We start from the raw sequence: 288,358 nt of genomic DNA on the forward strand, positions 1-288,358 counted from the left end.
TGAGGAGGGAGTTGGCGTCCAGAGGAGGGAGTAGTACTGCAGAGGAGGCTGGAGTAGTGTGTGGCAGGCTGTAGCGTGCACCAGAGGGAGTAATAGTGAAGAGGAGGGAGTAATCCTGTGGAGGATGGAGTAGTAGTGGGGAAGAGGGAGCAATAGTGTGGATGCAGGATCGGTAGCACAGTGGAGGGATTATTAGTGTGGAGGAGAGAGAGAATAGTGTGGAAAAATGTGAAGTGACATCGTAGGGTGGAGTCAAGTGGTAAGAGGGATGTGAGAGATTGGAGGGGAAGATGAAGAAGGTGGAGGGAGTAAAAGGAGTCAAGGAGGGTGCAGCTTAAGCAAGAGAGTAGTGAGGAGAGAATATCAGGCAGGGAACAGAGGCAGATGAATACATGGATGTAGTAGCAAGAAGGGTGAGTTGGCCGGCGCATCTGGAAGGCACATGCATAATCCCTTCTAGTAAATAAACAACCTAGATAGTGTCTGGTCAGTCTAGAAAGTACACGAGGGAGTTTAGATAGATAAGACATGGGGTCACCTCATTACATGTTATGCGGTAGGGGATTAACGGTGCCGGTAGAGCTTCTGGCCTGTTTATCCCCCCACTGCCTTCAACTAGGTCTCCTGGCAGGACCTGCTAAGGACGCCTGGTAAAACCAGGCGTCCTTAGCGGGTCCTGTGAGCGGACCAGGATGCAAACAACGGGCCCGTGATGAACGGGCCCATTGTTTGCATCCTCCCCATTCCCTAAGAGCCCTATTGGTGCTCAAATTGGAATGGAGGTATACTGGGTCCTGGTTCCCTGAATGTGGAAATACCTGGCCCTCCAAGGTCAGAATGGCTCGGTATTTCCCCATTCAGGGAACCCAGACCCGGTACCCGGTATGTGGCTAGCCATGCCGCAAATAGCGGCATGGCTACCTCCATGGTCGTAATGAGGCCCATGGCCTTCTAGGTTGTCCCCACTAGAACATGAAACACCTTAACACAAGGAAGAAACCTGCACTGTATTCGAGCCTGGGGAGTAGGGACGCCTGGGTTAGTCAGGTAGTGCTGTATTCATATGAGAGAGAGAGAGGTGGACGGTCCTAGGGCCCTGACAAAATCTACAATGCAACCCCTTAACTATCTCTGTGGTTCTTTGATTCCTCTGTGAGATCCATCACATTTGAATAATACGCAAAATGCATCCTTTTTTAATTAAGCCACATAGCACACATGTGGTGGAACAGATGCCTGATGGCCCGGTCCGCTATATAAATAAATAAAATACAAATACAAATACATCGCCTTAAGTGTGCTACCCCAAACAAATTATTTGCCGTCTCCATACATGACATCACATATTACTATTTCTATGCAGCTTCGATATGCAGGTGCAAGGTTTCGGCTATATCTGATAGAGCTTGAGCTGATTCTTTTGTGGTGTGGTGTGTGTTTGTAGAGTGACACTCATGAAGGAGTCAGAGGATTGTGTTATGGTTTAAGGTTATAAGTGACCTGCATTCCTGTAGCTGCATTGCTTGAAGGTAGCTGTTTTGTAGTGCACCTCTGGAAGTGGTTTTCGGGTGTAATGTTGTTACTAGGGGACTGTGGTTACACTATGTGCATAACGGAAGAATCTGGGCTTTGGTAGAGGAAAGTCATTGGCAGTCTCACACAGGAACACACACGAAACATCCGGATTTCCAATGTGCGATGGTGGGCACTTGTCTTGGCACGTGGCATGTCGTGCTTGGTAGGGCATTCGCAATGATCTTAGATCATTTTTGTACTTGTATATGCTTTATTGACTGCCGACCTATGATGTCTTTAGAAGTGTCTATGGCTGAATATGATTGACAGTTTACAGAAAGCAAAACGGTGTAATGATACTTTCGTAAATTCAGCAGTGAGGGGATTTCATTGTTGGACATGAGTGGTGGCACTTCTCTCGGTAATTTCCAAGAGCAGTAAGCATGCAGGCAGCAGAGCAACTATTGTTGCTGCTATTGTAGAAGCTAAACAAGCTCTTCCTATTACAGGAGGCACACAGGCTATGTGATACCAAGCAAAGGTTTCGTGCAGTACCGGTGTCATATCATTAAAACTCATGGCATGCACATGATCTCACACAAACCACTCCTTCAGCATGACCCGTATTTTCACTGTGCACACATCAGTCCTGTTGCAGAAGCTTGTAGAAGATATTACAGACTCAAAGTTGATCATTCTAATTCCTGCCATTGTTAGAGGGTGTTGTACTATGATGGGAATTGCAGTAGTATGATCCCCCATTCGGGACCAGGTCCGCTCCCCGCCAGTTGCACACCCGCACTGCCCCCTGGCAACCCTTGCACTCAGGGTAAGTTCTGTATCCCTACAGCCCCGACAAGCACTTGACACCTGATGGCTGCACTCACCCTTGCACTTGCCACCTGCTGGCTGTACTTTTATGTATTTATGTGCTGTCTTTATCTTACTGTTATACTATGTACTGCACTATCCCTCCCCTTCCCCTCTGCACTTTTCCCCTTCCCCCGCACTTTTCCCCTCACCCCCTCCCCTGCACTTACGCGATCTCAAAGTCACCTGGCCTAGTAGGATCATTGTCTTTGTCTTCCCTCTGTTTCCCCTCCCTTGCCTCGTTGCGCCTTGAGGCACTTGTGTGTAGGCGCGTTATAAATGCCAAATCATATCATACATATCGTCATGCATTTACCGCCCTCAATAATTATCACCTCCACGTGCAACCTTTTACCACCAGAAATGGCAGACAGTGGACAATGGTGTTTATTGATGAGACACTGGCAGACATTTGCCCATGTCTTCATACGCCTCCGTTCTGCATTGTGGCTCATACAATTACCTTTGCTGCGTGTTTTGTATTTGTATTTTATTTATTTATAACGCGCACCACCAGGCCCAGGGGCATAAGGGCGCATTGCGTGTGATAAATATGTCAATAAATGGAAAACTGCGTACTCTCTTTTACAAAATAAGTTGTGAAAGAGGTGCACAAGTGTCCAAATGTGGTTTGCTAACCGTCTCATTAAGGGTTATGTGGCAATGGTAAAACAGGTGGTATATTTCGTATATTGCCGTGTTTGTATTGCTATGCACAATTGTAGGTTTTAACACCCATTTGTGACAATAGCACCAGGTTTTAAGTGGGGTCATTGCCTCCACTTAGAGCTGTGGTATTGACACATGTGTATTACTGCATAACCGCAGTGGATTCAATGGGACCCCAAAAAGTGGAATGACCCTAACACTAAATGCTGCGGTAAATTACCAGGTCAGCATGATTGCATTTGGTGGTATTGTCGCAGCTCATTTCTTAATTAGGTTCTAAGTGTATTTATGTGACATCAAGTACGTTCCGGAACCAAGATTGCTGCTGTCCATTAACTCATTCCGACAGTCAAGTCTTAAAGCTTACTTTGACCATCATCATGGGTGAGACGGTCCTGTAAAAATGCCGGCAAAAATACTGGTGGTTCCGGCTGCAGCATGTTTACCGGACCGACACATTCTGCGCTTGCTGGTAGGGGCAGTGAGTTACCTGCCAGCCTGACCTACCTGGAGTTCAGGCCCCTAACGGCAAATAACAACTGTAATCACTGTCACCGTCACTACCGTTGTGGATGATTGCAGTAATCCCATTTCATGGAGTCTCTGTGGAGTCCTACAAGACTCCATGGAATGGGACCGCAAGCAACGTTATTGGCAACCATAAAATCCAAGTAACACTGGGATATCAGGCGCCGGTATCGTTACAGTGGGTTTGCCATTAACCTGGATGTAGGACATGCGGGTTACCGCCAAGTCCGTAATAAGGCTAGTCTACATTGCGAACATTTGACCCTTATGTATTCCCACAACATGACTAACCCTCACTACTCCTCATCATTCTGAAAGACTATCCATTTTGCAAATCTATGTTTTGTATTTTTAATACTTTAAGGCCAGGAAAGTCATCAAACAACATAAAATGTAACCTCTTCTAGTTATGACCATCTACTTAAAAAAAAAAATGAATAAGTACAGTGCTTCGCAAACTAAAGGATGAATTGATATATTAGGTTTCCGCCATGGGTGCCTCATGGAATGCGGAGATAACACGATTGGAAGAAATACAAATGCGAGCCATGCACATTATTTCTTCCGGGGGCACAACCAATAACACTAAATGTGACATTGTCAAGTTACCTTGATGCTGTGAGATGGGGCAGTGTAGTAATTTTCTCCAGTCAGCCTTTACAAAAAAGGCAGCTCTGATAGACGGGCGGAGAGAGATGGACAGATCTATTGGCCGCTGTGTAAGTGCTGTCAAATCTAAACTGATGAAGGTCAAAGAAATGGAAAGGATGCCAGGGTAATGTTTGCTGAAGAGAAACAGGGAAAACTGTTCACTTATCTGGGCAGCCAAATTGCAGTGGATAGCAGAATCCAAGGGAGATAAACACAGGGATTGTGGGGGGAAAAATCAATGCACTCTGGCAGCTGCCACAGACCTGATGCGGTGGAATGATCCATCTGAAAACTAAATTGAACCTGCATAACAGCGGAATCTTGTTAGCGCTTCTGCACAACAGCAAAGGTGCCCACTAAAGGCAGTCAGGTCTCTCCTGACATGCACAGGCAGACATGGTGCACGGCCACACAGAAACCAGAAAGTTACACTTCTTCCTATGACAACAAAGTGAAAATGAAACCAAAGCAAGAGAAAAATAAATAACACATTCATGAGAAGCATGAGAAGGACCGACCGATTCGTGAGCACTGTGGGCCTCCTCACAGGTTGGGCGGTATGCCGGCCGTATTAGTGCCGGATCGGCCGTATTAGTGCCGGATCACGGGTTTGGCGGAACAGTAATTCCCCATTGGGCCCATTCGGGAATTCCCCAATGTGCCCAATGTGGAATTGTCAGCGCAACTACAGTTGGCGGTATTACCGCGTGCTAAATGCACAGAAAATCGGCAAATTCCCAGTGGTAAATACAACCAAACCCGTGATTTGGCAGACCCTTAAATGCGGCAGTAAAAGGCACTGCCGCATTTAAGGGTCACAGCCAAACTCGTGATGGGGCCGATTGTTTATACGTGCATTACAAAAGTAAAAAAATCATTGCAGACTTCTGCCCACCCAAAAATGTGGTAAATTAGCAGGACTTAAAGGAAAAAAAATACCTATAATGATGAGAATATGACTGGCGATGACATCCACAACATATCTTGACATCTTGCAAATAAATAAAAAAGCCCCCACCATCAAAGCCAGAACTGCGTGGTGGTGATGTGGGTGGGAGGCACATTGGGCCTCATTACGAGTTGAGCCGTATTCCGGTGGTAAATCTGCCAGAAAACAACCCAACGGAATTACTGTTACTGCCACTTGGTCTGGCAGATTAACTGCCAGATTACAAGTGGTGGCGGCGGTGTTAGTCGGGCCGGGTGGGGATGTTTAATTCACGCCTGCTAATGAAATGTAGCAGCAGGGTCCAGCCGGCACCGCAGAGGTGACTGAAATGGCAGCTCTCTGTTAGAATCGCTAATAGTCTGCACCTTTGAGCAATTGTGTTTGTATTGCTCAAAGGTGCCTCCTATATAGTGGCTTCAACAGGGCCGTGGGGAGGCATACTCAGTGCCCCTGGTGGCACCGCCTGTGAGGAGTGTCACCCGGTGCGGTCCACATCCGCCGCACGGCCTAGTAACACCACTGCTTTCATGGAACATGATTTAAAACAGATGGAGGGCCGGCGTGAAATAGCTTAATTCCAGGCACACTTGTGACACACGTTACTTCATCAATATCACCTCACCTGTCTTGAAATGCTTATTTAAATCTAATGAATCCTGCCCTGAAAAAGAAAATCACAAGCACTTGAAGAGCCTCACTTGAGGAGGGCACAAAGCCACACATTTGGGAGCTTAAGGTGGGCCCTGTTGTTGCTGTTTTGAGAAGAAAATGGTGGGCATTGAAAGACGGCTCGAGTGCAGAGAGGCAAGACAGATAGTGGAAGTGGAATGAGGAGAGAAGGCTGATGATACAAGGAGCACTGGCAGTGGATCTGAGAGAAAGATCGGATTAGAAGGAGGAGAAGCGAGTTGCAAAAAGGATGGAGGAGTAAGTATGATCAGCTGTGGCGGGGGTGGAAAGAGGAGCTGGGGAAGTGGAGTATAGAGTAAGATCAAAGGAGAACGAACGTGGTAAAAACAGGATTGAATGAACAGGATGAGAACGTTTGATCTGAGGAAGAGGTGGTGAAAAATAGAAGACGCGTTGGAGGAGAAAATAAGGTTCGAGGAAGAGGTGGAGAACAGATGAGTAGAGGTGGCAGTGTGGAGAGGGGAAACATTCGCACTGCATGAAAGGAGTGTGGGAGAGTGTTCTGAGGGAGTACACGTATGGCACAAGGTGTCAAGGATGTACACGAGGAACCAGTGGAGAGGCAGGTTCACGAGAGGTAGCATGAGGGCACCTAGGTACAAGGTTTCATCAAGGTTACCAGGAAGAATGTGGAAGTTGGTTGTGAGCAGTGGGAGGTAGACAGGAAGCCAGTGTCACACATAAGCCTGTTCCACCTTTGGGAGGAGTTGTGTGCTACCTGCAACTTGCTGGAATACCTCTGAAACCCAACCAGAACCAGAGACAACAAACTCATTTAAAACAGTCAGTGAGAGGACACTTTCAGTGCTAAAGAATAGACCAGGACTGTGATTCTGGAGACAGACCCAGAAGAGACTGGGTGTTGATAGTCATTTAGGTGCATGCACTTTGAAGACTCCCCTTGGAAGTATTACCGTTGTGACCCAAATATGTGTGTCTGTACTCTGTTTTAGCCCCATTGTATGTTCTTTCTCAAAATAGCCTTTTTTTATTCCTGATACATGATTTGTGATCTTTGGGAAAACACTTAGCCCTTTGACAGCCCTCATTTCAGAGGGGCTGCCCTGTTGCATTGCTGTTTGGGTGCTTTGAAACAGGATGTTCTTATTGTATACGCGCCTAACAAGCAAACTATAAATAAATAAATAAATACATTATGCATGGTGTTATTTTAAAAATACAAATCATACTTTACAATCTGCATTCATCTCTCTGTCTTAACAGCTCTTAACAATTACAAAGTACTGACATGTAACAGGTTTAACAAGAAGTAGACACTATCCCTATCAAACATAGAATAGAGCACTCAACCAGAAGCTATTAACTATTACTCAAATGAGATGCAATTGAACTTCATCCTGAACACTGGTAGACATGTTTAAATTCAAATTAGACTACTGAACCCTCAACTGAGGCTCACTTAAGTTGAGGCTTAACTGGATATCACTAATTGAGCCCGAGGTGAACCATGTCCTGCTGAGATATGGTGAGATTAACCAATGCCAAATTGATTGCTTAATTTAAATAGGGATCCCTAATTGAAACTTAATTAACTAACTCTCATGTCTGCTAGACTACTGTTGTACATCTATTGAGCCATGGCACCTGGGTTACCAAAGGTAGATGCACTAGATTAATGTCTTTAAACCCCCAGCTCAAATCGCTGTGCACATCCTTTCACCTTTTGTGCTAAACATTACCCATCATAACTCACTATTTCATTATCTACTCTTTCTCCTACTCTGCCCCAATGCATTTGCCCCTATTCAAATTCCCATTTGTTCCCGAATGTTGGTTGTGTGGAAACGCTCTGCAGTGACAATCATTCATACTATGTTTAATGTGTCTAATAGCCCATTCAACACACTCATTCTACAGATGCACGGGCAGAGTGTGGTTCAATAATTATGTATTCATATATCTGTGCATATCCGTTAAAAATTGTTAAATTGTCAACTGGCACAGCATACTTTCAGCAACACATCTGTATATGTCTCCTGTGGTTTTAGTACAAGGAAGTCAATGTTAATTTCTTATTGTGGTATTAAGATTTGCACCCTGGCCAAATGTCATTTTCATGGTCTCCAGGCACTCACATGGATCTGAAATGGAAACGAGCGGGATTGCTAGTTAGGCCAGTAGCAGGAAATCCCAAGGTGTCTTGCTTGACCGTTGGTCCATGTAGAAACAGTAGTCACTGGAGTCTGCCCGGGTGTGTTTGCTAGGTGGAAATTGATTTGTGCACCAGAGGTGTTTTGTTTCCTGATTGAAGACTGCAAGTGCCTGTGGAGTATCTGGGTGCTTTGACAAAATGAACAGGTTTGCAAGTTGAATGGAGAAGTGTAGAGCTGAGATGTTTTTGATGTGGTTTGAGAGCTTTGTTTAGCTCTTTGCGTTGAGTTGGTGAGCATGTGGCGAGCAAGGTTGGATGGGGTTATTTAGTTTTAATGGGCTTTACTTGAGTGGCACGCCACTCCAAAGGTGTTTTGTGTAAATTTCAATGTAGCATTCCTGCAGGTTTGGTCCTGGCTGTTAGTTTGTTTCTTCTGTTCTTACTGGTGAGATGACATTGTTTAAAGGTTTTCATATGTGTTGATGGTAGTGATGCTAGATGTGTTGGGCCTGTGTGGCATATTCTATGAAGATGATTAGAGTTCATGAAGTCTGTGCCTTGGGTTTTCTGTGCAGGCCTGTTCTGTGCTTAGTGTCAGGAACTTTGTTGGGCGGGTGTCAGGGTCAGGACATATCATGAAGATGTTATATGTCTGTCTGTTATTTTTGCATCCCGTATGGTTGTCCTTTATACTGGTGATTGTGTGGTGTTTTAGTACTAAGTTTTTAAGTGGCTTCACTTGTGTTTTCCTGTATATGTGTTTCTTGTATATCTTTAGTTCTATGTGTAACTGGTAATCTAGTGGTGTTGAAAGAATGATGAATGCCCCTTTTTGGTTTGCTAACACCACACCAGTAGGGTTCCTTTGATTTTTTTTTTGTGGGGTCGTACCTTGTTGAGAATTTGATTCTTATGTTTCTTCAGTTTGACATGTGTTGAGTGGGCACCTCATAATATGATGGTGGCAGTTTTCTGGTGGCATATTGTAGTATATTTATCTCCACCAGGGATATTAGCAATTCTCTATGCTGGTGTACTGAAAAGCCAGGTTTTATCAGTGAGTGTTCTTCTGTTGTCAGGGAGAGAGTTCCACATATTGCTGCAAGGATGGAGAGAGCAGTTCCTCTGTATTTGAGTCCATGGAATCAGAAAGTTTGTCTTTGCTAGATCTAATCATCCTTCTTAGTTGGTAGAGGGTGACTTTCAATTGAAGGAATTCCATACTTGGAACATTCAGTGTTCTGTGTGTGATGAAGAGTGCTTTTTAAATACGTAGTTTTCTTGACTGGTAATCAGTGGTGTCGTCTCAGGGTTGGTGTAATGTGTTCCCCACTGTTTAATCTTAGTAGAAGTCATGCTGCCACGGATTTGATAAATTGCATGGGTTGTTTGCATAGTTCATTCTTGACAAATCAATGAAATTATGGTGATGGCCTAGCGTGGAAAGCATGATAAATCTGACTGAACATATGTGGTAGTAGCAGCTGTGTACTATGGTCTTGAAATGTGGTGCTACTGAGAGCCCACTGTCCTTCAGTGTCATGTGAAATCCAAGATATTTTCATTGTTGAGGTTTCTGGTCTCATTCCCATTTCTACAGGTCAGGGAAACAGTGGGCCTCATTACGAGGTAGGAGGTAGCCATGGTGCTATTAGCACCATGGCTACCCCCTTACTGCATTCCGGGTCCGGCTTCCCGAAATAGGGACTTTCCGGGTCATTCCAACCTTGGAGGACCCTGTAAGTCCCCATTCCGGGAACCATTCCCCATTCCCATTCGAGCCCCCAATTTGCGGTACTGTTATTAACTCTGAAGACCCTTAACAGGTCCCTTCCATAACGCCTGGTAAAACCAGGAGTTAAGGAAGGGACCTGCTAAGGGACCTCGGAATAGAGTGGTAAGGGATTACCGCACCAGTGTCCTTACCGGTGCAGGTAATCCCTTACCACCTACCTCGTAATGAGGCCCAGTGTGTTCAGCCCATTGTTGTTCAGTGGGGTGACATGATTTTCATTATGTTTGGATTAACTACAAGCTGTTATTGGTCATTCAGGCATGTATCTTGCTACAACAGCTAGTGATGGAGTTCTTTATGTCACTCTCTATTGTCATCTTGGTAATGAATTGAGAGTCGCCTGCACAGTTGTAACAAGGAAGCTTGTGTTTGATTTCAAGAAACGGACCTTGCATACGTTAAAAAGATGTGCTATTAGGATTGATCCTTGTGGGATGCCACATTTGGTTGTATGTCTTCTTGTGGTGGAACGAGGCAGATAGGATGTTTTCCTTCAATCTATCAGGAAGGATTTTATCCGTTATAGTCCAGTGTTGTTAATGTCAGACTCCTGTATTCTCTTCATTAATGTCGAGTAGTTGATGGTGTGGACAGAACAGAGAATTTATAATACATAGATGGTTTGTTCTCCCAGACTGAAGAACTCTGTAAGATGTATATTTATGTATCTTGCTCTATAGCAACACGGGTCACACATTGTACAATCCCTCCGTTACGGACAGTGAACTCAATCCTATTGACATTTAGCAGATAACAGAACGAACAGAATATGCAAGAATTGTGGCCTGACCTCTATCGCCACAGCAACATCCTGCTTTCAGTATTCTGCACTAACTGTAATCTATTTAGTGAGCATTTCACTAGAACTAAAAACACGATGTTTTCATAGTAAAGTGGAGAGATTTTGAACCAGATTGAATGCAAGTTAATACAAATACCTTAACACATTTCATTCTTTATATCTCGTTGTGCTGTATATAATACTAAACATGCAGATAAAAAGCTTAAACATCAGTGGATATGAATGAAAGAGTACCTGTTGCTGCTCGTTGTGATATGGGCCCAACACACAATAGGTCCTTTGCTTCATTAGTACCCGGCGAGAGTCAAGCAGAATGCAAGACGCATTCTGATTGGCTCTCGCAAGGTTGTTACCCGGCTGAGAATCCCTCGATTCTTGGCTGGGATTCCAGCCTCCTTGTCCACGGCAGTGGGGCGTGGCAGCCCCTCAGCCAATGAAGAAGCTGGAAGCGGGGCCATCCCCACAGCTGAGAGGTTGCCTTCGCCCTCCGCCGGGGACTAAGGTAAGCTTTTATTTTGTTTCCTCCCCTTTCCTCCCGTCTCCCAGCACTCTCCATCCAACTTACCTTCTTGCTCCTTTGTCCCCGGTGGGGGATGATGGCACCCCCCAGCCATGTCGAGACTCGGAGCGGGGCCATCGCGCCTCCGCACCTCCACATGGCTGGAGGCTTCCATTGTCTCCTGCCGGGGACGAAGGAGCAAGAAGGGGGATGGGGAGGGCAGGGAGAGGGCATTTTTTTTTTCTTTTTTTTCCTCCCTCCCTTCCACTCTCCTAACTCCACTTACCTTCTTCTCCTTTTTTTTCCGGGAGCGATGCGCTGGAAACACTTCTGTTCCCATCGCGTCCGCTCCCAATGGGGATATGGAAAGGGAAAACGGACTCCGTTTTCCCTTTCCCGGCGGCCATTTTCTTGGTCATTTTTTTTTTGTCCCGAAACGCGTTTTGGGTTAGAAAACAATGCTTTTAGTGTCCCGGTCGCACGGGCCTATAACTTTGGGCCCCGGGGCATTACCTGAGTCGGAAATGCCCCGCCGTTCGGGTCATATAGCTTTATTATGATCTCTATGTATCGCTCAGAACTCTCTCATGTTTCCTGCCATGCAACAACAAGATAACATCTTGCAGAAACGTAGCCACCATTTTAGGATGATGATTCCATCTACTACTCTGTAGAGAATTTGCCAAGACTAGATGTTTACTATATCCCTTCATTTATTTCCTAACTCTATGTGCAACTATGTATTATAACACATCTGGACACCCGTTCCACAACCCGATAATGTTCTATTTGATCCGATAATCACAGCAACGTTGCTCCTGAGTAAACACCTGATGACTAAAAAAAATTGAGTGTTTAATCAGGAGCAATATTATTGTGATTATCAGATCAAATAGAACATTATTGGGTTGTGCAGCCGGTGGCTAGTTGTGCTATCATAAATTGTTCTTTTTATAAAACCTTGGGTCTGAGTCTCACATTAACCTAAGCCCGTGCTTGCCCACCGTCATTTAGAAATTTCAATAATTGACCCTATTGGAAAGTATTTTTAAGGCAAACAATGTGACAAAATGAAATGGTGCACCCAGTTGTAACATTGAATTAATTAATTAAACATTAGGTAACAAAAGTGACTTAAAAGACATGTGAAAGAGAGAAAGAATAACGTATATGCAAGGGTAGCATATTCCATAATTTGAGTGCTAACGCTGAAAAAGTGAAAAGGCAAGAATAAACACAAGAGGGGGTGAGGAACAGAAAGGAGAAGTTGACATTGGGAACAGAGGGAGGGAGAATAGAAGAAATCATAGAGGAGAGATAAGAAGGGGCCATTCCATGAATAAATGTAACCACCATACAGAGAAGGTGAAATAGTACCTGGGATTCGAAGTAAAGCCCGTGAAGGGAATGGAGAACAGGAGACATATGGTCATGAGGAGACAGAAAAAAGAAGGTGAATATAAGAATTATGAATGAACCTAAGGGAGCATGCTGTTATGCAAGGAGACCAAGCAGATGTGGAGAGCAGTGAAATAAGCAAGAACATATTAGGGATAAGATAAGGATTTAAGTACCATGAAAGGAAAGAAAAGGATCTGCCCGGCGGACATTATAAAGATGAAAGCGGCAGCAATGGGCCACTGATGAAACATGAGAGGGAAAAGATAATGAGGAGTCAAGAATATCTCTGGGAGTATGGACTGTAGGAAAATTGGGAAGAGAGGAGGGATGAGATCAGACATCCAAGACTGGATAAACAGAAGACACACAGTTAAAGTGGATTGAATTGTGTTGGAATAAGAAGAAAATGAGAGATCGATTTGGGAATGGTCCAAATAGAAATGATGTGAAAGAGCAAAAGAAGAAATACTAGAAGCCTGGGGAATATTGTATGAGGATAAAAGGAGAGGACCAAGAACAGAACCTTGAGGAAAACCAAAGGGAAAAGGGACAACGGAAGAAGAGTGTCCAGCTCATCAAATAGAGTAAGTGCAACTGGGAAAATAGTAACAAAACCAATCAGTACAGAACCCTGAAAACCAAGAAGCAAGAGAGAACAATGTAAAATACTGTGATGGACAGCGTCAAAAGTGATGGACAAATCAAGAGGGACGAGAAAAGAAGATTGTTTCATATACCGAGCAGAGAGAAATGAATCACAAACCAAAATAAGAGCCGTCAACGTAGAATGAAGAGGTTGGAAATCCGACTGATAAAGAGGAAGAAGAGGAGAGTGATTGATAAAGGTTGAGACTTGGTTGCAGACATTCCAAGAGTTAGGAGAGAAGAGGGAGAAGAAACATACAATGATAGTTCGAAGGCAGAGAAGAGATTAGAGTCAGGAGCTGATTTTCTTCAAGATAGGGAGTGCAGCGAAGTCTTGGAAAATAGAAGGAAAAGTAGCAGTACGTAGAGAAGAGTTAAAGAGCAGAGTGAAATAAGGAAAGAGAAAAGGATAGATCTTAGCACTTCATGTGGAAGGGACAGGGTCGAAGGGATCAGTAGTAAGATGAGCTTCAGAGAGTAGCACCAAAACGTTCAGAATCCTGAACGGGGTGTACAGAAGACATGATAGAAACTACATTCAGATTCATACAAAGATGAAGAAGAATTGGAAGAGCAAAGAAGTCACTTTTCAGGCGAAATCTGCAGCAGGGAGAGAAGAAGAGATTGATGCATCAGGAGAGAGGAAGAGAGAATATGGTGAAGAACCTGAAACAGACACTGTAGGTGAAAAGAAGAGGAATTTAAGAGATAAGTAAACTACTTTTATTTTTAGCAAAGATTAGAGCAGAACCATAAGACGTATGTAAGGACGATGATCTCTGAAGACAACACATACAATGAACATAGCTCTACTCTTACACTATCGGCAATAGACAGTGGTCGAAGTCGGTTGGTAGCAGTTGGGAGCAGTGCTCCCGTACTTAATAAAAACAAAAACTTTTACTGTTCCTATGGTTTTTCTTTTTGAAAGAAACCAGTCAGGATGGTTTCGTTTTAAAATAAAAGTGTAGGAAGAAGTGGAAACTTGCACTTCAGTGCACTGCACTGAACATTCCCTTAAACAGTAGGCATATTTGTTTGGGAGTTTCATTGCGCCAGGGAGGGGGTGTGGTGATGGGGTTTAAAGGAAGTGGGGGCCAGACTACCAGGGAACATAGTTCCACTACTTATTTTCTTTTCGTACTCTTTGACCACTGGCATTAGGAGTGATTCAAGATCATCCGTAGGTGTTTAGCTTTCCACTGCAGTAGGTTTTCTCTTATGACAGACTTTCTCAGGAATTGTACTCTCCTGAACACAGTGAAGTCGGTTTCTCTGTAGGAAAGTGTGCTCTGTTGAACGGAGACAGAGCTCACAATATCCAAATGATCTATGTCTAAAATGTTGTGTCATTTGATACACCTGAGATGACTTCAGTCTCACCGAATGAATAATATGGCCGGATATATGCATGCATTTGCTGTGCAGAAGCCAAAACTCACCAGCTGCTGAAAGGTGTTGTGGCCACATTTCAGATTCCACAGTAACGTGTAACTCCACATGCACACATAACAAGCTTTGACGCCATTTTTTTTAATAGTACCCAGGCAGTAGTGCTATGGACTAATACAGCACATATGCTAACTGATATGGCTGCCCCTATCACTACTAAAAGTGAAAGTACCATATTGGGTATCCCCCATCTGGCCTCCGCTGACTCGCCGCATGTTATGGTGGGCCGTTTTACTGCATTGTACCGTGGTCCGTGTAGGCTGAGTGTTAGGGTGGGGTGAAATATAGATTGGGTGAGTGGAAATGGGAGGCTGGCACTCAATAGGAAACATGCATTGTTGCCAGACGTTAGGGATTCTGAAATCTTCTACTGCCTAATTTCACCTGCCAGCAGTTGTGTTTTATTTCATTTAAGAGAATCCCCATGTCCAATTCCACTGGCACTTCCAATGGTCGGTCTATCATACCTGGTGGCAGTGCCCTACCACTATACACATGTAAACAGCAATCAGTAGTCTGCCAAGGGAGACTAATATAGTGTAAAGAAACATTTTGAGTCAATTTAATTTTTTCAGATTTTATGTTACAAAACCTTGCCTTACACTCACCGGCTGATCAGATGGGAGAGACAGTTGCTGAAAGCACCCATATCTCCAAACTAGCATGTTGTTTCAGTCCCAGCCAGAAAACCCTGTGTGTGTCTCGGGCAACAATTTAACGCCTAACTCACATGTGGAGATGCTGGTTTAAAACGGTTAGAATCCTAACGAAGCATGGCTGCCAGAGGTTCAATAGGAAGCCAGGTATCGGAAGATAGTTACATACAAAGACCCCTTTTAGTCCAGGGGAAGGGATTGGAATGGTTGAAGCTAAGGCAGCATGAGACATATGACCTAGTAAATATTGTTCCCCATGTTGTGAAAATGCTCTTCTTGCTTTAACCTCCCACATTGACAGCACTGCTATCTGGGCTCTTGTGATTTGAAGTAAAAGAGGGCCGGCACTTTAATTTTTTCCACATTGCATTTTATAACCGGATATAATGTGATTAGAAATGGCTTGGGAACCCACCAATCCCCCGAAAACCTCTTACTATTCGAAATCTACCAGACAATTGTCGTTTATAGGATAACACCGCTGAGTCACATCTCTCAATGGTGTAGTCTGTCCTTGGCTGTATTTAGCATTGTAGATATGATAAAGGTATCTTACTCACTTTCTATCCAGTTTACATTTATGAATGAAGTACGTCTACGCTGAGTTGTGTTATAAGTGTGTTCTTCGTATGCTGTTCTATTCAGAATAGTATGGTTCACTCTACGCCTTAAGATTTAATGAATAAGTTATCCTAGCCTTAAATCCAATAAATGACTTCAGTGGCAGCTATAGTATAGCAATGCAAGTGGGGGATACACAGTCATCAGTTCCTTTAACTGCTCTCAGTTTACCTACTGCATGGAAAACCAACTGTAGTGTGAGTAGGCTAATGTTAGAGAAACCCTTCAGCAGAGCATGTTTGCAAACTGTATGTGCAAGCACAGAGCCCGGGCCACCTGCTAACACCTGTTACTGTGCAATCATTTAATAATTTCAATATTTAACACTACTAAATCGCTGCTAAATGTTTTTCTCTGAATGTAGCCCTCTCTCCCCCACCCTCGCCCACACAGAGGTGAGGAAGAGGGGATTACGTTCTGCCTTTGTCCCTCTACTCTTTATCCTCTTTACCCTCTAAACATCCTCCTCAGACAGCTGATTTCCCCACCTGGGTTCTTTTATTAGCTCTTGATGGATGGACACCCAAATATGTCTCTAATTCTCTCACCACAGATCTGTATGCACCGATCTCTGATTGACACTCAGCAATCTGTCATTTAAATCAATTGTATTTGCTCATGCTAACTCCATGAAGAACACAGTTATCTACCACTTCGCCTCCAATGCCCCACCCTCCTCCATCCCTAACCTATTTCATTTTCCTTGACCTGCTCTCTCCCTCTCCCAAAACAGACATCCTTGGAGTCCTTCCTGACCGCAGTCTCATTGTTCTCTACTCCCTCTCTGATGGCATAACTGCTCCCAGGTTGAATCAACACAACGTAAGGACAACACACACTTAATTCACCTACCATTCCACCAACACCCTGAACTCAACTGTGGTACTCAGTCAATTTGACTGCTCTCCTAGCCTCATCCTTGGCCTCCCCTCTACATTCTCCTTGCTAGATAAAATGCAGAACTTTTCACATGCATGTCCATATAATCTTCTTCCACTTCCCAACACCTTGTCCAGGATTGATGGCTCTCTATGAAAATCTGAACCCTTTTCAAATTCCTACACCTTGGTGGTCATTACGAGTATGGAGGTAGCCATGGCGCTATTAGTGCCATGGCTACCCCCATACCGCATACCGGGTCCGGGTTCTCCCTGAATGGGGAAATACTGGGCCATTCCAACCTTGGAGGACCCGCTATTTCCCCATTCAGGGAACCCACCCCCATTCCCATTCGAGCTCCCATTGGGCTCAATGGGAATGGGGAGGGAGCTAACAACCGTTGTTAGCTCCCTGGTCCACTAGCGGGACCCGCTAAGGGTGCCTGGTTTTACCAGGCGCCCTTTGCGGGTCCCGCGAGCAGACTCGTTATAGGGCGGTAAGGGGTTAACGGCGCTGGCACCATTACCGGCACCATTAACCCCTTACCGCCCAGATTGTAATGACCCCCCCTTGTCTTTGAATCCATTCATGCATTTTCCCCACCAACCTAGCTGAACCTGTCATCTTCTTTAATCTTGACATTCCCTAAAAAACCTGTTCTTCCTCTTGTTTCTACTCCTCCCTCCTTGCCCCCTACTAAATGAACCATGTATACCCTGTGATGAAGTCCCCAGCCTGCACATGGGGTTGGTGGATTGGGTTTTTGCAGGTGCCAGGTGCTGCCAGCGGAGACATGATGGTGGGTACTGAGAATCTAAATTCAACCTCTTCCTGGACCTGCAGTATGTGTTTTTCACCTAAGATATACACACCAGCTACCCTCCTTTTTATATATGTTACTTCCTATGAAGAAGTCTTCCGAGATGTAATTTTAACGGAACCTTACAATGTGAGTGGGGGGCAGTCTGACAGCATTCCTTGATGCACCGTTGCTGCAAGAGTCCAGGGTGTCCATATATCAATGGGAGACCCAGTACATGTTTCAGTGAGGGATAGCAGGGTGCATTCGGCTAACGCCAGGCTGAGTGGGAATTTATCATCTAAGATGCCCACATTTACTATTTCTTCTGTTTTCAAAGTGAACATTTGGATGAATCAGGTACAAATATTTTAAAGTTGTACAACCTTTCCCTCTTTGTGAAATACACAATATTATTTACATAGGTTGAAAGATGGGCTAAAATCAAATTAACAGAATCTCATGAATGGATCTGTAAAATTAAAATTATAGCAGATATTACCAGTAACTAGCAAGGTCACCTCACCACCCTCCGCCAACAGCCGCACAACAGCATAGTTAGCGGCCTTGTCCCGCCGGGCTTAACGCCGCAAGGGTGAATGGGCGGGTGCTTTACAGCTCGTAATGGGTCACGTGATCTTCCACGTGACACGTGATGGTCCTGCCTCCCCTGGGCAGCACGCAGAGTCCGGCGCACAAGGACCTGCAAGAGCCTCCAAAATGAAACCAGTTCGTAGCTCGCAGTGCAGGTGATGGCAGCAGTTCAAAGTACACGTTCCTCCAGGAACACTATTAAAAAGTCACTCGGCACACCGCTCGGGCAGATGGGCGGGTGCTTGATGGCTCGTAATGGGTCACGTGATCTTCCACGTGACACGTGATGGTCCTGCCTCCCCTGGGCAGCACGCAGAGTCTGGCGCACAAAGACCTGCAAGAGCCTCCAAAACGAAACCAGTTCGTAGCTCGCAGTGCAGGTGATGGCAGCAGTTCAAAGTACACGTTCCTCCAGGAACACTATTAAAAAGTCACTTGGCAGTCTTCTTCTTCTTCTTCTTCTTCTTCTTCTTCTTCTTCTTCTTCTTCTTCTTCTTCTTCTTCTTCTTTTTTTATTTTTTTATTATTGAATATAGTTGAAATGACAACAACTTTTTCAATTTATACATAAAAAATCAAATTTTTCAAAAAGTATGAACAATATAACAAACATTAATATACATTTACAGATAAACATCTTTCAAGCAGCACATTTTTTCCCAAAATTTGATAAGTTAGCATTTATGGGAGTTAACAATGATGGAAAACATTTCATTCCATGTTCAAGGCTTTTAAAAAGTTAATGGTAGCAACCCTTATGCCTATACATTCTGTTGCAGCTAGAGCCACCCATCTATTACTAGGGTCCATTTGTGAAAAATACGCAAGATATTTGACGAAATGAGTACTTCTTAAACTCGAAAGGGCTGGACACTCCAATTATAAGTGTTGCAGGGTTTCAACAATAGCTGCATTTTGACAAAACCTACACCAATTAAGATCTGATGATATTTGCTTTCTTCTTGATTTAACCTCCCGAGTAGGCCAAATGTTGAATCGCAACCGTAGGATGTCAGATCTAATAGCAGCGGAAGGAGCTAAACACAAGTAGGATGCAGTATCTTTATAGCGTTTGGGTCCAAATATTACAGAGTCAAAATCTTTATAAGTTAAGCACTTTACTCGAGTGTCAATCCAGTCCATCATGTATACTTTCTTCTTTTCTCGCTCCGGGTGAACTATAAGAAGGTCAAGCGATATATCGGCATTCACCATAATGGAGAGAACATTTGTGGACCAATGTTTGGGAAACTCTTCTGATGAGTCAAGTAAATAACTAGAAATAGATGACAATGTAGAGGTATCTCGTGTAGAAAGCAAGCATTTGCGTAACAAGGCACATAAGCGCCAATTATATAGGGCGGATAATGAAATTAGGCCCAATTCATATCGCATCATCACCCCGGGAATACATTGTGGTAGACGCAAAATGGCACGCCAGAATTTGGATTCTAGTAAATTAAGAAATCCAGAGATAATGATTTGCGTTTCTAAGCCATAAAGGATAGTTGGGACAACATTTTGATTCCAATATACGAGAGCTGCTTTAATTGAAAATTTGCCATATTTAGAAACAATTATTCGTGTTTGACAGATTGCCAGAGTTAGCTTCAGTTTGATCGTATTCAGCTGCGACTCTAATGTAGGACAGCCGTCAAAAATGACGCCCAAATAAACATAGTTTGGAACTATCTTTATGGGCGTTCCCTCTATTTGCCATTCCAACAAATGCTTGCGTAGACCTTTAGGGACAAACATAACAATCTGTGTTTTAGCAGTATTTACTACTAATTCATTTTCTTTGAAGTAGCAGCAAAGTACTGACAACAGATTGCGTAAGCCGCTGGGTGTTTTTGACACTAGAACAAGATCATCCGCATACCATAATGCATTCATTTTGACGTCGTTTAATTTCGGAGCATCAGCCATTATTTTGCTAAAATTCCAGCGTACATCATTAATAAAAAAGTTAAACAGGGCTGACGCTAAACTGCACCCCTGCTTCAACCCTCTATGCGTATAAACTGGAGATGTTAGAAGGCCCTCAGCATTTAATCTTACAAAGACCTTGGTTTTTGAGTGAAGAGCAAAAATGATATCAATAAGAGTAGAGGGACACTCCGCCTTGATTAATTTATCAATGAGTTTTGGTCGTGATACCGAATAAAAGGCGGAGTGAAGATCCACAAAAGCAGTATCTGGGCTGTCTCTTACTCTGTGCTTGTTGTCTGATGGCATTTAAAGTGAGTAAATTAACACCAGTACCCAGGCCAGCCACAAAACCAGTTTGTGCTGGGTCACGTTGACTAGCTGCTGATGACCAAAGATTGAAATCTCTTAATACCAACTTAGTGAAAATTTTTCCTGGAGCATCCAATAACGCTATTGGACAATAACTTTTGGCGTCCAAGCGATCACCCTTTTTATAAATCGGGATAATCACAGACGAACGCCAGGAGTCTGGTATACATTTAGTTTGCAAAATGTGATGAAATGTGTTGTTCAAGATTAGTGCCCATTCATTTATATTTTGTTTAAACATCCTGTTTGAGAGTCCGTTAAGGCCTGCTGCTCTTGACGAGGACGATGTTTTAATGAAGGACTGAATAATATTTCTTGTGCATTGCAAATGCCAACATTTTGCAGAACTGCCATTATATTTGTAACAACTCATCTTGGGATCATCATATAGTGTGGAAAAGTGTGTAACCCACGCAGATTCAGAGGCACCATTAAGTTGGAGATATGCTTGTGGTGCTGTGCTACATTTATTTAGCAGTTCCCAGAACAGAGCAGAGTTTTTATTGCGACATGCTCGTAGAAAGTTTTCACTATCTAGTTGGTATAATGCGGCCTTCCTTGACCGTACCCAATTTCGATATCTTGACTTGGCAGATCTAATCGCTTTAATCTGGTCATTTAATGGTAGTTTCCGAAGTTTTCTGATTTCTTTTCTGTAAGCTTTCTTTCTCTCACAGAGAGCCAGATCAAACCCATGAACGTGACTCCTGGGCGGCCTATTCTGAACAGGCTGAATATTTGCAAAGGTGCTTAATACATCTATATAGGATGCAGACTCTTGAGAACATTGGTTGTTTAAAATTGCTCCATTCAATGCCAGTAATTTATCAATGGACCATTTAAATCGATTTTTACCATTGTTAACTGACAAAGTCTGTTTATAACAACGTGCAATTTTTAAACAGTTTGTCATTTCGACTGACCAGTATAACGATAAAAGATGGTGGTCACTAGCTGTTTGTTTTACAACAACAAATTTAGTAGTGTTCATAAAGATGTTGTTGGACATAAAGATATAATCAATTGTGGTTTTTGAGTTGCCTCGCTCCCATGTATTCATTGAAGGGATGTCTCCTGTGATTGCACCATTTGCAATTTTTAAATCTAGATCTCCCATGAAGGATAACCATCTTACACCATCGCAATTTTTTCTCCTTGTATTAGACTCAACACAAGAGAAATTTAGATCACCCATTACAAGAATTCCAGAGATATTGCCCTGAGCAGAGATCAATTCAAAGAGGCACGATAGAGCAGTATAAAAACTATCATCAGTGATACCTGTAGGATTTCGATACACATTGATAAGAGCGTATATCTGTGTGTTGAAAGAAATCTTAACCAGTTGTATATATTTGTTTGGTGCTTGCCAGGGCGAGATTTTATAACCCTTACTCACTTTCACCGCTACTAACAAGCCAGCAGTAGGTCTACCTTTGCCACTATGTTCTGCTGGAAAAAGAATAAGCTCATGGTCATCCCATGTAGGCGGCTTTAGTAACCATGTTTCCCGTAGTACTACTATATCATATGTGTTCAGCTGGTTATTTAGTGTCCATTGCAGGTGAGAGGAGCCTTGGGTGTTCCAACAAGCAAGTGAAATTTCAGTAATGGAAGAATTTGCTCGTGGTTATGAACAGTGATTAGCAGGAACCACGAAATCTGAAAGTGATTCATTCAGACAATAGTTACAATCACACAATGGTTGAAGATTATTACCAACCAAGGGTTCATTGGTATTAAGCTCCTTGAGAGATTGTCGTGCTGCATCTTGTGCTAGTAAGAAACCAAGATTAAAAAGGTCCATTCTAGCATTCCATATAGAGTGTTGCGAACAATTCCTGATTTTATCCACAATCTAACTATGGAAAGGTTCTTGTCACACAGAAACTCTATTTGATCTATATAGGTAGAAGAAATAGCATCCAACCCTTCAATATCTCCAAAAATGTTGAAGACACTAGCTCGACATAAGTCGTATTTTGGGAAGGGCCCGTCTCGACACTTCAAAATTAGGGTATGAAATGAATTGAATTTCTTTGACAAGGCAGTACTGGCATCATTTATATGAGATTTGATACCAGCTTTGCCAATTTCTGAATTCTTTCTGGTATTTTGCTTTGTGAAATCTTGTTTATAACGACTATTGCATGGAAGTGGTTTCGGAATTAAACTGGTAACCGGTCTGTTTTTACAGGCAGGTACCTCAATTACGCTATCATTGTGTGGCTTGTGAATATGACGCGGCTGGTCATTACCATTTGGGACTTCAGGCAGAACATCTGAGATACTTTTTAATAAATATGAATCTACTGCATCTCTTAATGAGCTTAGACGATCCTCAACGCCTGTTATGGGGACGACTTTGTATGCTCGCTTGACTTCACCAATTGAAGTTGTTTGACAAGGTGCGATTAGAGTCGTCTGTACAGCAGCCGATACTTGTCTTGCTGGTGTGTTATCAGGGTTTGATGTTAATAATTTTACCAACTCAATTAGAGGATCATAATCAACGGGAGAGGCTAGAACCTCCTTTGAAACAGCTTGTGGAAGAAAAGAATTACATGACGCACCTTTATTCACTGGGAGGTCACTGGACGTGGCGACCGTGTCTATGTTTGTAATTTCACCACCACTAATTATGGGGGTAGAAGGGATACAATTATTAATTTTTGGGTCTTCTATCATGGGATTAATTTGGGACTGTTTTTTTGTACCAATCTTGGTTGACACAGCTTTTAATTTCCTATTGTTCACGGCTGTGCGACTATTTTTTGATGGATTTTGCTTAGGACAACCACGAGAATTAGGATTAACAATAGGTTGATCGACAGTCGTCGCCGGGGAGTCTACACTAGTCCAAGACTCATTATTTTTTGTGGTCATAAATTTTTCGACACACTCAATTGGTTGAATAATTTTAGAAAATGTTGGTAATACTGAATTAGTAATATAAGGTACTTTGCTTGTAGCTTCTAAAGTCCGAAGACGTTGCATGATAGACACACCACAATTTTCAACCAAACCCTGCTGAGATAATATGTGTGTTTCAAGGAGGGTGATTCTTTGCTCCAGGTTTTCTAGTGAGAGACTTTTGTTAGATTTGACTGTATTGTCTCTCATCCACTCACTAATATAATCTAGCTTACTTGTTTGAGCAGTTATTTTCTGGTCCAAAGAATCAAAGAGTTTAAATATGCTAGATATAGTGGTATTAATGTCCCCCAAAGTGATTTCTATAAGGACAGGATTGGCTAAAGACGGAGTGGCTTGTTTTTTTTCTTTCAGTAGTTAGACATCGACAAGGTGTAGGTTGTAGAAAAGAGACCTCGTCCTGTCTTGTCGAATCCATAGAGCATGGTTGTGCATAATCAGTCATGACTGAAGCCCTCGAACTTTCTAAGTCCCTACATTCAGGAGAGGCGGGGCATGGGGGTGAAAGAGACTTAATTGGGCTAACTTGCCCTACATTTTCAATAATTACAGATGCCATCGAGCCATTCAAAGAAGGGGTTTCTCGTGCTGAAGTGTGACCTTCATTTGTTATGTTTACAATCTCTTGCATAGATTCTTCTATAACTGTGGCAAATGTTTGAACGGGTTTACATTTTTTGATTGGAGAATGTGATACGGTTAATAAAGTTTGGTCTGAAATAGTAATACTTAAGGGGGGAACAAGGGTATCATTATTTAAGAAAAGGTTTTTAGGTGAACTCAGATCACTTGGAGCACATTTAGCTAAGGGCAGATCAATTAAAGTAGCCAAGAGGGAAGCCAAGTCAGTCGGATCGGTCATTGCTCTACCACTTTGCAATTTTTCATAGAAATTGCGAATATCATGTTGACTGGGTGTTTTATTAATTGGAGATACAATAATGTTTTTCTTTGAAATACGCGTCCCACTTTTAGACTTATCCTGTATTTTAGGAGTATTCTTGTTTGAGGGAGTCTGTGGGAGAGGTTCATGATCCGACGAACTTTGCGTATCACTGGACGGGTTCACCATTAAATCTCTAGTAATATCAGAAGGCATGCCTGTTTTCAAAGTGAACATTTGGATGAATCAGGTACAAATATTTTAAAGATGTACAACCTTTCCCTTTTTGTGAAATACACAATATTATTTACATAGGTTGAAAGATGGGCTAAAATCAAATTAACAGAATCTCATGAATGGGTCTGTAAAATTAAAATTATAGCAGATATTACCAGTAACTAGCAAGGTCACCTCACCACCCTCCACCAACAGCCGCACAAAAGCACAGTTAGCGGCCTTGTCCCCGCCGGGCTTAACGTCGCAAGGGTGAATGGGCGGGTGCTTTATGGCTCGTAATGGGTCACGTGATCTTCCACGTGACACGTGATGGTCCTGCCTCCCCTGGGCAGCAAGCAGAGTCCGGCGCACAAGGACCTGCAAGAGCCTCCAAAATGAAACCAGTTCGTAGCTCGCAGTGCAGGTGATGGCAGCAGTTCAAAGTACACGTTCCTCCAGGAACACTATTAAAAAGTCACTCGGCACACCGCTCGGGCGGATGGGCGGGTGCTTTATGGCTCGTAATGGGTCACGTGATGGTCCTCCCTCCCCTGGGGAGCACGCAGAGTCTGGCGCACAAAGACCTGCAAGAGCCTCTAAAACGAAACCAGTTCGTAGCTCGCAGTGCAGGTGATGGCAGCAGTTCAAAGTACACGTTCCTCCAGGAACACTATTAAAAAGTCACTCGGCAGTCTTCTTCTTCTTCTTCTTTCTTCTTCTTCTTCTTCTTCTTCTTCTTCTTCTTCTTCTTCTTCTTCTTCTTCTTCTTCTTCTTCTTCTTCCTGCTACATGAATGTAGCAATAAGTCTGGCTTGGGCCTACCGTTGCAGGTGGGATCTCCCTTCCTATGCATTCGGTCTCCACAGGTAAAGCAGCTTTGAGGAGATGTGAGTGTGGGCGCCCCAGTACTAGTGCTGCCCTCACTTCCCCTTCTGCCGTAGTGGACAATGTAGATGACAGGGTTCTCCCGTCAGACATTTGAGGCCCTTTCTTGGCAAGAGGTTGAAAACCTACCACAGCCTTTTTCTGGATGTGAGTAGCCACAAACCGATCGGCTGCCTAGCTTCCTCGAAAGCTTGGTGGCTTTTCAGCAGTTCGACATTCTTAACCTTTCCGCCATAAGGGAGATCCCAGTTCATGCAAGTCAATTGATGTCAAGATCTGCACTGTGCTCAAGTCGAGTTTCATGGTCGTAAAAATACCTTTGTAGTAAAAACAAATGTTAACTGCACACAATTATTTTGGCTGGCTGAGCTGTAGGCACAGTCTGTTTCAAAATTAGGATTTTTTACTCCTTCTAGGAAAGTCGAATATGTGTGTTTTTGTGTTTGCTGCTGTGTTTATAAATTAGGCTTTTCCCCCAATCCCTCTATCTAGGATGTTCCCTTTATCCAGAAAACTCACTTCTAGGTGTCTTGCTTTTGTGCTGTATCACGTAACCTAGGCTTTTTTCCCTTCCTTGACACTTGAGTCTAGATTATTGCATTCCTGTGTGGTGTAGTGCGGTGTTGTGCCCTGCAGTTATTTCCGTCTATCCCACTCTCACCCCTTCCTTCTCTCTGCTCTCCCCCTCAATGTTGCTCTCAACCTCCCCTATCTTCTCTAACTGCTATTCTATCACATATACTATCCCTCTGTCAAAGTCGGGAAGGAAAATGTTCTAGAACAATCTCCTGTTCACCCATCCAGGCCTGACCGTCGCTGACACCTATGTCAACGCTTCTTCCATGCAGACTTTCACTGACATCCTCTTTGTCATTCCCTCTCCGGACCTTGGATTCCCCATATGGTCTCAGTGCTCTCCCCTTTCTCTTCCTCTCCCATTAATGGTGGCACCCATTGGGAAGTACTCTTGGCATCCTTCCTGTCCTCTAGGGTCATGATTAATGTCTACATAAATGGCACTGTCATGGTCCAGAGCTCTCAGCCCAACCTCCTCCTTCTTGATAGGCGTCTTACTTCTCTTATCAACTCCCACCCATCTCCTGCCACTCCTCCTTCTGCCATCCCTCTGGCACCTCTGACGGGTTTACCACTCTCCTGCACCCCTCCTCGAAATACATTCAAAAGTGGAAATCTGCTCCATTTAGCTTCCCTCAACGATCACTCTGCCATCAAACAATTCTATGAAATCTGCCACCTCCTTGAAGACCTCAATGTCCTTGCTCTCACCGAGACATGGTTCACTGCCAGCTCTGTCTCATGTTTTGCATTCTCCTCCCAGAGGTTTACAAGATCCTATCTAAGCCCAGACCAAATGGTAAGGGGTGGAGTGGTCCTGATAGTCCTCGAGTGGGTCCCTGCTACTATCATACCCACTAAGGCCTATTCCTCTTTGAATGCCTCATCTGCAGGCTTGGTGTCCCTCCTGTCCGCTCTCTGACTCTGGCCACATCTACAGGCCCCCTTGCCAGGTCTTCCTCTTCCTCTCAGAGTAGTCTAACCTCATCCCTTCTCCCCTGGCATCCACCTCCCAGCCTCTCCTCCTCAGAGAATTCAATATTTACCTTGACTCCCCTGGTGTGGCCTCTGGATTCATGCCGCACCTCTACGACTCTCTGTTCCTCTCCATTCTTCCCTCCGGTCCGATGCAATAAGCCGGACACACCTTGGATGCTTTCATCCCTGCAGACATCCTCATTTCCAACCCTCTCATTACTCCACTCTCCTGGTCTGATCATGTTCTCCTTTCCTTTCACATGGACTTCCTGGGTCCCCTGGCTAAGTTGCCGCCTGCACTGCCAGTCTCCTTCTCCGTCATTCAACCTATGAAGTAAGTGACAGTTGTTCTCTTTGCCACCACCTTCACTCCCCCTCTGACTCCTGCCACTGAATTTCACTCTGACACAGCCCTAACTAACCTCAACTCTCCATCTTCAACACTCTGGACATCCTTGCCCCTGCCATGAGGATCCACATGAAACATGCCTCCAAGTGCAACTCTTGGTATGACTCTGACCTGGCCTCTCTGAAACGTATGTGAAGAGCAGCTGAGCGGAAGTGGCAGGCTTCGATCACATCCTCGAACAAACTGGTCTGACGCCTGCTCCAAACGTAATACAGACTTTCCATCTTCTGGAAAAAGAGGGCCTATATGCAAGACCACATCTCTGGGGCCACTAACAACATGGCTGAATTTTTTTAAAAATCTGCAAGGAACTCGACAATCAACTGCTGTCTCCATTTCTCCTCTGCCTTCTGTGGCCCTCTGCACTTCTCTGGCCTCTCAATTCATTACCAAAACTCAGGACATTCTGTCCTCACTCTCCTCTACAACACACCTCTCTCCCTCACCCACTCTCAGGCCTACATCCGCCCCCTTTGCCGCTTCCCTCCTACTCGTCTCTTTCTTTTCCATATCGCTCGATGAGGTTTCTAGACAAGTCTTCTCTATGAAAGTCTCATCCAAACAGGTGCAATCACTCCTTTGCCACTGGATCCTTCCTGTCACTCCTCCAGTACTCCCTTTAGCACCCTATCCTCAAAAAGCCTTCTGCCAACCCTTCCGGTATGGCTGACTGCCAATTTGTCTCCTTTATTCTGTTCCTGGGCAAACTCTTGAAGAAGCTGATCATTCACCACACTGAATGTGTTGGTTGTCTCTGCGACCACCAGTCTGCCTTCAGAGCTACCAGAGGCACAGAAACTGCACTCTAGAACACCTGATTGCAACTCCTCTTCTATTCTCATCCTTCTTGACCTTTCCTCTGCCTTTGATGTGGTTAATCAGGCTACCCTTATAAATCGGCTCTGTGACACCCTTGGCATCACATACCTGGCTCTGGACTGGCTGACCTCCTTCCTCTCTGAACAACCTTCCCAGGTTCAACTGGGCACTTTTCTCTCCTCCATCTCACTGTCCATCTGCGGTGTCCCACAGGACTCTATCCTTTCACCTTGGCTTTTCGACATCTACCTTGCTCCCCTTGCCCATTTGATCTCTGCCTTCTCTCCTAATTCCCAGTGTTATGCGGACGACACGCAACTCTCCTTCAAGCTTCCCCCCTCTAACTCCTCCTCTTCCTCTTTCATTCCTGACGGTCTGTCTTCTATTCAGGGCATGGTAAACTGCTAACTTGCAATTCCTTAATGCCATTAAGACTGAGATCCTTCTCATTGGGACCCCAGCTCCTTCCTACCCTCTTACAATCTTGATGCACTCCATGGCCCCCTCCCATCACTCTCCTGTGAAGCAAAAAACCTTGGTGACATCTTTGACTCCTCTCTCTCCTTCTCGCCTCATATCACAGACCTTGCCAAGAAGGGCCACTTTCAGCTGCACCTCCTCAGAGGCATTCTTCTTTTCCTCACCTTCCCCCAGAAACTCAATACCGCAACAGCCTTTCCTCGAACTGCCTAATTCCTCCCTTCGCCCCCTTCAACTAACCCAGAGTTGGACTGCAATACTTATCCTTGTCTCAAGCCCAAGGACAACATCTCTCCAGATCTAAAATCACTCCACTGGCTCCTGGTTGCTGTGAAAACCCGCTGCATCATCCACAAGGCTATCTGGTACCTGGATCCTACTAGATCCAACTCTCTCTCCATACATTCCTCCATGCTAGAGCCCTTCGGTCTGATAGCTCCAACTCTCTGAATAATAGGTGATTCTCCAAGCAGAGAGTGTGTGATTCTCCTCCACAGGTGCTTCCCTCGGGAGTGACCTTCCTGGCCATCTCAGACTTGATCCATATCTCATTAAATTCCACAAGATTCAAAAGACCCTCCTTTTCTCTTCCTCCTTCCCTCTTCCTCTCCCCTCCCCTCCCCTTCTATTGTTCTCCCTTTGCCTCTTGACTGGCTGCCTCATTCCTTCAGATTCTCACAGGGCACCAGGCCTTCCCTGACCTATCTACCCCTGCACCTGGTCTTCTCTGACCCCCCTTCCCCAGCCTGCACTTGTCCTTCTGGGCTCTCTCCACTTGCACTGCTGGCGTGGCTTGGCCTGCTCCTCCTGAGCCCTTCCATCCCTGTTCTTCACACTTAGCATGTGGACCTTTTGCCACTGAACTCTCTTCGTTCCATTGGCTCTGTCCACCTGGCCACCCTCGGCACTTGTTTAACCCTCCAGCACTTCCCCCTCACCCCTGCACTTCTGTTTTCTGCACTTGCACAATCCAAATGTCACAAGGCCTAGTAGGACCATTTTGGTTTGGTCATTCCTGTCCCCACCCCCTCTTGTCTTGTTGTTCCTTGAAACACATTGTGGATAGGCACATTATAAAAATAGAATAAATAAATAAATAATATAAATCCCACCTCTGCCACCAGTGTGAGCAATTGGATTTTGCCTCGCAGGAGTACAAGGATAAGCAGGGACAAAATGGCCCACTCAGCCCTCAAATCAAAACACAACACAATCATAAAGGTAAAAAAAGGACACTCAAGAGATACACCTCCTTCACATTTTGTTTTGATGAGGGCCAACAGAAGGCTATGCTTTTAAGAGGGGTGGTGAAGGTCAACCAGTAGTGACCAAAACAACACAGCATCACAGTCTAAAATAAAGGGAATGTCCCCTCAAGTTTCCACAAAATATAAACACTTTAACACTCATCATCTGGAATCCTGGAACTACACTCTAAGCATAGTTCCAGATGTGGTGGGTAAGGTCCTTCCATAAAAATAATGTTGGGTTTAAAACAGGAGCGATTGTAACCTAATCATTCTATAGGAACCCAGTGGACCACAGGAGGAGTTCAGTGTCTACAGTACCTGGATGCAGTTCTTGGTGGGTGACACATCAAACCCGATGTCGAAGGATGATGCGAGCTGATCAGGCTCAGTTTAGGCACATAGGTTCATGGAGGCCGTGGCAGCAATTAGTTGTCAAGGAGGGGTGAATGTGGGTACTCAGTGCGGTTGAATGACAGCGGTTCAATGATGCAAGGCTGTCCCAAAAAGCTTCACAATTGGACAAGATGATTCCGAATTTTGACACTGGGAGAGGTTGGCTAGTGACACTCCAGCAGTTTGAGTTGGCGGGAGATGGTCATTGAAGTGGTGATTGAGGGTGCATCGATATGCCATCAATGAGGTGGCAAACTTGGGCTAGCTGGGACGTGCCGTGTTTGTAACACCTAGTTGGAGTCGGCGAGTGATCCTCCAGAGATTTGGGTTGGCTTCCAGTGTTGAGAAGGTGCTTTTGGCCTAAAAAAGTGATGTGCTTCATTAGGACATGATGCAGTGATCAGCTGCTGGACCAATGCAGTGCGGGAGAACAAGGAGCTTTGGTTGGTCTGCCCCTCCGGTTGCTCTGAGGCCTTTGTGAAGGAATTGAGGTCAGGATGCTCCAGTTCAGGGTCTGCTTTTCTGGAACAGAAGATCTGCTGCAGAGTGATTGGTCCTGGTCCACAGCACTCGTCACCCCGATGCTCTCTGGGAGTGGTTAGGGAACAGATCTTCCTTCTGTTTTGGACGGCTCCTTTTTTTACCTCTGGCGGAGGGCTTTGAAAAGTGGAACTGTCCCAAAGGAAGTCCAGATGAGAATGTTTAGAATGTCTTAAGGTATCCTTGAGGAACTGAGGGAATTCTGCTGGAGGGGTGCAAGACCCCTTATTTTAAAGGCTCAAGTCTTTAGGTGGTTAGACTGAAGCTAGCCTGCTGTAGGGGACCAATCGCTGCTCCTGACTGGAGTGTACTGTGCCCTTTGCCCTATTGATCTACCAACCAAAGTGTTTTTCTCCAGAGGAAGTGAAGGAGACAGGAAAGTGAAACAGAAACAGTGCAAAGCAAGATGGTGGACTGCTTCTTCCAGTGTCAAGAACACTCTTGCCTATCCTACTACTGCCCCCTTCGCTCATACTGACAGCAAAGACGCTTGCGGATGCAGCACCTGGTGTAAGGCTACTCCTGAAAGGACGTGGTCCTTTGATAACTGGGCCCAGGCAGTGGTCTGCTGTGTGGCTGTCTCTCGGGAGGGGGTTACCAGCACCCCAAAGAGAATCAAAAGGTTTCTCTCCTGCCATGTAGCATTATCGGCCCCTCTAACCCGAATACGCATTCCCCTCCACAGCAGAGCTGACTCAAAGGAACTGACACGTGTGCAATATCAATTTGGGTGCAGCGACTATGATCATAAGTATTGCCATGCACTATGCCTAAACTCAGGCATAGCTTATTCTTAGAGAATATGCTTGCACAAGCATGGGGAACTCATGATCATCGTAGCTTGGTACAGGTGGCTGCAGCGGACGAGTGGGCATTTGATGATTTTGGAACCTGCTCTATGGCACAAGTGAGCGAGTGCTGCAAATCAAGCTACTGTTGCAGCGGGGCACTAGTGCACTATGCGTTTGGCATGGAAGTGCAACAAAGGGGGATCTGGTTAGCAGATTAACACTTTGGAGAAAGAATCACTCACATTATTTTATGTACTAAAAATAAAAACCCTTTCCAGATGGCAATTCCTCACAGGTGCTGGGCCACATAAAAGTTGCAGGCATCCGGTAGTAGTGAGGGTGAATTGAGTCAAAGATTGAGCAGTGGAGGTAACTCTTGGCATAGTGACGCTGATGCAAGGGGACTGAAGGAGGAGGTTGCAGCATAACAAATAGAAGTAGTTGCAGACTATCAGACAGAGGTTGTTGTAAGGGGATAGGTAGAGGAGGTTGTGATGGGGAAGAAGGAGGAGGTTGGAGGAAGGAGAGCAGAGAATGACAAAATGGGAAAGCGAGGTTGGAGAAGAGAGGAGGGTGGAAAGATCAGGAAGATGTTGGAGTAGAGACTGGAGCAAGAGCTTTGGTTTTGGTAGAGACGGAGGAGAATGGAAGTGATCTAGGAAAGTGAAAAGTGACATCTGGAGAATGGTGAGTGAAACATTACAGAAGTCAAGGAGTGTGAATGGTGTCTGAAGGGGGCTAGAGAAACATTTGAATCAGAGTAGATAAGGGTCAGGTTGAGCAAATAGGGATGGTGGTATAAATATGGTGTGTATCATTAAGGATGTGGATGAGGAGAGACAGTTTGGGGAGTAGAAAAAGGGGAAATGACTGCCCTTTGCACAGGAGCATATTAACCTGTTGCATAGAAGAGTGAGGATGAAAAAGAGGAGGACAGCACTAGGACCACGAGACATGGAGGTGGAAGGGAATGACGTTGAAACTCTCTAGGAACATTCTAACTTCAGGCCTCTTGGTGGAAATTAAATATCATGTTTCACTATTGAAGCACTCAATCCTTTACTCTTGCTGATGCGTAAAGTTTCAGCAGACATGAGGTCAAAATTCTTCAGAAGAGGATAGGCCCAAGAATGAGGATGAGAAGCAACAAACCAGAAATTGAGAACCAAGGAGATGAGAAAGAAGTGCAAGTGCCTCTTAAATCCCCCCCCCCACCCACAGGACTGTGCTCCTTGTTTGTCCCCGGGAGAGAACACTAAATGAGATGTGCAACCTAAAAGACTTGAACTATTGCAAGCATTGTAAATCCATCCTGTTGTTGTCACTGAAGTTATATGTTGCATGTTTATGGACTTGAGACACCCGTGTAAATATGCATACTAAAACAGTGTTGAGATAAAAAGTCTTGCATCAACCCATTGCTCACTCCACTTGGCTTTGTGACAACACAAAGAATACTATTATCTACTCATTTATATCTGTCCTGAACGATCTTTAGGAACAGTGTTCATTGGGCTATATACCCCTTGCAAAAGGCCCACACATATCAACAGCCAATAAGGTGTGCGCATCCAAGCTAGCCAAGAAAATAAAGCATCTTGTAAGCACAGGAGATGGGTGCTGTGTCTTGTCTAGATCCAGATTGTCTGCTATACAGGAGTGGTGTGCCGCCAATGATCTCTGCCTTAATGGGAGGATAAAAACCTCAGGGTCATCTTCGACTCCACACTTTCTTTCTCTCCTCACATCTCTGTCGTTTCTAAGAAGTCACCAGCTGCACGTTCTCAGAGGTATTCTTCCTTTCCGCTCCTTCCCCAAGAAGCTCACTGTCTCCAGAGCTCTGGTTCCCTCTAGGCTTGACTAATGCAACAGCCTTTTTCTAAATATGCCTGCCTCTTGTCTCCACCCTCTGCAACTAATTGAAAACAGGACTGCGAGACTTGTCCTTGGCCCCAAGCCCAGGGATAGTATCTCTCCAGGACTGAAAGCTCCGCACTGGCTCCCAGTGGCAGAGAGGATTCAATCCAAAACCCTCTGCATTGTCCGCAAGGCCTTCACAGGCCTGGGGCCTCAATACCTTCAACTCTCTCTTCCTAAATATCTTCCTTCTTGAGCTATTCACTCATCCGCCTCCAACTCCCTCAGGGTCAGTCGCTTCTCCAAGCAACAAGTTGGTGGTAGATCTCTTTCTTCTGCTGGGGCCTCCCTCGGGAACAACCTCTTTTCATCTCTGAAACTTGAGGAGAACCATCTCCGTTTCTGGAAGCACTTCAAGACCTTCCTCTTTGCCTCTGCTTTCTCTCCTCTGCTCCCCTGCTGATCTCCTGGCTGAAACTGAAACTGCACTTGTTACCTGGCTACTCTCTCATCTCGGGCCCAGGTGCCCTCACCGCCAGTTGTACACCTGCACTGCCCCCCTGGTAACCTTTGCACTCGGGGACTGTTTCTGTATCCCTACAGCCCCCTACCAGCACTTGACACCAGATGTCTGCACTTACCCTTGCACTTGCCACAGCTGGCCGCACTTTTATTTTGTGTCCTTATTTATTTTACTGTTATCCTATGTACTGCACTGCCACCTCCCCTGCACTTGCACAATCTCAATCTCACCTGGCCTAGTAAGATCGTTGTCTCTGTCTTCCCTCTGTTTCCCCTCCCTTGCCTCGTTGCTCCTTGAAACACTTGTGTATAGGCACGTTTTAAATGCCATATCAGATCATATCATATCATATCTTCTCACCATGAGGTGATGACTACCATTGATAGGGCTGTCCTCCCCATAAAACCCTCAGATTGGAAGAAGACATATGACTGGCTCATCGATACGTAATCTGGCCTGTAGTATGGAATGGTTTTGGTAATTTTCGAGATTAAGTTGCTGTTGATATGAACAATATATTTGGAAAAAATTATGGCTCGGATAGGGTTGATTTTTTCCCAGGGCCCTTTACAAACATTTCGGCAGATTGCACCAGCCGTGGTGAGACTCAAGATGACAATGGCAATTTAATGCTTGCCCTAGAGTCTATTACTCATCCCAACTCCCAAAAATTGTCACCCTTGCCCTGTGTGGCTGAATATTTGAGACGACACATGTAATCCAAACTTGATGCAACAACCCAGGGGAAGATGCAATCAGAATGCCGTATGCCAAACCTGCTGGATATATGTCCTTTCACTCCAATGGTTGATCCTAGATTAATATGTTTACATCCAAGTATGGCAAGGATCCTAATAATGGCATGGACAGGCCTTTGTCACTGTATCAGGATAGGATGCGTGACACATTAGAATCATTAGTCAAGATTTTGTTATCAACAAGACAGATTTTTGGAGGGTAATGCTGTATAAAGTGCAGAGAGGTGGAAATGATTTGTCTTGATCATATACCCTAAGTTAGTTGCAATGTCACAAACTAATCAGCCGGAACCAGGGGGGTCTCTTTTTGATGACAGCTAGTTAAAAGAAATAGTAAAATATGTTACTTCTAACTTCTCATTAGTTCAGGTCCAATTTACACACAATAAATATGATATTTTACACAAATCCAGGTGATGGATGATAAAGGGACCGCTCCACTGGCAGAGCCGGGACGGGCCCCTGGTGCCCTCCCAGAGCTAGAGGTCTGCAAGTGAGCATCGATAAACATGTGTTTTTCCTCACAGAGGACACGGCTACAGGGGCGCGTACTACTCGGGGAGACCTGGGTGCGGATGATGGTAATTATATTCTTTCTTCCTTTCCCTGTAAAGTTTGGTGTAATGTTTGGGGGTCTCATACCATTTTCCCAGGAATTGTGTAAGGATCGCAAGAGATAACTGTCTTTTACAAACAATTCAGAGCTTCCATTTAGATGTTGTGACTTTTCCAAGAAAAATGTAATCTTCCATACTCTTGTTTGGATTATCTCTTTGGAATTTAAGGATCTTCTGAAAAAGGGAGCAATTGAAAAGAACGCCATTTCCATCTTCAGCTCTTCCAAGCAACCTGTCCATAGCGTGGGGAAAAGACAAATATATGTGTCCTGTGATACTTCTAAGGGACTTGAACAAATGTCTAGTCTACAGATATTTCAATATGGAAAACATCCAATTTCTCCATGAGGTCTTATGTTCAGAAGACTGCATAGTCTTAGTGGATTTCCAGAAGGCCTATCAGTCTCAACCTTCCCACATCACTGCAAACACCTTTACATTGCATGGCAGTTATATTTCGCCTTATATTTGCTCTATACTCTGCCCAATGGTGCTTCACAAAGCTTCAGAGACAAGTATAGGAGGCACGTCTAAGCCAGAGCGTTCACATGTCAATTATTCTGGAAAACATCCTAATAATGCCCCTTCACTGGAGGTGGCGCTGGGAAACCTCTGAAGGTCTGGTCTATCCTTTAGGGACTAATGTACCCTAAACCAAGGTAAATGAAGTCAGACATGTTTCCATTACAGCGACTGATTGTTTAGTGTTTTAAGAACATTCAGTGATGGCATCCCAGCACTTGCTGAATCCCATGATAAGAGTTGTTAAACAAGAGTTGTGTTCTCGTTTGATTCATCTGGCTCTTTCATTTCAGCATCTGGCCTTATAACAGGCCTAATGTCATCATCAAATCAGGGCATCTTTATGGGTTCGCTGTACTAAAGAGCTCTCCCTGGGTTGAGGATGGGTTGCCTATGTTGAAAGGGGCCCCTATGGGTCCCTAACGTCTATGGAAACAAGGCGAGTCACCACACATGATAGATACGCCAGACACGAGGTTGTATTCCCAAAGCTAGGGTTTATTGCAAAGCAAAAGTCTCAGTTGGCCAACTCGGTCTCACGCCCCGCGACGTGTATCTCTAGACCTCGAGGGACGCAAGAGAGTGAATTACGTACATCAGTTACATATATACAAAATGCATATCAAACAATCAGCTATGACATGTTTAACACCCCCCTTTTATTGAGTTTCTTTGAACTTGGTGTGATGATGGACATCTCCGACAACTATGACACCTTCAAACATCTATTCTAGTAACAATTTGCAATTTGTGAGTGTGGAGGCATCTTTCAGTTGTTGAATAGAACACAGCGCTTCTGTTCTTGGAAGCGAGCTACATACGGGAGGGAAGAGTTGAATTCCAGACCTTGCTATCTATTAGGTGCTATTCGTGTCCTGGGAGCCGACACGCTCTAGCGGGGCTCAGCAAAGGGGGGCCGTAAGAAAAGCATAATTCAATCCTTTAGCTGTATTCTACCATATAACGAGACTGACTGGCAGCTGCGAAATGATCAAATGCCCTTCAGCTCTGCTTCAAGGCAACATTCGGGAGGGAGCCGGGCATTCTTCCTGGCGCTGCCTACGTTGTGTTTCAATGAACTCTTGTTATCCTCACAGCCCTGCGGCCTTGTCCTTTTTACGTGCAGACAACAATGTTTTACAGTCGAGCAGTGTAAGCAGAAAATATACTGCGAAGCAATAGGAACAGAAAGCAATGAGCAATGGTTAGAAAACAAAATGGCGATTCTTGTTACATCAAAATGGCCGTTCATTGCCAAACTCGAATACCTATATTCTGTCATATCGTGCATGAGACGGTTGGCCCACGGCCACCAAAATACGTTTGCGGTCACACAGTAGAGGTATCCATTTTTCTAGACTGACAATGTTGGGGTCTCACATACGCGGATAGGATCCCTCTGACCAAACAGTCCAATTAGAAAATGTGATGATTGTTAGACAATATGGACACATGGAACAGCTGCACATGGGACGGTTCAGTCTGGCGAATGGGGAGCAATACGGGCAAAGCCTTGAATGGATTTCCTATGCAACCAGTCATGGCATTCCAGTCCAAGATAACCAATAAAATATCGTTTGGGTCATAGGCAATCTTCTCTACAATATTAATAACCAGAGTCATGTGTTTTATAAATGATTTTGTTGATATGGTGTGGTGGTTAAGATAGAAATGTGTGTATTTTAATAAAGTGTCCAAGATATCATTTATAGAAGACAATGTTAGCTGACCTGCAAGATTACTAGAACGGTTATGAACTTTTGGAACTGTCACTAACAATTGTCTGTCTCATCTCGTCAATTTCTTCCGGGAATTCTGGAAAGACCTTCAGTGTTCTGCCCTTTTATGTTCTTCCACCTACTTAGCCTGTGTAACGTCTCTCAAACTCTCCCTGTCTACCAGCTAATGCACGCTGAGGAGTTCCCACTGCACACATGCTCATCACTTGCCCCTGATAATGGGTGATACCCTTATTGCATAACCGTCACCACCACTGCCGCCAACCACAACAGTGATGTCTATTAATTATTAATTATGGGGCATCCTTGATAAAGGGACTCTGGCTGTTGTTCCAGGCAGACACTGTGACATACTCCTCAGCCCAGCCATGCTGACAGAGCCTGCACCAGAGATCAAGCCAGTGGAGGTGCCCAGGGAGGGTGAAGGAGGGACAATCGTCCCTGCTGGGACCCTTTTAATTAATTGGCCAGTGCACCCCCTGACTACAACAGGGCTGGAGCACCACTAATAGCTCTTGTTTTGACTTTTTGAAATGTTTGTTTAAGTGGTATGTGCCAATGAATTTGATTTCCCCCCAGATTTGCAAGCAGCCACGTTTTGTGGTGATGATGGCAGGCAGTGTCCAGTGCATGGGGTTGGCATCATCGTTCTGTGTAGGCAAGTTGGCCGTAGTCACATGGCCAGGTGTTTGCTGACTGATGTCTAATTGCAGATCGCTGAGTGTGATGGTTATCCTGATGTCTCTGAGGACTTGATATTTCATGAGCTGAAGTGTATCCTGATGGGCACTAGTAATGATGCAGGCACATGGCCTGCAGAACTGGCCATGCCACCGTGAACTGCTTTGGAGTCCTTGCTCCATCCGTCTGTCCATAAAGTCATGCATATTTTCTGTATCACTCTTGTTTATTAGGCTAGCACGTTTGTGTGCAAAATTAGTGTGTATGTTCTGTATATATTCATGGTGTTCAGTGGGTCATACCTAAAGGTGCCATGTGCACCTGGTGATGTTAATTAGCCATTGATTGTGGTTGCATAGAGTCTTGCCAATGCATACACTGTGTAGCCTTCGAGCTGTGGATTCCCACGTGGCCATAGTCACGTGCTATTGCCCATATATAGCATTTGGATTTCCTGGTTTATTCTTGGAGGCGTGATAATGACTCTGCCGATATGGTAACTTAGCTTCCTAGTCATTGCATTGAATTCCTACCATCAACATACCATTCCATCTAAAAAAATGCATCGATAAAAATTGCATCAACAGCATTTTTTTAATTATTTTTCTTTTAATGGAGGATCCCCCTCTGACCCCCTTTTTTTTACCTTTAAAAACCATTATAATTAAATTAAACCCTTTACCTTTAAAAAAAAATGCATTCAATGCTTTTTTTTCGATGCAATTTGTTCAATTCGATGTAATGACCAGATACCAGTAAGGTTCCTTGATGTTTGGACCTAAACCCGTATCCCAAGGTGTTTGCATGCTTCCCTCTGCATGGATTTTTCTTCAGCTGATCTGTGCAAAGTTATGATATGGTCCCGAGTGTTGTCAAAGAGAGTGTTCACATCCTTGTATTTGTACACGACTCTAGGTTGGAGCACATTCAGACGAGCTCTTCATCTTTAAGAAGCTCCACAGTGGGAATTAATCGGCTGGTCCTCCTGAGCGATCTCCATTTTAGAACGAAGTGGCGCTGTGGGCCATGTTTTCTTGCAGCCTCGAGGCCAAATGCATGACAATAGGAAGTGAGTAATGATTAACCAGCAGCGATTTATTCCTACAAAGTAATTGCATGGCAGTAATTGTTAAAACTACTGCTAATGAGTAAAGCGTGTAGAGCTCTGTGTGACTTGGGCGTTCCATTATAGCTTCTTACCTTGGAGAATGGTCCTGATTACATGACGCTGACCAGAGGGATAATGGCAAGCAGAACAAGGTACTTTATCCTGGGGCAGTTTCCAATCATGTCTTTCAGACATTCTGGGCAGCGTCGCTCACTGATTTAGGTGTACAGGAGAAACAAAAGTAACTGACTGAAGAGGGACGCTTGGTTTCTTTTTCTTTTTTTCACAGGCCTGTTCGGAGACTGCTTTACAAGACATACAGTACATTTTCGTGGTCAAATTAAACTTCCTCTTTTTTTTTTTTTGAGACTTGACAATTTAAGGGAATGCTTGGCGTGAGCGCCGCACTGGAAGACCCAGTCGGGCGATCCCGAAATGTGTATGGGGCCTGCCCGGTGCCGGAAGCAGGCCCCCAACAATGGGGATACCATGTCCCCCTACAGGGCTGCCATGCAACAAAGACAAACTCGTAGAGTTAGTTTTACTTTAAATACTATAGAATGAGAATACATGCTCAATAACATCGAACGTGCAAAAACCAGTGCAGAAAAACACACCTGGGTCTAGAAGACTGGAAAAGAGAGCTTACCCTGGAAAAGTGCCACTTATCTAAAAGTGCCCAATGAAATGTCAGCAGAAAGGAAATCAAGGCAACGGGTACAGTATATCAGTCAACCCGAGATGTTTATCACTTATTTATCAGGCATCCAAATATATGGGGGCTTATTATTATTATTATTATTATTATTATTATTATTATTATTATTATCATTATTATTGTAAGTATTGAGCGCAGACCTTGCATCGAGAAGCAATGGAGTGCTTTACAGAAGTATACACCCATACAGATACACAGTGGGGTGCTTTACAGAGTTGTACACCATTACAACTGCAAAACGTGGCACTTTTTTCAGTGGTAAGAACAGAACAAATGTACAGCGGGGATAGAATACAGAGGGGGACAGAGGAGGGGTACAGGTGTACAAGATGGCATGGACGAGAGGGGCAGTGGTGTCTAGTGAGCCAGGTGGCGCGAGAGGCGACGTGATGTCCTAAATGTTGAGGAGGAGGGACTCCTTGAAGAGGTTGGTCTTGAGTTCTTTTCTGAATTGTAGGAGCGAGGGGGCGAGTCTGATCATGATGGGGAGGAGGTTCCATAGTCTTGGGCATAGGCAGAGAAGGCTTGTTTTCTGGTCCTTTCCTTTTTGCAGCAGCTATTTTCAAGTTTGTACGTGTTTTGGCATCTAGTGGTGTGCTTTTTGCTGCAGATGCAGAGTGTCTCCGTGAGGTAGCTTGGTAACATGAGGGATACTGCTTTATAGATGATGCAGCAAGACTTAAAGGTGATTTGTGCATGCCATGGGAGCAAGTGAAGGTCAATGAGGGCAGGGGTGATGAGGTATCTGCGTAGGCCCTTAATGAGGCATTCGGCCACATGTAGGAAACTTATCAGGGATAAGGGCGGATGACGGGAGGCCTTCAAGGAGTGCATTGCCCCGATCCAGGTGGGTAAGGACCAGTCCTTGAACAGTAGATCTAAAGATATCTCCGGAGAGAGGAAGGGCTTGATTTTTCTCAGGCGTGATAGCTGATACTAAGATTTTTGAGTTTTCTAAATTATGCGTTTCTTGAAGGAGAGGTTTTTTTCAATGTGGAACACAAGGGACTTGGCGCAGGAGGTGTTCTCGGGTGAGAAGCCTTCAGAGATCATGGTTGAAAGCCAGGTCTGTATGCCTGAGTGCTCAGTGTTATTGGTGAGGAGTAGGAATTTGGTCTTGGATGGGTTGAGCTTGAAGTATGTACTGGATATCCAAGACTGGCTCAGCGAGCGGAAGGTTTTGAGCCTATGGATGTCCTTGATGGAGTCGATCTTGAGGTTGACATATTGGTGGATCCACATTGGTGATGTGGATGTCATGTGTGGCTAGAAGGGCTCACAGTTGCTCCGTATATAGATTTAAGATCACTGGGGAGAGGATGGAACCCTGCGGGACTCCAAAAGCGATGGGTCGGATTTACGATCTAGAGGAGTCCATCTGAATAAACTGCTAGCAGTTGGCATGATAGGAATTGAACCAGTGTAGGAGAAGGTTGCTGATCCTGTGTGCTTATGTAAGGTGTCCATAAGTGCCTGCTGGTTTACTATCTCGAAAGCAGCTAAAAGGTAGAGTAGAACCAGGAGGCAGGGGTGGGCGTCATTTAGGATTTTGAGGGCATTGTCGAACACCTGTATGGTTGCTGTCTCCATGCTGCATCTGGGTCTGAATAAGGATTGGTAGATTTGGAGAAGATAGTGTTGATGTGTTGCTGCAGTTGTGCTGCGACTGATTTCTCAATGATCTTACCTAGGAAGAGGAAATCGGTGATGGGGCAAGAGTTACCTAGTTTGTCGGGATCCAGAGTGGGTTTGTTAAGTAGACAGAGGATTTGTTCTGTTTGTTCAGTTTTTAGGGTTGATGGGAAGGCACCCTGAGTTAGGGAGCTGTTAATTATCTCCAGGTAGGGAAGGTGGGCTTCTGTGGGGAGGGACTTGAGGATGGATGCTGGGAGGATGTCATCTGTATATGATGTGGCTTTGAGGGCAGCCTTGGTTTCAGGTACTATGTCGAGAGTGTCTTGAATGTTTTCCAGGGTGTGGTGATATTGCGAGGAGGGATGTGAGATGCGTGAGTGGATGCAGAGCTGAGGTCTATGTGCTGGCGAATCTTGCTGACTTTTTCAATGAAGAAGGTGTTCATGGCAATAGATTTTTTGATGGAGTTTGGTTTGGCTTGGTTGGGTAGTGAGTTGACAAACTACTTGATCGCATTCAAGAGGGCTCTGCTTTTGTTGTTGGCTTCTGCTATGGTATTCATATAGTAGGAGTTGGAGTTGATTAGTTGTTAGAGGGTTGTTCTGAGTTCCTTGAGGAGTGCCAGGTCAGATGCAGTCAAGGAGCAGCACCAGGTTTTCTCTTGGTGACTCTTTTGTTAGGTTGAGTTGTTGCGTGTACCAGGGTGCAGATGGTTTTGGTTTGTAGGTGTATTGTTTCAGAGGCACGTGTTGGTCGATGGAGGCTGAGAGGGTGGCGTTAAGTGCTTCCAGTAAAGAGTCTTACTTCGATTGGGGGTGTTTGGTCCATGTAAGTTGTAGGTTGGCAAGGTCTTCTGTGAGCGCTTCCACTGGTAAATTCTTGAATGACTTGAAAGTTTGTCTGCTGTGTTTCTGCTGGGAGTGCTTGACTTGGGTTGTGTGTAGGATGTTGAATGACACGGCTACATGGTCAGACCAGTCAGCCAGTAGAGAAGGACTGTAGTCGAGGAAAGACACTGGGGTGATGAATCAGTCGAGAATGTTACCTTTCTCGTGTGCTGGGTCTTTCATGTGCTGTGTTAGGCTGAGGGTGTTGAGAAGGCTGAGTTGAGCTTCATTGGTTTTGTGGCCTTGTTGTCTGAGAGGTGGAAGTCGGCTAGGAAGATCTTGTTGGTGTGTTTGAGGGACATGGTGGTGACTTGATCGGTGAAGTATCCGATGAAGCGGTGTTGGGTTTGCGTGGTCTGTAGATGAGGACCCAATGTTGTTGACGTCAAGTTTGGTGCAGGACCACCATGTGTATGACTGCAAGGCCTCTGCTTGTCTTGTTTGGCCGATCTCTGTGTTGAATGCTGCAGACATCAAGGACAAGGCCGTCTAGGATGTGGGTGCAGGTGGTTGCCAGCCAGGTCTCAGCGAAGAAGCTGTCATCAATGTTGTGTGTAGTGATGAGGTCGGCAATGTGTGCTGCATGGGTGATAGCTGAGCGGACATTGGTGAACATCAACTTCTGTGTTGTGAATGTTGAGGGGGTGATGATGGACTTGAGGCTGATGTGGGTGAGGTTGCTCCATTGTGGTGTCCATTCCTTAAAGGAGGGGCAATGTCATTGATGTTGGCATTACCTGGTGATGATGGTGATGGCATGTGGGGACAGCGAGAGAAAACACATGTTGGCTCATGCTTACCTTTTGTCTGAGTAGTGGTCCAAACAGGAATTGCCATTTTCTCTGTCTGGCCTTTTCAGCAGATGCCTGGATGAGAGATCATCTAAGTGTTAAGCGCAGAATGGAAAAGGCAGGTCTAAGAAGGTGGGTGGGTCTTAGGCTATGTCATCTAGATCCACTAGCACCTGCTCACCAACTGCAAAAGAACAAGTCTCTAGGACTGCTGCTAAAGCAGGGAAAATGGGCAGAAAAACAAGTAAAGCACCAACAGTTTAAGGTGATTGACAGGTGGGCAGGGCTTAGGCCAGGAGACTTACATCCACTTGCACCTGCTCACCAACTGCATGCCTGGCATAGAAAGAACACAAACAAAACTAAACGACTCTCATTAAAAATGTACATACAAATTAAATCTGAGGTATTAAGGAAAAACAATTTGATTTCATTAACCAGCTCAGAGCCTTAGATAAAAACTGAGCGCATCAAATATTGTCTAAAGTGCATCTACATTTGATAGTACATGATGCACCTGGTGTTGAGAAGAGATAATTCACTGTCTTTGTCTATTGGTTTCTGTTAGATACAAAGTTAAGAGCATTCGTCAGAACGCATTGCTGCAAGTAAAACACATTTGGAAGCAAATGAAAGGCTTCAATATTCCAATTCACTGTGCATTTTAAAAAAAACAGAACAAATTAGTTGGCTCATAATTATAAATATCACTGGTACAAGTGCACTCCATTTAATCCTGTGATAAAGAAAAGAGTTATCAAATTATTAGGTGCATCTTACCCGAAACAGAAGATAGTCAGAACATGGGTAGGAGAACAGCACTCTTGAGAATTCTGAATATTAAAAAAGGCCAACCAAGTCCAAGTTTCTCAAAAGAAGTCACCCCAATAGAAAAATCCCCATAACTTTAAGCATTATATCTGTCCATGGGCTTGCTATCAGCAGCACGACTTCCTCAGCCACGAGCTGCCACAGGAGGTTTGAAGGCACTGCCAACCACGTGGAAGGGTGAAGCCTGAAAAAGTACCCACTAGCCGGAAAGCGTGGGTAGGCTTATGAATGAAGTCATTGGCCTGCTGTAAACATAGTCAATATCTACAGCATCGATTAAATCAAACAAAAGTGAATACAACAATTGTGTAGGTCACTGATCTAAATGTTTGGTGAACTATCTAATTGTGTGTGCCCTACACAGCCCTCATATGGCATCCAGTTGCTTCACTCGTCCATGCCAGCACCTTCCAATAACCCAGGATGTTTTACACCTTTTTCTTTTCATTTCCATCTCCAGAAGGCTGTAAATAGAAAGACATGTTTTTAACATATCTGAATGCCATGCAGAGGCCTTCCAGGTGCTAGTAGGGCCGTGGGGCATGATATAGTGCCATTTTAGCGAGTGTAGTTGCCTGAACTTCTTAGTAAGGCCCTAATTGTCTTACCACTTAGTGGTTTGGAAAAAGGTTGTGTGGGACTAAAACCACCCAAAATCCAATGTTTCAAGTTTTATCCAAACCAATTTACCCACGCCTAACAAAAATAGATTCAGCATAGATAGACTGATAAACCACACATGGTAACAGTGGTAAAACAGGCATTATCCTTTCATAACCATGCATTCATTTGTGATCCTTGATAACAGATGCTTCAACCCAGTCGCCACCCTGAGAACATAGTTCTGAAGCCTGCAGCCTTATATATATTCAATCTATGTGCCACCCTAACCCAAAATGTGCGTACCCCCTCACATCCACATAACAAATGACTCAGGAAGACAGTGCCATACCTACAGTTCCAACATCAGTCTGTATCTCTCAGGCCCTTTAAGACAATTTGTTCTGCAGTACAACATGCCCTGTGCGTTATGTTAATTGGGCACATTCACGTTCCATGATTTATCGAGATTATTATCATAATAATTAGTATTATTATTATTATTATTATTAGTAGTAGTAGTAGTAGTAGTAGTAGTAGTAGTAGTAGTAGTAGTGTAGTTGTGGTAGTATTATTATGTATTTTTGTATAGCAAAAAACGTGCAACAGAGCAGCAGAACACACCACAGGTCATAGAGCGAGAGTTTAACAAGTCATCTTTTAAACAGTAGTAATGATGAAAGTACCATATATAGATGGGCTGTGCACAAAATAGCTGGAATCTAGGTTACATCACAGTGTTATCTGAAGAATTGTTTCCTAAACTGAAGGAGGCTTGCAGCAGCGCAGATTGCAACTGGGATGGAGTTCCAGAGGACCTGTAGCAAGAAATCGAAAGTGTAAGACATATTAAGAGCCATGGAGGCTGACTAAACAAGAAGAGGTGCCTCACCAAATGTGTCATACCATTTATGATTTGTGATTCTCACAAGCACCTAGGGATGCGGGAAATTACCTTCTCCCGGGAGTGGCAGTACCCTGCAAATGGTATAGAGTTTTACACACAACCGGAACATTCTTTTAAACTAGCCCATGAATTAGGTTTAATGAACTTTAAATTGACAACAGGAAATGCTGAACGCCACAGTTCGAAACGGAACTCTATGCATTCATGAAAAATGGTACCTTACCACATTGCAACAATGTATTCTACAAATAAAGAGATGTGGTGTCTGCAAAAAGTAAAACAGCATTACATCTAATCACTAGTAACATTACTTCCTACAAATATAGGAGAACAGACGTAAATAAAGCCAAATGTGTTGGCGCTAGTTACACTCACTGCAAAATATTGTAATTTATTAACCTGTAATATTATAAACGAACATGTTGGTATGTGTTCTCAAATTAAGCATCACAGCGCACGATGCTGCAATTCCATAAAGTGATACCTTTGTAAATGCATGTGGAAATCTAATGTGATGACATAATGAAATGTACATTCAAGATTTTAAAACATGTAATGCACTACTTTTTGAATGCATAATAAATACATGGTTTCTAACATGGCTTTGTCAATACTCATGTTCCTACATGTCTAGTAACATCTCAGACCTCATCATTTCTTCTGTTTTTTCCTGCATACAAGAGCAAATGGGGGAAGAGTTAAGTCTTGTAGGAGATTTGCCTTGGCCATCTGGAGTGAATAGGTTTGTTTGTCGTTATCATATAAACACATTGAGTTCACAGAACAAAGGGCCATCTGTACCATGATCCCTGAGTAAAAGGGGCATATACAGCTCACATTCAAGAGGATATTGTAATGAATATATGAATATATGTTTAAACTCCAGGAAGCTGGAATTCATGATGTTTGCAAAGATGAAGATCTGAACTGACCCCATGGTCACAGTCCTGTTTGTTTAATTCCTAACCTCAAAGAGCTATAATGCACTTCCCTGCTGAGCGTTCACATGTGCAGTCCGACCCTTCAAAGAGCAGTGAGTTTAGCAGATCTATATCTTTTAGTGCCCTGTAATTGTTGTGACTCTCTGTTTACCTTATTTTGACCATTGCTGTGCCCCTACTTATAGGGGATCTGGACAATTATATACCAACCCACCCTTTAGTTGAGGACTAAATCGATGATTTAAGGCATTCATTTTATCTCAAACCATGTCCTGTAATATCCCAAAGGCAATACTCCTTCACATATGATTTAGTTTCAAAGATGATACAGCTTATTGTTGTCTTGGGGGATGATGGTGGCTGAAGAACCCATGAGAGTCTCAGCTAGTGTTACTTTAGTATTCCTGGGCTTGTGGGAACAACAGAACGTAGATGTCTATAATTCCATCCCAGATAATACTAAAGAGTGTTATAAAGATAGTGTTCTTGTGAATGGTCATGAAACCCCTGCCATCAGAGACACTGGAGCCAGCATAACTGTGGTGGATGAATCATTTTTCAAGGTGGAGGATGTTGCTAAGGCACCCAAACACCTCACCAAGTTAGCTGGAGGCCCTGTGCAAAAGCTGCACCAGTTACCAGCTCTCAATCAAGTGTAATGATATGACTGTCAAGATACCTGTTAGTGTGCAGAGTGAAGTACCTGGAAGAGCCAAGTTGGGTAATGACCTTAAAACACTTGGGGGCCGATTCATGGAACAAACATGCGCCGAAAATCTACGCGCAAGCAGGCGCAAGCAGGCGCAAGCGGAAAAAAAGAGGCGCACGCGCACGCGTGCGATTCATGGAAGTCCCTGCGCGTGTCTTCCTCGGGATGTGCGCCAAACCCGTGCATGGCGCACACGTCACTGCAACATCCCGAAAGACGTGCGCGACGCGCACAGTGAAAGCGCACAACCTCTGCACATACACTAGAAAGTGGGCGGAACACGGGGCGTAACGCGCGGAATGGGGAACAACTTGCGAAAACAAGGGCGTAACTGGGGATGTACTGCAGGGAAGCAGAGGGAACGCCCAGCCACGCACAGCGAAAGACACGCACAAGCCGATACACGTCCGCCACACGAAGGCAGGGGGTAGCGTCCCTGCGCATTACAAAAGTGGCAACATACAGCAATAGTGCCTGTGCGAGCGGGGCACGTGTATTTCGGGGTTGCGCGGGAAGTTACACACGCGATTGAGCGGGGTACGTGTATTTCAGGGGTTCGCGTTCTCACGCGATCGGGCCTGGGGGAGCGGGCTACGTGTATTTCAGGGGTTGAGTTGCTGTGTCCACCCCTGCTGGTACAGAAGACTCCCGACTCGAATAACATCGCTCCACAGCCCAGCCCCAGGACCCAGTTGCCCACCCACTCCTGCCCCTGGGGTTGCCATGTCGGGCACATCCACATCTGACCCCAGTGGCAACCCCCGGCCAGAGGGGCAGAGGGGCACCAGCTTCACTGCCACCGAAGTTGGTGTCCTGGTGGAGCAAGTCCTGGGGCAGTATGATGCCTTCTTCGGATCGTCCCGCGCCAACAGGGAAGGACGGGATAGGATCTGGGCCGACTGTGTGGTTGCCATCAACACGGAGGGGGTGGCAACCCGCACCATCCAGAAGGTCAAGAAGCGCTGGGAGGACTTGAGGTCCAGGACCCTCATGAAGGCCCGGCGCCTCGTGGAGGGGGGCCGGGGCCGCATGAGTTCCATCCAGTTGAGGGTCCTGGAACGCGCACACCCAGCACTCCACGCCCAGGTCCTTGAGAGGGAGACCCGTCTGGAGTTGAGCGGTAAGTGGCCAAGCATTGCTGTGTGAGACAGGGCATGTTGCAGTGTGCTGGTTGTCTGATACTTGCCTGCATGTGTGACATAGGCCATGTACGCATGTATGTGTGCAGGGACATCATGGGAATGCATGTGCGACCTGTAATGTGTGAACCGCACGGTTGTTGCATGTGTTTGAATGCGACATGGGGAGCCCTGTGCAGATTGCACACATGAGAGCATGGCAGTCTCTGTTCCTGGACATGGGTGGGGGCGAGGGATGGGTGCTGATGCCAGATACATATGTGGTATCCATGTCTGTGTGCCTGACCTGCGTGTCTGTGACTTGTGAGTGCCATGGATGCATGACACATGTCTGTGACAATGTACAGATTCACTGATGCAGCCTAGTCATCCTTGTATGCACTGTGATTGGGGTGTACGGGGCCAGATGGATGTGACTGAGGTGAAGTGTGTGCATGTGATAGGCATGACCCATGATGCATGTGAGTCCCATTACATTGTATGATTCGAGAGTCCATTGGACATGCATTGAAATGTCCATGGCACACACCATGACTGTCGCTGTGTGTGTTTTGCCTGGACTGACACATGTGTTGTGGTGTGACATGATGGAAGTGTACTTTGACAGTGGCAGTCATCTGCTATTGCTTCCTGTTTAGGGGACCATTGTACAGTACCCTGATGCTTGTGTTCTATGTCTCCCTCTACGCAGCGGCTAGTGAAGGAGAGGGCGGAGACGGCGCTGTGGAGCAAGGCGGCGGGGATGCCCCCACGGCTGCAGCGGAAGGGGTGGGTGAGCCCCCACAGGGGCCTGCTACGGCGGTAGACGGCGAGGAGCCATCCAGGTTGGTGGTTTCCACAGAGGAGGAGGAGGCCGCCACTGAGGCGCACATGGGGCCTGGTGGGGGCATCCCTGCTGGTGCAAGTGGTGCAGTCCAGGTGCAGGGGCAGGAGACAGCACAGGTCACCGTGGAGGGGCCTGTGCATGTCGCTGTCCCTGAACCTGTGGGTGCACCACCTTGCACCAGCAGGGATGCCCCGTCCCAGGCCCGTCCGCATGTCCATGTCATCTGACTCCCCTCCACCTGCGGACGAGGGGACCCCTGGCCGTGTGGAGAAGGTCCTGATTGGGGTCGCGATGCGCACGGCTGTGATTTGTGATGCCGTGCGTGCTTCCCAGGAGGAGCAGGCACGTCATCACGAAGAGCACCGTGCCGACGTGGCCCAATTGGGATCGGCCATGTTCGGGGGTTTCCTGCATGTGTCGGCCAATCTGGCGGCCCTCTCCTCCTCTGTGGAGACTATACTCCAGTCGTTCTCCTTGCCGTCTTCCGGCCCAGATGCCACCAGGGCCCCCTGTGGACCTGCCCTGACCAATGCAGCCAGCTCGGTGGGGATCCCATCCCTGCCACAGTCGGGAGTCAGAGGTCCAGCAGGGGTGGACAACACAGCAACTGGACCCCAGCAGATGGAGGATGTGACGGCATCATCGGGCAGGGAATGTGCACGACGGCGTCGGTGGTTTCCATCATCCTGGATGCCGTCGTGCTGGCAGAGGCAGTGGCGTCGGAGGCAGCAGCAGGCTCGACGTGGGAGGCATCATGGCTCGGGGCCATCAAGATCAGAGGGGCAGGCATCGGCCGGAGGGCAGGAGAACCCTGGGATGGTAGTGTCTTCCGTGTGGGAGCAGTTGGTCCAGCGGATAGGTGCGGAGCGGCAGCGGGCGGAAGAGGAGCGGCTCACCATGGTCAGGGCGGAGTTCTCCATGCGTCGGGCGTTGAGGCGGGCTGAGTGCCTCGAGGAAGCTCGCAGGGAGTTTGAGGTGAACATGGGGTTATCCCTGCGAGACCTCGGGGCCAGGACAGAGTCCCGCCTCCAGGACATCGACATGGAGTTCGATGATGCCCTGGCCGGCAACATCACAGAGTGAGCCGCAGGACTTGCCCGCTGCCATTGTATATAGTTATATAGTTAGTGGTAGGTTTCCTTTAAATTATTTTTTTTTATTTGGTTGCAATTGGACAATGCGCCACTTTTTTGTATATAGTTCAGTTTTTAGTTAGTTGACATAGTTAGGTTTCATTTGGTTGGGCTCATGGACCCGGGATTGTCTTGTATATAGTTCTTCTATGGATTTTTTGTTTTTTAGGATTTTTTCATGGACATTCATCTTCTTTTTGTTGTTTTGCTTTGTGGTTTTTCTAATTTCATTTCCATTCTAGTTGATTTTCAATACATTTTTATTTTCATCCATCAATGTGTCGTATCATCTCATTACTTTCATGCATGTCATGTTGGGTGTTTTAACATTCACTTGCAGCCATTGTGTGTGACATACATGTGTTCATTTGCATTATTTACATTGGGTGTGTAACATGTAATTGCCTTTGATATGTGGGTGGATGTGATAGTTGGTTGGGCCTTTTGGCAGGGGAGGATGGCCATTACAGACATGATTGGGGATTGTTGGGACCCAGGTGCAGGGGGGCATGGATGGGACATGGGCGAGGGCCTGGTGGAGGGTGCCCCGCAATGCTGGGGGGTGGGGGTGGTGGGGGACATGAGTTGGACATGGGTGGGGGCCTGCTGGCAGGTGCCCCACAGTGCTGGGGGGTGGGGGTGGTGGGCGACATGAGTTGGACATGGGTGGGGGCCTGCTGGCAGGTGGCCCACAGTGCTGGGGGGTGGGGGTGGTGGGGGACATGAGTTGGACATGGGTGGGGGCCTGCTGGCAGGTGCCCCACAGTGCTGGGGGGTGGGGGTGGTGGGGGACATGAGTTGGACATGGGTGGGGGCCTGCTGGCAGGTGCCCCACAGTGCTGGGGGGTGGGGGTGGTGGGGGACATGAGTTGGACATGGGTGGTGGCCTGCTGGCAGGTGCCCCACAGTGCTGGGGGGTGGGGGTGGTGGGGGACATGAGTTGGTGAATTAGTTCAAGGAGACATGTGCCTTTGCTGGGGGGCATGCCCATGTTGGGTGGGCTGCCTGCGGGACATGACCAGGGATGCAGGGTAGTCCCCTGTGGTGTGGGCTGCCTGCAGGGGCCGTGGAGGGTGTACAGGGAACACCTGCGAGGACCCACACTGTCAAATCACATGTAGGACTCCCCGGCACCCCTGAAATACACGTACCCTGCTGAAATCACGTGTAAAACTTCCCGCGCACCCCTGAAATACACGCGCCCAGGCTATTCGCGTGTGGAACTTCACGCGCACCCATGAAATACACGCGCCCAGGCTATTCGCGTGTGGAACTTCACGCGCACCCCTGAAATACACGCGCCCAGGCTATTCGCGTGTGGAACTTCACGCGCACCCCTGAAATACACGCCCCCAGGCTATTCACGTGTGGAACTTCACGCGCACCCCTGAAATACACGCGCCCAGGCTATTCGCGTGTGGAACTTCCCGCGCACCCCTGAAATACACGCGCCCAGGCTATTCGCGTGTGGAACTTCCCGCACACCCCTGAAATACACGCGCCCAGGCTATTCGCGTGTGGAACTTCACGCGAACCCCTGAAATACACGCGCCCAGGCTATTCGCGTGAGAAACTTCACGCTCCCCCTGAAATACACGTAGCCCGCTCCCCCAGGCCCGATCGCGTGAGAAATTTCACGCGAACCCCTGAAATACACTTAGCACGCTCCCCCAGGCCCGATCGCGCTTGCCGTGCTGGTACAGGGTTAGCGCAGCCGTTTGCGCTGGATTGGGGATTTTGATGGCTTTTCCCTGCGCGGAAGGCGTTCTTGGGGGCGTAACTGGCGCTGCTGCAAGGTCGCTGCGCCACTGTGCGCCACGGCTGGTTTTGGTGGCTGGAATCTATGAATACGCTGTGCGCGGAAATGGGTTTTGGCGCACGCGGCTGGCGCAGGGATTCGCACGTGCGCCAGCCGCGTGCGCCACTTGTGCGCTGAATTCTATGAATTACCCCCTTGGAGTTGTGTCAAGCACCCCCAGGCCTCCCAGTAAAAGAAAACAGGAGCTCACAAGTTCTGCAAGGGAGAGAACCTTGAGGAGCTCTCCAGAGGAGATGATGAAAGAAAATATCACTCCCACTCCACAGGGGTTGCTCACTGCTATTTCTAGAAAGAATGAGGCACGGGGGAAACCCAAGACCTCCAGGAAAAAGTCAGACAGCACCCCTGTGCTACCAACAAGGACATCACCAAGATTGTCCAAGGTCACTCATGTGACTACTCCACCTGCTGAGGCAGAGTGTTAGGTGCAACCTTTTGTGGTTGAACCAATATCTGAAGGGTCAGATATAGAAGAAGACAATGGGCCTCATTACGACCCTGGCGGTCCGGAAATAACGGTGGCGGTAAACCCGCCGCCACCGTTGTTTCCGGACCGCCTGATCCCGACCCCTGCAGGCGGGAGGTGATGTACCCGCCAGGTCTGACCTGGCGGGTTTAACACCTCCCTCATGCAGGCGGACGAGGAAACACCGGCAGCATTACAAGATGCTGCCACTGTTTCCATGATCCCGATTCCCATTCAGTCCTATAGGACTCAATGGGAATGGGGATTTACACCATTCCGCCTCCGTGATTCCCGGAAAACCGGGGTTGTAATGTCCCAGTAATTCCGGGAATCACGGAGGCGGAATGGTAATACGAGTCCGGCGGTAACCAGGCGGTTTTACCGCCGCGGTTACCGCCGGACTCGTAATGAGGCCCAATGTCTTAGTTGGAGATCTTGACCCTGTTGAACATCCTGAGCTGGAGTCTTTACTGGCAGAAGGTGAACCCAACAGGGCAGACTTTAGCAAAGGAAATAGAGAGGCCCTCATTACGACCCTGGCGGAATCCGCGGTGCTAAATGCACCGCGGAGCATGGCGGAAAGCCGCCGATAGCGCCATGGGGGTTGGCGGATTTACCACCCCATGCCGACCTTGGCGGAGCGGTAAATCCCCAATCCCCATTTTACCCTTCCCCATTCCCATTCTTGCCCCATAGGGTATAATGGGAGTGGGGAAGGAGTTAATTACGCCGCCGTAAAGTACGGCGGCGTAATTAACAACGAGGTCCCTTAGCGCCATGGTTTTCTCCGCCCGGTAAAACCAGGCGGAGAAAACCTCCATGGCGCTAAGGGAACTCGTAGTACGGCGGACGGGTCCGCCGCGATTAGCGCTGGCGGAAACCCACTCCGCCAGGGTCCTAATGAGGCCCAGAGAGTGTCCTACTCTTGAAGGTCTTCCACAACAGGCTGCTAACCAACTTGATGGGCAAGAAGTTGGGAAGCACAGGTTAAGCTGGGAAGATGCAATTTAACAAGGGGGGTCCTGGGAGTCCCTCTGACAGACATTAGTCCTGGTTACGAGAGACTTACCCAGAGTCTTTAGCTCACTATCTTTCACAGAGAAGAAATATCCCAAACATATCAGTCTTTGTCCTGCCCTGGGGCAGTCCAGCACCGAACTTTTGGCAATTCTCCTCTGAACAAGAGTACCAACAGCATCCTCAGACACGTGTTTCGGTCTGGTTGGACCTCACCAGTAGGGAAGAGCTGTGCCTCTCTAAGAATAGTGAGCAAGGGGTCCACGTCTGGATTCCCCTAGTAATTTAGGGTGAGACCCACAGTTACTTAAATATGCAAATTAACAAGGGGGGGGTCCTGGGAGTCCCTCTGCCAGACATTAGTCCTGGTTACGAGAGACTTATCCAGAGTATTTAGCTCACTAACTTTCACAGAGAAGAAATATCCCAAACATATCAGTCTTTGTCCTGCCCTGGGGCAGTCCAGCACCGAACTTTTGGCAATTCTCCTCTGAACAAGAGTACCAACAGCATCCCCAGACACGTGTTTCGGTCTGGTTGGACCTCATCAGTAGGGAGGAGCTGTGCCTCTCTAAGAATAGTGAGCAAGGGGTCCACGTCTGGATTCCCTTAGTAATTTAGGGTGAGACCCAAAGTTACTTAAATATGCAAATTAACAAGGGGGTTCCTGGGAGTCCCTCTGCCAGACATTAGTCCTGGTTACGAGAGATTTACCCAGACTCTTTAGCTCACTATCTTTCACAGAGAAGAAATATCCAAAACATATCAGTCTTTGTCCTGCTCTGGGTCAGTCCAGCACCGAAATGCTAAGCAATTCTCCTCTAAACAAGAATACCAACAGCATCCCCAGACACGACACGTGTTTCGGTCTGGTTGGACCTCATCAGTAGGGAGGAGCTGTGCCTCTCTAAGAATAGTGAGCAAGGGGTCCACGTCTGGATTCCGCTAGTAACTTAGGGTGAGACCCAAAGTTATTTAAATATGCAAATTAACCAGGGGGGTCCTGGGAGTCCCTCTGCCAGACATTAGTCCTGGTTACAAGAGACTTACCCAGAGTCTTTAGCTCACTATTTTTCACAGAGAAGAAATATCCCAAACATATCAGTCTTTGTCCTGCCCTGAGGCAGTCTAGCACCGAAATGCTAGACAATTCTCCTCTGAACAAGAGTACCAACAGCATCCCCAGACACGTGTTTCGGTCTGGTTGGACCTCATCAGTAGGGAGGAGCTGTGCCTCTCTAAGAATAGAGAGCAAGGGGTCCATGTCTGGATTCCCCTAGTAACTTAGGGTGAGACCCAAAGTTACTTAAATATGCAAATTAACAAGGGGGGTCCTGGGAGTCCCTCTGCCAGACATTAGTCCTGGTTACGAGAGACTTACCCAGAGTCTTTAGCTCACTATCTTTCACAGGGAAGAAATATCCCAAAAATATCAGTCTTTGTCCTGCCCTGGGGCAGTCCAGCACCGAAATGCTAGGCAATTCTCCTCTGAACAAGAGTACCAACAGCATCCCCAGACACGTGTTTTGGTCTGGTTGGACCTCATCAGTTGGAAGGAGCTGTGCCTCTCTAAGAATAGTGAGCAAGGGGTCCACGTCTGGATTCCCCTAGTAACTTAGGGTGAGACCCAAAGTTACTTAAATATGCAAATTAACAAGGGGGTCCTGGTTACAAGAGACTTACCCAGAGTCTTTAGCTCGCTATCTTTCACAGAGATGAAATATCCCAAACATATCAGTCTTTGTCCTGCCCTGGGGCAGTCCAGCACCGAAATGCTAGGCAATTCTCCTCTGAACAAGAGTACCAACAGCATCCCCAGACACGTGTTTCGGTCTGGTTGGACCTCTACAGTAGGGAGAAGCTGTGCCTCTCTAAGAATAGTGAGCAAGGGGTCCACGTCTGGATTCCCCTAGTAACTTAGGGTGAGACCCAAAGTTACTTAAATATGCAAATTAACAAGGGGGGTCCCAGTTACGAGAGACTTACCCAGAGTCTTTAGCTCACTATCTTTCACAGAGAAGAAATATCCCAAACATATCACTCTTTGTCCTGCCCTAGGCCAGTCCAGCACCGAAATGCTAAGCAATTCTCCTCTGAACATGAGTACCAACAGCATCCCCAGACACGTGTTTTGGTCTGGTTGGACCTCATCAGTTGGAAGGAGCTGTGCCTCTCTAAGAATAGTGAGCAAGGGGTCCACGTCTGGATTCCCCTAGTAACTTAGGGTGAGACCCAAAGTAACTTAAATATGCAAATTAACAAGGGAGTCCTGGTTACAAGAGACTTACCCAGAGTCTTTAGCTCACTATCTTTCACAGAGATGAAATATCCCAAATATATCAGTCTTTGTCCTGCCCTGGGGCAGTCCAGCACCGAAATGCTAGGCAATTCTCCTCTGAACATGAGTACCAACAGCATCCCCAAACACGTGTTTTGGTCTGGTTGGACCTCATCAGTAGGAAGGAGCTGTGGCTCTCTAAGAATAGTGAGCAAGGGGTCCACGTCTGGATTCCCCTAGTAACTTAGGGTGAGACCCAAAGTTACTTAAATATGCAAATTAACAAGGGGGGTCCTGGGAGTCCCTCTGCCAAACATTAGTCCTGGTTACGAGAGACTTAACCAGAGTCTTTAGCTCACTATCTTTCACAGAGAAGAAATAAGCTGGGAAGATGGCCTCTTATACAGTGAACCAACTGAGTGTTACGCTCACCTGATATCCCCAGGGGCGTCTGGAAGGCTCTGAGATCTGGAACCCTGGATGCGTAGTTGCCCAGTGCTGAATAATGAATCTTAGTTATTTGTAGGGTGAGCTATCCGTCCTGCATTTCTTGTGCAGGGGCGCTTGATGTTTGTTGGCGAGCTGCCCAAGTTGCTTCACTGGTGCAGTGCGCCTTCCTTGGGCCCATGCCTGCTGTGACCCCGAATCTGCTGGTTGGCAGGTAGGTTTGTTAATTGGAAGTCTTTGTTCTGTTTATGGTGGGAATTTGTTAATGTCTTTATCTCCTTCTATTCGGGTGTGAAGGTCTTGATGCTGGCATGCCGGATGTAGAGGCACGTTTCTAGGTAAGAGAAAGCGCAAAGCGCAGCGCCTTCATTGTCTTATGAAGCTAACCCATGTTTTCTTCTTCTTCTCCTCACAGGCCATTGTGGTGCTGTGAGTGGATGAGAGCGCGATGAAAAACAGGCCCCTGAGGTAGTACAGCGCTTTGCAGTTGTTTAATATTGAAAGTAAACCTGAATATGTCTCTTTTCCTTTGCAGATGTTGCTGTGGTGCTCAGGATGGAAGCGTGGCGTAACGCGATGGAATTCAGGTAAGACTGATGGAATTCAATGTTTTGGAAGCACGTGTTCTAATATTGTTTTTCCCTTTCTCGTTATTGCAGGTTGCAATGTTCGAACAGCAGCTGTGGTAGTGGTTCGCCGGAAGTCCTTAAACTAGTACTCACAGGTGAGTGATGTCTCTTCTTCTCTCGGTTTCCACAGATTGCAGCCCAGTTGAGATGCTGAGTACTGGATGGTGTTTTCTCAGGTAAGACAGAATCATCTTGTTCTTGTTCTTGCAGGATTACAGGAAGATGCTGAAGACCAGGAGACTGTGTGGGTGCTTCCATGTTGGATTTAAAGGCCCATGTACATAAATGCGACCTAGTTTGAACAGCCCTTCCTTCCTACATATGAGCTTGGTGCCATAGGCATCAGGACTGGCTCCAGGAGCCCTTTTGCAGTGGTTTTAGGGTTCTGGTGGGAGCCTGCTTGTGGCACAACTTGTGCCCCCTCACAGTGGTCATGACACTGAGTCTACCCATGGGGACTGCAAAAGACTTGTAGTGCCCCTTGCCAAAAGACTCCAGTTCCTACAGTTAGCCCACAAGATATCTTTGGCTGGTCACTTGAGTTTCAAGAAGACCAAGGAAAGGCTCTCTCTCTACGTCTACCAGCCTAAGATGGGTTCAGTTGCCAAACCTCTGGAAAGAGTGGAGTCAAGAATGTGGCACCCCTGGTGCGCCTCCCAGTGGTGGGAGTTCCTTTTGAGAGGATGGGCATTGACATTGTCGGTCCCCTTGACCCTCCCACATATTCAGGGAAAAGGTTTATCCTGGTTGTAGTAGACCATGCTACAAGATATCCAGAAACCATACCTATGAGAAATGTTACAGCTCAGGCTGTGGCTAAGGCTCTACTTGGTATTTTTACCAGAGTAGGATTTCCTAAGGAAGTGATATCCGACAGGGGGTCCAACTTTATGTCCAACTACATGCAAGCCATGTGGAAAAACTGTGGTGTCAATTACAAGTTCTCTACAGCCTACCATCCACAGACAAATGGACTGCTAGCGAGGTTTCTTCATACTATGAAGGGCATGATAGGTTCTTTAGAGGAACCCCTTAAGAAAAAGTGGGACCTTCTACTGCCATGCCTTCTCTTTTCATATAGAGAAGTCCCTCAGGAGGGAGTGGGTTACAGTCCCTTTGACCTTCTCTATGGCCATCCAGTCAGAGGTCCATTGGCCCTGATCAAGGAGGGGTTGGAGAGTGCTCCTTCCCCCAAGCCGGTCAGGGTGATAGGTCTCCGGAGGCAGAAGCAAGTAGTAACTTGAAAGCAGGTCAGGCTCTGGTCAAACATTGGCATGACCAGAAGGCCAGCATGGTTGAGTTCGCTCAAGACCAGCTTGTATTAGTTATTGCAGAGGGCCTTGCAGGACAAATGGATAGGACCATTCAAGGTTGTGGGCAAACTTTGAGAGGTAAACTATCTGGTGGACTTAGGCAGACCTAAGGAGGCTCCCAGAGTCTTTCACACCAACCGTTTGAAGGCATATGTCTCGAGACCAGAAGTGGGAGCTTTGCTTCTAGCTTCAGCTCAAGAGGAGGAGGAGTGTGAACCTCTACCTGACCTACTCAGAGGCCAACCTTTAGATGAACAAATAGAAAGAGTTAATCTCTCTTCTCAACTGACTTCTGAACAACAGGAGGAGTGCAAAGTTCTGTTAAATCAGTTTGCCTCCCTGTTTTCACTAACACCAGGCTTGACCCCTTGGGGCCAACATGATATTCTCACTGGTGACTGTTTACCTGTGAAAAGCAGAGGTTACAGAATGTCAGCACATGTGAGATCCCACATCAAAGGAGAGGTCAACAAGATGCTTGATCTCGGGGTTATAAAGCCCTCTACAAGCCCATGGTGCAGTCCAGTTGTTCTAGTACCAAAGGCAGGATCCAAGGAGTTGAGATTATATGTGGACTATAGAGCTCTAAATGCAGTCACTAAGACTGATGTCCATCCTTTGCCAAGGACAGATGAACTGGTGGATAGACTTGGTTCAGCCAAGTACCTCAGTACATTTGACCTAACCTCAGGCTATAGGCAAATAGTACTGACAGACCATGCCAAGGAGAAAACTGCATTTTCTACCTCAGCAGGCCTCTACCAGTTTAAGGTAATGTCTTTTGGGCTAAATAATGCACCTGCTACATTTCAAAGGATGGTTAATCAAGTTCTGAATGAGATGGAGGACTTCTGCATGGCATACTTGGATGCCACTGCAGTGTTCAGCCCTACATGGAAAGAACATATTGATCACCTAGGATATGTTTTGGAGGCTCTTGAGCAGGCCCATCTGACCATAAAGGCAAGTAAATGTCAAATTGGTAAGAGTAACGTGGTCTACCTAGGTCACGAGGTAGGAGGAGGTGAGATAAGGCCATTTCCCAGCAAAGTACAAGCTTTGCAAAACTTGGCCACCCCTACTACTCAAACCCAAGCGAGAGCTTTCCTAGGCCTCACTGGGTACTACAGGAATTTCATTGAGAACTATGGGACCAGAGCTTCTCCCTTGAATGTGATCTCCTCTCCAAAATGCCCTAACAAGGTTAGATGGAATGAGGTGTGGACTCAAGCCTTTGAAAGTCTGAAGAAAGCCCTTTGTCAAGCTCCAGTCCTAAGAGCTCCTTATCACCAACCCTTCATTGTGAGGACAGATGCCTCCAATATAGGTATAATTTCAGTCCTTAGTCAACTGGATGAGAAAGGTAGGGAGCACCCCATTTGCTTCATCAGGAAGAAATTGAAGAAACCAGAAACAAGGTGGGCAACCATAGAGCATGAATGCTTTGCCATTGTGTGGAGTTTGAAGAAGTTTAGACCATACTTGTATGGATCTACTTTTGTGATTCAAACTGTGACCACCAACCCTAGATATGGTTAATGCAAATGAAAGGGCAGAACCCCAAACCTCTGCGATGGTCAATCTGCCTGCAAAGGGTTTGATTTTACAATTGAGCACAGAGCAGGATGTCACCACCAAAATGATGATGGGCTCTCTAGGATGTTTCAAACTAACTAGAGGTAGAGATTCATCCAGGAGTGGATTAAATCCTCCTGTCCCTTAGTCTGGTGGCGGGGGGGCGAGTGTTAGGGCGAATTCTCATAAATGGCTGAGTTCCCTTACCTAAATAGTCCCCCAGCAGCTTTGCTGGATATCTACGATTTATTTATTTCACCTGGTAAGAGTGTGAGCCTTTTCTTTTCCACTCTTACATGTGTTTTGCTGTATTTTCACTTGTGTGTGATCTTGGGCACTGGAGCCTCACCTACTCCATGTGAATGACTTGTTGTGTGTGTTACACAGCACCTTCAGTGCAGTGACACAGGGTTGTCTTTGAGACTTCCCCCTGACTCCAATTTTCTGGGGATGCCTCCTGTCCCCCAGAAACAGGTAAAGTTGCCATTAACTTTATATGGTCACTTTAAATCACAGACCCAGTACACCCCATCTTATATGGAGTATTGGAAAGGGATAATTATTATCCCTTTTTGTCCATGCCTCTTGGAGCCTTGTTGTGCTTCCTTAATTTTAAGACTTGGTTTGTGGCAGTGATAACTACCCTAACTTTCTACCGCGATTATCTTATATAAGCATGGTATTGTTCCAGGCTATTATAGTAGCCTCTAACATAAACCCGCTTGACCAAAAACATTTTATTTTGGTTCCGGCTGGGTTTATTCGCCATTTCTTTTTGTTAAAGTCTTTCTAGTGTTTTTCTCTGCGCGCCAAACCGGGGATGATTCCTTTGTTCACTGTCTTTTCGCGGGCTTCTGCACAGGAGCCCTCCTTAAGGCGCCTGATAGTCTAGAGGGGCAGGATGTGAAGGAGGGATCTTTGGACCCCTGCCATGGGTTGCCTTAGCAATCTAAGTCACCCTCTTGTCTGATTGGCGAAAGGGACTGGCCTTGGCATGCCAGCCACCCTGCTGTGCGATTGACAGCCAGGCTGTAGGAATGGGGGAAAACTGCATAAAAAAAGCAGGTCTCTGGGACTGGAAGTGTAGAGTCGCCACTGGAACGAAAGAACCAACAAGGAACTGGAAGAAGAGGACCCCTACCATGACTGAACTACCCGGTGACGCCTACTGCAGGTCCGAATCTCCAAATCCGACGACAAAGAAGATCCTCCAGGAAACTTCTTCCCTTGAGCTGGTGGGACCAACCAGTTCGCCCAAACTGCAAGCCAGGGTCCCTCCTCTGGTCGAATTTGCTGTACCGAGTTACAGTGGGCCAGCTAGCCAGGAAGGTCGGACCCTGCTTGGGTTTTAAGGAGTGCACCTTTTATTCATTGATTTGCTCTGCTGCTGGTTTCTTCCCTGGGTGGCGCAGGACCCTCCAGTCTTCCTACTTCGTGTCAGTCCAACAGTCACTTCATGACTCGTGAGCCTGCAGGAACCACCAGGAACGTCCGCCTCAGCTACAGCTCCCTCTCTGTTTCAAGGTACTGTGCAAATCCGGTTGTCCGTTTCGGTCAGCCGCGGTGAAAGTGCTTGAAATCTTTCTCCAATCCGAGGGCTTGTCCTTCTCTTCTCCTTGAACTAACTTTTCTATCAACCAACCTCGTCCGGAATCTGTGCCACAAACTTTACTGCAAACTACCCTGAACTGTGTGATCTTGAGCAAAAGACTTTTGTCCTATTGACTTTGGCCCTAAGCCTTTTCTATCTGATCTCCTCATTGTAGTCTCACTTGTTCTATTGCCCTGATTACTTACCTGCTGGTTTAACCTAATTTCTTATAACTTTGTAACTCTTTCCCTCCCTTTTAAATTGCTGGAGTGCCATTTTGCTCCCACTTCATTTGAGAGCTTAACTTGTCTGGAATGTAAGGGAAGTGGTGTGGTGTGTTTATGATTGTGATTTTTGACTTGCTTAGAAAGGTGAACTGTTATACAACTGATGAGTAAATAAATATATATTCTTTTACTTAGAAACCTTGACTCAGTGTTTGCCTGAACCATAGCAATTGCAGCCCTTTGTGTAACACTTGTTCTGTTCACTTACTCTTGAGATAAGTCTGGCTGCTCCGCTACTGCTACCACTATAACTGTGTAGTACAGGCTTGTACCAAAGGTGAAATTGCACTGTCACTTGTAGTCCTAATTGTGTGTAGTGTTCCCAAAGGGTACTGCATATAATTCTGCCTAATACATACCTAGAAAGAAAGTGAGCACACCACTCATACTAACTCCTCTGCATAAGGATTTAAATGGGTAGGTAGCACCAAATTACTAATAAGCACCATCTTTCCAAATGCATCTGAGAAATGGCTGAATAGGCAAGCCATATTGGGGATACTTTATGCAATCCCCCAATTAAGAGTACTACTATCTAAAGGCTTGGAGTATGTTGAACTGTGGATGACACAAATGCTTCCACGTCAATTGTCCACTGTTGTGCACAAGACACAGTTGATCTGATCAAACCTTTTATCGAGTGCATATTAAAAACGGATACGATGTGACAATTGAGGAGATGACAGCTGTCCATGATAAGAAACATAACCAAACTGATATATCAAGAATGAAACAAGGCACTGGAACAGACTTGTGTGTCTATTTGGAACCTTTACCACCCAGTAGTGGAATACATGCCAGAATAAGGGATGGAAGACCAGGATATACTATTACCACTACAGGACTCAGTAGAAAGGTCACAATGGACAAAAAAAGGTTCCACCTGAGTCTTCAGAAGATGAATGTTCTTAGCTGACCAGCTTCCTTCCCGTAAACCGATTACATTGCCCATGATGTGGTAAAACTGCAAATTGGAACACACATAGACATAAAAATGGCCCACACGCTGTTAAATGACTTTGATGTATTTATTTTGCTGGAAGCGTGGCTCATGCAGGAAATAATGTTCAGTGGCTATACGGTTCCTTTGCATTAAAGGGAAGTAAGGTTCGACCCAGGGGGGGCCTACTTATTGGGACAAATAATACATTTTCATTCTGGAAAATCGAAACTATGGGTATTTAATATAATGTATTGGCAATTGAGCTTGAGATCAGAAGTCATTGGGAAAAAAGAAAGGTCTGACTGTTCAATGAATATGGGCCCCCAGGTGGAGCACTCATTCTAGAGATTATTGATACCACAGGCATGACTATGTTAGAATTGGCTCACAAAACTGGACAATTCAACCATATTGATTGGAGGGGGGGCTAAAAGCTCACTGTTTAACAGCACTAAATGAAGAATTAACCACTCACAATAAGACTCCCGATAAGCATGGTAAAAGATGGATAACATGTGTAAAAGAGTGGGAGTTAACCATGCTAAACAGCAATACTGATAAGAAAACATGGAGAGGAAACGGAGGGACAGCCACGCTCAATGATTTCTTCATTAGGGCCAGGGACACAGAGTACGTACAAAAATAGAGCTCTACTTTCAACAGCTATAGTGCTCACGCCATGATGACCCTTTTGTAAGGTTTAAACAGCAGCTGTATGCCAGTAAAGAAAATTGGAGCCATGGAGATAAATACTAGTGACAATCAAGTCACCTGGTCCAACAAGAATATTAAGGTTATGAATGACCACTTGGCTGCTGATTTCGAGAAACTCTGTCTGCCTAGTAGGAAATGCGAGGCCGAAGAAGTGATTGAGTGGTACAAAGAAATGATTAAAGAGGTTATCCCAGTGGGAAGGGATACACCTCTAGAGACGCTGTGAATTGAAGTACATTGTATGATCCCGTTATTAGAAATGCCAACAGTAGGCTAAAACAACATGTCAGGTGTATCCTAATGCAGACATTAGATAGTATCCAGGTAAACGTGAGAATTAATACGGAAACAAAAGCCTACAGTAATTGGGTGAAAAGGTGACACATGAGTAATAAGAATGCCCAATGGTAAAATATGCTAGAAAACATCAACAGGACAGATACCAGATACATGTGGAGAGTATGTAATGGGATATGGGGCAACAAAACAGGGACACTGTTCAACCCTATTAATGAGCAAACCCGGGCTGACTACACTCATAAGGTGCATTTTAGGTGTATCTTACTGAACACCTAAGAAATTGATTGTGCAAGTCAAAGATCAGAAACCATATGATCTTACATTTGATAAGCTTGACATAATACAAATATTCAAGAACCTGAAAGGGTCACAGGATCCTCGCCCTGTCGGCTTGCCAAACCTGGTGATGAAAAAGGACCCGGATCTTTGGGGCCATGTTTGACTATCCCAATTTGGTAATGAAGAGAAATTAGCTACCAGCTGGAAAAAAGCAATTATTATTCCAGTTCATAAAAAAAAACTGCAGAGAAGTGATCTGTCTAACTATAGACTGTTATCAATGTTCGATTCAACTGGTAAACTATTTGGCTCATTGATCCTAGACAGACTAAAAACGTGGGTGGATAGTCATGAGATACTCAGACCCTTTCAGATTGGTTTCAGAGCTGGATCCAACATTGTACATATCCTCCTATTATTAAATAAACGTAAGCAAATGGCACACAAAGTGGCAACTCTTCCTTTCCACTTACTATTTCTTGACTTCAAGTCAGCATTTGACACAGTAAGCCGTGGAAAGCTGTGGAGTAGGTCAGCTTCTTGAGGTATCCCAGAGGACCTATTGCATATACGATATGGATGGCATGGATACAAGGAATATCGCTACTAATAAAGGCCGGAAACAAGGTTGTGTGATCACGCCCATGCTCTTCAACCTGTATATGGCCGATTTACCTGAATGCTTCGACCTGATAAAGTGTCCCCCCCAAGATTGGCACAAGCCGTGTACATTGGATATCCTATGCTGATGGTGTGGTCCTACTTAACTACAATTAAACAGGACTAAAACATTTGGTCCAGGAACTGTATGAGTACACTCAAATGAATGATTTGATATTAAACCAAGAAAATACTAAATATATGATAGTTGTTCAAAAAAAGGGCAAGTGAAACAATTGCTACCTAAATGGTACTTGCATTGAGTGAGCTACAGAGTACAAATATTGTGGTGTGATAATTAGTGAAGATCTAAAGTATGGGGAAACAAAACAAGATAAAAGTTCTAGAGCTCATGTATTAACTACCTTTATTAGGAAATGTGTGGACAACACTGGCGGATATAGTTTGAAGGGTATATTTACCATCTATAGACAATGCGTGGTGATGGGTCTAGCATATGGCCTTGAAGCTCTGTGTCAGTTGAAGATGGATTGGCTCAACAAAGTGGAGGTTGACTTATGGAGAAGAATACTGGCGTTGGTCCAGTGTGCCCCAGTCCAGGTGATTAGCCTGAAATTGGTAATAACATCCATCAGCACTTTGGTGATTATCTGGCATGGTACATTGTATATGAATGCCAGAAAGGAGCGAAAATGCGCACTTTTGGCCATTATGTATGCAATTTTGAACAATGAGGACCAAAAAGAATTACAGGTTTTTGGACAACAAGTGGAGGACTTGTTTGCATGTGTTATGGGATCTCCGGATTGGGAGCAAGAAAAGAACAGGCATATTAAGGAATTCACCGAAAGGGTGGAACTGTAAGACTGGGGACAAAGTTACACGCAGCTATCTAGGCTTAACATCTATGGGGAATGTACATCAATACAAACTACTCACCTAATCCTATCTTCATATATGCCCCAAAACAGTGCGGAGGAGACTCCTCATGCTCTTACGGCTCAACCAACTACCAGTAATGGAGGTTATGGGAAGTTAAACAGAAGCACATTCTGGAGTCCGCTCAACATGTGTTGACAAGTCACAGTATGATGGGCAACCTTTACGTGATGTACTTGGCAGCACATTTACACAGGTTGAAAGATATTGGAGGCAATGCCTTCTGGGGAAGATGTCTAATGGCCAATAATCACAAACGAAACATGTCCCTATTCAAGTTATGGCAACGAATTAAGGCCTCAATAGAAGCAATGTGATATACAATTTTGAGCAAGCTAATATTATTTACGAAAACTCTATATGGAATGCTCTGTAGAAGATAACTAGATCTGTGGAATATGGATCAGAATAATAGTATTTTAATTGTGAATTTGGTGCATATCATTTGACTGTTTGACAAATCATTTGTGAAAAGATTTTTGAACTAAATCACTTAATAAAAGAATAAAAAATAATGCTCTTTAAGTGCTACATTTTGCAATCAGGTAAGCAATTAAGTAGACTAGATGGACAGGAATGAAACATAGACAATGAGGGTTCTGAGTGGAGTTTACATTACTCATGCTGCTATCACAAGGCTTTCACAACTCTAAGAAACAAAACATATTGATGGAACTTTGCCACATGAATATAATAGGCATGCATTTCAAAAATATTTTTTTATGTACACAACCATATGATTGAGAATCGAAAGACCGTGAGATCATCCTCTATCAAATGAGCCCAAATCCGAATGTACTATGTTTTTAAAATCATTGATAAAATTATGAGTGTTGCTAACGTCATCCAAAACAATTGTACATACTTATGTTGCATGTTCCTACTTCAATCTGGGCCAGGGGATTTCAAGAAATCCATATTTCATCATTGTGCCATATTTCTACAAAGACAACAAAGAAAAAAAATGATTTTGCATTCAAAAGTGTAAGCATAAAGGGGGGACCACAGCGGGCGCATGGAAGAAAGTTGATCCTTCAGTATGCTCCCGATTGAAAGGAGATAAAGGGACAAAGGGTAAAGGGACACTGAGCCCCCCTTTACCCTCCAGAAGAGGTGGCAAACTGGGTGCCCGCAGGAGAAGAGTCTCTAGAACCCCCCCCCCTCCAAATCCGAGGCGAATCTGTGGCAGACCGATGGAGCTAGCCGTGTGGAGAGCTCCAGCGGGGGGAACAGCTGTTCCAGCCTGCGACTGATGGTGGGGCAGACCCAACATGAGGCCCGGGTGGAAATAGAGCCCATGCACAAAGGGCTTGAAGGACAGGGGTGGCAAGCGTAGCAGCGGACCACCAGCAGTGGGGGGCCGGATCTTGGTTTGAAGGCCCAGCGTGTCAGGGCCAAGTTGAGAGGAGGGTTGTTACTGCAACAGTGTTGGGGCCCCTATGAAGGGAGAGAGCTGGACCAGGAATTCAGTGGGCCTACCTCAGAGCTCCAGGGGCTGGAGCTCACACAGCTAGAAGACCGGGTGCACACCGCAGGGGGATAGAGGGGTTTTAGGAGCCACACTACTAGTGCGGGAGGTGCAGCTTGTGATCCTGCAATCTGCAGATTCGGGGGCTGCAGCCCAGGCACATTGACACTGCAGGGCCTGCCAGATCATCTCTGAGGAGGTAACGCTTAGGAGTGACTGCCGGTTGTCACTGGCACCAGCGGCCCGCTGGGTAATACCTGCCCGGAACCCTGCAGGGGGGCACAGCCTGTGTACTGATTTTGGGGTGAAGGAGAGGGACATACATTGAGTCTCGAGCTCAAGCCCATGGCAACAGGGTCTGGAGACTAAGGGAAGTCTGCCTAAGGCTGGTCTGGCTCCTGTGGTGGGTTTACGGGGAAAGTTGCACAGTGGAGACAGCCCTCCCTGCAACAAAGGTCAATGCCAATACAAGGTGGGTGCCTGTAACAGCTACTTGAGACTAAAGCAGTTGAACAGGAGGCTTACATAAAGATCAACATTATGCTTTTGCCTTGATCACTGTGATAACTACAGATAAAGCTCGCAGGAACCCTTAACCTCACCAGTGTGGACCGATGGGAACAAGTCGCTGCTCCTGCGAAAAATATATTTTCAGGTGAGGAAACATCTCGTCCAGCAACCAATATCTGCTGGGTCTGGCGAAGACGGTTGGATTTGGTAATCCCATGGCAATGGCCCCCACAAAGATGAGCAAATGATCAGAGGTGCCCACCTTTCGCTATAGAGGGAGGGAGTTCCCCTAACTCAATTTTCGGCTGATTGGGAGGTGTTGAGGGTCTGGATGACCTGGAGATCTACCCTACAAGAAATTCAGTTCCCGCCGCCACACAAGCCCTTGACACTATTGGGTCTTCCCGGCTTGGCGACTATGGCAGAGGATCCAGTATTCACTAATAAGGACATAGCCACACTCAAATAGGGAATGCACTTCTCCCCCCCTCCCCTCATTGCTGTATATAGCGGGAGATGTTGGATTGATGGACATGCAGGTGAGCGTTCAGTGCACTTTGGACTACACTGTCTTCCAGCTCCCACAGTGTAGCCCCACCTAGCAATGCAGGCAATATGTGCCTGCATGCCAGAAAGGACGATCCCATACTTAGTAGACGCCACATTTTTCCTGACAAGCGAGGGCAGAGCTACTTAAAGCAACACAGGCCTGATAGCTGCTGCTTGTGTTGCTGAATATGAGGTATCTTTTCCTTGCTAGGTATCTTTTCCATGCTACAATGCTCTACATCCTCAAACAAAATACTGACTTACGACAGGCAACAGTGAATGCTGGCCCCAGACACCATCTTCCTCCCCAGTAATTTTTGTTTTCACCCCTCCCCGAATAAGCAGGACAGGCGCCAAATCTCCCCACACCACCTCACCTACCTGCCCAGTTCTGTGGCTGCCTTCTGGCTTGCCTCCAGGCCCCTCCCCATAAGGACAGGTGTACAGGAGATGCCCTTCTGTGCATGGACCTCTAAACATCGTACATGCGTCTGTAGGGGGCATGGTCTAGAGACTGCGATTTAGCTGAACATGTGCTGGTTGATGCTTCCGCCACACCTCTGGAGAGGGTTACTATAGCAGTAGGGAAGATGGATAGCGAATGCGTATCAACATCAGTTTATGCCACTGTCAAATCTGTTTAGACATTGATACTGTGCTCACTGTATAATGCTCAGTCCTCTTCAGCCAACCTGCTTTCGTTTTGTAGAGCTTGTGTCAAAAGGCTGGCAAATGAGATATTCCATTACCAAAGAAGGACTCCATTGCCCATGAGGCACCCACATGAGAAATTGTGCAGGCAGTCCCCGTCCATGCCCTCTCCACTGGACAGACAGCACAGAACGCATCAGCGTCAACTCTATCAGCCTCTGTTGACTCCTCCACTTGCCTTTCCTACTCTCGCCCCGTATCCAGGTCATCGTCTTGCCTTGAATCTGCCTCCTGTTTCAACTTCTTCTGACCCTCTTCCTCCTGTCCCTCACCTGCTCATCCTGCTTTACATTCACCTCCTTCTCTAATAAATCATGTATCACCTGCTACCCCCGTTCCGTGCCTCCATATATCACCTTCTGATGCCCTTTATTGTCTGCCTCTTCGTGCTCCACCACCTGCTGCTCCTCCATCTCCGCCTCCTATTGTTTCACCTCCAGATGGACCACCATCTCTGCCTCATTGTATTCAACCTCAACCTCCTCCTCACCAGAAGATGACATGTTCCCAGGGTCGCACTGGGGCATACAATTGTTTTGTGCACCAGTGTAAAGGTGGCCCATAGTACCGAAGGAGAAGTTCGTTAAATAAAATATTATGCAAATTGTACATTTGAAAGAATATGTGTTCAGCAACACTGGTCAGAACTACTAGCCGCATGGTCAAGTAACACATCAATCTGACCCAAGTTGGCCAGAAAAGTGGAAGAAAAAAATGGCTGACACTAGCATTTTGCATTGCCCTATTAACCTATAGGCCAGTCCGATCCTGCATGTTCCCAAACGATCCATTTGTTAGATAATAGTTGTGGCTATCACTAAATGTCGAATGGCAGGAATCTCATGTTCTATTATTTGGTTTGTGTAATTAGGGAACACGAAAAAGAAAACAAACAAACAATCAAAAAGTGCATCGCAACTGGTTGATTTTGTTCATTTTTTGTTTCTTTTTGGACTGAGAACAAGGAAGGGAAAGAGAGTTGAAAAACCAGCAGTCGGAAAAAGGTTCATAAAGGATTCTCAAAGGAGTCAGAGTTTAAGGAACTTTAGAAAACAAGTACATAATAAAATGTTACACACAAGTGAATGCAATCTGAAGAATGTTGTCTGGGCTTTGGAATGTTGAAGTGAATGATGTTAGTGTCAGTGTGAGTGGAGTGTCATGAGTGGAAATTGAATGCTGTGAACTAACCCGAGGTTCCAGAGAGATTGCCAGCTGGAGAGATGTGACCTGGCTCGCGGGCACTGGTATGAACTTGCTGAGATACCTGTGTGGCTTGAATAAAGCATCAGTGAATACTTTCCTGTGTCTCAGGAGATAGTGCTTTGCAAAAGAAAAGACACAGAAAAATGCTTTCTGTGCTATACCACAATCTATCCAGCGCGTTCCCTATTCAGCCCTGATCCTCCCTCAAACAGACAAGAACAACGCACAGAGCCCAAGGCAGTAAGCCGTGCTTTTCCCCAGCCCCTCAAGCCTCCTCAGATAATCAGGGGCTCTGAGTCACCTGCTTAATGTTGCCATGATATTCTTTGGTTTATTTGGCCTACTGAGGTCCAGCATGAGAATCTCTTACGAGGGCTGTGTGTGAGATCGTGCAGGACCAACACATATTAACAGTGATGTTATGGACGTCATTTAGGGGTCTCATCTGCGATCCCTGAGGTCTCTCTTGCCACACTGTAAAAAAGAAAAAGACAAAAGGAATGTGTTTTTTTTATTTTTAAAATTGAGACTCCTGGACTGTGGCCAGCAGCATGTTGCTCTTTGTTTCTGGAGTGGCTGGTTTTTTGATAGCTATAGCCGGTAGGATAGCTCAGTGGGTTGAGGGTGTGCTGCAGCAATGTGTGTGTCATCTGCAGGTTCAAATCCCGGTAAGGTCAACTCAGCCTTTCATCCTGCTAAGGTTGATACAGGAGTACCAACACAGACTGGGTGTAATTTTATGTATATTTGTTCTATATGGAACGCTTAAACATGAGTGCTATAATACCACATCATTATCGTTTGGCCTTGGACGTCTGCTTGTATTCACAGCAATTTGGTAACATGGGCCTATACACATTGATATTAAGTATACATATGGTAATCCATGATATGATATGGTATTTATAACATGCCTGTGCACAAGTGTTTCATCCATTCTTGTATGAAATGTTTATCACTTTACAGTGATATCGTAACCATATTTTTCATAGTGTACTTAGAAACAATGCTATGTGATGCCTCTTCCTGTTTTGTCAAGGGGTGAAAATTTGTGTTGCATCGCTTCCAGTGATTTCACTTTGGGCTGGGGTCAAATGACATCACTTGCTATGATGTCATCAGGGGTCAAGGGTCATGTGATGCCACTTCCGCTACCCCTGGCATGGTGAAATGACATCCCTGAGTGATATTGGGCTCATCCCATGAGAGTGAGCTGACATGTGTTACCCCCATTTTTCTCATTAGTGAACAACATATTATTTCAGTTGGTTAAGAGTTTAGGGTAGGATGCTGATGTCATTACTTAATGGAGGGAATCCATTTTAAAATCTTACACAACTGTTCACTTTGACATGTTTGATCAAGATGCTGGCTGTTGGCAGGCATTGACAAAGAATTGAATTGCACAACTCAAAGCACAGAGTATCATGCTCGGTGATTTTCATATACTCAATGTTTAATCTGCATTTTAAAAATGGGTGTTAGAAATCCAGTTATAATTAAGAGCCAAGAGTAATAAGGCACCCCATACAAACATAACAATATACATCAAATTGAGGTTTCAAGAAACTGCAAAGTTGAAAGTAATATGTAAACTATCTCCCATTTGTTCATATGATTTTCCTGCTCAATTTCGCTACACGCTTTATTCCTAACTAACACCATCAGCAGTCTAATGTCTATGTTAATAGTCAAATTCTTCAATTCTGGACATTTAATTATTCTACCTTAGCTATACTGTTTTCCCCCCTATATATAACTGATGTAATTGTGTTTTTTTTTTAATTCTCTTTCCTTACCTTCACAATGCATTTAAAGTTTCCTTTGGTAACTAATTGATGCAATAAAATAAAAAATAAAAAAAATAAAAAAAATAGTCAAATGTTTGTACGTTTTCATGACTTATTTTATTGACTACCCTAAGCATTGATTTGAACACAATCGCACAGCAATGCGTGCAGAGGAATTCTGCAGTGGATCCAGTGGTTCATGATGAATCACATTATAGAAGAAGGCATATTGTGGCAATACACATTTATTTTGCTGGGGACTCCAATCTCCCCCCACCAGTAACAGGGACAGATCTGAAATGGATCTGTCATAACTTCATTGCCTTGGTCTTCCTTTAGCTCATGGTGTTTTTCCCGGATGATGGACGTGCCACAGCTGTGACTCGAGACAGCCCTGGAATGGGATTCTGTCACAACCTTCATGGATGGTTGATTGCTAAAGAGCCCGTGTTTGTATAAGAACCAACAGGCACAGCGGGCAGTGTTGACATCCCTACTGTCCCAGAGCCGCACAGTGGTGATTACAGTCATCATCACACTCATGGCCGATATGCGACACAAGTCATTATGAGGAAAAACTAGCGAAATTACGATTTTTCACATGTCTGAAGGGATGTGTGAATTGCAACTATGAATAGAGACAAAATTATATATTTTCTGTTTCATTGAATGGAAGGATAAACAAAATATTACCGTAAAAATCTTACTGGTTTTGCCTCGGGAGGATAGCTCAGGGGCAACATGATCACCTTGGAAGCAAAACAACACAGAGAAACATAGGTTCGATCCCCACGTCTGCGCTTAGAAACCTCTAGGTATTAAGAAGGTTATAAGTAACATATCATATCACTATTGATGCAAAAAGGCTGTACAATGTTTGCTTAAAAGGACAGGGTTACAAACAGGATCAAGACCGGGCCCATTGAACTTTGTTACTCTGCTTGTCAGTAAGCCCTATGAACATATTTGGCAGCACTCTGAAGGCCCGATTCATGGATTTTTCTGCAAAGTTTATTTATATGTATTGTATTGTGCATTTTTAAGGCACTTATATAGCAAGAAATTGTGCTTCCAAGCGCCCAAAGGGCAGGGGAGGGAACATGGGACAAAGTCAATAGAATACAATAATGAACAGGATAGAGGTGGTCCCACTAGGCCTTGTGAGCATTTAGATTGTGCACGTGTGCAGAGAGAGAAGGGACAGGTACGTGCTAGGAAATTTCCCAGAGGGGGAGTGCCAGTGAGTAGGTTGCCAGGAACCTGTTCATCCTTGGCAGAGGACACATAGTAAAGAGGGGTCATCTGCGATACAATAAGTGGCTTTGCACTGCTGAAAAATGACTTTGCATTGCCGACACAAACCTTGATTCATGGAACTGTGCAAAGTGTATTTTTGCAGTGCAAACTCTGATCACCTGGATGATGTTCACGCACATGACATTTCTTGTCAGTGACAAGGGAAGAGAAAGTCACAGAGTAGCTTGAAGGCAGAAGGGAAAACATTAATTCAGTGGTTTTAAATTGTTGTGCTGTATGTTTGTTTCTCCTATGGGCTGGGCATGCCTCTCAGTAACCCCTTGCAGGGCATACATGCAAATGACATTTGGGGGTAATTCATAGAATTAAGCGCACAAGTGGCGCACGCGGCGGGCACACAGTGTGCGCGTGCGATAGTCTGCACCAGCCGCATGCGCCAAAATCCATTTCGGCGCACAGCATATTTATGGATTTTAGCCACCAAAAGCAGCCACGGCGCAGAGTGGCGCAGCGACCCTGCAGCAGCGCCAGTAACGCCCCCAAGAACGCCCCTCGCGCAAGGAAAAGCCATCAAAATCCCCAATCCAGCGCAAAGGGCTGCGCTAACCCTGGACCAGTATACAGGGCCGCCACACAGCACACGGCAAGCGGGGAACGTGTATTACTGGGGTTCGCGGGAAGTTTCACACGCGATTTCCGCAGGGTACGTGTATTCCTGGGGTGCGGGGAAGTCTAACACGCGATTTCAGCAGGGTACATGTATTTCTGGGGTGCAGGGAAGTTTAACACGTGATTTCAGCAGGGTACGTGTATTTCTGGGGTGCGTGGGAAGTTCCACACGCAATTTCATCAGGGTACCTGTTTTGCTGTGGTGCGGGCAAGTTTAACACGTAATTTCAGCAGGGTACGTGTATTACTGGGGTGTGGGGAAGTTTAACATGCGATTTCAGCAGAGTACGTGTATTTCTGGGGTGCGGGCAAGTTTAACACGCGATTTCAGCAGGGTAAGTGTATTACTGGGGTGCAGGGAAGTTTAACATGCAATTTCAGCAGGGTACTGTATTACTGGGGTGTGGGGAAGTTTAACACGCGATTTCAGCAGGGTATGTGTGTTAGGCAGAAACCTGTGCAGTTCCCTCTGGGACCACTGCAAAAAGTTTAAGTCTACAGGAGTTAGCGGTAAACCCAATTGGTAGCAGTCTGCACCACCCAGATTTACTTGGTAGCTGTGGCTGAGCAGTCAGACTTCTCTCAAGACGAGTTAGGCAGTATTTGGAGTATACAAGATAGGGCAATTTACACAGTAGAACAAGCAGACATGGATCAGAGCTTGAGTGTAAAGATATATAATTATTTATTTAAAAACACATCTATGAAAAACACACTGGCACTAATATGGCAAACAACTTCAATCACAATTACTATAAGCATATATCAATCCCATAACAATATTTCAACAAGTCTAGGTTCAACGGCACCACTTATTTGCAGACAGAGGTGAGTGCTTTAACCCAGATGGCACTCTAATATTCGTTAGAAAGGGAGAGAAAAAGGCAGCGTATGAAACTAACTCAGTACCAACACTTGTACGAAACAATATGCAAGGCAAGCAAGGCAGGGTCTGCTGTAGATCAAAGTTCAGAGGCCAGGCCCACTCGGAGAGAAGCGAGGCGATATGTCCCAAAAGATACCACAGTGAAAATGCACTTCAAGTCTTTGTAGCAAAATGTCACAACAAGGTCGGACCAGTTTAGAACAAAAGTTAAGAAAGTCTGAGGCGACCCAGGGGAAAGGTAAGGTTTCAAGACACCTCACTCTAACCGTCACAAGGGAAGCCAGGCGGACACAGTACCTTGAAAGTGAAGAGACAGCTCCGGCGGGGGCAGTTGTTCCTGGTGGTGGATGCAAGTCGGGGCTTTGCCAGATGATGAGAGGATCTCGTCATCGAGGAAAGTTGAAGATCGTTGCACCAACAGGGAAAAGACCAGCCGCGGAGTGCTCAGTCACAAGGCACCACCTTTTGGTCGCGGTACAGTGGTTAGCAGCTATCCGGTTGCCGGTGCGCTCAGCACGGGCAATTCGACCACTAAACGTCCTGGAAGCGAAGAAAAAGCAAGGGACTGGTTGTTCCCACCAGTCAGGAGAAGGAGACTCTCCGGCAGGGAGATCTCCTCTGTCGTTGGGAAGTGGTGAGTCGGTTCAGCAGGGCTCCACCGGAGGTGTCGTCGTTGCAGGTCAGCTCAGCTTTACCCTCATCGGATTCTTTAGGTCCTGTCGCGACTTCTGAAGTTCCAGTCCCAAAAGCCCTGCTTTTATGCAGAAAACCCCCATTCATTCAGCCTAGCTGTCAATCAACCATGCTAAGTGGTGAGCGGGGCGGCTCACCACTTGGGCCAATCACACCAGAGTGCGACTTGAGTTGGCAAGGCAACTCAGTCCAGGGTTCCTAAACCCCCTCCGACACCCCTTGGTACCCAGACAGAATGGCACCACTCTGGAGGGCTTCTGTGCAGAAGCCCGCCAAAAGTGGAACAAAGGGCTCAACCTTTGGTTTGGAGTTACAGAGGCAAACACATACGCCATTTTAAAACCGAGTTCTGGCAGAAAATACCAACCGGTGGATTTATTTAAGACAAATAAACCGGCGGTATGTTAGAGACCAACGTGAAAAAGTATTAGCCTCGAACAATGGGAAGAATCCCATAGGAATATATTTGCGGTCGAATATAAAAAGTAGTATCCACTGCCACCAGCCAAAACTCGACGAGGGGGGACGGGACAGTGCCCCCTCGACCAACAGACCCAGGGGTAATCGAATTACCCCTACTAGTACGTCCATAATAGGGTGGTTTGTACTAGTTATGTTAGTAAATTTAGGTCTAGTAAAGCCAATGGTGACTTTACATGCCCTGGGAGACAGTAGTCAGTCCCAGGGTATGGAGTCTATGGTGGGGATCACCTAGGACACCCCAGTGTTACAGCACGGAGGGTGCGGTGTAACACACATAACAAAACACATGAGGCCCTATGGAGTAAAAGACCCCGTAGCCCATAGAACACATAGACATTCAAAGAAATAATACAAATCATGTCCAAGAGTGGGAGGAAAAGAGTCTCACTCTTGGCAGGATGAAAAAAACAAACTCCAGAAATCCAGCAAAGCTGCTGGGGGACTCACTAGGTTAGGAAATTCAGCCTAAACAGAGAATTCTCCCTAACAACGTGCATTCCTTGGGTGCGGGGAAGTTTAACACGCAATTTCAGCAGGGTACATGTATTTCTGGGGTACGCGGGAAGTTCCACACGCGATTTCAGCAGGGTATGTGTATTTCTGGGGTGCGGGCAAATTTAACACGCAATTTCAGCAGGGTATGTGTATTACTGGGGTGCGGGGACGTTTAACACGCAATATCAGCTGGGTACGTGTATTACTGGGGTGCGCGGGAAGTTCCACACGCGATAGGCCCTGTGCGAGTGGGGTACGTGTATTTCGGGGGTGCAGGGGATTCCTATACGTGAATTGGCAGTGTGGGTCCTCCCAGGTGTTCCCTCTACACCCTCCACGGCCCCTGCAGGCAGACCAAACCACAGGGGACTACCCTGCACCCCTGGGCATGTCCCGCAGGCAGCCCATCCACCATGGGCATGCCCCCCCAGCCAAGCCACATGTCACCTTGGACTAGTGATCACCAACGCATTACCCCCTTGCACCCCCACCCCCCAGCTGTGCAGGGCACCTGCCTGCAGGCCCCCACTCATTTCCCCCAGCACCCCCACCCCCAGCAGTCATGGACACCTGCCTGCAGGCCCCCACTCATGTCCCCTTGCACCCCCATCTCCCAGCAGTGATGGGGCACCTGCCAACATGCCCCCACTCATGTCCCCCTGCACCCCCACCCCCCAGCAGTGCAGGGCACCTGCCAGCAGGCCCCCACTCATGTCCCCTTGCACACCCACCCCCCAGCAGTGTGGGGCACCTGCCAACAGGCCCCCGCTCATGTCCCCTTGCACCCCCAGCACTGAGGGGCACCTGCCAGCAGGCCCTCACTCATGTCCCCTTGAACCTGCACCCCCCAGCACTGAGGGACACCTGCCAGCAGGCCCCCACTCATGTCCCCTTGCACACACACCCCTCAGCAGTGCAGGGCACCTGCCAGCAGGCCCCCACTCATGTCCCCTTGCACCCCCACCCCCAGCACTGAGGGGCACCTGCCAGCAGGCCCCCACTCATGTCCCCTTGCACCCCCCCCAGCAGTGCGGGGCACCTGCCAGCAGGCACCCACTCATGTCCCACTAATGTCCCCTTGCAGCCCCACCGCCCAGCAGTGCTGGGCACCTGCCAACAGGCCCCGACACATGTCCCCTGCACCTCCACCCCCCAGCAGTGCGGGGCACCTGCCAGCAGGCCCTGACACATGTCCCGCAGCCAACACGTCATCACAATCTAGATCCCTGGACCTTATGGCCAGCCTCCACATGCCAAAGACCCACCCAAGTATTGCATCCACCCACATAGAAATGCCAATTACATGACACAACCCCAATGGCAAGTATGTAATTGAAGACATGTCCCTCACACCCACACAATGGGTGCAAGTGAATCTCAAAACCCATATCATGACATGCATGAAACCAATGAGATAATACCACACATCGAAGTTTGAAGAAAAAAATGTATTAAAAGCAACATGAATGGAATTAAAATCAAACAAACGACAATGGAAATTAAAAAAGAAAAGCTGCATGTCTGGAAAAGAATGAAAAACAACAAATCATAATCCAAAGGAAAGGTGTCCAAAGTCACAGTTCCAAAAATGAAATCCAAGGGAAAAACAAAAGTGAAAACCATTGTTCCATGGGGAAATCCAAACAAAAAAGTAGAATCCAACAGTTTACTATATACAGATGAACAATCCAGGGTCCATGATCCCAACTGAAGAAATGAAACCTATCAAAAACTCCTACCTAATAAGAAAACTATATCCAAAAATGTGGTCCATTGTCCAAAAGGTCCAAAATAAATAAAAAACCAAAGGAAACCTAATACTAACCAAATAACTATTTACAAGGACAGCGGGCAAGTCCAACGGCTCACATGTTGATGTTCCGGGCCAGGGCATCATCGAACTCCTGCCCGATGTCCCAGAGGCAGTCCTCTTCCATGGCCCCGAGGGTTCGCAGGGATGATGACATCTGGAACTCCAGGTCCCTGCGAATGGCCTCGAGGCACTCAGCCCACTTCAGGGCCCTACGCATGGAGTTCTCCGCCCTGACCATCGTGAGCCGTGCCTCTTCTGCCCGCTGCCGCTCCGCATCTATGGCATGGCCCAACCGCTGCCACATGGAAGACACTTCCCGTCCAGGGTCCTCCTGCCCTCCGACCGATGCCTGCCCCTCCGATGTTGATGGCCCGAGCCATCATTGCTCCCACTTACAGCCTGCTCCTGCTGCTGCTGCTGTCCATGTGCCCTGTCCGATGTTGCCTGCACATCCTCCATCTGTTGGTCTCCAGTTGTGGTGTCCACCCCTGTTGGACCGCTAACTCCCGACTGTGGCAGGGATGGGATCTCCACCAAGCTGGCTGTGTTGGTCAGGCCAGGTCCACAGGGGGCCCTGGTGGAATGTGGGCCGGAAGACGATGTGGAGAACGACCGGTGCATAGCCTCCACAGAGGAGGAGAGGTCCGCCAGAGTGCGCGTCACATGTAGGAACCCTCCGACCAGGGCCCCTTCCAGCAGTGCCACGTCATGACGCTGCTCTTCGTGATGGCGTGCATTCTCCGCCCAGGAAGAACACACGCCATCACGAATGAAACGCGTGCGCAACGCGACACCCACCAGGACGGATCCCATATGGTCGTGGGTACCCTCGCCCGCAGGTAGTGGAGAGGCAGGTGATATGGCAATCTCCCCTACCTGCGGACGGGCCAGGGATGGGGCCTCCCTGCAAGTTGCATCATGGTGCAGTCACAGGGTCAAGGACAGCGACATGCACAGGCCCCTCCGCGGTGACCTGTGCTGCCTCCTGACCCTGGCCCTGGACTGCACCACTTGCACCAGTGGTACTACCCCACCAGGCCCCATGTGCAGCTCAGTAGCGGGCTCCTCCTCCTCTGTGGAGACCACCAACCTGGATGTCTCCACACCGTCTTCCGCCATTGGAAGCCCCTGTGCCAAGATGTTGCCTTCAAAGTCACATGCATCCAGGGCGTTTCAAAGTCACACACACACTTCTCAGGCACACACACACACATGTGCACCCTACATGTACATGACATCAGCACCCATTCCTCACCCCCCCTCCATGTCCAGTAACAGAGACAGCCATGCATTCATTTGTGCATTCCACATAGAGCTCCCCATGTTGCTTTAAAACACATGCACCAACCATGTGGCTCACACATAACTGGTCTCACATGCATGACCATGCTGTCCCTGCACACACACATCCATACATGTCCTATGTCACACATACAGGCAAGCATCAGACTACCAGCACACTGCAACATGCCCTGTCTCACACAGCAATGCTTGGCCACTCACCGATCAACTCCAGATGGGTCTGCCTCCGAAGGATCTGGGCGTGGAGCGCTGGGCCTAAGTGTTCCAGGACCCTCATCTGGATGGAACTCAGGCATGCCCAGCCCCCCTATGCAAGGCGCCGGGCCTTGTGGAGGATCCTGGACCTGAAGTCCTCCCAGCGCTTCTTGACGTGCTTGATGTCGCGGGTTGCCACCCACTCTGCGTGGATGGCAACCATACGTCGTCCCAGATCCACTCCCGTCCTTCCTTGTTGGCGCATGATGTTCCGAAGAGGGCATCATAATGCCCCAGGACATGCTCCACCAGGACACCAACATCGGTGGCAGTGAATCTGGTGGCCCTCTGCCTCTCTGGCTGGGGGTTGCCAGTTGTGCCAGATGGTGTAGTGCCAGACATGGCAACCCCAGAGGCAGGAGTGGGTGGGCCACTGGGTCCTGGGGCTGGGCTGTGGAGGATGGAATCCCAGTCGGGAGTCTTCTGTTCCAGCAGGGGTGGACACAGCAACTGGACCCCTGCAGATGGCTGATGTGCAGGCACCAAATGGCAGGGCACGTGGGCAGCAGGCAGACAGGCAGCAGCAGATGGCTTGTGGGAGCATACCTGGGTCTCTGGGGGGCAGGAAAATGGCCTTCTGGGCAGGTGCGTGGTCTTCCGTGTGTGTACACGTGGCCAGCTTGATACGGAGGGATTTGGCATGTGAAAATCTTGCACGTCAGCGTGTAATTCGAGGAAAGGCCCTTAGCGCGAAAGCGTGTCACCACACGTACGCGATATCATTGGACCAAAGGCCCTTAGCGCGTAAGCGCGTCTGTGACGTATTGTGCACGGGCGTTGCCCTTTCGCGTGTAAAACTTGCTGCGCACCCCTGAAATTCACGTACTCCCTCGACCAGGGCCCTTTCGCGTGTGAAACTTCACGCGAATGCCGTAATACATGTACCTTGCTGAAATCGCGGGTGAAACTTCACGTGAACCCCAGGAATACACGTACCCTGCTGAAATTACGGGTGAAACTTCAATCGAACCCCGTAATACACGTTTCCTGCTGAAATCGCAGGTGAAACTGCACGCAAACCCCAGGAATACACATACTCCACTCAACAGGGCCATTTCACGTGTAAACCTTCACGCTGTACCCCAGAACTACACGTACCCCGCTCGCTCACACAGGGCCAACATTCCTGGGGTTTGCGTGAAGTTTCTCACGCGATACGCCATGTGCGAGTGGGGTACGTGTATTACTGGTGTTCGTGGGAAGTTTCACTCGCGATAGGCCCTGTGCGAGTGGGGTACGTGTATTTCAGGGGTTAGCGGGAAGTTTCACACGCGATTTAGCTGTCAGAGCGGGGTACGTGAATTTTGGGGGTGCGCGGGGAGTCCTACACGTGAATTGGCAGTGTGGGTCCTCCCAGGTGTTCCCTCTACACCCTCCACGGCCCCTGCAGGCAGACCACACCACAGGGGACTACCCCGCACCCCTGGTCATGTCCCGCAGGCAGCCCATCCACCATGGCCATGCACCCCAGACAAGCCACCTGTCCGCTTGCACCACTGATCACCAATTCATGTCCCCCTGCACCAATACCCCAAAGTAGTCAGGGGCACTTGCCAGCAGGCCCCCACTCATGTCCCCTTGCACCCCCACCCCCCAGCAGTGCAGGGTACCTGCCAGCAGGCCCCCCACTCATGTTCCCTGCACCCCCACCCCCCAGCAGTGCAGGGTACCTGCGAGCAGGCACCCACTCATGTCCCCTTGTACCCCCACCCCCCAGCAGTGCAGGGTACCTGCCAGCAGGCCCCCACTCATGTCCCACTCATGTCCCCTTGCACCCCACCCCCCAGCAGTGGAGGATACATGCCAGCAGGCCCCCACTTCTGTTCCCTTGCACCCCGACCCCCCAGCAGTGCAGGGTACCCGCCAGCAGGCACCCACTCATGTCCCGTTGCATCCCCACCACCCAGCAGTGCAGGGTACCTGCCAGCAGGCCCCCACTCATGTGCCCTTGCACCCCCACCCCCCAAGCAGTGCAGGGCACCTGCCAGCAGGCCCCCACTCATGTCCCACTCATATCCCCTTGCACCCTCACCCCCCCAAGCAGAGCAGGGCACCTGCCAGCTGTCCCCCACTCATGTCCCACTCATGTCCCCTTGCACCCTCACAACCACGCAGTGCAGGGTACCTGCCAGCAGGCCCCCACTCATGTCCCCTTGCACCCCCACCCCTCAAGCAGGCCCCCACTCATGTCCCCTTGCACCCCCACCCCCCAAGCAGGCCCCCACTCATGTCCACTTGCACCCCCAGCAGTGCAGGGTACCTGCCAGCAGGCCCCCGCTCATGTCCCCTTGCACCCCCACCCCCCAAGCAGTGCTGGGCACCTGCCAGCAGGCTCCCACTCATGTCCTCTTGCACCTCCACCCCCCAAGCAGTGCAGGGCACCTGCCAGCAGGCCCCCACTCATGTTCCACTCATGTCCCCTTGCACCCACACCCCCCAGCAGTGCGGGGCACCTGCCAGCAGGCCCCGACACATGTCCCCCAGCCAACACGTCATCACAATCTAGATCCCTGGCCCTTATGGGCAGCCTCCACATGCCAAAGACCCACCCAAGTATTGCATCCACCCACATAGAAATGCCAATTACATGATACAACCCAAATGGCAAGTATGTAAATGAACACATGTCCGTCACACACACACAATGGGTGCAAGTGAATGTCAAAACCCATATCATGATATGCATGAAAACAATGAGATAATACCACACATCGAAGTATGAAGAAAATAATGTATTAAAAGCAACATGAATGTAATTAAAATCAAACAAACAACAATGTGAATAAAAAAAGAAAAGCGGCATGTCAGTTAAATCATGAAAAACAAGAAATCATAATCCAAAGGAAAGGTGTCCAAAGTCACAGTCCAACAAAGCAAATCCAAGGGAAAAACAAAACTGAAAACCATTGCTCCATGGGGTTATCCGAAAAAAAAAGATGAATCCAATAGTGAACTAGATACAGATGAACAATCCAGGGTCCATGATCCCAACTGAAGAAATGAAACCTACCAAAAACTACCTAATAAAAAAACTATATACAGAAACGTGGTGCATTGTCCAAGCGCAACCAAAATAAAGAAAAAACCAAAGGAAACCTAACACTATCCAACTATTTACAAGGGCAGCGGGCAAGTCCAACGACTCAGATGTTGATGTCCCGTGCCAGGGCATCATCGAACTCCTGCTCGATGTCCCGGAGGCGGTCCTCTTCCATGGCCACGAGGGTTCGCAGGGACGATGACATCTGGATCTCCAGGTCCCTGTGAATGGCCTCGAGGCACTCGGCCCGCCTCAGGGCCCTACGCATGGAGTTCTCCGCCCTGACCATCGTGAGCCGTGCCTCTTCCACCCGCTGCCGCTCCGCATCTATCGCATGGCCCAACCGCTGCCACACGGAAGACACTTCCCATCCAGGGTCCTCCTGCCCTCCGGCCGATGCCTGTCCCTCCAATGATGAAGGCCCCGAGCCATCATGGCTCCCACCTTGTTGATGTTGCTGCTGTGCCGCTGCCTGTTCCCTGGCTCCTGCTGCCTGCACATCCTCCTCCAGCTGGGGTGCAGTTGTTGAGGTGGATGTCCGACTCCCGACTGTGGCAGGGATCTGTTGTCCACCAGACTGGCCGCAGGGTCAGAGGCAGCTCCACAGGGCACCCAGGTGATACATGGGTGGTAAGATGGCATGTAGGACGACTGGTGCATAGGGGGTTCAGTTGAGGAGGGGGTCGGAACAAGGTCCAAGAAACGGAGGAATCTGGCCCTGGTGAGCTGTCTCAGTGGGTCACCGCGGTCAACGAGCCATGCGAGAAGACGTGCAGTCTCCTCATGAAAAGACTGCAGGTCACCTCGCATGGCACGTTGACGCAACGCCACCCCACCCAGGACAACCTCAACCGGTGCCGTGTAGCCACATCCGCAGGGAGAGGAAGGCCAGTTGGTGTGAGCCAATCCTCTCTGAGAACGGGTCTGGACGTAGGCATCCCTGCTGGTGTGAGATGATGCAGTGACAGGATCAGGGACAGGATTGCACAGAGGCACCTCTGCGGCGGCCTGTGCTGCCTCCTGTCCCTGGTCCTACATTGCACCACTAGCACCAGTGGAATCCCTACCTCCAGACCCTGTCTCTGTCCCTTGCACGGCCTCCTCTTCCACCAAATCCCCCACCAACCTGGATGACTCCATGCCATCTTCCTCCGTTGGGCCCTGTGGGGTCTCAGCTGCCCCTTCTGTTGCCGAGGAGTCCAACTCCGACCGCCGCCTCTTGGACCTCCCCTCGGCAGCTGCGGCCTGGGACGCAGCACCGGACTCCTCACTCCCTGACGAGATGACAACCTGGGAGGGGAGCCGGGCCTTGCGTCTCCGGCTGGCCGTGCGATCCCTGCAGCTGTGCTCCACAGCACCTTCTCTGCCCTCTTCATCAGTTGACGCTGCAGACAGGGAGAAATAAAACACAGGCATCAGGACACAGTACAATGGACTCATACACACATGACAGTTGTACATGAGTGGCATTGTCAAACTTCAGACATGGCATCACAATCCCCAACTCACATGTCATTTCGACTCACACACATGAGCTATTCCACAGCCATATCGCAACAGCCAGCACCATCCATACACCTACAACAGCATGAGCAGCCAAAGGTGAGCCAGACATCACATGAAACACAGGGAGTGCACTACACATGCACACACACCACCACACTTACATGCATGTGTACACCTCTGACAACTGTCGCAGTGGTGAGATTGGCATCCATGTCACATCTGCCAATCAGTCTTCCGCATATCAGTGTCACATGCATCCATGTTGCATCAATGTTGCACCCTTGTCAAATACACACACATGCACATGTACACGGTGCAGATACATGCAGCTGGAACCAACATCCATGTGTGACACCACAAACATGCCATCTGACATACACAGTAATCCAAACATGTGTGCTCACACATCTGCATTTGGCTTGCATGTTTACCCACACATACACCATCCATGTGTCTCACACATGAAAGGACTTGCATGTGTCAGCCTCACAGCCTTGTACATACACATCCATACATGGCCTTAGAAAACCACATGTACAACCTACACACTACTGGCCCACCACCACATGCACAGCTTCCAATCAGTATGCATGTACACTTACCGCTCAACTCCAGAGGGGTCTGCCTCTCAATGGACCTGGACGTGGAGCGCTCGGCATATGCATTCCAGGACCCTCATCTGATGTTCCGACTGGTGGCCCCGACGCCCCTTAGCATCTGCTGCCTTCAAGAGGCGCTGGGCCTTGTTGAGGGTCCTAGACCTGAAGTCCTCCCAGCGCTTCTTGGCATGTTGGAAGTCGCGGACTGCCACCCCCTCCGCGTTGATGGCAGTCATGATGTCCGTCCAGATCCAAGTCCGTCCTTCCTTGTTGGCTCATCTTGTTCCAAAGAGGGCATCATACTACCCCAGTGCTTGCTCCACCAGGACACCAACTTTGGTGGCAGTGAAGCCGGTGCCCCTCTGCCTCTCTGGCTGGGGGTTGCCAGTGGTGCCAGATGGTGTAGTGCCCGACATGGCAACCCCAGAGGCAGGTGTGGGTGGGCAACTGGGTCCTTGTTCTGGGCTGTGGAGCGATGGTATCCCAGTCAGGAGTCTTCAGTTCCAGCAGGGGTGGTCACAGCAACTGCACCCCTGGCTGATGTGCAGGCAGCAAATAGCAGGGCACGTGGGCAGCAGGCAGTCAGGCAGCAGCAGATGGCAGGTGGGAGCATGCTCAGGGCTCTGGGGGGCAGTGATTCAGCCTTTTGGGCAGGAGCGTGGTCTTCTGTGTGTTTTCGCGTGGCCAGCTTGATACAAAGTGATTTGGCACGTGAAAAATGTGCACGTCAGCGTGTAATTCAAGGAAATGCCCATAGCACGTACGTGCTTTCATTGGACCAAAGGCCCTTAAAGCATAAGCGCCTCTGTGACGTGACGCACGCGGGCGTGCGCAGGCGTTTCCCTCGTGACGTTAGCATAGTGGTTCAGCGCGCGTGAAAAAACTGCACGTCCGCATGTGAATGCGTGTAATCCGAGGAAAGGGCCCATGCGCGTAAGTGACATGACGCGCGTGGGCGTTTCCCTCAGCACGGGTTAAAGGTGAGCGGGGGCAGCAGTTCGCTGTACGTGCCTTTCGTGGAGACCGACGTGTGTTGCTGCTTCCTGTTGTTTCGCGTGCCATCACAACTTCACAGCTATCAAGGACGCATCTCTTCTTTTGGCGGGGGTATTGGCTACGTGTGTTTTTCTGCATTGCGCTAGTCAGATGGTGAGTCGCACACGCTATTTTTCCCACTGTGGCTGCCCCTGTGTATCGCACCCATTTTCGAGGTCATAGTAGCCTGCGTGTCCCACGCGTACGTGTTATTCGTGTTACTGGGTGGCACGCATACTGCGGGAGGTTGATTCCACGCACGTAGGCTGCAGGGTTGCGTGCACGGTTTTACTGCGGTTTTGTGGTGCCTGAGCGTTGCGTGACCCATCACTACATCACCAGGGTGACATACAGCCTTGCAGGTGCAGGGGGGCTGTTAACATCTTGCTTCCCACCCCCTTCACTCCAATTGCCCAGGTCAATTGTGGTGTACACCTCCCATTGGCACTGCTCCATCTGTGCCGGCACTACTACATCTGTGCCATGGTTGGGAGGCCAGCAAAGGTGAGGGGCGCCTCAGCTGGGCGTACTCCTCGTGGCGGGCATGGTCGGGGACGTGGCCGTGGTGACCAGAAAGTAGGGGGACTCCAGGGTGTCCAGGGCGGCCACAGACGGGGAAGAGGCAGGGGTGCTCCACTTGAGCACAATGCTGTGCCATGTCTCGGTGCAGTCATGCCACCACCCCCTGTGGTTCCAGGAGATGCAGCTTCTGCATCTGGCACTGGCATCCGTGTGACCCGGCAGTCCGTTCCATCGACTGCCATGGGCCCAAGGGTAGTGGTAGCTGCAGGGGCAGCTGTGGACACCGCCACCCAGGCTCAGGGTCTGCCAGCGCAGGCTGTGTTGGCACTTGAGGAGCCCTTGGAAGATTTCCAACAGGCCAGGAGGGAAACCGTAGGGCATGCAGGGCTGCTTTGACCAAGACACGTGTCCCTGGGGCAGTTATGTCACCTGCTGCCCCGAACAGCCGGGTGTTGGCAAGTGCAGGGGCAGATGCACCCAACAACACCCCGGTTGTGAGTCTGCCAACCAGGACCGTTGCGGTCAATGACCCAGCAGATGTTGCTGCGCAGGGTACATTAGAGGGCACCCAGCTGCCACTGACACAAGTCAGGCCTTTGGTCGTCCCTCCACCTGCCACTCCCTTGGCTCAATCCACCGAACCCACTGTCCACACTGGTCAGGGCGGCATTAGCCAGCCAGGGTCTGCGCCACAGTCCAAGAGGAGGAAGGTTGCACCTGCAGCACAGGCTGGGACCCCACACACAGCCACGACCTCCTGCACATCGAGGAAGAAGCCTTTCTGCAAGCAGGAACTGGACTTCCTCGTGGACTACAGCCGTGACATGCTAGTGGGTGCCAATAGTCAGACTATGGCTGCCTACCATGACACCCACTGGAAGCAAGTTGCGGAACATGTCAGTTCATTCGGCCATGAGGTGCGCACGGCGCAAGAGTGCAAAAAGCGTTGGAATGACCTCAAACGCAGCGCTAAGGCTAAGCGTGCCTCAAATTACAACTTGACTCTGGTGACTGGCGGTGGGCCTGCACCAGAGGAGGATGAGCTCACTCCGCATGAGTCACTCATTGCGGAGTTCATACCATCTGAATCGGTCGAAGGAGTGGGAGAGACGCTGGACTTTGATGCCCAGTCCAGTGAGTGTTGATGCGTGTTTGTTGAGGACGTGTGTGTTTTACTTGTGGGATGTGTTTTGCATGATTGCCACTACATGTGACGTGTACATGGTTCTGATGTGCAAGTAATGCAATGCTTCCATGATGCATGTCTGCTCTGCTGGATGGTGGACATGTGAAGCAGACGGGGACTGTCCGCATCACCACTATTGCACCCTACTCACATCCTGGTTACCAGTACACCCCTCTGGTCCATGTTCCAGCTCACTGGCCCTTCTGCATGTGGCGTGGGGTGACCTTCCTCTCAGCACAGGCACAATGTCATAGCATGACTGACGTGCATGTGTCCTCTGCCTACATGCGGGTACTCCATGTAGGCATGCTCCCTTGCCCCTCCTCCGCCACTCTGCACCCCAGCTCCACCTTTGCACTGGTCTGCTTCAATCTTGCCATTGGGTACTTTCCTGTTCATGCGTCCTGTGTACATGCTAACTTCCAGTGGACAATCTGCCAGACATATGCTGTGTGGTACAGCCTTAGTACTTGATGCAGGGTATCTCACTTGTACTGTGCATAGGTCAGATGCCCCGCAGGGACATGAGTGCCTATTCATGCTCCATGTGCATTGCACGCATGCCCCTATGTGTCCTTGACTGGATGATCACTGTAATACAAGTCCTGGGTGACATACATTGCATGGCATCTCATCAGCCTTCCCATGTCAACTGTGGCTCAGTACTGCGTTGCACACATGTTTAGGGTCTGACAATCTGTGTAGGTCACAGGCCTCAGCCTGTTTAATGGCCAATGACTCTGTCCGACTGTTGTAGTGTCTTCTTCACAAGTGGGTGGTCTCCAGAGTTTTCATCATGTGTCCTGCTTACTCTCCCATCATCGTTTGCAGTGTTGTCACTTGAATCACATTAAGCTGTTGATGCCAGTCAACACTGCCTGTCAATACACAGGTCTATGGTCATCCTTTTGATACCATGCTAGGCATCCCTGCTTTTGCACTTGGGTGGAGGGGTGCTTTGCTTGTAGATATGCTACCCATTGAATGCACATTGCACGTGATGCCTGGATTTGACCTTGAACTGCCTTCACATTTCCTGACACACACCATGAAGTCCTTGTACATGTAGGTAGTGAGTGACATACACATTTGCTGCACTGCACAGACCCACTTCTATGCAAACTGCCACCTTTCAACAGGTCTGATCACATAAGCAATTCAAAGTTGACCCAGCATGCATGCCAGGTTCTATTTTGTGTGTCACATGTCTGCCTGATGTGTTTGTTGTCGGTGTGTGTGTGTTTTGTGTGCTTTCCTCTATATTTTTCAGATGATGACGCAATGGAGCCGGAGGATGGTGTTGTCATGCCAGAAACAGGGTTGTTACCACTACATCAACCCAGCACAAGTGGGGGTTGTGGGGTGGTAGGCCATGAAAACCCCCAAGTGCTACTCTCCATCTTGTCTCTGGCTGCCTATGAGTCCACCCCTGATGACGACTCTGACGTCCATGTCGAGTTGGATGAGCATCAAGTCCATGTGTCAGGGGTGAGTGATTCTGATGTGGGCACTCCTCTGTCCGCGACACCTGCACTGAGGGGTCAGACAGTCTTGGTACCTCCGCCTGTGGTGGATCGGGACGCAGGGTTACCCTCCACACCAGTAACTGATGTGTCTGGGACATCACGTTGATGGGGGCATGTAGTCGTGCAGCCGCGGGCAGTGCCAACACAGCGAGGACACCTGGTGCTTGGGTCCCGCAGGGGTCAAGCCCAGCAATTCAGTCGCCGTGCGCAACCGCAGTATACTGAGTGGGAGCAAGACATGACTGCCAATTCAGAACGGCAGGGGGCAGCAATGGAGAACATCGCTGAGAGCATGGAGCGTGTGGCCCAATCTGTGCTCCCCCGTGCTAGGTAGGTGCTTCTCCAGCAGCAGGCGGCACGGTCCACGGCCCACTCGCTCAGGCTGGGCATGGCGGCCTCAGACAGGGCACGCCAGGCTGAAATGTCGTTTCTGCATCAAGCAATTGCTGCTCACGCAGAGGCGCACATGGAGGCGCTGAGGGAGGAGTATGCTTCCCTCAAATCCACTCTGATGTCCCAGAGGCAGCGGGCAGAGGAGAGGTTTGCACAGCTTGAGCGTACCATCTCGGCTGAGCTACAGGCTTGCCAGGCCGTGCAGCGGTTGTCCAGCCAGGCCTTGCAGGAGGAACTCTGTGTTACACGTGCTACCTTGCAAGAGGAAGCACATGTATCATGTGAGGTACTGCATGCAGACCTACGTCACATTGCCACACAGAACCAGGCTCACCCATCCGGCAGACTTGCTGCCGTCGAGGGGCAAGCTGCGGCTAGGCGTGGCCAGGCTACTGTGCCACGTCCTCCTTTCCAGGATGAGCCAGACTCGGACGACCATCTATCTCCCACACAGGTCTAGCTGTGCAGGCGTTGAGCCCATGGAGGTTTTTTTTTTGGCTCAGCTTCATCGCATGTGGGTGTTGAGCAGCACCCTGTACCTCCCCCCTCCTGGTTGCCTCCCCCCTTGGGTCGTATGTGGCCATTTTTGATTTTTCTTTTAGTTTAGTTAGTTAAGTTTCTGTTTGATAGTTAGTATTATTAGGTAATGTAGGTTTTTCATAGTTAGTGTAATTAGTTAATATAGTTTAAAATTGCTTGTCTATTGTGCTTTCATGTGACGGTGCGGTGCTTTGTGGCTTTTGAAAACATCCACTGTCTGTTCCAGCTGTCTGTCTTGTCTGACAGCATCCACTGTCTTGTGTATGTGTTTGCTGCTTGGGGTCCTTGACTCACATATGCCACTCCTGCTCCCCTTATCCATGGGCTCGCAAGGATGGTTCGGTGTAACAGCCTATTACACAAGGGCTTTGGACAGTCATATCTGTGGCATGTGCTGTGTAACTTGTGTTAACACCCCTAGTGGGGATGATTGCGGTGTTATTGACCACTGTTCTGCTTTTGCTAGATGGGGTGTTTCATGATTAATGTGTACATTCATTGCTATGCATTGTGTAGTATGTTTCTTATCTTTACTGTACACGTGCTTGTTGCAATTCATGCCGTAGATAGTGGGTTCCACACTTTGGATGTGAAAGACGGACTGATGGTGTGATTTCTGATGTACGTCTCTGACATGGTCCAGTGATGAGATGCCTGAAGAGACACACACAGATGACTCTAAAGCATTAATCATGTGTTTCATGCCCTTTCTGCAGGCGGATGAGCCTCCAGACCACCTTTGCCAGCAGACATGGCCCATTGGACGTCTGGATTCTGGACACGTTTGGTGGTGCCCACATGCACATGTGTGCGCAAGCAGAGGCACAGGGATTGCAGACATACATCTTAGAACTGCTGACGTGTTTCAAGGGACTCCAGGCAAGGTGAGCAGCACAGGGGGCCACAACACAGCAAAGCTTCCACCAGGCCAGTTGCACATGCAGGCTTAGTAGCAGCACTGACAGTGAGCTTGGACGAATATTGGTGTTGAAGCGCACAATACAGCTCAAATGTATTGGTGGACTGATGGCTAGTTGATTGTAAGGTTGTCTGGGGCACCTGCAGGGGCAGTGGCACATACCCGCTGGTCCACCATGGGCCATTGAGACACTTGTATCACCCATGTAGCCTTCCGAGTCATGGAAAGGAGCAGCTCACAGGGACATACAGCAAGGGACAGACTCGGGTGCAGTGCATTTAATTTCAATGTACATTTTGAAACATGCACTGCCTATTGTTTTCAGTCATGGTGGGACACGACTTTTTCTGAAGTCATACCTTGCTATATGCGTCTGTCTGCTTACCCAGGGAACATTGCATGTTGTGTGAATCGTGACACATTGGTGTTCCATTTGCCACGCACCCACCGGCACCTGACTTACTGCATTGACTGTGTATGAACCATCACAGGGGGAATGTTACATATGGGTACGAAGCATCCACACCAGATTGTCTGTTTGTAGAGTAGTTTGTTGCTATGGGGCATATTTGGTGGTGTGTTTGTGTGTTATGGGCATGCACAGATTATTAACTGTGGCTCTCTTTGCAGCATTGAAGTGCTCCTGTAACCGGACCTGAGAGTGCGCAGGCAGGAGGCCAGCACTCAAAACCAGAGCTGAGTGTCTTGATTTTCTTTCAAACTGCTCTACATAGGCTTGCTGGGGGGTGCACTGATGCATGGATGAATGTGTAATTCAATTTGGTATTTTTTTTTCCCTAATCACCCCAAGTCCTATCCATTTCTAAACCCTGTACCCTCTACCTGGTGTTCCTGCTTCCCGTACCTATCCAACCAACGTTCCCTGACCCTCTTTCCCCGCTGGGGTTGTGGATGCCTGTGTAAGCCCCAAGCTTGCAGGCGCCAAAACCCTAGAGGTGGTGGTTGGTTCGTGCCACTCCTGCGCCTGGACTCTGGAAGGCCATGACAATGATGTACAAGTTTGTTATGATTGTGTATGTGTTAATGCAAGTACTACATTTTAGTGCATTCCCTACTTTCACGTGTCATTCCTACTCCCCATTCCTGCCCCTCATTCCAGTTATCCAGTATGCCAACGATGTCCCGACTGCATATCCCTGACCCTCCTTCCCCACCAGGGTCTCAGAGGCCTGTGTGAGTTTGACCTTGCAGGCACCCAGGCCATGGTGGGGGTGGTTGGTTCGTGCCACTCCTGCGCCTGTACATGGGAGCTGTGACAGTACACATCCGTTCGTGGTGCATCATTCTATGTTATGTACCACATATGGTTCACATCCTGTTGTGACATTGTTTTACTGTGCTATCTTGGTTGTTACATCATTGTGGTAGTACTTGGCCTTTGTGAGGTACTGCTACTTCAAGTCATCTACTGGAGTCTGTTCTGGTTCATTTTTCTGCCTTGGAATTTGTGTCTATGCAAATGAAGGTGGACTCTGAGGGTGCAGGCAACTTTTTACACACAAGGTGGGAGATGGTGACGAAGGGGAAGGGTGATCCTGTGGCCAGGTGAAATTGAGGGTTGAAGGCTCCATGACCCAGGTGTAGTTGTTCAGTGGGTCATGGTCATTTGTGAGAGAGGGCGGGTGTTTTGTTGTTGATAGTTGCCTTGCCCTGCAGTGTGATGGGAACCCTGACATTGTAATTGGGGTATCCTATGTACATGATGTGTTCTGCTGATCAATGCATGTTCATGTGTTGTGTTTACCTTTCAGGTGTGAGGGGATAGTTGTGGTTTGACATGCTGGGGTGTACACATGGTGAATGTTCACAAGTGATGTGTAGAGGACACTGATGGTCACTTGATTGCACATGCATATGTTGAGTGCATGTCCTTACTGACCCGCACACTCGCACTATGATGCACTACATGTACAACCACCCTCCGATATCCACGTGTACACTCTGTTTGCCTTCTGCTGCCCACTGTGTCCCTGCAGCACATGTTCTGTGACCAACTATTGATCCTGTACATGCCTAATTTGCTTTTTGCTGTGGTTTGTCGCTTAGATGTGATGCTCAGGGTGTGCATCACACACAATGGCTGTTCACTGTGCTGTGCGCTGAGCAGTGTGTTGCAGGAGTTGGACACAGCACACAGAAGCTGCAGTATTGATTTTGCAATGCACAATGTGCATGTAGACAGGCATTCATTGTTATGTTGTGGGTACTACTTTTGTGATGCATTTGGGAATTACTTATTTTGGGTGGGAAGTTGTTAGTCAGTCATTTCATTTGATTCCATGTCAGGCATCATTGTCTGATGCCAATTTACATTTTTCACATGGCAATGTGTACCTTATTGGTACTGTGTTGGTGTATGGCTATTGCTTGCCATGTCATGTTGTGGTTTAGGAGGGTTTGAGTGACATAACAGTGGTGGTCATGGCCTGTTTTGCAGGTGTGTGTGATTCACACCTTGCATGTCAGGGTCAGCCGCTTCTCGAAGCAACGAGCTGGGGGTAGATCTCTCTCCGTGGCAGGGGCCTCCCTCTGGAACAGCCTTCCTGCCTCCCTGAAACTTGAGGAGAACCATCTCCGGTTCCGGAAGCACCTCAACACCTTCCTCTTTGCTTCTGCTTTCTCTCTCCCTTGCTAATTTCTTCACTGAAACTGCACTGAATCTGCAACTGGGCCACTCTCACTGACCTCGGTCCCTGGCCCAGCCACTCTCCACTTGCACTGCCTCCCTGGCAACCCCTGCACTGCGGGACTGTCTCTGTATCCCTACAGCCCCCCCTTCCCAGCACTTGTCTGCACTTACCTTTGAACTTGCCACCAGCTGGCCTATTTATTTATTTTTTATTCTACTTACCCTGTACTGCACTCCCCCCTCCCCTTCCCCTTGCACTTTTCCCTTCCCCCTACCCCTGCACTTGCGCAATCTAAATGACACGTGGCCTAGTAGGATTGTTGTCTGTCTTCCCTTGTTCCCCCCTTCCTGCCTCATCACGCCTTGAAATACTTGTGTATAGGCACGCTACAAATGCCATATCATATCATATCATATATCATATTTGTTCCGTTTGGGCACACAGGATAGCTTGTGTTTAAGTAGCTAGGGATGCACACAATGTGGCACTTCCATGGCAACAATCTCAGGGTGGTAAGGTTGTGACAGTTGACTGTCTCTTTGTCATCATCGATTGTCACCTGGTATGTGCCAGGCCTGTGTGCACTCCGCAGGGGTGGGAGTTTAGGTGAAAAATGTGGCCAAAACCTGGGTCCGAGCTTCCTCACCACGTGCCCTATCCCCTCCCATGGGCAGCACCTGTGCCTGTGGTTGGGGATGTGGGGGACCACCATGTCCACCGGTACGCCCTGCCGTGTTGCAACATTGTGCAGCACACATGCTGCCACAATGATCCTGCACACTACTGGGGGTGCATAGAGTAGCTGCCCGCCAGAGCGGTCAAGGGAGCGGAAGCGTGACTTGAGCACTCCGAATGTGCGCTCCACTATGGCCCTGGTTGCAATATGGGCCGCGTTGTATCTTTCCTGGGGTGTTGTGGTGGGGTTCCGGATTGGCGTCATCATGTGGTTGCTCAGAGGGTAGGCACTGTCCCTTGGGGAGGTGAAAATTGTTGTGATTATTGGGGTTTGTGTATTTGTGTGTGTGTGTGTGACATGCATGCATGTGCAAGGGCATTTGTACTCACCTAGGAGCCATGTGTCGCCATGCTGCTGTAAGAGGATTCAATTCAGCACTACAGCCAAGTTAACGCCTAGTCTAGAATACTGAATGAAAACCCTTATTGATATATCTTTAGGTCCAGTTCATGCGTTCTGGATGACTACCCTTGTATAACACCCCTCTCTTGGAATCCCCCTGACCCCACTGAGCCAAGAAGTAATTCTGTTTTGCAAGTTTAAAAGGTTTATTTGATAAATTAAAATATATATCACACTTTTTAATAAATTAATAATTGAATATCACACTTAATCTGATATGGTAAATATTAACAACGGAGAATCTGGCACTAGCACACTTCTTTAATCACTAATGAGTTGACATGAAATGGATAAGGTAGCACACTGGTAAATAGGAACAAAAGTATAATGTGGTAGAGGATGCTTTATGTAGGCTCAGGTGGATGCAATATTCAATGAATGCAGTACAGAAAATACGCAATATGATTTCAACCAAACAATGTAATCACTTTTCTCTGGCTACTCCCCTCCCCCCCTTGATGCAAGGCAAGGAAATGGAAGGAAAACACACAGTTCTCAGAAATGCAATCAACTGTAATTCAGTTCAATCCAGCAAGCTTAAACAGAAGTTTGAAAACACAGGCAAATGCTTTGATAGGTGCTAGCAATGAATGAGAAATATGCTGGAAACGCTCTTAATTCCCTTTTAGAGGTTCAGGATGAGTGGTATCTAGTTAATATTAGTCCAGGCTCACACTAGCAATGATGCAGGGATAGTTAGCAGGTTAAACGAATTTCTGGCAAATGAAATCAGGCAGCAGCAGTTTTTTTACATGTGAAGAAATTGCAAATCGCGGCAAAATTCGCGGATGCGCCGAGCGCTATTACAAAGGAACCGCAAGGACTATCTCTACCGGTTTGGGGTCCTCGGAACGCCTGGGATCTCAGCTTCCAAATGGAAGTTATTGCAGGTCTCTAGCCCAAACGGTTGCGGAGATATGAGTAATTTAGTAAAGGTCGTTTTTGGTTTTGTAAATTTTAAACGCACACTTTTTCAAAATGACAAATTTTACTAGAAATGACAGGTGACAGATAGGAGGCAGTTCTACTTAGGTTAAATAGATTGAATTAGATGAATTTAAACTAAGAGATGTGTTCTGAGTTTTGCTAAGTACTCACAAGAGATTTTGAACAGGAAAGCGACTTGGTCACGATCTTCAGTCTGGTCAGGTCTTTCCGGATTCTGCTCACAGCGCCTGGTCTGGTCTCGGCTAGGCACAGCACTGCTTTCTCTCTGGTCTGGTCTCTGCTAGGCACAGCACTGCTTTCTCTCTGGTCTGGTCTCTGCTAGGCACAGCACTGCTTTCTCTCTGGTCTGGTCTCTGCTCTGGATAGATTGAAGTCTCTAGTTTGGCTTTCTGGAATTTGATGGAGGTAAGTATGGATTTTTCCGGCAGGGCTTCCAGCGGCAGATGAAATTGAATGTCTCTATGTGTCCTGACTCTCTGCTTTTATCTGTTTCTTGAGAATGGGTGTGTGTGTTGCATCACTAGACTTGCCCCTCTCATTCGTCATTGGTCAGGCTTCCATTCCTCCGCTTGATTGGCAAACTGAACTGTGAGTCAGATTGATGTCATTTTATGATCTCTTGAAACAACCTCCCTTATCATCTGTGCACCCAAATATATATATGATCAAAATCCATACTTCAGAGTTACACAGTTGTTTGAAATTACATATACATGGTGTGGCTGAATTTAGCCATGTCTATGTCCAAATCTGCTCATTCTCGGAGCTTGCATTCAAAGAGTGTACATAATTGACTTTTTAACTGCTTTTTCAATTTCCGACATGGACCCAACTTTACATACATGTGTGCAGGGGGTAGGGACATTAACTGATGAAGTTTCAGATTTTTAACATGCACACATTTAGAGTAATATCCACTTTTCCGCTAAAACCCCCCTGAACATACCACCGGTTCCTACCACGTCTTAAACTGTGGGCAGAAAAATCACAAGAATTATGGTATCATTTATAAAATTTTCACATGTCCGCACTATGAATTATCCCCCTTTTTATAAAACCATATCCTTGCTGCATTTCAGGTCACATGGTACAGAAACCAGTCTTTCCAGTTTCTGCCAAGCCAGCTTGCTTCTCACAGGCAGTGCCCCTCCCAGCTTCTCCAGGAGGAAGCCACTTTTTACGACGTCTGTAATAAAAACCTTTGCCTGAGTGGAGAGGGCTTTGTTCACTCTCTGGCAGAGCACAGGAAATTCAATTATCAGATAGATGGCATATCCTTAGTGTGGGCAGCAAAAGGAACATTGGCCTGGGAACATAGTTGTGACTCAAGTTTCACTCCTGATGGGATCCGTTGCTAGGCAAAATCAAGTTCCTTAAGCCAGACCTTCAGCTAACTTTTTGTTGCTTTTAAAATAACTTGTAATTTTACACATGCAGCTAGAATGCTGATTCTAAGTGCAAAACTATGACATTTCAACAGTTACAAAGGCATGTGACACCAAACATTCACTCATTTAATTTAACATTTTCGATTTTGGTGGTTTTAAATCCAGTTGCAGTTAGGCTTAAGCTGCTGACTCCATAGCATTTTTGTTATAAGCATTGTTTTTGGGCTCTTCATTTCCCAGATTTTGTAGGCACACAAAACTCCATTCTGCCAAATGTCTGCTGGTGTTCAGTGAATATTTTGCACATGTTGCAAGGTTTGAAATAGGCATTTTGCTTGCCTTCAGAAAAACACACAGTGGGTTTTAAAACGCCGGCTTTTGGATAGTGGTGAGTACTGGTACTGCACCCATTTTTGGGATTTTCTTGGATTAATGCATTCTAAACAGGAATGGTTCTTACATGGTAGTAAATCCTTGCTTAACATTGTTTTGATGGGGCTCCTTACAATAAGATGGTTATGTGGAACCCCACAAAAAGGGTTGAATCTTTAAAGTGGTCCAATGAGTCACGATTTCAGCAACTTTTTGACATCAGTAAAAGTGGATTTTGTTAACAAAGACCTTTCTTTACCCTGGTGGGTGGCAAGTTAGGTAACCATTTTGGTGTGCGCACAACTGCGCAGCTTTCCTGGATTTCGGCGCACATGTGGGTTTTCCGCCATCTTGAATTTCCTAAGCCCACAGCACCAAATGTTGTAGCAGGGTAGCTTAAACGTGGGTCAGGACACCCTACAAGCCCCCCCACGTGACTGCACTTTGAGTTTGGGTCGATGGGGAGTCGCGTGCCCAAGGGTTTTGACCCACGCACCGGTCTGTCCGCATAATCTTCTTCCTCTTCTGTAGATGGCACAGTTCAGCATCTTCTTCTCCATCCGGTCAGATCGATCAGTTCTCCTCGCCGGTCCTGATGGGAAGATTGGGCGGTACCCCGGGCCCGTTGTGTCTTTGCTCCCGGTCTCCGGATCGTCCTTCTTGGTCATCCTTCATGGTTTCATCTCTCCTAGGATGATAAAGGAAGAGCGGCAATATCTACTCATAGACGATTTTTTTTTCCACCACTGTTGAGATAGTGGGGCAGCATATGCATTTCATCGTAACGAAATATTACATTCTTATTTTGAAAAAAAAAAACAGCATCACTAGAGACAGTTTCATGTAAATCACAATATTTTAGAGACTAGATGTGGTAGGTTTTATGATTGGAACTGAATTAGTCTGATACAGTACCCGCTAGGATTCCAGAGGATTCCTCCAGTTGTTGCAGAGTGTGCCTGGGATGGCAACATTTCAACTGGTTTATGTGGACCCACTTGTCTTCCCCCTCTGCCGAACCACCTTTGGGGATGCGGATCTTGTAGGCCACAGGGGAGATCTTATCGACGATCTCAAAGGGTCCCTTCCATGTAGGCAAAAATTTGCGCTGCTTGGCCTGGTTCCTTTGGAAGTTGTATAGATAGACCCGGTCTCCCACCTGATATTCCTTCCTGGAAGTTTTCAGGTCATAATGGGTCTTCATGCTATCAGTCGATCTTTCTAGATTCCGCTGAGCATAAGCAAAAGCATGTTGGAGGTGTTTCCTTAAATTCTCTACATACTCATGAGTAGTGGAGGCATTTATCAGTGTCTGCTCTTGGGTCCTGTAGAGCAAATGCTGCGGAAGCACCATCTTGCGCCCAGTCATCAACTCAAATGGTGACATTTTGATTGCAGATGAAGGGGTAGATCTGATGGCCATTAGGACCAGAGGTAATCGGATATCCCAACTTGGCCCAGAATCTGCCACAAACTTCTTTAATATGCTCACAATTGTCCGGTTATATCTCTCTACTGCCCCAGAAGAAGCTGGTCTATAAGCAATATGCAGCTTTCTCTTGACCCCCAGTATCTCCCACATCTTTGTCATTACTTCACTGGTGAAGTGGCTACCTCTGTCTGACTCAATCCTTTGAGGTAGACCAAAACGGGAAAAGATGTGGTTAATCATCAAGGCCGCTGCAGTTTCTGCCTTGCAATTTGGGGCTGGGAGACATTCCACCCACTTGGTAAACAAGCATGTCACGGTCAACATGTACTTATTCCCCCTAGCCGAGCGAATCACAGGGCCTACAAAGTCGATTTGTAAATCTGACCATGGCAGTGTCATTCCCCTCTTTTGTAAAGGCGCCCGGTGTGTGAGGGATGATGGCTGAAATTGTGCACACACAAGGCAACCCTTCAGGTACTGGTCGAGGTCCTGCCCCATGTGTGGCCAGTATGCAACCTCTCTTAAGATTTCCAATGTTGTGTGAAACCCCCTATGACCGGCAGTGGCCGCATCATGGTCGTGACTTAACATCAGGCTTCGGAATGAGGTAGGAACCACCCACTGATCGTGGCCAGCTTTGGATTTCCTTACCAACAAACCGTCTTGGATCCGGAACATTTTGGGACATTTCATCAACACTCTTAGGTCCTCTTTCCCAATGTAATCGGTATCCGTCAGGGGAAAGTTCTCAGGGTCCTCAAGGTGCTGGTAAAATTTACCAATTATTGGATCCCCCTTCTGAGCAGTAATCAAATCAGCATCAGCGGTCTCCTTACTCCATTGTGCAATTGAGAGGTCGTTGTGAGCATTTGTCTGGGACCTAGTGATGGCAGTGACCTGGATTTCCCCCAACAGGGACTCAATCTCAATTAGATCCCCTTGGATGGCCCCGGTTTTGGCCAGCTGATCAGCTAAGTCATTTCCAGTTTTGTCTGGTCCCTCTACTTTGGAATGACCCTTGATCTTCTTCCAATAGATGGTCATCCCATTCGAGGTGACCAGATCATCAATGTTTTGGATCAACTTCCCATGTTTCAAGGGTTTGTTGTTAGCACATACCATGCCTCTGGTCTTCCAATTAACCAGGTGCTCCACGAACCCGTTCCGTACATAATCCGAATCTGTGATTATGACCAGTTCGTGGAGTTGATGCTGGACAGCAGTGAGGATGGCCTGATGCACAGCCATCAATTCTGCCACCTGACTACTTCGGGGACCAATTTTGTATCCAGCGGAGGGTTCTGGGGACTCATTCACCCATGCATTCCCTACGCCGGCCACCAGTTCTTTCTCCCCGTTGTTGTCGACATGGTAAGAGCATCCATCCACATACACAGTGGGCATTCCCTCACACTTGTCTTCTTCAAAGACTTTGTGGGGGGAATTAAGGTATGCCTCCATGTTGTCCTTTATTTTTAGACTTTCGTCCTCGAGACAGTTTTCTCTGGCACAATCATGCAAGTCAGCCAGACCTTGCGCGAGGGGACTCTTCTTGTTTTGGCCATATCTGACCTCCACAGGAAAGCCTTGCATTGACAGAATCCAGGAAGTAATTCGGGAATTACTCACATTTCCGGCCCGGATTCTGTCACTTTGGAGATATTGCAGAGGCTGGTGTGGAGTCTCCACTATGATGTGTTCCCCCTGGATAAACGGGCGGTAATTCTTCAATGCCCACACCGTTGCCAGGAGTGCCTTCTCACAATCGTTGAATTTTTCCTCCACAGAGGATAAAGTTTTGCTCGCATAGGAGATTACTTTATTGACCTTGTCATGCTTTTGATATAATACTGCCGTCAAGCACGTATTAGAGAACCCCGTCTCCAGGAAGAACTCCTTGTTTCTGACAGGGTAAGCTAGGCAAGGCGCTTGTGAGAGGCTTCTTTTGAGTTGTTTTACTGCCTCGGCTTGTTCTGGACCCCATTCCCACTTGACCCCCCCCTTCAGGAGATGAATCAGGGGTCTGGTGATCTCTGCGTAGCCCTCAATGAACTTTCTGCTGTAATTAGTCAGTCCAAGGAGGCTCCTTAGTTCCCGCAGAGTTGTGGGGTCTTTCAGTTTCTGAAGTGCTTCCACTTTCTTTTCCTGGGGACAGAGACCCTGAGGAGTAATCTCATGCCCCAAGAAATTAACACGGGTTCTACACCACTGTGCTTTCTGAAAGGAAAGTTTTGCTCCGGCGGCCCTCAACTGTGTCAGAACATAACGGATCTCTGCTATGTGTTCCTCCACAGATGAACTTTTGATGAGGACATCATCTACATAAGCCAGGTTACCCCTCGTACCCAGGTCGGGCATGGCCTTATGTAGGAAAATATTGAACTCATTACCGGAGTTAAGGTATCCGAAGGGAGTCCGGGTCCATGTGTACTGCTGGCCCCCAAAGGTAAAAGCCAGCTTGTATTGGTCCTCCCTACTGACAGGCACGGTCCAGTATCCATTGGTCAGGTCTATTGCAGTGAATACCTGTGACCCCTGAATCTGGGCCAGCCCTTGGTCAATGTAGGGAAGAGGCCATCGGGAAGTGTGGACCCGTTTGTTGAGCTCCCTGAGGTCAGCGCAGAGTCTCCACTGGCCGTTTGGCTTCAATATTCCCAGCACCGGATTATTGAAGGTGCTGTGGACTGGACGGATTATTCCCCGGGACTCAAGGTTCTTAATTATTTCAGTAAGGGACTCCATTGATGCGAGAGGCAAGCGATATTGCTTCACAAACACTGGAGTCATGCCAGGGTCCGTGGGGATTGTTGTGGTGTGGATGTCGGTGCGACCACAGTCATATGAGTCTACCGCAAAGAGATCTTGGAAATCCAAGAAAACTTGTTTCAACTTTTGCTTTTGTTCCAGAGTCACACAGGCATCAGCTAGGTTGACTCTCTCTTCCACCATCTGCCTGAAGCCTGGAAAGACTTCTGGTTTGGCTATCTCCGCGGCCTCCTCCAGCTGGGTGGAGAAGTCCCTGGTCAGAGTGCTGATTTGGACCGGAGGCTTCAGGTGGGAAAGGCAGCCCTCATGGACCTGGAAAATCACCTCATCCCTCCTGAGGGATGTCACAGGTCACATCTTCCTTACCATAGGGGCAGGAAGTGTACACCAGGAAGTTCCCCCCATGCCGGGTAAAAATCCTGTCTGGTGTTGCGTTATCATCACTGTCACTGTCAAAACAGTCCTTGGGGATGGGTCCTAACAGTTCATTTACAAGATCAATGGAGAAATGTCGGTCATCAACCGCCATTCCAATAATGGTGCCTGCGGCTAGAGTAATACTCTTTAAGTCGCTGTTATCCACCTCTATTAGAATGGGGTCATGTTCTATGTTGACTAATGGAGTCGGGTTTACCCCCAACCCTTGCTGTTGGAGAGAAGCATTTAGATGTATGTAAGCATCAGGGTTTTTCAACTCTTGTCCCCTTTTAACTTTCACTTCCAGGGAGAATTGTCGGGTCCTTTCTGGGATGGTGACTTCCTCTTTAACCTGAATTTCAACTGCATAAGGTAGCAATTGAGCTGACCTAAATGCTTTTTCTGGATCATCAAAGCCCATGGGATTATCCGCTAATCGGGACCAAGCTTTGAAGTTTATTAGGTCCAAACTAATGGCAAAGCGATTGAGAATGTCACTGCCTAAGTAAAAGGCGGCAGTGACGTCTCGCACGACCCAACAATTATGGACTATGCTCTTGTTGCCAATGGAGATTTTGAGCATACACCTGCTTGGCAGGAGATGTTTGGAGTCAGGTGCTTCCAGGTCCATTTCCCATTTGTCTATCAGTTTGAAGGTGGGAATGGCTGGATCTTTTGGGAGTTGGCGGAACATGGCTTCGCTGATGAAGCTCTTACCGTTGTTCACACACACTCGAGCGAGAACAGAGTCCTTCCCATCATTTAACTGAACAGGGATGAACAACTGCTCTCCAATTTGCTGAATATCAGCCAGGCTTTGAGCTGATTTCACATCTTTCTGGACTATAGGAGTGGGGGTTTCTGATTGTGGATTAGTATAGAATTTCAGAGTGTTTCCTTCCAGCGTGGAATACCACTTTAGACTGGAAGGAAGGTTGATTTTCAGAAATAGAGAGGACCCCCCATCACCAGTCTGTTGTCCTACTGCTATTACCGTCACGTCTGGAATTTGGTTGTTCTGGAAGTGAAATTCTACTTGGTCAGATTTTTGTTCAACCATGTGGCATGTGCCGTTTAAACTAACATGGTTGACACTCTGTTTTAATTTTATGGGTCGGCTAGTCTGAGTCCAGAGGACCTTGTTTACGCAATCTATTAGGGGTGACAACCTTCTCAGGAGGTCATTCCCTAGTAAACAAGGGGTGCCCTCTGGGGTCACAACTATGACCGGGTGTTTCAACTTATGTCGCCCGATCTTAATGTCCAAGTCTGCCGTCCCCTCGACGGGAATTTCCTTCCCGTCAAAGTTCTGCAGTTGTCCAGGAAGAGAGGTGAGAGGAATTTGGTAATTCTCTCCCCTTCCTGCATTCAGTTCGTCAAAGGCCCTTCTGGACAGAAGGGTAGCTTGAGATCCAGTGTCCACCAGTGCTGAGATTGTACCCTGCCCCTGTACTTGTACCGGGGCATAATATCTTCCCTCCTTCTCCTCAAGGGGGCACAGATAATGTACATTTTTGGACAACTGGTGGGCTAATTTTCTGGTTTTGGACATCGCTAGCGAGGAGATTTGGGCAGAATTCTGTGGAGAGTCTTGGGAATCTGAAAGAAAAAATTTGCAACTGGAGATCAGAGCCATTGTGGGTTCCCCTGGCTCCGTTTCTGGGCCGCCCCCCCCTTTTTGGAGGCAGTCGCCAGGATGGGTTTGAACCAGGGGATTTTCTTGCTGTTGGTTCTGGGATGAGATGGTGGGCGGCGGTAGCTCAGTCTCCACATCTCCCCAGTCTGGATTTGCATCCCTAGGGACCCATTTTTCTTTGGGAGGAGTTCCCCCCTCTCTGAAGGAGAAGATCCTTTTCCCAGGATCCTCTGAGGATCCCTCTCCCTCAAATTGGAAGATCTGTACCTCCTCCTCAAACTGAGTCTGTTTGGGTCTTTTGTTTCTCCTACCCCCCCTCTGCTCCTTAGGAGGCAGACTTTCAGGGGCAAGAGATTTTGTTTCCGGTTCCTGGGTTTCCAGGGGCTGTTTACAAGTGAGGAAGGAAGCTTCCTCCAAGGCTTTACACCCCCCTTCCCCTTGTGCCTCCTCCCTGGGAACCGGTGAGTTATCGGGGTGCTGCCCCCGTCATTGTTCTGGAGCACCAGGTCCAGAATTGGGTGCGTTCTGCGCCGGCACGCCCATCTGAGGGTTCTGTTGAGCCCTCAGTATGTGACCCAGATCCCGCGCCATGTTTTGAACCTGGCGCTCTAACTGGGAAACCCGCTCAGGCTGATACGGGGCCATGTTTTCTCCCCTGGGCTGATCCCGGGAAGGGTAGCTGTCCCTTCTTTGGTAGTACCCCTGGTTGGGAAGATTTGGGTACCCCTCCACCCTTGGCCTCCCCTCTCCCGGATTCTGTGGTCTGGGCTCAGGGAATTGGGGAAAGAAGGATGGATGGTTTTGGGGCTGAAAGTCGGGAGGATATCTGGGGAAAAAGTTCTGCCCAGGGTTTGGTAAATTTCTGCCCTCCTGTGGGAAGTTTGGAGGGAAGTTCCCTGGGTTAGGTGCTTGGCTGGATCCCCCCCCTTTGGCTGGAGGAGTCCACACATAACCCAGGATGGGTCGATTTCCCTTGTAACGTGGACTTACATAGTCAGGAGAGCGAGGGACCCCATTTGTGGGGCTGCCTCCCTGGCTCCCTGTCTGTGACTGGCCCGAGGACCTTCTGGGCCTAGCATTATTAGGTGCAGGTAGGTTTTTAGGCCCCCCCATCTCCAGATCCAAAACGGGGGTGACCTTTACCTCTGCCACCTTGACAGCAGCAGGGGTGCTGTTGGCTTTGGGGTTTTTCTGGGCATTGCTTTTATTTTCTATGGGCTTCTGCACCTCATAGATCCGGGTAGCCTGTTCAATGACCCAGTCTAAAGATCTTTTCTCATGAAAATCTCTCACGAGCTGGGTCATTATATATTTGGGCAAGGCATGGAAAAATGTATTGACAAACTCTCTACTATCTGTGCGCACCCTTCTGGTGGTTTGCGCAAAAGCACGCTTTAACTCCTGCACAAATTCTCGTGGGGCCTGATCCTCCCCACATTGCAAATTGTAGGCCGCCTTGCGAGCCTCTTGAGGATTTCTGTGAACAGAAAAATGTTTCAGGATGGCCGCCTTATATGTGGACCATCTTAAATGATTTTGGTCCTCCAGCCCCGCAAAGAAACTGGAGTATTCCGGGGAGAATGTCCACTTTACATATTGAATACAGCTTTGGCTGTCCTTCAAATGGAAAGTCTCCATCATTTGTTCAAACAACTCTAAGTGCTCCCAAACAGAATACTTAGCGTTCTTATGGTAAGGCGTGATGACGCTCCTGATCGCCTTAATCTGCTTTAAGGGGTCCCTAAGCAAGGCCCTTTTTGCCTTATTGGCCTTTTTGGTTCGGGTAACCCTTGTCCATTCTTCTTCGGACTCAGAGGCACTGCTCCCAGAGGTTCCCGTCTGTTCTTCCAGGTTTTCCCGGATTCTGCGAGCCTGGGAATGGCTGGCAGAATGTGGGGACCTGGTCTCCTGTGTCCTGCGCAGTTCAGAGGAGTCTTCAGATTCCTCCTTGCTGCCAGGATTTGATGGGTACCCCCTCCACTGACCTAACTGGGCAGAGGTTTTCAGGATGCCCTTAATGGGCCTACTCTCCTGGGGTTCCCCATTGAACTGTACTGTACTTGGGTGCCCATACCCGGATGCCCACCCCTCCATTCCTGAGTGGTACTGGCCTATGAGCCCCATACTCTTAGCTGGATAGTGATCTGCCATCCCTGCGGCCCTGTGCTCATGTGCGCCAGGGGACATGGGGGTGGTAGAGTCCAGGGACTGGGGGAGATGAAGGCCCCTGGTGTTAGGGCTCCTGCGGTTATGGTCAGGAATCTCTCTTTCCCAGCGGACCTCATCTCTATCCGCCCCTGCTCCCTGTTGCAATGCAAGAGCCTGCATTTGTGCTTTCAGTTCCTCTGTTAAGGCCTTACTCGACTCTATCAGTTTCTCCTGCATCGCTACCTGTTGCTGGAGCCTATCATTGTGTTGACAGAGGGCCTCATTCTCCCTCTGTGCTTCCTGGTTGGTCCTGGAGAACTGGGCCAGTCTTTGCTGCAGGAGGTTTACCTCCTGGGCAATGTCCCTATTGGCCTGCTCCTTTCTTGCTAGAGCATCTTCCACCCTTCTGGTGTGCTCTACCAAGTTCTGGTGTTCTTTTTGGAGATCACCCAGTCCCTGGTGGGCCAGGTGATTTTCTTCCATTTTTCTTTTTAAATGGCAGACTTCCTGGCCTAAGGCGTCTCTTTCCTGACTAAGAGCCTGCATTTGTGCCGCCAGGTCGTCCCTTTGCCGTTGAAGGGCACCAGCTTTTTGGCGCTCCTCATCAAACTCTGCCTGGGTATCCAGGTCTTTCAAGATCAGCTTGTTGCTCTCTACCTTCACTCTATCTAGATGACTTTGCAGGGTGGCTACCTGCTCCGTGCATGCCCTGTTAAAGTCTAATTGTTGCTCCAGCTTTTTCTGGCTCTGCAGTAAGGAGTCCAAACTGTCTTGGTGCTCCTTCTGCAGGGCCAGAAATCTGGTATCCTGTTCTGACTTTTCCTTTTGCAGCACATCCATATCCTCCTTCATTTTAGTGATGTACAGTCTGCTGTCATTTTCTGACTCCTGGCTCCTCTGCAGCCTCTGCTCAGAAGAGACCAGGTCAGATTGGACCTTCTGTAATGCCAGCAGTTGCCTACTCGCCAGATCTTGGCCTTCAGCACATTTGTCCTGCACGGCTCCCATATGTAAATATAAATACGCCGCTACCCTGGCAATCTTATTGTGTTCATCTTTGGCTTTAGGAGCCATATATAGTTCACTCAGGGCCACATGTAAGGGACCCTGATCTCTATATATATCTGACCCTGTTTCAGTGACCTGTTGTGTGATGGCCTGCAACCACGCATCCTGGCCCTGTTCGGTCCATTCACCTCTCACAAATAGCTTATGCAAGAGGTGCTCTCTGGCTATTTTCATGTCTACTAAGGTCGTCATTCTAGAGATTGGTCTCTGTCCTGACTTACAGAAGTTTGTATTTTATTTTTGCAGAACAGAACTTTTCTTGGAGTGTCCCTTTTGAGGAATGCTTCACAGCGTAATGCAGCGTGGTGATCCGACCGGATGTATGTATCCCGTCAGTTAGCACACTGTATTAAGCTGCACAAGTGGTAAATCTAACCCAACATCCCGGACGAGCCCCCACTTTGTAAGAGGATTCAATTCAGCACTACAGCCAAGTTAACGCCTAGTCTAGAATACTGAATGAAAACCCTTATTGATATATCTTTAGGTCCAGTTCATGCGTTCTGGATGACTACCCTTGTATAACACCCCTCTCTTGGAATCCCCCTGACCCCACTGAGCCAAGAAGTAATTCTGTTTTGCAAGTTTAAAAGGTTTATTTGATAAATTAAAATATATATCACACTTTTTAATAAATTAATAATTGAATATCACACTTAATCTGATATGGTAAATATTAACAACGGAGAATCTGGCACTAGCACACTTCTTTAATCACTAATGAGTTGACATGAAATGGATAAGGTAGCACACTGGTAAATAGGAACAAAAGTATAATGTGGTAGAGGATGCTTTATGTAGGCTCAGGTGGATGCAATATTCAATGAATGCAGTACAGAAAATACGCAATATGATTTCAACCAAACAATGTAATCACTTTTCTCTGGCTACTCCCCTCCCCCCCTTGATGCAAGGCAAGGAAATGGAAGGAAAACACACAGTTCTCAGAAATGCAATCAACTGTAATTCAGTTCAATCCAGCAAGCTTAAACAGAAGTTTGAAAACACAGGCAAATGCTTTGATAGGTGCTAGCAATGAATGAGAAATATGCTGGAAACGCTCTTAATTCCCTTTTAGAGGTTCAGGATGAGTGGTATCTAGTTAATATTAGTCCAGGCTCACACTAGCAATGATGCAGGGATAGTTAGCAGGTTAAACGAATTTCTGGCAAATGAAATCAGGCAGCAGCAGTTTTTTTACATGTGAAGAAATTGCAAATCGCGGCAAAATTCGCGGATGCGCCGAGCGCTATTACAAAGGAACCGCAAGGACTATCTCTACCGTTTTGGGGTCCTAGGAAAGCCTGGGATCTCAGCTTCCAAATGAAAGTTATTGCAAGTCTCTAGCCCAAACGGTTGCGGAGATATGAGTAATTTAGTAAAGGTCGTTTTTGGTTTTGTAAATTTTAAACGCACACTTTTTCAAAATGACAAATTTTACTAGAAATGACAGGTGACAGATAGGAGGCAGTTCTACTTAGGTTAAATAGATTGAATTAGATGAATTTAAACTAAGAGATGTGTTCTGAGTTTTGCTAAGTACTCACAAGAGATTTTGAACAGGAAAGCGACTTGGTCACGATCTTCAGTCTGGTCAGGTCTTTCCGGATTCTGCTCACAGCGCCTGGTCTGGTCTCGGCTAGGCACAGCACTGCTTTCTCTCTGGTCTGGTCTCTGCTAGGCACAGCACTGCTTTCTCTCTGGTCTGGTCTCTGCTAGGCACAGCACTGCTTTCTCTCTGGTCTGGTCTCTGCTCTGGATAGATTGAAGTCTCTAGTTTGGCTTTCTGGAGTTTGATGGAGGTAAGTATGGATTTTTCCGGCAGGGCTTCCAGCGGCAGATGAAATTGAATGTCTCTATGTGTCCTGACTCTCTGCTTTTATCTGTTTCTTGAGAATGGGTGTGTGTGTTGCATCACTAGACTTGCCCCTCTCATTCGTCATTGGTCAGGCTTCCATTCCTCCGCTTGATTGGCAAACTGAACTGTGAGTCAGATTGATGTCATTTTATGATCTCTTGAAACAACCTCCCTTATCATCTGTGCACCCAAATATATATATGATCAAAATCCATACTTCAGAGTTACACAGTTGTTTGAAATTACATATACATGGTGTGGCTGAATTTAGCCATGTCTATGTCCAAATCTGCTCATTCTCGGAGCTTGCATTCAAAGAGTGTACATAATTGACTTTTTAACTGCTTTTTCAATTTCCGACATGGACCCAACTTTACATACATGTGTGCAGGGGGTAGGGACATTAACTGATGAAGTTTCAGATTTTTAACATGCACACATTTAGAGTAATATCCACTTTTCCGCTAAAACCCCCCTGAACATACCACCGGTTCCTACCACGTCTTAAACTGTGGGCAGAAAAATCACAAGAATTATGGTATCATTTATAAAATTTTCACATGTCCGCACTATGAATTATCCCCCTTTTTATAAAACCATATCCTTGCTGCATTTCAGGTCACATGGTACAGAAACCAGTCTTTCCAGTTTCTGCCAAGCCAGCTTGCTTCTCACAGGCAGTGCCCCTCCCAGCTTCTCCAGGAGGAAGCCACTTTTTACGATGTCTGTAATAAAAACCTTTGCCTGAGTGGAGAGGGCTTTGTTCACTCTCTGGCAGCGCACAGGAAATTCAATTATCAGATAGATGGCATATCCTTAGTGTGGGCAGCAAAAGGAACATTGGCCTGGGAACATAGTTGTGACTCAAGTTTCACTCCTGATGGGATCCGTTGCTAGGCAAAATCAAGTTCCTTAAGCCAGACCTTCAGCTAACTTTTTGTTGCTTTTAAAATAACTTGTAATTTTACACATGCAGCTAGAATGCTGATTCTAAGTGCAAAACTATGACATTTCAACAGTTACAAAGGCATGTGACACCAAACATAGGTCACTCATTTAATTTAACATTTTCGATTTTGGTGGTTTTAAATCCAGTTGCAGTTAGGCTTAAGCTGCTGACTCCATAGCATTTTTGTTATAAGCATTGTTTTTGGGCTCTTCATTTCCCAGATTTTGTAGGCACACAAAACTCCATTCTGCCAAATGTCTGCTGGTGTTCAGTGAATATTTTGCACATGTTGCAAGGTTTGAAATAGGCATTTTGCTTGCCTTCAGAAAAACACACAGTGGGTTTTAAAACGCCGGCTTTTGGATAGTGGTGAGTACTGGTACTGCACCCATTTTTGGGATTTTCTTGGATTAATGCATTCTAAACAGGAATGGTTCTTACATGGTAGTAAATCCTTGCTTAACATTGTTTTGATGGGGCTCCTTACAATAAGATGGTTATGTGGATCCCCACAAAAAGGGTTGAATCTTTAAAGTGGTCCAATGAGTCACGATTTCAGCAACTTTTTGACATCAGTAAAAGTGGATTTTGTTAACAAAGACCTTTCTTTACCCTGGTGGGTGGCAAGTTAGGTAACCATTTTGGTGTGCGCACAACTGCGCAGCTTTCCTGGATTTCGGCGCACATGTGGGTTTTCCGCCATCTTGAATTTCCTAAGCCCACAGCACCAAATGTTGTAGCAGGGTAGCTTAAACGTGGGTCAGGACACCCTACACTGCCCAGCTTCCGGGGCCCGGCTCAGGGCAGACATTCTGTATATGAAACTGTCATGGGAGGAGCCAGGGCAGTTTGCATAGACAGAGGTGATGATTCCCTTTGCATCGCATACCACCTGTACGTTGATGGAATGCCAGTGCTTGCGGTTTCGGTAGATGTGCTCAGTGGCACTAGGTGGACGTAGGGCCACATGGGTGCAATCTATGGCACCGAGCACTTTGGGTAAGTGTGCCACCCTGTAAAAATCCAGGACAACGGCCTGCCTTCTGCGGGTGTTCTGGGCTTGTATATGTGCCTGCGGACTGAGGGGCGCGCTGTCATGATTGCCAACACCTGGTGTAGGCAGCGTGACTGTGTAGCCTGTAAGACCCCCCACACTATGGCAGTGGTCCGCTGAAATGACCCAGTGGCCAAAAAATGCAGGACATTGAGCACCTTCTACAAGGAGCTCAATGCTTGGGAGCAAAGGGTGGGGGATGTAAGGTCATCTTCCCACTCCCTGACCAGGTCTAGGATGACATGGGGTGGAAACCTATACCCGCCGTAGACCTGGTCATCAGGCATCCCAAAAAGGCTTGTCTGTGGTGAGAAAATGCGTGCCCTGGCTATTCTCCTCCTCCTGCGGTGTCCCACGATCAGTGCTGCGACAAATGGGGCATTCATCGTAGCTGTATATACGTGTTTGTTGTTTGCGCACACTTTTATACTGTGCGCTGGGATGCTTCCACCTGCCTTCGTGTGGCGGAAGCGTTGACGCCTGTGCGCGTCTTTTGCCATGCACAGGTTTCCCGTATTCGAATCCATGAATATGGGTTGTTCGCGTGCGTGTGGGCCTTCCGTGTAGTTCCCTGCAGTACTTCTCCAGTTACGCCTTCTTTTTCACGCATTGTTCCCCATTCCCCCCACTTTTGTTGTGTGCGCCGCGCTATGTGCACTTTTGCTGTGCGCGTAGCGCACGCCGTTTGATGATGTGTGTGCCCGTGTGCAACATGCATGGATTTGGCGCACGACCAGCGGGAAACTAGCGCAGCGCCTTCCTTGTATTGCACGCATGCACGTGCGCCTGATTTCTCGCGCTTGCGCCACCTTGCGCCTGCTTGCGCTGGGATTTTCGGCGCACGTTTGTTCCATGAATCGACCCCTTTATGTCAATGAGATAATGACCAGGGAAGAAAAATCCAGAGAAATTCACATTCATTGGGCCTCATTACAACTCAGGCGGTAAGGGGTTTACGGCGCCGTAAACAGCGCCGACCCTTACCGCCTGAGTACGAGGTCCCTTAGCGCCATGGCGGATTTAACACCTGCTTTTAGCAGGTGTTAAAATCCATGGCTCTAAGGGACCATGGAGTTAATTACGCCACCGTAATTTACGGTGGCGTAATTAACTCCTTCCCCACTCCCACTATGCCCTATGGGGCAAAAATGGGAATGGGGAAGGGTAAATGGGGATTGGGGACTTACCGCCCCGCCAAACTCGGAATGGGGCGGTAAGTCCGCCAACCACCATGGCGTAAACGTAGTTTACGCCATGGTGGTAAAGTCACGGCCCAGGCGGTAATTTACCGCCTGGGTCGTAATGAGGCCCATTGACTTTAAATACGGGTGTAGTTTTGTGTGACTACTACTATAGATGAGAGCATCCCAGTGAAAACCTTGCACAGCATCAATGCAAGTGCCATATGTCATCAGTAAAACAGAGACTAAGGATTAAACAGTCACATTAATTACCCCTCAATGGCTGTAAATGAGTGTGCCATTTTGTGCTAACTTAGGAGCAATACCAGGGATGAGAAAGTCCCACATTTGATTGGAGTTTACGATCTTTGGGCGATACTTTTGTAAATTGTACTTTGTCGGAAAGAATCCAAGTGACTGCCTTGTATAACATATGTGCATATTTCTTTTTCTTTCAGTGAGACAATCCCAGAGTTCCCCAGTCAGTGAATAGGCTTGTAACAGCCGTGCCATATCTTTGGGACTAAGGAGAAGAGCCAACATGACCAGAACACACACATGGGCCAAAGGGAACTGGCAAGATGCAGATAGAGGGATTTTTAAATCAGTCAGAGCAGCTGCTCTATGCACAAGGGAAGACCGAATAGTGGGTGAAATTAAATTCAGAAGCCCCTTCTTCCTAACGTCATACTTGATTGCAAGATGCATGGGATAAAATACCCCTAGTATATGTTATGACACTATTTCAAGTCGGCAAGGAGTTCAATAACCCAATAGAGGAACGAAGGCAAAGGCCCGGTTCCTTTATAAGATCACAGCAGTCTGGTGTGATGTGCAATATCCTTTTTAAGTGTGGTAGGTTGTATATTACGTCTTACAATACACAACAATACACATTCATCCCCTTGAATAACTAGCCTTTTTCTTATTCTAATATAAAAAAAAATGGTGTTTGTTCATGCATAGTGGAATCAGCAGTTTTTAATGTGTTGCAGAAAAAATAGTTTAAAACAGTTTCATAAAATGCATCTAAAACATGTTTTGCATTAAAATGAGTAATAATGTGCAGATAGATTATTGATCTGCACTCCAGCAGAACACAAAATAAATGTATTACCGTAAACATTTTCCTAATAATTAATTTAGGCAAAGCGTCAAGGAAAGATATTTTGGAAGAGAGGCATTTTAAAAGCTTGCCACAGCGTTAAGGGCGACAGAGACAGCTGCAATTCTGATGTGTGTTGGTTCAAGCGGCAGGCATTGTGACAATGTAACTTATTATGGTGCAGTCATTCTTATTGTTATTGTGAGATCTATTTATGGGACCACATTTAATAAAGGGAATGTTTACCCACCCCAATATCCCTGTATGTTCTATTTAGCTCTGCCTGTGACTCGTCTAGAGCCAGCAAATCTTTTCCCCTTTAGCAATGCTAAGCCAAGAACCAGGCCGGTGTACAGAAAGAATACATTTTTAAGCATTATTATGGAAACAATTTTATTCACACTACTTTACCCGACACTCCACATTCTATGTGGCACCAAAACAAAGATTCAATACAAATAATTCACCTTTTGGGGATAAAAAGTAACAAAAGATCTGTGATTACACCACATCTGCATTTCTACTTGTCAGTCTCCAGTAAATTGAATACAGGTCAATGACCATGTCAATACTTTTATCACACATCAAAAATCCCTGAATGCCAAAATGATGCAGCTAATTAAACCATAACAAATAATTTAACTACACCATAGACTTTGCATGAGATTCACTTTTTACAAATTGTAATTTAAATAACATGTCACTCTTTCCTACTGGGGAAAATGAAATTTGACAAATGTGCAGCGCTCTTAAGTGTAATCTCCCTGCACACTTCTCACAATGGTATAGCACAGCAAACCTTAAAAAACAAACACTTTTTTTTTGTTGCAGAAATACATTTGTATCCCCATTCTGCAATGGCAAATCTCCCTTCTGTCAGGGGATCACTTTTCCACTCTCTGTAGAAAGTGCGCTTTTACTGTATTCTCTTGAACTTTGGGAAGACCCTTTTCCTATCCCAGCACAAAAACCCAGTAAATCATATGGGACCCCTCTGCCTTAATGCAGGGTTAATGGGAATCAGAAAGCATTAGGGATTTTTGTTTTATGCACCCCTTCTCTTAGGAATTCTTGGGGTTGGCAAAAAAAATAAAAACACCTGATTGCTTTATAGGCCATAGTTATTTTATTCACACTGGAAGCAATGGTGTTGATTTTAAACTTCAACAAATTACTCTGTGTAATTGGGCCATATGGAAATGTCTTACATTATTGTTTAATGACATTTATAAGGGTCTAATGCAAGATGTCCACCCACTAGTTAAGCAAAATGTATGAATTGAAGCAGATCCCCACAAGACTAGGTGCAGTTGGGCAAGTTGTTTGGACAAGTTAACTTGCATAATCTTGGTTTGCACATAGGAAAGGACAGCCAGGTCATCTTTCAGATACAGGGCAGGAATGTGGTCAAAAGTCTAACATCATGCATGGATATTCTCCAGTCTCCCTTTCTTCTCCTGCATCCTTTGGTCAAAGAACCCCAGTTCATGTCTCTTTTTGTGGTTAGCAGTTCCACTCAGATGATTTTGTCAATCCTTCTCATTTTTTTCATAGGCAGTTTTCTTGAGTTCCCTTGTGCTATTCCTTATGAATCTTTTTCATCACCCCAAAAAATGTCTAAATTATCATATGCCATCGTATTGGTCATTAGTTTTGATTGGAACATTATTTCCCATCCCATTCTTCAAGGGGATGGCCTCTTTTCTGTGACTGGACTCTTCAGTTTATCAAGGCCAAATTGGGAGGGGGTTAGTCCACCACTTGCATTTTTATTTTTTTACACATTTCTATTTGCTCTTAAAAAGTCACTACATGGCAGCTATTGTGAATTTATAGTTAAGCATAATAATATTTAGATGACTAAAATGATCTTCCCATACCGGTTCTGATAAAACATATCTCATTTCGGCACAATGTTTCACGTGCAAATGTTTTTATATCATGATCAATTTAGAAATTATAACAATTATCAACATACAATTTTCAAAACAGATATATAAAGGCCGATTCATGGAACAAACGTGCACTGAAAATCTTGGCGCAAGCGCGAAAAAACAGGCGCACGCGCCGCTTGCGATTCATGGAATTCCCTGCGCATGTTTCCCTCGGGATGTGCGCCAAACCCGTGAGTAGCACACACGGGCATACACCTCATTGCAACATCCCGAATGCCGTGCGCGACGTGCACAGGGTAAGCGCATAACGTCTGCGCACACATCAAAAAGGGGGCGGGACACGTGGCGGAACACACGGAATGGGGAACTACGCGTGAAAAAGAAGGCGTTACTGGGGAAGTACTGCAGGGAACTACAAGGAACGGCCACACACACACGAACAACCCGTATTCATGAATTCGAATATGGGAAACCTGCGCGGGGCAAAAGACACGCATAGGCGTCAACACGTCCGCCACACAAAGGCAGGCAGAAGCGTCCGCGCACAGTATAAAAGTGCGCGCAAACACGTATTCACAGCTACGATGAATGCCCCATTTGTCGTAGCACTGATTGTGGGACACCGCAGGAGGAGGAGAATAACCAGGGCCCGCATTTCTTTTCCCCGGACCAGCCTTTTTGGGATGCCTGACGACCACGTCTATGGCAGGTATAGGTTTCCACCTCGTATCATCCTAGACCTCGTCAGGGAGTAGGAAGATGACCTTACATCCCCCACCCTGTGCTCCCAAGCATTGAGCCCCTTGGAGAAGGAGCTCAATTTCCTTCATTTTGTGGCCACTGGGTCATTTCCGCAGACAACTGCCATAGTGGGGGGGGGTCTCACAGGTCACGCAGTCACGCTGCCTACACCAGGTGTTGGCAATCATTACTGCACGCCCCTCAGTCCGCAGGCACATATACATGCCCAGAACACCTGCAGAAAGGCAGGCCGTGGTCCAGGACTTTTACAGGGTGGCACACTTCCCCAAAGTGCTCAGTGCCATATATTGCACCCATGTGGCCCTACGTCCACCTAGGGCCACTGAGCATATCGATTCAAACCGCAAGCACTGGCCTTCCATCAACGTGCAGGTTGTATGCGATGCTAAAGGAGTCATCACCTATGTCTATGCAAACTACCCTGGCTCCACCCATGACAGTTTCATATACAGAATGTCTGCCCTGACCCGGGCCCTGGAAGCTGGGCAGCATGGTGACACATCGTTCCTAGGTGAGTACAAATGCCTGTGCACATGCATGCATGTCACACACAGACAAATACCCAAACCCTAATAATCACAACTATTATCACCTCCCCAGGGGACAGTGCCTACCCTCTGAGCAACCATATGATGATGCCAATCCGGGCACTCCACCACACCACCCCAGGTAAGAAACAATGATGCCCATATTTCATGGTGGAGCGCACATTCGGAGTGCTCAAGTCATGCTTCCGCTCCCTTGACCGCTCTGGTGGCCAGCTACTATATGCACCCCCAGTAGTGTGCAGCATGTGTCCTGCACAATGTTGCAACATGGCGGGAGGTACCGGTGGGCATGGTGGTGCCCCCACATCCCCAACCACAGGCACAGGCGCTGCCCATGGGAGGGGACAGGGCATGTGGCGAGGCAGCCAGGACCCAGCTTGTGGCCACATTCTTCACCTAAACTCCCACCCCTGCAGAGTGCACACAGGCCTGGCACATACCAGGTGACAATCGATGATGACAAAGAGACAGTCAACTGTCACAACCTTACCACCCTGAGAACGTTGCCACGGAAGTGCTACATTGTGTGCATCCCTACCTACTTAAACATAACCAATCCTGTGTGACCAGAAGGAACACATGCAAGGTGTGTATCACACACCCCTGCAAAACAGGCCATCACAATCCCTGGTATCTCACCCAAACCCTCCCAAACCACATCACCCTTGTCTGCCACACCATGACATGGCATGTAATAGCAAAAGGCCAACATGTGAAAACAAAATCAAAATATCGAGGCTGAGTACCCCAAAAGGAAATACACCGAAAACAGGTTACAAAGGAACATACAAAGATCTTTAATTTATACTGAATCAGTTACAAAGAACAAAACAAAATCAGATAGCTATCGGCCCTCAGTGCAACACAGCAAACTCCAGCGTGGTTCGGTGTATTCAGTGAGAGACGCTGTACATTAGAATTTGTTGCTCTTTTATACCATTTGCGAACACGATGTTCAACCCTACTTTGGGTTAATATTTCTCTAATACATTACTGATCTAGGGTTCATGTCGAGTTTGCATATCCACATGTAACTAGTTTGCCTTTAATACATACGTCAACAAGCCTACACGGCAACTGTGTATTTTGGGATTCCCCATACAAGTCTTCTCAAGCATTAATACAATGTAGTTAAACAAGTGTTCTCAGTTCAGTATTTGAATACATTGTTCTTAACATATGCTCATGGATTAGTTTCATTAATGCGAGTAATCCTTTATACACAGGTCAACGAAGGACAAGGTCTCAGTTCACGACCTCAACAAGTGGCCTGCAGGCAAGTTACATATTAATTACAGACAGAGGTCAAGACGGCCATGTTGTATTTCGGAATGACATCGTCCACCATTTTAACTCACAGGGTGACTTTACAGAGCAAACCTAAAATGGCGATTGACCTAAAATGGCAGCTTACATTGATTCTAAGGTCAGGACCTTGCAACAAGGATTTCCTCGCAAGTAGCTTACGAGCAGCTTGGCGTAGGCCAATATACACATATTCGTTGCAATAGGAGGCACGATATAATTTTCCGTTTTGACAAACACATGACCAATAAGATACGAAGTGACATGTCATGAATGAAAACTGGCACAATACAATGATGCCTGACATGGAATCAGATGAAATGACTGACCAACAACCTCCCACACATACAAAGTCAGACACAAATGCTTTCCACCAGTCATAGCATGAACACAACACTGAATGCCTGTTCACATGCACATTGGGCATGGTAAAACCCCGATTCCCAAACCTGTGTGCTGTGTGTGCTCCTGCAACACACTGCTCAGCACACAGCACTTTTAGCAGCCATTGTGTTGCAGATACACCCTGAGCATCACATGAAAATGACTAATCAAATCTATAACCAAAGGATGCATGTACAGGATACCCAAATGGTAATAGAGCATGTGCTGCAGGGGCACAGCAGGCCTGAGAATGCAATCTGTGTGTACCTGTGGCCATGGAAGGGTGGTTGTACATGTGGTGGATCATTGTGCAACTGTGTGTGTCATTAGGGACATGCACTCAATATATGCATGTGAAATCAAGTGACCCGCAGTGTCCTGTACACATCACATGTGAACATTGCCCATGTGAACACCCCAGCATGTCAAACCACACAATCCCCTGACACCTGAAAGGTAAACACAACACAGGTACAGGCATTGACCAGCACAACACACCATGTACATAGTACCCCACAATTACAATGTCAGAGTGCCCAAAACACTGTAGCCCAAGCCAACTGTTCAACAACAAAAGGCCCTCCCTCATTTACACATCACCGTGACCTTCTGAATAACTGTCTCTGGGGTATGTAGCCTTCTTCCTTCATGTCTACCTGTCTACAGGATCACCCTACCCCTTGGTCTCCATGTTCCAGCTTGCGTGTAAATAGGGTCCAGCCCCCTCAGAGGCCACCTTGACTGGTAAAAATACCAAATCGCAGAGAACTCCAAGGAGCCAAACCCACAAACCAGGGAAAAAGCCTGTAGGCACCAAAAAACCCTGGAAGAGTCTTCAGTAGATGACTTGAAGTAGCAGGAAATTTCAAAGCATATGTACAAGCATAATGATAGAACAACTAAGGTAGCGCAGTTGAACAATGGTCCAACAGGATGGGTACCATTTACGGTACATAACACACAATAAGGATGCAACAACTGATGGGTAGTGTCACAGCTCCGGTGTCCAGGCGCAGGAGTGCCACGAACCAACCACCCCTTCCGTTGTCTGGGTGCCTGCAAGGTCAAACTTACACAGGCCTCTGAGACCCCGGCGGGGAAGGAGGGTCAGGGATATGTGGTTTGGACAGGCATTATATTCAGGATAACCAGAAAGAGGGGCAGGAGAGGGGAGGTGGATTTGAAAGGGAAAGTAGGCAAAATACAACTATTCACAAAAACACATACTCAATTTGAGAAAACATGTTCATCATGCACATTGTACCAAATGTGTAAAATGCAAGCCAAAGAGGGACTTATCTCTGGTGTGAGTGCTGGTCTCCTGCCTGCGCACTCTCAGTTCCGGTAACAGGAGCAGTTCAATGCTACAAAGAGAGCGTGAGATACTAATCTGAATGTGTGTTTATAACATACACACACAACACCATCCATGCCCCAAAGTAAGTGACTCCTCATCAAACAAACACCCCTGTCTGCTGCTTTGTACCCATACGTTAGCTTGGCCCACTGATGGTTCATACACTGTCAATGCAGTAAGGCAGGCGCATGTGGCCGCGCGGGAAATGGAAGAACAATGCGTCAAGAATCACGCATGATACAATGGTCCCTAGATGAGCTGCTAGACGCTCATAGAAAGGTGCAACTTCAGTACAAGTTGTGTTCTGGCAGCCGCAGATTTCAATAGGTAGTGCATGTGGCAATTTGCACATGCAAATGACATGCACTGCCCACGAGTCTGTGCCTTGCTGGGTGTCCCTGTGCACTGTATCAGTTTCTGGCTAATAACGCTACTTCCCTAATAACTCTGCTTCAATGGAGCAGGGGGTACTCGAGGATATGTTTGATGGCCCCTGTGTGTGCCCCTGACAACTTGTAAAGCCACTTGGCATTTGGCCCTCAACACATGTCAGCTATACTGTGTGCTTCTCCAACAATGCCTGGCAAAGCTCCCCAGCACTGGTGCTATCTAGCATGCATCTGCAAGTGTTCTGGTGGAAGGTTGGCTGCGGTGTGGTCCCTTGTGCTGCTCACCTTGCCTGGAGTTCCTGGAAACACGTCTGCTTCTGTTGGATGTCTGAGCACAAGCCCTGTGCTTCTGCTTGCGCACACATCCACACGTCTGCACCACCAAACGTGGCCCGTTTTATGCATTACTCGTCCCTGTGTCTGCTGGCAAAGGTAGTCAGGAGGCTCATCTTCCTGCTGAAAGAGCATAAAATAAATTAATAAGGCTGGAAAGTTCCATGTGTGTGTGTCTTCATGCTGGCTGTCACTGGTCCAGGTCACAGACCTACATCCAAACTCCTCCCACCATCAGTGTCACTTTGACAGGCCAAGGGTGAAGGCTACTGTCTACAATGTAAAGTGCATCAAGCACATATACAGGCAAGAAAATAACATACATCACTATCCACATTAATTAATGGAGACATCAATCACATACTCACCCAAATTTATCACAGACATGTGGTGGATAAAATGGAACCAATCCCCACTAGGGGTGTTAACACAAGTAGTACAGCAGCAGACAGCCCACAGTTATGAAGAGAGTCCAAAGCCCTTGTGTAATATTTTGTTACACCAAACCATCCTAGCGAGCCCATGGATAAGGGAAGCAGGAGTGGCCTATGTGAGTCAGGACCCCAAGCTGCAAGCACATACACGAGACAAGCTTGAATGGTACAGCTGGAACAGACAGTGATGCTTTCAAAAGCCACAAAGCACCACACCGTCACATGAATGCACAATAGACAAACAATATTAAACTATATTAACTAATTAAACTAACAATGAACAACCTACATAACCTAATTAAAATAACTATCAAATAGTCAATATTAACTAATTAAACTAAAAGCAAAAATCAAAAAATGGCCACATACAACCAGGGGGGGCAGGCACCCAGGAGAGGGGAGGTACAGGGTGCACCTCAACACCCACATGCGATGATGTTGTGATAAAAAAAAAAACCTCCATGGGCTCAACGCCTGCACACCACGACCTGTGTGGGAGATATGTCATCATCCGAGTCTGCCCGCAGCTTGCCCCTCATCGGCAGCAAGTCTGCCGGATGGGTGAGCCTGGTTCTGTGCGGCAATGACAAGCAGGTCTGCATTCAGAACCTCCTGTGATACACGTGCTTCCTCTTCCTGCGTGGTCTGGCTGGACAACTGATGCATCTCCCGGCAAGCACGTAGCTCAGTCGAGATGGTATGTTCAAGCTGCTCAAACCTCTCCTCTGACGGCACCCTCTGGGAGATCAAGAGGACACCCAGAGTGGATCTGACGGAAGCATACTCACCCTCCGTGATCTTCATGTGTGCCTCTGCGTGAGCAGCAATTGTTTGCTGCAGAGACAACATTTCAGCCTGGCGTGCCCTGCCTGAGGCCGCCATGCCCAGCCTGAGCGAGCGGGCCGTGGACTGCGCCGCCTGCCACTGGAGAAGCATCTGCCTAGCAGGGGGGAGCACGGATTTGGCCACATGTTCCATGCTCACAGCGATGTTATCAAGTGCTGCCCCCTGCCGTTCTGAATTGGCAGTCATGTCTTGCTCCCACTCAGCATACCTCAGTGGTGTGCGGCCACCGCATTGCTGGGCTTGCCACCTGCGGGATCCAAGGACTGGCCATCCTTGTTGGGTTGGCACCGCACACGCCCGCCTGACTACATGCCACGTCTACGTGATGCCCCAGGCACATCAGCGACTGGTGTGGAGGGTGACCCTGCGTCCCGATCCACCACAGGCGGAGGTCCCACCACTGTCTGGCCACTCAGTGCTGGTGTCTCAGACAAAGGAGTGTCCACACCAGAATCACTAACCCTGACGTATGAACCTGATGCACATCTAACTCGACATGGCCGTCAGAGTGGTCATCTGGGATGGACTCATTGCTAGCCAAAGACAAGATGGTCTGTAGCACATGTGGGTTCTCGTAGTCTAGCACCCCACGACCCCCACTTGTGCCGGGTTGCGGTTGTGATAACAACCCTGTGCCTGGCATGACAACACCATCATCTGGCTCCATTGCATCATCATCTGAAAAGTGGAGGGAAAAACACATTAGTACACATGTTAGAAGCACAAAACACACACACACATGGACATCACACAGACAGCCAACACATGAAGCAGACATGTCACACACAAAAGAGAACCTGCCATGCATGATTGGTCAATTTGACATTGCATCAGTGAGTAGGCATGTACAACAGTGTTACATGGCTCAGATGTGGGTTGATGCAGTGCAGAACATGTGTATGTTACATGAAATAGTACTTCATGATGTGTATCAAAAAACGTGAAGTTAGTACAAGGGCAAGTTCTGGCATCACGTGCAATATGTATGCAATGGGTTGCATGGCTACAAGCAGGCCCACCCCCCCACTGAGTGAAAATGCAGGGATGTCTTGCATTGTAGCAAAAGGGTGACCAGGGACCTGTGTATTGGCAGACAGTGTTGACTAGCATCAATGGCATCATCAGAGTAAACTGACAACACAGCAGATGATGATGGGACAGTAAGAAGGACACATGACGAACCCTCAGTACACCCATGTGTGCAAAAGGCACTACACCAGTTGGACAGAGTCAGTGGGCCTGAAACTGGGGGAGAACTGTGCCCCACACAGACTGTGACACCCTAAACGTGTGTGTGATGCAGGACTGGGCCAGAGTGGGCATGGGATGGCCGAATATATGCCATTAAATGTTGCTCATCCAAGACACGTACTACAATCATCATCCAGTCAAGGACACATATGGGCATGCATGGAATGCACATGGAGCATGAATGGCCACTCATGTCCCTGCAGAGCATCTGCCATCTGCACAGTCCAAGTGAGACACCCTGCATGAAGGGCAGAGGATGTACCCCACTGCATTTGTCTGGCAGGTTGGCTGGTGGAAGTCAGCATGTACACAGGAGGATTGAACAGGCCAATGCAGTACACCAAAACAAAACACGCTACAGACATTGCCGACCTACTCTACAATGAAGACTTGGACTTCTTAGCCGTTGCTGAATCCTGGCTACATCCAACAGCAGGCCCCGCAATTATGTTAGCCATACCAGATGACTATACTCTTCTAAGACTCGATTGTACCGCCTCTCGAGGCGGAGGTCTTGCCATTATAGCTAAAACTAAATTCCCTCTGACCATTGAGTCACCAGCCAACATAGAATCTTGTGAATCCGTAACTGCAAAGTTAACCTTATCTAATACACAATCCATCTCCATTCTCCTTATTTACTGACCACCTGGCCCCTTAGGGTCATTTGAAGAAGACCTCACAAATATCCTATCAAACAAACTCAAGAACTCCTCACAAAGTATCGTATTAGGGGACTTTAACCTTGGTTTTAGCGACCCCGCAGATGCTAACGCCACAATAATTAATAATACCTTAGAGGAACTGGGCTTTACCCAGAAGATTACAGAGCCCACTCATACCAAAGGTAGAACTCTGGACTGGCTAGCTGTGCACAATTGCCCAGTCCTGATCTCTTCTATAATTCCACAGCCCTGGAGAGACCATTACCTGATCTCGTTCACCCTAGAGGAGACACCAGCGCAAATTGACAGTATAGCTCCAGCTGTTCAGACTAGAAATAAAAAGAACATCACCCCTGATAATTTGATCCCATTAATCGCACCGACCTTGAATGCCATTCCGGACCACACAGATCCCTTAATGATGGTAGACATATATGATAGAGTCATGCTCTCATCGCTTGATGCCATAGCCCCACTGAAGTTAAAAAAGAGCAAGCCTAGAAAACACATCAACGCCTGGTTTTCTCCTCATCTTAAAGCCCTCAGACAGGAAAAGCGACGCTGTGAAAAAATTTGGATATCACTCCCCTCAGAAAAAAATAAGAAAAACTTGAGTAGACTAGCCTCTCATTATAAAAAAGAAATCATCCTGGCCAAACAAACGTCCTACAGCACTCGAATCTCACAAGCCAAATCCAACACCAGAGAGCTCTTTACAATACTAAAAGAGGTTGAATCTCCCATCCAACCTCCTGACTCGTGCCTCAAGGATAAAAACTGGTGCATGGGTATACAAAATTCCTTAGCTAACAAAATCTCCTCTCTCAAGACAAAGATAAACATTAAAAAAGATTCCCTTCTCTCTTCCACCAAACCCAGTATCCCCACCCCTAAAAAGATACACCCAACTCAGACACACCCACCTGTGCACATTCCCCTTTTTAACTTCCACAGAGCAGCCACCAAAGAGGTAGAAAAGGTCATTCTCACCCTCAAACCTTCGAACTGCCATGGGGACCTATGCCCCGCACAATTGATAAAGGATGCGGCTTGTGATCTCGCACCATTTATTACCAAACTAATAAATGCGTCATTCACATCAGGCAGTGTACCTAACAATCTGAAACAATCATGGGTCCTCCCCCTGCTCAAAAAAACGAATCTAGACCCCTCTACTCCAACTAATTACCGCCCCATCACTACAGTACCATGTCTTCTTAAAATCCTCGACAAAATAGCATACCTACAAATCCAACATTACCTTGAGCACTTCCATCTCTTAGGAGTCAGACAATCGGGCTTCAGGCCTCAACATGGCACCAAAACCGCAATCATAGATCTTAAGGCACAGATAGATGAGCTGAGAGATCAGGGTAAGGTGGCACTATTGCTACTTCTTGATCTCTCGGCTGCCTTCGACCTGGTCAACCACGAGATCCTATGCGACCACCTTCAAAAAGCTGCCCACTTCTCTCAAGAGGCAACTGACTGGATCCAATCCTTTCTTAATAACCACACAATGAGAGTCTTTTCCCTAATAGCAGCAGCTGACCCAACACCCATCACCTGTGGCGTGCCTCAGGGATCTTGCGTCTCCCCGACCCTGTACATCATCTTCACAAAGCCCCTTTTTGATGATCTAGATGGTCTGGGTATCACCTACACTAATTATGCCGATGATACCCAGATCCTCATCCCGTTGACGGGGGATTATGACAAGGATTTGGCCTTCGTTAACAAAGTGTACCTCATCATCCAGGCATGGATGGCCTCACACGGTCTATACCTGAATGATGACAAAACAGAACTCCTCATTCTAGGGTCCTCACATAACCATAACAGACTAGACCAAAACTACTCCTCCTTCGTAATTGACAACAATAAGATCACAGTAGCCAAGGAGGTGAAAACCCTTGGCTTCTACCTAGATTCCACTCTCACCTTTAAAATACAAGTTAATGCTATGGCATCCGCCACATCTTATACATGCAAACTCATCAGAGCAGCCAAACCTTTTCTCTCTCCCTCTAACTCTATCACCCTAGCCAGGGCTCTGATCTTATCCAAGTTGGACTATTGCAACGCACTTTATGTAGGATGCAACAAATATATTATGAACAAAATTCAGATCCTTCAAAATAACGCCCTAAGAGCGGCCCTCAGTATCTCTAAGAAAGCCCAAATCTCTGATTCTAGAATGTCTGTCAAATTGCTCTCTACCAAAGACAAACTATTCCTCAAATCGGTTTCCCTGACCCACAAATGCCTCCACCAAACAGCCCCTCAATACCTCATCACTAGATTCACCAGACCTACTTCCTCTCGCCCCTCTAGAATGACCAACTCCAATCTCCTCCTGGTGCCCAGGTTTAAACGGTCTATGTCGGGTGGGAACAGCTTTCCTGTTAAAGCAGCACAATACTGGAACTTCCTTCCACCTCCTTGCAGGGAGGACCTCCCCTACCGCCTATTCAGAACTAAGACCATCCATTGGCTCAAGATTCACGACACATAACAACCTCATGCTCTCTTGCTGCCCTGATGCTCCACCACTATGAGTGTAAATATGTACATTTAGGTTGTCAACTGCTCAGTGTAGATACCTTTTCAAGAGACAACCAATGTATTGTATATAGTACTGCTTATATTGTATACTTCTGTAACCTATGCCTAGTCGGCGTGCATTGTTTCTTTTTGACGTGTCCAGCACTGTAACCATGGCTGGACTGCATTCCCCTGTATGTAACTAAGCCTTGCAATCCTCTTGTTGACTCTGCGCCTTGCTACCCCTTTAGGGGTTAGGTGCGCAATATAAATAAATAAATAAATACCAAATACCAAAATGATGCACACCAGTGCAATGGTGTAATTGTGGTGCAGGGGGTTGGAGGGGCAAGGGAGCATGCCTACGTGGAGTAACCGGATGCATGCAGAGGACACATGCACGTCAGTCATGAATTACATAGTCCCACTGCTGAGAGGAAAGACACCCCTAGCTACATGCAGAAGGGCCAGTGAGCTGGAACCTGGACCGGAGGGGCATCTGGGTGACTAGCATGTGAGTAGGGTGCAAGTGTGGTGATGAGGACAGTCCCTGTCTGCTCTACATGTCCACCATCCCGCACATCAAGCACGCATCAGTGAAGCATTGCATGACTAGCACATGAGAACCATGTACAAATAGCATATAGTGGCAGTCAAGCACAACACATCACACAGGCAAACCACACATGGACTGGACATACACGCAACAACACTCACTGGATGGGGCATCAAAGTCCTGCATCTCTCCCACTCCTTCGACCGATTCTGCTGGCATGAACTCTGTGTAACGCTCACCTGACTCCCACGGAGGCGCTGGCCTGGTTTGCGCTGCTGTGACCTCTTCTAAGGTGATGCGCAGGGTTCGTAAAACGGACTGGACCGGTCCCCCAAATCTGGCTTGTCTGGCTCGCAGAAGTATCCTTCCTTAGGTGAAAATAGGGGATTAACTGTCTGCGGGGTAATGCAATCGGCCTCCCACTTTCCCCTCTCACCCTTCTCGAAACCCTTCTGTGATTCCTCGTAGCGTCTCACCTTAGGGTCTGGAAGGACGAGCTCTCCATCCTGCTTCTGATGCAGGGGCGCGTTGGTATCCAGTTACTTCACTGGATTTTCGGATTGGTGAGAACCAAACTTGCTTGGCTTCCAGGTAAGTTTTTCATAAGAGGTTCCCCTTGTGTCCATGCATTAATGTACTAATGCTCGTGTCTTTTTTCCCCTAGGGGCCAGGGTACGGAATGCCGGGGAACAGGCACCGACCCGAGATGAGAGGTGAAATCCTTGTAGAAATCAGGTAAGTCTTTAATGAGCATTTCTTTGGTAATGTATTTTCATTCGCTCATTAACGCTGATGTCTTTTTTTTACCCTTAGGGGCCGGGGTCCGGAAATGCCAGGATGCGGCGCGGACCCGAAATGGAGAGGGAATGAATCAGCAGGTAGTCTTAACATGGAGATTTAGCTTTCCTTATTCCCTTCTCTATCTCACCTTTTGTTCTGGTCTTTTTCTCCCTAGGCGCTGGGGCGTGACTGTGAATCCGGACGATCGCTGCTGAACATGGAGGCGCCCTGTAAAGGTGAGTGGAATGAGGCTCTGCAGCGATCGACGCGATGAGCTTTTAAATAAAAGTCTTCCTTTTCAGGATTGTCGGCGAGATGTCTCCGGGATGCGGTTTTAGCAGGTAAGGACTTTTCCTTCTTCTGTTCTCTTCTTCTCTTCCTTTGCAGGTGATTCAGAATGCTGGCAGGCTTGGCAGAAGTCAGGATGCAGGAGCAGACACGGTGAGCGTCCAGCTGCTAGATGCAGAACAACGCGAAGCACGTGTGGCTGTTCGGGTGGGGTTTAAATAGCCTTGGAAGAAGTTCCAGGTATGTATCCTTCCTCCAATCAGGTATGTATCCTTCCCCGACCACGCCCGGATGGTAAATTAGTCCCACAGGTAAAGTAGTTCCTTTCAGGCCTCAAGGAGGCCGGGATCCTGCAGCATGGTCTGCATCAGGTAAGTGCACCCAAGCACTCCCATAATGAGCCTGGCGCCCATGGCTCAAGGACTGATGTCTTTTATGAGCCTGGCGCCATAGGCGCCAGGACACTGTCCAAAGGGCCCCTATATGGGGTTGCTGGGTCCTTCCTTGGCGACTGGATGTCCGCTTTCGGGGACGCAGGGCTTGAACCGGCTCCCCGGGAGCGGGCATCATGACACTCTGCAACAAGTGACTCGTGCGGAGTGAGGTCATCCTCCTCGGGTGATGGCCCACCGCCAGTCACCAGAGACATGCTGTAATTAGAGGCATGCCTGGCCTTAGCGCTGCATTTGAGGTCATCCCAATGCTTCTTGCACTCAGCACCTGTGTGCACCTCATGGCCGAATGCACTCGCATTATCAGTGACATGCTTCCAGTGGGTATTGTGATGGGCAGCCATAGTTTGACAATACGGCCCCACTAGCATATCATGTCTGTGGCCCCGCACGTAGTCCACAAGGGAGTCAAGTTCCTGCGCACAGAAAGGCTTCTTCCTTGACATGCAGGAGGCTGTGGCTGTGTCTGGGGTCCCAGCCTGTGCTGCAGATGCAACCTTCCTCCTCTTGGATAGTGGTGCGGACCCTGACTGGTGAATGCCGCCCTGATCAGTGTGGCCAGTGGCACCGGTGGATTGAACCAAGGGAGTGGCAGGTGGAAGGATGACCGAAGGTCTGACTTGTGTCAGTGGCTGCGGGGTGCCCTGGAATGTACCCTGCGCAGCAACATCCGCTGTGCCAGGGTCATTGACTGCGACTGTCCTGGTTGGTAGTCTCACAACCGGGGTGTTGTTGGCTGCATCTGACCCCGCACTTGCCAACACCCGGCTGGTCTGGGCAGCAGATGACATTACTGCCCGAGGGACACGTGTCTCGGTCAGGGCAGCCCTGCGTGCACCTACAGTGTTCCTCCAAACCTGCTGGAAATCTTCCATGGACTCTTCAAGTGCCAACGCAGCCTGTGCTGGCAGACCCAGAGCCTGGGTCTCTACCCTTGGGCCCGTGGCAGTCGAAGAAACGGACTGCCGGGTCACACGGACGCCAGTGCCAGATGCAAGAACTGCATCTCCCGGAGCCGCAGCGGGTGGTGGCATGACTGCTGCACCAACATGTGGCACAACATCGTCCCGAGCTGGCGCACCCTTGCCTCTTCCCCCTCTGCAGCCACCCTGGACACCCTGGAGTCCCCCTACTCCCTGGTCACCTCGGCCATGTCCCTGACCACGCCCGCCATGAGGAGTGTGCCCAGCTGCGGCACCCCTCAACTTTGGTGGCCTCCCAACCATGGCACAGATGGAGTAGTGCCGGCACAGTTGGAGAAGTGCCAATGGGAGGTGTACACGACAATTGTCCTGGCCAATTGCGGTGAAGGGGGTGGGATACAAGATGTTATAAGCACCCCTGCACCTGCAAGGCTGTATGTGACTCCGGTGATGAAGTGACGGGTCACGCAGCGCTCAGGCCCCCCAAAACTGCAGTAAAACCGTGCACGCACCCTGGTAGCCCATGTGTGTGGAATTAACCTCCCGCAGTACGCGGTGGCACCCAGGGACACAAAAAACATGTATGCGTGGGACACGCAGGCTACTATGACCTTGAAAACGGGTACGCGATACACAGGTGCACCTGCAGTGGGAAAAATAGCGTGCGCGACTCACAGTCAGACTAGCGTGATAATGAAAAACATGCATAGCCAATACCCCCGCTAAAAGAAGAGATACGTCCTTGATCCTCAGTGAAGTAGTGATGGTGCGCGAAACAACACGAAGTAGCAACACACACATCAGTCTCCACGAAAGGCAGATACAGCGAACTGCCGGGACCCACTCATCTTTAACCCGTGCTGAGGGAAACACCCACGCGTGTCACGTCACTCACGCGCATAGGCCCTTTCCTCGGATTACACGCATTAACACGCGGAAGTTCTGTTTTTTCACGTGCTGAATCACTATGCACCCGTCACGAGGGAAACGCCCGCGTGTGTAACGTCACAGACGCGCATCTGCGCTAATGGCCTTTCCTCGAATTACATGCTGACGTGCACTTTTATCACGTGCCAAATCACTCCGTATCAAACTGGCCACGCGACAACATACGGAAGACCACGCTCTTGCCCAGAAGGCCATTTTTCTGCCCCCCAGAGCCCCAAGAATGCTCCCACCTGCCATCTGCTGCCACCTGCCTGCCTGCAAAACCCCTGCCCTGCTCTTTGGTGCCTGCATGTCAGCCATCTGCAGGGGTCCAGTTGCCCGGACCACCCCTGCTGGAACAGAAGACTCCCGACTGGGATACCATCGCTCCACAGCCCAGCCCCAGGACCCACCTGCCTCGGGGGTTGCCATGTCGGACACAACACCATCTGGCACCAGTGGCAACCCCCCAGCAGGGAGGCAGAGGGCTACCAGCTTCAGTGCCAATGAAGTTGGTATCCTGGTGGAGCAAGTCCTGGGGAATATGATGCCCTCTTTGGAAGTTAACGCGCCGACTATGAAGGACGGAAGAGGATCTGGATGGACATCGTGGTTGCCATCAACGTGGAGGAGGTGGCAGCCCGCGACATCAAACATGTCCTGAAGCACTGGGAGAACTTCAGGTCCAGGACCCTCAACAAGGCCTGGCACCTCTTGAAGGCAACGGATGCTGAGGGGTGCTGGGTCCGCCTAACCAACAACCAAATGAGGGTCCTGGAACGTATACGCCCAGCGCTCCACGTCCAGGTCCTTAAAAGGCAGACCCGTCTGGAGTCGAGCGGTAAGTGAACATGCGTGCGGATTGGACGCTGTGCATGTTGAGGTGTGGTAGCAGTGTGCAGGTTGCACATATGTCTTTGTAGGGCCATGTATGGATGTGTATGTACAGGGACATGAGCCTGCCACATGTGAGTCCTCTCATGTGTAGAACATATCGATGGTGTATGTGTTGGTAAGCATGCTGGCCAAATGCAGGTGTGGGTGCACACATTATTGAATTTCTGTGTATGTACTTTGGCATGGTTGTGGTGTCACACATGGATGCTGGTTCCACCTGCATGCATCTGTACTATGTACATGTGCATGTGTGTGTATTTGACAAGTGTACAACTGTGTTACTACATGGATGCATGTGACACTGACATGTAGGAGGCTTATTGCCAGATGTGACATAGATGGCGATGTTATCACTGCGACAGGTGGTGGATATGTACAGATGCATGTATGTCTGGTGGTGTGTGTGCAGTGTTCAGCACTCCCCGTGTTGCATGTGATGTCAGGCTCACCTTCGCCTACTCATGCTATTGTTAGTGTATGGATGCTGCTGCCTGGTGCAACATTCCTGTTGATTTGCTCATTTGTGTGAGTTCAAATGACATGTGTGTTGGGGAGTGTGATGCCATGTCTGAAGTTTGCGACTGCCACTCATGTGCAACTGTCATGTGTGTATCAGACCATTGTACATTGCCGTGATGCCTGTGTTCTGTCTCTCCCTGTCTGCAGTGTCAACTGATGAAGAGGGTGGAGGCGGTCCTGTGGAGCACAGCGGCAGGGATCCCACCGCCAGCCAGAGACTCAGGGCCCAGCTCCCCTCCCAGGTTGACATCTCTTCAGGGAGTGAGGAGTCTGGTGCCGCGTCAGCAGCCGCAGATGACGGGGGTAGGTCCAAGAGGCTGAGGTCGGAGGTGGACTCCTCGGCAGCAGAAGGGCCAGCTGAGACCCCAAAGGGGCCTACGGAGGAAGATGACACAGAGTCATCCAGGTTGGTGGGGTTTTGGTTGAGGAGGAGGCTGTGGAAGTTACATGCAAGGGGCCTTCCACTGGTGCCAGTGGTGCAGTCCAGGGGCAGGGACAGGAGGCAGCACATGCTTCCGTGGAGGTGCCTGTGTGTAATCCTGTCCCCGATCCTGTGACTGCACCATCCAGCGCCAGCAGGGATGCCTTCGTCCAGATCCATTTTCAGGGAGGGGATAGCCGCACAACAACTGGCCTTCCTCTCCCTGCAAAAGTGGCAATCCGGGACCATGTTCAGCCTGCCCTGACTGGGGTGGTGTTGTGTGTTCGTGACATTTGGGGGTGACGTGCAGGGTTCTCGTGAGGACAATGCACGTCATTTCGAATGCCTCAAAGACCACGTCAACCAGCTAGAAGGGATCACCGGTGCTGGGTTCCTCCGTGTGCTGGATCTTTTAACGACCCCCTCCTCAGCTGAACCCCCTACCGCCAGTCGTCCTCCGTGCCATCTTCCTGCCCAAGTGTCACCCAGGCACTCTGTGGAGCTGGCCCTGACCCAGCAGCTAGGCTGGTGGAGGACACTTCCTTGCCACAGTCGTAAGTCGGAGGTCCAGCAGGGGTGGCCACACCAACAACTGCACCCCAGCAGGAGGAGGATGTGCAGGCATCAAGAGCCAGGGCACAGGCACAGCGGCAGTAGGCTCAAGGTGGGAGCAATGATGGCTCGGGCCATCAACATCAGAGGGGCAGGCATCGGCCAGAGGACAGGAGTGTCTTCCGTGTGGCAGCGGTTGGGTCAGCACATAGATGCGGAGCGGCGGCGGGCGGAAGAGGCATGGCTCACTATGGTCAGGGCAGAGAACTCCATGCACAGGTCGCTGAGGCAATTCACAGGGAGTTGGAGTTGGACATGGCGTCATCCCTACGAAACCTCTGGGCCATGGAACAGGGCGCCTCCAGGACATAGAACAGGAGTTCGATGATGCCCTGGCCTGGGAAATCGGCATGTGAGCCATAGGACATGCCCACCGCCATTGTATATAGTTAGTTAGTGTAAGCTTTCATTTATGTTTTTCTTTCATTTGGGACGCTTGGACTATGCCCCACCTTTTTGTAGAAAGTTCTTTAGGTCATTTTTTTTGTAGGTTTGATTTCAATGGTTGGGCTCTTGGACCCTGGATTTGTTATTTGTATATAGTAGAACAGTGGATTCATCGTCATTTTATTTTTATTCACCATGGAGCAATGGATTTTACATATTTCTTTCCCTTTGGATTTGCTTTGTTGGATGGAGACTTTGGACACATTTTCTTTTGGATTTTTTTGGATTCTGATTTCATATTTTTTCTCATTTTGGAACATGCAGCATTTTATTTCTTATATCCATTATTGTGTGTTTTCATTTGATTCATGGCATTTTGTGTTGAATACATTTTTTTCATACTTCAATGTGTGCTATTCTCTCATTGGTTTCATGCATGTCACGATGTGAGTTTTCACATTCACTGGCACCCATTGTGTGTGTGTGACGGGCATGTGTTGATGTACATACATGCCATTTAGGTTGTTTCATGTAATGGCCATTTCAATGTGGGGTGTATGTAATACTTGGTTGGTCCTTTGGGCAGGGGTGGCGTGCGGTGGGATTTGGGTGGCCATGAGGGCCATGATTGTGGATCATGATGAGGTGAGGTGTTGGGGGGGACATGAGTCGGGGCCTGCAGGCAGTTGCCTGTCACTGCTGGGTGAGTGAGCGGGTGGGGGGACATGAGTCAGGGCCTGCTGGCAGGTGCCCATCACTGCTGGGTGGGTGAGTGGGTGGGGGGGACATGAGTCGGGGCCTGCTGGCAGGTGCCCATCACTGCTGGGTGGGTGAGTTGGTGGGGGGACATGAGTCAGGGCCTGCTGGCAGGTGCCCATCACTGCTGGGTGGGTGAGTGGGTGGGGGGACATGAGTCGGGGCCTGCTGGGAGGTGCCCATCACTGCTGGGTGGGTGAGGGTGCAGGGGGACATGTGTCGGTGCTCACCTGTGCATGGTGACATGTGGGCTGGCTGGGGGGCATGGCCAGGGTGGATGGGCTTCCTGCAGGGCATGGCCAGGGGTGCAGGGTAGTCCCCTGTGGTGTGGGCTGCCTGCATGCCCTGGGGAGGGGGGAGAGGGCTCACCTGGGAGGACACACACTGCCAATTTGCGTTGGGGCACCCCAGGAATACACGTACACCGCTCGCCCAGCGAAATCGCGTTTGGAACTCCACGCACACCCCTCACTATACACGTACCCCGCTGCCCAAGGCCTATAGCGTGTATGACCTCCCGCAGACCCCCAGGATACATTTACCAGGCTCGCACAGGGCCTATCACATGTGAAACTCCCCGCGTACCCCACAAATACACGTACCCTGCTTGCAGAGGGCCTATCGTGTGTGAAACTCCCCGCGTACCCCACAAATACATGTACCCTGCTCGCACAGGGCCTATTGCATGTGAAACTCCCCGCGTACCGCACAAATACACAAACCCTGCTTGCGCAGGGCCTATCGCGTGTGAAACTCCCTGCGTACCCCACAAATATATGTATCCTACTCGCACAGGGCCTATCGAGTGTGAAACTCCCCGTGTACCCCCCAAATACACTTACCCTGCTTGCACAGGGCCTATCGCATGTGAAACTCCCCGCGTGCCCCACAAATACACACACCCTGCTCGCCCAGGGCCTATTGTGTGTGAAACTTCCTGCGTACCCCACAAATACACATACCCTGCTTGCACAGGGCCTATCGGGTGTGAATATCCCCATGTACCCCCCAAATACATGTACCCTGCTCGCACTAGGCCTATCACATGTGAAACTCCCCGCGTTCACCCCAAATACACGTACCCTGCTCGCACAGGGCCTATTGCGTGTGAGACTCCCCGCGTACCCCCCAAATACACATACCCTGCTTGCACAAGGCCTATCGCATGTGAAACTGCCTGCGTACCCCCCAAATACACGTACCCTGCTCGCGCTAGGCCTATCGCGTGTGAAACTCCCCGTGTACCCCACAAATACACGTACCCTGCTCGCACAGCGCCTATCGCCTGTGAAACTCCCCACGTACCCCCCAAATACACATACCCTGCTCGCGCTAGGCCTATCACATGTGAAACTCCCCTCGTACCCTCCAAACACATGTACCCTGCTCGCACAGGGCCTTTTGTGTGTGAAACTCCCCGCGTACCCCACAAATACACATAACCAGTGGCCTATCGCGTGTGACACTTCCTGCGCACCCCTGAAATTCGCCCAGTCTGCCCATCCACCCTCTCCATGCCCCACAGGCAGCCCATCCACACACAGGCTGTCATATCTGTGGCATGTCTGCTGCTCTACTTGTGTTGACACCCCTAGTGGGGATGATAGGGGTGATTTTGACCGCAGTTCTTCCTATGATAGATGGGTGATTTCATGATTCATGTGTGCATTAATTGCTATACATTGTGTAGTGTGTTTCTTATCTTTGCTGTACATGTGCTTCATGCAATTCATGCTGTAGACAGTGGCTGACAAACTTTGGCTGGGAAAGTTGCACTGATGGAGTGATTTCAGATGTACGTCTCTGACATGGTCCACTCATGACATGTCTGAGGAGACACACACACAGGGAAATTTCATGCATTAATCATGTGTTTGCTGCCCTTTCTGCAGTGGGATGAGCCTCCAGAGCACCTTTCCCAGCAGACATGGCCCATTGGATGTCTGGAAGCTGGCCACGTTCGGTGGTGCAGACATGCACATGTGTGCGCAGGCAGAGCCACACGGATTGCGCTCATACATCATACAGAAGCTGACATGTTTCAAGGAACTCCAGGAAAGGTGAGCAGCACAAGGGGGCCACACCGCAGCCATCCGTCCTCCAGGACAGTTGCACATGCATGCTAAGTAGCACCACTGGCGGTGAGCTTGGATAGATATTGGTGTTGAAGCGCACAGTACAGCTAAAATGCGTTGGTGGAGTAATGGTTAGTTGATGGGAAAGTTGTCAGGGGCACATGCTTGGCTTATGTGTTGTCCTGCTTTGAGTTCTCTTTGATTTGTTGTTTTTGCAAGTCAAGGTGGTCTCTGAGGGTGCTGGACACTTTTTACACGCAAGGTGGAAGATGGAGACAAAGGGGAAGGGTGATCCTGTGGCCAGGTAGACTTCAAGGAAGAAGGCTACATACCCCAGGCGCAGTTGTTCAGTGGGTCATGGTGATATGTGAGGGAGGGGGGTATTTTGTTGTTGGACAGTTGCCTTGCCCCACAGTGTGATGGGAACCCTGACATTGTAATTGTGGCATCCTATGTACATGATGTATTCTGCTGATCAATGGCTGTTCATGTGTTGTGTTTACCTTTCAGATGTGAGGGTATAGTTGTGGTTTGACATGCTGGGGTGTACACATGGGCAATGTTCACATGTGATGAGGACACTGATGGTCACTTGATTGCACATGCATCTATTGAGTGCATGTCCCTACTGACACACTCGCACTATGATCCACAACATGTACAACCACCCTTCCATGTCCACATGTGCAAACAGTTAGACTTATGGGGACCACTGTGTCCCTGCAGCACATGATCTATGACCATTTGTGGATCCTGTACATGCGTGATTTATTTTTTTATTTAGTTTGTCATTTTCATGTGATGCTCAGGGTGTGCATCACCCACAATGACTGGTCACTATGATGTGTGCTGAGCAGTGTGTTGCAGGAGATGGACTCAGCACACATATTATGCAGTGTTAACAGGCATTCATTGTTATGTTCAAGCTACAACTGTTGTTCTGCATTTGGGTATGACTTGCTTTGTGTGGGAGGTTGTTGGTCAGTCATTTCATCTGATTCCATGTCAGGCATCATTGTCTGACGCCACTTTGCATTATTCACATGTCAATGTGTACATTATTGTTATTGTGTTGGTGTTTTGCTATTGCTTGCCATGTCATGTTGTGGTTTTGATGGCTTTGTGTGACATACCAGTGATTGTCATGGCCTGTTTTGCAAGTCTGTGTGATACACACCTTGCATGTATACCTTTTGGTAACACAGGATTGGTTAGGTTTAACTAGGTTTAGCTAGGGATGCACACAATGTGGCACTTTCATGGCAACATTCTCAGGGTGGTAAGGTTGTGACAGTTGACTGTCTCTTTGTCATCATCGATTGTCACGTGGTATGTGCCAGGCCTGTGTGCACTCCGAAGGGGTTGGAGTTTAGGTGAAAAATGTGGCCACAAGCTGGGTCCGGGCTGCCTCGCCACTTGCCTTAGCCCCTCCCATGGGCAGTGCCTGTGGTTGGGGATGTGGGGGCACCACCATGTCCACTGGTACGCCCTGCCGTGTTGCAACATTGTGCAGGACACATGCTGCCACAATGATCCTGCACACTACTGGGGGTGCATAGAGTAGCTGCCCACCAGAGCGGTCAAGGGAGCGGAAGCGTGACTTGAGCACTCCGAATGTGCGCTCCACTATGGCCCTGGTTGCAATATGGGCAGCGTTGTATCTTACCTGGGGTGGTGTGGTGGGGTTCTGGATTGGCGTCATCATGTGGTTGCTCAGAGGGTAGGCACTGTCCCCTGGAGAAGTGACAATGGTTGTGATTATTGGGGTTTGTGTATTTGTCTGTGTGTGACATGCATGCATGTGCACGGGCATTTGTACTCACCTAGGAGCCATATGTCGCCATGCTGCCCAGCTTCCAGGGCCCGGCTCAGGGCGGACATTCTGTATATGAAACTGTCATGGGTGGAGCCAGGGTAGTTTGCATAGACAGAGGTGATGATTCCCTTGGCATCGCATACCACCTGCACGTTGATGGAATGCCAGTGCTTGCGGTTTCGTTAGATGTGCTCAGTGGCCCTAGGTGGACGTAGGGCCACATGGGTGCAATCTATGGCACCAAGCACTTTGGGGAAGTCTGCCACCCTGTAAAAGTCCTGGACAACGGCCTGCCTTTCTGCGGGTGATCTGGGCATGTATATGTGCCTGCGGACTGAGGGGCGCGCAGTCATGATTGCCAACACCTGGTGTAGGCAGTGTGACTGCGTGGCCTGTGAGTCCCCCCCCACTATGGCAATAGTCCACTGAAATGACCCAGAGGCCAAAACATGCAGGACATTGAGCCCCTTCTCCAAGGGGCTCAATGCTTGGGAGCAGAGGGTGGGTGATGTAAGGTCATCATCCCACTCCCTGACCAGGTCTAGGATGATACGAGGTGGAAACCTATACCTGCCGTAGATGGTCATCAGGCATCCCAAAAAGGCTTGCCCGGGGGGAAAAAATGCAGGCCCTGGCTATTCTCCTCCTCCTGCGGTGTCCAACGATCAGTGCGGCAACAAATGGGGCATTCATCGCAGCGGTATGTATGTGTTTGTTGTTTGTCTGCGCTTTTATACTTTGCGCGGGGATGCTTCCGCCTGCCTTCCTGTGGCAGACGTGTTGATGCCTGTGCGCGTCTTTTAGCGTGCGCTTGTTTCCCGTATTTAAATCCATGAATACAAGTTGTTTGCGTGTGTGTGGGCATTCTGTGTATTTCCCTGCAGTACTTCCCCAGTTATGCCTTCTTTTTCACACATTGTTCCCCATTCCGTGTGTTACGCCCTGTGTCCCGCCCCCTTTTTGGTATGTGCGCGGACATTGTACGCTTTCCCTGTGCGCGTCACGCACAGCGTTCGGGATGTTGCAATGACGTGTGCGCCCGCTTGCGTCAAGCATGGGTTTGGCACACATCCCGAGAAAAACACGCGCAGAGACTTCAATGAATCGCACACATGCGCGTGCGCTTCCTTTTTCACCCTTACACCTGCTTGCGCCAGCTTTTCGTCACTTTTTTCAGCTCACATTTGTTCCATGAATCGGCCCCTCAGTCTTTTCTGGGATTTGTCAATTGTCACTCCCATAACTAAATTGCTACGGAAATCATCAGGGTTCTGTTGGACTCCGGAAGAAGATAGGGTGTTCCAAGAATTGAAAGGTGTGTTTACTTCTGCTCCTGTGCTGAGGCATCCAGTCTCTGAAAGACCTTTTCAAGTGGAAACGGACGCCTCCAACGTCGCAGTGGGAGCAGTGTTGTCTGAACAAGATATGGAAGGCATTTGGCATCCAGTGGCGTTCTATTCAAGAAAACTTACCAGTTGTGAGCAAAACTATTCCATTACAGATAAGGAACTGTTGGCGATAAGAGCAGCATTTTTGGAATGGAGGCATTATTTGTTGGGGGCTAAACATCAGGTGATGGTCATAACAGATCATAAAAATCTGCAATACTTTAAAACAGCACATACACTCAGCCCGAGGCAATTGGTTGGTCTCAATATTTCAACAAATTCGATTTCCTGGTAACTTTTAGACCAGGAAAGAAAAATGGAAAGGCTGATGCATTGTCCAGACAACAATATTCAGAAAACATTGTGACAGAAGTAAGAACTATCCTGCCGGTGGAAAGAGTGGTGGGAGCAATAACTAATTGTTTATTGCACCAACTAAAACAAGAGATGAGGAAACAAAAGAGTAGACTATGGGGTAAGAGGGGATCATTAGAAACTGTCAGAGATGGTCTTCCTTACTATGCAGGAAAGTTATATTTGCTGACTCCAGAACTGCAGATGAACGCATTACACTGGTGCCATAACTCGCCATTGGCAGGTCATTCTGGTGGAAAAAAGACACAGGAGATGTTGGAAAGGTATTTGTGGTGGCCCACATTGAGACAGGATGCCATAAAATATATTCAAAGTTGTGAAACTTGTATAGGAAGTAAGACTGATCATGTAAAGAAAGCAGGATTATTGCAGCCATTGCCTACCCCGGAAAAGGTTTGGTCCCATATTTCTATGGATTTCATAACTGACCTGCCTCCTGATGACAACTATGATACTATTTGGGTAGTAGTAGATTATTTGTCCAAACAAGCCCATTTGTGCCCTGCCGGGGAATCCCTGGAGTGGGGGAATTAGCGAAATGATTTCTTCAGCACATTGTCAGATTACATGGGTTGCCCCAAAGTATTGTATCTGATAGAGGTCCCCAATTTACCTCCAAATTTTGGCGGGCCTTTTGTCAAATGTTGGGAATAGAGTGTGCATTATCCACCAGCTATCACCCCCAGACTGATGGACAAATTGAGCGCGTAAATCAGACTTTGGAACAGTATTTATTATGTTATTTGCATAATGGAATGGACTCATGGGTGCAAGCTTTGTGGTTAGCAGAGTTCACTTATAACAATACAGAGCATGCTTCGTTGGGAATGGCCCCTAATGAATGTTTATATGGACAGGTACAGAATATGTTGCCCGAACATTTACCAGAAGTGGAAACATTTCCAGTATTACAGGAAAGGAGGGAATGGCTTATGACTGTTAGAAAAATGGCTAGAACTAATTTACAACAAGCAAAGGAGGAGTATAAGAAACACGCAGATAAAAAGAGGCATGTGGCACCTCAGTACAATGTAGGGGATAGAGTATGGTTATCCACACGTAATTTACCACTAGCGGGGTCGCGTAAATTTGCACCAAGTTTCATTGGCCCATATGAAATTGTGAAATGTGTGTAAACAGTGGCTGTTAAGTTAAGATTACCTGCTACGCTAAAGATACATCCTGTGTTTCATGTGTCTCTTCTTAAACCCGCAGTTCCTGGAACAGGTGTAAAGAGACCCCCAGCTATCACCAAGGAAGGGCAGACGGAATATGAAGTCAAGAAAATCCTGGATTTGAAACGTAGGCATCAGAGACTATGGTTTTCAATTCAATGGTCTGGATATGGCCTGGAAGACTGCTCTTGGGAACCGGCTAGTTCGGTTCATGCCCAATGGTTGGTGAAACAGTTTCATGTACGTCATCCTGAAAAAGTAGGCCCCGGGAAGAGCCCTGGAAGAGGAGGTACTGTCAGGAAACAGAATTGGGGCAAGCCTTGGCGGCCGTACATCAAGAAATAATATAAAAACTACATTTCCCAGTAGGCTGAAGGGCGGGGGTAGTTCAGAACTCGCACCATTCACCAGCTGCTGGCAATTGAGGCGTCTACTAAACCGTTGGCCACGGCGGTTTCACAGGAGAAGGAGCAGGCATGCAGGCGGATACTTTCTATCTCAAGTGGTGAGCGGGGAGCCGTGCGAAATTCTGCGCTCGGGAATTCTTTCCCTGCTGAAGCGGGGAGCGGAACCAGACAAGCTGTCAGTGTTTTGTGCCCGGTGTCCCGCTGCCTACCGCAGTGGAGCGCTTCCAGTTCATGACGGACATACAGCGTCATTCACAGGAGTCCGGGTGTGCTTATGAGGCACCCGAACATTCAGATAAGTGTTATTTGTTTCCTTCTATGACACAAGGTTATCTAATTTTTGGTTGAGTCTTTCTAAACTGAAGCTATTCTTCTATCACAAATTAAGTTACACGAGCTAGGCGCTCATCTTCTACGGGAATGGAGGTTAATGATGTGGCAATAATGCCCTCCATATGTACAGGAACATTTTGAGTATGAATGAATACTTACCTGCGACATCACACAACCTGCTATGAGTATGATGAGGTTTATGTAACCATATTGGACACTTAGAAATGTGGTACAAGAGTTCATGTTTATTTATCTGTGCCTGTGTAGAGGGGCAGAGTCCTGTCGCAATCCATTGCTATGTTTCATGTTGCTTATGTTGCGTTGCTAGCCCAATGGGCCATGTGTTCACAACTTCTTCATAATGGAAGCAACGTCTTTGTTTGTGTCATCCAGCTTGCTGCCATTGTGCGGTTATGTCCTTGTTGACTCTCTGTGTTAGTATTTCATGTTCTAGGTAAGATGCATGGTCAGGTTTTGGTAGGATTTGGGAATACTATGAAGAGTCTGCGATAGGTGGGTGATCAGGATTAGGAGCACATACATAGTGGTATTATAAGATTTTGTGGTGTTAGTAATTGTGAGTTGCATGTTGTCTCCCCATCTTTCCTTTATCAGTCCACACCCTTTCCCTAACTCCGTCTTCCCCCCATTGGCTGCCAAGTGGTTCTCTGTGATATTAATATTCAGACGCCCGTGCCAACCTTGGTGGGAGGGTCAGTTTATTTGGCTTCTGTAGTTCGGGAGAGGGGGCTGATCCCCTATCATCCCTTATGGTTTTGACACTCCTGCTATAAGCACTTGCCCTTGGGCACCCAATGGTCTGTGTTTCCTCACAGGGCAGATGCACATCCTTGACTGTGTGACCTCTGCCAAGCACTTCCCTGGTTCTACTGAATCTCTTAGCACATACACCCCTTTCCCCAGTCCCTTTATCTCTCTCTGCACTTGCACTATACAAAACTCACATGGTCTACTAGGACCACCTCCATCCTTTTAATGTTGTATTCTATTGCCTTTGTCCCATGTTCCCTCCCTTTGCCCTTTTCTTGCTGTATAAGCACCTTACAAATGCACAATAAATAAATGCATATATGAATGAGCATATGTGCAAGGTATGAGCTGGTCAACACAGGTGGACTCCTGGAGCCTTGGGATGTACTGACTCACCCATTTGAAGCTATTTAAATTACAGAAGAGAGTAGGTTGGTGAGGAAACTGTCTGATAAGGCAATGCAGGTACCCCACCTGTGTCCCTAAACAGTGTAGCTGATGGGAGGAAAAATAAGGAATTTCACACTGCTCTGACTCTGTCTCATGCTAAACCAGCTGAAAAATGTAAACATGGGATGGTCAATAGAAAGAAGAAATGTGTAAAATCCTGAAATGAGCAAAGAAACATATGTTTGGTTATGATCAGTTATTTTGTAAATGCCTGGGCTATTGTGTAAACTGAGCCTAGTGTTACAGATTGTTGCCCGTAAGAGTTCTTTCAGTCTACCGTGACTGCAAGATGTCTGAGGAAAATGTCAGAGAATGCAGCTTGGTAGCCAACACTTGCTCCTAATTTGTGCAGCTGCTGTCTGTGCCCTTGGTGACCACACAAGCAGGTGATGTGCAATGCAAATAAAGAAACTAGCAATACCCTGACAATTGAGCTGGGAAGGGTCAGCTATTTTGTAGATACTTGTGATTCCTGGTAAATTGGGTCTATGGTTGTTGAATGTTGCCAGTAATTGTAACTGAAACTGTAATCTGTAATCTGTTTTATTCCACTTTAACTGACGCTTCAGACCTCACACTCCAACCCTGTGCCCTTTACAGCATCAACCCTGCACCTCCTCTCCACAACAGGTGCTCTGACTGTATCACAGGTGCCTAAGAATGCTCTGACATTATTCTCTGAGGCACTATCTCCATATTACTTCTAGAGTCCCTGAAGACTCCAAATTCCACTAGTCAAACATGCCACAGGTACTGCGAAAAACGTTTTTCACTTACCCGTTGTATTGCTGTAATCTCCAGTCATGCACTTCATGAAGTGGAGCTCCCTGGGATCTGCACCATATGTCACAAGTTCGTCCTGCTTCCTACGATACCAGTGCTCATCTAGCTCCCTCACACCATCTCAGGCATTCAAGGCACTCAGCACTCAGACACAAATAATACACAGGGCCAGAAGTGTGATCAAAAAGCACTGTTAAGACTAGTGCTTGGGAGGGCTGCATTCATCTATGCTCCTCCCAGGCCTGGCTCATACATATGTACAATGCAGAATCTACATATTATTCTTCTCCCATTTATAGTAGGTATGATAGCATTTCCCGAACAGGGAGAGAGAAAGCACATTTTGTAACAGCATAATGCCTTTGCATGGCAGCCTGAAGCAGCCTTGGGACTTGAGCCAACAGCATCAGAACTGAGTACTTCTCGAGGGAGGGCTGTTCTCATGCCCATCTCCGAGGCCTACGGCATTCCACAAATGAGCTGCTGTGCTCGGAGACATCACTTGGCACGGATGTTCAGATGTTAGGCCAGTCATCAGACTAGACTTTAGGTCAGTCCATTCGTAGCCAATGAATCTCAAAGAAACCAGAATCAGAAATGTTACATGAACACATATAATGTTTAGATTGTGCACACATGTATTCTAATTCTGTGTTTTTTGTCTTTAAATACTATTGTCTGATGTGGGTGTGGTGCGTTCTCAGCTTTTCGGTCTCACAAGACTGACTGACTCTCCTGGCCATATTTTTTTTAATGTTCATTAAAACTGTGTTTTCTTGCAACTCGTGTGTCTCACATTGTCTTAGATTCACACAGGATCCTCGTTTTGAAACCCATGGAGAGCCTTTGTGCTAAAAAAAGGCAGAAGATGTAAGGGTTTGCAGACCGAATGAGTCTTCAACAGTCAGGCCAGGGAAAGCCGGAGCCAATGGAGGGTCTGCATGTAATTGGAAGGCAAAAAAATTGAGAGCAAAGCTGAAGACGTTGTTGGACGGCTGCGTCAAGTGGAGGTAGTAAAGTAATGCAATTGATCTTGTATAGCACCCTTTTGCAACTATTGGTGTCCTCTCAACATGTGTCTCTGTCAAAAAAATATAGAGGTGGGGATCTTTTGTTCAACATTAGGAGAGAAAAATGCAAAACTGTGGTCTTTATGGTTGCAGGTTGCACATACTCAATTCTTCCAGGCCAATTTGTTTTCCATGGTTTTTGCAGAGAACTTGAGTTGAAATTGAAGCGCTTAATGAGCCCAGTCCTGCAGTCTTTCTTCCATTGATATTTACTGTGGGTGGACCCACTTAAAGCCAGTCCTTTCCGCGGAGCGGAACTCGGAGTTGAGCACTGAGTTAGCGCAGTCCTGCAGTTCTCGGCAGTCGGAATCGAAGAACTGCACGCTGGGTGTAACCCTGTCTCCGCACGCTGAGATTGAGGCAGGCAGACGCTGCCTTCGAAGTCACTCTACCCAACTTGAAAGAAAATCCCTGGTTAAGCGAGGTAAGACTTTTTCCGCTTCCCGAGGCAACCCTCTGGCTCTCACGCACCCCTCCCAACCCTTCTCATCAACCCCACCCTTGGTGGGTCCTGAAAGTATTGAAGGTCTTACAAGCCCGGCTGCCTCTGAACATTTTGAAAGTCCATCTAAATCGGACTTACCTGATTTGACAGCTCGAACTGTCAGTGTTGGGGATGGCGAGGCTGGAGAGATGGGACCTGCGGGTGGATGGGAAGCGCCTGTTCTCGTTGCACCTCCTTCCCAAGCGCATCCAGCTGGAGATCCTCCAGCCCTTTTTCCCGCTTGCCAGATCACCGCCTCGGCGAGAGGTGTACTAGCCGAGACCGTCAGAGAACGGTCTCAGCTGGACCTTGATCAGGTCGAGTGGAGGAGTGCTGGGGATGTCACTTCGATCGACACACTGAACTTGGAGGTTTCGGACCAACAACCCAATCAAAACAACAATAACCATCAAATGAGCAAAATTGCTGTACAAGTGCAGCAGAACAAAACCCTTACAGGGTCATCATGTAGCATAACCCTGCAGATGGAGGGAGCGTCTACGACAACGTCAAAGGTGGTTCCTCACCGGGACCTCATCAAGGTCACAGATCAACCTGAAAATCTACCCAAAGCATTTGGTAACATACTCCTCAGGGCGAAGGCCCAAACACATGTGAACGCAGAGGCAGAGGCCTCCATCAACAGGATCCCCCAAAACCTTGACTCGAGTTCTAACGACCGAAGGTTGCTTACAAATCTACCCACTGCAGCGACGGACGGTCTGCAACCTGACGCCGATCTGGATGAACAAAACGAAAGAAGAACATCAATGGGGATGTGTGATGAATGTTCACATATCGACCATCGAGGTCCATCACAGAGGAATCGATGCCCAAAAAAACCTTGCCTCTCACTATGAAAAGAATACTATACAATAAAAGAGGAAAGGGAAAAGTACAAGGGGTGTTGAACTACAAAAGACCAGACACCAGAGGGGAAAAAAATTGAAAAAAAGAACAAAAATGCCATGCCTCAAGTTCGGAAGAAAAATCAACTCGGCACAAACAAGAAAGCTGACTCAGGTAAGAGACCTCTAGCTAACCCTTTGATATTAAGTACCCTTCTAAACTTTTTCAAAAAGCAATGTAAGCGCAAATTGGATTCAGAAACTGAATTGTCTGATGCAGAAATGCTGGAGGCACTTGACGAAACGCCGCCAGTAAACAAGTTCAGAAAAACTGACAACATCTTTGTTGTGTAACGCTTTGCTTTGTGTGATGTGCAATGTAAAGGGAGGAGATGTGTTGTGCATGGCTTGGCTTTGCAGAAGGAATGTTGTGATGTCATGTGGAGTGTTTATGCCTGAGTGAATGCACGGGTGAATGTTCTAACCTGGTCAGTTGTTCAGCCAGAGGCCTGGGTGATGGGCTGCCAGTGTTTTATTGTCCTACATGTAACTTATTGGTTGACTGCTTGTAATGATAATAATAAACCTAGCAAGTCAACCTAAGAAGGCTGGGAGTCACTTCACTACAATGGCGACGAGTTGGTCTTTTAAAAGAAGAATCTACACGTGAAACAGATGTAAAGCTGGTGCCCTGCTGAGGGGGGTGCAGGAAGGAAGAAGAGGACAACACTGCCCCCAAATGTAGTAAGGCCCATCACCCAGGGTGGCAGGGAAGGTACTGCAGGGCTGAAAAAGGGAATCCAACTCTTAAGTTGAAGAAAGGGGAGTTGTTTCCATCAGCAGGATAGAGAGGCAGAGCTGGGTCCCATAAGCAGGAGAGCGAACAACGGATTGGTTATTAGCCGGATTATTATGATCCAGTGACATCTTTATGGAATCATCTTCCCAGTTTTGGTGTGCCATTTAATGGAAGATGCATAGCGCTTGGATGCTGGGCATGAATTGAACGGCAGGTGAAGCGAGTCTCATGTGCAGGAGAGAGGAGTCTGATGGTCTGGAGAATAACTCCTGTGGTTATGTGCACTAAAAACCGCTGCTCCGGTTATGTGCACTGAAGTCTAACATCATAGCTGGGCTTATGTGCATGTCATTACTGCACTTACAACTACGGGAGACTGTCCCATCTGTGCATTGGAGAGTTCGAGCTGGGTCCCATAAGGGAAGACAGTGGTACATAGAAGCTCTGGTGGTCAAAGGATTGGAGTGGTTGGACAAACCTGCAATGAGTACTAATGCAGGGGAACGGATTACGTAATGGAGGTTGGTAAAAGCTGCGCAGTTTGGCAACATTGTGGACACATCTGCACGATGGAGGTGTTTGGACATGGTACGGCATGGGACAGATCCATGGAGCCTGATTTGGGTAATACACAGGACATGGTATGGCGTGGGACAGATCCATGGAGCCTGGATTTGGGTAAAACTACGTATGCTTTAAGCTATGGAGCAATGGACTTGGGTAAAATGTTTGAAGTTGCTTTCTCTATGGATTGAAGGAAAATGTACTATGTGGAGCATCCTAGTGTGTATTTTGCTTATGTACTTATCTGTGTTTCATTTACTTTGATACACATAGATGGATTGCAGGCTGGTATCTGGTGTTTTGTTTTTAAGTATGGATGGGTATGGTTTGGATGTGATGAGTGTGTTTTAGATTTAACACTCTTGGGGATTTTCAGTTTAGGGTCGCAGCAAGCGACATGGACTTTTAGTATGGAGTAAAGTGTATGGTATGGTCCAAAACTAGTATGGAAGTCGGGGTTTTCCTGAATCTTTATTTTTTTACTTCTTTGAGAATTTTCAGCATTTACGTTGTCCCATAACAACATGGACTTTTATTTGACAACATGGACTTTTAGGATTGGATTTGGGTCGGGTTCATAACATCTAATGTTTTAGAGACTAGATGTAACTTTTTGAGGATTTTCAGCATTTAGGTCGCTAAATAGTGGCATGGACTTTTAGGAATGGATTTGGTTTGTGCTTCATGACATATATAGTGTCTTTTAAGAAATGCATCCAAACTAATGCTGAAAATATTGCAATGTGAACTACATATTGTGTAATATGTGATGTATGGAGTAGGGTATGGATCATCTGTATGGATCCGGGCAGTTTAGTCATTTTGGGGGAGGCGCCTTCAAGTATCCCTTGTATGGGTGTTGATATGATTGTCTGGTGATTGGGTGGGTAGCGCCTCCCATGTTTTTGGTTTTGGGTGAAGCTTATATGAAATTTATAAGTATGGTTGCTGATGGTGTGAGTGCCAGGTCAGCATGTCTTACCTCTCAATGTGATTGCTGGGGGAAGCGCCTTCAGCCTAACATTCAGTATGGATGTGGATGGGTATGACACAAGGGTATTTGAGAGGTAGTGCCACATGGTATGGTATCTGGGGGTAGTGCCTCCAGTTTGGTGTGGGTGTGATTGTGATGACTCGCGCATGGTTAAACAGTGTATGTGTGTTTCTGGTGGTAGCGCCACCAGTTCCGTCGGGGTGTGACTATAATAGGTTATGCATGGTTATTCCACGTATGGCTGTGTGAGGTGGTAGCGCCACCAATTGTCGGGGTGTGACTGAAGTTAGTCATGCAAGGTGATTGGTTTGATATCAGGGTGGTAGCGCCCCCAGCAGGTGTGGGGTTATGTGTGTATGGGTGGTAGCGCCCCTGACTCTGGTATGGGCATGTCTGTGGTATTAGACATTGCATGGTCAAACACTACCCCGACTTGATTTCTTTTCTCTCTGCACATGCAGTGCGGCTGTGTTTAGCTGTACTGTGTGAGCTTCTATGACTCTTTCCACCCTCATCAGGGTCTGAAGTGTGACAGTGATATTGGTTGTTGGTCCTGGTGTGCCTGGCCAGTGCATCAGGTATGAGGTGAGTGGTAGAGTGTCAGAGCACGTGTTGTGTGCTAGCCCTGATGATGCGAGTCGGTTTGAATGGCTTATGTTGATGTGGGTGGAAATGTTTTGTGTGATGTCTTGCGCAGTTGTTGGAAGAGAGGAGATGTGTTGTGTAACGCTTTCCTGTGTGTGATGTACAATGTAAAGGGAGGAGATGTGTTGTGTATGGCTTGGCTTTGCAGAAGGAATGTTGTGATGTCATGTGGAGTGTTTATGCCTGAGTGATGGAATGCATGGGTGAATGTTCTAACCTGGTCAGTTGTTCAGCCAGAGGCCTGGGTGATGGGCTGCCAGTGTTTTATTGTCCTACATGTAACTTATTGATTGACTGCTTGTAATGATAATAATAAACCTAGCAAGTCAACCTAAGAAGGCTGGGAGTCACTTCACTACAATCTTCAACAACCATAATGACTCCTTTGCATTACTGCCTTCTCAAAGCAGAACTTTAAGTCCCACGCCAAGCGGTTCTCAATCACTGAGTCAAAAAACAAGTGACAATGTGCGGTCTCTAAATAACCAACCAGATATGGGGCAAAAAGACCAAAGCCATTCTGGTGGTGAAAATGCAAAAGAGTTACTAGCGGCCAATCCACCTCCGGTTGCTAACCGTGTAGGTGGAGAAGCCACTGTCAGCTCGCCGGTCCTCTCACCAGGAAGGCTCTACAGGGGGCCAGATGAGCCACCAACCATGGGCGAAAGCCCACTTTCAGCAACCCAAATTGGTCAGCACACTGACGGTTACTCTTGTGAATTGACAGCTCTGAATCGGAACAACGGAGGAGTACAGACATCGCCCCCAATACAAATCCCAGATTCTGAGGACATTCACTCGATTGTAAAGTCAACGTGTTTTCCTTTATCAAATCACTGTGCAGAGCCAACTCGGATCCCACTCTAAAATAGAAGATTAAGCAAACTACATGCAGAATCACAAAAAGATTCGCCAAACAAGAAATTGGATCTGACAACAGTAATGTCAGCAATAACAATCACTCTGGCCCCATTTGGCAAGCTTTATGAAGCAATTAACGACTCAACCAAAGGCAATACAACAATGCTTGCAATGATGCACTCAAAACGTATCTTTGTCGAGGGCTACATAACAGCTATAGAGTCGAAAAACACCGAACAACAGGCCCTATGGGAATCTGAACTGGCTCATCTTGAAGCTAAACTGAACGTAACAACAGCAATCCAGCCGGGCGTGGTAGTCAGCATTGAAAATGCTACACAATCTCCCATTGACAACTCTTGTCTTGGAACCGCCTCGATCTTCAATAAAACATTCTTGAAAGTGACACGAGTAACAAGCCCTTTATCCAACTCGGTCTTACTTGTCCCTAAACCCATTTTGAAACACAACTCTAGGACAAAGCAGAAAGTGGCCTTGCGACTGGCGGCTACAGACCACACAGTCGCAAAAAATGCAAGCACCTCCGTAGCCCAATCTTCGGTCAAAGATTCTACTCAACCAACCTTGACCTCACCACCTGACCAACAAGTAAACATCAGGGATGACTTAGTAACCCGAGACCTTACCAAATCACCTAGGTCGGATGCAGAGTTTTTAGCATTGAGTGCCTTAATGGAACTAACACACATTGGGAGACAGATGCCAAAGTAGAAGGAACACTGGAACACAGTTGCTCAGAAACTACACCTCCAGCCGGTCCCGCTATTTCAGGGATGTTATCGGCAACCACCACGATGGCCAACATCCAGCTACCTTCTGACAGTTCCTCACAGACTAAGGGCCCCATTACACGGATGGCGGTATTAGCACATGGACCACGGTGATTAGCACCTTGGTCCATGCCAGTAAAATACCGGCACCGCCTTGGTGGAAGGGGGATTTACCGCCCCATTCTAAGGTTGGTGGGGCGGTAATTTCCCCTTGCACCACTGCCCTTCCCCATTCCCATTTTTGCCCCATAGGGCTTAATGGGAATGGGGAAGGTGCTAATTATGGCACCGCAATTTTGCGGTGCCGTAATTAGCACCAAGGTCCCTTAGCGGGTTGGTTTTTAACGCCTGCAAAAAGCAGGCGTTAAAGCACCAACCCGCTAAGGGACCTCATAGTAAGGCGGTAATGGTTAACGGTCACCGTTACCATTAACGGTGACCGTTAACCATTACCGCCATCCGTGTAATGAGGCCCTAAGCCTACTCTCCGTCAGCCTTATGCTCGAGGAGTACCAATATCCGGTGCACAACTAACAGACTGCCCTTCTTCAAGCGACGAGGTTAGCAACTCGTCAGACCCAAGCACAAAATCACCGGCTACCAGAAGTTTCACCGGTTAACCAGACACGTTTTCCATGGCTGAATCTTGCTGATAACCCTACAAGGGGGACTCGCATTTTCAAACTGGAACAGGCATTGTGCAAAGATAGCTATAAGGTTCTAAACAGAAAGTCAGTGCTCAGAATACTAGGCAAAATAGACACGTTGCAGTCATTAAGAACAGAAGATTTCACTCTAATCGAGCCGTATCATAAAGGCCAAAAAGCAAAAGCTTATCTCCATATCACAGCCTATGCACTTCAAGACGTCCCGCTCGAAGTGTTCAACGACCTCAAGTGTGCCGGCTTTATTCTGTCAGAATCTCCAAGGTCCTACGAGGATTCTCGCAAAACCAAGTACAGTGATACGCGGATTAAAAAGCATCATTACATATCAAAAACTGAAGAACTTTACAACCCCAAGAGACATGCGACAAACTTGACTTCTCGAGAGAATAATCATTTAAAATTCTACAGATATCACCTAGAAAGGTGGGCATCTTCCAACTACCGTGCCCGTAACGAGAGTGAAAACAAAAGAAATGACAGACAAAGATCTGACAAGACCTATGAACAAAAACAGCTCACGAGGCCTCAAGTGACTCCGTCACGCTGGGACATTCTAGAGTCAACAAAAAGACCTTCTTGATTTGACAACAAGATCAGCTCATCTAGAGGTGAATCACCCAAACAAAGTTGAAAGTTAGAACTCTGAGGGGCCCATGGAAATGGTTACAAGCAGCCCTGAATATGGTTACAAGCAGCCCTGAATACAAACTCCAGCAGAAAGCAACTACAACCTAAGGACTCGCTGGGGTTGTGGGCATCCCAGTTTGAACTGGTAGATGCTTCCAAAAAAGCCTTGAGTATGGGCTCATGGAACACCAGAGGACACGCCCACTTAACCAATCCAGAAAATCAAGACTTGGGGCCTTTGACATCTTGTGCCTCCAAGAAACCTGGTTGGTGGAGAAGCCCTCCTTAGACGGCTTCTCAATTGAGATTTCACCTGCATCAAAAGGCTTGCTTGGTCGCCCTTCTTCCGGTTTATGGTTGGCAGTTCGGCTGGGATCAGGGTTATCAAAAAGCTGTTAGAATCATACGGAATTCTCGCAGTTTTAACATCATGGAGCCATCAAGACCCAAGCTCCAACACTGGATCACGACACAGTTAGCGATTATGAATCTTTACTGGAACCCGCAGAAAACATCTACTTCTGCAACTCAGTAGCGGATGTTATTGCCAACATCTGCGTCGGCCAGAATATCACACACACAATTATATGCAGAGATTTAAATGCCAAATGTACAAGCCCCACCAGTCACATCAACAACCAGTCTACGCATTCCTCGTCGGAAGAAAAAGGAATGCCATGGCTGAACTTAATGGACTCTCGGAATTTCCACAATGTAGCATGGCTGAAAGCCTGGCAACCTACGCTCTCGACATGGGAACTGGGCAACTCAAAAGCAACCCTTGATTACTTCTTCATCTCCAATGGTTTGCTCTGATACATAGAGTCGTTCGAAATCATAAGAATCAAAGATAGCAATCATAAATTACTAACAATGTCTTGGGCCTCTGCTTGTCCACCGAACAAAATCTACAAACCGACCATGGAAGCAAATAGCCAACAAAGACGGCTACACTTGACTGCTACAAATATCAAAGATCTCACTGAACAATATGGAAGAGATGCACCAAACAAACCTGCCTCTGCAAAAACAGAAAGACCTAACTATCTGCCTTCCCTACTGAAGTACAAGGTGGCGACAAAAGGAGGAAAGAAAACCCCCACTAAGACCAACCATGCATATGACAAAACTGTGGTTGAAAAAAGAAGAATCCTGAGGAAACTGAAAAGAACTGCCATTACGCATAACACAGAAAAGGCCTGGGCGAACTAGCATCAGGAAAAAAAGATCTGCAAATCGTGGCTAAAAACCTACAGACACAATCTCCACCAAAATGACGCTGAAGCCATGTTAAGGACATTCAGCACCAAGAGATCTCGCGAGTTCTGGTCATTAATCAAAAAATTGGACACTTCAATTGAGAGTAAGCTTTCCAACTCATTCCCTGAAGCCAAATGGGTAAAATTCTTCTCAGATCTGTTTTCTGCTCCCCACACCCAAACTGCGACCTTTGAGTCAGAAACAGAATCATCTTGGATCGACTTAACAAATAAAGATGATATAAGAGGAGCATTAACGAAACTTAAAACATCAAGAGCCCTGGGCCCAGGCGGCCTAACGAAGATTGATTTAAAACAACACGCTGAGGAATGGGCCAATTTCATCAGCATGATTTTCACTCACCGCAGGAAAGCAAAGCTAATCCCGAGCTCGTGGACGCAAGCAGTGGTGGTTCCAATCTTTAAGCGGGGCAACTGAGAGGATCTGGCTAACTAACGCCCGATCATTCTCCTAGATATTATCGGAAAGATATTTGCCTCTCTGCTACTTAAACACTTTCAGACCTGGGCCAGAACATTGCCGAGCGCAGATCCCTTCCAAATGGGATTCCAAAAAAATAGAAGTACATCAGTGAATATCCTACTGTTGAACATAATAAAGTCATTAAAGAAGGCGCTCCGAGAGTCTTTTTAGCCTTTGTAGACTTGTCTCAGGCATTCGACAAGGTGGACAGATGCGTGGAATTGTCCTTCTGCAATTCTAGAGCCGGTGATAGCTCTCCACACACAGACCAAATTACGTGTCCGCCTGAACCGTCAGATGAAAAACCCTTGGAACGTGGGGTAAAACAGGGGTGTCCGCTTGCATCAGCCCTCTTTGTCGCCTGCTTGGGCGACTACAATGACTCAGAAACCACGATAAGGGCCTTTCTTCCTAAAATAGGCAAAGTAACTGTATCACGCATCCTGTACGCTGATGACCTGATCTTACTAGATCAGACACACATTAGTCTCCAGCGCCAGCTAACAAACCTTGCGCACTACATAGAAGCAAACAATCTGGAAATTAATAAATCTAAGACAACGATTTTGATTTTGGAAAAACACCCTTCCAAGAACAAAAACTACCCAAACTGGTTTCTGGACAGCACAAAAATTGAAGTGGTGCTTTACTTCAAATACCCTGGAGTGTTAATCGACGGATCCGCAAAAGAACAGAAAACGCAGCAGGTCTTATAGGAAAAAAATTAGGAACCTTGCAGCCCAAATGAGAGCCATTGACAAGAAATATGGCAGATTTTATTTACTGCCCGTTATCCATTTCTACAAGGGTAAAGTGGTGCCAACCTTACGGGATGGACGCTACTTTAAACATGCCGTCCTCACTATGGTCTAAACTAGAAGGTCACCTGTGGAAATCAGTGCTCGGCCTGCCCAAATCTGTCTCAATGGCAGCACTTAGGCAGGAACTCTGTCTTTTGTCCCTTGCCGCAACAGTCGAGCAGAGCACTATGCAATAATACAGGAAAAACTCTACTGCCGGACAGCTTACCTATATACAGGGTGATCGCCGAAGAGATAAAAAACTACCACTGTAAATAATAAACACATGAGCAGAGGATCAAAAAGCCAAGTTGAAAGTACTGAAGACGACCTGAAAGTAAACCCGCAGAGTCAAATTCAAAATGGAATGCCGAGACCGGATTGCAACATCTGAAAAAGTAGAATCCAACAAACTCTTAAAACATCTGCCACCAAACTTCAACAAATTAAAAACTCCTTTGGCTTACTGCTCCAAATTTGCAGACAGAAGGCTGACGAAAACCTTTATGAGAGCACGCCTGAATCTTCTCCCTACTCTCGAAATTTTAGCCATTAGACTACAGACAAATATTAACGAGTGCAGACTATGCAAGACACCAAAACAAACAGAAACTCTAAGACATCTTCTGATGCAGGGCTCTGAGATTGTATTTGTATTTTGTATTTGTTTTATTTATAACGCGCAGACCATCAGGCCCAGAGGCATCAGGGCGCAATTTGTAAAAAGTTACAATAATGCATATATACAGACATAAAAAATACATTGAGGAATACTAACAGTGTTTCTATCTACATACATTACAGTAATTATAATGCTGTTAGGCTTAACAATAGGTATACCCATATGGTGTACAGAAAATAGTATTGTAGGTCAGCGGGCCTGAGTATGTAAGACAAGGGCACAGAGCATGTCTTAGTGCTGGTCAAAAAGCCAAGATTTGGTTTTGGCCTTGAAAGTGTTGAATGAGTCTTCAGCTCTGATTGTAGCGGGGAGGGAGTTCCATAGCTTAGAGGCTAGGACAGGGAAGCTAGTGCCCCCCGCTTTTTGAAGTTTAAACCTAGGGATCGATAGACAGTGGGTCTGTGGGATGTTTTTATCCACACATCCAAGCCCTACCTCAAAACTGTGCAGTACTGACATGGAAAACATCATGATGGCCAGAGCTTCCCAGAAAATGCACAGGGAAATGCATGAAGAATAGGCTGCCACTCATTTTTGCCGATGTTATGGGCACAGAAGGACACTGCCTAAAACCACCATTGGACTACCCACACAGTAGTCTGAAACCATTAGGAATGGCAATGCTGATTGCCAAAAGCAAACCCATAACTGTTGGGAATTCATTTTCTTAAATCCCAAAAAGGGGTGCAGTACCAGTACTCACCACTATCCAAAAGCCGGCGTTTAAAAAAAACACCAGATTTTACTTTTTTGTGTAAAACTGAATAAATGAACCCAAAACATGCCAAAGAAAGACTTACTGAAAGGTGGATCCAATGTAAAGTTATATTCTGAAGTGACTTGAAGGTTTATAACAAGACTGGCTGAGCTGTGGATTTCAGCAGTTTAAGTAAATTTGGACTGAAAGACACTAAAAATTTAAATGTTTAAAAGAAATGAGTGACCTACTTTGAGTGTCACATAGGTTGCAATTGTTTAAATGTCATAGTTTTAAACTTAGAATCAGCATTCTAGCTGCATATGTAAAAAAATGTCTTGACTTAAACTGGGTAACAAAAAGTGACATTTTATCTGAAACCTGGCTTAAGGAACTGAATTCTGCCTGGCAACTACCCCCATCAGGAGTGAAACTTGAGTCACAGCTGTGTTCCCAGGCCTATCTGCCTTTTGCTGGCCACACTAAGGATATGCCATCTCTCTGATAATTGAATTAAGGGGAGCCCCCCACAGAATACAGGAGCTCTGAACAAAGCCCTGTCCTGACTCAGGCAAATGTTTTATTGCAGATGTCGTAAAACAGCTTCCTCTTGGCAGAAGCTGGGAGGGGCAGGGTCTCTGAGCTTGGCAGAACTGGAAAAACCAGAAATTCAACCTTATGCTGGGGGCGAACCACACCCCTTTGGGGCCAGAACATAACTCTACAAAGATGAATAACTCATAGTACGGACTTGTGAAAATTATTTAATTGATACCATAATTCTTGTGATTTTTCTGCCCACATTTTAAGAGGTTTTTAGAACCGGTGGTATGTTCAGGGGAGTTTTAACGGAAAAGAGGATATTACTCAAAATGTGTGCATGTGAAAAATCTGACACTTCATCAACTAATGTCCATACTCCTTGCACACATGTGTGTAAATTTGGGGTAATGTCCGGTATTGCAAACCAGTTAAAAAGTGCAAAATATTGCCATTTCTGAATGCAAGCCCCCAGGAAGAGCAGATTTGGACAGGGTATACCTCCTGTGATATGTGAAGGGTGCATGTAATTTTAAACAAATGTGTACCTGTGCAAATATGTTTTTTGAGCACATATAGATTGTGTGTAAAGTTGACAGGGGTGGGTTCTCTGTATCATAAACAGACCTCATCATGATGACACTTCATTTCATTCCCCCAATCAAGTGGAAGCGGATGAAGTGGCCAATGGCAAGTGGAGAGGGGTAGGGTCTAGTGATGCTGCACACACACCCATAAAAAAAACACATAAAAGCAGACAGACAGGACAGATAGGGACCTTCAAATCCATTTGCAGCTGGAAGCTCTGCCGGGAAAATCCATACTTTACCTCCATCAATCTCTAGAGAAAGCTGTGCAGAAAGATACAGACTTCAAATCCATCAGGCCAGACCAGACCAGCAGAGTAGAGCTGACCTGTTAGCAGAACCAGAGAGAGCTGACCCAGATCACTGTGAAGTGCAGAGACCAGAGTCCAGTCTAAAACCTGACCAGATCCGTGGCGAGGCCCATTTAACTCAAGAATATAGTGTGAGTACCTAGAAAACTGTGCAGAACCAATCTCTTAGTTAAAATAATATAATCCAAGCTATTTTAATCTAAGTAGAACTGCCTCCTAACTGTCACCTGTCATTTGTAAAGCTGTCACTTGTCATTTTCTATTTGCAAGCTGCACTTGTCTTTTTGAACTTTAAAATTTCAAATCTGAAAAACGACCTTTATTTAATCGCTCATATCTCCGTGACCGTTTGTGCTAAAAACTTGCAGTAACTTTCCTCAGAAAGCTGGGAATCATGGCTTTTCTTCGAACCTAGAACCGCATTCCTACCCCCTATAGTTATGCGCAATCGCGGAAAACGCACTAGCGAATTTTACCGCGATTTGCCAATTTCTCCACGTGTAAAAATCTGCTGCTGCTTGCCTTTCATTTGCCAAAAATTTGTTTAACCTACCAATTACTCCTAGATCCTTGCTAAAGTGAGCCTGGACTAATATTAACTTTCACTCACCCTGAACCTCTAGAGGGAATTAAAAGCATTTTAGCATATTTTTCACTTTATTGCCAGCACATATAAAAGCATTTTGCCTGTGGTTTCCAACTTCTGTAGTCTAAGCTTGCTGGGGTTAACTGAATCACATTTAATTGCCTTTCTGAGAACTGTGTGCCTTCCTTCCATTTCCTTGCATTGCATAAAAGGGGGGGGTGAATTGTCCAAGAAAGTGATTACATTGTCTTTTGCTGAAATCCTATCAAGTTATTTTCTGTACTGCATTTCATTCCACATTGCATCCATTTGAAACCATAAAAGTATTGTTGCTATCTTATCCATTTCATGTCAACTCCTTAGTGATTATCAAGAAGTATGCTAGTGCCAGATTCTCTGTTGTTAATCTTTATCATATCAGATTAAGTGTGCTATTCAATTATTAATTTATTATAAAGTGTGATAGATATATATTGCTTTACTTCTCAAATAAACCTTTTAACTTGCAAAACAGAACTACTTCTTGGCTCAGTGGGGTCAGGGGGATTCTGAGAGAGGGGTGTTATATAGGGGTAGTCATCCAGAACGCATGAACTGGACATAAAGTTATATCAATAAGGGTTTTCATTCAGTATTCTAGACTAGGCGTTGACTTGGCTGTAGTGCTGAATTGAATCCTCTTACAGGTCTGGGCAGTTTTTAGAGGTCGGGAGGTCGTGTGGCGAGACAGCCGACTGCAGAGGTAGATAGGGGCCTTGTTAGCAATGCATTTATGCGTGAGGGCAAGTGTTTTTAGTGAGATTCTCTGCTTGACAGGCAGCCACTTTAGGTTGGTTCTGGATTCTGAGATGTTGTGGTTGCGGGGGATGTTTAGGGCAGCTCGATTGGCGTTGTTCTGGGTTGTTTGGAGTTTATTCAGGTTCTCTTGGCTAGTACCTAAGTAGAGAGCACTACAATAATCAATTTTGGCCATAATGTGAGTTCTAGCAAGTGTGACACTGTTAGGGGTGGTAAGGAACGGTCTGCAATCTGCAATGAGTTTGCATGTGTATGCAGAGGCAGATCTGACTGCATTTATTTGTCGAGATAAGGATAGGGTGGCGTCAAGGTAAAAACCTAATTTTGGTATCTTTCGAGACTCGTATGGTATTACCGTCTATGGTAAAAGACTGATAGCATGGCTCTAGTTTGCTCAGGCGGTGTGAGGTGCCCAGGATGAGGAGCTCCGTCTTGTCGTCCTTTAGGCATAACTGGTGTTGGGCCATCAGGCTTGGATGACCAGGTAGACGTTGTTAAGGGCCTTGGTGTCAGCTAAATAATCACCTGTGATGGGAATGAGTATCTGGGTGTCATTCACATAGTTAGTGTAGGAGACACCCAGATAGTCAAGCACATCAAAGAGTGGTTTTGTGAAAATGTTATAAAGTGTAGGTGACACGCAAGATCCCTGAGGTACACCGCAGTGAATCGGGGAGGGGTCTGCGGCTGCGGACGGGGCAAAGACCCTCATGGATCTATTGATCAAAAAGGATTTGATCCAGGCCACAGCAGAGGACGAGAAGTTGGCAGCAGAGTGGAGGTGCCTGCATTGGATCTGGTGGTTGACCAAATCAAATGTGGCAGAGAGGTCGAGGAGTAGTAGCATTGCTAGTTTACTCCTTGTCCTTCAATACCTCAGTTTGGGTTTTTAAGTCTATGAAAGCAGTTTCCGTCCCGTGTCTGGGACGAAATCCGGATTGTCGTAGACCTAGCAGATTGTTAGATTCCAAGTAATCTTGGATCTGAAGGTATGCTGCGCGGTCTAAAATCTTAATCAAAAACGGTACCATGGTGATAGGTCGGAAGTTAGTAGGTATTCTTGGGTATTCTTGGGTCTAGGGATGGTTTTTTGAGCAGGTATTCTTGGGTCTAGGGATGGTTTTTTGAGCAGTGGGATCACCCAAGCATCCTTAAGGTTGTCTGGGACAATACCTGTTTTAAAGGAGGAGTTGATGAAGGCAGTAATGAATGGGGCCAAATTATGTGCAGAGTCCTTAATGATGGGAGCTGGGCAAGGGTCACCTGTCCTGCTTGTCTTTAATTTTAGATTGTAGCGTAGACATTTTATTCAGTAAGGCTGCTTGAATGCTAGCACACCATTTACTATCTTTAGTGCAAGTGTCTGGGGGGAGACTGGGGTTTCTAGGTCTTTTAGGATTCTGAAGAGTTCCTTTGTATTTGAATCAGCTTGCAGAATACGATTGTTAAGAGACTCTTTTTTTGCAGTGATGATAGCATCTTTGTAGGTGAGTGAGGCAAGAAGGAAGCCATTTTTATGCTCATCAGAGGGGTGGCTTTTCCAGTGATTTTCAGCACAGCGTGTGGCTTTGCAGAGCATTCTTAACTGTGGGGTGAACCATGAATTAAGATGTGCTCGTGGTTTGGCCTTCCTAATTTTGATGGGTGGTATAGAGTCTATGGCCATGAGCACTGTTTGGTTATAGGTGTCTGCTAGGTAGGTGGGATAGGAGCAGGAGCTAGTGGCCGCATTGAGGGAAGGGAGTAACAGAGGGAGGAGTTTCTCCTTAGTTATGAAACAGGATAGAGCAGCGTGCCTTACCCCGCTATGTGCAGACCTGTCCATCGCAGAAGAGGAAGTATGGTGGAACCAACTGATCGCTGGGGAAAACACAAAATGGACTATTGCAATGGCAAAGCTATTTGAAATTGCCTTTCAAAAGATCAAATCATGTCCAAACTCATCGGACTAACACTGCGTGTCACTGACTTGGTTTTCGTTTTGCTCTTCTACTTCTCTCTACTATCTTCATCGACCGGTTCAAGACCTTGTAAAAATCGCAATTTGATTACAAACAAGTAAATAAAAAAATAAAAAAATTGGTAAGAACCCAATATCTGATGGATTACAGCACTTTGGGCCTGGCTAGCTGCTGGTGGGGGAGAATGTGTCAATGATAAAAAGGACAGTTCAGTCATTGTTTGGATTAGGGTTGATGTGCTAATGTCTAGGCCTGTGGTGGCTGTGGGCATTTCATTCTATAGTGTAAAGTGATAGTAGAGCTCAGCAGTAAGTCAGTCTGAAACAATGAGAGTATCCTTGCAAGACAAAACAACTTCTAACGCTACACTCCTACCTCTGGCTATTTGCAGATAGGTCCAATTTCCTTAGCTCACAATGTCACATATTAATCCTCTCATTATTGTTCCCTGTATCTCTGGCTCTGTTTGAAATATATACATTGTATCACATGAGGAACACAAAGAAGCAGCTGCAAGTTGGTAGATGAGGGAATGTGGCAGTGTGGAAACTCCAGACATTATTATAAGCTACCTTCAAAGGGTTAAGGAAGACACATACACTTGGTTTAGAGGAAGGGCTGATTGACATTTGAGAGCCACAGACACCCATTTCACTGTCAATTAATATATTGGTGGGCAGGCTGAGAGATAGCTCAACCCTCACTCTAGCCTTCTCTGGTGCCATGCTCCATCGATTATTGAGGGCAAGAGCTGTCAAAAGCCGGTAAGGTGGTTGTCAGTTTTGTTAGGCATTGGTTGGGGTACAGGCCAGAATCCCTTCCTGTTTCTCCCAGGGGTATACCTTGCACAGTGGTCAGAGTGAGCAGGAGCAGTTGGGACTGGTGCTCCTCTACTTTTTTTAATCAAGTTTTACTATTCCTATACTTTTATTTTGAAAAGAAATCATTCCAGAATGGATTTGCTTTAAAATAAAAGTGGGGGATTTTCTAGCAAAGCTGTGTGCCAAACCTAAATGGTGGAACCAGGGTAAACAATCATGTTTTATTCATCCATATGTTATGGGCTATCTTTCAAAGGTTAGGGACTGTCATAGATTACCATATGCACAAGATGTGAGCTATTCTCCACGGGTGGTCACCTGGAGCCTGGGGTTGTACTGACTAGCCCATTAGCAGCTATTTACATTACAGAAGAGAGGAAGGGGGCAGGCAGATAGGATGTCTGAGAAAAATGTCAGAGAAGGCAATGCAGGTACCACACGCTCACCCCTAAACCGTGTAGCTGATGTCTGTGCCGTCTCTGAGCAGGAAAGCAATATGCACTGCCCTGCCTCCATCTCATGCTGAACCGTGTGAGAAATGTAAACAGGGGATGTAAGATAGGATGTACAATAGAATGAAGAAATGTGTGAAATCCTGAAAATTGAGCAAAGCAACATTTGTCCGGCTAGCATCAGCTATTTTGTAAATGCCTGGGATACTGTGCAAGCCAGGTCTAGGGCTGCAGAATGATGCGCGTAAGAGCTCCTTTAGTCTACCCTGCTTGCAATATGCCTGATGAAAATGTCAGAGAAGGCAGCTTGGTGGCCCACACTCACCCCTAAACTGTCCAGCTGCTTTGTATGCCCCCTATCATGACAAGAACAATGCCTGTGCCTCATGATATATAAAGCCAAGAAAAGTAAACGGGATGAGCAATGACAAGAAGAATCTAGCAATACCCTGACAATTGAGCAAAATTGCATCGTTGTGGCTAGGATCAGCTATTTTGGAAATGCTTGGGATTCCTTGTAAGTTTGGTCTAGGCTTGAAGAATGCTGCCTGTACGATCTCCTTTACTCTATCCGTATGTCAGAAAATGTCAAGGAAGTCAGCACAGGTATCCCACACTCGCGGTGGTAATGCTGGAGACCACGTTGGGCAGCCATGTCAAGAGAAAGACAAGAAATATACAGATGGGATCAATCAACAATAAAACATGGGAATGCTGCCACCTACGCACGGCTGCAATCCATAGGAGTGCAAAAGATGTGAGGGTAAATCTGGAGACCATGCCATGCCACTGTGTCAAGAGGAGAAAGGAAATATGATGAGAGGACAGTCCAGCAACTGTCAGGCCAGGCCATTGTGGAACCCACAGAGGGTCGTCATGCTAGCAACAGGCAGAATATGTGACGGGTTGCAGATGAGATTAGCCTGCAATAGTCAGGCCAGGGAGAGCTGGAACTCATGGAGGGCCTGCTTGTCATTGGAAGGAAAAACAGTGGAGAGTAACGCTGAAGACCATATTGGATGGCTCTGTCAAATGGAGGCAGTCAATATGTAAAGTAAGTTGTCTTATATAGCACCATTTAGCCACTATTGGCGGCCTCTCGATGTACGGCTCTGTAAGAAAAAAAGGAAGACAGTTGAGTGTCATTTGACATTGGAAAGGGCAGATGCAAAACCTGTTTGACGATGGGTGCAAGTCGAACATACTCAGTTCATCTGTGATAATTTGCTTTCTATGGGTTTTGCAGAAACCTGTGTGTATGTCATCCATAGGGAAGAACCCAAGAAATGATGGACTACAGTGCTTTGGATAGTCACTGATTTTGGAGAGTGTGTTAGGGATGAAGAGAACAGCTTAGCCATGGTTTGGATTAATGCTGATGTGCTAATTGCTAGTCCAGTGGTGGCCGTCTGTGTTTTTGTTTTTGTTTTTTTGTATATAGTGTAAGGTGATATTGGAGCTCAGCTGTGAGTCAGTTACTCTGGGAAGATGGGAGTAACCCTTACAAGACAAAACAACCTGGAATCACACACTCATTAAATAATTTCTACTGGGCTACTTTTCATGCAGGAAACATTTCTCTGTGTCTCCCATATATGGATTAGCTGGAACCGCAAACATAGCTTGGATATCCCTAATAAATGACAGATGTTTCTTTCTAATATTTTTCTAGATATGTACCCCCTGTGCTCAATTTACTGTGGGATGTTGTGATTATGTTGGATGCAAAGAATGGCTCCAAGAACTGCATTTTCCTCCACCCCGCTCAATGTCCACCACCACACAATGTAGGCAGTGTGTGATTGAATGATAGAACACACATAATGCCTGTCGACCCTTCTGGAGGCATAGCTATCCCTTCATCCATGGGGGGTAGTAAAGCAATAAAAAGTCTGATATCAAAATCCTGTGCCACTGGCTGTGGACTGCTAAGCATGCTGCAACACTGAACATCGAGTTGGACAACCCACTGCAGATGTACCTTGAGGTGTTTACTCTGCAGCAGTGCAGTGTACTGGGGAGGTGGATGCCACATGGATCTTTAAGGTTGCTTCATGATGCCACTGTGGAATGCAGTTACACCTTACGTTCAAGCCCAATGTTTAACACTCTTACATCTTGAACCATGGCGATATCGTATTAGAGAGCATGCACAAAGCTATGCACTGCTTTGTCTACATCTTGCCCCCATGCAGAGGGAAATACATCCAAACCCAGGGGAAGCACATCACAGACGGTGAACTATGTCTGTGGCCTTTTTTTGAAAATGTTGGACCTCCTTCCCCCACCAGATGAAGGGAGCGTCCTCCATCATTAATGGTATCCTCCTCTGCCTTCTCTTCTCTGGCTGCCACTTCATCCTCCTATTCCTACCCCACATCCATTCCTCACCTTCCGCTAAATGCCCTCCATCCTTCTCGTTGACGTCCACCTACTACTGTCTATCTTCCTCCAGCTCCTCGTATGCCTCATCGTGTTCTTGCTTCTGAAATGCATCCACATCCTCAAGTTTTCTCACCTTCTGATCCACCATCATCTCTTCCTCTCTTGGCTGCCACGCTTGAATTGAATTGATATTTTCTTTATATTGCGCACATACACAAGTGTTTCAGAGCGCGACAAGGCAAGGGGTGCCTAATTTAGCACCCCATACCATGAGGCATGGCTGTGTTGAACTATTCATTACCCTAACATTGACGTTCTTGTGCCTGTATACATAATGTAGCTCCTGTACCATGAGGATGGCTGTGTTGAACTATGCATCACCCTAACATTGACGTTCTTGTACCTGTATACATAATGTAGAGCCTGTACCATGAGGCATGGCTGTGTTAGTCTATGCATTACCCTAACTTCGACTTTCTTCTGCCTGTATACATAATGTAGCGCCTGTACCATTAGGCATGGCTGTGTTGAACTATGCATTACCCTAACATTGACATTCTTGTGCCTGTATACATAATGTAGCGCCTGTTCCATGAGGCATGGCTGTGTTGAACTATGCATCACCCTAACATTGACGTTCTTGTGCCTGTATACATATTGTAGCGCCTGTTCCATGAGGCATGGCTGTGTTGGTCTATGCATTACCCTAACTTCGACTTTCTTCTGCCTGTATACATAACGTTGCCCCCCCACCCCCAAAACATGAGCTGTGTCTGTGTTGGACTATGTATTACCCTAACATTGACGTTCTTGTGCCTGTATACATAATGTAGCACCTGTACCATTAGGCATGGCTGTGTTGAACTATGCATCACCCTAACATTGACGTTCTTGTGCCTGTATACATATTGTAGCGCCTGTTCCATGAGGCATGGCTGTGTTGGTCTATGCATTACCCTAACTTCGACTTTCTTCTGCCTGTATACATAACGTTGCCCCCCCACCCCCAAAACATGAGCTGTGTCTGTGTTGGACTATGTATTACCCTAACATTGACGTTCTTGTGCCTGTATACATAATGTAGCGCCTGTTCCATGAGGCATGGCTGTGTTGGTCTATGCATTACCCTAACTTCGACTTTCTTCTGCCTGTATACATAACGTTGCCCCCCCACCCCCAAAACATGAGCTGTGTCTGTGTTGGACTATGTATTACCCTAACATTGACGTTCTTGTGCCTGTATACATAATGTAGCGCCTGTTCCATGAGGCATGGCTGTGTTGGTCTATGCATTACCCTAACTTCGACTTTCTTCTGCCTGTATACCTAACGTTGCCCCCTCCCCACCCCTAAACATGAGCTGTGGCTGTGTTGGACTATGTATTACCCTAACATTGACGTTCTTGTGCCTGTATACATAATGTAGCGCCTGTACCCTGAGGCATGGCTGTGTTGAACTATGCATCACCCTAACATTGACGTTCTTGTGCCTGTATACATAATGTAGCGCCTGTACCATGAGGCATGGCTGTGTTGGTCTATGCATTACCCTAACTTTGACTTTCTTCTGCCTGTATACATAACGTTGCCCCCCCACCCCCAAAACATGAGCTGTGTCTGTGTTGGACTATGTATTACCCTAACATTGACTTTCTTCTGCCTGTATACCTAACGTTGCCCCCCCCTCCCCCTAAACATGAGGTGTGGCTGTGTTGGACTATGTATTACCCTAACATTGACGTTCTTGTGCCTGTATACCTAACGTTGCCCCCTCCCCACCCCCTAAACATGAGGTGTGGCTGTGTTGGACTATGTATTACCCTAACATTGACTTTCTTCTGCCTGTATACCTAACGTTGCCCCCCCCACCCCCTAAACATGAGGTGTGGCTGTGTTGGACTATGTATTACCCTAACATTGACGTTCTTGTGCCTGTATACCTAACGTTGCCCCCTCCCCACCCCCTAAACATGAGGTGTGGCTGTGTTGGACTATGTATTACCCTAACATTGACTTTCTTCTGCCTGTATACCTAACGTTGCCCCCTCCCCACCCCTAAACATGAGGTGTGGCTGTGTTGGACTATGTATTACCCTAACTTTGTCTCTGATGTACCTGTATGACAACTGTCACCTCGAACTTACTTTAACTAGAGCCCTGATACCCGAGGGTTTGGAGTGCTGCTATAAATGCAAAAATAAAATAAATGAAATAAAATAATACCCACCCACTCACATAGAGACAGAGAGAAGCAGAGCGACAGAGAGAGCGAAATAGAGAAAAAGAGAAGGGGAGACAGAAAGTGAAAATGAGAGCGAGTGATGCATTGGCGTATGATTCGCTGAGTAGAGCTTGTACTGTTTATTCTTATGCATAACACGCTGTCGTTTTTTGGAGCCGTCCCCTACTGATCCTTATCTCTGGAGATTATAGTATGTTCTGACCACTTGCTACAATGATGTTTTACATGTATGACTGAAACCCCACTCATCAAAGTTGTACTGCATATTTGGACACAGCACATTAAAGCCTTTGCTCCCATTGTACTTCTTTGGACCAGAATATGATTGCATAGCAATACAGGGTACAACTTCAGAACCTGAAAACTGGCATTTTTTATTTATTTAGTTTTAATGACAATTAGTGAGGGTGTGGATTCAGGATCTGTCTCAGAGGTGCGTGTTCGAGAGACAATAGTTACTACTGGTCTGCATGAGTACAAGGAATAGTAGTGGCTTAACAGCCTACTCATCCCTCCTACTTCTACAAACCAACAGGGATCCCAATTATAAAGTGAATACAGGCACAGCCAAGAGCTATGCCTCCTTCGCCTTTTGTGTTAATGAAAAGCTTTGGAGGACTCCGACTAAAAGGCATGCTATTTTGTGTCACTACCTTCTTTTAATATTTTATTACAAAGCAGTAGTGAGAATGACGTCCTATTACAAGGAAGCAGTGAGGTCATCATTTTTTTGTAAGATTATTGCAGGCAGAATTGTATAGCTCTGTTAAAATGGCATGTGCAAAATAGGCAGATTAGGGCAATGCGTGTATACAGACAATGCCAGTGTCCATGCAGTATAAGAACGGTGTGTACAAGCTTGAATTGTGTTATTACAGGCTTTAGTGTATTGCACTATTTCAAAGACTGCCACTGTGGCTACAACCACTACTGCTGATAATAGTTATAACAATGATAGTACAGATAAAGTCAATGGGCCTCATTACGACCCTGGCGTTGGACCATGGTGCTATTAGCATCATGGTCCATGCCGGTAATTTACCGACTCGCCATGGAGGAAGGGTGAATTACCACCCCATTACAAGGTTGGCGGGGCGGTAATTCCCCCTTCCTCCATGGCCCTTCCCCATTCCCATTTTTGCCCCATAGGGCTCAATGGGAATGGGGAAGGCGCTAAGTACGGTACCGCAAATTGCGGTACCGTAATTAGCACCAAGGTCCCTTTGTGGGTCCAATCCTTAACGGCTGGTGTAGACCAGCCGTTAAGGTTGGGTCCCGCACAGGGACCTCGTAGTAAGGCGTTAAGGGATTACCGGTACGGGTACCCTTACCGGTACCGGTAATCCCTTAGCGCCAGGGTTGTAATGAGGCCCAATGGCTATTCATTTAGCATCCAGGCGGTATTGCATCTAATGCCATTGCATCCAATGCCATTCCATCGAAATCTTTCCATTTAAAAAATGTCCATCGAATGCATATGTTTGGGGGTAAAAGGTACATTTTTGTTTAGGTGCATTATAGAGGGTAAACAACAGGTGTTGCAGGGGGCCCAAAAAAAGAAAAATAATAATGCATTCGATGCACATTTTTTAGATGGAAATAATTTGATGCAAATGCATGTCAATGCAAGGAATTTGATGCAATGACCATAAACCCTCCAGGCTATTAGTCATTGGTTTCATTGTTGCATAAGCCAACATTACTCATTCATTTAGCCTCGAATGTACCCAGGGCTCAGTAGATTCTGAAAGAAATGAAAACTGTGACACTCAATTTGTTGTGCTCGTGCTCATCCGTCTGTTACGTAGATTTGATGTGACGTCTGGCCACCGTAAGAATCTTTAGTGCAGACTGCATTTTTGCCGGATGTAATTTGTTCACAAACATTGTGAGGCTTCACAGACATGTCATGCCATTAGTGTTGCAATGGCAATTTATAGAAGAGATGCGTGGCCATTTAGCCTCCTTTCACATTATTCGCCCTAAGTCACGCTTAGTGGTGCAAAATGCATTTCACAGCCCGGGGACAAAGATTTACCTCTCCACCCCCAAAGCCTCCATTTTGCGTTTCTTCTCGAGACAGAGAAACAGATGTTTCCCTTGACAAGGAAGGCCTGGGGCAGTTGTACAGAGGGGCCCTCTACTAGCGCTGCACACGTGTGAAATAATGAATTGCAAGGTGCTTCAATCAGGAACCAATCCCACCAACGGACCGCACAGAAGGCACAAGTCGCTTTGTGGAAGATTAATGTTTTCCATCATTTTTCCTGTTAGGGGTTGAAACCGTTGATGAAACAGATGAAACTAGCAAACACCTGCTAGTCACATGCACTTACCTGATATCATTGTCCTTAAACGTTTGTGATTTAAATCTTCTGGTCCCTCATGTGCTTGCTATGTCCTTATCTTGATCATGCATTTGTATATTTTACTGTAGCATTAATGACTGAACTGAGGGACCCGACATAAGCTTCGCCCTTCATGGAGGATTCGAGCCGTGGCCGGCCATGTGGGCCCTAGCCTCCATTTGTTGATGCTTTTATAACTCCCAGTGCACATCCGGAATGCAAAGGCCCTTTTCTATGTCAATGTGTCTTTGTGTCATGAATGCCTATTAGCCATAGACAAATATAAACATGCACAACTTTAGAAACAGTAAAGGGAGGAAGTGCTTTTATAAGTTCCATGGCGGTCTGCGAGGTCACACATACGCGTTGTGAGAGGACTGGGAGGAGTATTCAGTGCTGCAGAGGTGTGTGGGAAAGCAAGGAAGCGCAAGAGAGTGGAGATGGATCTCTGCAAAGTGGATCTTTTTTGTTTCATCAAAGCCATGCTCTTCCCATCACTGCACTTCGATTGTGCATGTATTTCTTTACCCAGTGCCATTTCCCTTATGCCCTCATATTCCCCGTTCACTTCTATTAACCCCTCCAATCCCTTCCCCTAATCATGCCTTTCCCCTATCTGGTACTTTCGAAAGGCGATTTCCGAATGCCACTTTGAAATCAGGGATTTTTGCAAAATGGCAGACCTAGATACGAGGCACTAGTGTCCAGGGTTGCACCTGGGTTCTTTCTGCCGGATGAATCGCTCATTCCTAGCCACTGGATAAACTGGTGCTTTGCTAGTGCGTTCTCATCATGCTGATTGAAAACAGCGGAGAACGTTTCTGCCAGAAGCACTTTCCCTGGAGAAGGAGTAGCTTCATCGATATGCAGATGTTTTACACAGATTAACAATGACATTTAATCAGGTACTGAACCAGATGTTGCAGAGGGACACAAACTAGTGTGAACATTGATTAGGGACAGTGTTGATATGACAACATGCGCAATACAGAATGTATGCATATGACGAGGACATAATATGCAGTTTGATAGTAAAAGCCACGTATGAATGAAGCATGAGTGCGGGTGATCAATGGGGAGGGGAAGTGGGGTGGGTAATGACAGGATTCCCTTCCAGCTGTAGACGACAATGTTTAAGGGCAGATTTGAAAGTAGGGAGAGTACATGGTCTAGTAAGATCGTGAAGGTCTAGTAAGATCGTCAAGGCCTATTAAGCACGTCAAGGCCTAGTAAGCACGTCAAGGCCTAGTAAGATCATCAAGGCCTAGTAAGCACGTCAAGGCCTAGTAAGATCGTCAAGGCATAGTAAGATCGTCAAGGACTAGTAAGATCATCAAGGCCTACTAAGCACGTCAAGGCCTAGTAAGATCGTCAAGGCCTAGTAAGCACGTCAAGGCCTAGTAAGATCGTCAAGGCCTAGTAAGCGCGTCAAGGCCTAGTAAGCACGTCAAGGCCCAGTAAAATCGTCAAGGCCTATTAAGCACGTCAAGGCCTAGTAAGATCATCAAGGCCTAGTAAAATTGTCAGGCCTATTAAATCGTCAGGGCCTAGTAGCAAGATCGTCAAGGCCTAGTAAGATCATCAAGGTCTAGTAAGATCGTTATATTGTCCACCCTTTGTTTCCCCCCTCCTTGTCGCGCCTGGAAACACTTGTGTACAGGCGCATTACACATGCCACATCATATAATATCATATTATATCATAGCATATCATAGGGATAGCAGTGATATTTTCAGAGGCGATTTCAGTAAAGTGGAGTAAGGAGATAAAAGAAATGAGAGGCAGCCCAGAGAGGGTGGATACCAGCAATCTGGTTTAGGGTGCTGGAGCATTGGAAAAGAGTTGAGGACTAGCAGGTAACACTCGATGAGATTATGAAATTGCTGCTTTACACATCTGTAAAACAAAAACAAAAAGAAAACGTAATCTCTGCATTTAGTTTCCCAGTGTTTTCTAAGCGTGTGCATGTTTGCAGAGACTTGAGGTTTACAATAGCTATACAGATTACAAACCTCTATTTTAGACAGGTGCATTCAATAATTCCTTTTCTAAATGTGTAGACCTAACGGTTCACAATGTTTACAAGTCAGCAGTTTATGTTTTAAAATAATGAACTCAGCTATTTACAAATCATATAATTTATTCAAAAATATGTAGGTGTTTAAGCATCAAGTGTTTTTATCTTTCCAGTTTACATGTCAACATGCATTCCCCACAAGTGTAAAATGAATGTTATCTTCTTTAGGTTAAACTGAACCGACAGTTCACAATAGTGATTGTGGTCTTAGAGTTGTGATGTGATCATTCAAATATAAAATACCTGCTCCACTTAAGGTCAATAAAGGTCAATAAAGGTCAACTGCTTGGAGCATGCTTCATCAGTTTGAAAACCACTTACCCTTCATCTCAGTCTGATCAACCATAACGTTAATGAAAGTATATAAAAAAAATCTGATTTGTGTCGAGCCTTTCAATCACGATATTGGGTGTTGTAATATGTGCAGAACAGATGGCATTACTCCCAGTCCAAACTTGTTTGTGCATAGGTTTAACAACACATGATAGGAATACCCTATAGTGCAAATGTGTTCATGTATTTATTTTCAGGCCTCTACTTGTGAAAGTGGCATGCACATGTAATGCAATCCATGTGTATCTAGGCAAAGATGTTATTTTATTTTGAGAAATAATTGTATTCATACTGTGATAATTACGGGTATTTTGTTAATTTAAACCTGGACAAAGAGGGCACCTGGGAGTTGAAATAAAGAGTCTTTCAAATAGGTTAACATGTCTAATGCCTTCTTCTCTACAAGTAATGAAAGAGCACACCTGCTGAAAAGCACCACTACAGCAAGCCATCAAAATGCAATATGACCAGGGACGTCATTTCACAAAATGCTAGGGGTAGCGGACGTGACATCACATGACCTTTGACCCCTGACATCAGAGTCCCCCCACCTCAAAGTTACATCACGAGAAGTGATGGAACACGACCTTTCACCCCTTGACAAAACAGGAAGGGACATCACATATTGTTCCTAAGTACACTAGGAGAAATATGGTTGAAATATCACTATAATGTTATATACATTTCATAGAAGAATAGATCACCATATGTATTGTTAACATCAGTGTGTATAGGACCATATTACCAAATTACTGTGAATACAAGCAGACGTTCAAGGCCAAATGATAATGATGTGTTACTATATAGTATTTACGAGTAAGAGCTTATACATACAATATCACCCAACCTGTGTTGGTTCTCATGTATCAACCTCAGAAGGGTGAAAGGCTGAGTTGAGGTGCTTACGAACAGGCTAAACCAGTGACTGACCACCTGAAGTGTGCCTGGAAATAAACCATTATGAGTCTGGCAATTATTGGCTAGAATTCCACAAAGACAAATAATGTCTCATTCCTATTCTTTCTTATTTAGAGTCACTGCTCAAAGTGATACACGTGTGTGACCCATTTTTTTTTTGAGAGGCCTGAAAAAGAAAGTCAGAAACTCCAAAAATATAGAGCCACATGACACTGGCCATAGCCCAGGAGCTTACATTTAAAAAAAAAAGAAAAAAAAGTAAAACAAAAAAAGTTTAAACAAAAATTATTTTTTTTTCTAGGGGTAGCAAGGGAGACCTCAGGGGTCGCAACTGCGACCCCTGGAGACCCCCAAATGACATCCCTGCCAGGAAGCAAAGGTGTGCAGGTGGTAGTAAAATCTCCTGGAAGGAATTTTCCCCAAGGAGGGGGGTGCACTGGACTCCCCATGAGACAAAGGGGTGGAGCCAAGTGACCATCTGCTGTTAAGAATGAACAGTGAACCATTTTTGTTGTTCATTTAATTTTTGGCTGCACGTGTGAAGAGGCGGTAGAACTGTGTGACATGTTCTGGACAGGGATGGCAATATATGTGGTTTTATGCGAAATGTATTAATGTTAGAATTGTGAAAATTTGCACGCACATCCCTATGTTATACACACACATTTGTTGGAAATTGTAGTCATAGCAAAAAGGACAAAATTCTGTAAAAAGTTGAGAAAAGATCCCACCGCTGCGAGGTTTTGAGGGATTACTGCTATATGCAACATGGCATTTTTGTGTGTGATTTGTATAAAGGTGACCAATGGAGAAATGTACATTTAGCATCAAATCCGATGTTGAGACCAATGGCTAAAGGGAGGTCTCTGACGAATGTAAAGCAAACCATAAAATGTGACATCATCTGGCCTTGATCCAATCACTCAAATTGCAAGGCGGAGATACATTTTTGATCTTAACCCAGCTCACAGGAGCAAGTTTAGCTAAACCGGCCCATACACCCTCTTTGTGATGTTTAAAGCATAAATAGAGACAGCTGACAAAGCATAGGGACTCACAGATCCACTCACTTTCCTGATTCCGGCAAAGCACTCTCATCCAGCATTCTACATCCAGCTTTCACATCCTTCAAGATCCAGATGCCAAAACTCTTGCCAGCAATAGAGAACTATTGATTTCAGCAAGGCCCAAATTCTCCAATTTATTCTCTCCACTCAGTGAAGCGCTGTGTGGTGTGAGAAGGCCTTGTGAACCTGTATCCTGAAATTCTCTGGTTTACCACCACTAGGCTTGCCAGAGGAACTCGCTATCCGGCTGATTGAAATGTCCACAAAACAAGAAGGACAGATCCTGTGCAAAACCGTTGACTGTCCTAGCTGATCCAATCCCGTGCCTAAGGTGCTGTTCTTCCTAGACCAGATCCAATCCTTGACCAGAACTGATGGTCCAATTTAATAACTTATTTTGTAAGTATTAATAGGAAGAAAAGTGACCCTAATATCGCTGCATTGCCTTATCCCAATCTCAACCCATCCTATCTTTGAATTCAGAATCATAGTCTTGTCAGTACCTTTCCTGCGCTGATTTTCTCATTTGTTTTATAAAATCATAAGTGCTTAGTGATTCTGAGTAAGAAAAGTAAATCCCAGAACGGAAACTAGAGTATCACACGTGAAGGGTTACGCTGGTCATGTAACTGTGGAAATTCTTGTGTGACATTCTCTTTTCCATAGTCATAATCTCGTGTAAGCAAACTCATCTTTCATTTTCAAAGTGCATTTCTGTTTTCCATTCTCGCGCCTAATTTACAAAAACAACCTTTACTAAAACCTCTATAACTCCCTCGGCTTGTGTGATAGAAACGAAATTCCAACTCCTACTTGTACTCAACATCCATAGCTATCATTAGAACCTACCACTGCATTGCAAAACAGTGCGATTCTACTGTTACCGCAAATATCGCGCAATTACAAGTTTGCCGCAAATTACAATTCTGAGAAAGTTTGCACGTGGGACATAGCTTGAATTTCTTTCCGACTTGGACTTTAATATTTCAATTGTTTTCTGCTGACTAAATCATTGCTTGTGCTTGTGTGAAACTGTTCAAAGCGGCTCCCATAAGAATGTATAACAATTTAAGTATTTTTGACCACATTTGGTGTTTTTGCCCAGTCAATTCTAAAGATAATTTCAAAGCCATACTGACAGCTGAAAAGTCAAAAGCCATACTGACAGCTGAAAAGTCAATTTTGTTTTTCTCTTGTGTTTGAAGGGGGACAGGGGGACTGATATTCTGTTTGATTTGTGCAATTCCTGAATACCTGCTCTCTCATGCCATCTCTTTATGTTGCCTATTTGGGGAGTTGAGGGATGTTGCAGGGGGAACCTCTAACCATAGTGCCATCTATACCAAACCAACACAAAAGTATTATTTTCTGTGCCACATTTGTTTCATGCTCATACCTTGATTCCCAGTGTATTAAAGTTATTATTCCCTGTTCTCTCACCCCATTGGCGATTGTTGTTTCCTATTAAAATATTTTGTGATTAAATGCATAAATAAATATTTACCTTTGCAAAACAGACAGATTCCTGGTTCAGAGTCACCGGGGGGGTTCCAGGAGAAGGGATTGATATGAATGGTATATCGTTCAGAATATTGAACTTATAGACAAAAATAAATAAGGGTTTCAATTGTGCACTACATACTCGGCTTGACCTGGGTGTGTGCCAGATTGAAATCACTTACATAAGATCGCTGTTTTGTTCTCCCTCTGTTTCTCCCCCCTCCTTGTCTTGTCGCACCTAGAAACACTTGTGTACAGGCGAGTTGTAAATGCCATATCATATGATATAATTTCATCTCCAGTATCTCTGCCCTGTAAGAGAACATCTGGGATCAGTTCCTTTGACTGCTGGGCTTGGGCATTTTATGACTCTTGAGAAGACTGGTTGTCATTGCAATCACATTTCCACCCTGTAATTACCACTTTAAACAGCACAACTTAACATTTTCTTTGCAATCACTCCCCTATCAACATGTGTATCTTTAATATCTAGGTTTCTTTATATAATGCCCAATTCGTTATTCACTATCAAATGAAAATTCTATGCTTTTCGTACCATATTAGACTGTTCTCCAATTAGCAGAGGATTGCTGTATTCTTCATTGCAACTAAAAATATGCATTTTTTCTTGTCTTTCATTTTGGACATATGCTCTTGTTGTAGATGGGCTGCTAACATCACACATTTCCTTTTACATGTCATTTTCTGATGCTGTGCTCAGGCGCAGCTCACAATTTTGTTTTTAAATGCAACACTTTTCTCTGCATCCTTTTCTGTAGGATGTACCCACTAGACCCAGGATTTTAACCCTTACTCCAACCTAACTGCTATTTTAGTGCTTTTTTAAATATTTGTATTGTTGAGTTCAATACTTATTTCTATTAAAAAAAACGTTAGCGGACATTCTTTTGCAATTTGCCATAGGATTGTTTGGACGATGCTTCTGCTTACTCACATCTCTGAAAGGTCTAGCCCACAGAGTGTCTTTCCTACCAATATAGAGGTAAGAGGGGTCTACGTTCTACCTATTTGTGGCTCAGGTCTTAGCAAAGGTCACAAACACCTTTGCTCTCCATTCTTCTTCTTCTGGCCAAAATCAGATTTCATTACAAATACATTAGCATAGCTCTGCATGGAAAGGTCTGGCAAGGATATATGAGGAACTGGGGAGGATATATGAGGTATCTGGGAAAAGATCCAAGCTGGGCCATCGCTGAGCTTTTGTTGAAAGATCATGATTATCTCACTGTGGATGTATGTTTCACTGAACATCTTGGAATGGTCACCCTCCTCATTGCTGCAGTGGCCACAGGCTCTCTGCTGGTTGAGTGGCATTATTGGCCCAGCTCCTCTGCCCTCTCTGTACAGCTGTCCACATCCTCTAGCCTTTCTTCTGTCTCTTTTTCCCCTGACCGCCTCATCTGCATCACCCTAATAAACAGCAGTCCAGCCTGGGACCAATAATATTTTCTCATTGGAGAGGGGTAGGCTTAATTGCTCTTTGTTTCCTTTCTTTGCCCTTCAGCCTTACCCTTAATGGAGGACACGCCTGTGAAATCGGCTCCCCCAGCCATTTCTACCGACCTTCTTCACATTAAAACAATGCATGTGCGGTGTGTGGCAGCATCTTATCAGCCACAACTTGAACCATTCACCTTATTAATTGATGTCGTGGTTTTGTAATGCTCTTTGTGCAGCCAGCATCCGTTAATAGCACCGGGGAAGAGGCGGGAAAGCAGTGATGTTGAGTGGAGCGTGGTGATGAGCTAGGGAGGGGGCAGTTCCTTTTGCAGCAGATTTAGGTCACATTCCAGTAGCCGGGCGTATAGAAATTCACCTCACCTAATCGAGATTGCATAGGACAAGCAATACGCCTACTGGTAAAGGATTTATGAACTGTGGAAGTCAGGGCAGTGTGACACTGGACGCATGGCCTCGTGCGCGCCCTTGAGCGGTGCAGGAAGGTTGCAGGAATTAGTGTCGTTGATAAGTCTAGCGTTTTAATACTGTGCCAAACATCTCCGAACAAATTCCAAGTGTCGTCCAAATATGTTTTCTGGAACAAAATAGTTTGCTTTGTAAGAGCAGAAAGAGGAATCAGTTTATTTCCTATCATTTATGTTTACGATCATAAGTGCACCGTCAAATTAAGACTAATAACAGCAGAAGGATACATATGGCTATTGTATTCCTTCACACATTGAATGATGCTGCTGCTTTCCATCCCTTCAGTTAGCCATTATATATGCTCGTCGCCAGCATATACCTTTGCTGGGAATCTCATTATAAACTATATTTAATCTGCAGCAAAGAAGGGCTTCAACACATTGGGGATCATTGTAACAAAATGCTGGAAAAAATGCTGATAATTCCGGCACCAGCATTTTCTCCGGCCCGGGAATACACACATTTATCGGTAGGGGCAGTGATCTAGCGGCAGGCCCGATCTGCTGGGAGTTCAGGACCCTACTGGGAAATAAATACAGGAATCACTGGCACTGCTACTAACCCATCCTGGGACTCCACGGAATGGGAATTTACCGGCTTCTCCGCTGCACGTAATATCCAAATAATCCCGGGACATCAGGCAGCAGAAACGGTAAAGGCATTTTTGGGGGTATCCCACCAGAATTACCGGCGGGATACCGGCAAAACTGTAATGAGCTCTATTATATTGCTAATTGAGTCCGCCTTGAAACTAAGGGCCTGATTTACAAATTTGTTTTCAATGGAACTTTCCCATGGTAAAAGACCTTTGTGAATTGGGTCCATAATGTACTACTGCGGCGCAGCAATTGTGATAAGCACAAGCAAGCAAATAACTCACGCTTGTGTTTCTTACTCTGTGCAAGAGAATCCGAGGCCAGCGTGAGGCGAGCGCTCTGCATTTCTGATGACACGCTGACTGCCATAAAAAGCGGAGTCAGATCAATTTTATGAGCAATTAATGGGGTCTATCCAAAAGAAATTAATTTTATGGTGGAGGTTGAGCAAGGTGATAGTATAACTCTTTTATATGTGTTGATGATCGGAAGGAATGATGGCTCGCTGGCTATTAAATGTTCGCAAATGAGCAGGACGCCAGCCCGTTATTTATGCCTTCGGTCTGTTCATGCCTTTGTAATGCAAAGAGCTTTTGATTGTGGCCTGGAAAATGCGCACACTCACTGGGGATGGCGGGCAAACATGCTGGAGGAAGTCAGCTGTGAGCATAGTGCTATTAATACGAATGCGAATTCAATTATTGTTCCCACAATTATATCAATGAAAGTGAATGTTAGAGATTTGGGCTTCAAATGCGAACGATGCAATCAAAGGTACAGTCATTTTAGGTGAATTACCGAACACAAAAAGTGTTTTGCACTGGACGACAGAGGGACACAATTGTTCAAAAATGTACCACATTGCAGTTGGTGTAAACAACACCATCAGCTACCACAGTTAGCGACCTTATCGTATTGTGTCTGAATGCAAGTGTAGCAAATGGAAATTTGCAAAGAAATGTCAACTTTGCAAAAGATACACATATCTGTAATGCAAACTATCCAAAAGCAGGCATAGACAATGAGCAGGCAATTACAAGTAAGAACAGACGCAGGTGCAGGGCAATAATGTTTCACTAACTGGCTGATGAACAACAGTAATTGAGCTACTGACTCAGCCAATGCTATAAAATCTTGTGTAGGACGTGGACCCCTATGTCATGCATGCCACAGTGCACAGGCAGTGTCCATCACACATATGAGGGATGTTTGTTCATTCCGCCTAGTGGAACGGGATTTCAGGTGGCGCCTCCCTGTGCAAGGTCGAGCTGTACACGCCATACTCTGGCCGCTTCCTTCCATTCGTGTGCTCACAATTTCACCAGCCAACCAGCCACATACTCGGTCCTCCTTGCAAGCCACAATCTCTGCTTGAACATCGTCTAATTTATTGGACTGTTTCAGTCGAATAAAACATTCCGCTGCTGCTGTCACCAGGGACGTCATTTCACCAAAATGCCAGGAGTAGCGGAAGTGACATCACACGACCCTTGACCCCTGATAACATCACAGGAAGTGATGTCATTTGACCCCATCCCGAAGTGATATCGCGGGAAGCGATGGAACACAACCTTTCACCCATTGACAAAACAGTAAGTGGCATCACATGGCATTGTACACTACGAAAAATAGGTGACGATATCACTATAATGTGATGTACATTTCATACAAGAATGGATCGCCATATGTATCATTAAGATCAGTGTGTATAGGCCCATGTTGCCAAATTACTGTTATTGCAAGCAGATGTCCATGACCAAATGATAATGATGTGTCATTATATAGCACTTACGCTTAACCGCTTTATATAGAAAAAATATACACCCAATTTCACCCAACCTGTGTTGTTACTCATTTGTCGACCTCAGAAGGATGAAAGGCTGAGTTGAGGTGTTTAAGAACAGACCATGGGGCTGATTCATGGAATTTGTGCGCCAGAAAACGGGGATTTGTGCGCCATTCTCAATGCAAGTCCCTGTTTAACAAATGGGGATTTGCAGGCAGAATGGCACACAAATCCCTGTTTTTCGGGGGCACAACTTCCATGAATCAACCCCTAAATCCGTAATTCACCCTCTGAACTGTGCTTGAAAATAAAACTTTAATGAGTCTAGCAATTATTGTATAGAATTCCAGAAAGACACACATTATTTGGTATTCCTATTCTTTCTTATGTAGGGTCAGTGCTGAAAGTGTTAGACTTGTTGCACTCCTGGTCTTATTTTTCTTATTATTTTTTAAGGGGCCTGATCTAGAAAGCCAGCCTCTCCAGAAGTAAAGAGCCACATGGTGCTGGCCACAGCCCAGAAGCTTGCATTACAAAAAAAAAAGAAGAAAAAAAGACTTTAAAAAAAAAGAACATTCCTTTGAGGCCGCAAGGGAGACCGCAGAGTTGCGACCTCTGGAGACCCCTAAATGACGTCCCTGCTTCCTGGGCTGAAAGGCGTGTCATTGATCCTTCTCTTTCTGTAGACAAGAGTCTGTTCTAACCCGCTATTAGCATCTCCCAGTGAGTTTCTGCTGAGACGAAAGCCCTCTTTCTGGGAGAAAAAACTGCTTTTTCAGTTCTTGCTGCTCAGCCAGGCTAATTAACTTCTTAAATCCATCAAAAACCAAATGTGTTGCATCAAACATAAATACATTACTTTCTTAGCCTTAAAATCTGTGGAATCAAAAACACAACTAAAATCTGTATTCCTTTTTGGCAACAATCCGTGTTATGTTTGCTAATACAGCAGACTTTACGTTTTAGCTCACTTTAAAGTTTCATCAGTAACTCATCTGACAGCTGTCATTCAGGTAGCCCAGGTTACTGCACCCAGATTTTGGCATAGACTGTCAGTTTTCAGACAATCCAGTTTGTCTGAAGAATGTTTTGCTCTTCACATTAGGACTTTGTATGTTCACAATACTTCATTAGATGCAAGAATTTTAGCACCAGGCAAGATTGTGAATTTTGAGGATTGTTGTGTTATAGGCATTTTGGAGTTTTTAGCAACAAAGCAAATGTCATTTGTAGGCACATTTTGGGGTTTCACTTGTAAAGTGCTGCTTCTCTCCTTGCACTCTGTTTGCTGGTCATGGAGCCCACTGGCACATTTTCTGCCGGGTGTGCTCTATTCCACCGCACATGCACCATGGATGGCAGGTTGTGCATCCCTATTTTTGTGTGCTGAAGCACAACGTTTTTGTAGGTTTTTGTGGGTTTTTGTAGGTTTTTGGTGTGCACAAGGGTTGTGCCGCCATTGTTGCTGTTTCTCTCACCATAACTGGCAGGGTGATGCCGCATAGCATAGCGGGGTAGGTCAATACATCCCACAGAGCCCCCCCTCCCGACTTGGTTTTGACCACCCATCAGGGGGAAGTCGGGAGATTGGGATGTTCTTTTTCTTTCTGTGTGGATAACTTTAGTCGCTTCTCCCGTCAGTGCTGGAGGCGACCCGCTCTCCTCACCAGTTCTGGTCAGGAGTAGTGCTGGTTCTGGGTGGGCGTATTGCTGGTTCTGGTTGGGAGATTGGAGTGGCACTCCGGGCTCTTTGAGTCTTTCCTCCCGGTCCCCGAGTTGTCCTCCTTGATAATCCTCTGGATGATTCTTAGTCCAGATGCTAGAAGATAGAACATAACATGGTTATGGATATTTTCCCACTACTGTGTCCACACGTCATCTGGGGATGTCAGCAGTGGGAAAGATACTTGCATTGGTTATAATTGGCAATATTCCCCATCTATGTTTATTAATGATCTTAGCATTCTTCTTGCACATAAACAGTGAACATTTAGTGATTATATTATTGTTAGGAGGTGGTTACATTTACTTCATTGAGTTTACAATCACATCAATTCAGCTGCTGCCATGTAATCTAGTTACCAAGGAACCTTTGTTGTTATGATTAAGCAAAGGTTCCACATTCTAGCAGCAGAGAGAGAGAGGATTGAGAGCAGGAGGACAGCCACAGCTGGGGGCCTTTCTCTTGGATGAACTAAAGAAATAAAGCCTCTCTATAAAGACAAGCATCAGCGTGAAGCGTGGTCATTTACTTATTAACATTGGCGACGAGGATTGGGCCAAGGAGAAAAGGCCCCCAGCAGCAGCAACACTGCAGCAATATTGATTACAGTTTGGATGCAAATGGACGGAGTGTTACACTAGATGTGTTGTGTAATAGCAGGCGAGAAACACGGCCATCCTCCTGGAGCGGAGTAAACCAGCAAAGCGCATTTTGGAGCGGAGCACCAAGAAAGAAGTCAGTGCCTGGCAGTGGAGAGAACCATAAAAGCATACTGGAGCTGAGCACGAATATTGAGGAGGTTGGATGACCTGTGGATCACAAATTGCATCACCTGTGGATTACGGAGGAGGCTGACCTGTGGATCACAAATTGCAACTACCACAGACAGCGCTGACAATATCAGCACAGGCTCCACCTGAAATCACACCTTATAAAATTTAAGTACAAGTAAGTGACAGTGTGGCTGTGTAAGGTTTCCTACCTGGGGGTGACATTAATTAATTCACAACATGGCAAACGTCCCAGCCCCAATTTTCTTCCTGCCTACACCAGGTGAGCCCAGAGTGCGTTGGATAGACTGGAAAGAGGGTTTTCAAAAATATGCACTGGCAGCATTTGGACCCAATTTCTCCAATGAGCGCAAAGAGGCGCTCCTATTTCACTGTTTAGGTGCCGCAGGACAGGAAGTAGTCAAAAAACTACCAGAACCTCCAGACATTCCTGGTGGGGGTCCATATGAGAAAACATTAGCAAAATTAGACAAACACTACTGTGTTGAAGAAAATATAATTCTTGAAAGGTACAAATTTGCCACGAGAACTCAAAAATCTGGAGAGAGTATTGAGGAATTTGTAACTGCTCTTAGAGGTTTAGCCATCAAATGTAGATTTGACCATTGTCGAGATGAGCATGTCAGGGACCAACTCATGATTAAGTGTTCTAATGATAACATCAGGAAGGAGTTATGGAAGGAAAGAAATCCTTCTCTTGATAGAGCAATTGAGATAGCGAAAATGATAGAACACACAGACAAATGTATACAAATGCTTCAAGTGGATAATACATCTCTAGATAAGCACAAAACTGATGACAATGAAGCTGCCATACATAAGGTTTCGAGAGTGATGCAGAGAGGTGCGGCAACTGCGCGTCGCACTTGGCAAATGGGTAGGAGACCTGAGGGTCGCCAAGGTCCCTTTACCAGAGCATGGGGACAAGGATCATCTACCAGAGGGTCGCCCAGTGAGAATGTTACATTCAGGGGTGGCAGGGACTCTGGTTATCCTAGAGGTGTATTAATTAGGAGGTGTTTCAGATGTGGGAGTCTATATCACAAAGCATCTGACAAAGAATGTTATGCATCAAACATTATATGTAATGAATGTGGGGCCAGAGGACACATGGCTAGATGCTGTAGAAATTTTTATACCGCCCCAAGTCAAATACATGAAGTCAATGCAGATCAAGAATTTATATCAATTGATGATGCTGGTAGAGAAGTTATATTTTCAGTCAATGCCATTGATGGGAAGGTCAAGAAAAAGAAACCATATGCAACTGTGTTAGTTGGAGGGGTGCCAGTATCAATGCTCATGGACAGTGGAGCAGATTATACTTTGATAAGTGTGCAAGTGTGGAAGGAGAAATTTGGATGTTGTACATTGTGGGAGAATGTAGTCAGAGCAAATGCTTATGGAGATGTGCCCATAGAAATTTTAGGGTGCTTTGAAGCTGAGCTCCAATTCAAAGACAGGAAGGTGTTAGGGACTATCCATGTAGCCAACAGAGGTGGAGAGCTGTTGTCCTGGAGCGATCAGGCAGAGCTCAAGATAAGACTTGAAGCAAGTCACCCAGAACAGGTTTTGACTGTTGAAGGTGGAAAATCCGGTGGAAAATCGGTCTCGAGCATTGTTATGGAAGGGGCCAGAGGGCATATGAGTGGCACTAAGTTAGGGTGCTTGAAGGGATTTGTGCACAAAATTCGTTTGAAAAGGGATGCCATTCCCAAAGTTGCCAAATTACGGACCATTCCCTTGGCCCTGAGAAAAGATGTAGAGAGTGAATTGAATAAAATGGAAAGTGAAGGGGTGATAGAGAGAATTGATTCCTCAGAGTGGGTTAGTCCTATTGTAATAGTGAGAAAGAGCAGTGGATCCCTGCGTATATGCATAGACCTTAGACACCTGAATAAAAATGTAGTGGCTGACAAATTTCCTTTACCCAGAATAGATGATTTATTGGCAGGGGTGTCTGATTCCAAAGTATTTTCTCTTATTGACCTCAAATCTGCATATCACCAAGTAGAATTACACCCTGATTCGAGAGATCTCACAGCTTTCATTACCCCTATTGGCCTTTTCAGATGTATAAGAATGCCATTTGGATTGATTTCAGCAGCTAGTGTATTTCAGAACGTCATGTACAGATTACTGGGAGGAGAGAGAGGTGTCATGTGTTACCAGGATGATGTGCTAGTATGTGGGAAAAATGAAGCAGAACATGATAAAAGGTTAGAGAGAGTGTTGAACATATTCAAAGAGGCTGGTCTTACAGTATCGTTAGAGAAATGCATATTCAAAACTGACAAAGTTGAATATCTAGGTCATGAAATTACAGGTGAAGGGATCAAACCCAAAGAAAAGGCCATAGAAGCTATTCGCAAGATGGAAGCACCAAAATCCAAAGCAGATATACTATCTTTTCTAGGTCTGGTTGAATTTTATGGCAAGTTTGTTAGAGGGTTGGCAAATTTGTCAAGGAACATGAGGATGTTGACTCGTAAAGGTGTTACGTTCAAGTGGAATGAATCTTGTGAGGAAGAGTTTGGTAAGATTAAAGATGCTATAGCCATCTTGAAAACGTTTGAAGAAAGTAGACATTCATTACTATTTGTGGATGCAAGTGACTATGGTATTGGGGCAGTCCTAATGCAGGAAGATCAGGAGGGCTTACACACCATAGCATTTGCCTCTAGATCTCTCAAAGGACCTGAGAACAGATATTCAGTGGTAGAAAAGGAAGCATTGGCTTGTGTCTGGGGAGTGGAAAAGTTCAAAAGATATTTGTGGGGCAGAGAATTCACAGTATGTACAGACCATAAACCCCTAATAGGAATATTTACCAAAGGTGGTCTGGAGGGAGTCTCCAGACGCATCATGAAGTGGGTGACATCCCTACAAGGCCTGCAATATGATATGCTTCACATTAGTGGTGAAACCAACGTAGTTGCTGATGCCTTATCCAGATCAGTAGTGAGAGAAACAGTGTCTGAGGAGTCTCCTCTGACTCGTGAGAAAGGTGTTGAAATATTTCAGGTTCATGAGTCAGTAAAGAAAGAGGAGTGGGACAATGCATGTTCAGAGGATGAATTGTACCAGAGAGTTTTAACATTGGTGACGCAGAACAGAATAAGAAACTATATTGGTGATTTAGGCGGGTTTGCCAAAGTTAAGGAAGAACTCTGGATTGATAAAGGATACTTACATAGAGGACATCAGATGGTTGTACCTATTAAAATGAGAAAATTAATAATTGAGCTAGCTCATGTTGGGCATTTGGGACTGCCTAGAACCAAAGGCTTGGTTAGAGCAGAATTTTGGTGGCCTAATCTTGACAAAGACACTGAAGAAGTGGTCAACAATTGTTGTGATTGCATTGAAGGTAATAAGGGTCTCAGGATTCAAAAAGTACCCATGACTGTTAGAAAGCCATCCACAGTTCCATGGGATGAGGTTGCTTTAGACTTACTAGGGCCTTTCAATATCAAGGGTGGGAGAGACACCTATGTACTGGTTGTCATAGATTTATTATCCAAGTGGCCCGAAATATTTACACTAAGAGACATATCCAGCAGTAGCATCATTAAATGTTTGGAGCAATTATTTTGGAGAGAGGGATTCCCCAGGAAGTGTTTATCAGATAATGGGACCCAATTGGTTTCCAAGGAATTTAGAGAGTTCTTGAGTAACCATGGAATAGAACAAGTAACCACTTCATTATATCATCCCCAGACCAATGGGTGTGTAGAACGCTTCAACCGCACGCTCATGGATGCAATTAGAATTGCGGTAGCAACAGGAGGTGACTGGATCAGGACCATAATGGAGAGAACATTCCAATATAGACTAGCACCACACAGTGTTACGGGTGTATCCCCATTTGAACTATTAAGAGGGAGGAAACCTAACTCACACATGTGTCCAGGCTGGATGGGAAGGTCAAAATTTGTAGGAATAGATCTGGAGGGAGTGAGAGAGAAGATATTTGAATCTGGGGTCAGATCCAAGGAGCAATATGACAGGAAGAATGCTTGTAGAGAATTCAGTCTTGAGAAAGGTGATTGGATCAAGATCAAACTTCCCACCAAGGTGCGCAAAGGTGCATCCACATTTTCACAGCCCAAACAAGTTGTTAAAGATTTGGGATCTTCGGTGCTTGTTAAAGGGGGTGGGGTCTGGAACAAGGAGAGGATAGCAATTTGCAAAAAGGTAAACAACAACTTGTAACTGCACTGCAAGGCATTTAAAGCAATTTAATTATTTCTTCATATAGCGGTGTATCAGATACTATGTAAATAATGAACTACTTATGTTCAATGAAATCTATTATCTAGTTTAGGTAAATACTTATATTTTGGTAAAAGGAAGGGAGGTGTTAGGAGGTGGTTACATTTACTTCATTGAGTTTACAATCACATCAATTCAGCTGCTGCCATGTAACCTAGTTACCAAGGAACCTTTGTTGTTATGATTAAGCAAAGGTTCCACATTCTAGCAGCAGAGAGAGAGAGGATTGAGAGCAGGAGGACAGCCACAGCTGGGGGCCTTTCTCTTGGATGAACTAAAGAAATAAAGCCTCTCTATAAAGACAAGCATCAGCGTGAAGCATGGTCATTTACTTATTAACAATTATGTTTCCGGATTTTCCCCCTACTGGGTTTCTGGTTGGCTCCTCTATTTGCCGCAAAGTATGCCTGGGATGGCAACTCTTCATCTGGTTTATGTGGACCCACTTTTCTTCCCCTTCTGCCAAACTGCCCTTGGGGATGCAGATTCTGTAGGCGAGTGGTGAGATTCTGTTCACACTTTCAAAAGGACCCTGCCAAGTTGCGAGGAATTTGTGCTCTTTGGCCTGGTTCCTTTGGAAATTCTAAAAGTAGACATGGTCCCCTACTTGGTATTCCTTTTTAGTTGTCTTGAGATCATAGTGCGTCTTCATACTGTCTGCAGATATTTCTAGATTCCGCTGAGCATAGGCAAAAGCATTTTGAAGGTGTTTTCTCAGATTCTCAACATACTCATGAGTTGTGGAGGCATTTATCAAGGTCTGCTCTTGGGTTCTGCAGAACAGATGCTGGGGTAGCACCATCCTTCGTCCAGTCATCAGCTCAAATGGAGACATTTTTGTTGCAGAAGAAGGGGTAGATCTGATGGCCATCAGGACAAGGGGTAATCGAATGTCCCAACTTGGCCCAGAATCTGCCACAAACGTTTTTAATATGCTCACAATAGTTTTATTTTACCTCTTAACTCCACCACTAGAGGATGGCCAGTAGGCAATGTGTAGTTTCCTTTTGAACCCAAGTATCTCCCACATCTTTGTCTTCACTTCGCTAGTGAAGTGACTACCTCGGTGTGACTTAATCCTTTTGGGTAGTCCAAAATGCGAGAAGGTGTAGTTGATCATCAGGGCAGCTGCTGTTTCTGCCTTGCAGTTTGGGGCCGGGAGACATTCCACCCATTTAGTAAACAAGCATGTTACGGTCAACATGTACTTTCCCCCCTAGAGGATCGAATCATGGGCCCGATAAAATCGACTTGCAAATCTGACCAAGGTAGTGTAATCCCCCTCTTTTGGAGGGGAGCACGGTGTGTGAGTGATGTTGGCTGAACTTGTGCACACACAAGACACGCCTTCAAGTATTGGTCGAGCTCCGGCCCCATGTGTGGCCAGTAAGCAACCTCTCACAAGATTTCTAATGTCGTATGAAGCCCCCGATGACCGGCTGTGGCCGCATCGTGGGCTTAACTTAGCATCAGGCATAGGAATGAGGTAGGGACCATCCACTGGTCATGGCAAGCTATGGACCTCCTCACCAACAAACCATCTTGGATTCAGAGCATTTATGGACATTTCATCAACACTCTGAGGTCCTCTTTCCCAATATAATCGGTATCCATTGGGGGAAACTTCTCAGGGTCCTCAATGTGTTGATAAAACTTACCAATTATTGCATCCCCTTTTTGAGCTGTAATCAAATTAGCATCTGGGGTCTCCTTACTCCATTGTGTAGTTGACAGTTAATTGTGAGCATTTGTCTGGGACCTAGTGATACCAGTGACCTGGATTTCCCCCAACAGGGACTTGATCTCAAGTAGATCCCCTTGGAATGCTTGGTTTTTGGCCAGCTGATCAACTAGGTCATGTCCAGTTTTGTCTGGTCCCTCTTCTTTAGAATGACCCTTGATCTTTTTCCAGTAGATGGTCATCCCATTCGAGGTGACCAGATCATCAATATTTTGTATTAATTTTCCGTGTTTTAAAGGTGTATTATTAGCACATAGCATGCCTCTGGTTTTCCAGTTAACCAGGTGCTCCACGAACCCGTCCCGTACATAATCTGAATCAGTGATTATGACCAGTTTGTGGAGTTGTTGTTTGACAGCAGTGAGGATGGCTTGATGCACAGCCATCAGCTCTGCCACTTGACTACTTCGGGGACCAATTTTGTGTCCAGCGGAGGGTTCTAGGGCATCAGCTAGGCTGACTCTCTTTTCAACCATCTGCCTGAAGCCCAGAAAGATTTCTTGTTTGGCTAACTCAGTGGCCTCCTCCAGCTGGATGGAGAAGTCCCTGGTCAAAGTACTGATTTGGACTGATGGCTTCAGGTGGGGAAGGCAGTCGTTGTGGACTTGAAAGATCACCTCATCCGTCCTGAAGTCACAGATCACATCTTCCTTACCATAAGGGCAGGAAGAGTACACCAGGAAATTCCCCCCATGCCGGGTGAAGATCATGTCTGGTGTTGTGTCATCGTCGCTATCACTGTCAAAAAAGTCATAGGGGATCAATCCTATCAGTTCACTACCTAAATCTATGGAAAAATGTTGGGCATCAACCGCCATTCCAATAATGGTGCCTGCCCCCAGAGTGATACTCTTTAGGTCGCTGTTACCCACCTCTATTGGAATGGTGTTGTGTTCTGTATTGACTAGTAGTGTTGGGTTTACCCCTAACCCTTGCTGTTGGAAATGAGCATTGAGATGACCATGGGCATCAGGATTTTTCAGTTTCTTTCCTCTTTTAATCTTTACTTCAAGTAAAAATTGTCGGGTCCTTTCAGGGATGGTGACTTCCTCTCCAATCTGAATTTCAACTGCATATGGCAGCAGTTGAGCTGACCGAAATGCTTTCTCTGGTTCATCAAATTCCGTGGGATTACCCACTAATCCGGACCAGGCTTTGAAGTTTATTAGGTCCAAACTAATGGCAAAGCGATTGAGAATGTCACTGCCTAAATAAAATGCAGCAGGGAAATCTCGCATGACCCCACAATTATGAACTATGCTCTTGTTGCCTATGGAAATTTTGAGCATACACCTGCTAGGCAGGAGATGTTTTGAATTGGGTGTTTCCAGGTCCATTTCCCATTTGTCGAACAGTTTAAATGTGGGAATGGCTGGATCTTTTGAGAGTTTGCGCAACATGGCCTCACTGATGAAGCTCTTATCGTTGTTCAGGTAGACCCAGGTCAGAACAGAGTCCTTCCCTTCATTTAACTGAATAGGGATGAACAACTGCTCCCCAATTTTCTGAATGTCAGCCAAGCTTTGAGCTGGTTACTCATCATTTTGGACAATTGGAGTGGGATTTTCTGATTGTGAGTTTGTATAGAATTTCAGAGTCTTCCCTTCCTGTGGAATGCCACTTGAGACTGGAAGGAAGGTTGATTTTCAGAAATAGAGAGGACTTCCCATCACCAGTTTGTTGTCCTACTGCAATTACTGTCACGTCTGGGATTTGGTTATTTTGGAAATGGAATTCAATTTGGTCATGTTTTGTTCAACTATGTGACATGTGCCATTTAAAGTAACATGGTTGACACTATGTTTCAATTTTATTGGTCGGTAAGTCTGGGTCCAGAGGACCTTGTTTACACAATCTATGAGGGGTGACAATCTACGCAGGATGTCATTCCCTAGTAAACATGGTGTGCCCTCTGCAGTCAAAACTATGACCGGGTGCTTCACCTTGTGTGGCCCAGTTTTAATGTCTAAATCTGCAGTCCCCTCTACAGGAATTTAATTCCCATGGAAGTTCTGAAGTTGTCCAGGAAGAGGGGTGAGAGGGGTTTGGTATTTCTCCCCTCTTCCCAAATTCAGCTGATCAAAGGCCCTTTTTGACAGAAGGGTGTGTTGGGATCCAGTGTCCAACAGTGCCAAAAATGTACATTGCCTCTGTATTTGGACCTGGGCATAAAATCTTCCCTCCTTTTCCTCAAGGGGGCAAAGATAATGCACATTTCTGGCCAATTGGTAGGTTAATTTCTTTGCTTTGGATTCTGACAGAGGGGTGATTTGGGCAGGATTGGGATCTTGGGAACCTGTAAGAAAAAGGTGGCAATTGGATATGCGGGGAGATTTGGGCTCCCCTGGTTCTTATTATGGGCTGCCCCCCTTTTTGGAGGCAGTCACCAGAATTGGTTTGAATAAGTTGATTTCCTACTGGTCATTCTGGGGTTTGATGATGGGCAGTTTTAACTCGGTCCCCACGTCTACCCAGTCTTGATCAGGATCTCTTGGGACCCATTTTTCTTTGGGAGGAGTAGCCCCATCACTGAAGGAGAATCTCCTTTTCCCAGAATCCTCTGAGGACCCATCTCCTTCAAATTGGAAGATTCGCACCTCCTCCACAAAATGGGCCTTTTTAGACTCTTTATTTCTCTAACCTGACCTCTGTTCCTTAAGGTTGCAGACTTTCGGGGGCAGGAGATTCTGGTTCCAGTTCCTGGGTTTCCAGGGGCTTTTCACAATTGGGGAAGGAAGCTTCCTCTAAGGCTTTACACCCCCTTCCCCCTGTGCCTCTTCCCTGGGAACCGGTGTGTTGTCGGGGTTCTCTCCCCGTCATTGCTCTGGAGCACCAGACCCTTTCTTTGAGGAGTTCTGAGTCACCATGCTCATCTGAGGGTTCTGTTGAGCCCTCAGAATGCAACCCAGATCCTGTGCGGACACCCGCTCTGGCTGGTACAGGGTTCTCTGGTCTACCCTTGGTTGATCACGGGAAGGGTAACTATCTCTTATCCCATAATACCCCTGGTTGGGATAGTTTTGGTACCCCTCCGCACTTGGCCTCCCCTCTCCCGGATTGGGCTGCCTGGACTCAGGAAAGTGGGGAAAGAAAGAAGGTTTGTTTTGGGGGTTGAGGTTTGGCGGGTACCGGAGAAAGAAACTCAGCCTGGCATTTGGGGGATTACTGCCCTCCTGGGGAGAGTGTGGAGTGAACTTTCCTCGGTTGCCAGCTGCCTGGTTGGATCCCCCCCCTTGGGCTGGAGGAGTCCACACATAGCATTGGATGGATCTGCTGCCCTTGTAACAGGGGCTGATGTAGTCCAGGGAGTTAGGGGTCCCATCTATGGGGTTACCTCCCTGACTCCCTGTTTGGGATTGGCCTGAGGGCCTTCTGGGTCTTGGGTTAGTAGGATTCTGCGCTGGAAGGTTTTTAGGCCCCCCATCTCCAGATCTAAAATGGGGGCAGTCTTCACCTCCACCACCTTAGCAGCAGCAGCAGGGGTGTTGGTTGGTTTTGGGCTTTTATTAGCATTTTTACTCTCTACTGGTTTCTGTAGTTCGTAAATGCGAGTTGCCTTTTCAATGACCCAATCTAGTGATCTTTTCTCATGAAAGTCTCTCATCAGCTGGGTCATAATGTATTTAGGGAGTGCATGAAAGAAAGTATTGCAAACTCCCTGCTGTCTGTGCGCACCCTTCTGGTGGTCTGTGCAAAGGCACGTTTCAGCTCTTGGACAAATTCTTGTGGGGCCTGGTCTTCCCCACATTGCAGGTTATAGGATGCCTTGCGGGCCTCTTAAGGGTTTCTATGGATTGAAAAATGCTTTAAGATGGCCACCCTATATGTGGACCATCTTAAATGGATCTGATCCTCCAGCCCTGCAAAGAAGCTGGAGTACTCAGGCGAAAATGTCCACTTGACATACTGAATACAACGTTGGCTGTCCTTCAGGTGGAAACTCACCATCATTTGCTCAAACAATTCGAGGTGCTGCCAAACTGAATATTTGGAATTTTTATGGTAGGGCGTGATGACGCTCCTAATAGCCTTGATTTGTTCAGGGGTTCTTTCAGTAAGGCTCTCTTAACTTTGTTGGCCTTTTTAGTTTTGGTCACCCTTGTCCACTCATCCTCTGACTCCGAGGCGCTGCTATGCTACCTGAGGTGTCTGTCTGATCCTCTAGGCTCTCCCTGATTCTGCGAGCTTGGGAATGGCTGGCAGAATGTGGGGGTCTAGTCTCTTGAGACCTGTGGTGCTCAGAAGAGTCTTCTGACTCTTCCTTGCTCCCAGGATTGGCTGAGTACCACCCCTCCTCCCCACTGCCCTAGTTGGGAAGAGGTTTTTAAAATGCTTTTAGTGGGCCTATTTCATGGAATTCCCCACCAAATTTGACTGATTGATCTGAAGGTAGGTGATATTTCTGAGGATCCAGTTCTCTGATTCTCCCCTCACTGGAGTCTCTGTGATCAGAGAGGCTGGCCCTAATATTTGGGAACCTGTACATAGATGCCGGCCCATCCATTTCTGGGAGGCGTTGATCCGTCAGTCCCATATTTCCCATTGTGTTGAAGTCTACCATCCCCGTGGCCCTTGGTTCATATGAGCCAGTGGACACAGGGGTGGCAAAGTCCATGGAACTGAAAGGATTAAAGTCCCTGGTTCCTGAGGTTATGCTCAGGGGTGTCTCTCTCCTATTTTACCTCATCTTTTTCAGCCCCTACTTCATGATGACATGCCAAAATCTGACCTTTTTGCACCTCTATTAGGGCCTTATTGGTCTGAGTTGTTCTTGAATGGCTATCTGTTGGTGGAGCCTGTCATTCTTTTCAAAGAGAGCCTCATTGTTTCTCTGTGCTTCCTGTCTGAATTGGGAGTATTGGGCCAATTTCTGCTGCAGGAGACTCACCCTCTGAGTTTGGTCCTCACTGGTCTGGTTATTCTTTTCCAAGGCTTCCTCCACCCGCATGGTGTGCTCTAGTAGCTTTTTGTAATCCATTTTTATTTCAACAAGTTCCTGAAGGCCATGTGATTTTCTTCTAACTTTGTTTTAAATGGCTGACATACTGGCCCAAAGCGTCCATCTCCTGATTTAGAGTGCCACTCTGTGCAACCAGGTTGTCCCTCTGCTTTTTAAGTGCCCCAGCTTTCTGGTGCTCCTCATCAAACTCTGTTTGGGATTCTAGTTCTTTGATAATCCATTTATTATTTTCCTCTTTTAATTGGTCTATCTGGTCTTGTAAGATGTTGAGCTGTTCTGCACAGACTCTGTCAAAAGTTAATTGTTGCGCCAGCTTTTGTTGACTCTGTTTTAAGGAGTCCTGACACTCTTTTTGCAGTGTCTGCACCTGTGTATTTTGCTCTGCATTCTTTTGCAGTAAGAGAGCCAGATCTTCTTGGAGTTTGGTGGCATACTGCCTAGCCTGTATTTCAGATTCTTTGCTACTCTGGAGCCTTTGCTCTGCAGAGTCCAGATTGCTCTGGATTTTCTGCAGTGCTTCCCCTTGCCTCTTTTTGAAATCTACATGGTCTGCATACTTTTCCTGTATGACTCCTATGTGGAGGTACAGGTAGGCCGCTATTTTAGCAATTTTGCCTTGCTCCTCTTTTATTTTAGGGGTCATATACAATTCGCTAAGTGCTTGAATTAATTGCCCCTTGTCCTGCCAGATATCAAGATTGCTTTCAGTGATTTGCTGTTTTATTCCCTGCAGCCATACCTGTTCGTCCTGTACTAACCATTCACCCCTGACAAACAATTTGTGCAGTAGGTGTTCCCTTGCAATATTGATTTCCACTGGGGTCACCATTCCGGAAATATTAATTTCCTTCTGCTTTATCTCAGGGTTACTTTACTTTTGCAAACAGGCCCAACTCCTTTGAGTATTTCTTTTGAGGGGTGATTATACAGTGTAGCACAGTTTGGTAACCCAACAAGGTGTATTTACCCCGTCGGCTAGCACGCTGTGTTAGACTGTCACGAGTGGTATGTCTAATTCAGGGTCCCGAACGAGCCCCCAAGCTGTAAGTGACTTCAATCCGGCACACACCCAAGTCAAGCCCAGTATGTATTGCACAATTGAAACCCTTATTTATTTTTGTCTATAAGTCAATATTCTGAACGATAAACCACTCATATCACACCCTTCTCCTGGAACCCCCCCACCCCCGGTCACACTGAACCAGGAATCAGACTGGTTTGCAAAGGTAAATAATTTTTTATGTATTTAAATATTTAATCACAATATATTTTAATAGTTAACAACAATCACCAATGGGGTGACAGACACTGAATAATATCTTTAATACACTGGGAATCAAGGTATGTGGTATTGTGTTGGTTTGGTATAGATGGCACTATGGTTAGAGATTCCCCCTGCAACACCCCGCAACACCCCAATAGACAATGTAAAGAGAGGGGAGGAGAGAGCAGGTATTCAGGAATTGCACAAATCAAACAGAATATCAGTTCCCCCTTCCCCCTTCAAACACAAGCGAAAAAAAACGGAATTGACTTTTCAGCTGTCAGTATGACTTTGAAATAATCTTTAGAATTGACTGGGCAAAAACACCAAATGTGGTCAAAAATACTTAAATTGTTAAAAATTCTTATGGGAGCCGCTTTGAACATTTGCACACAAGCACAAGTAATGATTTAGTCAGCAGAAAACAATTGAAATCTTAAAGTCCAAGTCGGAAACAAATTAAAGGTATTTCCCATGTGTAAAATGTCTCAGAATTGTAATTCATGGCAAACCTTTCCTTGCGCAATATTCACGTTAATGGGAGAATCGCACTGTTTTGCAAAGCTATGGTTCTCTGGATAGCTAGACTTGTTGAGTACAAGTAGGAGTTGAAAATGTGTTTCTATCACAAAAACTGAATGAGTTATAGAGGTTTTAGTAAATGTTGTTTTTGTAAATTAGGCATGAGAATGGAAAACAGAAATGCACTTTGAAAATGAAAGATGGGTTTGTTTACACTAGATTATGACTATGGAAAAGAGAATGTCACACGTGAATTTCCACAGTTATGTGGGCAGTGTAACTCTTCACGTGTGCTACTCTAGTTTCCGTTCTGGGATTTACTTTTCTTACTCAAAATCTCTAAAGACTTATGATTTTATAAAAGAAATGAGAAAAACAGTGCAGGAAAGGTACTGACTAGATCATGGGCCTCATTACGAGTATGGAGGTAACCATGCCCTAATTAAGGGGATGGCTGCCTCCATACCGGGTTCCAGGTCCGGGTTCTTTCAATGAGGAATTACCGGGCCATTCCAACCTTGGAGGACCCGGTAAATCCTCATTGAAAAAAACCATCCCCATTTGAAACCCCATAGGGCTCAATGGCAATGGGGAGGGAGCTAATAACGGCCCTGTTAATAATAGGCCGTTTATTAGCTCCCTGGTCCCCTTATGGGACCTGCTAAGGACGTCTGGTCTGACCAGACGTTCTGAGCGGGTCCCGCAAGGGGACCTCATAATATGGCATCCCATAAAGTACCGGCACCGTTCATTACGGGAGCACCAGGGTCGTAATGAGGCCCTATGATTCTGAATTCAAAGATAGGATGGGTTCAGATTGGGATAAGGCAATGCAGAGATATTAGGGTCACTTTTCTTCCTATTAATACTTACAAAACAAGTTATTAAATTGGACCATCAGTTCTGGTCAAGGATTGGATCTGGTCTAGGAAGAACAGCACCTCAGGCACGGGATAGGATCAGCTAGGCTGGTCACCAGTTTTGCACAGGATCTGTCCTTCTTGTTTTGTGGATATTTCAATCAGCTGGATAGCGAGTTCCTCAGGCAAACCTAGTGGTGGCAAACCATTGAAATTCAGGACACCGGTTCAGTAGGCCTTCTCACACCACACATCGCTTCAATGGGTGGAGAGAATGAATTGCAGAATTTGGGCCTTGCTGAAATCAATAGGACTCTATTGCTGGCAAGAGTTTTGGCATCTGGATCTGGAAGGATGTGACAGCTGGATGTAGAATGCTGGATGAGAGTGCTTCGCCGGAATCAGGAAAGTGAGTGGATCTGTGAGTCACTATGTGTTGTCAGCTGTCTCTATTTATAATTTAAAATTACATCATAAAGTGGGTGTATGGGCCGGTTTAGCGAGGCTTGCCCCTGTGAGCTGGGATAGGATCAAAAATTCATCTCTGCCTTGCAATTTGAGTGATTGGATCAAGGCCGGATGATGTCACATTTTATGGTTTGCTTTACAGTCCTCCGAGACCTCCCTTTAGCCACTGGTCTCAAAATCGGATTTGATACTAAATGTACATTTCTACATTGGTCACCTTTATACAAATCACACACAAAGATGCTATATTGTATGTAGCAGCTTGTTAGGCAGAATCCTGTGCAGTGCCTTTAGGAACCACTACACACAATTGAGACTACAAGTGGCAATACAAGTTCACCTTTGGTACAAGCCTGTACTACACAGTTAAAGTGGTAGCAGTAGCGGAGCAGCCAGACGTATCGCAAGAGCAAATGAGCAGTAGTAGAGATTACACACAGGACCACAATTACTGTGACTCAAGCAAACACTGACTCAAGGTTTTTGGTTACAAAAGTAAAAGTACATTTACTTTTGACCATCTGTTTGTAAAACACTTCACCTCTATTAAAATTAAAACCACACGTAAAATACACTACACACAACCAATTCACTTTGGGAAAAGCAACTCAGGTAAGTACCTTAGAATTTGACGGACTGGTGCTGTGAAACAAAAGACGTTACTGATAATACATATGCGATCACTTTTTGACAGTAATGACAGTTTGTTCTTACTAAAGATACGTGTATCCGCGGAAAGAAATGTTACTGGGGTAAAAACACACTTAGCACCTGAGTTAACCAAAGAGAGTTGGTTGCAAAAATCATTAAGAATACTTTTGTCAAGGCAGGCAGAATCAGAGAAAACTTTCTAACCCACAGATAAAAGCCAATAGACCTGCGCCATTGTTAGGTGGAACAGGGTTCCTGTTGTCGAGGATCACACTGTCAGATAGTTCACGATTCAAGGATACCAGGAGTATTTGGATATTGTCAAAAGAGGTAGCAAAAGTTATAAGAAGGAGAAAAGACAAGGACGAGCCTTGGATGAGGAGAAAAGGGGTTTACCCTAGTTCCTCGAAGTCAGACACAGTACCTTATTCTCTGATGAAGTGGTGCCATGGCAGTTGTCCCTGGTAGTTTCCAGCAGACCCACCGTTACTGGCTATTCAGTCATGGGGACAAGAAGGAGGACGTCTGGAGTGAGCTGCACTACCAATGGATGAGGCCAGCAGCAACGACGGTGAAGAAAAGGTGTGCTCCTTTAAAACAGGAGAGGCTCTTCAGATGGCTGTCAAGACCACTACAGCGGTGTGCAGTGATTTCAACCACGAAGAGGATCCTCAGGCTGTGGAAGACGAGCTGGTTGAACCAACCAGGCTCAAGGGAAGTACTCTGGACTGGATCTTCTCTGCTCGTCGAAGGGTAGATAGCTCAGACTGCAGAAGGGCTTCACAGGGACTTGTTAGTTGCAGCAGCCGTCTTCTTCTTCAGTTCCTTGTGGTTCCAGTGGCGACTCTGACTTCCAGCCCAAGAATGCTGTCTTTTATGCAAAAATCCCCCATTCACACAGCCTGGCTGTCAATCACGAAGCAGGGGGTTGTCCGGCCTGGACAGCCACCCCAGCCAATTATGGCAAAGTGTGACTTGGGTTTCCTAGGATACCCTGTGCAGGGGTGACTATACCCCTTCCTCACATTCAGCCCACCTAGACACCCAGATGCCAAGAGGAGGGCTTCTCTGCAGAAGCCCGCCAAATGACAGTGAACAAAGAAGGCAAACCTTGGTTTGCTGCGCAAAGTAAAACACAATAAGGACTTTAACAAAACAAAATGGTGAATAAACCAGACCGGAGCCAAAAGAAAGAGTATTTGGTCAAGCGGGCTTATGTTCGAGGCTAATATAATAGCCTGGAACAATACCACACTTACATAGCATAATCGCGGTAGAAAGGTTAGGGTAGATACCACTGCCACCAGCCAAGTCTAAATATTAAAAGAGCAAAACAAAGCTCCGAGAGGCACAGACAAAAAGGGATAGGAATTAACCCTTTCCAGTAATCCATGTAAGATGGGGTGTACTGTGTCTGTAGTTTTAAAAGTGACTATGTAAAGTTAATGGCAACTTTACCTATTTCTGGGGGACGGTAGTCAGCCCCAGAAAATAGAGTCAGAGGGGAGTCTCAAAGACAACCCTGTGTTACTGCACTGAAGGTGCTGTGTAAACACACAAAACTGGGGCTCACGGAGTGGTGTGCTCCAGAGCCCAAGAAGACACAAGCAGTAGAAATACACATGGCAAAACACTGGTAAGAGTGGGCAAAAGGCTCACAATCTTACCATGTGGAAAAAATAAACTCCAGAAATCCAGAAAAGCTGCTGGGGGACTCACTAGGTGAGGGAAATTAGCCATAGAATGAGAATTCTCCCTAACACAGCTATTCCTCAAAACCCTGCAGCGGTGGGATCTTGTCTCAAATGTCTACATAATTTTGTCCTTTTCGCTATGAACACAATTTCCAAATCGTATGCAACTTTTCACAAATGTGCGTGTATAACATAGGGATGTGCGTGTACATTTTTGCAATTCTAACATTAATACATTTTGCATAAAAACAAGATATATTGCCATTTCCTGTCCAGAACATGTCACACAGTTCTACTACCTCTTCACATGTGCAGCCAAACAAAAATTAAATTAACAACTCTGTCCTTTTTATATTTTTCACCACTTTGAATAATAAGTTATGAGTCTTTTAAAAATGGTTAATTGTTCATATATATTAGATTGTCGCTTGGCTCCATCCCTTTGTCTCTCCTGGGAGTCCAGTGCATCCCCCTCCTTGGGGGAAGTTCCTTCCAGGAGAGTTTACTACCACCTTCACACCTCTGCTTCCTGGGCTAAAAGGCTTGTCATTGTTCCTTCTCTTTCTGTAGACAAGAGTCTGTTCTAACCCGCAATTAGCATCTCCCAATGAGTTTCGGCTGAGAGGAAGGCCCTCCTTCTAGGAGAAAACCTGCTTTTACAGTCCTTGCAGCTCAGCTAGGCTAATGAACTTCTTAAATCCAGCAAAAACTAAATTTGTTGCATCAAACATAAATACATTACTTTCTTAGCCTTAAAATCTGTGGGTTCAAAAACACAACTAAAATCTGTATTCCTTTTTGGCAACAGTCATTTTCATGTTTGCTAATCCAGCAGACTTTTAGTTTTAGCTCACTTTAAAGTTTCATCAGTAACTCATCTGACAGCTGTCATTCAGGTAGCCCAGGGTACTGCACCCAGGTTTTGGCATAGGCTGTCAGTTTTCAGACAATCCAGTTTGTCTGAAGAATGTTTTGCTCTTCACATTAGGACTTTGTATGTTCACAATACTTCATTAGATGCATGCATTTTAGCACCAGGCAAGATTGTGAATGGTTAGGAGTGTTGTGTTATAGGCATTTTGGAGATTTAGCAACAAAGCAAATGTCATTTGTAGGCACAATTTGGGGTTTCACTTGCAAAGTGCTGCTTCACTCTCTCCACTTTGTTTGCTGGTCATGGAGCCCACTGGCACATTTTTGGCCGGGTGTGCTGTATTCCACTGCACATGCACCATGGGTGGCAGGTTGTGCATCCCTCTTTTTGTGTGCTCAGCACACACTTTTGTAGGTTTGTGTGGGTATTTGGAGGTTTTTGGTGCGCACAAGGGTTTTGCCGCCATTGTTGCTGTTTCTCTCACCATAATTGGCGAGAACCCATTTGTAGGCTTTTGTGAGTTTTTGGAGGTTTTTGGCATGCACAAGTGTTTTGCCACCATTGTTGCTGTTTCTCTCACCATAACTGGCAGGGTGATGCTGCATAGCATAGCGGAGTGGGTCAATACATCCCACACTTACTAGGCCGTGTGTCATTCAAATCGAGCAAGTGCAGGATAGTGGAAGGGGAGAAGTGCCAAAATGGGGGCATGGCGAAGTGCAGGTAATCATAAAGTGCAGCCAGTGGGTGGCTCTGTGCAGATAATCAGAAAGTGCAGCCAGCGGGTGGCTCATAAGTAAAGAGAGAAGTGACTGTAGCGTTATAGATACAAACTCCAAATGGTGGGGGAGCCAAGAGGCAGTGCGAGATACAACTGGACATGCAGGGACCTGGGCCCAAGTTCAGAGGATTGCCAGGTGATCAGTGTGTGAAGCAGATGGGTCATCAACAGGAGAGAAAGCGGAAGCAAAGAGGAAGGAGTTTCTTCCAGAAATGGAGGTGGTTTTGCGCTAAAGTTTGAGAGAGGCAGGAAGGCTGTTCCAGTGGGAGGCCCCAGTGGAAGAAAGAGATCTGCCCCCAACTCTCTGCTTGGAAAAGCGACTGACCAACAGAGAGTTGGAGGTGGATGTGCAGAGAGCTCAATAAAAAGGATGTTTAGGAAGAGGGAGTTGGAGGTATTATGGTCCCAGGCCAAGAAATCCTTGTGGACAATGCAGAGGGTCTTGAACTTGATCCTTGCCACCACTGGGAGCAAATGAAAAGATTTCACGGCTGGAGAGATACGATCCCTGGGCTTGAGGCCAAGGACAAGCCTCACAGTCCTATTCTGGATAAGTTGTAGAGGACGCAGAGTAGATGCAGGAACATTTAGAAAGAGGCTGTTTCAGTAATCCAGCATAGTGAGGACCACAGCACTGGAGACAGTGAGCTTCTGGGGGAAAGTGAGAAAGGAAGAATTTCTCTGAGGAGGTGCATCTGATAGTTTAAGTTCTTAGACACGTCAGAGATGTGAGGAAAGAAGGAGGGGGTGGAGTCGAAGATGACCCCAAGCTTCTTAGCCTCACAGTTAGGAGCAGGAAGAGGGCCCAGTGTGGGCAGCCAGAGAGAGAGAGGAAATGAGAGAGCTGGTGTTCTAATGAGAAGGATCTCCGTCTTATTGGCATTGAGGAAGAGATCATTGGTGGCACACCACTCCTGAATTGCAGACAGCCTGGAATGAATGAGAGATGGAGTAGATACAGCGAGGAGAACCTGAAAGAGAGCTGGGTGCCATCCGCATAGCACTGAAAGTTGGAACAGAGAGCAGTGTTGTGGTGGTCAAGAGGAGCCAGGCATTGGTTGAACAGCCAGGATAAAGGTTAGACCCCTGGGGAACACTGCAGGTAGAGAGAGAGAGATAGAAGAGAGGAAGAACCCCAGCTGGACCTGAGAGGGTCTATCAGTGAGAAAGGATGCCATTTAATATTGTGCTAAGTAGCACACACAAATGCATATTGAATTTAACATATGGAATCACATTCTTGCATTTAACGTTTGAACGACAGTTCTGAGAGACATATTTTTTTAAAGCTGTTCAGGTTTAAATGCAGGTGAATTGAAAACAATATGTATAGATGTGTCTTTCATTATGTATATTAGGCAAACATGTATATTTGTGTGCATAATATGCACACGCCAGTGATTCACATATCCTAGTCTGCATGCCTGTATGCTGGTTAGTCTGAGATGGAAATGGAATATTTGTGTAAAAGTATCAGAAGGTAAAACAAAACAGCTATAACATACCCATCATATGTTGTGCCTAGATGATAATGATTTAGGGGATTGCCCTGAGTGAAAGCATTCTGATGAACAGATTAGGAATATGATAACATGTGAGGAATATAATCTTTCAGAAAATTACTATTGTATAATGTAGCAATCTTCAAGATGACATCCGATTAAATGGGAGGAGCATTGGGTTTAGAAGTCCCTCTAATCAGGGTGCCCTCTTTGTTAAAATGCCCAATGAGTGGAGAGTGGGTGGTTTAGTGTGATATCACTTTTGGAACACTGTCCATTCACATACACTGACCAATTAGATTTAAGAAAGCACACTCACCTCTAAAGGGATGGGCTTATAATCTACAGAGTCTGAGAAGTCACTCACTGACTGGCAGACTAACAAAAAGAGTGAACGGAGAATTGATAACAACAGAAAGGAGTATGGGGTAGACTTCCATCCTTTGGATCAATGTTGGATTATAACCAGTGCACTGTATGAGTGGCCTACCTGGAAGTAATATCCCATGTCTTCTTCAGTGAAAGAGATAGCAGACAGGCCCCCAATACAAAAAGAAGGAGACCAGACTTTGGAGGGAATCTGACCCCATCTTGCTGACTGATGCCCACCTGTTCTACTAGGGGAAGAATCAGACCAGTCTTTATGAGGATTCTCACCTGTCAGTGAGAGAGACAAAAGAAAGTCATATACCAGTATAATATCCTTTGTGATATAAAAGCGGATATACCAAATAGTGATGGGTTAAAAATTCCTATTTTAGCATATGCAGAGTAAATGTCTTACTGGCATGAAATCCTAAGCCATTGCAGATAATAATAATGCAAGTACCGATTGCATTACTATTATAGGGTGTAATATTAATCTCAGCACAGAAGCTGGTGTTATATTTAGCAATACGTGTATCATCGCATTGCATTATTCTGTTGCTAGGTTTATATTCCAATGGTCTCAAAATGTGATTGTTTAGGCATGAGGGTGACTTCAATAATATCATGTTTGAATACCATGAAGATGGTGTTACCAATCAGTGTTGCCAAATGAGCCAAGCATTTGCAGTTCCAACATTTTACATGCATTTGTTGGCTAAACACCTGAGGCCAACCTTGTACACTTGTGTGGGAGTGCTGTATGAAGTGCTACTAAAAACAGTGACTGTCTGAAATGCTTGTAGAATAGCTGCTGGATAAGATACGCTCTACCCAAACAGCTCCTATCTCCGCTTGCCATCATAACATATGACTTAGTTTCTTAATTGTCAATCCATAAGCTTTATTAAAACAGGCAATTATTAGCCATTATTAGTGGTATTTGGGCCTGTACAGGCACTTTTAATAGACCCTGCTATTAACATGTTTATGATGAGTTTATGGTTTGGTTTGGTTTTGGATATTTGTAACATAATTTGTTGCATACAGATAATCAATACAAAATATGCATTCAAAATGATCTGATGGATGGAATACATTGAGTTCATTGGCACTTCTTTCTGCATATTTTAAGACAAGCCAACATTGAATGAATAGAATTATCAATGCTCATGATTCCATGATGGTGGATCTAGGACTTTATCCAATCTTAGATGGTTGCCTTATATGAAACACTATTTTTATATTAGTAGAATTTCCTTAAACTGCTTCTGGTTAAATCAATTTAGGCTGGTTCCTCTCAAAGTAACCTATTATTGACCTTTCATCCTTTTCGTTTTGTGGTTGTGAAAACAATTATGCATTACTTGCGATGAAATCTATTCACTCTATTCAATATCAATACAATCTAATCACTGTCGACAAGCGTTGTTGTACGTGTTACAGATACATAGCCTGGCGTATGCTTGGTTACTTAATAAATGTAGTTCAACAGAAATACGTTCAAGAAATAAGAGTTATCAAGAGACTCTAGACGTTTTTGATACAATCTGGTTATTTTGATAACCAGATTTCTTATTAAGGCTGTTTAGCGGAGAAAACAGCTGTGTGTTCATTTTTATTTTGAAAACTATTTCTGTTATTATATCCTATATTTCTGGTTGAAATGAAATGTCTGCTGGCTCTGTAGGTAATGGAAATAGTAATATGGCATGCTTTAAATGTGTTGTGGCTTTATTGTAATGCTAGTATAGATTTTATTCCTGGAATCCAGCTTTTATGATGATGATGATGAATACCATATCCTTACATTCATACACCAAGATAATCAAACAAACAATACACTGAAGTATAGAAACTAGACACTGATTTCAGTTTCAGAAAGGCCAACATTGACATAGATCTGCCTTCTTCCTTTTCAAATTAACTATTTAAAAACTTCACTTCCCCATCTAACAAATTCTGTAAGCCTGAACACAAGCATGCAAAGCTTACTTTCATAAAATGGGTAGCAAAGATGGCGTTTAAGTATTAGAGGATGGATTCATGGTGTTGCATACATTGGAATGTGGCACAATTCCAATGATGCATGATGTTGGAGGTAAAACCTCCACTCCAGGGCCGTACTCGTAGTATGGTGGAGCAGGAACATTTGCGGTAATTCCATTACCGCCAATTTGTTCTCACTCTGCCATACTTGTAATGAGGCCGTCATCTGTTTTTCTATTGTATTTAAACGCTTTGAATACACCCAGCACACAGACCTGTGGACTTTTATTTATGATGTGCAGAAGCACCTTGGAAAATGGAAACAGCAATATGTTTCTTTTGTCAGATAAGTGCGCCTGAAAATATTCTCACCGGAGGCCTGAAAGACCGGGCAAAAGGCTAAACAATACCAATAGCATGTGAGAAAGCAATCATTTTCACGGACAACAGCAGAATACTGTAGAGTGAGACATGAAGATTTGCCTTGGATCACTGTATCATCTGCTCACAAAGTCAGGAAATGAGTCTCAACACCACTTTGGCTTTGCAGTCTAGAATTTGACTACCTAATAACCTCTAACAACTAACACTTGTTGCTCTTTGTTGGGGGTGTCTGACTATGTGTACAAACCTTGTTTGGAGGAATCAAGTTCTGGGCCTGCATCATACTGATCCTAAGTTAATGTGTATAGCTTCCTGGGGCAGGTACAATAGTTTGTAGCAGGGCAGGTGTTACTTTCATTGAAGTATATATACATACAAGTTTATCAACCTCAGACATATGAAAGGCTGCGCCTGCCTTGCAGGAATGTGGTGCTGTGGTCTGGCATATGAACACGAATCTCTGTAATGAGTGCCTACTAAACGGAACTATTGTCGGAAAATTCGTGGCACTCAAATGTGTCAACATGCATTTCAACTTTCAGGAGTGCATTACCCTCTAAGGTGTGCTGAAGGACGCTTGATATAGTGAATGGACTAACTGTGAGAGATTCTGAAAAATTGGTGCAAATGATAAAAGCTCAGAGGATGCACTTTTTTCATTTGTGCTCATTTCAGAAATGCACAGATCACCTTATTCTTAATGGTGACGTGTATTTAATGGGCGGATGAAGAGCTCAAAGTTCTGCTGCCCAGCTTCCTTAAATGCATTATTGTCGGGAGTGTTATAGGCTCTTGGGTGCTTGGAGCATATTTTAGAGGGAAAGGGCCCGCCACTGTGAAACGTCATGAAATAAACTGCTTTTCTTTCCTTGTTTAAATCTTAGACATGCAAGTGAGAGAGAAACAGTTAACACCCCTGCTCTCCCACTTCAAAGAAAAGGCATGAACGGTTCAGAAAGTAAAATATCTTGCATTGGGCCTTCCCCAGTGCCTAGCCCAAACAGGCACAGGTGAAGGTCTTTCATTTTTGCTCATTTCAAAGAGCTGTGGATTTGGGATTTGCACGAAAATTGGTAAAATGTTCCCTTATTTACGCAAAGGGAGGGACATATAGCATGCCAATATGAGCATCTAATCGGCATATATTTAGAGGCCCTTAGATACAGCGCATTTCATCACTTGCGGCAAAAAAGGTTTGAGAGTCTGGCCTATTGTATTTACTGCAGTGAACAGTGAACACAGAAAGTTTCACAGGATTAATTGATCAGAACAGAATGCACTTGTGAGCAACATCCAGACAGCAGGTTTAGAGCTTCTGCAGTGCACTAATACATTACCTTGCATGTTTTGTAAAACAATTGGCACTATCATCAATGATTCAGGGAGCTATGTGCCCAGAGGTGAGGGGGAGAGACAGGAAAGCACTCATTAGAGACAGGGGATCAGTAGATATCTGAAGAGTTCTGAAACCCACAGAAAACTACACTCACTACTCTGGTGCCCACCAAAGATTTTTTTTTTTTTTAAGATGCCATTTACCTTGCCAAAAGGAATTAATTAACAATGTCACCTCTTGTGAGATTATTAGCAGGCACTTGTGTAACCATGTGCCAGTAGAGCTTGGAGGGAACCTGCAAAGCTTGACACAGGTTGCTATTTCACAGAGAATGAATGTCTCACACTTAAAAGGTAGGACTTTGGAGTCAATATTAGGAGCGACATAGTGGAGTTCCTGGATCTAAATATGCCCCAATGGCTAACATTGAGATGCGGTATTAGAAGTACAAAATCCAGAGGGAAAATAATCTCCTAATGATCATGGAAGTAGAGAGAAAAACCTGCAGACCTCGGGAAGCTGGATATATAACTAAAACAAAACACAGCACTTTAGAAGCCAGGCCAATAATGTCCAACTGGAGGACATAAAATAGGAGGTAAACACATTCAATACAGCAAAAGCATAGTTTGCATTATTCAGTTTCAGGCAGCAATACTGGGAACACAGTGAGAAATGTAGCTGGCTGGTGGCATACAGAATCACAGAGAAATAATCCCAAATCCTGAAATACAACATGAAAGACACATAATGCAGATTGTGTACAGAGGACATCGTGATAGCGAACATATTTATGGGATTCGACAAATCCAACTCCATGGAGTGGCATTTTATTTGTATATGATGACGGAAAACCGCAGGCATCGGGGCACCAAAAAAACACAGGGAACAACACAAAAAGAACACAGGACTAGGAGAAGGGGTTCAAGGGGGTTTTAGTGAAAAAGCAATGTTTTCAGTTGTCAGAGAAATGCGCAAAATTCCTTTAGCAGTCCAAGATCCAGATGAAGAGAATTCCAGAGCTTAGCAGCTGTAACAGGAAAACATCTTCCTGAGCTAGTGACCAGCTTGAATTTTGGGATATCCACGAGTGCTAATATGGATGATCACAGTTTTCTTAAAGGCTCATAAGTAGACACAGGGAGAAGAGAGAGTCATAAGTTAACCCTATTTGTCCGTGTTAACTACGGTAGGTTTTCAAAAGGCAGGAGGCTAGTTTGTAATTGCTAGCTTGTCGAAAGTCACAAAAAAATATAAGAATCGAAAGAAATTATAGTTTATTCAGACATACATATAGAGTATAGAATTCATAGTAAAGAAACAGTTTAAAATGAAAGGTCACATGTAAGCCTAGTTTGGCTTGTAACAAAAGCGCACAAAAAATGGAAATAGTAATAAGTACAAAACTGTTGTAACATCACAGTTTGGTAGGTGAGGGTTAGTAACATATATTGTGGATATCAAATACTACAGTCAGATTGGTAGTATGTCATACTACAAATCTGACAGTAGTATTTGAAATGTTTCTTTTTTTGTGCGCTTTTGTTAATACGGCACTGCCGGATGCAGTAATTGCCCATTTGCGGCACCGGAAAACAGATGCTCCTCATTCCCATTCGGACCCATAGTGCTGAATGGGAATGGGGAGGTTGGGTGCAGCGGCACTGTTTATAATGGTGCCACTGCATCCGACATGCTGTGCTCGCGGGTGCCTTTCTGCATGCCAGGTCTGACCTGGCAGGCAGAAAGACACCCGCAAGCACAATTCGAGCACAATTCGTAGTTTGCTGGTCCGGGAACTACGGTACTGGCATGCTGACTGGTACCGTATTTCCTGGATCGGCAAACTTATAATGAGGCCCAATGCCTTTAATTGGGATAGAGCGAATACTGTTGAATATGTATTCACAAAGAAACATCTTGCACTTTTTGATTAAGTGGTAAAGTGCTATGACCAAACTGTGCAACGATTTATAATGCATCTAAGATTTAACGCATTGCGTACTAAGATTCTGCTGGGGGGATGGACCAAAAAACCTATTAATCATAGGGTCTGCCGCTTCCGTAGGACTAGTCGGGAGACAGCATGCCACATTTTGAGCTTCAAGAAGCATTGTATAGGGTGCTGTTCTCCAAATGTGTCTTTAAAGTCAATAGCATATGTGGAGAGCAATTCTGGTCATATCTTCACTGTTGAAACTCCCTTGTTTTGCGTTCTGCCGCTTACCATATATGCAAGCCAGTTAGGAGCATGGAATCAACTGAACAAGATAAAATAGTTTGTAAGGAATCAGATAATAAGCACTTATATAGAATCGGCCAGAATGTTTACATGATCACTTAATTTATATATAGGTAGCTGGAAGCTAAAGGTGTAGTCCCATATGTATGATCTGCTGTTAGGTGGCCCTATGTTGACAGAGTGATGTTGATCGATTTCATGGTTTTAATTGCTAAAATATCATTGCTTATATACACATCATGTGATTACTTGTGTGTTCAATGATTGGTTAATTTAGCTTGTTAGAAATGTACTTAAGGATATATGTGATATGCTTTATTATTTAACGTGTAAAATGGTTTGAATGAACCAATAGATATGATGAAAAAAAGACTTTGGACTAGGCTAATGACATGCTGCTATTTGCCACAAAACAAAAAGGAGCACGTTACACCAAAAATCATTACCACAATCAAAGGTTTTCAGAAGATTGAGGGTTTAAGGTTAACAGGGAAAAGTCAAAGATAGTGAATCTGTCCAAGAGGATGAACCAGCCGAATAGTGAGCATGATCTTCTGAATAAAGCTGAAACTGGGTTCTCGTGCTGCAGTATTGATTTCACCAGGCAAAGGCTTTCATTGCTGAAGGAGAACATTGAAGAGAGAGCGGGTGATGTGCTCAGATGTCGAAAGAGGGAGTGTTGCCAAACTAAGCCTGTGAGTGAAAATACCACTACAAGTATATGCACACCTGCCAAACATCTAGCATGTTATGAACAACATATTATTTAGACTGTGTAGAAGAGGTTCATGGCCCATTGTTTGATGGTAAGAAACCAAAGTTGCTGATTGAAAGTGTGTGCCTTCTAGTGGGAAATGGGAGGATGGGCAACTGGGCATTGCAGATATATCAGATTATTTTTTTATTCTTGAAGTAGGGAGTATTCTTATGGGGGGGTAATGGAAGATGAATTGATGCCAACGGGCAAACTGGCCTCTATATACTGAGAGGGATGATGAAAGAGAGAGTAATGATGTCGCAGAGAAGCCTTCTGATGCATATGATGCACCAAAGGCTGTGACAAACATGACCAGAACAAATATTCAAGATACTATCCTGAAGCCGTTGTGGGACGATGGCAAGCTTAAGCCTTTTCAGCGCAAGCTCTGGTATCGGAACATGCTGGAAAAAGAAATTGCTTGCAAAGTCAAGGTAACTTGTGAATGTAATATTGTGGCATTGTCCCATCTCAAGATGCAATATGACCCATAGGACAGAAACATTTTGAAATATCTGCGTTTTAAAAGAAATATATATGATTGTCACGGAACATGGACCAGCACCCTACTTCTTCCCTTCACTCTGTCCTTCCATGGGCTTACCCCCTCTCCTTCTTCTGAAGCCAGAAAACCTGGAGTCATCTTCGACTCCTCTCATTCCTCCCTCACACTCAGGACATTGCCAACAAGTCCCACTTTCAGCTGTTCTTTCTCAAAGGAATTCTACATTTTCTCACCTCCCCCCAGAGGCTCAATGTTACACAGGCTCTGGTTCTCTCTAGGCTTGACTATTGCAATAGCCTCCTCCTGAATCTACCTTCATCCACTCTGCGACCCCTCCCGCTAATCCAGAAGAGGGTAGCAAGGCTTATCCTTGACCTCAAGCCCAGGGAATGCATCTCTCCTACCCTACAAAGTCTGCACTGGCTCCTGGTTGCTGCACGGATCAAATTCAAATCCACCTGTGTCATCCACAAGGCTGCCTGGGGCTGGGGGCCAAATTATCTGCAACACTTACTTACTAAATATTCCCCCTCTAGACCTCTGTGCTCCTCCGGCACCAATTCCTTGTGTGTAAAGTGGTTCGCTAAACAGAGGGCAGGTGGTTGATCGCTTTCCTCACCTAGTTCCCTTCTTTGGAACAGCCCCCCCATCCCTCTTCATCTTGAGCAGAACCTTCTTAAATTCCGTAAGAGCCTCAAGACCTTCCTCTTCACCTCTTCCCTCCCTCTCTCCCCTGCTAATCGCACAGTAGCTTGATTGATGTGCAGGGCCCCTATGCATCCTCAAGGCCTCGACCGCCCACATCAAATCATCCCAGCTACTGTCTATCCTCAGCACTTGCCTCGGCTCACACTTCACCCTTGGAGGCTTGCACATACCATTCATTGCACTTCACCTGCTGCTCACCCACAAGCCCCACAACACCTATCCCATTTCCTCCCCCTTATGCACTTGCACATTCTGAACACTCATAAGGCATAGTGGGTTTGTCTTCCCCTGGCCATTGTTTTTTCTTATATGTATTATTTATATGAATTGTAATTTGAATTGTCTATCATCACCTGTCCCTCCCTGTTGCTCTGTGGGCGCTTTGAAACCATGTTTGCTTCCTGTAAAAGTGCCTAATAAGAAAACCAATACATAGATATATATATAGTTACTCAGAAGAGGGTATGTGGCACACACACAGCTGTATTTTTAAAACAACATCAAACTGCAACATGAGGGGTAAGCATGATCACTTTGGCTCTATACTAATACATATACAGCGCCCCAGCCAGTCAAAAAAGTGCTACCAGCGGATCGTGTTGGTGGAGGATTTGTGCAAGTTTACTTTATGGTGGAGACAAGCCTGAGAAGTTGCTGTAGGTTGTTACTCAACATCAGACTGGTAGGTGTGTTGATGAGCAGTGGGTTACTTGGGGTTGGGGCAGAGGAGAGTGGGGGTGATGGGAGTAGGGCGAACTAGCAGGGGGCTGCCTGTGGTTGGCGTGGAGGTTAGTGGGGGTGGTGGGAATAGGGCAGAGTAATAGAGGGCTGCCTGCGGCAGAGGTGAGTGGGGATAGTGGGAAGTATCAGGAATTCAGGGGTTGCCAGGGGTGATGGCTGGAGGTGAGTGGAGTAGTGAGAGTAGGGAGAAGTAGCAGGGAGGGGCTGCATGGGTTTGGGGTGGAGGTGAGTGTGGGTAGTGGGAGTAGAGCAAAGTATCAGGTGGCTGCCTGGGGTTGGAGTGGACGTGAGTGGAGGTGGTGGGAGTAGGGCGAAGTAGCAAGGGGTTGTCTGGCATTGGGGCAGAGGTGAGTGGGGCTGGTGGGAGGTGTCAGGTCTTGAGCGGGCTGCCAGTGGTGATGGGCAGAAGTGAGTGGGTTTAGTGGGAGTAGGGTGGAGTAGCAGGGGGCTGCCTGGGTTCAGGGCAGGAGTGACTGGGGGTAGTAGGAGTAGGGCAGAGTAGCAGGGGTCTGTCTGGGGTTAGGGCATAGGTGAGTGGGCGAAGTGGAAAATAGACGGAGTAGCAGGGGGCTGCCTGGGGTGGGGGTGCAGGTGAGTGGGGATAGTGGGAGGTGTCAGGACTTGTGGGGGCTTCCTGGGTCTGTGTCGGGGTGAGTAGGGGTATTGGGAGGTGTCAGGACTTGAGGGTGCTGCCAGGGATGATGGGTAGAGGTGAGAGGGGGAAGTGGGAATAGGGCGGACAAGCAGGGGGCTGCCTGGGGATGGGTTGAGGTGAGAGGGGGTAATGGAAGGTGTCAGGACTTTAGGTGACTGCTATACCTTTGGGATGACCATCTGTAGTTTTGCTGTGGCGCTGCCTTGCGTGAGGTGTGATGGTCTGCAGTTTTCACTGGGGTGCTGCTTTCAGTTACAGGGGATGGGCCGCAGTTTCACTCGGGTGCTTACTTGTGTTACAGGTGGCGGTCCGCAGTTTCGCCAGGCTGCTGACTTGTGTTATGGGCGGCGGTCCGCAGTTTCGCCGGGGTGTTGACTTTAGTTATGGGGGACGGTCTGCAGTTTCACTGGGGTACTGACTTGTGTTACGTGTGGCAGACCACAGTTTCGCCGGGGTGCTGACTTGAGTTGCGGGGGACGGTCTGCAGTTTCACCGGGGTACTGATTTGAGTTATGCGGGATGGTCAGCAGTTTCGCTGGGTAGCTGGATGGTGGTGCAAAGGCAGGTGCAAAGGTTGTTTGTTGGTGCTAGTTTTTGTATGTGTGGGGGAGTGTTGTGGGCATTCCAGGTGCAACTAGTTGTTCTTTGTGTTGCGGGTTACTTTGCATTTTGAAATCGATTAATCAGCTAACAGAACTAAACTTTTTGCATGAGCAGTGTTCTTTATGGTCAAAGTAGTTTGCATAGACTTAGCGCTTTTTCTATGAATTTGGGCCTTAATGACTTAATTGGAGCTGTACATCTACTACTGGTGTAATAAAAATTTCATAAAGTGGTCTGCTTTCAGCCAATCGATTTATAAGCACTATTCGTGTCCTTCACTGACATCCTATTAAAAACAAGCATTAGCAAAGCTAAATGTTTTGGCTTGTATTAGACATTTGAAAGACGCTAGTATTGTATGACCAGGTACTCACACCATTTTGCACCAGCTACCATCAATGGCCAGTTCATACCACTATGGAAGTGCCTGGCAAGTGTTTTTCCCATGCCTACACAAATGCCCAATTGTTTACTTTTTTAGTGCCAGGATGCCAGAAATTGTGAGATTGTGATTTATAAATATCAATAAAGACCAATGTAAATAGATGCATTTGGAGTTTAAACCCATTGCAATCCCAAGTCTCCTAAGGTTGTGTTGATAATTATGCAAGAATAAAATATGCCATGTCATTTATCGCGTTCAAGCTCTCTGCTTTGTCACATGCAGCATTTTCTGGGAATGAGCATGTAAATCTATTATTGTCGTTGGAGAGAACATTTGCCCATTTCATATTGTCGTTGGAGAGAACATTTGCCCATTTGAAGGTGAAGACTCTATGATAATGGGAAAACCACGTTTTAAGCTACTCTAAGTACAGTACTGCGCCTACCCTATTACTCACAGGGTGCGGATTAAGGAGGTGTTGCAGAGAAGATTTGTAAGCACCTAAATAACAAATTGTGCACAGAGCATAACATTGGGAGGGACAAGCTGCAAGGAGGGCAACAACTGAAGGTACACCTTGACATTCCGAACAAGAACGCCTCTGCAGGTCCAGAGAATGTTATATGAAAAATGGTGTTGAAAGATATGGCTTTTGTTGAAAACGTAGCATCACCATTGGGCCATCAAATTACATCCTGTCATAAAGTTTATACAAACAAAATTCAAAACATAATACCTGTGTAAATGGTAGGGAGAAAATGGAAAATCAAAGGGGACCAACCCCGTTCAGAAGGCCCCCAACTTCATGGGCCCCATCATTTTGGGCCTCACTGTGATTCGCCCCAGTTAGAGGAGTAGACCTCGGCATTGTTCCAAGTGAACCAAATGGCCCATTGAGTAGGGGTTTGGACTAGCAAAGATCCCACCTCTTGGCATCCAACCGCTCCCCGCCCAACTATTTCCCATATCTCTTTGGCAACTCGACAGTCCCAAAAAGTCTGTTCAACGGTGTCATGAGAATTCCTGCCCCTGCTTGGAGTTCTACAGCACCCTACCAAGGCTTCCCTAGTGACAAATGCACACCCTCCAATGGTCTGTATCCAATATAGCATTTTATTTAACAGTACATCCTTTGATTCAAACTGGCCCATTGTCAGTTTGGGAACCCCATGGAGATATACTGAGGCACATCTACATCTTCCTTGGTCATGCGGCATAGACGTGTACTCTCTGTGCCTTGATAAATGGCCTCTAGTTTTCCCTGGGTTAGGACATTTTATGACCACTGGAATGGGGACGTGGTGAACTGTGAGAGTAACCTTCGCCTTGGATATGGACTCCCCGTTTTTTTCCCATCTCTTGACATTACTTTCGCAGGGGGCATTGGTATTAACTGAACATGAGATCCCAGATGTCAGATCGTGGAGGGCTGCTTTAACTTCAAGGGTCGCCGGGTTGAAGGGGACTTGTTCATCAGGGCAGGCCGTGCATTTAGTGTTAGGCCCCTTCCAAACACTTTGGACGGTGCAGGACGCCACCCCCCACCCGTCCCTCGCACGTACCTCCTCACCTCCCTTGGGCCTTCATTAGGGTCAAGAGCAAATCTCTGATTATTGCCTGTTCAGCCAGCACTGAATTACAGTTACATCCCCTGTTTGTGCAATCACCCCCAAGAGGAGGGTCAGTGATTGGCCCTACACCAAGGTCATTTCCATATCGTCCTGGGTCAGGGGCTCTAAGTGGGGTTAAACGTAAGAAGGAACTGGCCCCTGAGCTTGTTATCGACAGAAACTGGCTCCATGCACTGCCTGAGGAGCATGAAGGGGGATTAAACTCGGTAACAATGGTGGTCGCTCTGATCACGTTAGACGGAGAAGGGGGGACAAAGGTCAATGGGGGAGCATCAGCGCCAGTGTCAATATGCAGTGCAGGGGAAATGTCCAACCTTGGGGTTGCAGGAGTAGGGCTTGGTAACGTACTACTGGAGGCTGATACAGCCAGGAATGAGGCCTCCCCTGCAGAAAAACCCTGACTTTGTCAGCTCATGGCACAGTGGGTAGGATGGGCGACAAATGTTGATAGCAAAGGGGGTCAGGATAGAAGAGGGGGAATCACGATGCCAGATAGTATCATTTGATGTTTTGGGGGGCTGTCAAATGTAGCACCCGCTTCATTTGCCCTGTCTGTGTCCATGTCAATACAAATGGAATTCTCTCTAGTAGATATCAGTGTTCCGCTGGAAAAAGGGCATTCTAGTTTCTTATCCGTGCAACCCGCTCCCTGGAGGGTGTCAACCAGAACCCCATATTACAGTACATTGCCCCCTCGGGGGGATCAAGTGCTGCCTTGAGAGCCCCTTCATTAGCCCCTCCAAAGGCGATTTTACTGACCTCTGGAATTTGGTGGGACTGTTCTACCATCCACTGGGCCTCCCTCCCCTGCAGAGTCAAGACGTTTGTTGGAGGTAGCTCGGACCCAAATGTCCCCCCCCCCAAGGGCAGGAATGATGTTGGAGGTTTTGTGTGCCCCTTGACACTGGCATTTTACCACTCACATCTTGCACAGCGATGTATGCTGGCAATCCACGGCATCTAGATGGGTGCAAAAGAGGAGTGGGGTGAAGAGTGAAATGAGTGGATACCCCATGGTGGAACTTCAAGTTAGGCTGGAGATTATGGTTTGGGCTTATTGCAGACCGGGCAAATTAAGGCTTGGGACCTTTTCTCTTCCGCTTCACACAGCTGCCTCCCAGCTCACCAACTCGTACTGCACTTACTTCTCCTTGAGAACTTGAGGCTTGCCTTCAGTCTCTTACTCTGGGGCCCCACATGGGCCTGCAGTCGCCGAACACCTGCAGCACCAAACACTGCACTCTTACCCCGCCCCGGGAAAACATAGGAACTATTGTGTGGCCAAATGAAATAGGGACAGATTCCTGAAGCCTTCTGGTTGAAGGGAATGAGGAGAAACGTGTGCATTGCATCGTGCAACCATCAGGACCCCTCCTGATTGATTGGATTTATATAGAGGACCTGCAATGGAGGGTTGAGCAGGTGCTTTTTGCATATGCAGGTTGTGGGAGGACTCCCACCACCTAGATTCACATTGCCCACACACATCCAGGTACATGTTGTGCTGGTACGATGTTGTTACATCGACAGGCCTTTTTTTAGCGAGTTTTTTGACGAACATTTTCAGCCAATAAAACGAATTGAAAAACATGGTGAAGGGTGGGTACGGGGATATAAGGGGCAGGGCGTGAGGTGAATAGGGACTATATAATAGGGAAGGTGGCTTGGGGAAGGGAAACCGCAAATATTTTCTTTTTTTTAAAGGCCAGTTTTTCGCCCAAATAAATTCGGCCAAATAAATTCGGCCAAAAAAACGTGGAAAAAAACCCCCAAAACTTGGCGATCTAAGAACATAGAACTGTTGTGCTAGGGTCCGCTCTCCTCCTACATCTCTGGCAATAGGTCATTGCAAGTGACAGCTCATCACTGGCAAGTCATAGTTAATATGCTCACCCCTATCCAAGTGGTGGAAGCACACAGAAATATATAAAATGAATGACTCAACCTGCATGTGGTGTTTATTACAGTTTGATGCGCGTGTCCGCAGCTGTACACCACAAGTGCCGCTCAGAAAAAAAAAAACTTTTCTTATGGAACACTGCTGTATAGAAAGGCAGTACCGGGTGGTGCTGGTGTGCGTGGGGTACTACACACAGGGTCAAATATGTCGGTTGTGGCCCACCTCCGGTCTCTGGTGCGGGCAACTGATGATGTCGGGAGCACCCGACAGGGCAGCCACGCTGGGGGCACCCAGCAGGTGGCAGGCAGGGAACACCCTGCAATGTCCAGACCACCGGACGGAATCCCAGTTGCTTGGGGATCACCCCAAGCCTGGCAGTCTCAGCACTGGGATCACCTGGGCTGAGCTGCGCACACAGGCCGCGATCACGCGGCAATGGACCCCACCACCAAAGGACACAGAAACGAGTTGCCACTTCCTGGAGATCTGCTGCATTGCCGTGTGCGTGCCAGCAGAGCCCCTTTTATTGGAGATGCGTCATGACAAAGTCATGACACTCTCTCACAAAAGAAACTAGACCCACACATAACATCCCTCCTTTATTATAAACAAACAAAAATCAGACCCCACTGCAACCAGGAACCCTCTACTGGGTTGCACTTGGTGCATTCTAGTCCGCACACCCACTGTGCCCCTACATCATCACAGCAAACATTAGGTGCATTCCAGTCCGAGCACCCCTTATTAGCTACTGAAAATGTTTACGTTTAGCACTGCAAACAAACAGGTGTGTTCCAGTCCGCACACCACGGGGACCAACGGCGTGCTATTTGATCTCAGAAGATCCCGGGATCAAACTGGCCACTGGCGCTGCTGCAGGACAAGAAGAACACATTTTCTTCATCTTCCTCCTCTCCGACATCGTAATGTATTCCTCTGGGACCCTCCACCACCTGGACCGCCACCACTCTGGGGGTATTTCTCCCCTTGGACTTACTCCCCCCCGATGTCCCCACCATGCTGGCTGGAGTTGGGGCAAGGCAGACCCGTGCAAACTGATCTACTTTCCCGCACCTTCCACAGATGTGTCCTTTCGCCGGGCAGCCCTGCGGGTGTGGAAGATGCCACCCGCACTGATGACACATTGTAGCATTGGGGTCTCTCCTTGGCCAGTCTCCCCTCCTCATCGGTTTTCCTCCTTGCCACTTACCGAAAGCTGCCACCTCCTCCCTCCTCGAGCTTGATCCACTACATGGGGGCCTCTAGCTTGAGGTGATGTCTGGATGAGTCCATGACTGAGGCCCACACCTCCGCCAGTTCCTGGGCCCGGCCGAGGTCTAGTATTCGATCAAGGGTCGGCGTCGGGTCCCTCAGGAGTTGTTTGCGTACCTTTGAGGAGCTGCAGCAATAGATGATCTGCGCTCTGATATCGTCTCCCTCAAAGTTCCCCAGGTCGCAGGACAGTGCAATGCTGTGCAGCTTCCCATGGAACCCCTCGGGGCTCTCCCCTTCCTCCTGCCACGCACACCTCATCCTGAAACGATCAGAGTCCCTGTTAACCATGGGTCGGAAGTATTCGTTCAGGGCTGCGATGGCGGCAAGATATGACTGATTTGGGGGCCTCAGTGTCTTGAACCGCCTCTGAACAGCCAGTCCAGTAGAGTACAGGAGAGGTGGGCATTTGGCTGCATCTTTTATTTCCATCGCCTCAAAGTACAGCTCTAGGTTCTATACCCAGGCTGTCCACTGGGGTCCCAAACTGGCGGGTGAGCCCATCATGTCAAAGTGGTGCATAGGTGCGAGCTGTCCTCGGCATATCCCCTCATTGTCAACTTCCGACATGGTGTCTGCTGGGCGGGCACACTACGTGGCTACAGGAGATTGGTCTTGGGGTGTCTATCCTTTTGTGGATGTCTTGTAGGGCACACGAGTGCTCCTTGGGGAGCCGCTACCCTTGGGATGTTGTAATTGGTCGGTGTGGATGACGCACACACTGTTCCTTGGCTCTCATCTGCCGAGTTCCCAGAGGACGCACAAGCACTCCAGGTGGAGCCGCTACCCCTAGGGCCTGGGCAGGTACCAAACTCAGGGGGGATTGATGACACCTCTCTTTTTAAAGGATGTCCTTTGTTCTGGGGCTCTCCCTTGACCCGTGTGTGTGGGCTTAGCAGCCTGATGTTTTTTTTTAGCCCAGTTCAGCTGGCCACACCCCTTTTCTTTGTCTGGGGCTCACCGGTGACGAGGCCACGACCCCTTTTCAGGCCGTGCCACTGGCGAGAGGGGATGGCCGCGATGTTAATCAACACATTTGTCCGTTCCACTTTAGAAGACCATTTTTACACCTGTATGGCCCGGGCTTCTCCGGTTGTGCTCGCCTTCCACTTCGGGTGGGATTCCACAGCTGATCACTGCTGTGAGCCCAGGTGCTTGGGCCCCGCCCCTTCTCTTTGTTTTTGGGCCTCGCAGTGAAGCGCTGCCACTTTTCGGGCCCGCACTCAGCCCCAAGCCGAATTCCCCCCCCCCGCGGCCTGGATCCTGATGGGGCCAGGGAGGACCGCTGGCTGTCCAGTGCGCAGTGGTCGCCGCTTCTCAGCTGCCCCCTATGGGTCGCAGCATACCGTGGCTTCCGCTCACTCCTTTGTTAGGCGTCCGCGACACCACCACGCGGCTGACACGGGCCGTGCTAGCAGGCCCCGCCTACCAGGTTCGGGGGCTGCTCCGGCACCACGGCAATCGACCGCCATATTCTCCAGCCTCCGACATCCGTGGCCACCGCGCTGGAGCTGATTTTTTTCCCCCCAAGGCTCCTCACCGCCTCAGGCACACGGGCCGCTTCCTTCTAGGCTGCGCTTCGCAGCCGCGTGTAAATGCACACAGTGGGCTTCCTGCAGCCACCACACCGCAAGGGTGTGGGGGGCCCGGACCGCCTCGTCGCCAATGTTGTGGCCAACCTCTGGTCTCCGGGGTGGGCCACTGATGATGTTGGGAGCACCCGACAGGGCAGTCATGCTGGGGGCACCCAGCAGGCGGCGGGCAGGAACACCCTGCAATGTCCAGACCACCAAACGGAATCCCAGTTGCTTGGGGATCACCCCAAACCGGGCAGTCTCAGCCCTGAGATCACCCGGGCTGAGCTGCGCACACAGGCCAGGATCATGCGGCAATGGGCCCCACCACAAAAGGACACGGACACGAGTTGCCGCTTCCTGGGGCTCTGCTGCACTGCCGTGTGCGTGCCAGCAAAGCCCCTTTTATTGGAGAGGCGTCATGACGAAGTCATGACACTCTCTCACAAAAGAAACTAGACCCACACATAACATCGTCTGTCTGGAGCCAGGGGGTCACGGAGTGGGGAGGTGAGGAGCTAGAGATGTGATATTGGGATCAACATTGCTGAATGTCAGGTTCGGGTGGGAGGTAAGCATGCACAGTAGGTGCAAGGTGACGGGTGGGGGTGGGGCGGGTCTGAGAGGCTGGAAACAGTAGACGCAGGACAGGGGCTGATGGGCTGGAGTAGGAGGTCCAGGACATGGTGTCTCAGGTGCCTATCCCCCCCCCCCTTACAAAAGTAACAAAGGGAGGTGGCATTTGGCTGTTTTTTTAAAATTTATTTTTTAAGGAGAATGTCCATTGAGAACAAGGGAAAAGATCATCCTAAAAATGATGTGATTGGTGAGGAAAAACAGCATTAGCATCACTGGCATGGCAGCATAGGCAGGATTCTGGGAGGAAAGAAAAGTGCAGCTCAGCCGGCCCTGCCCTAGAGCTGCCCGGACACAAGTAAAACAGTCACAGGGAGCGTATTGTAGTATTGCCCTTTATGATTAAGGGGTGCTTTCCGTGATGTGACCCCGAAGCCCCTGCAGCTCACTAAACAGCGGATTCTGTATCTGGGCGGATGTGCAAAGCCTTTCACTTTTAACACGCTGACCAACGGGTCTGTTTTTCCAGCTTATGCCCGCGCATATCTCATGCGCATGGGAAATCTGGCCCATAAATCACACTACAATACTGATATTTTGCGAACTGTAACTAAGCCACATGAAATAACAGCATGGGCACTACCACCTATGCCAGCTATACATTACAACAGGATACAATCCTGATGTGGCATTGGCAAATGCATTCAGGCTGCAGCATTATAGTTTATGTGGCAGAGCACGCCAGAGTCGCATTTAACGTCCCTTTAATCAGGGCCTATTATTCCGTGTATCCATTTGCTTCCAGGGTGGGGGCTACTAGGAAGTATTATCGTGTGGGTGAGAAGCGCCGTCCGAGTGGATTACTGATCTGTTTGAACAGCTTGAAGCATTCATTGTGTTGCTGCTGGTTTCTCCGAGCGAGCTGTGTAATCGCAGGCGCCTTTCCAAATGGACGTATTATGCTAATGCGCCAAGTATTTATTATCTGATGGGGACTCGGATTCTATAAAGGTCAAACGCAATATGGTATCATGATATCTAAACATTTTTCAATATTAATGAATCATAATGAATGGCAGTATCATTCTGATTAAGCAATTGTGAAAAGGTTGCTTTAAGTGGCTATTAGCATGTGACTAATTGAGTCCCCTGTACTTGCATGACATACATGTACTTGCATGACATACATGTACTTGCATGACATACATGAATGAAGCAATTGAGCGGGGTCGAATCCCTCCATGTATTGAATCGAATTTTGCTCGGTTTCCCCGGATGACAAACGAGGCCGCATTGCTAAGTGATCCACCGCTTGAATCAGTGTCAAGAATGGAGCAGAATCAAGGATCAAAATATAAGTGTTTGTAAAGTGCAGTGTTGAATAATCTATAGACTGGGACGGAACAGGGTAATCTTATGCATTTATGGGGCCCACGGCAAGGACATCTTTGGGGCCCCCTTTCTCCGGACCAAAGGAACTGGGGGATCTAGAATATCTGGTTGCGCGACCCGCTCCCCCGCGCCACGATCACAAGCCGTAGGTTGATACGCTGCATCGCAGAGATCAAAATAAGCCTGGTATACTCCCCTCAGTCTCCCTACCCTCTTCATTATTGCTGTAATCACAATTTCAAGGGCAACATTAGCTGTCTAAAATTAGGGTAGTTGTGTTCTAGCATTATTGAAGGAAACATTTCATAAATAGCAGTCATGTGTATGGTATACCGTACATAGTATGATGGCAGGACACAGATCATATGAGAATGGTGCACATAATCCAGAATAGACGAACGACTCAGATGAACTGCTTCACAGAATTCAAAAGTCGATACAGGCAACCAATGTATTTATTTGTTTTGCATTTATATAGCGCACACAAGCCCTCAGGCATCAGGGCACTACAATCCAGTTACATGTGTGCCATTAGCTGGGGAGTTCTTAGTACAAGAATATAGACAGTAGTACATAAGTATTTAAACATTTAAAATATTTAAACATAATGTTAAGGATAAGGCAATGTTTATCCATAAATTCCAGAGATAGTACAGTTGCCATGCCAATGACTACTGATGTAGGCATTGATGGCTCTCATGAATTAGTTCATGTGAACAGCCAAATGTTTAGGGCTTTTCTAAAGGCTGAGTAAAGGCTTTTGGCCCTTAGGAGTTGGGGGAGGGTGTCCCAATGTTTTGCAGCAAGGACGGAGAACCTTGCTCCTCCTGCTCTGGTTCGTTTGAATTTGGGTTAGATAAGTCTGTGGGTGTAGAGTGTTCTGGTGGGCCTACTAGTGTGATGGGGAACAATTTTTTGAGCTAGGTATGGTAGGACCACTTCGGATATGCACCTGTGGGTAATGATGAGTGGGAAGAAAGGAGAAAGCTACACATATCATAGAGAGCGGACAACCATTTTTCAGATAACAGAAAGGTGTTGTATCCAGATAGACTGAGATTAGAAGAGGGAGGTGGTTTTCAAGTAGTGTTGTCATTCGAGAGAAAATGAACAAGTGGCTGTGGTGTGCAATGCTCACTATTGTTACGGAGGAAGCAACACTATACATAGCCAGTGAAACTATGAGGGAGTCTTTTTTAAAAGTACATACCCTGAGAATGAAATCAATCTGAAGGGCGGACAATTTTGAAAGGTTTAGGAACTGACAATTTTGACAGGTGAGGCAATTCAAGATTAAATGTGATGCCCATGATCAAACATTGGTTAAGAGGAGAAGCTGTGATTCATACACGCTCTACAATTTCTGCACTGTACCACTTTCTTTCATAGGTCGTACCCTGAACTAAAATAATCCCATTTCACAGAACTGACTTGGAAAACATGCAAATCACATAACCCAACAAACATTGTTTAAAACAAACATTGTAAAGCATATTATGCAACATGGCAATGCTTCTAGCTTCATTGTCTCCATACTCAAGGGAAGTATACAGCATACTAATTGATGTGATCTTAAAATATTTTATATAGGTTACTCTTTTTAAAGCTTTAAATACACACCAAACACAGGCGTGTGCAGTGGTATTTAAAAGCATACCCTTTGAATTGCACAAAAAAGCAAACCATGTTGTTGCCACATAAGCAGACTTTAAACTATGCTTACCAGAAGCCTGCACTATCTGGTTTGCTCTCTTATCTAAGACACATTCCACTCAAATGACCTACATAGTAGGAAAGATCAGGTAATTGGCTAAACAATGCCACCAGTATGTGAGAAGGTAAACATTTTCATAGAAGCCAGCACAGTAATGTTGGTGAAATAAGATTTGTCCAGTATCACTGTATCGCATGCTAGCAAAGCCAGGATCCAAGCATTACCACTTTGGTTCCACAATCTGGAATTTTGATACATAATCACCTTTCTAGAGTAACACTTAGTTTTTGTCATTAGAAGTGACTGCCTAGGTTTAACAACTCCCCATTTGAACAAACCAATTGTAAGACCTTCACCATACTGATGCTGTTTCTATAGCAACCACAGTCTGGAGCAGGTACATTGGTGACAATAACACCTGGTGTGCTAAAAAACAAAGTACATATACATTCAGGATTATCAACTTCATACATTGGAAAGGCGGAGTCAGCCTTGCTGGAATTTGGTACTGTAATGTTGCATGTGAACGCAGATCTCTGCAATGAGTGCTTAAAACATGGAGCTGCCCTCTGACACTCAAGTTTATTTAAACTTTGGCTATTGCACATAATCAATATAATCACCACAGAAAGATGAGAATGTTATAGGTGTTGTGCCACAAAAAATATGTATACTACAGTGACCATAGAAAGAATTACAGGATGAAAAGATCAGAGCAGAATGTGCTTGTCAAAAAAAGACAGGCAATGGCACTCATTCCGACTTTAGAGGTAACCACGCCGCTATTTGCGGCATGGCTGCCTCCAAAATCGTCCCGACTCCGGCCTGGTGAATGGAGTAATTAACGGTCCATTCCGAGGTCGGAGGGACCGGTAATTCCCCATTCACCATTCCCATTTGAGCCCCCATAGGGCTCAATGGGAAGGGGGAAGGCGGCAATAACGGTACCGCATATTGCGGTACCGTAATTGACGCCGGTGTCCCTTTGCGGGTCCTTCCTTAACGCCTGCTAAAAGCAGGCGTTAAGGAAGGACCCGCAAAGGGAACTCGTAGTAGGGCGCAAAGGGATTACCGGCACCGGTGTCATTACTGGTGCCTGGTATCCCCTTGCGCCCTACTTGTAATGAGGTCCAATATGTTTAGAGCCTTAGCAGCACACCATACAAAATCCTTACATGTGATCCTTACATGTGCCCCATTTGCCCTCCCATAAACACGTCTCTGGGACGGAAGCACCCCTCTCATTGTAAAACACGCAGAAGCTCATTGTCCTTGGAGGTATTGACCTGGTGATCTACGTCTTTAATGAGATCTCTGGCACAGGTACTGCCTGGGGAAAACATACATCCAATACTATTATAGCTGTTAGTACCTCACCGTCATTCCATTTCTCAAGTTGAAATAAACTACAAAAAAGATGCCCATCATAGGCATCGTGAAGGGATCGAATTGTAGTTCCCTTTCAATTGCCATGGGTGGCCGTCAGAGATGAGCAGCAATGACGGCGGCTGTAGCAGTAAGGGACAGGTAAGTAGGTAGGGGGTTTGTCGCTGGGGCGGGCATCTGGAGTCTGATGTTGGAGGAGCATGCAGTGGATGGTGAGAACATTGAGGCACCACAGAGTGAAGTGAATCTAGCTCATCCAGGGGCTGCAATGACAGGCCCATAACAGGAGGTAATGCCTGCTTTCGGAGCCACTGATTGTCAAGGATTTACTATGATGCCCCAAGTAGTGATCATAAAGTGCAATAACCCATTTTGCACACAATAATGACGATATCTGGCTTGGTGTCCAGTCAATTGGTCGACAGCAAACTGGTCGACTGCAATTTGGTCGACACCATTTGGTCGAATGCCAAATGGTCGAATTATTATTTTTTTTTTTATATTTGTGTTTTGTGGGTTTTCGTGTGGGGAAAAAAAAAAAAGAAAAAAAGGGGGTTGGGGGGGACCCCCCCCCCCAAAAAAAAAAAAAGGGGTAAAAAAAAAAAACAAAAAAAAAAAATTCGACCATTTGGCATTCGACCAAATGGTGTCGACCAGTTGTCCTGTCGACCAAATGTTTTCAACCAATTGACTGGTAACCATCTGGCTTGACATTCACTATTATAGTGTGAACAGAGATGTGTCTTGACATGTGGTTGGGACTCAAAATAAGGATAGGCCTAAGGGATAGGGAATATCCCTGGTGCTGTTGGGGGCCTCAGGGCAGGGATGGGCATTAGTGAAGTAGGGATGGACAATGAGGAATACATTGGCATCAGAGCAGGGATGGGCCTCTGGCCAAAGATGGGTCTCAGGATGTTATTCGGCCAAGTTATTGGAAATTTTACTTTTGGCTGTTTGTTTTTGGCTGTCCCCTAGGTTTTGGTGGGCTCTTATGGCACTGCAGAACATTGTGGCCTCATGGAGAACTCCAGGTGCCCCTACAAAAACTGATAAGATTTAGAGGATACAAAATTGCCATTCTTTTGCCAAGGCACTGCCAGGTCCTTTATACATATTGTGTACAATGGATTGGGATATGATGCCAGAAGTCATTAAGAGATGGTGGACAGACACCCCTCAGCTGACCGGCAGTACAAGAAGAACTTCCCAGAAGAAATCTCCACCCTCTCGCAGGCTGTTCTATCCTGGACCAGTGCAATGTTTATATCATATTTTGTCATGGGCGGTAACAACAGACACTGTGATATATGAAAAGTCTTAATATCCTTGTGGAGGAAGGACACGTGCTAGAAGACAAAGGAGGATTTTCCTTTTAATGTTCGCTGATCAGTGATCATGAAGATGTAAGAATACTGCCATTAAAGGTGGATTAGATTAGTTAGGTGCGGTTAGTGCCATTGCTATGTTGCATTATTGGCTTGCAAACCAATAAATAAATCACATCTTTTGCAATCGTCAGAATAATACAAGTGAGAAGGATTTCTTCCACTGTGTTTTAGTTGTGACTGCTTTGAAGGTAAAGCAAGATGTCTTCAAAACGATGAGTTCTTGAAGGGGTTGTCAGAGCTGCTCCTTGAGGATAGAGGAAATGTGGTTGAATTGGCTTAGTCCTGTCATGAGCATGATGCAGCATGCTGGTTGGCTTTTAGAGGGGCCAAGATGGTATCTGGAACACCTGCAAGTAATTTGTTGGTGGAAGATGACCAGTGATTTGACAACTGTTCTGAAACTCAGACCAGGGAAGAAAGGCTTCACTTTGCAGAGGAGCTTAGGCTGGTACCATGCTGCTCGGTAATTATGTGTTTGGAATGAGAGGTCACAGTTCATGTAAAAGCTGAGTGATTTTGCACTGGGCAAGAGTTGATGCATACATCTATTGAATCCATTAAGATGCATGTTTCATTGCCATTTAATTTGAGGTGTGCATCAATAATCAACCTTTTTCCATTAAGATTCATATAATTTAGCCAATTTTGAACTCGGGCTTGCATGGAGTTTTCTTTTTAGGTGAATTAATTTGGTCGTTGTTGGGATTGATTTTCAAGTAGGCCCTTGACATTCAGACTTGAATGAGGAAAGTGCTTGATTTGATGGATATTATTGATGCAGCTGATGTTTAGGTAAAGTTGTGTCTAATCTGTATATTGTTGTTTCCCAATATCAGTGTTAGCAAGGTTCTCCCCAGATATGTTTTCAAAGATTAAAGATGACATGGTTGTGGGGGTCAAAATCAAGCCCCAGACAAAAAGGAAACTACATTTGGCTATGTTGGGCCAAGAATGCAGAGCATTGAAGCCAAGTAGAGGTGACTGTCACATATCAGAATGCTGTTTTCAGAGAAAGAGGCATCCTTTTAATTAAGGGTGACTGATGCTAGAATGCAGCATGTGTAAGAGGAAATTATTTACCATTGAAACTCCATGGCCGGAATCACTCAAACATATATCGTAAGGTAAAAGAGACATCGATGTCATGATGTGAGATATTCAAAGGCTTGTGTGTGATATAAATGTAATATTCAAGGTGCAGGTTTTATGTTCCAAAAGAGCTGTGTTCAGCTCAACAAGATATTTTCAGAGGAAATTTAAAGACATGTTCAGCTTTCCTCTCCCCCCTCCCCACCAGATGCAAAGTTGACATTCTGGGCCGGACCTTTTGAAGCTCAAAGAGCCAAGATTAGTGGGTAGAGCTTGGGCCAGGCTGCAGGCTTTATGGGGTTAGCAGGTAACTTGCAGTGTGGCCCAGGACTTGCATGACAATTGACATGTTGCAGAACTCCCCCATGATGCTAAGAGGGCACCGGGTATACCATATGGCCTGAAAGATAAGGGTACTGTGGCAGACCTCTGACTTCACAAGAGTGATTAATGGTTTTACACCAGGCCAGAGTCAACATAGGAAGAGAGGGCTAGATCTCCTGCTTAGTGGAAAAATGAAACCTAACATACTTGAAGTAAACATATGCAAATAACTTGCAATAATTAAGAGGTCGATATATGAGTGTCTGCAGAATCAGAGTTTATTGATTTTCCCAGGAATCATAAGGCACACAGAAATCATTTTAATGTTATTGTAAAGCTAAGGACATGGCATTTATGGTACAATGACTCTCATAAAAATGTGACCTTTGGAAACCAAGTTACAATCTCACATGTGTTTCTAGATTCACAGAACATGTTATGAAGCAGAAACAAGGGGAAGTAGTAGCCTAGGGAATCATGTAACTGTGTGTAAAATTTGGTAACACCGACATATTTTATTTGTGAGTACACCACAAAAAACAGCTGATCCAGCCTGCAACCCTGTGTAGACATGAGAGTCACTTCATTAAGTCTGGCATAATAAGACAGATGTAAATTCGTTCATATTGGGCCTCATTAAAAGTTTGCATGTAAAAAATGAACATTACCTGCATACCGGTGCTACCGTTTCCGTGTAGCACTGCTGCTGGAATCTACGGTAGATTCCGGGTCAGCGTGCATGTGCATTCTGGCATGCCAGAAACGGTAGCACTGTCATGCCTGTAACATCCCCAAAACCCCTGATACTGGCATCGTTGATGCCGCAGACACCGACTCCGGCGCTGTCAACGCCACAATTTCCGGTACCGGTAATACCGGCACCAGAAGCAACGTCATCGCGCCGGAACGGGAAATGCACCGGCAGCCATCATTAAAACACAATCCATTGCAATCCTCATTGTACAGGAGTGTTACTCGAAAACCAAGTACATACGGACACAGAGGAACATGTCAGCTAGGCAAGCAGCTGTCATTCGCCGCAAACCACAGTTCAGTGAACAGGAGCTGAACATGCTGGGAGACACACTTGTGGACCATGCTGATGTGGTGTTCTGTGCTGATCTGTGGCGCCCAGCACAATTTAGAAAAAAGGCCCCTTGGGAGGATGTGACTCGCAAAGTCTTGGTGGTGAGGAACACATCCCAGACAGTCCTGGATTGTAGGAAGAGGTGTCATGACCACCGTCTCTGTGTCTGAAACCTCCTCGGCACAAAGCGCAGCCAGGGGCTGGCCACAGGAGGAGCGTGCCATCCGCCATCAAACTGCAGGTGTGTGGGGGAGACCAGCAGCATCGTCATCCACATGGTGAGCATCGAGGGAGTAGGAGATGCGGAGACGGGAGCATCGACTTCCGATGATGCCAGTGAGTGTCTGTAACCGTAATCCCAAAGTCACATTACACACCCTGTATCCCCAATGCCAATGGTCAAGTCCAAATGTCAAGTAAGTGGCACCAGATCCCTGCTGCCATTCCACCCACCGACAACATCCTTCCACACACATAAAATTTACCTGGCAGGAAGATAAGAAACAAACCCCACTGACACACCCCACATGTCCCCTTGTATTGCCCACACAAGTACCATCTGCATGCACACAGACACACATCACTGTCCAACTGCTGGCATCACCGCCCGGCCACCACATGGCCAAAGGCACCTCATGTCAAGATGCACACATCAATTAGACCAGCTACACACTTGTCACACCAACCATGTCCCTTCTCATAGAGACAACATCAATGCAGCAACATCACAAGTGAAACATCCGTTTCACAATCAAACTCTACATCTCACAGAGCCCCTCTGGCATGGCCACAACTCCCAAAACATTAGACACTAGTTCCCCAGCCAACAGATAATGCTCACTCCATGGCCGTACCACACAGATGCTCCCACACTGCACCCCCCACACATACATTTGTGCACCATGCCATGCCCTCCACCATGGCCATGACAATTCACATGACTCTCAATGTACTAGCATTGCTGTCTGTCAGATGGATTCACACATCCATTACAGATGCCCTGCCTCACTGTTCCCCACAGGCACATCATCTGACAGCGAGGGTGAACATGCCACCACACCCAGGTCCACTGGTGCACATCGCTGCTGCAGCAAATCCACCCCCTCTAGCCAGGAGCAAAGGAACTCCACAGCAAGACCTACGCGTGCACAGCCTCCCACCACCAGGCAACACCTGCTGCCCAGCAGCCCCTGGAGCCGCCAACACCTGCTGACAAGCAGCCCTGGCAGGCAACAACACTTGCTGGCAAGCAGCCCCAGCAGGCAACAACACCTGCTTGCAAGCAGCCCCGGCAGGCAACAACACCTGCGGCCAAGCAGGACCATCAGTCAACAACACCTGTGGCCAAGCAGGCCAATCAGTCAACACCTGTGGCTAAGCAGGCACATCAGCAGGAAGAGCCTGAATCCCCAGAGCACAGCCTGCAGTAAGAGCCTGAATCCCCAGACTATACGCTGCAGGAAGAGACTGAATCCCCAGACCACATGCTGCAGGAAGAGCCTGAATCCCTGCCACCCAGCCTGGCGCCCGAACCTGCAAGACCAACAGAAGGCCCTGGAGCACACAGCAATGTGGAGGCAGGTGGGCCCGACACACAGAGTGACAGTGTCCATGAGGACAAAGCTGTGTTTACTCCCTCAGGCCCTTGGAGCCCACCTCCCTTGCCACTTCCTGTACCCCAGCACATTCAAGACTTTGAGGGGTGCTTTAGTAGAATGGAAGAGCGGCAGCAGGCAATGCACACGTTGGTGACCCAGTACTTCACCACTGAGGCACAACTGACACGGCAGACAATGCAGGACACCTCCCGTAACACGGGATGAATGCTCGGCGAGTGTGTACCACCTTGCGAGGCATGTGCGGGAGGGAAATGGAGTGATGCCTGCTATGGCTGAGTCAATTAACTTAAAATGTTTTTGAACGCGATAGCAGAACAACGGTACATCACCACCACACTCGGCCCATCCTCTAGTACTAAACTGATCAGTTCCATTCAGAGAAGCCCTGTGCATTGGTCACAGCGACTCAATTGCCCGCAAGAGGCTCACCCCCATACTTCAAAAAGGGGGCGTACATAGGCCATGTTACTAGTGCATGTGGGGAGGGAGTAGTTGGGAAGGGGTTGTGAGGGTAATGGGGGAGGGGTTAGCGGGTGTGGGGGTAGTGGGTGTGGGTGTGGGGTTGTTGGGTGTGAGGGTGGTGGGAGAGGTGTTAGTGGTGTAGGGGTATTGGTGTAGGGGGTAGTGGGGGATGGGGAAATGGGGGCGGGTGTAGTGGGGGACGGTGTGTGGGGTAAACAAAACAGGATGGTAGTTTTAGGCAATTTAATTCACATCTGTACATAGTGCATGTTTATGCAAGGTTACCAGACATTTGGTTGAAAAAAAGGTCGACAGGACAAATGGTCGACACCATTTGGTCGAAAACCAAAAGGTCGAATGTTTTTTGTTTGTATTTTCACTTTTTTTTTTTTTGGGGGGGTCCCCCCCAACCCCCTTTTTTTTCTAAAAAAACCCTTTTTTTCCCTAAACGAAAACCTAAAAAATATATATATAAATAAAAAAAAATAAAACGACCGTTTGGTTTTTGACCAAATGGTGTCGACCATTTGTCCTGTCAACCTTTTTTGTTCGATGAAATGTCCGGACACCGTTTATGCAATACACTTGGTGTTCCAAACAAACATTACTGGACATTGCTTACTCAGTGTGAGTCGATTTGATCATGTACAGTGTCCAGTGTGACCCATGCCCAGTGATGTGTCTTTAACAGACCATCACAAGTAGTTATCAATTAATTCTTGGCATTTCCAACGTCCATCATTGCCATTGTGGCGCAGAGGATTTCCCTCATCTACTTCATCGTCATTGTCATCCTCTGGTGAAATCATGTCCATGTCAGGGGGCAGGGGGATGGTGCGCTGGATGCACATGTTGTGTAGCATGGCACATACCAGCACGATTTTGCCAACCTTCTCTGGCCTGTAAATGAGGGCTCCCCCCGACCTGCTGAGGCAGCGGACCTGGGCCTTCAACAGGCCAAATGTCTGCTCGATGTTGGTGCGCGTGCATACATGTGCACAGTTGTAGGCCTCTTCATGCCTGTAGTGTGGTTGCCTGATGGGGGTCATGTAGTGGACCTTATACATGATGACCTGGTGAGCCTAATCAATATCCGGACAGCCATCCACCCCTTGCTGAAGGTAGTGAGTGTGCTACACTTCCTTGCCACAGGCACTTATCAGCGCACAGTGGGTCAGCTGCATGGAATCTCCCAACGCTGATTCACCCATGTGCTCACCCAGGTGCTAGATGCACTCCTGTCCCACATACGCAACCACATTAGCCTACCACGGACTGCGGAGGAGGTGAATGCAACCAAAATAGCGTTCCATGCACTCGCAGGTATGCCTAATGTAATAGGTGCGCTCGACTGTACACAAGTGGAACTGGTTGTCCGGCATGCTGTGGAGGTAGTGTATCACAACAGGAAGCTGTAGCATTTCCTCAATGTACAGATGGTCTGCGATGCCTGCAATATAATCACGCATTGCTGTGCAAGATTCCTTGGCTCCACACATGACTCCATTGAGCTGCGAACCTCCACGCTGCCCCGCTACATGGCACAACACAATGGACATCATACCTGGATGTTTGGTGAGTGAAACCACAGGGCCATGAGGGGTGTTCACTACCGGGGGGCAGTCAAGAGCATAGGCAACCTGTCTGCTGGGTGACAGTAACCTCAGGGCCATGAGGGGTGATCAATTGGGGGGGGGGGCAGTCAAGAGCATAGGTGAGTGAAAGCACAGGGCCATGAGGGGTGTTCAATTGGGGGGGGGGGCAGAATAGGCAACCTGTCTGCTGGGTGAGTGAAAGCACAGAGCCATGAGGGGTGTCCGAAAACAGCATAGCATGCATGAGGGGCACATGTGCACACTGCATGCATTAATCCATCATCACTCCTGTAAAATATCCGGAACCATTACCAGGTATCCATTGAAATGCAGAGACTGGGTGGACCAATAGAAGGCTAAGTAAGAAGAGGAATTACACCAAGCAACCTCATCACACCCAACCTGCACAACATAAAACCTCACACATTGAATTGAAGAGGACCAGGCACAGCATAATGGGTGCCTTGTACTGTGACTTATGTAAATTCAACAGAATGTGCAATACAGTGAATGCATGCACAAGTGCAAGCCCTTCACAACCGTGTCTCCATGCATTTAACAGACAAAGTGCTCACAACAGCACATGTATTAGGAACATCACAAAAAATAAACCACCTGTACCAACATGCGCCACTCTGTACTGACAATGCATGAAATACATGACCCCAGCAAAGCAATTAACAAGTTACGATGCTCAGCTAGAAAGAAAACCATCAGCCACAATCACAAAATACTCACTGCGCTCACAGTCTGCAGGTACACCGCAGGTCAGTAAGCCTGTCTCGTCACCTCAAGGGACACCTTCAAATAGAATGGTTGAAGGATGAAAATGAAGCAAACCACAATTATTGACTAGCACCAATATGTGATTGAGAGGTGAGGGACTCAAGCAATGTAGCGTTATTCCACCATGCTGACACCCACCCAGCCATTTTCTTATAATGTAGACCCTCACCGTGACATATGGTTCCAATGGATATCTGACCTAGTCATATGGGTGAAGGTGTCCATGTCTATGCACATGAAGACCTGTATGTATTGAATGCATACCGGGGATACCACTGTATCACAAAAAGATAATCAGGGAAATGTGTGAGAAGCCACTGTATATGAAAAGTCCATTTCCATAGGTAACACAATAATGCAAATTGAGTGCATTGTGGTCTGTTGTGGTTGAGTCGTGAGAGTGCAGTTTCACATTGAATGGGCCATGTGACAACAACTGCACCCATCCCTCGCACCCATGGATCCGTCCTAAATTCACTTACCGGGTTCATAGACAATGACACATGCCATGTACAGATTTATAAACAAAGGGCGCCTGGTTGATGCCTTGCTCTACCCAGGAAGGAACAATTCTAAGAAAACACAATTGAGCAAGGACATATGAACCCCACATACAACTCAACACTGAATTCTAACAGTCGGTGTACACAAAAAAGTGCAAAAATTATGACAGCTACTTTAATTCTGGTTAAGACATATATAAGTAGCCAGGATTGAGCATGACTAATCAAAGTCAACAAAGGATGCTCACAGGAACAAGAAATCATGTAGACGTAGTGATACTTACAGTGATTTTTGACACTGAAGCATATGGGGATCAGTGTGATTTGTTTCAATAACTGGCTATAACATGGTAAGAATCTAATCATGTACCTCTGCAAGACAACCACTATTGAATCAGATTACCAGACGTGTGACCTCACAGTAGCTTATGGTTATTTTATCTCCATAGACTGACACATGTTGAATCTGCCCCCACTGTTAATGCACTGAGGATCCCTGAACTCAGATTGCGAGGTGATTGATCATATATGCGTGATGGTTGAATAATCTAAACACCACACCATCCTAATTGTGGTAACACATTTATTCCTTCACTCTTATCAACTGTAAATTGTGGCAATTGTATAACCACACATCCCCTTGATGTTGGTATCTGGTCATTCTTTACAGACTGGAACATTTGCCGGAGTATATTCTCTCCTCATCTGTATCTGAAGACGTGGATTCTCAGATTTTGTGTCATTGTGTACCTGAGTACGGTAAGCACCGTGATCACATGAATCAGTCACCCAGAGAGACTCACTGAATAAATAGGGCATTAATTGCCATTATAACTTATAAACTAAATAATTGTTACAACCCCACAAACTCCTGACAATGTGTCCTGTCTATTCTCTTTTGACAGAACTCATAGGATTCCTCACGTATACTTGTTGTCTCTGTCCTGATGAAGGCTGACCCATTTGCTGCTACCCAAGATAGCCCTGAGGCCGAAACACAGTTGTGTTGACCCAATACTTCATACACATGTTGTCACTTATACACACTTGTACACTCCACATTGCAATTACTTTATCATTCTGTTAAGTCATGTTCTGCAATGATGAATACGAATTGTAATTGCCCAATGTTAACTGAAAGAATTTTGTTTCTGTTTGTCCATGTGTATACTACGTCTACATGTTTTTTTGTTCCTGTGAGCATCCTTTGTTGACTTTGATTAGTCGTAGTCAATCCTGGCTACTTATATATTTCTTAACCAGAATTAAAATAGCCATCATAATTTTTGCACTTTGTTGTGTATACTGACTGTTAGGATTCAGTGTTGAGTTGTGCGTGGGGTTCATATGTCCTTGCTCAATTGTGTTTTCTTAGAATTGTTCCGTCCTGGATTGAGCAAGGCATCAACCAGGCACCCTTTGTTTATAAATCTGTACATGGCATGTGTCATTGTCTATGAACCCGGTAAGTGAACTTAGGACTGATCCATGGGTGGGAGGGATAGGTGCAGTTGCTGTCACATGGCCCATTCAATGTGAACCTGCACTCTCACAACTCAACCACAACAGACCACAATGCACTCAATTTGCATTATTGTGTTACCTATGGAAATTGACTTTTCATATACAGTGGCTACTCACACATTTGCCTGATTATCTTTTTGTAATAGAGTGGTATCCCTGGTATGCATTCAATACATATAGGTCTTCATGTGTATAGACATGGACACCGTCACCCATATGACTTGGTCAGATATCCATTGGAAGTATGTGTCATGGGTGAGGGGCTACGTTATAAGAAAATGGCTGGGTGGGTGTTAGCATGGTGGAATGAAGGTACGTTGGTTGAGTCCCTCACCTCTCAATCAAATATTAGTGCTAGTCAATAATTGTGGTTTGCTTCATTTTCAACCTTCACCCCTTCTATTGGAAGGTGTCCCTTGAGGTGACAAGACAGGCTTACTGACCTGCGGTGTACCTGCGGACTGGGAGCACAGTGACTATTGTGTGAGTGTGGCAGATGGTTTTCTCTCTGGCTGAGCATTGTGACTTGTGGATTGCTTTGCTGGGGTCATGTATTTCATGCATTGTCACTACAGAGTGGTGCATTGCGGTACATGTGGTTTATGTTTTGTGATGTTCCTAATACATGTGCTGTTGTGAGCACTTTGTCTGTTAAATGCATGGAGACACTGTTGTGAGGCCTTGCACTTGTGCATGCATTCGCTGTGTTGCACATTCTTTTGAATTTACATAAGTCACAGTACAAGGCACCCATTATGCTGTGCCTGGTCTTATTCCATTCAATGTATGAGGTTTTATGTTGTGCAGGTTGTGTGTGATGAGGTTGCTTGGTGTAATTCCTCATCTTACTTAGCCTTCTATTGGCCAACCCAGTTTTTCTTCACTTCAATGTATATCTGGTAATGGTTCCGGGTATTTTGCAGGAGTGATGATGGATTAATGCATGCAGTGTGCACATGTGCCCCTCATGCATGCTCTGCTATGCTATGTTTGGACATCCCTCATGGCCTTGTAGTTTCACTAACCCAGCAGACAGGTTGCCTATGCTGTCCCCCCAATTGAACACCCCTCATGGCCCTGTGGTTTCACTTACCCTGCAGACATGTTGCCTATGCTCTTGACTGCCCTCACCCAATTGAACACTAGTCATGGCCCTCTGGTTTCTGTCATCCAGCAGACATGTTACCTATGCTCTTGACTGCCCCCCCACAATTGAGCACCCCTCATGACCCTGTGGTTTCACTCACCCAACATCCAGGTACGTTGTCCAGCGTGTTGTGCCATGTAGTGGGGCAGCATGGAGTTCTGCAGCACCATGGAGTCATGTGTGGAGGCAGGGAATCTTGCACAGAAATGCGTGATTATTTTGCGGGCATAGCAGACCATCTGTATATTGAGGGAATGTTACAGCTTCCTGTTGTGGTACACTACCTCCACAGCATGCCGGACAACCAGCTCCACATGTGTACAGTCGAGCGCACCTATTACATTAGGTGCATGGAATGCTATTTTGGTTGCATTCACCTCCTTCGCAGTCCGTGGTAGACTAATGTGGTCGCGTACATGGGACAGGCGTGCATCTAGCACCTGGGTGAGCACATGGGAGAATCAGGTTTGGGAAATTCCATGCAGCTGGCCCACTGTGTGCTGATAAGTGCCTGTGGCAAGGATGTGTAGCACACACACTACCTTCAGCAAGGGATGGATGGCTGTCTGGATATTTATTAGGCTCACCAGGTCATCATGTATGAGGTCCACTATAGTGGTGATGGTGTCCCTGTCCAGCCGGTACAGATCTGAGCAGGGTTAGATTGAATGGGCTGGCCCTTAGGCAAGGGATTGGTGGCTGCCTGCAGGGTACAACTGGCTGCGCATTGGGTATCTGCTGGCTCATTATCGCCCTCCTTCTCCTCCTGCGCCTCCGCTGCATCCTCTGGTTCAGTTTTTCTTCAATGAGTAGCTGAGCAAGCATGTCCTCCAGCTATTGTACTGCTAGTTCTAATGGTAGCATTGTGGATTTGGAAGGGGTATGGTGTGTGGGAGTGTTCCTTTTGCACTGTGTCACATTCCATTGCCTCCACCTGTGCTGATTGTGTGCACCTGTGACAGGTTTGTACACACCAGGTTCCTATTAACCCTTGTTCCGCGATGCTGGTATCGGCATATTTTTTTCCCTTATTACCGGCATCTCCATGCCGTTTTTTGCATGTCGGTTCACCTCTTAAGGTGGACTTACTTGCAGTATGCCGCTGTCACTGGCACGGCTCCCACGTGTGAACGCTGATACCGGCAAGAGTGTGGACGGCACGGAGGGTCCATGCCGATGCCGGTGTTACTTGTCTGGTAAAGGATGCCAGTACGGTAGTACCTCCATCGATTTTACTGAAAAGCATACTTGTAGTGAGGCCCATTGTTAAGTTTATTAAGAAATTTGAGAACGTTGCCATGTAGGAGTTTTTTCAGTGGACATCTGACATGTGGTAACATGTCAATTCAAAGGGGTGGACTGATACTTCCCATGGATTCAATTAAACTCCAAGAGCCTATCCACAGAAAAGGGACTGGGACTTGTGGGAGGAGAGGGCTGTAGTTGTCCAATCCAAATCGAGACCCAATAAGCTTGCACATCCTAGTTGTATAATTTGTGGGTGTGGTTTAAAATTCATAAGTGGATGCACAATGGAAATCAGGGAGAGCTGCCTGTTGGTGGAAATACTGAAATAGTTTTGTAAAATGTAACCTTGACTGGCAAACTGCTTGATATTACCTGGGTTGTAACTGCTGATAAGATTGCTGGAGAAAACAAATAGAGGGCACAGAGGCTGAGATGTATGACCAAACAGAGGCAAAATAGAGGGTTTGTACATGTAGACTATCCATGACTGATGGTGGATTCTCTTGGTCCCTGTCATGTACCTGTAGATGATCTGAGCTTGATGTCCTTTTTTACTGAGCATGATAAAATTCAGAGATTCTATGTCCAACCCAAACCAAGTCTTGTGAGGATCTGTGTGATGTAATGTTTCATTTATTTGATTGGGTGGCCCGGGTTACAGTAAATCCTTAGGTTTTTTTAAACAATAATTAAATTAATTCCTATATATCCAAATAACAAGGGGTGATTTTGATGAACTTTGAAATCAAAAACAGCACTCCCAGTGTGAAAACAAATCTAATCTGTAAAGTAATTGGGTGCTTCTCTTTCTGATTACCAACTGTGAAAGTCCACAAAGGGAGGGGTGCCTTAAAAACGAAATTCCCTACTGCGCCCCATTCCCCTGAATCCTGCTTTAAAGCAGAGGGTTTCCAAATGATCTACTGAATACCTGGGTGCCCCAGAATGAAACCCACAGAAATGTTGTATTAATGTAGAGAGGGAGATGTACACGTCACTAATGGAGCCCTACCCCTCACCTACATCATATTGGAAGAGCTGCAAGAAAGCACTGTGCACGACACCAGGTATCGTCACAATACTGCATCAAAAATATGAAAGACGTTATGCGCTCAGACAACCGTACCCAATGTTCCCTCGAACTGAAGTCTTAGAAGGAAGTTTGCAGACACCACTGGACGTAGAAAAATTATAAGTCAAGTCTGAAAGGTGTAAAGTGACATCATAAAGTTAAGACCCACTGACATACTGAAACGAGATGCACATACTCAAAGAATGAAGATGTAACTGAAGTACCAAAGTAAATGATCATATGGGTACGAAGAAATCATATATACTGTAAGTGACTCCAATCAAGCAAACCCACTAAGTCAGTGCCTTGTCTGGGATGCCCAAGGGAAGCCCTTATTTATATATTTTTATGGCAAATTATAATCTGGATGATTAACCCTTGTATAACACCCCCCTCTTAGAATCCCCCTTGACCCCATTGAGCCAAGAAGTAGGCTTGTTTTGTAAATTTAAAAGGTTTATTTGAAAAATTAAACAATATATATATATATATATATCACACTTCTATAAATAAATTGATATTGGATAGTACACTTGTGAATATGAGCAGTAATCAGCAAGAGGTAATCCTACAGTAGCACAGTTCTTGGTTACTTATGAATAGGAACAGAAGAATAAGGTGGGAAAGAATGCTTTATATGGTTCAAGGAAACACAATGATGAATGAAATGCAGTACAGAAAATAACTTGATATGGCTTCAACAAAAGACAATGTAATCACTTTTCCTTGACAAGTCACTCCCCCCCTTTATGCAATATAAGGAGATGGAAAGCAGAGCACACAGTTCTCAGGAATGCAATCAAATGCAATACGAAATTCAGTTCCCCCCCCAGCAAGCTTAGAGGAAAATAGGTAGAAGTTTGAAACACAGGCCCAAAATGCTTTGAATGTGATGACAATGAAGTGAGAAATGTGCTAAAAAAGCTTTTAATTCCCTCTAGAGGTTCAGGGTGGGTGATATCTAGTTTATATTAGTTCAGGCTCACTTTAGCAATGCTCTATGAGTAACTAGCAGGTTAAAACGAATTTTAGCAAAGGAAAGCAAGGAGCTGCTGATTTTTACACCTGGCTGAAATTGTGCAAAATGTCAAATCGCAGAAAATTAGTCGCGCGCATCGAGCATAATTACGGAGGCACTATAAGGAGTAGGAAGTCGGTTTGCTGGAAAGCTTAGATTCTGAGCTTTAAAATGACAGTTACATTTCGTTCCTAGGATAAACGGTTCCAGAGATACGGACGATTTTGTGAAGGTAGTTTTTCGGATTTGAAATTCAAAAGTTAAACATGGCAGATGACAGTTTTCAGCTTTAAAAAGGACAGAATGACACACACGATTCCTATGAGGTAGTTCTAAATAGGTTAAAATAGTTTTAATTAGATTATTTTACACTAAGAGATTGGTTTTGGCACAGTGCTAGCTGGGTACTCACACTAGATTTTGGACAGGAATGGGCCTCGTCATGGATCTAGTCAACAGGTTGAACGGGACTTCTGGCGGTTCTGCTCACAGCATCTGGTCTCTGGTTCTCTCTGGTTCCGGATACAGCACTGCTTTCTGGATACTGCTACAGGTTCTTGCAAAAGTTCTTGGCAAAGAAGTCAAACAGCTCGCCCGGCTGTTGAATAGTTTGGTTGGTTTTGAGGCCTGCTGAAGAGGATTCATCTTGTGGATTCAGGCCTCTCTGCTACAAATTCTGGAGTTAATTTCTGGTCTCTGGAGATTGGTGGATTTGAAGTCTGGATCTCTGGATGTGAATTCGTCCGTCAGCGTGCTCCACAGAAATGGAAATTGAATGTCCTGCCTGTCTTTCAATGGTCCTTTTTATGTCTTTAGAAAGTTGGTGTGTGCGTTGGTCATAACTAAACCTACCCCTCTCACTTATCATTGGCCAATTCCTCCTCTCTCCCTTGATTGGGGGAAGGAAATGTGAGTCAGAGTGATGCTGTAGGTTTTATGGTCCGAGGATCCTTCCCCTGTCAAATTGCACACAAATCTATATTTGATCCAAACACACATTTATCTATGTACCATTTTTCTAACATTATAGGTCCAGTTAACATATTTTCTGTAGCACCAAACCATCCGATCCCTGTCTTTGTACGATGTTGTGTCTACTTTTGACAGAATTCTGCCCCTTTTCATGCAGATAACGACCTTTAAACCTTTCTAGATTTGACACAACTGTACACCCCCCTTCTAGACACATTCCAGTAAATGTTCATTTGTCTAGCTTAAACACAGTGTCTGCAATATCAATATATAGTGGGGTTCTGCCTCAGAACATGGTACAGAGTCCTAACGCCTTTTAAAATGTGCACGGAAAAATCCCAAGAATAATGATATTATTTATATAATTTTGACCAGTCCGCACTATGAGTTATCTATCTTTTTAAAATTATGCCCTGGTCAAAAAGGGGTGAGGCTTCTCACATCATATGGTGGAATAACTGATTTATCCACTTCCCCCAAGCTCAGTTTGCTCTCACAGGCACTGCCCCTCCCAGTTTCTCCCCAGAGGAAGCCATTTACGACCCCCCCAATATAACATTTGCCTGAGTTCAGGAAAGGGCTTTGGTCAATTTCCTGCAGTCTGCAGGTATCCCTCCCTTAATTCAATTAGAGAGGTGTGATCTCCTTTTGGTGGGGGCAGCAGAATGCAGCCAGGCCTGGGAAGAGTTGTTGAGCCAGTTCAACTCCTGTCGGGGCTAGTTGTCAGGCAGAATTCAATTTCTTTAAGCCAGGCTTCAGCTAAATGTCCTGTTTGTTCCCAGTTTAAATCAAACTTACAATTTTTACACATGCAGCTAGAATGCTGATTCTAAGTTCAAAACCATGACATTTAACAGTTGCAAACTATGTGACACTCAAAAGTAGGTCACTCATTTAATTTAAACATTTCGATTTTAGTGGTTTTAAATCCAATTTCAATTAAGCTGCTGACATCCACAGCTCAGCCAGTTTTGTTATAAACATTGTTTTGGGCTCTTCATCTTCCCAGATTTTGTATGCACACAACACTTCATTTTGCCAGATGTCTGCTGGTGTTCAGTAAGATTTTTGAATATCCTGCAATGTTCGAAATAGGCACTTTGAGCTTGCATTCAGGAAAACAAAGGTGATTTTAAGGCGCTTTTGGTCTAACAACACTGTTATTTTTCCTTTGACACCACCTTTCACCCCTGGCGCTTCCGGTCCATCATGCTGGCACTGGTGGGTGGCAGGTTAGACAACCATCTTGGTTTGCGCACAACTGTGCGGTTTTCCTGGTTCTGGGATGGAATGATGGGCGGCGACAGCTAATCCCCACATCCACCCAGTCTATTGATTTAGTTTTGTTCTGGGATAGAATGATGGGCGGCGACAGCTCATCCCACATCTACCCCGTCTAATAATTCAACATGGGTCAAAACCCTTGACAATACCGAGAAGATAAGTAAGAAGAGATGCAGTAAATGTATATATGCCGAAACGCAAGGTAGATTAGAAATATAGAGGCTTTCTACAGTAGAAAATATAATGAGGGTAAAGCAGCCATGATCAGAAGAGGGACATTGGTTTTGTTTAATATTAAGCTGAAAACCCAGAGGAGAGAGACTGAGGCAGAAGAGCTGACAGACACTGAACTACAAAAAAGAATATGTGTTTGGCTAAGGATTAAAGGTGCCACAGTAAGAAGTAACTGCTAAGTACAAAAGGAGTCGACGAGGATGAGCCATGTACGTAAAACATATTTCTCTTAGATTAAGCAAAGGAGTACACATTTGCAAGTGCCAAGTATTGTACAATGAAGAATGAAGAAAGCATATGCAAGACAGAGCAACCAAGTGTCCAGAAGCCGAAAAGAGAAATAACACCCAGTACATCACTAAATAAAAGGACAGATTGGACAACTCATGGTCTCCTTACATGTGGTGCAAGACAAGAATATGCTGCCTATTCATAATCCTCCAAGCGAAGATAGCAATGTATCCTGACTACCTTAAACGTTCTGGAAAAGAGAACAGTCAGCAAAGTCAACTACAAAGAAGAGGCCTTGGTTTAGGGCCTAACTGATGAGAGATGGTAAGGCTAATTGGCCAAGTTGTCTGACATTGTTCCCCGGCACCTGGGTTTTGTTTTGTTTACGTGTTGCTAAAAAGCTGAATGTCCAAGGTTGGAAAAGGATGCCAATCTATCAGGATGGAATATGCTGTGATGGACCATACATTGTTGCAGAAGTGAACTGAGGTTCCTTCTCAGCCCTTTAAGATGGGTTAGCAAAACCTTAGAGATGGACGGTGGATGCTGAGTTTACTCAAGCATCAATGATAGAAACAACTCAGATAGTTGGCAAAATGTACTGTTTTAATATCAATTATCTAAAACAGGGAGCACAACGGATATCAAGAGATATCCCTCATCATGATCTCTCTCAAGACTTCTCAAATCATTTCATAAAAATGTACATTCTTATAGTAAGAATTCGCCATAGGTGACATTTAATCTGCGTATAATTAACATCATCCTATGTGGCAAACTACAAAACCTATGAGTGAATGTGATAGGGTCTAAAAGGATCTTCTAGGTATATGCTCCATACTCGTTATGTGCAGTGGAATAAAATGAAAGGCTTCTTAACATCAGGTGGAGCAACTAAGCCCTTACCTTAAAATGTGTCACTATCAATGTCACTAAATATACAACGTCTAATTGGCTACTCAACCATAGGACCCTTGATCATGCGGTCCTCTATCATTGGTTACTTTCCAACCTCTGTCACTACTCTTCCAACCTATGTATGCAGCATGCAGGCTGAAAGTCCAAGTGCAGATGAGCTTGTCTTCACCATAGCTTCCCACCAATTAGCATATCCATCCATCATCACCTCAGTGGTCCATTGTCAATTTGGTCTTTGAACTCGGCCTTGAACATGTTCTTTGCTACACGGAATTCAAGGGAGTGAAGGCACGCTCTGCCCTCGTGCGTAGGTATGACCATCATGCTCGTCCAACTTCTCCTCCCCACGTGACTAGAGATCACAAAATTGAGCTTTCAGTGTATTAAAACACTATTCTTTAACAGACGTCTGACGTCTTCTTGTTTTTGTCCATGGCTTCTGAACAGGAGCTTCGCTCTTTCTCACGATTTGTATCCACTGTCAGCTGTCCCCAGTCTGATAAGGCCTTGGCTTCTTGGCTCATCCAACCTCACCAGTTTTACCCTTGTTAATCCACTTGTTTTCTATTTGTGCCACACTTGTAAACTGGGAAAAGCGCCTACCTTCTTTTGCTCAGCACTGCTATCATACGTAGTGGGAACATCCATCTTCTACTGACTCCAATATATTTATGTACATGTTAGTGCATGCCGCAATCTATTCACTATTAAGATAGCCTTTATGAATGCTTCATCTGCTTGTGTTTCTTTGCATGTATATACGTGTGAAATTGCTTGATCTTTTCATTATGTCTGCAGCATAAGATCCTTCATCTTGATCCCAAGATGTCATTCATCTCGATAAGTTCTTGATGTCTTATCGAAGTGTCTACATTCTCAAGTCTCTGCATCTCTTCCTTTGTACATCAACCATTGCTCTTCATGACAGTGATGGTGATGACGTCACCATCCATCTTCGTCATTCAATCGTCCTGTTTCTTCCAGAATTTCATTCAGACGAGCATCATATTGTCTTGTATGCAGGTATGGTTTTCTCAATGGGAACCTTGCCTCCCAGATTCTCCTAGGTATCAGTATTTTCACTGGTACCGCACATGTTTCACACTCTGGAATCCAACATACATGCTTATGGCCAGATGGTTGTGGTGGGGATACATAGCTCCTTTTATTCTACTATTATCTGTATTATAGGTAGTTAGAGGTTGTTTTAGGCATGCCTCACAGAGGGCAGCCAATGATGTTATTAACACCTAAACAAGCTAAAGGTATGTAGGTTCTCTTAACCAATCCCACCGCCCGATAGGTTTTTATTATTTGCTACATAGGATGATGTCATTGCTGACGCATATTGAGGTAAAAAGCCTTTTGTGTAATGGAAATGTATTTGAGAGCGAGTACTCTAGATGTATTATGCTTGCCAGATGTCTCTGCTTTATTGAACTGATAATAAAGTCGTTCTTTGCCATATTCTTTGAATCTCTCCGGTTTATGGGCCTATAATTAGTTGTTATGGAAATCCCGTCTAGAACGTGATACCTTGCAGGTGCTACTGCACATTAGCGATCAGCACTAGGGCACAAATTGTCTTAGTGGAAAAAAACATTCTTTCAATGCATGTTTGCACCGGGGGATTGTCTATCCTAGTCGCAAAAATGCATTGAAAGCTAATGTTTTTATATATTTTGTTTCCCAAAGGCTAATTCCACTTACACTAGTGAAACACTTCTGCTATACAAGCCACATTTCGTTGGAAGGAATTTATAGGTTCATGCGGACTTGAGCCCCCACAAGCCAAAACCTCAAAATGCATTGCGATATACTGCGGTACCTATGCTCATAAATAATTCAGTCTGATAGGAGTTTCAGTTTCAGGTTATTGCCCAAATTACCAATGAACACAGCAGCTTATCAACATATATGTTCTTTGGCAGATAGAAATATGTAGGATCAAGGTATGTGTGACCTAAAATAAGTTACAGAATAAATGGAAAGTCCATCTTGTGAAGATTTTGGGAATACCATGCCCACTTTTTTATAGTTCTGTCTTTTCCCTGTGAGCAAATTGACAAAACCTTCTTTGCTGTGTGCTATATACACTGCAGATGCATGACAAGCGGTGCTGGTCCCAAGACATGTCAGGGCATTTCCAGATGCTTGCAAACATTTCTCATGTGAATGCTCAGAGGCATACTGGTGTAATCTCGCATCAGGCCATACAATGCTAATGAAGCCTGTACAGGTTGCACAGTGTTCACCTGCACCTATTTATGCCCTAAATAAATACCTATTTATGTCACCTTTACAGGCACATATGTATACGATAGGTTACTAATAGTAAGATAATTCTCCTAAATGGACTATATTTACTAACAAAGTGTGATGCCCAATGAGAGCGATAGGTATGACTTTGAAGTGGTAAGTGCTCATTTTGCTAATCTCTGTCAATTAGGCTGATACAATTGCATAATGTGCAAAGAGTTTCCCTCCACATAATTTTCCTCATTTGCACATTGGAGTGCAAAAGCATGCCATAAATTAGTAGCATATTTGCCTTCACACCTCCCTTGTGAACTCTCTCGTGCAAATTGAGTAAACTCTACCTGCCATTTACCTATGGCAGGCAGCTTTTACAATGGATTTCTATGTATGCAATCCACTGTTTTTTGCTAGTGTAAAAAGCAGTCAGATTCCAAAGGCATCCACAGCACTTACACAAGCATGAAAATATCATGCTGACGTAAATGCTATCACATTTGTAAGGCAGAGAGGAAGAGCAAAGAAGCTTTGTCAGTTACAATCCGTCCACACTCTCGGTCCTACAAATGCATATAAAAATGAGGAGCAACATACACATAATGTATAAAATATTATGCATTCATTGTACACCTTATTTTTACATTATTTTTCAAGCACTGAAGCAAAATTGAGCCACTGATGTTCTGCTCCATGTGTTTTGCTCCATGTTTTATGAAAGTGTGTGTAATGAGTGTCAGTCACTGCCTTTGTCACCACTTTTGTTCCCCCTCCCACTGCGGCCACTGACTCTCACTCTGAGACAGCCCTTGCTAACCTTCACCTCTCCATCTTCAAAATTCTGGGCATCTTTACTCCTGTTATAAGGATCTGCATGAATACTTCCTCCAAGAGCAACACTGGCATGATTCCGACCCAGCCTCTCTGAAACGCAAGTGCAGAGCTGCTGAGCGGAAATGGCAGGCTTCCAGCACATCATCTGACAGACTGGCCTGCCGCCTGCCCCAAAGACAATACAGACTCTCCATCCGCTCAAAGAAGAAGGCCTATATCAAAGCATGCATCTCTGGGGCCACCAACAACACAGCTGAGCTATTCAAAATCTGCAAGGTACCTGCCAATCCTGTTGCAGTCTCTACTTCTCCTCTGCCATCCCTGAACCTGTGCACTGGTCTGTCCTCTGATTTCATAACCACAACCCAGGACATCTTGTCCTCACTCTCCTATATCCCCCTCCCTACTCCATCACCCACTATCAGGCCTCCCTTGGTCTCGCTCACCACTTCCCTCCTACTCTCCTTTTTCTCACCCATATCTCTCTTTGAAAGTCACCTCCAAACAGGTGCTCACATGATCCTCCAGAACTATCTAGGACAAGATTGCATCCCTTGCTCCTACCTATGTTGATTTCTGCAATCACTACTTTGCCACTGACTCCTTCCTGCTACCCTTCAAGCATCTCCTTGTGCACCCTCTCCTCATAAAGCCTTCTGCCTGCCCAGCTAACTACCACCCTACTGCCATTATCCCCTTCCTGGGTAAACTCTTAGAGAAGCTGGTCATCTCCCAGCTGATCCGCCACACTGAATCTGGCACGGAAACTGCACTCCTGAACACGGCTGAAGACTTCCTTTCTAATCTTGATTCTAACTCTCCTTCCTTTCTCATAATCCTTGACCTTTCCTCTGCCTTTGATAGGGTCAATCATGCCACCGTTATAAATTGGCTCTGTTATACCCTTGGCATCACAGACCTGTAACTGGACCATAGACCTCCTTCCTCTCTAATCGACCATCCAAGGGCTCCTTTTTTCCTCACCATCACACTCTCCACCTGCAGCGTCCCTCAGGGCTCTATCCTCTCGCCATAGCTCTTCCTACCTGTCCCTTCTAGCCCATTTGATCTTGGCCTTTTCTCCTCATTTCCAGTCTTATGCGGATGACACACAGCTATCATTCAAGCTCTCCTCCACTGTCTGACTGTTATTCAGGCGTAGTGTGCTGCTGACAATCTCTGCATTAATGTCAGTAAGACTGAGATGCTTCTCATTGGCACCCCAGCTCATTCCTTCCCTCCTATTATCTAGCCACCCTCCATGGGCCCCGTCCCATCACCTTCCTGTGAGGAAGAAAACCTTGGTGTCATCTTCAATTCCTCTCTCTCCTTCTCTGCACACAGACCTTTCCAAGAATTCCCACTATAAGATGCACCTCCTCAGAGGCATTCTCTCTTTCCTCACCTTCCCCCAGAAACTCAATGTCTCCAGAGCTCTGGTACTCTCAAGAGTGGATTACTACACCAGCCTCTTCCTCAATCTGCCTAACTCCTCCCTTTGCCCCCTTCAACTAATCCAGAATATAACTACAGCTCCTATCCTTGCCCTCAAGCCCAGCAATGGCATCAACTATCCAGCCACAAAGCTCCCAGTTGTTGTGTAAATCAAGTTCAAGACCCTCTGCATCATCCACAAGGCTTTCTGCTACATAACATTCTTTCTCCCGAATACCTCCCTGCTAGAGCCCTTTGGACTTCTAGCTCCAGATCTCTACAGATCAGACTCTTTTCCAAGCAGAGAGTGGGGACAGATCTATGTCTTGCACAGGAGCCTGGCTCTGGAATGGCCTCCCTGCCGCTCTCAGACTTGAGCTTGATCTCCTTAAGTTCTGGAAGCTTCCCTCTTCCCCTCGCCAGCTAATGCTCCCCCTGTGCCACATTTTGACTAGATGCCTTGTTCCTTCTGATTCATGCAGGGCACCAGGCCCTTCCTCGCCCATTCTACACCAGCACCTTGTTCTACCCTGAGCCCCATGCAAATCTTCACTTGCCCTACCAGGCTCCCTCCCCCTGTACTAACCTGGTGGGGCCTGCACCCTACTGAGCCCATCCAGCCCTGTCCTAGCACTTAGTATGTAGACATTAATTCCCTGCAGTCCCCTGGTACTTGTCCACCTGGCCTCCCCATAGCACCCGCCTTGCCCAGAGGCCCTCTACCTCTCTCCTCCTCTCCCCAAACACTTGCAATCTTTCCACTCCGACATGCACTTCCTTTCCCTCCTTAGCAATAGCGTGTTCTGCTCTGACCGGCACTGCCCCCCACCTCACCCACTCTCCTGCACGTCTTGTTACTATACTTGCATGATCCGAATGACACAAGGCAGAGTAGGGCCGTTTTTGATATACATCATCCCTGCCCCGCCCCCTCTTTTGTCTTGTTGAGCCTTAAAGCATCACTTGCTCTATAGGCACATTATAAATACCCAATAAATATATAAAACATAAAATATGTTTCTTAGGGAGTAAAAAACCTAACTCCCATTTCCAGTGGAGGTATTTTTCAGGTGAGAAACCAAAACATATTTGAACTCTGAAATAGACTTTTTTTTTTAATAATCCATCCTTCTCTGAAACTAATAGTTCATTTAAATTAAGAGGTGCCTTTTATCTGTAAAGTTCCTCTTCTGACCGTGAAGTGGTAATACAAGTAACCCTTGCCCTGGCACTGCTCTGCAGGTGGCAAGACATATCAGTGGAGCTGTGTGAGCGCAGGCGGGTGGATCAGTCTCCTGAGTTCCTGTTGCTTCCTCTTTTTCGCTTGGAGTAGTTTTACTCACTCTTTTGTTATTGGAACTATTTAACTGTTTTAAGGGAGTAAAAGTGGCTGAAAAGCAGGTTACCTCGCGGGCTAAGTGGCCTCATAACAAGCAGAATCCTGTTGAAATCTTGGTGCAGTAACAGTTGCTAAATCGGCAACTAAACGTGCATGTATACCATTCGCTTTATGGATGAATTCACCGTCAGAATCAGCAATAACAATTTCGTATTCCAGCGAGTGGTGACTAAATGGTGCTTACAGCCCGCCGATCACGAAGGTACCATTAAACGTACAATGTTATCAAAACATAATGGATTGATCCATTGTAGGGTTATAAAAGGATCACATGGTCGGTGATTTATCTTCAGCCTTAAAGCTTGTGTTGTGTTTTATTGGCGGTTTAACCTTGACTGCTCTTCCTCTGCACTCGGTGAGAGGCACTGGGGAGGTGACATCATCCTCCATTGTGACAGGAGTTGTGGAATCTGCCCGCGAGAGAATGAAGTACACGCTGTATCCGCGCAATCCTGCATTTGCTAGATGTTGCCATAATGCGTTCAATATGAAAATAAGCACTAGATAAGAACGCGGCTGTGGCATTTATTTTACACTTGATTATCTTTAGGAATCTGTATTCAAGTGTTTACACACCGTGGGTAATAATAAGCAGCGCTCAGATACCTGAGGGTTCGTAGCGCTATATAAATGCCAAAATATTATTATTATTATTATTATTATTGATGCAGTAGGAACATGGGTTGTAAACAAAATGGCGTGCCCTACGTCTATCAGCATGGCAGTGTTCAAACAGTCAATGATATGCGCCACGTCACGTGGTAGTACGCCTCATAGAATAGGGCCTGGAGTGCTTCACGGAAGTGATATTTGTAATACATCTCTGTCAATGGCATTATGCTAACAATACTTAACAAACGTTAAACTAGAGTACAACCTTTATTATCCCAGAAGAATGTATGTATGTTTGCATGCATTGGATTTATACAGCTGACAGGATCTGGAGAACACATGCAGTAGAGTACAAGTACTCGTGCAAGGGTAGTGGGAGAGCTGTGGTGGATAGGTGGAGCAGCGAAAAATTGAGAGCTCCAGCGAGGGAGAATTAGGGTTATGTGGAGTGACTAGTGATTGCCAAAATGTCCTTTAAAGAGTAGGCTCTTTACATCCTTCCTGAAGTGCTGGATGAAGGGTGTCAGTCTTGTGTGAATTGAAAATTTGCTTCAGAAAGAGCCCTTTTTTCTGCTATGCACCCTGTCTCCGGAACAAGATATCAATACCAATGCAGATTAAACTGTTTCCTGTTTTTTGCATTGTTTGCTGTTTTGGTTGTGACTGTTTTGGAGGTGATGCAGGCTGTCTTAAATATGATGCATGCTTGAAGGAGTATCCAGCGCCTCTATTTTAGGATGGTGGGATGTGGTTTCCGAACCCTATGATGCAGCTTGCTTCAGCATGGTAGGCAGGTTTCAGAGGTTCCTAGGTGGCACCTGGGGCTCCTAGGAGGTAGGGCATTGGCACCGTCCTTTTGTGAGATGATGACGGCTTAACAACTGTTCTGAAGCTCGAGGCTGGTATGAAAGACTTGGCTTTGCGGAGAAGTACAATCTAGGACCGTGCTGCTTGGTACTTCTTGGAAATGTTTACTTTGAAAGAGAGGCCACAATTAATAGTAAAGCCTGGAGGTTTTAAACTGGGTTAGAGTTGAGGTTTGAATCTGTCAAGCCATATGTCAGTCAGAAAATCCTATGCTTGCGGTTGCTTGGTGTAGTTTCCTAAGAGAATTAATTCAGTCTTTATCAGATTGAGCTTCAGGTAGGTGCTTCACATCAAGACTTGAATAAAGGGCAGGGCATTAATCGATGAATGCCATTGATGTGACTGATCGAGAACCATAGACAACTAGTAGAGCTCGGTAGAATACATCAGTACATTGAACAGATTCGCTTCTGGAAGACCTCTTTGTTGAAATAGGAACATACAAAGAGTCTCTCTGATACTTTTTTTAAATCTTATTTTTCTATTTTCTTTTTATATGACACACGAGAAGGGAGTATTAAAAAAGACAACACTTGCTAGTGTGCATTATTGTGGTTGTCAGAAAAGCAGTGAGAGAGGGAAGGGTCAGTCTCTTTTCTATACCCTGACCTAGATAGGAGGTACAACAGCGCTATCTAGGGAGACTTAATTGAACTGAGGGGTAGTTATTATCTTTCAGGGTGATTTAGTAGGTAATAGGCTACTTGAGATTTAGGACTCATTAAAAATAAAAATTGTTGTGTGAACAAAACCTAGAGTGTCAGACAGAGGTTACTTGCCCTTTGACTTTTGAGGTATTGTGACTGATCTGTAGGCATAGTTGTGTGCTATCTGCATATTGATGTATCCTGATGTTTGTATTGGTGAGGAGTTCCCCCAGAGGTTCAATGCTGAGATTGAAGGTGAGAGGGGCAAGGATAGATCCTTGTGCAACTCAGCAGGATACTGGGTAGTGCTGGGATCTGCCACGCCCATCTGAGAAAAGATGCAGTCTTCTTACCCAGAGTGCCCCATTCATCCTAAAGTCTGTGTTTTCTTTAAAGGCGGTGGGTTGTTCATGGTTTTAGTAGTGTGTCCTTTTTTTATGATGGGCTTGCATTTCTGATAGAAACTTGATTGCACATGTCTTTTATGTACACCTATTGAATGTGGTTTTTGAATAAGCAGTGAGTGAACTTTGGACAGAGAACAACTGACAAGAAGAGCACTTAAACACGGGTGCGTTCTCGACCCTAGTTTATTTAATTAGTATATTGCTGATCTCCATGAGGCTCTTAGAAAGACAAATAATGATCCTCCAAATCTGAGAGGACATAATCTAGGATGGACAACCTATACTGGTGAGTTAGTCCTTCTGGACGAAAGGATTGCCTTAGAGTATTTTGCTAAGTTTATTAACTTGGATATTAACATTGAAAAAAATAAGATTATAAATGCACAGGAAAAAAGGATAGAGATCACTTCAGATTGACACTTCATCGACATAGGTCATTCAAAACGTCCATGTTAATCTCAGCTTTTTCAGTTTTTAATTCACTCATTGATTTTGGATATAAGCAGAATCGTTTACATATGATTATATCAGTAGTATTGGCTATTAGAACATTCAATCTAAAACACCAAGGCTTTTCATTGTTACCCTTGATGAAAGCATGTAATCAAAATAGTATGTCGAGGACTGTATATGTATCCACTTTAGCTCTGACCATATTATAAATTGGCTTCATATGGAAGGGAGAAAAAGAATGTCCACTGTATGGCTCCATCAACCGTGGACCCCAATGCATTCTCTGCATAGTGAATTGAACCTCCAATCCAAACTTAGTTTAGCAAAGTTGAGATCACTAATACTGTGCATTAAATGTAAACAAGCATCAGTTGCAACTATATATCCTTTCCATCTTGGCCATTGTCGCAGCAGTGGGTTCCCCTAGTGTGATATGATTTGCAAAGCAATGCCCCGTGTTTGTGGAAAACATGAACAATTCCTTAGCTCAGGAAAAGCCTCTTTCTATTTTAGTACTTGACTTGAAAAAGAAATGCAGACCTTTGGACTGGATCCAGAATTATAATTATCTCTGCACCATGACGTCTATGAAAGAGTACATTAATAAGATCCCTTTGACTATTAAAATACAATATCTGACTACCTTCCAAATTGTAGAAGTAACACTCTTCTTGTTGTTTGGTTTAAACATGTTGCATTGCTTTGAAATTATGGGTGCAAGGTTGGGTCTTATTTGGAGGGACATATATTGTAGGATCTGTCTTAACAGAACCAATTGGACACATGAAAGATCTTTATCCTGAGTGCACAGCCACAGGAGTGTGGAAAGTTAGATTGTGTAGGTGCTACGTTTGAGGTACGTCCAATATATATGCTTTTGAATTTTGGACAGAATTGATCGTTGGCTCACAAATATCACTTATAACAGCCACATTATTTTTTTAAAATGGATTAAATTAAAAAGATGACATTTTTATATTGATTTGAAAAATTAATATATACATACATTGTAATCAAGATGTTTTTTATGCTATTTGAACTTTTAAGATATAACTGAATTGTATTTAAGATGCCTTAAGATTTTGTTTTATATTTGAATATCAAGTTTTATTTTCTTTTCTTATCCTGACTTTTTGAAGGAATGTTACAAACTGAAACACAATAAACAAAACAAAAACAACATAAAATATTTTATTTTGGTCCCATGGTACTATTGAGTTGATGCATCCTTGCTGGCTCTCACACCTCTTGAAGATGTTATCCTGCCTTTAGTCTGCTCTACTCTCAGAGGTGAAGAAGGCACACCATTTATGTTGTGATTGTATTCACATTTATAACTGAGATCTCTACTGGTTTATTAGTAGTGGTGGGTTGAACGGAAATGTAGAACCCACTTTGCAACACAGTATTTCTCTTTAAGCATTCTCTCTCTACTGGACTCCTCCCTGCCTCCTTCTATACTGCAGCTGTCCTCACCTATTGAAGAAACATTCTGCGGACCCAAATGTCCCAGCAAACTATCACCCAGTTTTTCTTCTTTCCAGTTATTCAAAAGTTCATAGACATGTGGTTTTCCACTAGATCACTAAGTACCTTGAGGATAATGTCCTTGGAGACCAACTGCAATCTGGCTTCCGTAGTAAACACTCAACCGAGACTTCACTCATGCAGGGCTCCAATTTTATCTCTAATACTCACCACTCCAAACTGTTTTCTTTATTCCTCCTTTTAAACCTATCTGCCGCTTTCAACACTGTCGACCATCCTCTTGCCTCCTCACTCTATGGCACCTTGTGTTTCACAAATCTGCACTTGCCTGTACCACCTCCTAACTGGAAGGTCGATCTATAAAATATCTTGGAACTTGCAAACCTCTAGCTCACCCCTCTCCCTGTCGGAGTCCCACAAGGATCTGTCCTTGGACCTCTGTTCTTCAACCGCTATACATCTGCACACTCATAATCTTGTTAGTTTTTATGATGCGCCCACAAAGTTATTGTGCCTGTTTCAACAGTACTATGTTAATGTTCGCCTGTGTTAGTATATTTTTCTGGATGTTTCTGCATTGCCTCTAGCAAATGGTCAAATCATTTTCTACAGTGCCTTCCAATTTGGTGATACTGACAATGGTATGAATGAAACGACATTCTATGTCTGCATTAAACCATGCAGCATGGCTCTGGTGACCCTAATAACTCTGATGATGTATTGGGTGCAAGAAGTCACCATTCTGAAAACCTGATGATGAAGACGCCGAAGAAACTTTTCATTTGTGTTTTCCATTTACTGCAATTCATTAGGCCTCCCTTAAGTATTGAATATTTAGCCTTTCCAGAACGTCCTGTTTAGGTGTGCCCAGTCATGCAACAGATATCTAGTCTTAACCAAGGCATGGTTATCCTAAGAAGAAGTACTGCTAAGATCTATAAAACGTTTCTTTATAATGTGGACAGTGGTGATGCCTACGGCCAGGTCTTGGGAGGTTGTTTCTTGTCATTTTGTAGAAAATTGCTAATTTCTCCTTCCTTCAAAGACACACGAAATTGACAGCTCTTTCTCTAAGTAACCCTTCTGTCTCAAGATGAAACACACTGAAGAAGGCAGGATAACAAGAAGAAGAAGAAGAACAAGAGCAAAACACCTTCACAGCTCATGGATCGAATATGAGGTCAAGGGGAAACAATCCTTTATCTAACCGTTAATTGGTTGCTTATATAGTCAGTAATGGACAATGACAGGAGGATGGTGTGGACAATTCCATGATGGAACAGTTAAGCAGAAGGAAAGTACCATTCTGATTCAGGGATATCTGAAAACTTGACAGACATCTTTACTCTTACAAAACTCACAGTCTATCATCGCAAAGAGATCACAATGCAGCCAGTTGCTGTCCATCATGATACACCACCACAAACTGATGCTAGCATTGATGTCACTGAGGCATTGTTAAGACCCACAAAATTGACTATTACATTGGTGATGCTGGACAAAAAGGTAGTCCTGAGGTCCATGGGTGCCATGCTATTCCTGAATCCAACAGATGACTTGTTCTTTATTTTTCAGGTTTGTTGAAAAAGTAACTGGTTCCATTTTTCGCAATAGATTTGAAGATGGGATATCAGATCTTGTAATTTCTGTGACCTCTTTCTAATTGTTTGTTTCTGACTGAGACACCCCTGTTACAAAATCCTGTTTTGTGTCTTATCCTGACCTCCTTGAAGCACTCAACAGCTGCCTGTCCTCATTTCTGTTTAGTTTGTAATTGATTTCCTTGTAAGACTGAGCTTGCCTGGGATCACTTTGTCCCATTTTATTTTATTTGTTTTCTTTAAGGTTGGCAGATCATATTCAGATGTCCACCATGCTCCTCTGACCCCACGTTACTCTGCTTGGAACAGGAGAGATCTTGTGATTAATTACCCCTTACTCCATTGGATGTGGGCCAAAGAGGGGCTGTTCAGGCCTTATCCCAATGCTATACATTATTACTTTGCTGAACCTCTCCATACACTGCACAAGCCTTTATCAACTACACCTTGTCTTATTCTCTTTTCTTCCATTAGTCACCTTAACTCCAGAGAAGCTTCATAATCTATATCCTCACCAATTGACACACTTTCCAGATTCCCCTCAGCCTGCTCTTAATGCTCTACCTCTTAATAATTGCTCCTTATCTAAACATCAAACAGAAATATTGAATGTGTTTCAGACAATAGCCTCAATCTGCTATGCCTCACTCAGACTTGGTTCCATGAGGCGTCTGATCCTGCCATAACCTCTGATATCCTCCCCAGGCTTTAATATTCAGCACATCAACCACCCACCCTGCACCTGCGCTGATGGTGGTGTCACCCTAATCAAAGGAGACTGATTCATATTTTCCTCTTTAGCATTTGTCCTATTCACTTTTGGGTCCTTGTATCTTACCTCACCTTTCTGGGTTCACAGTCCCTACTCATTATCTCAGTCTGCAACACTCACATATCCCCATATCTTCTGCAAATCTATGTATTTGTTGGTCCACTGGACAACATTAAAAGACAGGCAGATTGAAAGATGGTTTTGTCAAGATAGGTTAATAGGTAATAGGCTCCATGGCAACATGTCAGACTCTTGACGGGCTTGCTCTAACTGCCCTTCCAACTGCTCTCAGTCATCATACCTGAAAAATATTTTAACCAACATTTGTTCTTTGCCTCTGCACCAAAAACCAATATATTTACAATCAACACATCTTTATTTTTAGTTCATATGTATATAGAGTATTTACATTAAAACATGCAGCTGTACAATCATTCAAAGCTGTAGAGAGATGCTGCCAGCACTAGTAATTTAGAAAGGGATGTCAGAGAACTGCGGATGAAAGGTGGTTGTTTTGGGTGGATGTTTATGATGTAGAACTCAGCCGTACTATTTGAGGGGAGGGACCAGCAATGTGGGATGTTGCAGGAGTTCGGGGAATTAGTTAAAGAGGCAAAGAGGCTGATACTGTTCAAAACAGACCAAATGTGTAGAATGACTATTGAACATTTTACCAGGCAAGTGGTTGTATATGTTAACAACCACCTGTATGACAGCAGGATTAAAGTCTCTCACTAGAAGAACAGGCAACAGTAACCTGTGTTCTTAATTTGTGAAACAAGGTAAAGGATCTGATATCAGAGTTAGGAATGACATTGTGATGTTTTCGGGGTGGAATTCTGCACAAAGTCTCCTGCTCTCATCAACAAAGGAGCATGATTTATTTATTTATTTATTTCTAACCCGCCATAGCCCGATGGCATCAGGGCGCACAAAAAACACAGGTACATTACAGCTCAGGACAGGACAGAGAGAAGGTAAGGCATGGGAATGTATTCAAAGAGTAGCGTTTTCAGGTTTTTTCGGAAGGCAGTACATTTTTCTTCAGAGCGCATACACACGGGGAGAATGTTCCATGCACTGGCAGCTCTAAGAGGGGAGGATCTATCCTTTCCTTGGACTCGTTTAGTCCAGGGAATGGTAAGAAGGTGTGCTGAGCCCGATCGCCAAGTCCTTCTAGCGTTGTCATGTCAGAGTATGCTTGAGATAGTCAGGTACATTAGCATATATGCGTTATGAGTCAAGGTTTAAATTGAATCCCTTTTTCCACAGGAAACCAGTGGAGCTCTGTCCGGAATTTAGTGATATGTTCTTTCTTAGAAATGTTGTATATTATCCTGATAGCATCATTCTGGATAATCTGTAGTTTATGAACATTTTCCTTGCTGGCTCCACTAAGTACAGCATTGCAGTAATTCAGCTGGGCATAATTATAGCTCTGACCAAGTTTTTACAATTCTTTTGTGAAACAAGCAGATTAATTTGCCATAGGATTCTGAGATAGTACTGAACATGTTTAGCAACATAATTGATGTGCGCGTCAGAGCTAAGGGATGCCTCCAATAATGTGCCAATTGTTTTTACTGTTTTTACTTTTTCTACAACTTCGATGGAACAATCATTCAGTTTGAAACTTGCACATGCCTGACTTAACTTACTCCTTGCCTGTTTGGAACCAATAATCATGAGCTCAGTTTTTGAGCAATTGAGGCACATCCAGTTATTAACCATCCATTCCCTTATGGATGCGTAGATGTCATTGGGATTGGCTGAGTCAGTCACATAGTCTCCACTAAGATCCATTATAAATTGGAAATCATCTGCGTAGTTGCTGAAGTGAGGACACTTTGCCTCCAATTTCGCGCATAAAGGTTTTGTGTATATGTTAAAGAAGGCGGGGGAAATACACGCCCCCTGAGGCACTCCACAATGAATGGAGGCTGAGTCAGAACAGGCAGTAGCCCAGCAGATTCTGGAGCTTCTTTCAATCAGGAATTAATATATCCATTCGATTGTGTGGATTGAGCAGTTTCCTGTATTAGCGAGTGTTTTGAGGAGCTGTGAATGATCTAGCAAATCGATTGCTGCTGAGATTTCCAAAAGGATCTACAACCCTATCCTGCCTTCATCCATTCTCACCCACATTCGGGTCTGCAGGTCTAGCAGGGCACTTTCTGCCCCATAGTAGCTTTTCAACCCTGATTGTTTTGGTGAAAAGCCGATGATATCATAAAGTGGGTCTGCAGTTGCATAGTGGCAGCCTTATCCAAGATCTTTAGCAAAAAAGGAGTGCTAGTAATGGGCCTTAGGTTTGCTAGGTCCTTTGCACTGAGACCAGGCTTCTTCACAATAGGGGTTATTGCTACTTCCTAAATAGGTATAGGCACATTTCTGTGCAAAAAGGAAGCGTTAACGAACCTGGTAACAAAGGGGGCAAACATGTTGCTATTCTTTAGTGTAATCTTAGCTGGAAGACGATCTCCTGGACAGGAAGTGGGCCTGATATTGGCTAGTATTTTGGTTGTTTCCTCAATAGTAATGGCTTTAAAGGAAAAGCCAAAAGACACACTTTTATTCCACTAGGTTGGTAGCTATCTCTTGTTCACAAGGTATCTCTTTGAGGTTTTGCCAGTTATGAATTTTATCATGGTGCTGTTGGTTTTTCCCATTTCCTATATAGCTCAAAAAGTTTCCTAGTGCTATTTCCTGCATTTTCAATTTGATCATTGCAGAAGTGTTTTTTAGTTTCAAGGATATTGGCTTTATATGTCTTTTCCAGAAATGTCCATTTATCTCTGTTTTCAGTATTTTTATTTTTGCACACGCTCGCTCAGCCTGCTTTTTGGCCATTTTTAAAGTGCATAGTTCAGGGCTCAGCTAGTTTTGCTGATTAGGGCTGTTGCGCACTATCTTGGTTCTTAAAGGAGTGCTTTTATCAAGTAGACCAGTGAACTGAGATTTATAGGCTTCTACCAGCTTGCATGGGGGATCTAGTTCAGATGAAATGTTCATGATGGATTGGATGCAGGTTTCTAGATCTACTGCATTAAGTTTGTTGAAATTCCTATTCAGAATTATTTTGGGAGGGGCACAGGAAGGGCCTGCATATTCTAGTAAGTGGAGAATGCAATTGATGGCATGGTGATCAGACCAGATGCTTGGGTTACTGGCAACATTGCTCATACTAATGTTACGTGCCATCACCCAATCCAAGATATGGCCCGCCTCTATCGGTTGGCTCATGATTTTTGACTAGGGTGCCTGTGTTAGCAAGTTGTTGTTCCAGCCCAATGGCAGCTTTGTCTTTTGTGTCCCCTTTCCACCGATTCAGGTCTCCCAGGCGGATTGTGGCTGAATTTGGTGCTTGCAGCGGATGTTGTAATTGAGGAAGCTGCACTGGTGTCAGAATGTGCAGTACAGGCAACAGTCCTGCTATATGAGAAAGGTATTGAGGGGAGGCGGGATGCTGGTTATGTGGTTGTATGAATGATGGCCAAAGGCACGGTAGAGAATACAGTCTGAGGAACTTCTGGAAATGATTTATGGGATTTTCTGGGATGAAAGCCATGTATAGTTCTTCTAACGCTCTTGTCAAAAGATGTAATAAATATCAAAAGACTATTAATGTGTCATCTCATTCTGTGCTTTCCCCAGCTTCTTAATCTGCGATGCAAGTTCCCATTTCACATTTCCACAGTGTCTTTTGAGGAGAGATACAAAGGTTTACAGTTTTCCTGGGAAGGCACAAATGTATCAGGACAGTGAGCAAGTGGTCCTCAGGACCATCTATACCCCACAGCTCAAACGTGCTTGTGATACTGAATTCCTTTCTTGAGAGAATAGCTCAGCAGCAACGTGCTCGCCTTGGAAGCAAGATGACACAGAGAAACACAGGTTCGATCCCGGGTCCGTGCGTAGAAACCTCTGGGTATTAAAGGCGTTATAAGTAACTTATCACATCAAATCATAGCTGTGCCCATTTTTCTCCAAATACCAACGTTTATTCAGCTCTCATGAACTGACTTCTGAAACTAATGGCAATATCACTCTATGCGTTCCAAGGTGCAGAGTTTTACCTCCAATTCACTTCGCTAGATGACGTGAATGATTCAGGCTTTAATGTCTCTAGATCCTCTTTTCCATATACTGGTTTTCTTAACTGTGGATTCTGCCTGGGAAGCTTTTGGGCACCACTGACTTAATTCTTAACACTTCTCAATCTAGCTGCAAAAGACACTGGTTCATTAAGGATGTTCATTTCTTTCATCAAAACACTGTTCAAGATAATACCTTGAATTGTTCTGGACTCATTGCGCTATTTTCTCAAATCACTTGTATACTTCCATTCATCGGAGGAGCAGGCCGACTACTAAAGTTTACAATGTGGGTGATGCTAAGATCTTCTGGGAGAGTATGCACATTCCAGGTGATGCAGAGAAGATTCGGATTAACATGAGCCATTGTGCACTAAGATAAAATGAGTGGTGTGGGACATTGTCACAAGTGGCTTATGGAAGAGTTTGTAGGACCTAGCAGATGGGCCTGTACACGGCACATGGAGTGGCGCAGAGCACATCTTGAAAGCATAAAGGCTGTCTTGAATACTGTGGGAGTCGACTGACTTGTGCAAAAGCATAACAACTACCACAGCCTCTTTCAACTCTCCGAGGCTTCACACACTGTGGCGTATAGGTGAAGGTCAGCTGACCGACAAGAATGTGAAGACCAGTGTCTTGGTTGTGCACCTCAACCTGCAATCAGCAGAAGTGGCCTGCAGTATTCTTGGCGAAACTGATGCCAGAATATGAATCAAGGGAAGACCTGCACAGGTAGCTTGCAGGTGTGTGGCCATTCCTGATAGCATACAGAATCAAAGGCAGTTAACGTCCTGGGTTCGGGGCATTGGGTGTATGCACTAGAATCCCTGTGGATGGATGGCCAGTCTGAAGTGTCTTTTGCCCTGAAACACCATGCTAGTTTGAGCAAAACTGAAAGTTAAAAGAGACGACGGGTTGGATTCGGCATAACCATTGTCATTGCTCTGGGCAACAATCCAGACTATTGGGTTGAAGCCTGCTTGCCGTTACAGAGGGGGAACGGACATATGCAAATCAGTCTTGGTATTTGAGCTGAGGACACCTGTTAAACCCCACAAAGACCAGAAACCTCAATCACCCACTTGGTATTTCAGAAAAAAAACATCTTTTTGTGGGTACAATTAAAATGGTAGTATTATCTTTCCATTCTCTTTGTACATTGTTCCATGTTTAAGCATAACTGGCCATCATTCCAGATATGTCATTTTGAAACACTTGTGTATGAGCGCGATATGAATAAAATATCATTTCATGTCATGTCTCTTCCAGATGTACAGTTTAATGTTCACAACCTTCTTCCATGAGTGTGGGACAGCTATGAAAGTGCTGGGTTCTTATGCAGCCACTCAAAAACACATCCCCCAGACATACTTAAAATGTGAATGCAGTAGACACATGTCCAAAAGCAGACCTAACCTATCGGGTGACTGATTCTGTAAGGGCAGAATATAGTATGCAAACGGGAACATTCATTTGAAAGGAACACTAATTCAAGAATTGGAAAGTTCTCCATATTGCTGACATCTGATAGTTAACATATTGACAAAGTTCCAGGGAACAAAAGAAAAAAGAACATTGGTAATGTATTTATGTATTTATTTTATGTATTTGTTTATATACATGAGGAATAATTCTCTTTTGATCACAAAAGAACATACAATAGATGAGAAATCTGAATTGATGGGAAGCAGTGAGCTTCTTACAATGGGGTGAGTTTGAGTGTCATTCTGAGCAGATTTCAAAGGGGAGTAAATGGGACAGTCTCCGGGGACAATACATAAGTAGGCATACATAGATTAAGGACAATGGACATCAGACATTTTTAACTGCAGGTAAGCGGTACATCTAGCTGTGCTCGGGATGTGAGTATGTTGGGTGAAGTGCTAGAGTGGAGAGAGAGGAAGTGAGGGACAGAGGCAGGTTAGAGCCGAAGGAAAAACGTTAGCTGACAGGGACATGAGAGGTAGATCAAGAGGGTAACCTGGAGGCGAGGAGGTAGGCTTTTAGTTAGGTTTTGAACAAATCTGTGTGGACTGTTTTGTGGATGTCCAGGGGAAGAGAAATCCATGCAAGTGGAGCAACAAGAGAGAAGGTTCACAAGCGAGAGGAAGCACAGGGAGGGTGAGGTGTCACGTGGGTAGTTGAGGAAGCAGAGCAGAGATTACGAGAAGGTTTTTGGCATTGGGTAGAGGATGATACAGTGGTGCCTTACCATGGATATATTTGTGAACGGATTTTTTTTAAATCTGGCCCTGTTTCGCTATAGCCATTCAGCCTAATGATGGTATGAGGAAGTAGGTGTCAAGTGAGGGCGTTCATAGAGAGTCCTGGAAGCTAAGTCAATGATCTTGTCAAGAGGACAGAAAGCATAGTTGAGGACACCAAAGGGGATGCTGGGACAGTAGACCAGTTTAGAGTAGACAAGAGTGGTTAAGATCAGCTTGATGGTGTTGAACGGAAGGAGGTGCCTGATTTTCCTAATATTTAGGAGGTTGAGGTTTTGAAGATGAATATAGAGAAGGTGTACACAGGGTCATAGATGGCGCTGAGGTTTCTAGCTGAAGAAGAGGAAGGGAGAATGTTGCGTGGGAACTGGATAGGCAGAGGAAGAGATGAGAGAGAGGAGAGAGGTGAGAGAGAGCTTTTGGCAGGGAAGGAGAGTACCTCTGTTTTGGTAGATTTCAACAAAGCAATCCAATATTTAATGGCAGAGAGACAGTTTCATTTGGGGTAGGGGAAGTCAGGACGGTTGTCAGCATGAATTTTAACATCTTTTCCACATTTTCATTTCTCCAAGGCTCACAAAGCTGTGGCCCAATCTGCTTTTGATCTTTTGAATATCCAGTGGATTTTAAGTACTTCATTCAGAACCGAGCCCAGCAGGAGATTTTGGGATGTTTTACCCATGCAACCGAGCCCTACCACAAAAACTGTGCATTACTGGCATTGAAAACATCATGATGGCCAGAACCCCCCAGAAATTGCACAGGGAAACATGAAGAATAGGCTGCCACCCATTTGTGCCTATGTTGTGAGCACAGGAGGGCACTGCCTAAAACCACCATTGGGCTACACACACTGTAGCCTGAAACCATTGGGAATGGCAAGGCTGATTGCCAAAAGCAATCCAGAGCTGTTGGGAATTCATTTTCTTGATGTCAAAAAGTTGCTAAAATCATGGGGGTGCAGTACCAGCTTTGTCCACAAACCGGCGCTAGCGGTCTAAACTCTGACAGGAGAACTGCTACTTCAGAAGCTAATCAGCCTCCTGAGACAGCTGGAAAATTCAAAGGCCCACTGGTTAATTAAAACTCTTAACCACCTGCTGTTCCCAGAGACAATCTGATTGCATTAACAGGCCAAGAGGCTGGGAAACCTTCTCTCCTCAGAGACCCACACAACAGCCCAGGAAATCACAGGTTTCTGTTAATCAAATGCAGAGTGGCCCCCCTGGTCTGTTGACCTCAGCCTGCCGGACACAACACAGTAGACTCTTTCCCTTGAATGGGGTATGTTGATTTTCAGTGTGGACTGTAAACAGAGCCCTGCCTGGAAGGAGAGACATGTGTTTCCAGACATACCCAGTTTCTGGGGGTGGGCTCAGACACTTTTGTAGAATAATATTGCAGAAAATATATGTTTAAGTTAAATGCTTCTAAAATATTGTATTAAGCTTACAAAAATGTGCAATTTGGAGATCCTTAATCCAAGAAATGTACCCACAATTCAAGACTTCATTCAACTTTGTACCATGTTCTGAGGCAAAACCCCACTATTTATTAATACTACAGACACTGTGTTTATGTTAGAGACCTAGTAAATTAATGGAATATGGGTAGTAAGGCGGTGTACATGTGTGCCATTTTTGGTAAACGTCCGAATTTGGTAAATCAACTAAAAACGAAAATAAGTTGTCATTTTTGAATGCAAGCCCCCAGGAAGATCAGAGTTGGGCCAGAATGTACCTTAAGTAATCTGTAATATGTACATGTAATGTCAAACAATGGTGTATCTGGGAAATATGTGTAGTTATGAAAAATGATTTCTAAGGTAAAAGCAAAGGGGCGTTTCTTCTATAGATCGTAAATGGCTGACATCACTCTGACACACTATCCTTTCTCAAATCAGGGACCAAAGAATCCTTTGGCCTATCAAATCTTGAGAGGGTTGGGCATGCAGAATTAGCCGACCCACCCACTTTCTAAACACACAAAAAGAGCCACTGGAAGCCAGATAGGACTTTCTTTTTCACTTTCTGCAGAGCATTTTGACAGACAACTCCACATCCAGATTTCAGACTTCACATCCAGAGACTCCTGACTCGAGAACAAAACTCCAAGAACTCTAGAACCCAACAGCTGAACTCCTATCAGCAGGCCTTCAAAACATAGCAACCAAACCAAACTATTCAGACAGCCGGGCTGAGCTGTTTGATTCTGGCCTAAAACCCTGTGCCAGAAACACCCAGAAAGCAGAGCTGTACCCGGAACCAGAGACCAGACCGCCGTGCAGTGCCAAGAACTTTTGCCAGAACCAGAGATCCAGACCGTTGTGCAGTGCCAAGAACTTTTGTCAGAACCAGAGATCCAGACCGCTGCGCAGTGCCACTAGCAGAGCTGACCCAGATCGCTGTGAGCAGAACCAGGCAGAGACCGTCCGTGGCAAGGGAACCGCAGTCCAATCCTGACCCGATCCATGGCGAAGTCGCATTCCTGTCCAAGATATAGTGTGAGTACCGCCAGAACTGAGCAAAACCCAATCTCTTAGTTTAAAATAATCTAATTCAAACTATTTTAACCTATTGAGAACTGCATCCTAGAAATCTTGTGTTCCTTCTGTGATCTCAAACCTAAAAACTGTCATCTGTCATTCTGAGCTTGACTTTTATTTTGAGAATCTACCTTCACAAAATCGGCCGTATCTCGGGAACCGTGTGTCCTAGGAACGAAATATAACTTTCATCTTAAAGCTAAGATTCTAAGCTTTCCAACGAGCCCTAAACCGACTTGCTTCTAGTGCCTCCGTAATTGCGCTCGACGCACACGACTAAATTGCTGCTATTTGACATTTTGCTTCATTTCAGCCACGTGTAAAAATATTTGTCTTTTGTTTCCTTTGCTGAAATTTGTTTGCAACCTGACAATCATTCATAGAGCATTGCTAAAGTGGTCCTGAACTCATTCCAAGTATCTATCACCTACCCTGAACCTCTTATAGGGAATTAAAAGCAATTTTAGCACATTTCTCACTTCATTGTCATCACATTCAAAGCATTTTGGGCCTGTGTTTAAAACTTCTACCTGTTTTCCTCTAAGCTTGCTAGGGGGGAACTGCATTATATTTGATTGCATTCCTGAGAACTGTGTGCTTTCCTCCCATCGCATAAAGGGGGACGGGGGGGTGAATTGCAACCAGGGGGAAAAGTGATTACATTGTTTTGGTTGAAATCATATCAAGTTTATTTTCTGTACTGCATTTCATTCATCATTGCATTTGCATTGTCTTTGAAGCCATATGAGCATTCTCAGCTACTTTATCCTCTCTATATCAACTTCTAAGCCATTAAAAAGAGTGTACCACTATAACATTATCCATTGTTGATCAACATCATATTCTCAAGTGTGATATCAAATATTAATTTATTATAAAAGTGTGATATATATATATTGTTTAATTTTCAAATAAACATTTTAATTTGCAAAACAAACCTACTTCTTGGCTCAGTGGAGTCAGGGGAATTCTAAGAGAGGGGTGTTATATAAGGGTTGTCATCCAGAGTAAATGAACTGGACATAAAAATATATCAATAAGGGTTTTCCTCAGCATCCCAGACTAGGCATTGACTTAACTGTAGTGTTGAATTGAATCTGCTTACAGATAGTAGGTAACCCCAGGACCAAGAGAATTGTAGGACTAAGGTTCATGAGATAACACATAATTTTTCAATGGGAGATTGATCTTTTCAAGTATTATGATTATCCACAAATGTATTGTTTAAAATATGTGACACTAAAAATAATAATAATAATAATAATAATAATAATAATAATAATAATAATAATAATAATAATAATAATAATAATAACTTGCATATTGGGGGGGATCAAATAGCTGTTTGCCTCCCAGATAACTGTTCCAACCTCTAATCAACCAACACTGTGGCATGTGCTTGAGTGCATGTGAATCTACATCATCAAAGGGACACTCACTGGGTGCATGGTGGATAGAGTGTGAATGTGCAGACAGAAGGTGTTCTGTTGAATGACAGGGAGAGACACCTACTAGTGAACTTATAATCATTAGTTCATGCAGTTGTATCAGCAGCAGCCTGGAAGGATTTTCAATAGGAAAAAGTGGCACTACGTGATGATTCTAGAGAGCATTTGTAAAATAAAATGTGCTGTTCAAAGTCTCTTTGAAGTGTAGTAGCAATTTAATTAACAACCCTATTTGCTTTAATTGTACACAGATGGCATATATATGCCAGTGCAATGAATCTTCCATCCTCTATAGTAGGACCCAAAAAAGGCTTGACAGTGAAAGTCAAGAAATCAGAAAGCATGGATTTCGAAAGTATGTGAATATATAATGGGCCATCTTGATGAGCGGGAATGGATAAAGAACTTTTATATGTTTCAGATGTTTCAAGTTTCAATTACTTGATCAGAATAATGCAGTTTATGAAGGCATTGCAGTATTGCAATCAGATGGTCAATGTATTCTAACATCTAAGTGAACATGTTATTGGATGCACTAATATGTCTCATATTTACCTTTTCACGCTACAGTTATTTAGATGAACTTAAAGCAAAATGCCTACATTTTCCAAAAGGAACAGGTGACACCAGACAGCAAATTAAATAGAAATTTTAACGAAACAATATAGAGTGATACAATAACTAACATTCATTTAAAAAAAATACTGAAACAGTATAGAGTAATACTATAAAAGCTGTAAAATTATGTTTCCAACTCCATGTACTTATAATAATAGCATTCATGAATACATTTGAATGAATTGATTTTCCAATTCCGCCATTCTTCTAGACAGAGTTTAAAAGGGATCATAAGCAGGGTGGTGAAAACAAAGTGTACACCACACATTGGACAGATCAAACATCTACAGCGTACATACTTGAACAAATGAATGATGAGGAGGGGGAGGTGAAAAATAATAGTTCCAAAGTCTGTTCTGCATTTGTGGTGACAAACGGTATGATGATACTATCCTACAGAAACACAACTAATGTTAAGAAGTACTAGATCAATGCAAAGCATATTCAATAACATATTAAGAAATTATAGAGGAACGTCACATATATTCAATAACACACATTGTACTCTGTACTGCACTACTAAGCTCAACTTTGTTAGGCACCATTAACAATGATGCAGGTAATTGGAACCACACTACCCGTAAACAATTTAGCCAGCCATGAAGGCCACTGAATTCAAAGAGGCTGACTTACTTGACATCAGTGCCTAATGTTATGCCATGAGTTGAGCTGACTTGCATAGATAATTTTAGGCTTACACTGGGGATGCATTACACTGTATGTGGAATGTGATGGTCTGACTGTTGAAAGTGTTCTGTAAAAGTAACTTTAATCTGAGTGCTGGCTACCTTATACTGTATTGTATTGATGAGCTGGGAAATTCAGGGTCTGCACTTGGGACATTTCTACTCCTGTCTGATAGGAATGTGGACATGTGGGTATGGGGCATGTACTGGGACACATTATTTGGGCTGCAGACTTGTCGATGCAGAGGAGTGCACAGCAACAAGCCTGTCTTTCTTTTGTGGATGCTCTATATGTGTACACATATTTTACTTTGTTATATGTATTTGTGTCGTTTTTTGTGCACTATTTGTAGGAGTTTACCCCTGGTTGGTGTGTTGAATTGTGGGTGTCTCTCAGAATGGCCGGGTTGGTTCTGAGTATTGACAGTGAGGTACTGCCAGGGTCCAGAATGCTCGGTGGGTCCTGGAGTATGCAGTGAGGTGCTACCCGGGTTCAGAATGCCGGTTGGGTTCTGAGTATTTGCAGCAAGGTGCTATCAGGGTATTCAGAATGGATGGGTGGTTTCTGAGAATTTGCACTGAGGTGCTGCCGGGTGTTAAGCCATAAGTGTAGCAATAATTTTTCTCCACAATCATTCTTCTTCGGCTCTCAGGTTCAGGGCATGGACTTGCTGGGATGGAAGTGTAATTCCTTCATTTAACATGTTTTAGCATGCTTGCTTACTGTGAGTTGCATTGGTGGATTGGCTTTTTGTGTGTGTGGTGTGGGCGTTTGGCACAGATGTGCCTTTGGCATGCCAAGCATGGTTCAGACGTGCCCGAGTATGTATTGTATTCTTTTGGAAGGAGTGAGTAGTTGATGTTATTATGTAGTTTTATTTTCCATGAAGTAGCTGGTGTGCTATGGAGTTTATCTTTTGTATAATGGGGGTATAATCATGCAATTTTCTATTCTACCAGCCAGTGAAGGTGTGTTATGGTATGCTATAACTACAGTGGCTTTTTTTCTATTTACTATCTAGTGATGGTGTGTTGTGATATGCTATATCTACAATGGTTTATGCTGTTTAGTTTTGTTGACGTTATGTTCAGTTTGTTTTCAGGATGCCAGTGTTGTTTCCAACTTTGTCACAGGCATTTTGCTGTTTACTTATTAGGGAGAGCGAGGTGTGGAGTGCTGGTTGTGGAGAGGAGTTGTAGAGTGTGTATACATGGGTGTGGTGAAAACTTGTAGAGTGTGTTTCCGTTCGAGGTGGCTGTTCATCATATGTTTGTGGTTTGGTCCACAGTTGGTTTTCTTGGTGTTGGGTTCATACATGTGGTTTGTGTGCCACAAGGGCCTAAGTGCCTTTCCTCGAATTTAACGCTGACGTGTAGTTTTTACACGTGCCAAATCACTCTGTATCAAGCTGGCCACGCAACAACACACGGAAGACCACGCTCCTGCCCAGAAGGCCATTTTCCTGCCCCCCAGAGCCCTGAGCACGCTCCCACCTGCCATCTGCTGCTGCCCGCCTGCCTGCTGCCCACGTGCCCTGCTATTTGCTGCCTGCATGTCAGCCATCTGCAGCGGTGCAGTTGCTGTGACAACACCTGCTAGAACAGAAGACTCCCGACTGGGATACCATCGCTCCACAGCCCAGCCCCAGGACCCAGTTGCCCACCAACACCTGCCTAAGGGGGTTGCCATGTCGGACACAACACCATCTGGCACCACTGGCAACCCCCAGCCAGAGAGGCAGAGGGTCACCAGCTTCAGTGCCAGGGAAGTTGGTGTCCTGGTGGAGCAAGTCCTGGGGCAGTATGATGCCCTCTTTGGAAGTTTGCGCGCCGACAATGAAGGATGGAAGAGGATGTGGATGGACATCGTGACCTCCATCAACGAGGATGGGGTGGCAGTCCGTGAGATAAAAACATGTATGGAAGCGCTAGGAGGACTTCAGGTCCAGGACCCTCAACAAGACCCGGCGCCTCTTGAAGGCAGCGGATGCTAAGGGGTGCCGGGTCCACCTGACCGACAACCAAATGAGCGTCCTGGAACGCATACGCCCAGCATTCCACGTCCAGGTCCTTGAGAGGCAGACCCGTCTGGGATCGAGCGGTAAGTGTACATGCATACTGATTGGACGCTGTGCGTGTTGTGGTGTGCCAGGAGTGTGCAGGTTGCACATATGTCTTTGTAGGGACATGTATGGCTGTGTATGTACAGGGACGTGAACCTGCCCCATGTGATTCCTCTCAAGTGAGTGTGGGACACATCGATGGTGTATGTGTTGGTAAGCATGCTGTGCAAATGTGTGGGTGCACACATGTAATGAATTATGAGTATGTACTGTGGCATGGTTGTGGTGTCACACATGGATGCTGGTTCATGCTGCATGTATCTGCACTATGCACATGTGGATGTGGGTGTATTTGACAAGTGTGCAACTGTAATGCAACATGGATGCATGCGACACTGACAAGTAGAAGGCTGAATGCGAGATGTGACGTGGATGGCGATCTCATCACTGCGACAGTTGGTGAAGATGTACACATGCATGTAAGTCTTGTGGCGTGTGTGCATGTGTTGTGCACTCCCCATGTTTCATGTGACGTCAGGCTCACCTTCGGCTGCTTGTGCTGTTGTTTGTGTATGGATGGTGCTGCCTGGTGCAATATTCCTATTGATTTGCTCATGTGTGTGAGTTGAAATGACATGTGTGTTGGGGAGTGTGTTGCCATGTCTGTAGTTTTACACTGCCACTCATGTGCAACTGTCATGTGTGTATCAGTCCATTGTACAGTGCCCTGATGCCTGTGTCCTATCTCTCCCTGCCTGGAGTGTCAACTGAAGAAGAGGGCAGAGAGGGTGCTGTGTAGCAAAGCAGCAGGGATCGCACCACCAGACGGAGACGCAAGGCTTGGCTCCCCTCCCACGTTGTCATCTCGTCGGGGAGCCGCATCCCAGGCTGCAGCAGCCAAGGGTAGATCCAAGAGGTGCAGGTCGGAGGTGGACTCCTCGGCAGCAGAAGGGGCAGCTGAGACCCCACAGGGTCCGACGGAGGAAGATGGCATTGAGTCATCCAGGTTGATGGGGGGTTTGGTGGAGGAGGAGGCCGTGGAAGTGACACACACGGGGTCTGAAGGTGGGGATTCCACTGATGCTAGTGGTGCAGTGCAGGGGCAGGGACAGGAGGCAGCACAGGCCGCCGCAGAGGTGCCTGTGTGTAATCCTGTCCCTGATCCTGTGACTGCATCGTCCTGCACCTGACCCGTTTTCAGGGATGGGATGAGCGCACAACAACTGGCCTTCCTCTCCCTGTGGACGTGGCAATCCGGGACCGGGTTGAGCCTCTCCTGGCTGGGATGGCGTTGGGTCAACGGGGCATGCGAGGTGACCTACAGTGTTTTCGTGAAGATGCCCTGGCCCGGGAAATTGGAAAGTGAGCTATCGGACTAGCCCGCCGCCATTGTATATAGTTTTTAGTGTTAGGTTTCATTTTTGTTTTGCTTTATTTTGGGGTGACTGGACTATGCCCCACACTTTTGTATATAGTTATTTCTTAGGTAGTTTGCTTGATGGGTTTCATTTCTTTCGTTGGGCTCATGGACCCTTTGAACATTAATTGTACATAGTTGAACATTGGATTTGTGGGAACTCATTTTTTTAAATTCACCATGGATCAATGGATTTTACATTTTATGTTTCCTTTGGATTTCCTTTGGTGGACAGAGAGTTTGGACAAATATTCTTTTGGATTTCTTTGGATTGGTTCTACATTTCATTTTAGTATGTTTTGGACATGCATTTCATTTCATGTTTGACATTTTTTATGCTTTCTTTTTATTACATTCTTTTTGTTCATAATACATTTTCATATTTTACTTCCATGTGTGGTATTCGCTTATTGGGTTCATGCATGTCAAAATGTGGGTTTACACAATCAATGGCACCCAGTGTTTGTGTGTGACGGACATGTGTTGATGTACATAGTTGACTTTTGGTTTGTGTAATGAGATAGGCATATCAGTGTGGGGTGATTGGAAAATTATTTGCATCTCAAGACTGGGGTGGCGTGCTGTGGGATTTTGGTGAACATGAGGGCCATGATTGTGCATCTTTAGGACGTGTTGGGGGGACATGAGTCGGGGCCTGCTGGCAGGTGCCCGTCAATGCTGGGTGGATGGGGGGTGCTAGGGGACATGAGTCAGGGCCGACCCGCAATGCTGGGTGGATTGGGGTGCTGGGGAACATAAGTCAGGCCTGACCCTCAATTCTGGGTGTATGGGGGTGCTGGGGGACATGAGTGGGGGCCTGACCCTCAATGCTGGGTGGCTGGGGGTGCTGGGGAACATGAGTTGGGGCCTGCTGGTAGGTGCCCGTCAATGCTGGATGAATGGAGGTGCTGGGGAACATGAGTCGGGGCCTGCTGGCAGGTGCCCGACAATGCTGGGTGGATGGGGCTGCTGGGGGACATGAGTCGGGCCTGACCCTCAGTGCTGGGTGGATGGGGGTGCTGGGGAACATGAGTCGGGGCCTGACCCTCAATGCTGGGTGGTTGGGGGTACTGGGGAACATGAGTCGGGGCCTGACCCTCAATGCTGGGTGGATGGGGGTGCTGGGGGACATGAGTCGGGGCCTGCTGGCAGGTGCCCGTCAATGCTGGGTGAATGGGGGTGCAGGGGGACATGTGTCGGGGCCTGCTGGCAGGTGCCCGTCAATGCTAGGTGGATGGGGGTGCTGGGGAACATGAGTCGAGGCCTGCTGGCAAAGTGCCCGTCAATGCTGGGTGGATGAGGTTGCGGGGGGACATGAGTCCGGGCCTGACCCTCAATGATGGGTGGATGGGGGTGCTGGGGAACATGAGTCGGGGCCTGACCCTCAATGCTGGGTGGATGGGGGTGCTGGGGAACATGAGTCGGGGCCTGACCCTCAATGCTTGGTGCATGGGGGTGCTGGGGGACATGAGTCGGGGCCTGACCCTCAATGCTGGGAGGATGGGGATGCTGGGGAACATGAGTCGGGGCCTTCTGGCATGTGTCCGTCAATGCTGGATGGATGGGGGTGCTGGGGGACATGAGACGGGGCCTAACCCTCAATGCTGGGTGGATGGGGGTGCTGGAGAACATGAGTCAGGGCCTGTTGGCAGATGCCCGTCGGGTGGATGTGGGTGCTGTGGGACATGAGTCGGGGCCTGACCCTCAATGCTGGGTGGATGGGGCTGCAGGGGAACATGAGTCGGGGCCTGCTGGCAGGTGCCCGTCAATGCTGGGTGGAATGGGGGTGCTGGGGGACATGTGTCGGTGCTCACTTGTGCGTGGTGACATGTGGGCTGGCTGGGGGGCTTCGCCAGGGTGGGTGGGCTGCCTGTGGGGTATGGCCAGGGGTGCAGTGTGTTCCCCTGTGTTGTGGTCTGCCTGCAGGCCCTGGGGAGGGGGGAGAGGGCACACACTAACAATTTGTTGGGGCACCCCCGAAATACATGTACCCCACTCGCACAGGGCCAATCGTGGGTAAAACTTCCCGCGCACCCCCGAAATACACGTACCCCACTCGCACAAGGCCAATCGCATGTGATTCTCTCTGCGCACCCCTGAAACACAAGTAGCCCGCTCGCACATGGCCAATCGCGTGTTATTCTCCCCGCGCACCCCCATAATACACGTACCCCGCTCGCACAAGGCCAATCGCGGGTAAAACTTCCTGCTCACCCCTGAAATACATGTAGCCCACTCGCACAGGGCCAATCGTGTGTGATTCTCCCTGTGCACCCCCATGATACACGTACCCTACACACACAAGGCCAATCGCGGGTTAAACTTCCTGCGCACCCCCGAAATACACGTAGCCCGCTCGCACAGGGCCAATCGCGTGTGATTCTCCCCGCGCACCCCCGTAATGCACGTACCCTGCTCGCACAAGGCCAATCGCGGGTTAAACTTCCCGCGCACCCCCGAAATACACATAGCCCGATCTCGCACAGGGCCAATCGCGTGTGATTCTCCCCGCACGCCCCTGTAATACACGTATCCCACTTGAACAAGGCTTATCGCGGGTTTAACTTCCTGCGCACCGCTGAAATACACGTAGCCCGCTCGCACAGGGTCAATCACGGGTAAAACTTCCCGCGCACTCCCGAAATACACGTACCCCGCTCGCATTCGTGGTTGGGGGTTGTATGCTGGTCCACTGGCCTGTGTGCCATGTACAGGATTTGTGTGCTGTTCAAGGCGCACAGGGAGGGGTTGGGGCGTAACTGGTGCTGCTGCAGGGTCGCTGCGCGACTCTGCGGCACGTCTGGTTAGGGATGTTTTAATCCATGAATACGCTGTGCGCGGAAATGGATTTTGGAGCACACGGCTGGCGCAGGCTGCCACACGCGCACACTGTTAGCCAGCTGCGTGCGCCACTTGTGCGCTGAATTCTATGAATTACCCCCTATGTGTACTGACTTCAGTTCAATGTATGTAACCGAATTGTTGAGAAGGAGCATGCATTACAATGTGGCGTTTTCCAATCAGCTAGGCATACATTTAAACTATGATTTCTTAAAGTTATTTTAAATTTTAGACTCAAGAGAAATGCATCCAAATAGAGGTTGAGTTTGTAATGCTTGGGGGAGCACAATAGTCTCCCCTGTATAGAATGTGATAGCAAATTCGGGGAAGTTGAATCCGATTTTGTGTATAAATGAACCCTTGCATGTTTCATTCACTCTGAGAATGGTTCTGTCAGTACACAATTTATTACATTCAAGTTTGGCTTTGGGTAATGTTGGAAAACCATCTTCTGAGGCTGAGTTTTGGAAGTAAAGCTGCAGCTTTCTAATCTCTTAAGACTGCACTAGGTCATTAGAGAACTGAATGTTTGCTATGTTGGCAACACATGAGATGATATCAGCACAGAGAGATGTCTATTAGGTGAATCACGCTACATGATCTTACATGTCATTTATAGGGTTTCTATTTAAGGACACAACCGCAAAGTCATGGACAAAGGTGAGAAGGCCATTGCCTTTGAGCAAATTGGCATTCAGTTTCCATCTTCATCAACCACTCCCAAAGACAGAAAACCCAGGATGGAAACATGATCTGATATGGTAATAGGACTCATTGTATGGTATGCATAGGTCAACATCATGGGACATATGTGGCCAATAAGCATAATCATGTGCATGATCTAGCATCAGTCCCCGAAATGTAAGAGGCACCACCCATTGGACTTGACCTGTTACAGATTCCCTAATCATCAAACCATATTGCAACCTAATTGTCTTTTTGTTTTTTTAACATTACCCTCAACTCTTCTTTTCCTTTTCAATCGTTTTCAGACAGAGGATTTTGTTCTGCATCTTCCAATGATTATAAAATAGGCTTAAAATTGGGTCTTCTTTTTACGCTTTAATCAGGTCCTCATCTGGGGTATCATAACTCCATTGAATTACAAGCTGTTTCTTTTGGAGATTTGGAATGTGTAATCGCATCTACCTGTATTTTGCCAAGTAAGTGCTCAATGGAAAACAACTCTCCCATTATAGCTCCAATTTTGGCAAACTTATCTGCTTTGTCATTCCCCTCCTTGTCCTCAACTGGCACCTTTAAATGGCCACTGAATTTTCTCCAGTGTACTATTAAATCATTCCTGACACTAGTTTGTATCATTTTCCCATGTTTAAGAGGTTTTTTGTTTGATTTTGATTGTTATTCATACCTGACATATCGGGCCGGTATCCCACTCTAGGTCTATCACCCAAATATCTAGGACTAATGGAATTTTCTCTATTGCTCGGGGCATGTGATTGGAACATGGTTGTTCTGGGTGATGTCCTCTGTGGTGGCGCACCCTTTTGATCAGATGTCATATTATTCCTGGACTGATTTTGGGCTCATTCAAGTGGCATTTTGGCAGACTTTATCTCCATTACCGCTGGGGTGCAATCTTAAGATTTCAATTTTAACTCTCTATTACTATACATTACCCCATATTATTTAGTCCTCTGTTCAACAATCCACTCTAGAGACTTTTCTCTATCAAATTCGCAAATTAACTGTGATATAATGTCTGTTTGAAGACCATAAAAGCATGCAGTCTTAAACTCTACAAAATTAGGATCAAAAGACACATCAAAATGGGAAAAGGCTCTTTTTAAATATTGGAGAAACAGGAAAGGTGATATATTTGGCCTTGCTGTCATTTTATACGCTGCTTTCTTGGCATCTTGCATCAACTGGTATGGTGATAAGTGATGTCTGGCCTCTTTTTTCAAAGTCTGCCCATGACATATTTTCCTGTTCATTAAGACCTCTGATGATGCTAGCAGTAGTAGAATCAAGTGTTAGGTGAAAGCACTGTCTATACTGTTCCCTAGATAGTTGAAGGGTTTTAAATGTATCATGTACTGATTCTAAGTGATCTTCTATACAACAATTGCCTCCCTTTTTAAACAGTTTAATCAGAGCTTTGATAGATTTCCTTATTTTGATGGGGCTACTTGGCACAATATATGGGAATGTAATATTCTTTCACTCATTCCTTTTCTCAGGTGTACAGGGTTGATGGTTACCAGCGGCGGGTGAATCAAACCCCCCAAATGGGCTACAATCAGGTCTGGCCACAGGTATATCCATTGGTACATTGTTCCCTCGTGCAGAGTTGGGACTAATCTCAACCCCATAAAATGTTGTGCCTTGTTGTTTTCCTGAGATTTCAAACTAGATATTTGCTGTTCCAAATCTTTGCACCTTTTATGAAGTTGGTCTATCTCCTGACAAAGGTTAGAGTTCTCACCATTAATCTTATTAATTACGGCTTACATTTCATTTATTTGCATTTGGCAACAATTAACCTCGCTATACTTCTTATCATTTTCATCTAGCATTTTGCCCATTTCTTGTTCAATAGTGTGCATCTCCAAAATGGTATCATCTTTGTCCTGTCTGATCGCATCTATGACTCCTTTTAATTTCCTGTTCACTCTCCTCAAACTGTCTTCTTCTCTGAGACAGCTGTTTATTCAACTTGCTGCATTTCGACTGCATCTCTGTTTTACATGACTCTAATTCCGATTTTAAACTCTTTGCCTGGTCACTTGCCTCATTCAAACTGATCTGTAACGTATTAATTACTTCAGCATCATTATCCTGTAGTCTTAAAGACCGAATTAAGAGAAACCAAAGGTTTGCACATAGCCTTATTAAGCAATCTTTTTCAGCATTTTTGTCTGAAGCTGTAAAGAGTCTTAAGGGGCAGACTTGGCCAATGCTACCTTCTTCAAAAATGTCATTTAATGGCTCTTGTTGCAGCTCCCCAGATATGCGATCTCACCATAAGACAGCATTTTCTGATAGGAAGTTCACCAGATCAGAAAAATGTGCTTCAATTTAGGACACAATGACACTATGTAGTGCCACACTATCACCTCACAAAATTAGTTCCCTTTCAAGTGTACCAAATGACTGTGCTAAACACACTTGCCATGCCCAGTAACTGCCTCACATTCTGTTCCCACAAGGCCAACACACCAAAATATGCTAGGGATTTTGTCAGAGGGCTATTATACAATTTGGTGGTATTTTAGTACCGTGTTAAAAATAGTGATAAAATAGTGGTGGCAGAGCATGTTTATGGTGATGCCCTATATAATGTGACAAAACTCCCATCTGAGCCTTGTGATAACTGTAAGCACAATATAGTAGACTTTGTACCTACGGGAACTTGACAGTGCTAATTGTCATTTCATGGCAGTCACTTATTCATGAAACTGGACTACCATCTTTGATGGGTTGTTCATAACACTCTCTTTATTTATGAGCAATGATTCACAAGCCACCCATGAATCATACATGTTCTAGCTTGCTAGCTGGTACCCAAATTTTACTTCCAACTTTAACACATGTGGTAAATAATGTTTTACCGATTTGATACACTGGGCGCTTCCCTGTGACTTCCACTCCTTATTAATGAATTCACATAGGCACAGAAAATGCAACCCCACCGATTAAATTTTAAAACTGCTTTTCTTTTTGTATGTGATTTTGTTCGAAAACAGGTTATGCGGCACACATATTATACAAATTAACACTTCTTACATAAATACATAAACAGCCTGTGTTCATAATAAAACATGAATTTCTCATTTCTTACCCAGACCTTGAACGCTGAGACCGTTGATGTACCATCTAAAGGAAGACACACAAGCAAATAGCACAGCATGACAACTTATTACCCATTACATTGCATTGTTTCCCAATTACAAATGCGAAAGAAGAAAAAAAACTCTGTTCAAAAGTAACAGCCTAACTCTGACTGACTGACAGAAAAGATAAGCACTGTTCTCTGCACGCTCCTCAATTTCACAGATACTTACATTCAACTGTGAAACTTCTGCGCTATAATCAGGAAAGGCCCTCATAGTGGATTATCTGCAAGTGGGAGTGCTACAATTCCGCACTGCTTTCATCACTCACGAAGAACAGCTCACATCCCCAGCTTCATCTAAAGGCCTGGACTGCCTGGATCTGCTCTCTGCCTGCCTGGCTCTGCTCTCTCCTCAAGACGAAAAAAAGAAGACTGACTGACTGCCCACCTCTTCAGCCTCCTACAGTTATAAATTAGCTCTGTCACTCAAACTACATCCTTTATTTATTTATATTTATATTTTTATATAGCACGCAAGCAGCCCAGGGGCATTGAGGCGTTGTTATTTGCAATAACTTAGTTACATGGTACAGGCATGATAGCGATTGTTGACACATTATGAATACTACAAGACATCATACTGTTGTTACAGATATTGCATTTGGTTGTATATTACAACATATATGATAAGTATTCATGCTGATGTGTCAGGCCTTAGGTGAAGAGGGTAGTTTTCAGTTTTGTGGAAGGTGGTGAGGGAGGCCTTAACCTCGGATAGTGGGAGGTAGGGCATTCCAGTGAGTGGGCGCGAGAGGGGAAGCTGGATCCGCCCGCTTTTACTCTTTTTACTAGTGGGACAGAGAGCATGTTGGTGTACGGTGATCTGGTTGGCCTGGTAGTGGAGATGGGGTGGATCCTTTGTGAGAGGTATGCAGGAGCAGTGAGCAGTGAGGTGAATGCACTTGTGGGTCAGTGTCAGGGCTTTGAATACGATCCTTTCCTTTATTGGGAGCCAGTGGGCTAGTTTTCTGGCTTCAGAGATGTGTTCTCTTTTAGCAATGCCTTGAGCTGCCCGGAGAGCATTGTTCTGTATTACTTGTAGTCTCTCTAAGTTTTTGTTGGAGGTTCCTAGAAAGAGTATGTGTCATGATGCCTGCCCCCGGAAGACCAGACCAGGCCCAGCAGCCCCAGCAGCCCCGGAAGCAGGCATCATGCCACTTGGAGCATGCCCAAAAGCCCCAGTTAGGGGCTGTTTGGGTACAGTCCTGGCGCCAGGCTCATAAAGATAAAGCCAGGCTCATTATTGATAACTTACCTGAAGCAGACCATACTGCATACTCACCTGAGGCAGACCATGCTGCATGAAGACTCAAGCCAAATGAGGCTTAGGAGGGACTATTTTACTGAAGGGACTATTTTGTTACTTGGGTGGGGCTGTGGAAGAATACTTACCTGGATCTTCTTCCAAGGCTATTTAAACCACACCCGGACAGCCACACGTGCTTCGCGTTATTCTGCTTGCTGCAGCGTAACGCTCACCGTGTTTTCAGCAGCTCCAGTCTTCAGCCACGCCCGCTTCAGTCCTGGGACTCCTGAAACAAGAAGACAAAAAGGATAAAGGTTAGAACAGGAGTTTTAACTTTAGTCCTTACCTGAATCCTGATCCATTTCGCCACGGAACCGAAAGACAGAAGTCTTTGAAGCATTGCTTCGCATTCCTAAGGCGCTGCGTTGAACTCACCTGCTTGGCGGTACTTCAGCATTCCATCACGCTCTCTCCATCTCGCGGCTGCCCTCCGACACCTAAGGAGACAAAGACAGCAAGGTGAGCAAGGGGACTCTCTAAGGCCATACAAGCTACCCCCAATGACTTACCTGATTTATCACAGGAGGTACTCGCCTCATTTCGGGTCGGCGCAGTCAACTCTGCTTCATCGCCATACCCCAGCCCCTAAGGGGAGAAAGCAAGGACAATACCAGTTACCCCCCCACAAAACTTACCTGATTTACCACGGGGGTCTCACCTCATCTCGGGTCGGCACAGTCAACTCTGCTTCATCGTCGTACCCCGGCCCCTAAGGGGAAAAACACAATAGACTTACCTGAATCTTACCGAGTGCCATTTGGAAATCTTCAAGTGGATTAATCGGCAACTTGCAAGGAATCAGACAGAGTGAAGAGCAGACATTTGAACTCTTATGAACAATTGGACTTTAGAGTCAATACTGGAACTCACCAATTCCTCTACGCCAGTGAAGTAACTGGTCATCAACGCGCCCCTGCGGTCGACGCAGGATGGAGAGCTCATCCTTCCAAACCATCAGGTGAGACTAAGGAGGGGACATCAAGAGTGATCAGTGGGAAGACAACGGGAGTGGGGAAGGTGGGTTGACACTCAATTCCACGGGTGGTTAATTCCTCTTCTCCTTTGCAGAAGAATATTCTTGCGAGCCAGACAAACTAGGCTGAGCGGGCCAGTCCAGTCAGTCATCTCGGCGCTACACGTCACGCTGGTGGAAATAACATCGGCCCAGTTCCGGTCGACGCCCCCGTGGGACAAGGGGAGCGTAACAGTACGTTGCAGTAGTCTAGCCTAGAGCCGGTGATGGCTCTGGCTATGTTGGTGCAGTTCTCTTTGGAGAGAAAGGGTCTGACTGCGTTGATAAGTTTGGCATGATATGCAGCTGCGGAGGCTCTTGCGTTGACTTGACTATCCATGGATAGGCTGGAATCCAGGTAGACTCCCAGAGTTTTGACAGAATCGGAGATTGGAATTGTAATGGAGTCAATGGTGAAGTGGATGAAATGTGCATCTAGATTTTTTAGCGTGTCAGGGGAACCTACCAGAAGGAGTTCCGTCTTGTCATAGTCCGTTGTCTGCCATCCAGGCTTGGATGGTGTTGTAGAGGTTGTTGAGGGTCAGGGAGTCAGTGTCATAGTTACCTGTGAGAGTGAGGAGGATCTGAGTGTCATCAGCGTAGTTGGTGTAGGAGATGCCCATAGCGTCAAGGATGAGGAAGAGGGGTCGTGTGAAGATGTTGTATAGGGTGGTGGAGAGGCAGGAGCCTTGGGGTACACCACAAAGTATAATGGTTGGTGATGCGGCAGTTAGGTCAGAGAATACTTGCCTGGTTCTGTCTTGTAAGAAAGAGGTGATCCAGGCTGTGGCCTCTGGGGAGAATTTGGCAGTGGAGGAAAGGTGGTGGCATAGGACGTCATGATCCACGAGGTCGAAGGCCGCGGATAGGTCAAGGAGTAACAGTGCAGGACCAGGGACAGGAGGCAGCACAGGCCACCGCGGAGGTGCCTTTGTGCAATCCTGTCCCTGATCCTGTCCCTGCATCATCTTGCACCAGCAGGGATGCCTACGTCCACACCCATTTTCAGGCAGGGGATGAGCAAACGACAACTGGCCTTCCTCTGCCTGCGGACGTGGCTATCCGGGTCCGGGTTGAGCCTGTCCTGACTGGTGTGGCGTTGCGTCAACGGGCCATGCGAGGTGACCTGCAGTCTTTTCATGAGGAGACTGCACGTCATCTCGAATGGCTCATTGACCACGTCAGCCTGCTGGGACAGGTCACCCAGGCCGGATTCCTCCGTTTGATGGGGCTTGCTACGACCCCCTCCTCAACTGAACCCCCTACGCGCCAGTCGTCCTCCGTGCCATCTTCCCACCCATCAGTCACCTGGGTGTCCTGTGGAGCTGCCTCTGACGGTGCGGCCAGGCTGGTGGAGGAGGCATCCCTGCCACAGTCGGGAGTCGGACGTCCAGCAGGGGTGGCCACATCAACGACTGCACCCCAGCCGGCGGAGGATGTGCAGGCAGCAGGAGGCAGTGCACGGGCAGAGGCACAGCAGCAGCAGCAACGTGGTGGGAGCCATGAAGGCTCGGGGCCTTCAACATCGGAGGGGCAGGTACCGGCCGGAGGGCAGGAGGACCCAGGACAGAAAGTGGCTTCCGTGTGGCAGCGGTTGGGCCACGCCATAGATGCAGAGCGGCAGCGGGCGGAAGAGGCACGGCTCACAATGGTCAGGGCGGAGAACTCCACGCGGAGGGCCCTGAGGCGGGCCGAGTGCCTCGAGGCAATCCGCAAGGGGTTGGAGGTGGACACGTCGACGGCCCTGCGGACCCTCGGGGCCTTGGAGGAGGACCGCCTCCGGGACATTGAGCAGGAGTTCGATGATGCCCTGGGCCAGGACATCCAAAAGTGAGCCGTCAGACTAGCCCGCTGCCCTTGTACATAGTTATGTAGGTAGTGTTAGGTTTCCTTTGTTTTTTGATTTATTTTGGACCTTTTGGACATTGGCCACATTTTTGTATATAGTTTATTTTATTAGTTAGTGTTGTTAGATAGGTTTCATTTCTTTTGTTGGGATAATGGACCCTGGCTTGTTCGTCTGTACATAGTTCACTGTTGGATTTTATTTTTCTTTCACAATTTACCCATGGAGCAATGGCTTTCAATTATTATTTCCCATTGGATTTGCTTTTGTGGACAGTGACTTTGGACACCATTACTTTGGATTATGATTTTTGGTTTTGCTTTTTTTCACGGACATGCTCCTTTTCATTTTTGTACATTCCCATTTCTATTTCTTTATTTTTGAATCTATTTATGTTTCCTTTAATACATATTTTTTTATCGAACTTCAATGTGTAGTATCATCTCATTGGTTTCATGAATATCATGATATGGGTTTTGAGATTCACTGACACCCATTGGGTGTATGTGAGGGACATGTGTTTGTTTCAAAACTTGCAATTGGTGTTCTGTCATGCAATTGCCATTTCTGAGTGGGTGGATGCAATACTCAGGTGGGTGTTTTGCATTTGGAGGCTGACCATAGGGACCAGGGATCTAGATTGTGATGACATGGTGGCTGGGGAACATGAGTTGGGGCCTGCTGGCAGGTGCCCCACAGTGATGGGGGGTGGGGGTGGTGGGAGACATGGGTGGGGGCCTGGTGGGGAGGGTGCCCCTGCACTGCTGGGGGGTGGGGGTGGTGGGAGACATGGGTGGGGGCCTGGTGGAGGGTGCCCCTGCACTGCTGGGGGGTGGGGGTGGTGGGAGACATAGGTGGGGGCCTGGTGGAGGGTGCCCCTGCACTGCTGGGGGTGGGGGTGGTGGGAGACATGGGTGGGGGCCTTGTGGAGGGTGCCCCACAGTGCTGGGGGGTGGGGGTGGTGGGGAACATGAGTTGGACATGGGTGGGGGCCTGCTGGCAGGTGCCCCACAGTGCTGGGGGGTGGGGGTGGTTGGGACATGAGTTGGACATGGGTGGGGGCCTGCTGGCAGGTGCCCCACAGTGCTGGGGGGTGGGGGTGGTGGGAGACATGGGTGGGGCCCTGGTGGAGGGTGCCCCTGCACTGCTGGGGGGTGGGGGTGATGGGAGACATGGGTGGGGGCCTGGTGGAGGGTGCCCCACAGTGCTGGGGGTGGTGGGAGACATGGGTGGGGGCCTGGTGGAGGGTGCCCCTGCACTGCTGGGGGGTGGGGGTGGTGGGAGACATGGGTGGGGGACTGCTGGCAGGTGCCCCGCAGTGCTGGGGGGTGGGGTGGTGGGGAACATGAGTGGGACATGAGTGGGGGCCTGCTGGCAGGTGCCCCGCAATGCTGGGGGGTGGGGGTGCAAGGGGACATGAGTTGGTGATCATTAGTGCAAGGAGACATGTGCCTTTGCTGGGGGCATGCCCATTTTGGGTGGGCTGCCTGCGGGACATGACCAGGGATGCAGGGTAGTCCCCTGTGGTGTGGGCTGCCTGCAGGGGCCATGGAGGGTGTACAGGGAACACTTGGGAGGACCCACACTGCCAAATCACATGTAGGACTACCCGGCACCCCTGAAATAGACGTACCCTGCTGAAATCGTGTGTAAAACTGCGCGCACTCCTGAAATACCTGCACGCAGCCCAATCGCATGTGAAACTTCCCGCGCACCCCTGAAATACCCGCACGCAGCCCAATCGCGTGTGTAACTTCCCGCGCGCCCCTGAAATACCCACACGAGCCCAATCACGTGTGAAACTTCCCGTGCACCCCTGAGATACACGCACCCAGGCCAATCGCGTGTGAAACTTCCCGCGCACCCCTAAAATACACGCGTCCAGGGCAATCGCGTGTGGAACTTCTCGCGCACCTCTGAAATACACGCGCCCGGGCCAATCGCGTGTGGAACTTCTCGCGCACCCCTGAAATACACGTGCCCAGGCCAATCGCGTGTGGAACTTCTCGCGCACCCCTGAAATACACGCGCCCAGGCCAATCGTATGTGAAACTTCTCGCTCACCTCTGATATACACGCACACGCTCCCCAGGCCAGATCGCATGTGGAACTTCTTGTGCACCTCTGAAATACACGCACACGCTCCCCCAGGCCAATCGCGTGTGGAACTTCTCGCGCACCTCGGAAATACATGCGCCCAGGCCAATCGCGTGTGGAACGTCTCGCGCACCCCTGAGATACACGCGCCCAGGCCAATCGCGTGTGGAACTTCTCGCGCACCCCTGAAATACACGCGCCCAGGGCAATCGCGTGTGGAACTTCTCGCGCACCTCTGAAATACACGCGACCAGGCCATCGCGTGTGAAACTTCCCGCGCACCCCTGAAATACCCGCACGCAGCCCAATCGCGTGTGAAACTTCCCGCACACCCTTGAAATACCCGCACGCAGCCCAATCGCGTGTGAAACTTCCTGCGCACCCCTGAAATACCCGCACGCAGCCCAAACGCGTGTGAAACTTCCCGCGCACCCCTGAAATACCCGCACACAGCCCAATCGCGTGTGAAACTTCCCACGCACCCCTGAAATACCCACACGCAGCCCAATCGCGTGTGAAACTTCACGCGCACCCCTTAAATACCTGCACACAGCCCAATCGCTTCTGAAACTTCCCGCGCACCCTTGAAATACCCACACGCAGCCCAATCGCGTGTGAAACTTCCCGCGCACCATTGAAATACCCGCACACAGCCAAATCGCGTGTGAAACTTCCCGCGCACCCCTGAAATACACGCGCCCAGGCCAATCGCATGTGGAACTTCTTGCGCACCCCTGAAATACACGCGCCCAGGCCAATCGCGTGTGAAACTTCTCGCTCACCTCTGATATACACGCACACGCTCCCCCAGGCCAGATCGCGTGTGGAACTTCTCGCGCACCCCTGAAATCCACGCGCCCAGGCCAATCGCGTGTGGAACTTCTCGCGCACCCCTGAGATACACGCGCCCAGGCCAATCGCGTGTGAAACTTCCTGCGCACCCATGAAATACACGCACCCAGGGCAATCGCGTGTGGAACTTCTCGCGCACCTCTGAAATACACGCGCCCAGGCCAATCGCGCGTGGAACTTCTCGCGCACCCCTGAAATACACGCACCCAGGCCAATCGCGTGTGGAACTTCTCGCGCACCCCTGAAATACACGCGCCCAGGCCAATCGCATGTGGAACTTCTCGCGCACCCCTGAAATACACGCGCCCAGGCCAATCGCGTGTGAAACTTCTCGCTCACCTCTGATATACACACACACGCTCCCCCAGGCCAATCGCGTGTGGAACTTCTCACGCACCTCGGAAATACACGCGCCCAGGCCAATCGCGTGTGGATCTTCTCGCGCACCCCTGAGATACATGCGCCCAGGCCAATCGCGTGTGGAACTTCTCGCGCACCCCTGAAATACACACGCCCAGGGCAATCGCGTGTGGAACTTCTCACGCACATCTGAAATACACGCGCCCAGGCCAATCGCATGTGGAACTTCTCGTGCACCCCTGAAATACACGCGCCCTGGCCAATCACGTGTGAAACTTCCCACGCACCCCTGAAATACACGCGCCCAGGCCAATCGCGTGTGGAACTTCTCGCGCACCTCTGAAATACACGCGCCCAGGCCAATCGCGTGTGGAACTTCTCGCGCACCCCTGAAATACACGCACCCAGGCCAATCGCGTGTGGAACTTCTTGCGCACCCCTGAAATACACGCACCCAGGCCATTCATGTGTAGAACGCACTCCTGAGATACACGCAAACGCTCCCCCAGGCCAGATCGCGTCTGAGACTTCTCGCGCACCCCTGAAATACATGCACACGCTCCCCCAGGCCAAATCGCGTGTGGATCTTCTCGCGCACCCCTGAAATACATGCGCTCAGGCCATTCGCGTGTGGAACTTCTCGCGCACCCCTGAAATACACGCACCCAGGCCATTTGCGTGTAATACTTCTCGCGCACCCCTGAAATACACGCACACTTCTCGCGCATGCGTGTTCCCGACACCCGTAATACGCATTCCCCTCTTTGAGTTTGCTGTTTGCCAGTCCGGTAAACTGGTACAGGGTTGGCGCAGCCCTTTGCGATGGTTTTGCGATCTTGATGGCTTTTCCTTGCGCGAGGGCGTTCTTGGGGGCGTAACTGGCGCTGCTGCAGGGTCGCTGCGCCACTCTGTGCCACGTCTGCTTTTGCAGGCGAGAATCCATGAATACGCTGTGCGCGGAAATATATTTTATCGCACGCGGCTGGCGCAGACATTCGCACGGGCACGCTGTGCGCCAGCTGCGTGCACCACTTTTGTGAGGAATTACATGAATCGGCCTATTTGTATTTGGTGGACAGGGCTTTGTGGGATGTATTTACCCATGCATCCGAGCCATACCTCAAAACTGTGCAGTACTGACATGGAAAACATCATGATGGCCAGAGCTTCCCAGAAAATGCACAGGGAAATGCATGAAGAATAGGCTGCCATTCATTTTTGCCGATGTTATGGGCACAGAAGGAAACTGCCTAAAACCACCATTGGACTACCCACACAGTAGTCTGAAACCATTGGGAATGGCAATGCTGATTGCCAAATGCAACCTAGAATTGTTGGGAATTCATTTTCTTAAATCCCAAAAATGGGTGCAGTACCAGTACTCACCACTATCCAAAAGCCGGCAATTTAAAACAACACCAGATTTTACTTTTTTTGTGTAAAAATGAATGAACCCAAAGCAGGCCAAAGAAAGACTTACTGAGAGGTGGATACAACGTAAAGTGATATTCTGAAGTGACTTGAAGGTTTATAACAAGACTGGCTTAGCTGTGGATTTCAGCAGATTAAGTAAATTTGGACTGAAAGACACTACAAATCTAAATGTTTAAAAGAAATGAGTGACCTACTTTGAGTGTCACATAGGTTGCAATTGTTTAAATGTCATAGTTTTAAACTTAGAATCAGCCTTCTAGCTGCATATGTGAAAATGTTTAGTTTTATTTGAATGCAGAAACTGGGGAACAGAAATGACAGCTTAAAGAGATTCCAATTTGCCTGGCAACTACCCCCATCAGGAGTGAAACTTGAGTCACAGCTGTGTTCCCAGGCCTAGCTGCCCTTTTGCTGCTCACACTAAGGATATGCCATCTATCTGATAATTGAATTACCTGTGCTCTGCAGGAAAGTGAACAAAGCCCTGTCCTGGCTCAGGCAAAGGTTTTATTGGCAGGAGTCGTAAATGGTCGTAAAAAGTGGCTTCCTCCTGAGGAAAGGGGAGGGGCACTGCCTGTGAGAGCAAGCTGGCTTGGCAGAACTGGAAAAACCAGAAATTCAACCTTGTGCTGAGGGTAAACCACACCCCTTTGTAGCCAGAATATTGTTTAGAAAAAGATGAATAACTCATAGTACGGACATGTGAAAATTTTATAAATGACACCATAATTCTTGTGATTTTTCTGCCCACATTTTAAGAGGTTTTTCAACCCGGTGGCATGTTCAGGGGGGTGTTAGCGGAAAAGTGGATATTACTCTAAATGTATGCATGTTAAAAGTCTGAAACTTCATCAGTTAATGTCCATACTCCCTGCACACATGTATGTAAAGTTGGGTCAATGTCAGAAAGTGAAAAATCAGTTAAAAAGTCAATTATCTGCCATTTCTGAATGCAAGCTCTTAGAAACAGCAGATTTGGACAGAGACATGGCTAAATTCAGCCACACCATGTATATGTAATTTCAAACAACTGTGTAACTCTGAAATATGTCTTTTATTATCAAATATAGAATGTGTGCAATCTGACAGAGGAGTGTCCTATCTGCAAGCCATAAAATGACATCCCTCTGACTCACAGTTCATTCCCCAATCAAATAAGAAATGGAAGTTTGACCAATTAGAAGCTGAGAGAGAGGTAGGGTCAGTGATGCTAGAACACACCCACATTCTAAACACATAAAAACAGACAGGACAGATAGGGACCTTCAATTCCATCTGCAGCGGGACGCTCTGCCGGAAAAATCCATACTTACCTCCATCAATCTCCAGAGAGCCACACTAGAGACTTCAATCTATCCAGAACTAGAGACCCAGACCAGAGAACCAGAGAGAGCTGACCCAGATCACTGTGAAGTGCAGAGACCAGAGGCGAGTTTAAAACCCTGACCAGATCCGTGATGAGGCCCATTTCACTCAAGAATATAGTGTGAGTACATAGTAAAACTGTGTAGAACTCATCTCTTAGTTAAAATAATATAATTCAATCCATTTTAACCTAAGTAGAACTGCAGCTTAGCAATTGTGTTATCCTGCCATCATTTTTAAAGCTGAAAAAGTGTGCGTTTAAAATTTGCAAAAACCAAAAACGACCTCTAGTAAATCGGTCATATCTCCGCAACCGTTTGGGCTAGAGACTTGCAGTAACTTTCCTCTGATAGTTTAGAATCGTGGCTTTCCTACGAACCTAGAACCGCATTCCTACCCCCTATAGTTTTACCGCAATCGCAGAACACGCATCCGCGAATTTTACCGCGATTTGCAATTTCTTCACGTGTAAAAAGACAGCAGTTTTGCTTTTCCATTTGCCAGAAATTCGTTTAACCTGTTAACTATCCCTGCATCATTGCTAGTGTGAGCCTGGACTAATATTAACTAGATACCACTCACCCTGAACCTCTGAAAGGGAATTAAAAGCAAATTTAGCATATTTCTCATCCATTGCTAGCACATATCAAAGCATTTGGGCTTGTGTTTTCAAAACTCCTATCTGTTTTCTGTTGTCTAAGCTTGCTGGGTTGAACTGAATTACATTGATTGCATTTCTGAGAACTGTGTGTTTCCTCCCATTTCCTTGCATTGCATAAAGAGGGGGGGAGTGAATAGCCAGAGAAAAGTGATTACATTGTTTGGTTGAAATCATATTGAGTATTTTCTGTACTGCATTCATTGAATATTGCATCCACCTGAGCTTACATAAAGCATCCTCTACCACATTATACTTTTGTTCCTATTTACCAGTGTGCTACCTTATCCATTTCATGTCAACTCATTAGTGATTATAAGAAGTGTGCTAGTGCCAGATTCTCCGTTGTTGATCTTTATTATATCAGATTAAGTGTGCTATTCAATTATTAATTTATTATAAAGTGTGATCTATATATCTATTGTTAAATTATCAAATAAACCTTTTAACTTACAAAACAGAACTACTTCTTGGCTCAGTGGGGTCAGGGGGATTCCAAGAGAGGGGTGTTATATAGGGGTAGTCATCCAGAACGCATGAACTGGACATAAAGATATATCAATAAGGGTTTTCATTCAGTATTCTAGACTAGGCGTTAACTTAGCTGTAGTGCTGAATTGAATCCTCTTACAAATTGGGGGCTCGAGCCGGACGTTTGGGTTAGAATACCACTTGTGCAGCTTAATACAGTGTGCTAACTGATGGGATACATACATCCGGTCGGATCACCACGCTGCATTACGCTGTGAAGCATTCCTCAAAAGGGACACTCCAAGAAAAGTTCTGTTCTGCAAAAATAAAATACAAACTTCTGTAAGTCAGGACAGAGACCAATCTCTAGAATGACGACCTTAGTAGACATGAAAATGGCCAGAGAGCACCTCTTGCATAAGCTATTTGTGAGAGGTGAATGGACCGAACAGGGCCAGGATGCGTGGTTGCAGGCAATCACACAACAGGTCACTGAAACAGGGTCAGATATATATAGAGATCAGGGTCCATTACATGTGACCCTGAGCGAACTATATATGGCTCCTAAAGCCAAAGAGGAACACAATAAGATTGCCAGGATAGCAGCATACCTGTACCTATATATGGGAGACATGCAGGATAGATGTGCTGAAAGCCAAAATCTGGCAAATAGGCAACAGATGGTGTTAGAGAAGGCCCAATCTGACCTGGTCTCTTCTGAGCAGAGGCTGCAGAGGAGCCAGGAGTCAGAAGATGATAGTAGGCAGCACATCATTAAAATAAAGAAGGATATGGATGTGCTGCAACAGGAAAAGGTAGAACAGGATACCAGATTTCTGGCCTTGCAGAAGGAATACCAAGAAGGTTTGGACTCCCTACTGCAAAACCAGAAAAAGCTGGAGCAACAACTGGACTTCAACAGGGTATGTGCTGAGCAGGTAGTCACCCTGCAAGGCCACCTAGATAGAGTGAAGGCAGAGAGCAACAAACTAATTCTGAAAGACCTGGATACCCAGGCAGAGTTTGATCAGGAGCGCCAGAATGCTGGTGCCTTCCAAAGGCAGAGGGACGACCTGGCGGCACAAATGCAGGCTCTTAGTCAGGAAAGAGACGCCATAGGCCAGGAAGTCTGCCATTTAAAAAGGA

This window comes from Ambystoma mexicanum, chromosome 5q (genome assembly GCF_040938575.1).
Source record: "Ambystoma mexicanum isolate Mex_15411 chromosome 5q, UKY_AmexF1_1, whole genome shotgun sequence".
Taxonomy (NCBI): domain Eukaryota; kingdom Metazoa; phylum Chordata; class Amphibia; order Caudata; family Ambystomatidae; genus Ambystoma; species Ambystoma mexicanum.